Source organism: Gavia stellata, chromosome 5 (assembly GCF_030936135.1).
Source record: "Gavia stellata isolate bGavSte3 chromosome 5, bGavSte3.hap2, whole genome shotgun sequence".
In the NCBI taxonomy this organism is placed as follows: domain Eukaryota; kingdom Metazoa; phylum Chordata; class Aves; order Gaviiformes; family Gaviidae; genus Gavia; species Gavia stellata.
This window is the reverse complement of record NC_082598.1, coordinates 14,074,320-14,325,866: the sequence shown is the minus strand read 5'-3', so window position 1 is coordinate 14,325,866 and position 251,547 is coordinate 14,074,320. Positions and strand designations below refer to the sequence as shown.

The following is a 251,547-nucleotide window of genomic DNA, read 5'->3' as shown; positions in this document are numbered from 1 at the left end:
AGGAACTGGCCTGTCATGGGAGGCCCTGATAATGGTGCAGAAGAAGAAGAAGAAGAGAGGTCATTCTGTATGGTATCTGCTTTGTGAGGACAGAACAAGTACTACAAGAAAAGTCACACAGCCTGGGAATAAGCCTGAGACATGCTTGGTTGGGACTTGTCTCCCCTAGCATTAGACATAAGAAAAATGTACACGTCTGCAGCTGAGTTAGCCAGAACTAGGCTCAAAAATAAAGAGGGAGGGAGGAAGGAAAAAAAAGATGGTCTGAGGATGTGGTGCACTTGCTCTGTCTTGCTTGTCTCTTTTAGCAGATGATTCTCCCTGTTGCTCTCCCTCCATGGAGCATAACATTAGTGTACACAGCTCAGACGTGGACATGCACATTGTGCACTGACATTTAGTCAGATGAATCTTGTTTGTGATGACACAGACAGTTTGTGGAGATGCAGTCTAATTCTTATGAAAAACCAGGAACATATCTGATCATTTCAGCAGGATTAAGATGGAGGTGTTTAAACAGTTTCTATCTTTATGTGTGAAAGTGGTATTAGAGGGCTGAGAAATTACACAAAACCAGACTCTTGGAAAGAATACTGCCTTGCTTTCTAGCAGAAAATGAAGACAGGGAAGGCAACCTAAATATGACGTGGACGGTTTTTACAAAATACTCAGTGAGATGGAGGGGAAAACCAAAGTGGGGCAGTCATAAAACCAAAAGAAACTCCTTGGGACTCATTTATCCTATACAGCTTTATTGCCTTCCAAAAGCAGCCAGTGATTTTAACTCCCAAAGTCTCATCTAGTTTCTCCAAGTCATTTCAAGGGTAAAATATTTTTTCTCATTTCTATTCCAGGGAAGAGGGAAGGAAGTCTAACACAGCTGGAAAAGCAGTTTGCTGCTACAACATTTTATTGCAATGCCACTTGCTCTGTGGTGTTACAGTTCTGATCACACATGCACATTCCCGCAGCATCACTCCACATTAAGCTCTGCCAGATTTACCTTCTGTTCAGTTTGCTCCTTCTACATTGTGTATTAAATATTGGCACCATGCTGCAAATGTTTAATTACCAACTGTCATAAAATACAAATGGCTCCTTTCATCTGTAGTCTTGACAAAAATGATTAATGAAATATTTCCAGAAGTTTTTCCTGTAGATTTGGGGGGTTGGGAGGGTTGATTATAGATCTTGGCACACTGTTCAAAATGACATCAAAGTACATCATAGAGGAAATACGAGGCACCAATCCATCCATCCATTCCATTCATTTAGATGTTTTCTGCTTGCAGAAATATGTGATCACAATTTCAAATTGATTTCTGACAGTTTAAACTGACCCTAAATATTGTTGTATTGGGATATACTGAGGAACTGTGGTTGGCTGAATAAGACCCAAACCATTTTTCTGTTTTTCACCTGCTTGAAGAGGAGACCTGGAACAACCTACTGTCCTGCAAATGATCCCCATTATTTCTATGTCTGGCCCAGATTTCATCCATGGCTAAATAAGTTCATCTATGCAGGCTCTGAATATGAAGTGAGCAAAGGCAGGACCCCACCTGTTTGCAGTGCTGAGCTGCTCAGGAACTGCAAAAGCAACAACAACTTATAGCAGCCGCTGGAACCAAAGTCATCAGTCCTGCTCAGAAAAACAGATTTTTTTTTTTCCTATAGAGCAGTTGCAGTTTAGTCCCTTAGTACATGCTGCCAACAGGCCCCATGGTAAATTTGAATGAGGAATAATGTAAAGATTTTCTAGATCCTTCTGGTGCCACGCAAAAACCGCCATGATAGATTGGTGTGATTTTTAAACAAGAGCTTTGCAGTTCTTCTTCTGGAGAGCATACTAGTAGCTAAATGATCTCCTACGCATACTGTGCTTAATCATCTTAGCTTCCATCAGCATAGTTACTTCTGTTTATCTGTATGTTAGTGATTGGATCAACTACTCTCTGGCCAGCTGGAAAAAATGTTTTGATATTTTTAGCATTCATTTAGCAATGCAAAGTATCTTGCTATAATCATGTTTCTGAGAAAATACACAGTACAATCAGGACCTTAGTAATGACTGATATTAGCTATGCTCTATACATCAATGAACTTGGCTCAGAGTCACAAACTCCCTTTTTTGTAATTTTTAATTGGGAAGGAGGAATGTATCTAATCAATTAGAGTATTTTTTACGAAATAGACAAACAGAATAGCCAAGAAAGAGTCTCAAAATCATAACACAGGGCAGAAAGCTTTGTTGTTCGATGTTTGGGGGTTTAAGTCAGTTATAAACAATAAAGTAAACAAATCAAAACCTCTGTAGTTTTCAATACTCATTAAGAGAAATACAACTGAGAACAATCCTAAAATCCAAGTCCTTCTAAAATGTATGCCCATGCATATAGAATTACGTAAAATCAGTGCCCTTTGAATGGAATTACCTGAATAGATTTAGTCATAGACACTTTCATGGGCAAAAATATGTTGGAACTAGCACTTTGGAGAATTTTTTGTATCTTACTTTTTCACTATTTTGATGTGTGCTATATTACATCCCTGGAATTTTCCCACAGTGATTATTTTGTACTTGAAAAATCCCTCTTGGAGGAGTACTATACAATTTAATTAGTAGTTATAACTTTTCTATACAATTCTATATGAAGATAATATTCTCCAGTCAATGTGCTAAGATATTGAGGCAATTTCGGTGTGGTTAATTAGTAAAGAAAGAATGCTTTAAGTCTTGAGCCCCATCATGATAAACACTATATCCACACATTAAGGTACGTCATACACTACTGCAAGGAATTTACAGCTTGAACTAGCTCTATAAGATGTAAGTTGAAGCTAGAGAGAGACTGGAGAAAGCATTCAGGAAATCAGCTAATGGGTGAAATCAATTTCTTAAATGTAATGAGCAACCATATAATGCAGATCTATGGAATTTTTCTGCATTAAATTATATACAACACTTCCTTTAAAGCCACAAATTTCCCATTTGTATTTGAACGCTCAGGCTATATAATCTCGGAGAGTAGGAAAAGGGCTGATGGAGTGGGGTGGAGGCGGAGCCAGCTGCAGTGACACCAGTGGCTGTCATCAGTGCCTTGTCCTCTGTCCAGCTCTGGCCAGCTAGAGCACAAGAGGCTAGTTTCACTGAGCGGAAAAATCTCTGGAATCAAACCACAGACAGCTGTGAAGAGTTGAAATGAAGAAGTATGCAAAGAGGATGAGAGCCGTCATCAGAGCTGGGTTGTTGCTTGTGCACCTCCTCACGAGAACCAGCATGGTTCTCTGTAAATCCTGCCTTTCCCGTGGTCTGGCAGGGGCACTCGCTCCACCGGGCTGTGGAGTGCAAACATCCACGCGCGACACTGCAGCACAGAAATCGATCCCCGCTGAACACCATTTGACTGACAGAGATCAATCACTGCCCTCCCAAAGTCCTGCCAAACACCACCCACAGACATACATCCCCCCTCTCCTTCTCTCACCAACAGACCTGTCAGACAAAAGAGCTGGTTTTCCACCTATGCTGTTACTGTTAAGATGAGTCTCAAACTCCAGGAATTAAAGGTCTTGGAAATGCTTAGAGCCTGCTGAAACCCCACCAAGTCCACTGGACAGAGTGTTTCAGAGGGTTTTCTTGTAGCCAGCATTCCTCTTACTGCAGTAGCAGGCTTAATTTTACATTTTTCAGAGAGGCAAACATTAATACTGGACAGCTAATAAAAAAGAAAGAACACTAAATAGAGCAAGAGACCCAGCAAAACAACATGTATTTTAAAGAGATTTCTGAAATACGTTTTTGCTATCTTATAGGCACAGCTATTTGAATAAGCAATGTAACTTTTTTACAAATGAGAGGCATAATCACTCAGTCTGGGCAGAGAAACGCTCCTAAAAGTATGTAACTGATAGCGTGCTTTCATATTATTAGCAGTAACTTTCATTACCTTCTCATTGTTTTCTTCAAAATACAGTATCTGCTAAAGCTTGTAGTAGTGACATTGAATCCTACAGGTCAAACTCTGTGAACTACGTTTAAAAGAGTAATATACCATTAAGAGTAGAATACCATTTCATATTATCAGTCTTCAATTTTATTCCACTTCTTTTTTTTTTCTGTTTTGAAGATGAATAGGACCACACAACTAGCCTTTTCTGGATCCTTCATTGCTTCATATTACCCCCACTTGTATTCGTCTCCCTCTCCAAATACACAAATATTCCCCTGGCAACACACAACACAAACACCCTCCTGGCACGGGGTTTTCAATCGTTCCACACAAATGAAGCTCTCTGTGTCTGTAAGACATTGTGCTGTCCCTCTCTGGAAGAACTTCTCTGTGAACTGTGCTGACTGTTTACAATTGCCCCACCAGGACTGTAAGTTATTCATATGAGGCTGCATTATCATTTTAAGGAATTTTTTTTTTTTTTGAGTATCAGTGTGCATTGAGCAGCTACGTACACGACAAAATGCTGGGTTACTTTATTGCATGGTTTTAGTATATTTGTATTACAGCAATGCATCTAATTCCCTCAGCTTGTGCCTTTCAACCTTGAATGTGTCCATACTGATTTTCACCTTCCACCCTGTTGTACTGCTGTCTCTTATTGGCAGGACCAAGATTATTGGTTTATTGAGCCAGTATCTGTATCAGGGAGATATCCCTGCTTTTCTTGAAGACCACACATACGTATGAACAGATTAATTGACTGTGGTTTTCTCCTTGAAGAAAAAGGAGTGTTTACTTTATTTGTACTAGCTGAGAATAACAAATTAAACCTTTTCCATTTAGCACACTTCAAATAAAAAATTTCTCACTTTCCATCAACGGTTTAAGTCAGTTCACAAATGAATGTTGTAAGATTTAAAATGTATGATCTGGTGAAAATATACTTGCATTTTTCTTGAAGACATTTATTCCAAAACTCTTTCTGTAGAAATAATGCAGCCATCCCTGTGATCTTTCACACTGTGATATGCTCATTATGTGGCATATACATATTAATCTATAATTAAAAGGGATGGCTGTGAGAGGTACTTCTTAGTTCACCTGCCTCATGTTCACCAACAGCTTTGGAATGCATATCCCTTTACAAGTGACAAGTCAAAATATGGATAGGAAATCATGCATAGGAAAACATTTGTAGCATAAAAGATAGATTTTTCCTGTCAATAGGTGTCAGAAGCCTCAATCTCCCAAGCTAAACAATGCGCTTAAATATAACAAGATATAATGCAGTCACATCTGCAAGTGTGTTTGAAAAAAAATCTTTCTTGCTTTCTCACCAGAGATTTGAGATCTGCAGATTTCCTGCCCGAAAAGATAGAAATGGATTTAGAGTAGGCTAGAGAGAAGGGAGTGCTTCTAGGAGACAGAAAAACACTCTGGTCCAATATCTGGAATCTGACAAAGTTTTGTTCTTAAATCCTATGTCTTCCTGAACAATGGTGGGTTCCTTGACATAACAAGGCAAGACTAGGCATAAAATAAACATTTAAACATATTTGTGTTGCTCCAGCCATAGCTTATTCTTACCTGGTTGTACCTTATTAATAGGGAAAGTTTTTTTGCACATGGTGGCCTTTCTCTCATGCTATCATGAGCTATTATAGACAGATAAATTTCTGTGTTTCCATCAGAATTTTCTGAAGATTTTTGAACTTCCCTTCTGCACCTTTCCATTTTTGCCTACTTTCAATGCCCATATGTTGAAGCCTTTCTTCCTCTCTCAAGAATTTCAGCTTAACTCTGTGTACTGGGTTTGCGTGGCAAGGTTTTGGGGGGGGGGGGGGGGTGGTACAGGGGTGGCTTCTGTGGGAAGCTGCTAGAAGCTTCCCCTATGTCCAACAGACCCAGCGCCAGCCAGCTCCAAGATGGACCTGCCGCTGGCCGAGGCCGAGCCCATCAGCGATGGTGGTGGCACCTCTGTGACGGCATATTTAAGAAAGTGGAAAAACAACTGAGCAACGGCAGCCAGAGAGGAGAGGAGTGAGAATATGTGAGAGAAACAACTCTGCAGACCCCAAGGTCAGTGAAGAAGAAGGGGGAGGAGAGGCTCCAGGCACCAGAGCAGAGATTCCCCTGCAGCCCATGGTGAAGACCATGGTGAGGCAGGCTGTGCCCCTGCAGCCCGTGGAGGTCCACGGTAGAGCAGATATCCACCTGCAGCCCATGGAGGATCCCACGCTGGAGCAGGCAGATGCCCGAAGGAGGCTGTGTCCCTGTAGGAAGCCCACACTGGAGCAGGCTCCTGGCAGGACCTGTGGACCCATGGAGAGAGGAGCCCACGCTGGAGCAGGTTTGCTGGCAGGACTTGTGACCCCGCAGGGGACCCACGCTGGAGCAGTGTGTTCCTGAAGGACTGCACCCCATGGAAAGGACCCATGCTGGAGCAGTTAGTGAAGAACTGTAGCCTGTGGGAAGGACCCACATTGGAGAAGTTTGTGGAGGACTGTCTCCCGTGGGAGGGACCCCACACTGGAGCAGGGGAAGAGTGTGAGGAGGAAGGAGCGGCAGAAACAACGTGTGATGAACTGACCACAACCCCCATTCCCCGTCCCCCTGTGCCGCTCGGGGGGAGGAGGTAGAGAAATTGGGAGTGAAGTTGGGCCTGGGAAGAAGGGAGGGGTGGGGGGAAGGTGTTTTTTAAGATTTGGTTTTATTTCTTATTATCCTGCTCTGACTTTGATTGGTAATAAATGAAACCAATTTCCCCAAGTCGAGTCTGTTTTGCCCGTGACAGTAATGGTGAGTGATCTCCCTGTCCTTATCTTGACCCATGAGCCTTTCATTACATTTCTCTCCCCTGTCCAGCTGAGGAAGGGGAGTCATAGAGCAGCTTTGGTGGGCACCTGGAGTCCAGTCCAGGGTCAACCCACCACACTCTGAATTGAGCACCTCTGCTTCCCACCAAGTCTTATCTTCAAGTAAAATCAACTTTTTATTAGATTTAGTGACAGTAATTCTTTGTACTTCAAAGAAGGGTCTTCTTTAACCACAAAGGATGCCATTTCTGCCATGAAAATAGGAAATGACTTCTTTGGCAGTCCTTCCTGGACCCAGACTTAGCTGTATCTTCTGTATCTTCTGGATCCAGAATTATGAGGTAGCTCTAATAAGGGACTTGAGTGGCTAAAATATTCAAGTGTTGTAAATTTAGATACCTGAACCACAGAGCCCAGGGAAATCCAGAACCATGTGCTTAGAGCCTACTCCTTTCTTTTACTTCACAGGGAGACCTTGGGGTACTTCATGGGGAAACCTCATAGGCACCTCAGGGACCTGGGCAGCTGTGTCAGACATACAGAGCTCATCAGTAAAATGTCCTAAGCACTGGGGTATGTCTAAAAGTCCTACCTCTCTTGAGGCAATGGGACCTCCATCTAGCTCAGATCTACAGCTGTCCTAGAGAGAGTATATTCCCAGACTAGCAGTACCTGTGACAGCTTAAGACTGAGGAAATTTATCCAGAAAATGGAAGACTTGAGTTTGAAACTTTCCACAGCCCAGGGAGCTTAAAATATGTCCTTCCAGAACAGTGACCAGACAGTAGAAAGAAACATGTCTCTCTTTTTTCCCAGTCTCTGAAGAATTCAAGATTAATATGACTATTTTACAAATCTTCAACTAGGGAGGAAAAAAGCTATGAAAGAAAACAGGATACCGTTATATAGATGACTGTAAAGAAGAGCACAATGCATGCAGTACACACAACATAAAATTCAAAAAAACTATAAATACATGCTGTTCAAGTTCTACATCTATGTTACTTGCTCTCAATATCAGCTACAGGACAAAAAGTTATTGCTCTCTAATCAGTATTCATATGAAAGTGTTCAAACTGTAATTCAGGATCCTGAGAGACTGGAACTGAGAAGTTTCATCTTTTTAAAATGAGAATTAATTCTATTTCAGTGTTAGCTTTGATGTATTTCAGGCATTCTTTTTCCACATTGGCTGGAAGAAAATTATTTGCTCCAACAAATCTTAATGTCTGTATGTTTTGGTTTTTGTCTTTCACTATACTGTTTCGTAGATGCCAAGCATTTTTGTAGGAAAGTCCAACCATTTTATGAAAGCACATTTAAAAACATCTATCTCCTGGTTTTAAGACAAACTAGAAATGAGGCTTGGTTTTGAATTTACATTACTTAAAACACAACTACATTGAATGATCCCTCTTGTTGGATGAAGAATTTGGCATAGTGGGGGGGTGAGAGGAGAAATGTTATTTTAACACAAAATGCAATTGGCAATTAACACTCACGCAGAATTTTATGTTGCCAAAAGGACAGAAGTGTGTATCACAGGGGAAGATGGGGCATGTAAGGCTAAGAAAATTCATTCCATTTGCTGCAAAAACAAATTGGCAAGTGAACACCATGCAGCCAGCCTGTAAGGTAGTCCATCAATAACAAAATGTAGAAGAAAGAGAGAAATGTGAAGGGGGCCAAAGTAAGGAGCACTATGATGTCCCTTGTTCTTTTATCAAGAAATCGTGTTACCTGAAAAGGTCTCTTCAATGTAAAGGATGCAAGGGAAGCTACTAGTGCTATTATAGATCCATTTCCATTGGAAGATCAAAGTAGCAACATAAAAGCAAATGCCAGCTGAAGTATTTTCTTTTACTTTAAAGGTAAAAGGTAAAAGCTGCTGAATGGAAATCTATCAAAATGTTTTCTTCTGACATGTTGATGGTAATTATCATGACTGATACTAACCTTGTTAAATAGCCGTCCATGTCTGCTAGAAAAGCGCAGAATGGAGTCCCTCTTCACAATCTGTCTAAAGGAAAGATGGCCAATAATGAAAAAGTCAAGCCTTTTGCTTACTACTAAACACGAACAGATGCATAGACAAACATCATTTATACTAGAAGTAGGTTTGGTCCCTTGCCTACCACCTCATATTTTCCGTAGCTTAATCCTTTCTCTAATTTTAACCACTCACTGATTAATATTCTATCGAAGTGTGGTATATGGCTCAAGTTGATTTATTTTTAAGAGAATTTTAGCTTTCTCCATTACGCCCATTCTGAGAATGAAGATAGAGAACTATATTCTTCTTTAGTCACCTTTAAAGATGCTGCCTTCATCTTGAACACCTTTCTCACTTGCTGCCCCCAATTCACAGCTGCAAGCTGATGCAAAGAAATCATCACAGTCCAAAGTTTGGCTTCTCTGCAAAGGCACAGTCCAAACACACACCTGAGCATAATCCCAAGTTCATGCTGTCTAAAGAACTGGGTAAAATCAAAGCCAAGTGCTCTACAGCCTCAGCCACAGGCAGCTCTCAGGATCCCAGTTTATCCTATTCCTGTGATAGATTTTGTACCCAATTAAATCCAAGTTAGTGCCCGTAGTCTGCGCAGAAGGGACACAGGTCACAGAGTGCTTGATCCTCTCTGTGATAACAAGACCCACTAGTGTGTTGCATCAAATTCAGTAAAATGCTAAGAAACCTAAAACCAAAATGGTGTATGACATCAAAACCTTCTTTGGTATGTGGTTCACTCAATGCTGACGCGTTGTGTTTGGGAACAAAGAGAACTGGACCGCTACCCATGGAGGAGAAGGAGCAAAGCTGAGTCTGGGAAAAAAGGGCAAACCACTGAAAGAGGCTACAGTCTGAGATTACACAGGAGACTAGGCTGGAGATTAGGGTTGGGGGACAGCCAAGAGATGGTCAAGACCAGGAGCCTGGGACTGCTGGCAGAGCTCAGGTGGGGAGAGGCAGCACAGATGAAGGAGCCCATGGATGAGTAAGTGAGAAGGAGAGGAGAAGCACAAGATGCAAGGGCAGGGAGAAACCTGGGATGAAAATGGGTGTGATAGGGCAGGACAAAGCAGATTCTTGAGGAGTGGATGGAAGAGTTGGTGCCCAGTGGGTCATATTCCTTTTCAGAGACCAGGTTTCTCCCTGTCCCTCTGGCGTTAGAAAACACTGTGAATCCTCCAGCAAAGCACATCTCATCCCTCTGTAGTTCCAAGGGAGAAATAAAGGGAAATCAGGGGAAATACAGCTATTGGGAATAGAGGTCTGTGCAACAGAGCCAACGCTTCCACACTTGCTGAGGAAACGTATGAGTGCTAATGAGGTACTCTCTATGACTAAAGCTCACCAGCTCCCAGGAAGATATTTTTCCAAAAACATCATTTCAGGACCAGAAGGTGCATTTGTTCACTTCAAAACAATCAAAGCACTGTCCCCGCAGGGGCTTTTGGTGCCTCTGAAACTGGAGGGCAGGAAAGCTGACACCTACGGGCTGCCAGGACTCAGGGAGATGGGGAACAGGCTGGCAGGAAAGGTTCCTCCCAGCATTCCATGGAAACCAAGATAGTCCCTTGCAACCTGTGGATTCCTGCAAATCTTCATTATCTGACAGAACATGCTCTCTTGAAAAATTTCTACCAGCTCAAAACAAGAAGGGAGTCCTGGTTTTCTGGCTTCTTGACAGAGCTAGTGATTTACACACAAAAATATTATTAAGAGATGGTTATGGAAAAACAGGGAAAAGTTAGAGAGTGACAGAAACAGGAGGACTGGCACAAGAGCCCACAAAAACAGATTGGAAGTCCAAAGGCAATTTAGTAGACTCAGTGGAAAACTTCTGATTTTCTTTTCTGTTAAAAACAGCAGTATTTTTCAGAAAGGTTTCGTCTCTTCTACAGGGGATTGTTTAATGGCCAGCAATTATGGTCAGTGTTTCTATTATCCAAGTAATGAGAAAAGCAGCATCCCAGATTTATAGCAACAAAGATTTTCGGATCCTCAGTACAATTTAGATGGAAGCAGGATGTGGTAAAGTCCCTTTCCACTGTCAGCATCCTCTTTTCTCATTTGCTCATCAGCAGTGAGGCTTCAGCGAGAGTTCTACCAAATGCACCCACAGAGAAAAATTACCTCTGTCTATGGTTAATGGCCTTTCCTTTAATCCTGGATTAGACCGTCCTGAGGCAGAGGAGAGCACCGGACAAGTATTTCTCCCCACTTTGTGTGAGATCCCTGATCACTGAGTTGTGGAAAGGGAAGAACTGCCTTCACCTTGGAAGAAAGGTTTTGAAAGGAAAGGTCTCACCTGCATGGTAGAAAGACCTGCCCTCACCTACTTGTAGTCCAGTGCTACAGACCCTGAATGAGAAACGCGTGTCCCTGGGATCCTGAAGCAATCAGAGCCTGCAAGAAGCCTCTTGAAGGTACTCGTTGCTCAGATTATGCACTACGAATGGATTGCTTCAGAAATCTCATGGGTACACATTAGTTTTGAATACAAAAAGCAGAAAACAAATGGAACTTGCTCATATTTGATTCCACCTTCTGTGAAGACTGGATGTTCCCAGTTTTTCTTTTATTTGTTTAGGATCATGCATTATTTCAATAGTCAGCATCTGGTTTCAAAAAGCCCAACAGAAACCATTTACAAAAGCCAGCAATTCCCAGACTGCAAGTGCCGTGGGACTTTGGTACTCTGCAACAGAAAAACATTCCAGCTCATTAAAATACACTGACGGGAAAGGGAAACCGCAGGCAAGAGCAGAGCCTGGGTCCCTCCCAAGGCAGAAGATGTAACAACAAAACTACACTTGCAAAATCCCACGAACATACTGCGCAATAAGGTACAACAGTCCTGTGTCTTATGAAAATGAACAGTTGATAGATAGTGATTTGGAACAATTTTCCTGTGAGTAATCAGCAGCCACTCAACCATATGGTCGAGCTGTTGCTGTGCCTCCTGCCTGGGGAGAAGGGACTGCTCAGGCGGCTCAGAGAAGGGAGCAGGCACCCAGCTTTGGTCTAACGGCAAATGAGCACTGTGCTGGATGATGCTATCAGGCCCTAAGTAAAACAGGAGGAGTGTGGGGTTTGTGTGTCTCATGCTCTTTTAACCAATGTCTGGATTCAGCAGGAAAGGAAGTGAAAGAAATCCCAATTTTCTAATCTTCCTTCATGGTGATTTCATGAGGTTTAATGGATAAGTACTGATATTCTTTTAAGTATATCCATGTTAAGATTAACCTCCTACAGTCTTGTATTTTATGCAAGCACCTGTCTCCCTCTGATTTTGATTCTTTTTCTGAAGAGCTATTGCACCTTTTCATCTTGCTTTATTATACACTTTTATCAAAGCTGAGACATTCACATGGAAAGTAATCCACAAGGAGGAAAGATTCCTGGGCACTGCCAGTGCCCCAGTGGACACTGAAGGTTCAAGTGCATGGCCAGATGATTTTAATGTCTTGTTTAGGATTCTGACTTGCACTTCAGGAGATTGAAGATCCTTGTTTTTGAGCACAAATTGATAGCTCGTAACTGAAGCCCCACCAGCAAGCACGCAAACACACGTCTAGCAGTATGCAGCAGATTTTGCACATAAATGCTTAGAGGTAAACAATAGGGAAAAGCTAAGGCAGGAATAAAACCGAAAGCCTTTACCTATAGCTGCAGAAATCATCTATTCCTTTTACGCACAACAGCAGTGTATGAAATGAGATGTGCAGAGTGCCCCCATTTTACCTCTTCCAGCAGTCTGGTGGTTAGAACTCGCTCTTCTGAGGCATGAAAATGTGTGTGCCTGAGCCTAAGGGAGGTGTTGAACTTACTGCGTGAATGATATTTAGCAAAAGGTAAGATGTGTCTTCTCTTCAGGCTAAGGTTTGAAATAAAAAAGTGAGCTGACCCTTCATAAAGAAATTAAATGCAGGGTCCGAGTCCCTCCTCCTCTCCCGCGTGGGCTGGGCTGGAGGATCCTCCTTCCCCAGTCCCTGCTCCCCCACACCACACAGGGAACTGGGGAGAATGCCTCTGCAAAGCCAGGCGTCTTGGATCTGACTGCTAATGTTTTATTCTGACATTACACTGTCACTGTAAGCCAGTATTAATGACACTTTCTTAACTGTGTGCCTGATAATGAATTGTTCTAAGTTCCCGAGTTACCGTGCATTCATTATTGTCCTGGGTTCAGTTACATTAAGTGTCACTTTGAAATTCATCTGCAAAGGAACTTTAAGCTCTTTGGAAAAAGGTTAATGACTAGGGAGTAGTTTTCTGGTTTTGATATTTTGCTGGGATCAGCATTTAAGATAGCATCAATTGCTTTGCCTGAATTACACATTTCTGCTAAGCTCAAAAAAGGAAGCCAATGGAGTATTGAACTCTCAGATATTTAGGTTTTTTAGTGTGCACAGACACAACTCTCATGTCCTTCCATGTAACCGTAAGTATTCACACCTCGAATCCTGTGTCCAGTTTTGGGCCCCTCACTACAAGAAGGACATTGAGGTGCTGGAGCGTGTCCAGAGAAGGGCGACGAAGCTGGTGAGGGGTCTGGAGCACAAGTCTTATGAGGAGCGGCTGAGGGAACTGGGGTTGTTCAGTCTGGAGAAGAGGAGGCTGAGGGGAGACCTCATCGCTCTCTACAACTACCTGAAAGGGGGTTGCAGAGAGGTGGGTGTTGGTCTCTTCTCCCAAGTGACGAGCGACAGGACAAGAGGAAATGGCCTCAAGTTGTGCCAGGGGAGGTTTAGGCTGGATATGAGGAAAAACTTCTTTACGGAGAGAGTGGTGAAGCACTGGAACAGACTGCCCAGGGAGGTGGTGGAGTCACCATCACTGGAGGTGTTCAAGGAACGTGTATACATGGCACTTCGGGACATGGTTTAGTGGGCATGGTGGTGTTGGGTTGATGGTTGGACTTCATGATCTTACAGGTCTTTTCCAACCTTAACGATGCTGTGATTCTGTGATTCTGTGAAGTCTGTCACACTTGCCTGAATTAGATCGTATTTCTAGTTTTTTGCATTCATCTAAGGTGCAAGACAAAACACTTAATGGAAGCTGAAAACTAATGATGAAAATTATTTTCTTTTCTTGTACTGTTAATGTCAAGTCATTGTGTTTACTATTTTTGATTCACCCTTTTTAAATCTTAACTTTTTCATACTACCATTTTTGTTATATATCTCTGTTTTTTCACAGTTTTTTGTGGTTTTCTTCTCACGCATGCTAGTCGTAGCCAACTGTTGTAGTCACGTGACAGTGCTCAGAAACACTAATGTGGGGATTTTGACGTAAGCTCGGCCTCAGGGACAATTTTCTCTCTTGAGTTCAATAGATGAAGAGAACAGCTTTGCTCCTTGACTCCTTCGAGCTCTGCCGCTGTTGACTTCTTCTCCTAGCTTATTAGGGTTAACAGGAGCCTGACATATTCAAGTGCTAATGTCATCTTTCAGAGAGAATTAAAATTCAGCTGTTACTGAAGAACTTTCAGTACTTACAGTGAAAGAAGTTTTTCCTGCTGATTCCCACAGGACCAGGATTTCACCCTCCCTATTGTAGAAACTGTATTCTGTCCTGGTAGCCTTCTCCCTGAAGTTTAACAGCCTAGGGGGAGTTACGATATCCCCTAGGAGCGTGTGATCTACAGCGTTTAACTAGAAATTGGAAATGGGCAAGGAGAGAATACTAATCTGGAGATGTGACATATAAGGAGAAGCCAGAGCCTTTGCAGAATTCAGTTTTAGGAGTACAAAGCCCTTTGATGCTTCATGTCCAGCTACTGATTGCCAAAGAGAAACAGGTAACATACATAGGAGAGTCTTTAGCAGTCTCCATGTGATCACACCACAAAAATCCATTTTAAACAGCAGTTGTGAACTTCAGCTGCATGTAATTTGAAATTTCCCATTTCCAAGGAGAAAGATAGAGCGACTTTTTAATTTTATCAGCAATAACTTTCCTCCTATAGTAACCTTGTATCTAGTTAATACTCACATTTTCTTCATGTTCCATGAGAGTTATGCGGTAGATGAGGAAAATACTGATGGGTCAGTTTATATTGAGCATGAAACCCAAGCAGAACCAAGAGTCAATACCATCACTGGGCTAGCTTGTTCTGGGGGTGAATTCCCTTGGAGGATAAAATTATATTTTTTACTATTTCTTACTATTTCTTCTCTAAGACTTCTTGGAATAGTATTTGTCTAGTTATCACACTTGTTCTTGAAATTTAAATAAATGTGTCATATTCTAATAATATTCATCCTTACACAGGATTTCTGGAATTAATTCTGTATTAATCTTTTATTTCCTAGAATTAAAATTCACAATCTTTTTTCACTATAAATGGAGCTAAAAAGGTGGGGGAGAAAAGCAGATACAGAAATCTGCAGCAGCCTATGGCAGATATAATGCTCCTGAATTAAATCTCTTCATTTCAGTGGAAATTCTATGTATATTATTGCTCAGGAAGTTTCTAGAAGAATACTGGCAGGTTTAGAAACCAAAGTTTCTCAGGAAATAAGTGAGATTATACTTTTTTTAAAAGGAATTTTCATAATTCTTAATTCTTTTTGACAAATAAAAACTTTGGGTTTTGTCTTTTGGGAACAAGAAAAATCAAACTGAGGCAACATTCAATATTTTTTGCAGGGTATTTCAAAACTCAAAACACAAAGTAATTGAAATAGAAGAATATCCTATAGAATGTAAACTATGGTTAGAAAATTTTCAAACTCGTTCCACTCTGTAATCTCAATAGTTACAAAACTCCAACTCTTTTAAAAATTATTTTACATATTTAGCACACTGAGATTCAATTGCTTGGTTTATTGCTTAGCAATGTTAGCAATAGTCCACAGGTTCCATAAGCACCTACACTTTTGAAAAAATAGGCTAATTTTCTGCATTTCAATCCTTCAAGCTCCTTCTGATGTAGCTGACTACTGTAATAACTTGGCAGTGTTATGGCAAACTTGCCCTCAGGCTAGTCCTATTAAATTACAGTTTCGGGAGCTGTGTTGCACAAGAGCCTATAACAAACATGGGGAACAGGTATTGTATTAGATCGAGTCATCAGCTAAACAATTTATTTAGCGTGTGCATGGGAGTAGCTCAACAGCACTTCAGGTATTTTAGGCAGACATTTTTTCTTTTTTTTTTAATCTGCAAAAGAAAACTAGAACATAATAAAAGGAAGGTTAGAAACAGTGTTCTTACCCCCCAAAAGCCTTATCGGTTATTTATACACCAAAAGCTGTGTTTTGTATTCTGTAAAGTATCTGCTAGAGAAGCCACCCAAGTCTGCTGCAATGTTGACCTTAGCTGGATGACCACAGCCTCAGCCCAAGCTGACCTGATAGAGAACAGAACTCCTATTATCAACATATTAAGTGCTTACGGGGGAATATTTTGGATGCCGACATTTGCATTTGGGGGCCTGTTCATCTGCAAGTTTGTCACTGTTCACATTTGATCCTCTGAGCATGGCTTGCTCTTAAACACCACTCCATTTCAGCCGTGACCTATTTTATGGGGACCTTAGAAAAAGAGAAGAAAAAAATTAGCTTTTAGTTGTAGAGCAAATCAGAAAATCTCTTGATTGTTCAGCCCAGGAACTTAAGCCTATGTGGAATAAACAGAAAAATAATGTATGCAGGACTTACACATAGTAGTCTGTGTCAAAGCTAAATCAGACTTACAGCTAAGAGAAATTTGGGATTTGGGGACCTGAAAGAAGTGAAGAATGACAGAAATAAAAAATATGGACCTGGAGATTCAGTCTCGGATCAGTGTTTTGATATAAGCTTAAACTCATTGAATTAGCCACTTAAATAAATGAATTGAAATACTGAAATGAACTGCTGTAATAGATTTTGTAACAGTTTCATCTGAACAATTTATTTGCTCTGTTTGAAGCTTTTATGCAATCGATTGATTTGTAAACAGTTTTGCAGTTTAATAGTAAATATCTGTAGTGGTCTGCATGATTTAATGGCCAAAGAATTCAGCGCTAATTTACTATGAGACCAAAAAAGACAGAAAAACATTGTGTTTCAATTGTTGGCAGTTGCTATGGCTGAGTTGTATAAATATAGGCGCTAGCATCTCTCCAAGAACAGTGGTAGCAGTTAGGAGACCTAGCTGTTCCTGGCACTTCAGACTGGCTGACAAAATGTGTTTCAGAATGATAACTGATGACCAGACCCAAAATTCTCTAAATTGAATGAAAAGCCTCCCAATGTCATTAGGAAATCCTGAATCAGGGTCTTTATTTCACTATTAAATTTCAGGTAATGGTTGTGGTCTGTCACATTTCAGAAGGCAGTAATTCTTGGCAAACACTGATTTTTTTTTATTAGGACCATTTTTGTACAGGATTCACTTGCTGAGATTTTAGTGCAACCAACTAGTAGTTAGCCAAAAATACAGTTTTTGTTAAATTAGTTCTGTCCTACTCTTCTACTTTTTTGCAAATACATGGGTAGTATCATCTAAATCCACAGTAACATTTAACAGCAAGAACTGTGCTACTGAGAGTTATGGCCTCGCTTTCCATGATTGCTATTGTTGCTAGCAATTTCTGAGTATTTCTCATGACTGTTTTAGCAATACTTATCTAGGAATCCATCATCCTTGCTCATATCACACATCATTTGCCCTCCTCTGGAACTGTATGCAATTTTTAAAAGGAATTCAGAAAAAAGTCTGTGCTACTAAAAAAGTTTTCACTGAATATAAATAAGGTAATGGAGTTATTCAATTGAATCAGGAAAAAAAAAGAAAAAATAAATAAATTCACAGTAATGTTGTAGGCTATTTTGGGGGAAGATTGTGACACTTTAAAAATGACACCTCATTCAGTATCTTAGAAAATATAAGTTGATTGCCCTGCAGAGAAAATAAACCAAAAGAAGAGCTTTGAGAATATACCTTTCTCTGTTGTTTGCAAAATCAAAATAAGAGTTAAAATAAGAATGAGAGGACAACTACTATATGACATTTCTTGATCACATAAACCCCTCAATTTTACATGGTCTGTTGCCACAGAAAACAAATTATTAGAGGATTATTTATCACTGGAGAAAACCTTTAACAAACTTAGGATGTATAAGTGGTAGCAAAATACAGTAGCTTACCCTACTAGATCTATTTCAAGAAAAGAAAGTAAGTCTGATGTTGCCAATGCTTTAGATTCCCAGAGAAAATGAAATTTTATCTATGCTCCTTCACCCACTGGTCTATCATTTTGGAAACTGCATTTCCTAACTGATTGCAAACATTAAGCAGAAAATACATGACAGGTGCCAAATATTTTAATAATACATCATCTTAGAGATGTAGATGAATGAGTGAATTCTGACAAGTGAAAACACTCAGAAAACTGCAAAGATAATGAAAAAGTGGGAGAAAATGCTCCAGAGGTAAAGTACTGAGCTGTTACTCTGTTCTCAGCTCTGCCACAGACTCGTGGTTTGACCTTTTGCAAACATGTTTGGCATCAGCTTTCCTGGGTGCTAGACCAGACCTTGAATGCCTCAGCTCTTCCTCCATAAAAGACAGACAATCCTTCCCTAGAAAGCAATTGTGATGATGGGTTGTGAGAGGTTTAGGCACTGTGGTGATAAGCACTGTACAAAAACAAACTACGGCGAGATAAAACTTGCACTGTCAGTCACCGAACTGCTAGGAGGTATTTTTCAAAGTGACATTTTCATAATATTTATTATAAAGAAGGGAAATTTTTACTTCTCTTTTCAATTAGCATAGACAGCTGTAGTACAGTAAGCATAGTAAGCACAGACAACTTAGAAATAAGACGGCTAAGAGTAAACGTATAAACTCTGAGTGATGCCATGAGGTGCTAAGATTCGTATTCAGACCTCTTCCTTTGGCACCCGCATGCGCTGAGGAGTGTGGATCCAAGAAAGCAGCTCTTGCCAGAGCTGGAGATGAAGATGGACAGACTGCAGAAAAGACTCGCTTTGAAGGGACTTGGGAAACTATTATTTATGTCCTATGTCAACTACTATTTATACAAAACAAATAAAATTATGTGCTGCTTAGCATATAGACCTGTGGAACTCGTTGCCAAAGGATGCTGTGAGTGCTAAAGTTACATGGGTACAAAGGTGGAGAAGTAAATGAAAGAGAAGCCCACTGAAAACATAGAAAACCCATCCAAATGTCAGAGAGCTAAAATAGTTGCAAGCTGGGAAAGGGTGATACATGCTTGCCCAGTTCTTGTTTTTCCCTTGGCACTAACTTATGGTACCACTGGGGACTTCAAAAGACTTTGGATGGACCAGTTAAAGCCTTTCTTAAGGCATTTCAGAATAAACTTTCCAGGACTCACACACTTTCTTGTTGCCAAGACCTAAACACCACCTGGCTCCAAAGAAAGCGTTCAAGGTTAATATGCTTAGGCTGCACCACCAAGGCCAGGAGCTTCAGCAGAGACCTTCATTCCCGTTGGCTGGTGTTCTACTCTTTCTCCTCTAATACAGGCAGCCCACATTTCTGAAGTCATCCTCTCCTTACAAATAAGGACACAGGTTTTTTATTTTTTTATCAATAGGAAACAGCCTTTAATTTGGAACAAGTATGATTATCCAGAGATGAAAATTTCCATGTCACAGAGAAAAATGCTGCCGTGTTAAATCAGAACATCTCACACCATGCCTGTTGAGTTGCATTTCTCCAAGAGGGAGGATAACAAATATATGACCTAAACCCACTGATAGTACTTACTAAGCAAATGACACATACTGCCATGAGCTCACAAATGGAGGAATAGTAGAGAACTACAAGGAAAAAGGTGTAGAGCCATCAGAAACACAAGCTCTTGCAGTTCAGTGTGTGTGTGTGTGTGTGTGTTCAATCATGTATTAATGGAGGTCAGCACATCCTATGGAAAAAATAGCACCTTTTGATCAGAAAAAGTAGCACCTTTGGATTGAAACGTGCTTCAACTCCAAGATGAACATTTTAGTAGAAGGTATTTGCTACAGAGAAACGATACAGACTGCAGTTTAATTACACAGTATTTCATAGCAGACTTCTCTCTTTTAATTCCAGTAGAGTACAATAATGCTAATGCGAGCCCTGACCTGATGGTGTGTTCAGAAAAGCTATCAGTCTTATGCTATGTCTTCGGGAGGACCTGAGTGCCACGGTGTGTGTGCAGGCGCTGGTGTGTGCGAGGGCAGGAGAGAGTTTGGACAGGACAGCATCTCCAGAGGGGAAGGCCACCTTGTGTCACCAGTGGAGATCGGCAGCATGGCCAGCTCCTTAGTGCAAAGGCTGGGCTTGGAGCTCAGCCTCTCGCTTCTGGCCAGGGCTTAGGTGCAAGGTGTGTGAAGGGCTGTGAATTCCTTAGACCTTCTCCTCTGCTCTGTGTCCAGAGGAAGGACTGGGGACCATCTGATCTTTTAGAGCTAAATGCCTGTGCGATGTCTGCATCACAAAAAATTAAATCAGTATTAAAAAAGACGGCCACTAGTATTAGAGCAGGGAGCTATGGCACAGATCAGATTCACCCCATGTTGTTTTTGTTCTTCCCCTTCCCCTCCCCCCTAAAAGGCTCCAATGGTGATGTCATTCAGGAACACCTCTTTGTGATTTCAGCTGGCAAGAACTGCCCAATCAGTTGTAAAGTTTTGTAAAGCTATTAAAAAACCCTAAATAATTTGTCCCCTAATTTGCAAACGTTGTCAAATATAGCATCTCTCATGTCTGCCTCTGCACATGCACATTCTGAGTCTATGAAAACACTTGGGAAGTGTTAAAAAAAGGCCTGCAGACCTTTCTTTCACATTGCATTTATTCTGCATCTTCTCCAGGCAAAAACAAGCACACATTCTCTACCAGCTGGGGTGGACTGTGTTAATTTTGATAGTGCAAATAGATCCAGACAGACAAAGCTGTAAACATGTACAAGCACTAACCAAGGTTCAGAGGAATGAATGCAGACACCTTGGTATGAGCACCATGGCAACAACCTCCACTAAATCTTCTTAACCCTGTCTTAAAGATATAAAGAAGGAGAGGAAAACTGTTAAAGCATTTGAAAAGTAAACAACGAAGTGAAATTCAATTTAACAATGCTGTTTACCTCTTTCCCTTCACCTGTAGAGAGGAATTCTGTTAAATGAAAAATACATTTATATGTCAGTCTTTTTAGTGGCATTAAAGTATTCAGGTGTCTCTTCAGGGAAAAGAGAGGAACTAGAATTGTTGCTGCTCTTTGAGGCTGCTTTTGCTTCCTGAAAGGCAAAATGGGAGCAGACAAAAGAATAACAGAGATGCTCAGTTCTTGCCCAGATCTGGTAGATCTCAGACTAGGGGAGCACTACATAGAGAACTGCATTCGCTGCCTCTCTGGTTGTGCTGTTGCTAAAGATACCTGGGTTTTTTCTTTTTTACTTGTCTTTCTCCTTCTCCTTCTTTTAACTTCTCCTTTTTTTCATCTCCTACTTTTCCTTCTGTGTCCTTTCTTCCTTCCTTCATTCCTTTCTTCCTCCTTCCCCTCCTACGTCCTTCCCTTTCTTTCTTTCTTTCCCTTTTTATTTCTCTTTCCTTCTCTTTCTCTCTCTTTTTTTTTTCTTTCCCTCTTTCCCAAGCAGAAATCAAAGGAGATAGATGCTGCACCTAGGGAACAGCTCAGGGAAGGGACAGGACGTGAAAGAGGGACAATACAGGAACAGAGTCCTGGGGGGGGGCCAGGACACAGGTCATGGCACGCACAGCCTCAGATGCCTTCTCCCTGTTTCAATCTTCACTGAGGAGCAGAGCGACGATGTGGGGATGTAGCACAGTGGGGATCCCCAAACAGGCCCCAGAGATGGGCTCGCTCCTGTCAGTCCACCTGCCTTCTTCACACCACCCGAAAAATGAAGGACCAAGGGAAGGAACTGAGACAGAGAACCACCTGTTTTCTCAATTTGTCTACCAGTTAAGCCTAAATCAAAGCTTGATTTCTTTTTCATGTTGTCTTTCAGGTACCTTTTGATCTTGGTAGTAGCAGTAGGCCCTTTGTTTTGTTTTGACAAGTTCAAATTTTGTACTGCTTGCAAAAACATTTATATAATAAGGACTCATACTTTGGCCAGCTTGGGTTTTAAGCCTCTATAAGTCTTGTGTTCCCAGTAATCCCTTGTACCTCCTGTAGGTAATATGCACAGCCCAGCAGTCATGGTCTGAAATGCAATGGAAATAACTAAAGTACATGCCTTTTCCTATCGCCCGGTTAGTGAGCCCTGGCCATAGCACAGGACAAGGAATGCAGCCCTGAACAGCAATCCCAGGAAAGCAAGGAGACCTATTTTTAACAAAAACACTTAAAGTTTGAGCAAAATGCTACTTTTGTGATCTTTGTGGAAACAAAAATTTTATTCAAGAAAAAGCAACCAAATAGCTATGTTCCAATCAACTACAATCAACAGTTACGATTATAGTAATTTAAATATCATTATTTCATGCTATTAATAACATCAGCACTTCAGACAAAACATGAAGTGCCTAGTCCAAGACAATGTAAGCAGTAACTCTGAGCCCAGTACTTATTCCTGACTCAGTGCTTACTCTGCCAGACCAGGAAATTCAGCAAGAACAGCCACCTGAAACAGAGCTTTGGGAGGGCTGTATCCAGACACATCTTTTTAAAGCTTTTCTACTCTCTGTATGCTGATTGCAACCCTTCCTGATGAGTCTATCCATACTTATGAATTTTAGATCTGACATTATACTCATTTAACCTCGTGACAGTGTGAACAGGTTTCTATTCACTGAAAAGAAAGAAACTTGCATCCCATCCCTCTCTCTCCACACACATTTCACTGAAATAGTAGTGGTAGAATTGGCTTGATCGCCTTTAATTCCACACAAACTTCTTTGCACTCACCTTTTTTTTGGGTGATTAGCTTCACAATGGCATAGAAACTAAAGCACTTTTGAAATGTACGGTATTCTCAAGGAATAACTGAAATGATGTCAGTAATAAAGATGTTCTTTTTAATGACTAGTCTGAACTATCTGAAGTGAAAGAATTTCAGTCCTTCATTCAAGTCGTTGCATGCTCAAGAAGTACTTTTCTTATTGCCTTCTTTTTCCCTTAACTGTTCGCAGAGGCCTTCGTATTTAGGGCACTTGTGAAATAGCATCAGCTGTTCTTCAACCCTCATTGGGAAGGGATGGCATCATCTACTCATAACCTGACGTTCGTGGGATAAATGCTACATGATAGCACCTGCTGGGAAGACCACTCTCTCTTTCCTTGCATTTATTTATTCTGTGCTACATTTTCCCCTCTGTTAAATGGAAGGAGCAATACTTCTTTACCATGTTTATTCAAAACAAATACTGGAGGAATGGAAGTAATGTGAAGTCCATGTTACTGAAACACAAAGAATTTCTTTTTAAAAGAATAAAAACCACTCAAAGTGAGTAAAAGGAAGAGATGCAAATTACGCTTTGATGTACATGCCTACAGCGTGCAGTATCAGACCAGTAGTTGTCATTCCACCTGCAATTCTCTATAGCCTATAAAGCTGCTCTGTATTACCAGACGGTCCAAACGCAAAGGAGTAGTTAGAATCATTCAGTTTAACTGTTCTGGGAATCAAATGAAATGAAAATTTCCTAGTCAACGGAAGGGTATACATGGATGAATAGAGCAGAAATGGATTTCAGGTCTGAGGATTTGTTTCCAGTTACAGTACAGAAATTATGCACAGATGTGTTTATTTCTTGTGTTTATATTTTTATGCTAAAGCAAAAAGAGAAATTAAAAAACCCAGAACAACAGAGCAGAAACATATGAATCATCAACAGAGCTTCAAGGGGTATCAATTAGGATACATCTGTTGACATCAATGGATCTGTGCTCAAGATCTGGCTCCAAGTGAAATTTTCACAGATGTGTAATATAACACCACTGTTTCATAAAGTACATATGCATACTTACGTTACTGGTTATTTAATTCAAGCCTGAGGAAGAACTAAGAAAAAAACCAACCCATAAAATTTCCTCTCGGGACGGATGGAAAGATATGATTAACACTTCTAATTTCTGTAATGCAATTGCATGGCAAATGAGTAACTACTTGTGTTTCAGCCCACTGCAGCAGCAGTTCCTGGGCACAATGGCATCGTCTTCAACAACAAGAATTAGCAGATTTCTTATGTCAGCAATATGGCTGTGCACTCCCAGGCAAATATATCTCCAAGATAGCCTTTTAGGCTCTGTAGATATTAACTGCAATGAAAGGAGTCTAAAGATTTGTTGGTGTTCATTTTGATTAACACAATCTACAGCGATAAAACCAAGACTCTCTCCCACAGCATAGTGAGTTACAGCTGAGCACAGCAACGTCCTGAGCATATTGGCCTCATAATATCCTTTGGTCTCCTGTAAAGGGCCCGTACCTAACTCCCCCCCAGGGCTCAGCCCCAGTCCTTGCTCACAGAAGCTTGAGAAGGAGCAAGAGTTGTGGGCACGCAAACTGGCAGCAATTGCTCAATGCAGTAAGTGAATTTCTTTTAGCAAAGACATATTTCTCAGTGTGGCAGTACCAGAATTTAACTGTTCACCAGAAAACTTCCGTTCCTTCAAAAATCTTATAATGATGGTTATAAAGTGATAGTCTAAAGTATTGCTTAACATCAACAGGTAAAGAGCAAAGGGGTTACTCAGCTTTCCTTCAGAGTGACTGCAGCAAGGGTCCTGAACAAGTCAAACACCGAGCCTGGATGACTTTGTTGCCTCACGTTTCTTCACCCACTAATTTGCAGGGGCATTTTTAGTCCCTGAAATTAAGACATTTGAATGATTGGATTTTCAGACTTCAGACAATTATATTAAGGATTTTGGAGAATTCAGACAGTCTAAAGCCTACCTTTATGGCAATCACAGTATCGTAACTCAGGCTGGTTCGATGGAAAACCTGTGCTTTCAAGTTTACAGTGCCTCCATTCATACAGGCAGGGGAGGGCTCTCAAGTTGCATCTTCACATGATTTCTTGGGCTGTTTTTTATACATTTGGCCATTCCCTGAGGGTGAAACATTAAAACATCTTTTAAAAAAACCCATTCTTATCTTGTAAAGCCCTGCTGACTCATTAGGAAGGCATTAGAAAGAAAAAAAACCCCTCTTAAATAAAAAAGCACCTATATGTCTTGATTCCTCTAGCAAGTGTGATCTGTGTCAGTCGGCTACCCCCATGTCAACCCAGTCCCACAACTGACCACATACAATATGCTGGTCTGGGAGCAGCACACAGCTGTAGAGCCTCAACTGAGCCACCCCCATCTAATTTCTAGATGATAAACATGTTTCAGGATAAATAAGACACCAAGTTATATGGCCCCATTGAGACCGGACTACTTTGGGACCATTGGCACATAATTACTAATAAAAATTTAGGTAACTGTGGAAAATAAAGGTTCAAGGCTTCTGAAATGTAAGTGCCTTTAGAGTTAGACTGTAGTGGAGAAGAATTCATTGAAGATCACATTTTGGATATTGGATACTTAAATACATACCCTATTATTAGCACTAATACAAGGTCCCAAGATTGTGGACTTAGCTCTAAATGACTGGTTTAAAATGAGCAACTCTTTTATCCAAGTGTTTTGTAATATGTTTTGCCTCTACTAAAAAAAAAGACTTATTTTCATAAATTCAAGGAAAAGGTAAAAAATAAGATTTTCAGCCATTTAAAAGAATTAAGCAAAAGAGGAAAAAGGAAAGTGGAAGCAAACAGAATAAATGTTTTTATTTCCATTTTTGTTTAATATGTGTTAAACAAGTTTGGTTTTGAAATGAAAGCCATTCCTTCATTAAAAAAACTGACCAGCTCTAATCATATATTTGTTTGAAATTGTGCCCATGGCAACTGCAGCCAGAAGCTGAAAAGTTCTTCTGTTTTTGTTTGAAGAAAGACTTAAATGCTGAAAAGCTCCTCTGCTTTGCCCAAGTATACTCATTAGTCTAATAAAATATAGTTCTTCTCCCTCCTAACCATGATGTCTGGCATGCAGTATCTTTTCTACAAATAGGTCCTGAGACCCACAATGAAAATGTACCTCTGCTTTCCTGAAGTCACACACAGCACGGAAGTCCAAGAGAAGGAGAAATAGATTTTTACCTGAATATTTTTTCCTGCTTGGTAGCATGGAGTCAATTTTCCCAGTTCCTCCTCTTTTCTACTTTCATTTAGTAACAAAGCAGCAAGAGAGAGTTATTCGAAACACAAACTATACCGCCTGTTGTAGGTGTTAGATGAACCATCCTAGGGTAGTGCCTGTACCTGTCTCTCACTTATGGGGAAAGCCATGACATTTAGCTTCGATTAGTCACCTTGACATATCGATGGTCAAAATAAAGGAAAACAAATTGCAGCACGTACCCTGTGCACAGAGCGCTCTTTGACAGCCAGAACATGCTAGCAGGATTTTGTGCCGCACTGAATTACTCTCTAGTCTGATATGACACTGAATCGCAGTATATTAACCAAACCCTGACATCTTTATTCCTGTAAATAGTATTATTGCATTTAAGGAACTATTCATATGCATAAAAATTGGAGAAGCCAGGAAGATACCCAGTCATTTCTGCAGGGTTTTTTTCTCCCCAAAATTTTAGAGCTTCTCCTATCATAATCTTCTCATCACAATTTTCTTATCACATGTTCTTGGCAAATATTATTTTCAAATGCTAGAAGTGCTCTCTTCATATGCTTCAATTAGGAGGAAAACCTCTCAAACACACACGCAATGGCAGCAATACAATTATTCTCAGAATAAAGTAATTTCATAACCTTATTTTATTCATTCCACAGTCTAGGCTTGGTATCAGAAATTAACTTCACTCTTGACAGCAACGTGCAAGATGCTTTTAAAGACCTTTGTCAGCACACACTCCATTAGTGTTACAGCTTCCTGCTTTGCATCAAAAGCCTACAGGAAATTTGCTGAACCCGCAGCTTTTCTGTGCCTGGTTTGGAGGAGACGGATGGCTCATGAACCCTCTCTCCCCACTGCAGTGCTATTCAGGAGCCAATTCCCATGAGAGACCATGTTGCATATTCAACTGTTGGCTGCGAACTGCCTTATTCCAGTGTTGGTATGATTTTTCATTTGTTCTATTCACAAGTGAAATGCAGTGCACTGGGGCCTCAGTTCCCAGAACTTTATTCATCCACCACTGGGATTCACACAGGCTTCTTGGTTTAACTCACTCATGACAGAAACCCAAGTCTGGATGAAAGGAGTTGACAAAAAAGCCTGGAGCCTTCCTTAGGTGTTTGGCTCCCAGTGCATGTGACAAATGGTCACATCTCCCTGCAACAAGGCAAATACCCTAGAGGGTAAGGTAGGAGCTGACCTGTAAGGAACCAGTTCATCCTGGCTGCTTCCTGAGGGTGTTGAGCAGAAGAAAAGGGATCAGACAACTGATGTCCTCACTGGATGCAGAATGATTATCTGGGCTTGGCGGCTGAAGATACCCAATGCTGTAAGCAGCTTCTTAGTGCAGATGTAATTAGGGCTACGTACAGAAGTAAGAATGAGATTGTAAAGTAAGCCTGTATTTATATATTTAATACCTCTAGTAGACCTCATTTAAAAAAAAAAGTGACACCCCCCCCCGGATTATCTTCCTCAACTGGGAACACAAGGAGTTTCTAGGACACTGCAGCCATCACTAGCTGTTGCATAGAGCCACTCTCTTCACACCAGGAGAACCCCACAATTTCAGCTCTGCTGGTGCTAGCTGGGTGGACTGGAGCTTTCTGAGATCAGCACCGTACTGTTGGTCTGACAGATTTTAACTGCAGAAACAGCTCTTCACTGCCATCACTGTCTGAACTGGTCCTCCATGGAACCTAGGACCTCATTTGTTCTGCAACCAAGAACATATTCTACAAAAAGTACTATAGCCCTTCAAAATGACAATCATGTTAACAGCATGCTGGCTTGTTATACAAATAAGGTCAAAAGTTAATAAACAGAATTGTGAATCTAACATTTATATCCATTGCATTGGTTAGGTGGGGCTTTTCCTCTTCTCTACTGTGAAAGAGAAGAGTTTCATTATTCTAGAACTTGTTCGAAGTCTTGTATCTCTCTATAAAGCCACGTAAGTTGTAGTGATAGATTCTGTAGTAACACTGGTTTGTTTGTTTTGGTTTTTAAACATGGCATACTAAGTATTTTATACAGTACTTGAAAGCAAAAACCATCTCTCCCCTCCCTCCCCACAGAACACCATGACTTCGTTTACGCTGTAGCAGCCTTGCAACAAAATGGACCGTCACATACTCTTTAGGAGAAAGGTATGACAGCCTTTATCTAGAACCTGCCTCTCTGCAAGCATGAGCTGAAGATGTGAGTTCAGGTCTTGGGTTACTTCTGATATCCCTTCTACTTTGACTGCTAACAACTATGGATTCTTTTATTAAAACTTGGAAGGTGTTCCATTTCTTTTTACTAATGACCTGGAACACGAAATAAAGACTATTCTTATTAAATTTGTGAACAACACCAAACTGGGAAAGGCAACAAGCACACTGAAGGACAAGATCAAAATTTAAAGGAGTTTTAACCAGCCAAATGAATGGTCTGAAGAGATCATAAACACCATTAAGGATACTTGGAGAGTATGGTCCTGAGAACAGCACGGATGATGAATCAGAGACATGGTTAGCAATGTTACTCTGCTGTAAAAAAACTACAGGAAAGGGCAGAAATATTGTACATGATTTACATGAAGTTGATGAAATCTGTCAGTACAGGAAAGACTCTTCTGAACACCTCAGATCTCCTGTACTTCTCTACGGCTGGTGGGACTGTGCGTTAGGTGGGCAGGAGGGTAAGGAGGGCTTGGGCGCTACTTTTCTTGAAAGGTGTGTGCAGAAAAGCAGTGTGCAGCATCCCACCAAGACAGACTCGTCCACTGGCAGCTCACCAGCTAACCACAAAGCTACTCAGTGTTCATCAAACCATCGTCTAACCATACAACTAAAGGGCAAATAAAAATAATAATAATTAAAAAAGAGGTAGGTATACGCATGGGTTTGAACCAGTCAGGCAGCATCACAATCTCTAACACATTCATTCTCCTGGAAAAAAAGGTAGGTTTAGGAAGGAAACCTGGGACAAAGCAAGGACTTAAGCCCGATCTCCCAGCTTTCAGGATAGAGATACGGCTTTTTCTCTCTTCCCTGGTGAAAACTGCTGAAAAGCAAACATCAAAGAGACAAATCTTCTCATAGGGAAAGACATTTTTCTCACAGAAAAATTTATTTGTTATACTTTTGGAAAAAAATACTGTGAAAAGAACTATTTTTATTAAAACTGCCATTGAATTACTGTGTTCCTTCTTGTTTGAGAAACTGAGAGCATGGGAACATTTAATCATTATATAGGAGTTGTAAAAAAGATATTGTATATTGAAGATTTTGAGAATTTTTGCTCATCAGCAGAACAGATAATTTGTTAAAAACATTACAAGAAAGAATATGGGGCATTCCTATTATTTTAGACAGTCTGAAGACCTAAACCAGTAAACTTTCAAAGACAGCTTCTAATTCCTGATATCTCGTCGATATTCTCCAAGACATAACGATGAGAAAGTAGAAATCCCTTTGAAAGAGATCATTTTCAATAACGCAGCCCTGAATTACCCAGTTTCTACAGTATAGAAAGAGCAATGACAAACATACCCCTGTGTATGCACTACACAGAAAGGCCAATTTGCAGATACACCAAGATGGTAATTTTAGTGATGAATTACCAGTGATCAACAGCAAACAAATAAAAATCTGCTGGCACACATGACCAGATTTAATTACTAGTGATGGTCAAGCCATAAGCAGAACAAAAATATATTGGAAAAATCTGAAAATTATACATTTATTCCAATTAATACAGACATTGCACATCTATCCACTCAAAATATTTTCTAATGGCCTTTCAATTTATACTCCTGAAAGTACTTTCTTACTCCTTCTGAAATACACTGCATAGGGATATTTTTGTTCAGTTGAGTAACTACAAAACAATTCACGTATTGTAACCAGATGTCATCCTCAACTACACAAAATCAAGGACTAAAGACTAACACCAACACTCAAACCTACCAAGCTCTGCTCTCAGATTCTGAGTGTTATTTTAGCTTGGAATGATACCTGACACTTCCAGGTTTTAATTTATTTTCTTAATCAGCTATCTGCTTTCAAGCAAAAGCGGTTGAAAATACAGAGCCCCTTTTCTGCAGGCAGCTTCTCTGGCATAATTGAAGAAGATGCTCCAAAGAAGTTGACTTTTTCAAAATATAATTCGATTCCCTGCATCTATAACCAAATGTCTGTCTCTTGCTCTCCAGAAGAATGTCCAAACCTTGGGGAAAACAGTCAACGTGGCTCTCAAGCTTCTTGATACAGCTGAGGTGGGAAAAATAACTCGTGGTTTTATATACCAACAAGCACAGACTGCTCAAATACAGAGATGGGCATTATCAGTTCTCAATAAATGGACCATTTATATCACAGCTTGTCTGCAACACAAAGGCAAACAGCGAGCACACTGTATAGTCTTTCACAAGTGTTGAGCCTGACTATCCCTGCCTTGCCCTCTGTGAATGACAAGAAAACAAATGGAAAGAGAGCACTGAACGCCTAAGCTGGTGGCCTTTGCCAGCCATTTTCCAGAAGAGGACTTGAGTAGAAAAGCAGAAGGTGGCAAAGGCTGGATCCTACCTGGAGCACTTGGCCAGGAGCGTAATGTTCATCACTTGCACAATACTGCTGGGCTGGTACAGGTGTTCATATGAACTCTCATACAGCTCTCAACAGCCTGTGACAATATAGCTTTTATGATTCAGTAAGGAAAATAAGCTTTATGCTGGTACACCTATGTCTGCACCAGTTACATCAGCACAGCAGCAAACATTCCGGCATAGGGCAGAGAGGGAACTGGGTCAGCTAAGTGAGTGGACTTGATGTTTACTGCTTTGAAAATCCTGCTGTCAGTCTCTCAGGAAGCGAGAGCTGTTGATGAAAGGCAGTGTAATTATTGGCACTGGGTTGTATTAAGATAACAGCATAAAAACTTAACATTCCCCAAAAGAAATAAAGGTGTTAAAATAGCAGCTGGGTAAATACAAGGTAATGAAAGAAAGCAGCATGATTTCCCCAGGTTCAAATAAAGCAGACGAGTATTTTGCAGAATTGTCCTTATTAAAGAGACATTGTCACTTTAAAAATTAATCCAAAACCAAAACAATTACAGCAATAAGTGAAGATAAAGTTACCTATTAAACATAACAATTAATTCCACAAAAACGTCAACCCTTTTACTTCCTTTCTTACATTTTTCTGTAGTGAAGTGCCAGGTCCATATATGTATTTTCACTTTTCCTTAGTTGATTGACTTTTTGACACAATGTTCATAGTCTCTACCAGAACATCCAGTTATTCATTCTTGGTATTAATTATTCTTCATTAGGCTTAGCATGTGTATTCTACTTTATAATAAATTAATACATAATACTGGAGGACAAGGAAATTAAACAGAAACATACTGTAGGAAATACCAACTCACTTGTTTCATGGAAACATTTTCAGCTCAATCACTGCAGAAGAACATTTTGTGTACATCTTCCCTAAGATGTTTTTCACCATGTGGGATCTTTTTTATTAAAAAACCCTTTAAAATGAAATCTTTTATTTAAAAGCTTGATCTTAGAGTTAAACTAAAGAACTGAGTAAGCAACATGTCTTACATGCTAATCCAGCATCTGTATCTCTGATATGCCAAGCCAGAAATACGGCAAGGAGAATAAAGCTTTTTTTAAAATCTTATTCTTTCTAAAGGAAATTATGCAGGCTTCACTCTATTATCTATGACACTGTGATTTTTGTTTCAAACTCTATTAAGAGATGTAGCAAAGAACTTCATTACTCAAATTAATTAGACTTCAGTAAATGCATTCATGAGGAAACTACAGCATACAACATGAACAACAGGATCATAATATGACACAGCAGAAAATCTGGTGAATAATTACTTACCCCACTGCAAATAGTTGCACAGGTCCAGAAGCATATGGATACTGATTCTGCTTAAATCTACGGACACTGAGGACCTGGACAATTTTAAACATTCCAGTAAGTGTCTATTTCATCTTAAAAGGACTGAAGTATCTTAAAATAATTTTCTTTGAGTCTATATGGTGCTAGCATTTTGTCCCCTACTGATGCATACCTCTGCTTTGACAAACACTATGCAGTCCTTTCATGAGGGATCACACCATGAGCAGAATTCTGGGCTAATAATAATGCTGAGGAGCCTGTGCACAACTAATAAGCCTCCTGAAAATCCTGAACTGGGAGCCAGGTTGTGCCCAGGCAGTGCTGTGCTGTGCAGTGGGTGCAGACTGCAGGCTAACGTTACTTAAGTGCGTGTTGAAGAAATACTAACAAATGATAACAAAAAGCTACAGTTTATTAGTCCACTTGGAATAGATGCCAACTGCAGACACACGTACATTGTAACATTTTAATTTTTAAAATGAACTTGGCACCCTATTAATACAAAGACACAGGAAATCTATACATGAAAAATAGCAAAATATATGATCACAGTACCGTCAGAACACAGCATTCAAATACAGTTCAAAAAACCTCAAAACAGGCTTGAATATCTTTCAATCAGCCTTTTCCTGTTCCTGGTTTTACGGTTCATATTTACAGACTTCTTTCTGTCAGCTAGAAAGGTTTAAAAAATAACTCTTTTTGAAATGTGAAATGATATTCTCATCAATTTAGAGAAATCCAGGAATAAGAACTTCAAAAATACCCACCTAAAATGGTGACAGTTGGCAGCATTGCAATCAAAATAGCTTTTGAAGGTATTACATGCCCATTTCCATTTTTCCCTTTTCTACTGAGCAAGCGTGATGATATTGGTTCACCAAGAAAAAAGACTGCAACAGGTTGCAAATATTTAACACAGTTATGAACTGTGGCCATATTCATAGCTCAACTGAAGTTAAGTTTAGAAACAACAGCAAAAAGCTGAAGTTACTCCAAGATGTAAGGCTAAGTACATATGTATATGCTGAAGATCTGGACTATCAGCTATCACTGTAGAACACAGACTGCAGAAGTAACAATCAAAGCTTATTAAGAACACAACATTGAACAGTAAATTAGCTAGAATAACAGAAAATCAGAGGAAATCAAGACTTGTGGGTCATCCACTTCATCTCTTCATATTATCTGCTATACTGCAGTGTATTACAAGAACATATAAATACAAGAATAGTAAGTAAATCAGTACTTACTTTATGTAATAAATAACCTTTCTATATAAATTATGAAAATACAGCTACAGTAAAATTGGTGCAAAAATGATCAAAATGTACTGAAGGAACACTGAGTCCTGCCTGCCAGAATGTACATCATAAAACACCCATATTTCATCTACTGCATCATATGCTGACGAGAATTAAAAAATGCAAAATGCACACTGCTAACTGCACCATTTTAAAATTACAGCTACTTACAAAGTTAGACAAATGAGATTAAAACAACACATGTGTTATTTAAACTGCACACTTCGTTCTTTCTCATTATTTTACTGAATTTTAAATAACTTCCTCTTCCCTAACTGATACTTTGAAAAGAATTCGCTCTCACGAGTCCATATTTGCACGAGCAGCCTTTTTGGAATTAAGAAAGTTCTTTTTCTTTTTCCTTGGAGAATTATGCAAAGAAAGTATTGGATCACTTGGCTCACGGAACAAAAATACCTTCTCCCCTGTGTCTAATAGCTCTATGGCTTCAGCAGTTGCAGTGTTCAAAGGAACAGGTGGATCAGACTGTTCCATAGGAGGATGCGGAGGTGAACATCCAAGATGAACGAATGATGCTTTTTCCAAGAGGGCAAGTTGCTTCTTCTTTATCAAGCTACATTAATGAAAAAAATTAAATTGAAAAATGAAAACTTGGGCAAAAAAAGCATAACTTCCTATATCATATCCCGACATAGAAGTGGTGCCTTTGGAAGCTAAAGAAAATCGTATTTCAACAGACAGATTTTTAATTTCCATTCCAGTCCCCAATAATTTACATATCATTTTATGAGATACAAAACTGCATAAGGTAACCTTATAATAAATAACCATAGGGAAGATGGGCAATGTATATGAAAAATGTGTGAATTTTGTGGGTATGTATGGAAAAATCTTTCTAGGCATTTTTAGACATTTACTGATATTGCTATATTATTACGTGTAAATACGTTGTAGGAAACACAAGCATCAAACAGCAGAACAGTGTCAGAAAATGCATATTTATGAACTTATTTTCTGTTTTCTAACAGATACAAAGGAACCTTTGGAGATTAAATTAAGTATAAAAAAAATCATATCTGTTTCTTCCTGTTTTCTCCTTACCTGTCTTTTCTCTTGTTTAGAGAAGGGATCTTCTCCAAACTTCTGTTTATCAGGTCTTGCCTTAATTTGTTCTCCAGTGCTTGCCACAACTCTTGGTTCTTCCTGAAGGAGCAGGAAAGAAAAAAATTCCCATCAGCAAATCCCCTAATATACACACTTTCCTCCCCTTTCTGAATTTAGGTACCAAACTCATGACAGTAATACCACACATAGTCAGTAACAGCGTTCAAGGATTTTTGCTGCCCTGCCACAAATCATTTAAATCACCCAAGATCACACCTCAGGACATGGTCCCAAGGACCCTTATCTGTTTGTTGACAACTCATATCTGACAACTAGAGGGTCCAGTGCCACAACATCTGCTTTTCTCCCATGTCATGGCAGGGAGTTGGGAGAGAGGGTCCAGGAGCACCTCTCAGTGTTAGCTGCACAGGCATCCAGCTGGTGTTAATGGGGATAAATTGGAGGGATGAAGGCTCTGGGAGACTACCTGCCTATGTGAGTAAAGGGAAAAACAGTGCTCACTCGGGACTTCAGTAATGAACTACAAAGGGACAGGCATCTGCAAGGTTGAAACTTCCATTATTAGAAAGGAGGACCTCTTTTAAATCTTTAGGAGCTATGGACACCTGAAATCTGGTGTGCTATCAATATTATAAACACAAAAAGCTGGAACGAAAATATTTTAATAAACTCCAATTAAAGTCAACAGAAAGAAGATGATCAGAACAAGATTTATAAATCTATAAAATAACTATTTAATTCATAAAGTGATAAAATTTATTAACTCTTTATGAATTTATTATCATTAAATTATTTCATAAAATGAGGTAGCAGTTTCAAAGTATTTTTACCCCACAAAAATATTTCAAAAGGAAACTTAGGATTTTTTCTATTGCGGTCAATCTGCTTGTCCAGCAAATACATATACATGTAAAGCAATAATCTTCTCTTGCAATGGTCTACCAAAAAATATCACGTTTACCTTTTCTTACAGCTGCCAGACTCATCTGCATTACTGTCACTTTGAGCAACACCATCTGAATATTTATTGATGGAATCAAGGACAGAAAGAACCTCACTTCGTGAGCTGGAGGGCAGCAATAAGTTCAGGATCCTGTGCAGCATCCCCATTGGTACTCTTGTCAGTTTAGCTAAATAACCTGCCAGTCGGAGCTCCTAGAGGATTAATGAGTAGAAGACAGATAAATTTAGCATTGAAAATAGAAAAGCGTTAGTGAATTTTAATTACTATCATTAAAAAATTATTCATTATAGAAACAAGAAATATTCTCGAAAATCATGTTAGTGGTGACAGTTTTGGTGTCAAGTGGTCACAGCTCCATTTTCCCTGTTTCTACCCACACTGGCCTGTATATACTACGGTTGTCCATTTCATTCTGGATATAGGCAATGTAAATGTTAAACAACCAGTTGATCTTAGGGTTTGTGCTTACGGCAGGTACTCGATGTCCTTCGGTCTGAAAAATCACAATGCAATCATATTCTAGCACGTAAGGTTCAGTTAATTTATGGATTGTGCTATTGTAAAGAAATCCTTTCAAGATAGCAATGAAACAATATTCCAAGCATTCCCTGGTCTGTAAAATTAGGGGAAAAAAATAGCCTCTGAAACCTAATGACAACATTTACATGTTGCCATGGTTGAGCACTTCATTGTTCAGCCTCTCTTAACACCAGATTCTGTGATAAGCTCAGAGAACAGCTTGTAACATTTGTTAAGAGGTGAAGGAAACATCTGTTTTTGTTTTGGTGGGGTTTTTTTTATTCCACATGTCCTCTCTTTTTTGGCCCAAAGGTCAGGGGTAAAGCATATTCACATAGTGTTCAAACAGACTAAGTTCAAATTTAGTTGTTCCCTAGACAATCAACCAGCCCCATTTCCCGCCCTACTCCAAACACCAAAATCCCGTTAGTTATCTTCTGCTCTGCTGTCAAAACGACTGTGTCCCCAGGGCTGTTTCTGCGGGTATCTCATGCATATCAAATATAAAAAGTCTACAATATATTGAGAACTACATAGAAAGAAAAGAGTAAAGCAAATTAAAGCAAGTTAAATGCCTCAAAGGATGCCAGAAAAATGCTGTTGTAGTCTATTCAAACCATACATGTATCTCAGGTATCCAAAGTTAGGTAAAACATGCCAAATATTTGAGATGACTCATGACAGCTGAGTCACCTCTGCTCTGTAGACCCTCCTATGAGCATTGATGGGGGAGATGACTACAAAGCGTGTGTCACATAAAAAACCCACAAGGTCCCACCATGCAGGAAGACAGCCAATTTCTTTGTCCACAGCGGATTCAAAATGTCACAGCAAATGTTTGAACTCTGCCTCTTCTCTGCATGACAAATTTTCAGAGGAGCAAATGCACCTATGAGATCCCTGTATTAAATGAATCTTCCTCTTCAAAAGAATCCATTTCACCGAAAGGATGATCTGTAAAGGACAATTCTTTCTGCTAAATCCATGTAAAAACAAACAAAGCAATCACCCCCAAAGCAGCCCTAACCCAAATTTAGACAGCTGCACAAAATAAAGAAATCAATCAACCTCCTTTTCCCATAACTGTTCTCCAAGCAGAGAACTCCTCTCCAAAAGGCAGGAAAACTAGCTATTTCCCAAAGTTTCCTGGGCTCCTCCGTGTTATTATAGGTTTTCCATGGAAACCACTGAGATACTAGAATGAACAAGACAAAATCCTAAGATTGATGAGAGATTAGTAAATTGGTGTGGTATCTAAAACATCCAATATTTTCATCCTAAACAGGCACCAAAGTTAGGTAAAAGGAATGTCTGTTCAGGCTAATTAGGGGAAGAAATTATTTGATTCTTTTCTGGAGACAGAAGAATACTGTCTCCCACAGTATTCTCCTGGAGAAACGGGCGGCTTGTGGCTTAGACAGGGGTACTCTTCGCTGGGTAAAAAACTGGCTGGACAACCGAGCCCAGAGTTGTGGTGAATGGAGTTAAATCCAGTTGGAAGCCGGTCACAAGCAGTGTCCCCCAGGGCTCAGTTTTGGGGCCGGTCTTGTCTAATATCTTTGTCAATGATCTGGATGAGGGGATTGAGTGCTCCCTCAGCAAGTTTGCAGACAACACCAAGTTGGGTGGGAGTGTTGATCTGCTCGAGGGTCGGAAGGCTCTGCAGAGGGATCTGGACAGGCTGGATCGATGGGCCCAGGCCAGTTGTGTGAGGTTCAACAAGGCCAAGTGCCGGGTCCTGCGCTTGGGTCACAACAACCCCATGCAACACTACAGGCTTGGGGACGAGTGGCTGGAAAGCTGCCCCACAGAAAAGGACCTGGGGGTGTTGGTGGACAGCCAGCTGAAGATGAGCCAGCAGTGTGCCCAGGTGGCCAAGAAGGCCAGCGGCATCCTGGCCTGTATCAGAAACAGTGTGGCCAGCAGCAGCAGGGAGGTGATCGTGCCCCTGTACTCGGCGCTGGTGAGGCCGCCCCTCGAATCCTGTGTTCAGTTTTGGGCCCCTCACTACAAGAAGGACATTGAGGTGCTGGAGCGTGTCCAGAGAAGGGCGACGAAGTCTGCCTGCATCATCTGTTGTCTCTAAAATGCAACTGGTGTACCTGGGGCTATAGCTATAAGCTTATTTAAAAATAACTTCTCAGCCAGAGGCTTATGATCCTGAACTCACTATCATTCAAGCAAACCTCTTATTGGCCTAGATCTGCCTTTATAAGGATGTAACCTGAAACACAAAATGTAGGAAAGTAAAACTTATCTGGTTTTCCAGAGAGGGCTGCATCCACAGTTCTGAAAACTAGTCTAAAGGGGAAAATCCTCTTTAAAGAAAAGAATGAGTGTAAGATACAGAGATGCAATAGCTATAGTTTCCTAATACTTGCCAGTGTAACATGTTCTATAAATTGTAAGAAAACAGGGGAAAAAAAGGATTTAAAAATCAATTCCCATATCAGCTCACAGAATAAGCACATCCAAAAGTAGGAAAACGTTACACTGTGAGCCCTAATAAATTAATAAATTACTATTCTACTAAGCACATACTTCTTCACAGTTGAATTAAAGATAGTCAGGTTTGGAATTATAGTTTAAGATATTATACTATTATACTTGCTGAGAACAGAAATTTTGTTTTGTATGTCTGCAGGGTAAATATGTATAGGTTTTATGGAATTTCAGTAAAGTATTGTACTAGGTTTGCATGGCAAGGTTTTGGTAGCAGAGGGGGTACAGGGGTGGCTTCTGTGAGAGCCACAATAACATGCAAAACCAGCATATTCCTGGTTTTTCCTGGGCATTCCAATGATAAATATGATTAACACTTTCAAAAGAAAAAGAGCACTGTCTTTGAACTGAAATACTAAGAAAAAAGCCAAGCTCTTTTCGGATAGGATTCCCCTCAAAATGAATGATTCGTAGCCAGCAGCAATAGCACTCAGCCACCTGGTTTGTCTCTCTTCCCTCCCACCAAGTCCTACACAGCTGCTTCAGCGTTCATCTTAACATGCCAAACGTCTTGAATTCATGCCTTCATGAGGCAGGTAGATGCTGAGGCTCTGTCAGAGACAACCAAACTCAAGAGCAGCAGAAAAATGTTTCATAACATTCTTTGGAAGATAAGAACTCTTCCGCTGAGCAGCTGGCTTGTTATATGCATCTTCCTCCTACCCTTCTATGCCCAGGAGTATGGCAAGCTAAGAACCACAGTATGAGATTAATGCAGTCTTCATGCACTCTTTAAGAGTTCCCACTTAGCGGTGACTGTTTTTGCCAGCCTATGAAATTGCTAAATAAACACTCTATAAGGTGTCTTCAATTAGTTCAAGATTGCAAGGCAATAGTGGATTTAAAAGCATTGAAATTAAACTATGATAACGGTCTCGGTAGTGCTAATTTGGAGGAGTTGGTCCATGCTGTTTAAAGCCTTTCTAATGGCCAGCATTTCTGGATGCAGCATGTTTTATCAGATAAATATATAGTGAACTATGAAAAAGTAAAAAAATAATTCAGTATAAAAAGAATTCACAAGACTATGGCCCACCAAGACCAATGACTTAAACCACAGTAGTACAGGGAAAGATCAGCAAAGCCAAAGGACCTTTCAAAGCATTTTCAATTTTTGTATCTGTTCTGAGGTTTATTTTCCACTGATGTTGAATGGAGTTTATTTTTTCTAAGACTTATCTTATATTTATCATATTCAACATGTATCTGAAGCACTGTATGTTTCAGCAAAATATTCACACCAGCCTGTTAACTCCTTATCTGTTTTCAAAAAAAAAAAAACCCACCAAACCAAAAAGGAATGTCGAACAGGACAAAAGATCATTTTTTCTCCTAGAAAAGTGTTCACAGAATCAGAGAATCACTATGGTTGGAAAAGGCCTGTAAGATCATCAAGTCCAACCATCAACCAACACCACCATGCCCACTAAACCACCTCCCGCAATGCCACGTCCACACGTTCCTTGAACACCTCCAGTGATAGTGACTCCACCACCTCCCTGGGCAGCCTATTCCAATGCTTCACCACTCTCTGAGTAAAGAATTTTTTCCTAATATCCAGCCTGAATTTCCCCTGGCACAACTTGAGGCCATTTCAAACCAGCTTGCTACCCTGTTGGCCTTCAGAGGTAAGCCTCTTCGAGCAATGGTCACAGAAGGACTCCGCTCTGAACAGAGCCCAAGAGCCCACATGAGAGGCAGAGACTGAAGTGAGTGTCATGCTCCTGTGAGCTTTAGGAGATCTTGATGCAAATTCGTTACCCAAATCAGAGTAAGGATCTGAAAACATGTGCTACCTTCCAGGTGAATCACCTAACACAGATAAAATATACAGGATTCTCACTTCAATTCTTCATGAGAGCAGCTGACCTCAAATAGACATCTAACTCAAAAAAGAATAGAGTTCAGAAAACTGAGCAGAAACAAGCTGAGACACAGGAATAGCTGAGAGACCCTTAGTCTAAGTGGTAACTCCTTGGCTTGCTGGCCTCTGAAGCTCCCAATTTATGATACAGGTGGCTGTGACCACACTTGTCGCTGAGAGGCAAGATACTTGGTTGTGAAAAACTGCAACACTGAGTCTCTTTTCTGACACTAGCTACGTATCTCAACCAAGGCCTGCAGATAAAACTTGGGGACAACATCAATTAATTTTTAACACCTTTTGTGGCACTGACAGGCAGCCAATGGATAGCAAATTACCTGAAGAGGTGATGCTCTTTTTGAAAACAATATGAGTAATGATACCAGAAAATTTAACTAGCAGTCCTTCTATCATTTAGTTTTGTAACACAATCAATGCAAATCCTTTCTAATACTGATTAAAGCCTAAACAAAACTCTTGTCTCATTACATGAAAATCAGACTGTAAATCTCTCTGTAAACCAGAAATTCAGGCAATTTAGTTCTCTCCAGAGAATGAAATGCAACAGGACAACCCCCGAAAAGGATTTGTAAGTGAACAAAAAGAAGTATAACTCAGTAAAATTCAAAAGGCTAAAAGTAGGTCAGAATTAATTGAAGTGAATGATAATACAGGCTGCAAACACCAGAACTGGTAGCGACTATTAGCAGCACTGGGTCCAAATACATCTGTAATGGTTCCCAAAAAAGCAAGAAAAGCTGATTTCTAGATACAGCTATAATTTAAACTTGGAAGCTTTGTTCAATTTCATGCTTACCTGACTATAAAGTGCCAAAAATGCATCCATTTCTATATTTTCCAGGAGATCTTCAAGGACCGCGCAATTCCATTGCTCATCTCTCAAGCTGAAGTGAAAAACAGAATTAACATTGAAATCTTCCCAAGTGCACTGACTGTATTATAGGAAACAATATCTGAAAGTCACCCATTCAGGAAGCGTATCTTTCTGTCAGCCAAGTTGAGTGAGCAGCATAACATCTAAAACAAGCAAACAACTTCTCCTTTCTCCCCTGAACCACCAAGCAATCAACAGAGCAGAATCTCTTGCAAACAATTCAAATCTGGAATCGCTCCAAAGCAACATGATTCAACCTGTCCCCATCCTCTTCTTTAAATTTCAGCACTACACTTTATGGCAAGTTGTGGATCTTTTTGTTGCTGGAATATAATAGTATACAGTTAACTTCCTCACTACTAGTGATTTTTTTTGCTTCTGGACCAAATCATGAAGCCATCTTTATGTCATTTGGGAAAAGTACAAAACTTGTTTCTTCCATTATGTTTTCAGGTCAATAGTAAAGACTAGTTGCAGTTTCTCTGAAGGCTTTACTGATATATCCTTACAGTAGCATCCACAAGCCAGTATCCACAAGCCAGTAACCTATCTGCTCTTCTAATGACTCTTTACTTCTGCAACAGAAAAGTTGTTAATCTACATCCAGTAGAGCTGCGGCCCTTTCAGAATTAAAACAGACTTCAGAGTGCAACAACTCCACTCAAAGCCTATCAAAGCCATTTTTAATGGATTAATTGTTTCATGGAAAACCCTCTTTGTAATGGAAGGCACCCTCTCAGGATCTTACATGAATCTTGAAATGTGGTAGGCTTTTAATACTGTACAATACATACGGAAATGTAATTTCTAACTCCTGCAACCCTCATGAATATAATACAATGCTTTGCAATTTTGCAGATTATCACCCATTTTCGCTAGGCAACCTTCACGACGAGAGAAATATTTCTATATACCTCCCAAGAGGCTTTTTTTTTTTTGTCACCGATATCTTTACTTAAAAAATGGCCAGGGAAAAGTGAAATTGAGCCTGCCTCTGAAGAAGAGTTTATATACCCCATCAAAAATGATTGCGTCACAGGGAATTCAGTCTACACTGTGACAGTGGTGATGTAAATTCAATTTAAATTGTCTCAGCTACTTCCTCTGACCCCAACAGATCAGGTTTCATTGAAGTCCCTACCTATCTTCTTGGGAGATGACGGAACAGGATTAAAATTCTTTTCCTCCTTGCTGCTAAGGAGTATTGTTATACAAGAAATGGCGATTGCCATGCAAAACATCAGAATTTATATGTAACTAAGTTATTATTATTTAATGTTTCTTATTTCAATATTCCCAAGACTCTTCAGTTATGCTCTGGGCCACATCACAAAAATGCACTGTTCAAACATAAATGTATAGTCCCCCCCCAACACAGCAGAAAATTTAGCCTGCTGTTTCTCTAGGATATCTTATGGTCTATAAGGACTGCAGTAACTTAGTAAAAACTGAGACCAAAGCACTTACCTTTGCCGGTGCAGATTTATAAATTGCCTACATTTATTCATGGCCTGTTTTAGCAGAACTGTCACCTGCCTATCTGCATTTGTTTCCACAGCTTCAGCTGAAAGTCCCAATCCATCTGGAGTCCACCTCTGCCTACTCATTAGATGCTGCTGCTGAGCTGACTCCTTATGCAATATCTCATACTCCAGCTTCCTGTCAAGTTCTTCAATCTCCTAGAGGTTGAAAACACGTAATGATAAAAAGTCATAATTTAACTTGAAAAACAAATTTCATTTGGAGTGAAGAAAAAACATGGTATCAGGATTTCTGACACTAGTTTATTCATTTCTCATTCTACCAGCCATATCTCATTCTACCCAGCCACTTGCAGTCATTACACTTTCCAATTCACTGTATGGCTTCAGTAAACATGACTTGCACACTATGAATATCAGAACAATGCTGAAAAATATGAGTCAATTTTCATTGTGTTAAAGGTCGATGTTCTCTGAAACCTTCCACTGCAGAGGACATCTAGAAAGTGCACTACCAGCATGGCTGGTGCCATTAGAATTCATCTATAAGCTGCATAAAGCCACTGAAACAGCTTGAGAAACTCAGACTGACTAGATTAGTTATACTAAATCAACAGCTAGTGTCAAAGCGGTTTGAAGTTAAAAGACAGAAATTCACATTTAGTGTGATAAAATTAGGGTTAAAATACAATGCTCTAAAAATCAAAGGGCTAAAAACCAAAGTCTTAAGTGGATGGGATCCCTCATGCCAAAGATCTCTCTTTGGTCAAAGAGTCCAACTAGACATCAGAAGAACGGCTTCATATTTCAGTTTTCCAATGTCATTGTTATCTGACCTCAAACAAGTTGCTTAATATCTCAGTGCTCTACTTCCCAACCTGTAGCTTGGAGAACATGCTGAATTCTAATCTATTCCTCCACCTCAGCAGCCGTATTCAGACTAGAAATGCACTGGAGCATGGCATCTCTAAGTATCTGCTCCCCAGTCATCAAGATTTGACATTGGAGCTTAGATCCACTCTCCTAACACCAAAACTGAACATTATCTTGCTATCTCTAAGGGGATGAAGCAAATTCACATATAGCCAGACATGTTTGCTTCACTGATGGGCAAAACTATCACTGAAGTAGTCAGCATTAGGGAATCCTGTGTAATCTGATATATTTGTTTTAAGGTAACGGGTGTTTAAATTTGCCACCTACTGTGACAAAGAGGCAGAAATAAAACACAGCAAGAGAGAAAGGTTTGATCACCAGGAGACAGTCACCATACACCAAGCCTAACAGACACTTTAAACAATGGCTAAAATTACTATTTTTTCCCCAAAATAGGGCTCAACTCAGTTCTTGCACATTGGCTAAAGACTCCAGTGCTAGCCACTCTAGATACCTCTTCTGTCTCTCCTTCAATCCTTTTAATTCATCTGTTCTCTTTGCAGAGCTATCTTACAGTTACTGCATAAAAGGCAAGATGAAATTATTTTTAATACTCCATCTACACAGAACTTCCATCATTTCCTAAAGGTTTAACACAAATTTAAACAAATCTAGAAGCATATAAGCATTCTAACTGCTATTCCACGAGAAACTCTGTAGAGATGACAGCATTGAAATTTAACCAGGAGTTTTCACAGCAACAGCTGTCTAATGATGCCCTCTAGCAAAGAGGTTTTGCTTTTAAAAACCCATTTTGTTTGTTCTACTCCAGTGCTCTCCCAAGCCTCACTTGGATGGTTGCAAATAGCAGATGTAAAAAAAATATAAATCCTTATGAATACAGAGCACTGAAGTATTAAAAAAGGATTAGAAAACTGGCACATACCAAATATGTAATAAATACGATGAAGAAAAGAAGCCTTTCCAAAGTTTCTACTATTTAAACTGTGTGAGCATGCTTGGAGGGAGAAAGGAGGGACATAGGAGGAAGAATATGTAATCTTCAAAAGCTTGATGATTGAAGCATATCATGTGGTTATGGATTTTACTGTATGGAAAGCACTATAACATGAACAATTTTGTAACAGTCATGACAATTTACACACTATCCCAGTCATAACTCACAATCACTTCCCAGTTGTCTTCCTTGCAATCAAAAATTTTAATATTAACTAGCCACCAAAATACTGCTCTTTCTGACTGTAGATCTCTGGATGCTACTATAATAAAAATAAATAATAATATACAATCTTCCCTGGCTCTAATACTTTCCTTCTCTTTATTTCTTTTACTTAGTGCATTGAAGTGCACATAATCACAGAAACTAAAGGCCAGACCACCAGGAGCTGCAAACCAGCCCAACTAAATCAAAGTCAAATAAGCTCCTGTGATAGCTGCTGTCCCGTAACAGGAATTTTTCCTTTTCACAACTTTATTACTTACAGGATTATGTGCTTCTAAAATCTGAATACATTCCAATTTTGACAGTGTTTTTGACGTGCTCAGTTGTTCAAAGAGCAAAGCTTGTACACTTATGATAGCGGTATACAGTTCCAACATTTTGGATTTTTTAACAGTCTTTTGAAAGGCTAAAGAAGCAATATACTCTCCAAGTTTATTTTCCACATTGCGCAGCTGACACTCTTTCTCAAGCAGCAACTTGTACTCAACCTAAAAAATACCAAAACACAAAAGATAATAAGATTAACAGAACCTTACATGCGTGCTCATGATTTTACTACTCTGTAATTAACAAGCAAGATTAAAGCAGAAAAGAAATCAATGCTGTTATCTTATAATGTAATACATTATTTTAAAAAGAGTGCTTTTGACATTAAATTCTAAGCTTTTACTGTGTTTAAGTGATCAAAAAATACTACAGTAAGGTCAGATATTTCAAAGAGATCAGGCTTTGTTTTAGGGTAGTCATAACTTTAATATTAAATACTAACCTAAAATAGAGGATCTATATAATTTTTAATATAAATAAAAATTAAAAATATAAATAAACCTATGCTTACCTATGACATTGGTTAAATGGGAAGGCATCCTTCTGTTTAGCAAAAATACAAGATTTATAGAAAGACTGTATTTAGTTTCAAATTGGTGTCAGTTAATATTGACTAATGAAATTCAACCTACTATTCTTTAAGCAAATAACCAAAAATCCTCTTATATAAAACAAAGTTAAACTGTAAATCAAGAGTCTACTGGTAATGGATTTCAAAAAAGATTAAAACTGGACTGAATGGACAAACAGGATTAAATCAGAATTATTTAACTCAAAAACTATGTTGCTGCCACACATCTGATGGGACATCCACAGAAACTATACAAGGATGAAAGGCAAGCATGGCATGTGCAAGCATGTGATCAAATGCAACATGATTGATGAGCTCTCCATCCTATACCACTGACATTCACAGCCAGTGATATTGCCACTGTGACCATTTTTCTTCAGGACAATGTGGATAGTAGCCAGCTGCAATTACCCTCTTTAGATGCCTCCATCTGAGCTTGTCACTCTAAGCTCCTTTTATAGTCCAAGAAAAGGAAAAGGTAGTTCTCGGTACGTTTCGTATCCTAAAAAATGTGTTCACACTGATGTGTAAGTGTGGATGTCTAGGTTAGACATTGATGGCTACACTGCACATGTAACATTTGGGTAGCTGAATCCTCAAAGACAGCAAATAATTATCAGCTTGCTTTTATTCTCTCTCCCTATATTATCTACATGGGCCCAAACATTGGATTGTAAGAGAGAGAAGACACAGAGGGAGAAAGCACACACAACCATGAGAGCTCCAACTCCATTCCTTGGTGTTGGTATCAACTGCTGCCCTACACACTGGATTTAGAATAAAGCTAAGCACAGAAACAGCCCATCTGTGACACTGCTGGGTATCAGAGTGCAGGGGTTTTCTCACTCCATCTCTAAATTATCTTCTGGTCCCGAAAAAACTGATCTGATAGGTTTCACAGCATATTAAAAAATGTTTTCAGAAATCAGCATTTTCAGAAGTTTCTAATATTGTGTGTTTTAACAGTGATGCTCAAGTAACTACCACCTGTGACACAATGGAAAAACCACAGCCATGAAAGGAGGCATCTCAAAAACTTTTAAATGAGTTTTGGTTAAGTTTACTATCACCATGGCACCTGAGAGCAGGTACTCACATTTGCATTCTGTGGAAAAGTATTTATCCCATCAAGTTTGGCCTCTCTCAAAGAAGGGCAGAGATGACCATCCCTATTTAATTAATACCTACATGATAGATATCTTAGCATGGTAGACATCCTGCGGTATACATTTATATATGCAGTCTTAATCTCTCTACAGTTTTACCAGCCTATAAAATAGGAATAATAAAGACCAATAGTAGTTCGCCTGCAAGCATGAACTACAACACTGTAAAGGTCAACTGTATTCTTCAGACACTATATGACTTCCCGTTGGCACAAGACTTGATTTAGTTCCTCAGAATACCTTTGCACAAATAAATAGAGATGGTACTCAAGACATTAAAACCTTATTAGCTTACTATTCATGCTAACCAGAATTATACATCATTGACTCTATTCATGATTAGCTTTAAAGGAGCATTTAAGGAGACTTCCACCAAGTTTTTAGATCCCTAAGACGTTAAACATGTAACATGATGCCCATGAATTTTCTCTGGAAATTTTATTCATAAGAGACCTGCTAAGAGTGATTGTGTATCATACAAAGTCTATTATTGAGTAAACAAAGCTAAATTTAAAATGTGATTTGGAATCAAATATGCTTGTGATATTCTCATGCTTATGTCATATTCTCCAAAGTCTCCGTTACATCATCTGGAATGTCCTTGAAGGATGGAAGTACACCATGGAAGGATACCTTCAGGAAATATTTCCTACTAATGTCAGTTAAGCCAATTACAAGACAAGAGTAAGAAATCATGCTACAGACACAAAGTAGAGGCAAGATTAATTTTCTTGATATTTTTAACAAATGTCCATCTTAAAAGACAGATACTATCTCTCAACATTACTGTTAATCTAACAAATCAATCTTGAATAAGGTAGGTGTGTGACGTTAAATAATAAGTAAGCATATGGGCTACAAATAAACATAAGGGATATTGAATTAGGAGGAGAATTCAACTCAGATCATACTGGAAATGCAGTAACCAAAATGCTAAAAACTACGCTATTGTTTTTGAACACAGGAGGCAGACGTTTCCAGTGAAAAGCAGAAGAGATGGCCAAAATTGGGAGTTTACAGAAAAAGAGCTGAGCTGCCTTCAGTACTTGTTTGAAAAAAGTAGATGACATTTACCTTAGGATAGATCCAGAAATACCCATTGCTTGTTTCTATGTTTCCGTTTTCAGTAGGAAAAAAATTCAATAAATAATAATAGTTTTTTATATATATCTTCTACATTCTTTGCAGGCAGGCAAGAAATACATTCAATTGAATATGAAGCCTTTTGTTTTCTGTAGAATGCTTTTTACTGAAAGGCAAGTAACTTAAGCATCTCCCATTTAAGCTCACAATCCAGCAGTTCACAGGCATTTGAAGGTGTACACTGCTCTAGCAACACCGATCAGAAATTAAAGATAAAAACTCCCATAGAACATTCTACAAGTCACGAGTTCGATATAGATTGCACAAGACAGCCAGTCCCACCCTAACTCAGGGGTTTTTGTTTGGTTTTTTTGGTTTATTTATCTTGTCAAAGCAAATCTGTTTTCATAATCCAAAGCATTACTTCCAGATATTCTCATGAGCCACTGACATAAGACCAAGGCCTAGAAGCAAGACTATTCCATACCTCAGTGCCAAGGCAAATATTTAAAACAAAAATTAAAAAAATAAAAATTCTTTCTTCAAAACCCTGTGCACAAGACTAATTTCTCAAATAAGACTCAAGTTTTTGTTTTGACAGGCACGTTAATTGTTAATACTACTGATCACTGTGACACAAGACAATGTTCTCAAAAGCAATTAGCAATTTTCACAGCCATATTGTCTAAATACCCAATTTTTTTAAGGTCTCCGTTCTGAAGTTTCCCACTGACTTGCCCTCACCCCTCTTTTCGGTGGTAAAAGTTGTTGCACTCAAGTGATTCTTAAAGACAGGATGGAATAGAAGAGAGTCCTGTTTTAACAGTAAAACAGACAGGTTAACAAATACCAGACAAATAGCTTCTAAAGGAAAGCAAGGAATTTATATCCAATTCAGCCAACCACTTAATACTTCACTAACAACAGCTGCTATCTAGCAAGGTGTTTGGGGAGATGCATCACTACAGCAGACATCACTTTAAGGGGCAATTCATGTTAGAAATGAACCAGGTTGGACAGCTAAAGCGACAAGTCACCTCTCAGAACTTTGGCAACATTGAGTTTTGAGTCTACTTAAAAGCAGGAAAATGAAGATGGATGAGAATAACCAACGCTTTTATCACAAAAGGCTAAAAGATTTATATTATAGTTTTCATTACAATAGCACCTATTCAAGGAATGGGAAAAAAAAAATTCAAGCAGACCTACCTGACTAGAAGTAAATAGGTCCATTTTCAGAAGGACCAATGCTTTAGAGTCTATGTGGTGCTCCCTATTCAATGTATTAGGGCAGCTTCTTAACTAAAAGAAATTATTACAACACTACTAGCTTGAATGAGTTACAGGATCATAGAATCATTTAGGTTGGAAAAGACCTTTAAGGTCACTGAGTCCAACCATTAACCTAACACTGCTAAATCTACCACTAAACCACTCCTCTAAACACCTCATCCACATGTCTTTTAAAAACCTCCAGGGATGGTGACTCCACCACCTCCCTGGGCAGTCTATTCCAATGCCTGACAACACTTTCAGTGAAAAAATTTTTCCTAATATCCAATCTAAACTTCCCCTGGCACAACTTGAGGCCATTTCCTCTTGTCCTGTCACTAGTCACTTGGGAGAAGAGACCAACACCCACCTCTCTGCAACCCCCTTTCGGGTAGTTGTAGAGAGCGATGAGGTCTCCCCTCAGCCTCCTCTTCTCCAGACTGAACAACCCCAGTTCCCTCAAACGCTCCTCATAAGACTTGTGCTCCAGGCCCCTCACCAGCTTCGTCGCCCTTCTCTGGACACACTCCAGCACCTCAGTGTCCTTCTTGTAGTGAGGGGCCCAAAACTGAACACAGGATTCGAGGGGCGGCCTCACCAGCACTGAGCACAGCAGGACGCTCGCTTCCCTACTCCCGCTGCCCACACTATTTCTGATACAGGCCAGGATGCCGTTGGCCTTCTTGGCCACCTGGGCACACTGCTGGCTCATATTCAGCCGGCTGTCCACCAACACCCCCAGGTCCTTTTTCCGTGGGGCAGCTTTCCAGCCACTCGTCCCCAAGCCTGTAGCGTTGCATGGGGTTGTTGCAACCCAAGCACAGGACCCGGCACTTGGCCTTGTTGAACCTCATACAACTGGCCTGGGCCCATCGATCCAGCCTGTCCTGATCCCTATGCAGAGCCTTCCGACCCTCGAGCAGATCAACACTCCCGCCCAACTTGGTGTTGTCTGCAAACTTGCTGAGGGAGCACTCAATCCCCTCATCCAGATCATCGATAAAGCTATTAAACAAGACCGGTCCCAAAACTGAGCCCTGGGGGACTCCGCTTGTGACCGGCTGCCAACTGGATTTGACTCCATTCACCACGACTCTCTGGTCTTGGCCGTCCAGCCAGTTTTTTACCCAGTGAAGAGGGCACCTGTCTAAGCCATGAGCCACCAGCTTCTCCAGGAGAATACTGTGGGAAAGGGTGTCAAAGGCTTTACTAAAGTCTAGGTAGACTATATCCACAGCCTTTCCCTCACGTTGTCGTAGAAGGAGATCAGGTTAGTCAGGCAGGACCTGCCTTTCATAAACCCATGCTGACTGGGCCTGATCGCCTGGTTGTCCCACACGTGCAGTGTGATGGCACTCAAGATGATCTGCTCCGTAACCTTCCCCGGCACCGAGGTCAGACTGACAGGCCTGTAGTTCCCCAGATCCTCCTTCCGGCCCTTCCTGAACATGGGTGTCTGTGACAACATACACACACTGAGGACCTCATCCTTCTTTTCTTCCAGCTTTTATTTACATGTCTAAGACACTGCCTGCCAGAATACACACATTTTTACAATATCTCAAAAAAAGGGGAAAATACATGCTTGAGGTACGATTTGTTTTATAGGACACAAAATTAGTAAGTAATAGCTGAAGGTTACCTTTGTGGTTTAGGAACAGGATGTGCTATAAACCTTTAAAAATGCAGATAAAAAAAATTACACAGAAATGTTTTGACAGGTGTGCGCACACAACCGAATTTAAAGTTTGCTTCTTTCTTCACAGGAGGCTCAGTTTCAGACACAATTATTTTACATGAATTATACATATATGAAATCTGGGGATGGATGAATGAATAATGAATAGATGAATGAGTAAATGAGTGGTCACCTTCAGTGTAAGTTTGAACCCATAAAAATGAATAATGAATAAGGATGCAAATGCAGTTTGACAACTCAATTTCACTTACAAGGAGACACAAGAATGTATATTTTAATTGCAACTGAATTCAAAGGCAAAAGAGATGACATTGATGAAAGAAACACGTATACTTTTCTCAACCACTTCAAATAACAAGGTTTATATATGTTCAGTATATTCCATGAATCATAAGATTTACAGTCCAAACTGCAAAACTAGAGACTATTTGCATATTACTAAGTATGAAGCCATATGTTAAGCATGCCCAAATTCATGGGAATGATGTTCAGCTTTATCATTCAGCATCTATTCAACATTATACAGTAAATAAACTGCTCTTGACCAAACAAAATGTTGCATTACTCAACTGGTACTGTCTACCCCTAGCCACCTGAGTTTCTTTCTGCCTCTTGTCAGCTCTGAAAGCACAGCTCTGCAAACAGAAACACAATTGTGAAAATCAAAGCTTGCAAGTAGACCTGACTTCAGTGTGACATAGAAGGTGACTTCAGTAGAAGCTGGATCAAATATTGATTACAATCTAAATTACAAACTTGTTATAGACTACTATCCTCTGCCCATTCTTGAAGCCTTTTATCATACCATACAGAAGACTGGAACATACTTCTTGACATACTAATTGGCATAATATTGTTAGAGTGTCAAACTACTTTGGTTATGATTAATCAATTCCTGTAGGTCTCAACTTTTGCTGCTGATTCCACCTGAAACATCCAAGCTACACAAAAATTGCCAGTTTTGTAAATGCACTATTGATTAGTCCATTGCTTGAAAGCACTGACTTCTAAATTCCATATTTAGTTCAGACTAATTGCTAACTAGTGTTGTCTCAGTTCTAAATATTACAAATACAGGAAACAATCTGAAAATGTACTTGATTACCTGCAACCCCACAGACATTTCTCATGCAAGTCTGTTATTATTGGTTTTTTTAAGCCCAGCAGGGAAAACAGACTGAAGAATGTCAGTATTTTTACCACTGTGTTTCTTCTGAGATAGGTAACTGCTATTTCAGAAAGGAACCGCTACTTCCTCATACACAAGACAGCTATGAAACACAAAAGAAGTAGACACAGTCTGCTTTCGAAGATTTTCACAGGGAGGTCAATGATACTTTCAGGTGCTCCAAGACTAGGCCACGGCCTCCCAGCTCACTACCTCCTGCCTGTGAGTTGTTCTTCTCTGTCATGACTGTTTTTTTACAGTGTTACAAAACATATCCCGCTACTGCTTTCATAACCATTACCTGGAAACCATTTTACAGCCATCCTGTAGCAAGACAGAACCCAGGACACCATGTGAAGTCTGCAGGGGAACAGCAGCAGTGAAGGCAGGAGAAATACAGCAGAGCTGTATTGCTCCATCATCCTTTTTCCTTGCCTTGAATTGGCTGTGCAACTTCAGATGGTTAATTTTCAGTGAGATAATAAAAGTGTTCACATTAATGCAAAATTTAGAAGTGTAAGATTCTAAATGAGGAATGAGGTAACAGATTGCCACAGCCAAAAGAAAGAAACTCTACTTCTGTGATCAACATAAGGTTTTTTGCAATAATTCTGTGTCCTAACGATGATGTGAAAACTAATGATTTTCCTTAAAAATAATTTAGCTTCCTTATTGGGAAATGCCCAAAACTTTTGGCTTCTTATAACTAATGTGCAGCCATACAATTAGAACAACAGGTATGCCAGATGGTGCATATAAAACTGAAACCCTGATGCTTAGAAAAGCTAAATTTCCAATTTAAAAACAAGATTCTAACAAAAATGTAAGGCAATATTCATACCAAACAAGTATTCAGTGCTTTTTGTAACATAAGAGCTTAGCCCATACTCCATTGTACTTTCAAGTAACAGTACCAAAAAAAAAAAAAAAAGTCTAAGTTTTGGAGGTCAGGGCATTAGGTGCTGAAGCCAAAAGTTTAAATGCATCCATTAAAGGATTAGGGCATTCTTGGACCAGAGTGATGATATTAAAGAGTGCCAGAACACACTTGCCCACTTATTGCATTCTTGCCCAAGCACCTGCTCTCACTTTCAAAGACTGGGTGCTGAACTAGATAAACATTTGTTTTTATCCTCTACAAGCAATACTAACAATGTGTTGCTCTCACATAAAATAAATTATTTCTGAATAAACACGTTGACCCAGTATTTTTCATTCCTCAGGACACAAGCATAAAAAGCAAAGGAAAGAGGTGTAAAACCAGAATTTTGTCCAAATTGGTACCAAAATTGATATTGCAATCATTTGTGAAACTATTTTTTATCTACCAATTTTAACTACCAATGGCACCTGCTTGTTCTGCATAGCTCTTACAGCTGTGCACCACATATGTCTAACACAGTCATCACTGCAACGTTCCTCGCTTATGGGTAATACTACCCATATTTTACAAGTGGGAAAGACAAGGAGAGAAAGGTTAAACAACACAAACAAGACCTCATGGAACATCTGCTGACAGATAAGGAAAAAGCGTCCAAAATCCCATATTGGCATTGGCCTCACTCATTCTTTAAGGATTAACTTTAGACTGGGGCTATGAGCCTTTTAAAAGATACCCACCAGAATCAAGGCTCCCTTTCAATGAGCTCTGTACAAAAAAACTCAGCCCCTACCCAAGAAGTCTTTGGATCTAAGAACCCATTTCTGGGGTTTCAGTAGCATTAGGAGAGGTTCAAGAACTAAATCTTGCTCAACTGAAGAATGCAGTGAAGCATCTTCCATGTTTTGAAAGCCTTACTAAGAAAACCACAGGATCTAGAGGAGTCTTGCAATCATGCATACACCAAGCCCCACAACCACCAGAAGAAAAAAGGGTGAGACATGAGATCAGTTCTGTAACTAAGGTGCAAAAATTAAAACAAGACCAAAATTCTTAAGCTTGAAATACACCATCTTGACAAACACAGGCAAGAGTAGAGAGATGCATCATGCCACTATACTTCATGCCTTTTTTATCTGGTTCTTATTCACAGAAAACTGTAATTCTTTAATTACTAAAGGTCTAGGTTTTGACCTCAGTACAGAAAAAGTTTGCACTTACCTTACTCAAATTTTCATCTTTTGCTGAGTCTTCATAAATAAAAATTTTGTCCTGTAAAGATTTCTTCAGAATATCTACCTTAGTTCTATTCCTGGATCCTGTTTTTTTCATTTTAGAATGCTGCTGTAAGAAGATAAGCACAAAATGCTTTATTTGTAAGAGGTATATGAGGATGCTAAGATTAAGATTATTACTTGCTATTATTTGCAGATCCACCAATTAATAAAACACTTGACAAGTACAACTTTCACTGAGAAAATATTTCTGAAATGAAGGTGCTGCCTATTGATTCAGAAGATTCAGACATTCAGACAAAGTTGGAAATTTTGTTTTTAATTTCTTTCAAGCAGAATTATATATTCATCCTTTCCATGAAAACTGCTGGCACATAAATTTGATTTTAAACAAACTTTAGAAATGATAATAAGAGAAGATTTTAACTGATACGTTGTCTCCTCAGCACGGTTAAAAATGAACAAAGAATATTAATTTAAGAACTACATTGTTCTCAAGACACAGTATATGAATCACAAATGAACCATGATAGTATTAAGGGGCACTGTTCCATGTAATCAAATTATTCTTGACCTTTATTTCTTTACAAGAATATCAACTAAGTATAATATACTCTCAGGGAAATGATAACATCTGTTCAACTACAAAGCTTTGCAAAGTCATTTCCCTTCTTTAGTACTTTAGAAATTCTTAAGGTTTTGAACTAGGCTAATTCCTAGTACAATTAACCTAAGTTAGTTTATGCATTTAGAAAACATAACTGAACAGAAACAAAGCAAGGGGAAGTCCTCCTTTTTATGATGGTATCAGATACAATTCATAAGGAAACACTTTTTTTTCCTCCTATTTAAGAACTGAAAATAATTTACAGTTCCACAGGTTTTGCATTTTACTGAAGGAATTAAACAACCCTCACCCCTTTCCTACATGGACAAGGCAGTGTAGGACGTTCCCCTAAAAAAACTCCCTAAATCTTTCCTTGATTTAGTGCCAAATTTAGTAATGTGTAGGGGCCGCCAGAGAAATCTCAGTTTGGAGGATCCAATTTGTCCCTGACATTCAGAGCCAGGCTCAGCAGCGCTCCAGTTTTTGACATTTCAGTTGACTCTCCTCAGAAATGCAGCCCCTTCTGGCCACTCATCTGCTTCTTTATACCTATGCCGCCTTCTTAGGTAACCTGGAGGATATGCAAGCAGCAGAAATATGCAGGCATATGTGAAGAAAACATTTACCCAGCTGCCACCCAAACAATTATCTTTAAGGTCCACCGATCCACATAGACAGGAGAAGCATGCATCGCTGTCACACCTATGGAGAAGCTATGGCCCCACACCTGCAGCCGATGCCAACAACTTGAGATACACCCACGAACCCCTTGCACATCCCCACACTGATCCGACATTGTTCTCACCTGTTTATTGGTCATTGCTAAATTCTGATCGACTTTCAGCAGTTCTGTGTCCCTCCACTCCACCTCGAAAGCCTGAAGCAAGGTTCTTGCTCTGATCTTGGGCCAAGCCAAGCTGCTGTCCACCTGAGAGAAGCAGCAGTGCAGCTCTTGCCTCATTCTAAGCAATTCTTCTTCTGATAGTGAGAGGGGTAAACTTAGAAGCTGCCTGTTAAAAAAACCAAAGCCATTTTGCTGTTCAGTGATATAGGCAATTTTGCATTAAACGTAAGGGTCATGCACACAAATACTTTACATGACAATGATAATTTTTTGTCTTATTTGTGTATCAGTTAATGATTCCACACACAGGATTGAGTTGCTCAGCATGTTCAAAATATCCTTGAGGATACTTTAAATTCTGCATACAGAACTTCCTGGACTGTAAAACTTCATTTTTCAAGAGGAAACAGCTTTTGAATATTTAAAGAATAAATAAATAATTTTTAGCACATTTCCTATGCACAGAATCCTTCCACCTCTTCAGACAATACAAACCCTGAACTTAGGGCTGAAATCAATATAAACGCTTCCTGTAAATCCTCCCTGTGCTGTTTCCCAGCACTCAGCAGTCACAGCTACTAAGGGGGAAGAAAACAAAATAAAAAAGTATCTCTTTATAATAAACTCATATATGTCATCCCTCCCATCATCAAGTCACAAACATTCCAGCTGTTCTTTGTAAAAAAGCTTTTAGCAGTCTGAACAACAGAGAATATTTATTAGCAGTAATTTGAATCACTCAAAGTTCCCATTCTGTAGAAGGAAGGTCCTCAACATAGAAGTCTGGGGAACTGATTATAAGTTGACTTAAAAATAAAGCATGCTAAAAGCCTAAATTCATCTTCCAACTGTGACTAACCTTAGACTACATTCATCTTATCTTGTGACTGAAATATTTCCTTTAGAGTATTAAATAAAAAATAGCATAAATTTTTGTTTGGAAATTTTCTCTATTTCCCAAAAAATGCATTTGTATTTAAAGCATGAACAGCATATTTTTAATAAAATAGTTTTTATTTTAAAAATATATTATACTGTATGTTCCATTAGGACTGATGGTTTTGTTCAGTGTATATCACAGGCCTATACCACCTCATCATTTCACTAAAATATTTCTGAGTTTAGAAACCCTTATTTCTGTTTACTGATTCAGCAAAGTACAGCTAAATCCCAAATTAAAACATTTTTAATGCATAAAGTTGTTCTCTTAAAAAAATTATTTACTTTAAAGCAATATTACTCCAAGCAAGCATTTACAGTATACTAAACCATTTTTCATGTTGTCTTAGACTTTTAGAAGAAAATCCATACTATATATCCATATAGACAGATATATAGACAGATATAAAAGAAAATACAGCAAATCACAGTTTTGTCATGTCCATGTTTAAAAAGGACTTTAAGCATTAATGATCTTCTTAAATATTTTGGACTAACTCATTGCGTCTTTGATAAGCAACAAAAATGAAAAGCTATCACTCAAAATAATTCTTTGTGAACACTAGATAGCAAATGAGAACATAAACATGAGAGCTGGCATCTGTCATTGAAATATCAATATTGACAGGCAGTGGACTGAACAAAGACAGTGACAGATTTTAAGGGGCTTTTGATAGAAGAGTTGTGCAAATGCTGCACTTTTTTTATATATTTGCCAGTATTTTACTGGAAAAAAAACCAAATGGCTTATTGTTGCTGTAAATAAAGAAAACATCTAACAAATACAACAGGCGACACTGCAGGCTGGAACACAATTGTCATGGAATCGTAAGTAAGAAATAAAGACCTGCTGGGTCATACTATCTACTTCCCCGCTTGCGCAGGTCTGCTCTCAGCAATGTAAATAAAGAGACAGTAAGACAAGCTAGAAAATACATTGAAATGGTTTACAGAAAAGTATTTAAAATGCTGAATAAATTACAAAGCCCTTGAAATTAGAACCAAAACAAGACACAAATGGATTTTTTTTCTTTAACAAAGCAAACGTAATGGGCAGGGTTTCTTTTTATACTCCTGTTATATGGTTTTACACTGTGCAGCAGGAAAACTTATAAAGATGCTGTCTGGACAAAACTGCCCATGCAAATCTGTTTTGCTTTAAAGAAGTATGAACGAGAAATGTTTACTCATGCTTCCACCCCACCCTGTTCAATTTCTCATGCCCAGCAAGTTTGCTCCAGGGGCAGACAGCCTAATACAGGTTTGCCTGTCCCAGTTGCTTCCCCTAAAGCTGCAATTTTGACAGCAGACTATTTTTTCGTGTTCCCATGTCTCTGTAACAATGTCTGTTATTAGACAGACATTGTATAGGAAATGCAGTACTGTAAATATTCAGGTGATACAACAACTAGTCATAAGTGTACTTGAAAGCTAAGAAATACTAACGAATGGTGCAAATCTCTCAGGGACCTTGCTGCCCAGTCTGAGGCACCACGCACGTTGAAGCTCAGCTGCAGCCATGGTCTCTTCCTGCGCAAGGTCCCCCAATGGTGGCAATGCCTTCCCACATCCCCAGGGTCACATTGTAGCAGGCAGCAATGGCACCCGGGGCCAGCAAACCTCTCTGCAACCGTGCCATGATGCCTCTCTGGCTGGGGGCTCGGTTCCAGGGGCACTTTGTCAGCAGGCCAGATCAGCCAAGGATGCATCGAGCTGGAGAGGTACACTGCTGTGCTATGTATTTATGAAATAGGTGTAAATACTGTGTCAGAGCACCCGATGAGTAAGGATTGACTCGTGGCTGGAAGGAATATAATGGAATTGGATGTGGGGCTAATTAGGCCTGACATACCAAATGACATTTCCAATCACAGAATCACAGAATCACTAAGGTTGGAAAAGACCTGTAAGATCATCAAGTCCAACCATCAACTAACACCACCATGCCCACTAAACCATGTCCCACAATGCCACGTCCACACGTTCCTTGAACACCTCCAGGGATGGTGACTCCACCCTCCCTGGGCAGCCTGTTCCAGTGTCTCACCACTAATGTGCCAGACCTCCGAGAATGGACTGAGAGTAATAACAAAAGATGTGCAAGTGAAACCTGACATAGAGTGAAAGTATAAAAACACCACTCCACGTTTTTGGTTTCAAAACCACTGTTTCTCGGGATTTCCACTGCAGCGCTAGGAGTGCTGGCTCACCCGCCAGCGCCGCAGGGGCTCAGCACTTGCGATAAATCAATGCCCAAGTGCCTGACAGAGAACTGATCATTAGGAATTATACCCAGACAGGTGTGAAAACTCCTAGCTTACCTCTATTTGCAAGAATAACTAAGAAAAGGGTACAGAGAGATACTTGCATGAATACTGATTGTTCCCAGCTCCTGAATTTTTTTTGTTCAGAAAGACTCGTTTCCAGTTCTTGGCTCAGCTTCTGCCTGGTGAGCTGAAGCAGCTCTTCAGCGGCCATGCTCTTGTCACACTCTTCCCTTTCAAGCTGTTCATGTTTAACTACCATCTCTTTTTTATGCTCCTCCACAGCTTCCAGCAGGAACATCTTTGGCACATTGAGCTTGACCAGTTCTTGCACGAATACTCCATACTGAACACGTTTAAGCTCTTCAACAGCTTTCTCTGTTAGACTAAATACAAGCTCTTTCAGCTCTTCACTGGCTTCATTGTCAAGCTTTTCAGCAAGTTCTTCAAATTCAATGGTGTGTTCACTCAGAAGATTTTTGCAGTGGCTCAGGTAGTGAGTGACCTCCTTAGTCATTTTGAAGGGGTCTCCAAGCAACAGCTGCTCTTTCCGATGCTCTTTCTGCTGATTCATTTGCCAAAAGAAGAACAAGGTTAAGAGAAGGAACACCTCTCAAATTCCAGCTCCTTAAATATGTATTTCACAGCAACACAAAATTTCATACTTTTTTCAGTGTTCTCAAAACTGCTTTTCAGTCTCCAGAGATTTACATAACCCTCAACAGTATGGCTTTGTGTGCATCTAGTGGGCCTGTGATAATTCAGATCAGTGTTAGACAAAAAGGCTAACACAGGTGTGCGATAGTTTAGATTATTGCTAGACAGAAGGGCTAGGACCTAAACAAATGTATGATCTTGTGGTATGACATAATCCCAACTGGCTGAACTGTAATGATCGGGCAGCATCCCAGAAGTGAATCTGGATCAAATACCAAGGAAGAAAAAGAAATAAAAAGAGAGAGGGAAAAAAAGGGTTGGGGTTTTTTTTAATTTTATTTTCCTCATCTCACAGTATACAGCAATTTCACTGGAAAGCAAAACCAAAGCTACCTATACTGAGAATAAATACAACAAATAAAGTCTCCATCGTTATACCTGCTGTCTCTCCTTGCTTGCACTGATATCTGTTAAAGAGCAGAAAACACCGAAACACATATCCTGCAGCAGGCAAAAATCAATCTCACCTAACTTTGGTCATCTAAAGAAATATCACCTAATCCAAGATAGGTTTTTTTACATCCCTTAAGCAGAGAAAGACAGGGACCTTTGGATAACAACTCGCTTCCATTTATCTCAGATCACCTGCAAGTTATCTTTCATTATGAGACGATTTGGAGCTCTTGACATTAGCCTTGATTTTTATATGGCTGAGGTTAGGTGACATGAGTCCTACTACAATCAGCTACAGGTGCAGCATATTTTAAATAGTTTAGTTTTGCAGCTGAATTTTAACTGTGCTGCACTAGTCATTCAAGTCACACATAGGCATGAAACCCATAGAAAACAATGACCATCACAGATACTGTGCCATTCCCCTCACCAACTCCAGAACCTCAGTTGGCTTTTGCCTGTCTGCACATTACTGAGGCTTGTCATAACCCGCTTGGCCAGGTTAGAGTAAGCGGAGGGGCTTCACAAGTTTCTCCAGTTATATTACTTCCTTGCAGGTTTTTCTAAAAGAACAGCTATTAATTACTGTGCAATTAACACAGCACATGGTGGTACACAACTAAAACCAACGGATGCTTATTTTCATCTGTGCTCCTGGCAATGTTGACTCCTGTCCTAAAGAACTACACTTGATTTTTCAATTAATTCCATTTTTAATTCATGATAAGCCCTGTGAAAATAAATATACTGAAAATAATTACCTTTTGCAGCATATCCCGCCTTCGTTTTGTAATGAGTTTCTGGCGAAGCTTTTGCTTTTCTTGTTTTAAATCATGGTCGAATTTCTGTTTAACGGAATTAATTTCAGCCTCAGCTCGGTCCAGCAGCATTCCCAAATGACTTTCAGGTAGATGATCTGCTCTGTAATAACAGTGTTTGAGGCCTGTTATCCCAAAGTCTTAAGAGCAAAAAGATATTTGAGGCAATTAGTACCATAATAAGGCTCAACAAAGTAGACACACAGAATGGTCTTTGTTTCTTTAGCAGTGATACCTGGGGGGATCAAAAAAGCAAGTGGATAACAGAAAGATAATCTCAGAGGTGAGTGTAGAATTGAGACAGTTTGTGAAGGTACAGTGACGGTGTATGAAGGAAGGAATGGGAAGAAGGAAGGAAGGGAAGGCAAATGCAAAACCAATTACGTATCATTTAGTAATGTAAGTGATATTCAAATGAGACATTTAAAACCTTATATATTATTCATAATATTTACATTTCTCATTTAACACCCCTGGAATGGAATTCTAGATGTCTTTTATAACTCCTTCTCCACATTTATATCGTCAGAAAAATTATAAAGATTTCAAATTAATAGTGAACTACAATAATCTAACTGCAAATTCTCACTCTTAAGTACACAGTGCTTTCAAATGGAAGTTTAAGACTGTGGTCTACCTCTAGTTGCTACAGTATTTAATTTCAAAGAGTAAGCAAGATCCCAACCATGCCTGCGACAGTTCGAAAAACTTCCCTCTCCACAAAGTCAAATGGAGTTTCAAAAATTACCTGCTATTATATTTACACTAGAATTTTCCCAAATCTTTCTCAGAAGACAGCAGAATAAAAGAACATCTTAATTAAGACCAGGCTGTTGGACATTTCTGAGTTACAATTTCTAGTATTAAGCACAGCGGACTTCCAAAACGTGGGGTTGGAAAGGTCAACATGGCACTTTTAGCAGAAAGCACCAATGACCTGAACCTGGATGTTGTCCAAACACCATCTGGTTTATTTCTCAAATACCCATTTTTCAGAAGGCATGAACATTACACACAGAGCCTGGATTCAGATGAGTCCAGGGCTTCCAAGTCCCTGTTCCAACATGATACCTGGCCCGATTCATAAACTAGAGTAGCAGCTAAATGTTGCAAGCCCTTCTCCAGAAAGGACAGAGTCTCATTCTCATTTATTAGGATTTGCTGATACTGTAACAGTTTAATACCAAATAAAATCCTCAAAATAAAAGCCAAAAGAAATAAAACAGAAGATTAATGGTTTAGCTTGTTTTATGTTAAAAAACCCACCACAACAGCACCAAGTTTCCTGCCCATATTTGGTAATTCTAAGTCTCAACCCCTTTTGGATCAAATCCAACGCAAAAGATTAGTGAATAAAAGGTAGATTTATTACAGGAGGAAGTGAGGAAAGATAATAACCAAGATATTATTTTTAACACCTTCATCCTGTCTTGTACTGAGGAATTAAACCTAGGCTTGCCACATCCAATTAAAATCCCTGTCCAGAGCAGTGAAAAGAGGCTGCAACAGAGAAAGAAAGATGCGCTGGAACCATCCAGCAAATGAAAGTTTAAAAAAAGCCACGCAACATAGAATGACTGGAAGATGATATATACCTACCCAGTCTTAGGATGCAGGGGGAGCATCTACATTATTTCAGTTCACGTTGTTGATTTATTTAGAAATCCAGTATGTCCACAGCTAAAACTGTAGGTGATACAGCACTGCAAAACCTATCTATTTATTTGGCATCTACTTAATTAGAATCCCAGATAACAAAAATAATGGGCAAAACACCTACCACAACAGAAGTCTATGGGAATTTACATGGCAACTTATATTAATCAGTATTACAGTAATTCCTAGAAGGCTCAATCACAGCAAGAGACCTTCATTTCAGGTTTCATATAAATACAGTATAAAAACAATTACAGTGTTAGAATTAAAAGATGTCCTGTTCCCAAAGGACTCTGAACTGAAAACACAAAATAAAAGGAGAGAAGAAAGATAATGAGACGGTATAGATGTATGATAAACTGCTTGGTCTCAGCATACCAGACATCTAATCACTGAAGAAATGTGCAGGCACATGTTTAATGACTTTGAACAAGGAGAAATTTAATGAAGGAGAATAATGCAGTAACAAGCTTGTTTACAGGGAGATCATCCCAAACGCAGTGAGCACCAAGGAAGGTACAGAGATGAAGTGTGTGGCCAACAGCAGCAGTATCGTAGGTCAACCAGAGGCAGATCTTGACTTCCCTGTACTGAATGAAAGCCAACAAAATTAGGAGAAAACGTGAAGGGAGGGCACTAAAAGCTGAAAAGTAGTACTTTGTATTTGATGCTATGGAGAAACTATACAAGGGATGCTGGACCCCAGCAAAGGAGATTGTTTTATAAAAGCTAGAAAAGGCATGGAAGCATCACTAAAACATAAGGGATATAGATATGAAGCAGAAAAGTTGTACCAGCCTGGATGTGCATGGAGGCTGAATCACAACAGAAACTATACAGAGAGAACCTGCAAGTCGGCACCCATGTTACCCCACTTCAGCTACTTCAGGATTTCACCTGCTGAACTGGCATCTTGCCAACGCCCAGACCAGAATTTAGGTAAATAACTCAGAGCAATAAATGCTCTACATAGCAAAGTGCTACAAGCAGAAAAGGTATATACTGATGCAAGCAGAAAACTTTATACTGATGCATTACTGCTGGAGGCATTCACTTTCCAATACAAACTTCCTGAAAGGTCCAGCAGGACACTGTTTTGAAAACTACTTTCCTTATAACAAGGTCCATATAAATGCAGATTATGCAGAAGAACGAGACCAATACAAGATGTTTTGCTTCTACCTTTTATGTCAAAGATAGTCAACTGCCCACTTTAAAAAACACAGTTCACAAGAAATGCTTGAGGTCTTATAAAAATTAAAATTTTGGGAGAAATTTATAAAGAAGCTTGAGTTGTTCACACCTAGCAAGTCAGCAGAACTGGCTTCAGTTTTTAAGAGACTGAAGAAAGAAGGGAACTTCTTGTGAACAAGCAGATACTGACAGAAGAACAATGCAACGTGTTACAGCTGCTGTAGTTCAAAAACATGAAGAATCTTGTGCCTCTATTGATAGCCGGAACAACCCAGGATAAATACTGCCTCAAGTATCGCCCTCCTGCCCATTTATTCTTCAAGTGAAAACATAAAGAGCCTAGGTAGACATGCCTGAAATCTACCGTTACGGGTTACATCTTAAAACTTGCCTTCCTCCCTTTCAGCACTGCAGTCCATGGACTTGATTTCCAAAAGGCACTGAGTACCTACAGCCAGTCCTGACATACAGGACATTTAAATATTATGTTTAGAAAGCCCAGCTTGAAATCTCTGGCTGCTCTATTTCATCTAAAATGTTCAAACCCTCCCTAGAATTGGTTTGGTTTTATTTTGCTTTTCATAACCTATATTTCTGGCCACACAGAATCTTTTTCATGTTAATTTAAAATTGCCTTGCTATGTGATAAATTTTAAACATCCTATTAAGCTCCATTTTTTAAAAGACCTCTCCCCTCATCATTTATCTACTGGTTTATGTATCCCTGAATCTGTTTATCTGTGGTGTATCTAATCTACATCTCTGAGAAGTTTCTCTTCTCCACACAAACAGCTCAGCATTTTAAAATTGCATTTATAACAGTAAGTTTAAGGCACACTATTAAAGTTGGACACAATAGATTAAGACAGACCTGTATATATTTATATATTAGTATGTATGTATTTAGACAAGCAAATTCAATGCTAAATTGAAAAATATGATGATACTATGGATACACATTTAAAATACCAGCTCGTTGAACCAGACTTCTCTTGCTGCTCAAATTTTAATGCTCCAATTTGTAAATATTCCCCAAACCACTTTATAATTAAAAACTGAAATTCAAACCCACCTAGCATAGATTATAACTTCCTCTGGGTTTATACTAGGGTATTTCAGTTTGTCTGTAGGAAAAAAAAGTAAATAATCTGAAGTATTACATGCTGGAGCTTTATAATCCCAACATCTAAAGAATTAACAACAACATTACAGTTTGACCAACATCTGCCTGAAAGGAATTCCTGCCACAGCAGGCATGGAAAGTTACAAGAAAATAACTAGTTTTAGTCCCAGAAGTCAGATGGGATTTCTTCTATACAAACACCATCTCCAACTATGGACATGTTTCCTTTGTCTGCAGAGTACTACTGCCACTGCATACTCTGAGAATTTTAATAGGGGACTGCTAGAGAATTTACTTTTTCATCTTTGTAACGATGCTTGTTGGTGATGGAAGTGTTTCGGTTTTTGGGGAGGGGTTTGGGGTTTTTTTGGTACATTTTTGGGGATGAGATCCACAAGGTCTTGGATTACTAATACTAGATGTTTCCTCTCTGTTTTGTAGTTGATCTGTTCCATGACTGTTAGCTGCAATACAGACATTAAACAATAAGCGGAACCTGATTTTCCAGCTTGAGGAGTCCCAGTTGCTCATTGCAATGATTTGAGCCACAGATGCAGTGGTCATACAGGTGAGAGTTTCTCATGAAGGCTTTTCACATAACCACAAAAATCCGGGAAAACATCTCAGAACATTTCTTATAATCTGATTCCAAAAAGAGACATGAACTGATGGAAGGGAACTGTCTGTGGAAGTAGGAGATTTATTTTTGTCTTTGAGCCACACAGCTGCAGATTTTAGCAAAATAGGCAAAGCAGTGCAGGCATACTGGAAGAACTTCTCTCTGATCAACAAATCTTGAGACTGAACTTAGGGTATGATTCCAGGGAGGCAGCACACAGGACAATTAAAAAGAAGAGCAAGGAAAGGTTACAAATATCACGTAAATGACTGTATCATATAAACACATGCAATCTTTGGTGGCTTTTAACAGACTTCCTGCTTCCTAATACTAAATTACTTTTAACTTAAGTCAACACCATGAAAGAAAAAACACCATGTAAAGACTGATATATTTCTACAGTGCTGCCTCTTGCTGTTGATGCCAAAAGGCTGATACTACATTACCTATTTTATACTTGTTCTATTAATACATTCTCCACATGATGCCAGTGACTGAAACCAATACAGATATCTAAAATATACAAATAAATGTGCGTGCACAGAATCAACAGCAGCAGTGCTAGGTTGTTTACCCACTCACTGATGTATTCTACCGCAGTGGTGTGCTCCTCAGTAATTTCTCTGTATGGCAGACTAAGCTATGCCACAGTCCTTTGGGTAGCAGCAAGAGGTGTCTCTCAGTGCTCCACACTGCCATGTAATTTTAAATAACTATGTCGCTGGTAAGTCACCATTGCTGTCTCTCCACCTTGACTACGACTATCATCAGATGGAGTACTTGAATAAGCCTGGATCCAGTATGATATCCCAAAGAAATTAAATGAGTGTTTTATAACAGTCCATTTCCAGTTCTACTTTTTATTTCAGCTGAACTTTACTTTTTATATATTGCCTGTAACAGTTGCTAGTCAAGACCCTCCCCAGTTACATTATTTATAAACTTTGTCAACTTCCTTTAGAAAATATTCATGCATTCCAGCTTAAGACTGTACATCCAGCTCCTCAAACACATTCAATCACAAGTGAATCAAAATTGTTACTTCCTGTTAAATCCAGGTATTCGCGCGTAAAGAACCCAGACAAATGGTCTTAACTGATACACATTGCAATGGACTTTTCACATGATTGAGGGCTATTTACATGAATAATGGATGTATAAAGACATCAAGACTCTTACATGAGTCTAGTTCCCACTGAAGTCAGAATTACAAACAGGTACTATGCATGTTCCCAGCAATTCATCTCTGTGCAGTACAAAGTCGACACAGACAACAAAGTCTCACCTTCACGTCTGTGAGGATAGTAAGTAACAAAGCCATTAGTTGCAAAACATTTTCTTAGCATTAATTTAGAATGTAACAGTTTTATGAACTTTTCCTGCTAGGTAACACAGATAAAAACACATTTGAAGACTCTTGTATTGTCATTGAGATAATGTAGTCAAATGGCTGCTAAAAAACCAATAGAGATATTTACCTTTGCATCTTAGTAATGAGACTTGATATCTGGATTGCCGCTGCATTTATAAGAGCAGAGGCTTGAGAATCCCTTAATTGCATCTTACTTATAAGATACTTTCTGTAAGCAAATCTTCTATTCAGATGATATTTCTTGCTAGCTTGCAAAAAATCCATTAGCTCTTCAATGCCTCCCTACAGGAAAGAATGTGAACAAATATATTTAATTAGATGTAACGTTAATTTCAGCTAACACCTGTGGGTATCAGACCAGATTTGTTCATTAACAGGGCAAAGTTAAAAAGCTCTTACAAGTGAAAAACAATAAGCTTATATCAACTTAACTCTAATGATCATGTCAAATTATTATTGTTATTTCAACAAAACAAAATAAATAATGTGCTGAGCTTTCGGCCTGAATACCTCAACGTTGTGTGTACCCTCCTGAATATTTAGTGCACCTCCTGAGAGCCCCGATTTAACAGGTCATTTGGTCAGGTACTCACAATTAATTACACACACAACCTTACCGGTTTTAGTAGAACTGTTCCTGCTTAAAGCTATCCACAGGCTGAAAGGTCTTCTTGAACTGTGACCCGAAGACAACGTGTTCAGTAACAGCAATAAGTCGCATCAAGTCCTTCTATAATGTTTTTTTCTCCTTTACTATGTATTGTATGATTAAATAAAGGGTAACATTTTCATAGGTGTCTAAGCTGACTTTAAAGCCAAAGATAAATCTTCCACGTGTGTCCAGTACAGTGTGGGAAAAGCCAAGTCCACTGTATACAGGCCAGCTCAGAAGCTCCTGCTTCCAACAGTGGGGAATGGGAGGGGTTTAGGTACCTACAAATGGGTCTGCTAGACAACAGACGTTGACACAGGATGGTCTATAGCAGACATTCTGCTAGCATCAGATGCCCAAGACAAGTTCTGATACTTAGGTGACCCGTGTCTGAGCAGCCAAACATCATCAAAAATTCTTTCACTTTCCCTATCTTTTGCTGGCTGCTCAGCTGTCTTTTGCACAAGTGCTTCCTACACCTACATCTGACAGCAGCCCATGTGAGGCTTCTCTGTACTGAGGTCTGACAGTGCACCTAGTTTTAGCTGTGGGCCTTACATGTTTTGACACCTCCTTTCTAGATGTGGCTTTATAACCTCCAGGCCCTCAACCTCTAGGACCACAGCAATCATATTTTTCTTCAAGTAGCCAGAAGAACAATTCCCAGAATTTTTGGAATCCAGAACATTAACTTCTGACACAAACAGAGTAAAAAAACCCTTGAAGAAAAAACTCAAGCTACTCTGTTGCAATAGTAATGTAATTGAAATCAAAACTAAAGTCCTGAACATACTCTTCATCAGCATCCCCAATCACGTAAGCTACTGATACTCAATCTCTCAAAGTACAAAATCATAGCACTTCAGACATACCACAATTTAAATAATCTACATATTTGAACTGGGGAGCTCAGTACATCTTCTGAAGTGAAGAAAAGCACTTCACGCGTAGGGGTTTTTGAAAATGCCCATACAGGCAGACTTCCAAAGGTACTTATCTTTCATTAGACAGCATCTGATCTGTTTTAGAAAATTCTATTCATAAAATAGATCTAGGGACATCTGTTCTCTTAGTTGCCTAAGTCCCTCTACGTGGACTGAAATTATTTTTGAAAATGGCACTCTGGCATTTCTGTACCATGCTGAGGGTCCCATTAACAGCAGCGAGGGTAGACCTGGAATCAGAAGTTTGCTGCATAAGCCCAAATCTGCTCTCGGAGCATACTGTGGGGAAGGGCTTAGAGGCAGAGCTGCACCAACAGAGCTTTCAGGAGCTAAGCAGAGCCCCAAGGTGTGCAGATATATCAAAATATTCACTGCAAAACTGGGGACTTATATATCACAATTTCCCACTGCATGGTGTAGACATGTTTTCAGACTTCTTTCTTCTGCATGATACAGGTAAGCTATTAGTCTTATTTCCCTTGAGCAGTAAAGATAAGCTTCAAGCACTTGGGTGCTTTGAAGATTACCTATGCAGACCAAAGTCAGCACTATGTACATAATATTGTAGTAAATACATCTAACTGACTGTTGTAGAAGAAGGCTGTGTGTATGCATAAATGTACAGTTGTGTAGATATCTAGATATGCATAATGATGGCATTATACTTTTAAAAATTATTCCTATGAAAGTTAGTTATAAGTGTGATAACATATGGATAGTTTCTTTTAGCATTCTATGAAACATTTCTCAAAAGTTACTGTGGGTTTGTATTCTGTTATTAGGTTAGGAATGGAGTTATCATCCTATTACCTGCATTTTAGAGTAATCTTCCACTAATGTTTTAGCCACTTCCAACTTCAGTTCTCCCTTGAAAGTAGCATTTGTTATCTGTGTAAAAAAGATACTATGGAGCTCCTTTCTCTGGGTAACAGCCAATTGTCTACAAGCTTTTGCAAAATATTCCTCCTGCTTTACCAGAAGGAACCTCTTCAGGCGGTCCTGCTCCAGTCTGTGAAGTCTATCCAGAAGACTTCTGTATTCTACAGCAGGCTGCAGAAAAGAGAGAAATAAATAAACCTGAAGTGATTTTCAGTATTCAACATATTTTAAAGTATCAGTGCTACTAGCTCATACATATTTTACACATACTTTGATTACTATCATTTCAGGTTTGAATGGAGGCTAATACTAAATCAATGTACACTTTCCATGATTTTCATCTGTTTGGAATGACAGGGGTTATACAGCCATCAGTCTCTAATCCAGATAACACTTTCAAGGCATAACGAAGTCTTTTTAGACTTTAGAAGCATCATTTAAGATAAATTATACAAAACTGCATGAAATTCAATACAAAGACTATATATGAAATTAATTTCTTAGGTTTTACCAATCCTGAAATAAGTCAGAACAATGAAAGAACAATAAGCATACATTTTAAAAACAATATAAATTAGAAAAAACTATTCTACTACAAACTTCTAAGAGTTCTTATTATTGGTGTCCTACTTTATCTATTGGTTTCTGCAAGTTAATCCAAGGGCATCATTTTAGAGTTACAACAATGGTGTAGAATTAAATGACAATTAATTTAAAAGCTTCTCTGCAAGAAATACTTTCTCATAGTTCTCTAGTAAGACTTACATATTCATAGCTTTAATCTCAGATGGCATAAACTCATTATAGAATCAAAACATAGAGCAAAGAATGCTTCTTATGCCAGCAGAGCTACCTAACAGTAGTTATGTTGGCCTTGTTCACATTATTTACCTGGGGAGAACTGTCCTCTGCACTGAGCCCCACCTCACCTCACCCTTCATTCCCAAGAGACACACTGCAGACAGCAAATAACTAATCAAAAAGGCAGGGAATATACATTCTCTGTTTTGGCTGAGAAGGGGAGGAGGCTATTGCTCCAGCTGTTTTTCCACTGCCGTCTCTTGGACGTCAGTACACCCGCTGCCAGGAGCGCAAGTGTGGGCCATCCCTAGTGCTCCAGCACATTCCTTTGGACCAGGTTCCACGGCAAGTACAAAAACAGGTCCTTTCACAGACAGGAAAGTGAACAGCAAGATGTCAGTATATGATAAATGGATCAGGACTAGTATTGGATTGGCCTTAATTCTTTGTTTGATTCCTACCATTCAGGATTTCCAGTATAAACCAGGCTGAACCAATACCAATGTATTTTGTGCAAAAAAAAACCCGCTTTGCTGAGAGCGCATTTAGTGATAGCTCACACACCGAATTTCAGTCAGGCCGCTCTCTCTGCAAAGGTAGGATTTATCTCAGAGAGGTCTTTCTGAGTGTTAGACGTCCAGTCTAGGGTCCTTCTATAACCAACAGAAGGAAAAAGATTTCTGCAGAGTATAATTTACCTCATCCTTAGCAAGATGTCCACAAGTATCCCTTCCTTGCCATCTCTTTTGACTTTTTAGCACCTCTACTTCAGGTTGTTCATATCCTACAGATAGGTGAAAGCTCCCTAGAGTCACAATTTAAAATTCACCTGGAAACATCAAAGAAATTCAGCTGGCTCACTTAGGCTTATGCCATCAACTTTCTCCACACAACAGCCTAATAAACCGAAGTCCTGAGACCTGTATACTGTAATACCTTTGATGGATCACGCTCAGCAAAAAGCTTCTTTTGTCAAAACTGCAATCATGAATTGTCATAAAAGTCCTTAACCATTATAGGTTATGATATGCAAATAAAAATGCTTAAAAAAAAAACAAAAAAACCCACAAAAATACCCACAAAAAAACAGAAAGCCAAAAACTTAAGTAATATCTACAAAGAGATCATGCACAAGTAAGGCATATACCGGTCTAAGGGATTATACTCCTAACAGAACTTATTTTGTCTCTATAATTGAACTGAAACAGACAGTTGGAAACCCAGCAGCATCACATTCAATACCCATGTATCCACTTGTGCTCTAGAAGCAAAGCCCCACTGGTAAGTAACGAACTGCACTATTTATTCCCACCAAGTCATCCTCTTAATATGAGCTATAACATTAGACAAGCATAAAATATTAACTTGGGTATTTTAACATTTTAAGCTTACAGAGGTGAAATATTCGAAACTTAACAGAATCCTCTCCAGACATACGAAATAAAAAAAAAGGCGGGGTTGAAATCACTTTTATTATAAATATTCGATATACTGGAAAAAAAACAAAACATGGAAGACTGGAGCATAACTTTGTACATGGGATGTTGGACTGGCGACCCAGGCTGTATTTCCAGCTAGTGGCTACCTAAGAAATCCTGGGTAATGATACCCATTTGGACAGAAATCTTTGAATGAAAGTGACACACAAGTCCTAAGCTTTTACTTAAAGGGAGACTAAACTTGTAGAGTCTGCCTTAAATTATTTGTCTCACTATTCTCTTGGAAGTAGCCTCTGGATAAGTCCACTCCCTGCTCTGCCTAAAATACAGATTGTTCTGATTGCCTTCACTTAGTTTGGAGGAAATTGGCCTTCGGTTGCGCTTATATTCTCATTTTCTTCAAAATAAGAATGTAAGTATTGGAGGCTTTTTACCTAAATTGTAAGGGTTATGATGCAGAGAGTGTGTTCTGCTCTGAATGCGCAGAATACTTCACGCAGTGTCTGACTGGAGTTCTTAAGAACTGCTGCAGTAAAATATAGTAAATAAAAATCCACCACTTTGCAAGGGTTTAAGTGACCATAAAAAAAGAAATAAATCAGGATAATGACAACCTTTTGTTTTCAGGTGTCACAGATTCTCTTGAGATAAATTCATTTTCTGGTGAAGTAAAACATAGTTTCTTAAAAACAACTACCCTAATTATGACATCTGAATTTTCGAACACATTGAAATTGTACAGCTTTTCTTTTAAAATCATAAACTGATTTGGATCGGAAGACACCTTTAAAGGTCATCTAGTCCAACCAGCCTGCAATGAGCAGGGACACCTCCAACTAGATCAGGTTGCTCAGAACCCCCTCCAGCCTGTCTTTGAATGTTTCCACGGACTGGGCATCTACCACCTCTCTGGGCAACCTGTTCCAGTGTTTCACCACACTCACCGTAAAAAATTTCTTCCTTATATCTAGTCCAAGCTACCCTCTTTTAGTTGAAAACCATTACCTTTTGTCCTGTCACAACAGGCCCTGATAAAAAGTTTGTCCCCATCATTCTTGTAAGCCCCCTTTAAATACTCAAAGGCCGCAATAAGGTCTCCCCGGAGCCTTCTCTTCTCCAGGCTGAACAACCCCAATGCTCTCAGCCTTCTTCCACCCCTCTGATCTGGACCCGCTCCAACAGGTCCATGTCTTTACTCTTCTAAGAGGACAACTCTGCCATTCTTAGAAGAGGAACCACCTATATAAAACAACATATCATGCAAAATATCTTGATCTTACACCAGATTTACCTTTTCATTCATTTTCTTCATTAATTCTTCAGCCTCTTCATTTGCGGTTCTCGCTTTTTGGTGTTGTGTCTCCATTTTCTTCCTAGTTTCCAGATTACATTCAGCAGTTAAAGCCACCATCTTCCTTTCATACTCCTCTTGAATCTCTTTCTCCATTGCAAGAAACTGCTTTTTGAAAATTGAACTCATCCTCTTCTCCACATGAGGAAAGAGGCTGTGACTTAAGACCATGTTCTTCATCATCATAGCAATCACTTCTTTACATATCTGCATCCGATATGCCTCCAGATCAGCATCTGCCCGCATCAGGCTGGCAACCTCCAAGCTGCAAGAAGGCAATCAGGACTGTTTGAAATTGCAGGTTACAGGAAATTTCTACCAGAAAACATCTAGATTCATTCAATATTGGGTAACTGAATAACAGTCAGAGAAGTGCACAAATATCACAGCATATGAGTTTACTAACCATGATAATAATCCTTCATTAAAAAGCAGGGTGAGCCAACTTTTACTACAGCAAGTTTAATGAAGTATGTCCATTCTTGCATGTCCATTTTAGACAGAAAAAGGGAAAGCTTTTCTTTAGACCTCAAAACATTCCCTCAGTTTAAAAGCAAACAAAAACCTCCCACAAAAAAAACCCCAACTCTTTTGGGAAGCAGATGAAGTGAGTATCTGAACGGACTATAAATTTCACTGACTTTGTAAAATCGTTCTAAACTCACTGACCCATCTTCACTAATACATTACTGCTTTGTGTTCTGCGTTGGTATATTCCCTTCTCTGCAGGGAAGAGAGGAGTGTTTTGATTATGTGCTGATACAAATAAATTAAAATAGCTGATACCTCTCTCTCTCATGAACATTAATAGAGTTCTAGAAAAGAGATTAGAACCAGAAGGAAATAAAAGATTTTTTACAAAATGCAATAAATATCATGTTGCATGTGACTATATTATCATTTATTTTTAAAGTTAATTAAATTGCAATGACAATAATTGTCATTTCAGATAGTTCTATAGCTTTGTGTATTCTGCATTCAATTCAGGATTGGAGAATTAGGTGGGTTTTGCCCTTGCATGTGAATTTACACAACCACACAGCACAGTATGCTTCTATGTATACATTAAGTATACAAGAATTTCTTTGTGACCTACAAAATACACTTACAGAGTTTATTACACACAGAGCTTAAATCCATTCTTTTTTTTTCAGTTAAGTTGAATTATTGGTTTGATTTGTTCCATAGACAAATCTTAGAATAAACTTCAAATCCATAGCAAAGCTCTTGGCAAGATTTACAAAATAGAATGATACTACATTCAGAATGGTATATAGTAAAGCATGCAAATCTATAAATAGTTCACCTTTTTGTCAAAGAAACTTTCCTTATGTAAGCAAATAAAGTTAACTAAAAAGTAAAACAATGATACATTGTTATCACTGACCCTCTGTTAAACACAAGGGATGTATTTTTCCCATTTAGAAACCAATGGGATGGAATTAAGTTGTTTTCTTACTATGACTCAAATACTTGAAGTATTTAAGAGACATTAGCTTAAGCTATGATAATCGATCACGAAAAGGCAGAGAGATTTTTCTGCTGCAGTCTCTGAAAACCCCAGAAATACACTGGAGATGCCCATACTAGTCTTGGTGATCTGCTCCAGGGCTGGCTGGTTGCAGCTGCAAAACCTCCTCCATTTCCCCCTCTTCCTCCCATTCAGCAACAGGAATCACTGCTGTATGGGGCCAGATCCCTGTGACTGAAGCATTGTGTGGCTGAAACATTCTTCACTGGAATTTTAAGATCGTATAGGAGCTAAATATTTTCTATAAAGTCCCCAAGACAACACAACAACCCAGTTTCTCTGTGCTGCGTACAGACGGACACTGCAGGGCAGCACCTGCAGGTACATAGCGTTCTTGCGTGGCATTCAGCTACATCCATGGTCAAGTCTCCCAGGATGCTGACCCTCTGCTTGGGAGAGTCCTTCTTGCTCCAGGACAGTGGGGCAGCCACAGAGGACAGGTGACAGCAGGGTCAGGGGAACAGGATGCTAAAGCAACAGAGCAAGCACTTCAAATAGGCAGCGCAAATGTGTATTTTCAAGTTTTTCTGTTTACAGAAGTCCTAGGACTTTTGCTGACATAGCCAGCTAGTACTAAGCTATTTGCTTATGACAACTAACTTCAAAAAGTAAGTGTTTCAGTTCTGTGCAAATGCACTTAAATAAAAAGAAGGATCCAGAAAATGGGAGCTTTATGCTATAACATTTCCCAAATGACTGTAAGGCAGTGGTAGGAGGTTCCCCTTCGTAGATTCACCAATTCATTATCAGCCTCTAAAATCCAAGCCATCAAATTTATTTTTCGGTTTTAATTCCTGTTTCAGGTCCAGTAGCTCTGATTTAATTGAAGCAAATCTGTCTTTTGTGAGAAACATCTCATCTTGGTTTTCAAGCATCCCCTAATAGAGAACTAAACAATACTTTAATTAATTGTTCCACTTCATAATTCCTTTAAGACCTAGAAATGGTCACCTTATCCTCAGCTTGGATTTGATTAGTTTCAACTTCCAACTCTCTTTGTTTGCTGGAATAACAAGTTTCTTAATCATTATTTTTCTGTTCTTCATGCGTGCACTGCTAGATGCTAGTCACAGCACCTACTAACCCTTTCCTACTGAGGTGTGAAAGACTGAATTCCTCATCTCTCTCCCTGGAAAGCAACACTTCACAGCTCCACCACATTGATACACAGTTAGTAACACAACATTTATTTCTTACCACAAATGCAGGATTTTTTTTCAGCATGCTTTGAAAAGAAGATTAAGCTATTTCTCATCCACCTCCTTACTTGTTACTTTTCCAGTCTTCTTCAGCAGTGATCCCAAGAATGAAAGCCAAAACCACACACCACCACCATATTTCCTCTTGTTATCTTTCCCTCAGTCTTCCCACAGCATTTCTTCCTATTTACTGCAAGTCATTACAGACTAGACCTGATTTCATTTTGAGGAAGATTCCTATGCCCCTTCTCACCCACAAAGAGAACTATGGTACCCAATTAACTCTACTCCTCAAGGTCATGATACTAAATGTAGGAGGAGCAATAGGTGTAGTTCACCTGGTGCTCATGTGTCAGCAAGTGAGTGATGAGGCTGTTAAGATCTCAGGTGTATTTAATCTGCAACGCTCACCCTCCATTCTCCTGACAGCACAACTGTGAAGAAGGCAATGAAGCAGAAGAAGCAAGTGAACTGTTCCACCAATCCAAGGGTAATAGCATGGAGAAAAAGTAATTACAAGCCACAGCTCTCCCAGGTCAAATCCTGGAAGACAGCAGCCAGACCATTACCTTTATTTCAGCCGTAGCTGAAGAAAGGTTGTGTCCGTAAAAATTTTAAATCTACCTTCCACGTGATGTGCTCTGCTTCTGGTCTGCCTCCTCCACACAGCAGCCAGTGGGAGTGAGACAGGCTCATCACATGCACCAGAAACCTTGCTTCAAGCTCTTACTCCAAATAAGAGGGTGAGGGCAGCCTTAAAGAGCTGCATCAATATAGTCTTGGAGTCCTAGATGCCAACAGTCAGTTCAAAACAGGAATCCTGTACATATAATAAACCAAATGCTTTCAGACACAAGTCCATCAGAAGAACAATGCTTACCAATCATCCAGATTAAATATGCAATGTTTTGTGACAGTAGGAAAAAAAAATCCTAACCTGACACTCTGTGCCTCCTCAAACGAAGGCAGATTTAATAAGTTGCTTTAAATGCTCTGCACTCTGCTTGTTACAGCAATTCATGTTTAAAATGTCTCGCATCTCTTCCTGAGTATATTAAGCATAACAGAAACATTAAAGCCCATGAAGTACAGGCAGCAGATGGCAACCGATTGATGGAAAAGATCAAAGCTTCTGTTGGACAAAACATGCAGAGAAAGGATGAGGACAGTACAGAAGGTAGGTGGTACAAAGTGGCGGGGGGATGAAAGGTGAACAGACATGTAGAAAATGAAACTGCAAACAGCAAATGTAAAGATTTTTCACTCACTTGAAGAGGATTTAAAGATCTGTCAGAGAAGATCTGGGAAGGGAGAATCCCAGATGCCAAACACAGAGAAGCAAAGAGAGTACCTGAGCATCTGATGTCCTCCACAGACCTAATAAAAGAATATGGGAAAGCAGCTAGGGTCAGGAAAGAAACAACTATAGTTAATTTGAAAAAAAAACCAACAAAGAAACGATGACACACCACAAAAAAGGAAACCTCTCATTAAGTAAAAAATAGTGTCTTATTAAGTCTTATTATTCAAATTAGAGGCCCATAGAGGGATTTTTTTAACAGGAGAATTAATAGCTGCTGAATTTAACAGTCCTAAAATGAACTAGTGGCTTTCTGTCACATTTTTAAAATTAATTCAGAGTTCGCAAAGATAAGAAACTACTGTGACACAACTTTCTGATGTCTAAAGGGGAGAAAAACATCAAGCAAACTCCCCTTTGGTGATATTTTCTCAACAAAACAGAAAAAACCATCATTTTCAGAAGATTCATCTCTCATCTGCAAATGGTAGCCAATTAGTACCATGTGTATTACAACAGCATCCAGAGGAGAGTGGAGCCCTATGGTAGCAGTTTCTGCAAAAGCATCCTTTCATGGTAACACAACACTCCTGAAAAGCATGAAATTTAGGGCCATTTGTGGATGGTTTGTCTCCACTATCCCAGACGCCCCGCTGCAGCAGTGACTTGGAGCACCATGGCACAGCAGCTGCACCAACTCCTGACAGAGAGAGGAACGCAGCCGAGGAAGGACAGACAGACACACAACCGTCCCCAGCCCGACGGCACCCACTGCTACCACCTGAGCAAGAGCAGCGTGTCTCCTGCACCTGTGGGCACAGTGCCAATGGGACAGCTACAGTGAGGAAAGGAAAAGGAGGACAAAAAAGAAGCATTATGGTCCATGTTGCCTTGTCGCACTTCAGAGAAGGGGAGAGAAGGCCAGACAGGAAGAATGATACAGCCAAGACGTGAAACAGTATGTGCCAGTGCTGGCTTTAGTAACAGTAAGCAAAGAAAACCAACTCAAATGTAACAGTCATCAAAGGTCTTCAGTTGCAGATGGGGTTTGTTTCCTAAATCATCCATTTATTAAGGGGTTAGTAATACAAAATCAGCAAGTTGGGCTGTGGTTTTTTTCTTGTTTTGGTTTTGTTTGTTGTGGTTTTGGTTTTGTTTTTAATTGCCGTGTCAATGTGGGCCCTGTGTGCAGTGCCGTGCGCTTTCCTAAACAGAGGGAGAGGGAAGGATTAACTGGAGTGAGGAATCATCCAGTGAGGTGTTCAAGGAACGTGTGGACGAGGCATTGTGGGACATGGTTTAATGGGCATGGTGGTGTTAGTTGATGGTTGAACTTGATGACCTTCTAGGTCTTTTCCAACCTTAGTGATTCTGTAATTCTGTAGCTTTCTCCCTCCAGCTTCTCTCTCCTTTTTTTTCTCCTCTGCTTCCCATGCTCTCCCGCTGGGTCCAGTCACAACAGAGACTGCAAACACTTTGGGGCAGGGATTTACACAGGCTTCAGCACGACAAGGCACAAAGCTTTGCAGGAGACCAGCACTATGCTGAAGTAGAAGCAGACATAATGACATGAGGTCTGAACAGCCACCAACAGCTACCAACTGCCCAAAACCAAAGCCTTCAGCCTTCCGTGGCAGAGCAGGGCACGTTGCCTTTCCCTGGTCCCTGCCCACTGCCAGGCTGGGTGCAGCCTGCCTGTGTTAGAAGAGGTCTGAAGATGCTCTGTGCTACGCCAGTAGCTGGGCTGGCCTGCAGCCAGCTCTGAACTGGGGGAGTTCATCCATCAGCCCTGTGACACTTATACAGCTAAGCGTAAACTCAGCTTTGCTGAAACATGAGTCTACAGAGAATACAGGATATCTCATCAATAGATAAAATTGCTAAGAAAGGTATGTGATGATTATCTAAGCATGCTTTCGCATGGATGAGTCACAGGTTACGTTTAAATTTCCAGAAGAAGGCAGAATGCTGACAAAACCAGAAATAGGATACTCATGATATATAGCCAGAAAAATAAATAAAAAAAAAATCCCAAAATTGAAAAAGATGATAAATTGAGCTGAGAGAGACCAGTAGCTTTTCAGAAAAAAGAAAAAAAGTTTCATGAAAACCTGCCAAAAGTCTAAGCACTAGATTTGGCAGCAGTTTCACTATCAAATTCCTTTAACTCTCCACAGCAATATAAAGCGAGTAAAGGTATTTCAATTCTTAAATTAATCTGTTTAAAAAACATTTGAAAAATCCTGCATTTAAGAGACTGAGGACCTCTGCTTTGATTGAAGAAAGTATGAAAACTGATACATCAGTGATCTTCAGCAAACAAATTTAAAAAATACAGTTAGCTACAACATAGCTATTATAAGAGAGCTCAGAAAATGGTATTTCACTGAAAAACTACTATGGAAAAAGAACGTAGAAAAGACCCCAGTACTCCTTCCAGTGAAGTCATCGTGCATTTTACCATTGATTTTAAAAGCATCAACTTCAGCCTGGATACTAACAAAAGCATAAATAAATATTATAGCTATATACATTAATGTCTGAGGAACTTCCAACTTTGCTGTGATCTACTCAGGTTCTTCTGATCTACCCAGACAGGGTAAGTGTTCAGATGACAGAAACGGTAGGAGATACCAATCTTCTTTCAAAATGATATGGAATAAAGCATCATAACAGCACTACTCTCAAAAGCAGACTGTTTTCTGGATGAGATAAATTGTTCTGGGTAGACAGCAGAAACGACCCATATAATTCTGAACACTATTTCTTCATAGTTTGCCAACATCAAAGAAAAGTGCCATTTTTTAGATGAAAAATAGAGATGTATTCATTAATTTCAAATGAATTGTTTTCTTCAGTTCCCCTGTCTTATGGACTCCTATCACCTATTAAGCATTTGAGTTTCTCTCATGAAAAAAAATGTATAGTTTACACACTGGTCAAGTTTATAACAGCATTCATAACACAGAACTACAAATGCAGGGTCTGGGGTTCATTCCACATGTATTCACTGTATCTTGTTGTTATATCCATGTGATTGTTATTTATTGTTGTATTGCTGTATTGTACACATTGCACAAAAACAGAGCAATGAATACGCCCTCCCTTCAAAAATTCTGATATTTCAATTACACTTTTAAAAATTTATGAAATACAGAAATTAGCACCTCAATTTTTTTTTTTTTTTTTGTACTAACAATGTAGCTATTTCTCACCATTGTCTGAAATATTCAAGTCTAGCTGCTATGGCAATGTGATCTTTTATTCTTACTTTCCATTTGAATTCAGGGTTAAAAAAACCCCGTATTTGCTCCATAGCAAATTAAATTGAGACATACAGTAAGAAATTTACATTTAGAAAGAAAAAGTGAACTTTTAATATGACAGTAAATTGTTTTTGACTTTTCTGTCAAGGCTCTCTGGAGACAGTTTGATCCTATTCTCTAGTACATTGACCTCAATGCCCTCTAGCATCAGAAAAAAGTCATCTGCAATGCATACATATTACTTACTGATTTTCCAAAGTAATTGGCAGTATGTATTGTGTATCAGCAAGCAGGTTCAAGCTCAGCTAGAGATTTGCCCAACTCAAGGAAGCATAGCTGTACAAAATGAAGATGAAAAAGAAAAGCTGTAGTAGTGGAAAGCCATTTAAAGAAATTAAGTTGCCTTTAACTTAACTGTATCTTCTGAAACTATGAGTATGGTCAGACTTCATAATGTTGGACACAAAACCAAACTGCTCAGCTATCTTCGTATTCTGTTCCAGACATACAGAAAAAGAGACCCATAACATTTTGGAACATGATCTTCTAGTGTGCATGTCAAATATTCAAATCATATAGCTTCTTCTCATTAGCATTCATTGCCAATGGGCCAATATTCAGGAATATACACAGTAAGGAACCTACTGAGAATAAAAGCCAAGCTATTTTTCTGCAACTGTACATCAAAATATGACTTATTATGGCAAAATCCACAAAACGAGTAACTAAGAAGCTTCCTTATGAAATATTAAAAGCGTGTTTTGCTCTCTAGCCAATCCTCCTGACATTGCAGCAAACTGTCTACAATCCAAAGATGTCCCTGTCCATAAATATTGAACACATGCTCCTAATGTATTTGCTAAACAATTTGGCACTGTCACTTCATGAAAGACATTAACTATTAACATAGCTTTATGTCGTAAAGAGGACAAAAAAATCCTGTGGCTCTTACTTTTCTGAGCAATTTTCTCATTTGTGTCTGGACAAAAGAACAAAGCACCAGGATGATTCCAACCATGTTTATTATCACAGTGCAATTTAAAAAGAATATATCAATTATGTTGGCAAGCTTATATCTATGCCATGTAGAGAAAATGACAAATAGCTGTACCAATATATGTGGAAGGAATTACCAAACTAACATACGAGCAAGATATCCTTGGTTGGTTGAAAACATCTGAAGTATCAAAAGCTCTCTAACAAAAGCCTCTATACTTTTGCCTCCCCAAATAATAAAATCCAGGATTACGATGCTAAAATTCACAGAATCAAAGAAGGAAAGGCCTTAAAGATCATCAAGTCCAACCATCAACCCAACACCACCATGCCCACTAAACCTTCTCCCGCAATGCCTCGTCCACACGTTCCTTGAACACCTCCAGTGAGGGTGACTCTACCACCTCCCTGGGCAGCCTGTTCCAATGCTTCACCACTCATCTCAGTAAAGAAATTTTTCCTAATATCCAGTCTAAACCTCCCCTGGCGCAACTTGAGGCCATTTCCTCTTGTCCTGTCACTCGTCACTTGGGAGAAGAGACCAACACCCACCTCTCTGCAACCCCCTTTCAGGTAATTGTAGAGAGCGATGAGGTCTCCCCTCAGCCTCCTCTTCTCCAGGCTAAACAACCCCAGTTCCCTCAGCCGCCCCTCATAAGACTTGTGCTCCAGACCCCTCACCAGCTTTGTTGCCCATTCATATTGATACGGAATCATAGAATAGTTTGGATTGGAAGACACCTTTAAAGGTCATCTAGTCCAACCAGCCTGCAATGAGCAGGGACACCTCCAACTAGATCAGGTTGCTCAGAACCCCATCCAGCCTGACTTTGAATGTTTCCACGGACTGGGCATCTACCACCTCTCTGGGCAACCTGTTCCAGTGTTTCACCACACTCACCGTAAAAAGTTTCTTCCTTATATCTAGTCCAATCTACCCTCTTTTAGTTGAAAACCATTACCTTTTGTCCTATCGCAACAGGCCCTGATAAAAAGTTTGTCCCCATCTGTCTTGTAAGCCCCCTTTAAGTACTCAAAGGCCGCAATAAGGTCTCCCTGGAGCCTTCTCTTCTCCAGGCTGAACAACCCCAATGCTCTCAGCCTTTCTTCATAGCAGAGGTGTTCCATCTCTCTGATCATTTTTGCGGCCCTCCTCTGGACCCACTCCAACAGGTCCCTGTCGCTCCTGTACTGAGAACTCCAGAGCTGGACGCAGTACTCCAGGTGGGGTCTCACCAGAGCAGAGTAGAGAGGCAGAATCACCTCCCTCGACCTGCTGGCCACGCATATGTATGACATGAAAAAATTGCACTCAAAATACAGGCCCAGTTCTTATTGTCAGTATACTGTCGCTCTTATGAGACAATACAAACCTCATTCCTCAGTTCCTTACAGAAAACCCAACTGTTCTGTTGGATGACACTAAATGTAATAAAGCAAAATGCAACATTGTTGAAAAACTGTGTTGTGACCACAATTAGTAAAATTACGACGTTTCATTCAAGCAAAGAATCCATTCCAATTGACTGCAACTATCCATTAATAAATTACAAATGCACCATCTTTTTTTTTGTCATTATGTTTCACGAAACACTATCCTCAAAGCAGGTAATTCAGTAAGAGGAAGGAGTACTCCATTCTGGTTTTAGTCTAGATCACTGTCATAGAAGCTCCTAAGGCAATGGTACAGTATTTTATCTTTATCTTTGGAATCAGCTAAAAATTTGGATAATGTACAACAGTTTATGAAGTACAAGACTAAAATGAAACCTTTAAGGAATATAGATCAGAAATTAGAGGACTGCTTTGCCCCAACTTGTAGAATGAATAGGGAACCAACATTAAGAGATGAGGAAGCATCCTAAGCTAAATATCATACAAAAGTGTTAACAATGAGACATAAAACAAGGGGTGTATTACAGCTACTGAAGAAAGCAGAAACAATATTGCATGTATCTCATTTAGGCATTAAAGTAACACTGTATTCTTTTTTACCAACCAGCCTGCAAGATGAATTCGTCTCACCCATCTCCAGACCCCTACAGCTGAGCTAATCAGCCCAGGCTCCAGGCTTTAGGGTCAGTGGGTGCAGCACCCATACGACTCATTTTTTGGAAGTCTGCTTTAGGATGAGAACAATCATACCCCAGAAGTGTCCTTTTTCATCTCTGAGTAAAAAAAGGGAACTCAGGGCAACTTGGTGTAAGAGTTCACATTGCAGAGATCCTCACTCAGTCAGATAAACTGTACCACCAGTAAAAGAGGAAAGGAACAGGTATGTAGCAATTGAATACACACATTCAATGAGGGCCAATAAAAAGAGGGAAAGAATAGAAAAAAATATGGCAAGTGCATCTGTGTGTCACCTCCTAACAGTAAATGAATCAGAAGGTCCAGTTTAAAACTACAAGAAATGAGTAGAATTGGGAGAACCTAAATAGGGATTAGGAAGCAATGATTGCTAACAGGTAGAGGCTGATTTGAGCCCTCCACAGTAACGTCTATCACCCTTTCAATCGTCCTTTGTAGCAGGAACCACTGTAACTCTGGATGCCTTTGTGGTCCATCTGATGACAGAAGAAGGAAGAGATAACTCAGAAGGTGAAGAAGTTTAGTGACTGTTTGCTAATGGGCATCTATTTTATTCACTGCAACACTCTACCTCCTTAGAGGCAGAGAAAATAGAAACTGTGAGGAAAGAAGCAGAAGCAAGAAAGACATTTGTGCTAACTGCGTAAGAATGTTAAAAAACTTTAGCCCCTGGATACATACTCAAACTAAGAAATGAATCCTGTTTTATGGGTTTAGAAATAATCCAGCTATAAAAATAATCCTATCCAAAGGCTTGCAAGAATATTTACCTTTCTAAACCACAACATATCTGAAAATAGTCCAGCTTTTTTTTTTTTTTTTCAAACTAGCTAGATATTCACTATCCCTGAAATAAATTAATACTAAAGTAAGTTAAAAAACTGTTTGATCCTGTTCTTCTTAACATTCACATAATGATTTTCAGGATAAGTCTTCTCAAAGCCTGAGTTGCTACATAGTTATAAAAGCAAGGACCAATGTGCAATTTACAGAGATAAGTATTCCAATTATCAAGGAAATGCAGGAAATAATAATGCTGTTAGTTACCCTTTAAGAAAGAAAACTAATTCCATGGTCCTGTAACTTTTCCTTTTCAGCTTCTACAGATTTCATAGTTGCATAATACTGCCTGTAACCTGACTTGCCACAAGCTAATGGTAAGACTGAACAAACAAAATCCGCTCTGTCCTCACATCAGACCTTTTTATCAAATTTAGCTGAAGAACAGATGACCTTTAACAGCAGCATGTTTCTGTCAAACAGCCCTAACTGGCATTTCAACAAAATCAGGAGAGTTTCTCTGCTCTACCCAGCAGTCCCTCTGATTGCAGCTACGTGGTAGCTCTCCAGCAGCACTATGAACTGTCACTCCTTAGACTCTGATCCAGGTGTTTCCAAAATATGCTGCAAAACAGCAATGCTGGCACCCAGTAGGGGTTCTCTTTTCTAGGACAAAAGCCACCCTTTTGAAAGCAGAATGTGTTCAGCAATAGTAGAATCCACCCTTTCAACATTTTCTTGTACACAGAAAAGTTTCCCTTTACTTAGTGAACCACAGAGAAGCAAAATTAGATGTTAATTGGGATTGGAAAACTTGCATGCCTAAGGCCTAGATGGAGTTGTGACTTCTACAGGTAACGCAATATGAAATACGACAATTTTCAGTTCCCACAGATGGCTATTTAATACAGTTCAAAAACCTAAGGTAGTGCAGTCACATGCATAAACAGATACTATGAAGAAAAATTAAAGGGTTAGATACTCAAAGCATGTTCAAAGGCACAGTTGATGATAAATGTAATAAATGTAATATAATAGCAGTGAATTCTTACTCTTCCAAAGCCTGAAGCATGTTCCCAGATTCTTCAAAGGACAAGATATCAATGATTTGATCATTCATAATTATATCTTCACTGAAGAGATCACCTGAATTGAACTGAGAATGCTCTAGTTTGTGATTTTGACTGAGGTCATGCTGTATCTCCTAAAAAAAAAAAAAAAGAAAAAAAAAATGAAGCTTCAGATTATAAAAAAATTTACACTGAGTGTCTGATCTAATTTTATTGCAGATAACTCTGGGTGAGAAGGTTCCTACCTATCATCAAACTGTACAGCTGGAAAGGGTCTAAAGACATTGTGCAATTCAGATACGTATCTAAAATCAAATATACAACTTTTGTTTCAGGCTGAACTTTTTGTATATAACTGATCTGGAATACAAATGAAGAAATTAATGGAGAATACAGAATACTCTATACTGACTTCAGAAGTCTTGTGAAAGCCTTCTAGGAGGTTATCTTCCACTATAAGCTTTCTAGGCCTATTTTTTTTTTAATTGACCATGGTATACAAATTGTATATGGCCCTTTTTGATGGTTTCATTATCACAGCTTTTTCTGTAAAAAGAAACAAGGCACGCCCTTTTCATTTAAAGGGATTATTTTTTCAGGCCTAAAAGAAATAAAAATTGTTGATGGAGTAATTTTCAACCACAGAAAATAAGGCTGGAAGTGATTTGTGATCTTCTCTGGTCTGTCCAGAGGGATGGGAGATCCACCACTGTCCAAGCAAAGGGGTTCAAACCTCTGAGCACACCTCTCTCTTAGAGGCTCCAACTACTGTAATATTCTGATTGAGGTCTCTAGCTCCCTCCCAATGAAGTTGTTTCACTTTACATAAATACCTAAATAATTAATAGAAGCAAGGGCTGGAACTTGGGCCAACCTAATGAATATTTATCAGACACTGTATTTTCTCTCTCTCTAGCCGAGTATGTACTAAACCACTTTCTCCAAACTAGTACAGCTTGGATAAAGAACACTGAAAATGGTCCATCCCCAAACCCAACTGTTTCGCTTAATCACTCAGGAGATTAAGGCACATCCAAGGAACTAAGACCTGAATTCAAATCCCTATTCCTGATAATCAGAAATACAATTTGGACCCAAATCTGTGAGGTGGTGAGTGGTCTGCTCCCTGGACAACTGCTTATAACCCACAGACATCCTGCCTCTCTCTCATTTTGCGGGACAAAGAGGAGAAAAGGAAGGAAAGAATATGAAAAGAAACAAGTAGCCAAAGGGTAATCTCCCTCCAGTCTGAAGCTAACATCCAGGTACTGACAGAAGTTCTTTTCGTCAGATTATCATTCTTACACTCCCCTCTAAATCTGACTGTGCTGCAAATCAAATCCATCACTTGGTGGCTTTTTATTTATCTTCAAAAACTCTTTACACAATCTGTATTAGTTAGCAAGTTATATCATCAGATATGATCAATGAAAAAATTTAAATAAAGTACTGTTACAGACAGTATGACTCACCTGGTTTTTACTACGGAAACTCCATTTTAATATTTGCGTTCGGTAAACAATGAAAAAACCAGCACATGTCAACACAAGGGAAACAAAGAAAGCAATGAAGAACCCTGAAGCATGGATGGCATGGCTGTATGAAATCTGAAATTAAAAAACCATATTATTAAAACTACATTTTAAATATATATGTAAAGATCAGACTCAAAGATTATAACTCTAACCAACGCAGTAAATTATTTTTAAATGGCTTCACACAACTTCAGGGTTTCTCAGCATTAAGTTATAATTGCTACATTTTTATTACTATTTTCAAACAAGTGTCTGTTTTCCATAGGTTTTCAAGTCAGCATGGTTCGTTATGTTCACCTAGTTCTGTATATATAGTTCCTGAATAACTCCCAGGAACAGAACTCCCACAGATTTAATTTTAGGTGCTGTGACTTTTGGGTATCCCATACTTAACAGCCTGTTTTCCAGTGTTGCCAATCTCTACTAATCTCTCATTGAAATTAATGGCATTTGATGTTGCTCAGAGCCTCCAAAAAAACCCCAAAAAACAATCAATCAGTCTAAGGTTGGCTACCTTTAATTAATGGCCTTTTCTCTGCTCAATAAAACTCAGTAATCACCATAGGGAAAAAGCACCAATATGAGTTCAGAATAAGTATGTAACTGAAAGTTGACAAAAGCACCTAATTTGTGTGCACACTTGCAGTTTCTGCGTGAGCAAGAACCAGAAAAGAATAGCAGGAGCACTGGAACCATGAGCCATGTAGGCCTTTCACTTTAGCTCTTAATTTAATCTTTAAATTGAATTGCATTAAAAATTAATTTTTACTTCATGCTCCATGTAGCAAAAGTTAATTCAGTGTTTGTTTAGTTCTTGAGATCTCTGGATGAAAAACATAGCACAGCTATTAGTATAATGTTTCACCGCAAACTAATCACACTGCTGGGGCTAGAAAGTGTAAATAATTAACATGCTGCTTGCAAGCTAGGTTTGGTCATCTCTTGGAGCAGAAACCTGAGAGCATGGAAACAATGGTAATTCTGCATAGGATGTGATAATCAAACGTGGTCCACAATTTGAAAAGGATTTATTCCAATTTAACAGCAGAATTTTATCCTTTTAATGCCTGCTTTTTCTCTCTCTGACATGTTTTTGTACACTGAAAATCTGTCATATCTCTAACTGAAAGGAACTGCTTCACGTCAGACTTTGTTGCTTCACAGGCTCAGCTCCTCAAAGCTGCTGGAGATGCTCATCGCTCATTGATTACAACATGATTTCAGCTGAATTAGGCAATGGTGTCAGTATCAAGGAAATCAGGACTTTAATACAGGCTACTATTTGGCACATGCACAGTTCCAAGAAGACAACCCAAAGTTTACTTCACGGTATTGTACATAAAGCATCAACAATTGCTCTGACTGACAGAGGTATGTTCAGTTTGGTTTTTTGTTTTATAGAATCATAGAATGGTTTGGGTTGGAAGGGACCTTCAAGATCATCTAGCTCCAACCCCCCTGCCATGGGCAGGGACACCTTCCACTGGACCAGGCTGCTCAAAGCCCCATCCAACCTGGCCTTGAGCACTTCCAGGGATGGGGCATCCACAACTTCTCTGGGCAACCTGTTCCAATGTCTCTCACTACTCTCACAGTAAAGAATTTTTTCCTAATATCTAATCTATATCTATCCTTTTTCAGTTTAAAACTGTTACCCCTCGTCCTATCACTACACTCCCTGATCAAGAGTCCCCCCCCATCTTTCCTGTAGGCCCCCTTTAAGCACGGGAAGGCTGCTTTAAGGTCTTCCCTGAGCCTTCTCTTCTCTAGGCTAAACAACCCCAACTCTCTCAGGCTGTCCTCATACAGGAAGTGCTCCAGCCCCCTGATCATCTTCATGGCCCTCCTCCAGACCTGCTCAGGCAGGTCCACGTCCTTCTTATGGTGGGGGCCCCAGAGCTGAACACAGTACTCCAGGTGGGGTCTCACCAGAGTGGAGTAGAGGGGCAGAATCATCTCTCTCAACCCAGTTTTTTAATGTGCTTAGTCTAAAATAATGAAACCCTTGAAGCACTTTGAGGTTTACTAAAATGTTTTGGGACTAAGTATTTATCTGAGTAAGCCAGCCATGTGCTGAATTCCTTCTAATACCTTTAACTATCTTTACGTTTTAAATGAAAACAAAGAAATGAAAAAGAGGAGCAATATAGTAATTTCCCGGTTCCACGTGTAATTACCAACACATTGTCTGAATGTTTTTTCTTGATGTAGCTTCCTACTACTTTGGTCAATTGCTTCCATTACACTTCTCTGTACCATGGCCGACCACTAAGGACACGCAGCACATCTACATCAGCGTCAGTACCAGCTCTTTTCTCCTCTGACCCTGCACTGCCTCCCCGTCCCTTGCCATGAACTCAGTTAAAGCTGCATCACTTTGCATCAAAATACCTTCATCTTGAAAGACGATTATGGAAATATTAAATAACTCCTTTCCGTAACCCAGTGTTTTCTCCCTTCGCATATCGAAAGGGTTTAGCCCATACCCCTTGAACAGTCACAGAGCCAACAAACATCTGTGTGTGACTTGGAAAAAATGCAATTCCTCTTAAGTCAATCTGCTGTCCCCAGCTTCTCTGGTTGCACTAGGTGGCCAAGAAGGAATCACAGAAGGGTTCTCCTTGAGCTCTGCCATGCCAAGGCTCTGCCTGAGGTCCCACCGCTTTCAAGGAACAGGACATGCTGCAGATAATACTTAAGAAAAAAAACCTGCTACTTTGGAACCACTTCATCATTTTGTCTGAATTCACTCTCATTTGTCCAATTTCCAAGCACTCTGGAATTTAGGGATCTCTCTACGCTTCTGAGGAAAGCAGGAATCTGGTGAGGCTATGGGTTCAGTGAAGCAGAAATAAAGCTTGTTAAGTCTTGATGGAGAAAAAGTGGTGGCTAGGGAATGGTCCTGTGCTTCCTAAGTAAAGTAAAAGGCGAGACCTATGGCAGGACAGTCAGTCTGCATCAGGGCAGGCAGTTCCATCAGAGATTAAGCTCCAATGGAGAAAAATGGACAGGGAGTTATCTGTGCTTTTATACTTGAAGAAAATGGGTTCTGGAAGGACAGTTCATGTCATTGGGGGGCTGTAAACCCAAGCAGGAGGATACAGCAGGTGCCTAATGGCATCTGAAAGCATCACAGCCGATAGTGCGGGGCAGGTGCCAGAGCCCCTACACAAGCCACAGCGTAGAACCAGTGTTGGCACTGCAGGCCAACCTTCAAACCACTAATGCATCAGTGAGCCTCAAAACCCGTATCCTAAGCTTACTTCTTAAGCCACCCCAATAGTGGGAAGAGGCATTACAGGCCCAGGTTTCTTTCAAAAACTGCTGCGCTCCCACTGATTTAAAGGATGCTGAGGGAGGCAAGCCTAGTAAAAATCAGATCAAAGTAATTATTATCACCCATCCCATGCAACGTGCTTATATGGGAGAACTTCCTTTCGCCCTTTTCAGTACAGCTTCCCATTCAGCATCAGAACCACCCAGCTGAGGGCAGAGGCAACCAGTACTCACAGCCCCTGAAGTGCTGTGGGAAGACATCTGGCACGGACACTCATATGAGCAACACTCGTATTTTTTCATAACCCACAAAATTACCTTGTCACAGGCAGCCAAGCACTTTCTTCCAGCAGCACAGAAGAGAAAATCCACAGGTTTTGTAAAATTTTAAAGAACAGGAGCTAAGTGTGCAGGCAAACCATGTGAAAGCTGACGGGGACCAACTGACATGGCACTGCCATGACTACATAATCAATTCTTCTCTTTTCTGTCCCCAAAGTCAACATTTAGTATCCACTTAGTCACACGTGTGTTGGCTTTACCACACCCATGAACAGGTTTAAATAATGATTTTTAATAAATAAAATCTGAGATTGAGCGCATTTATGACAGCTGAAGAGATGGACGAAATACAATACATCGCACCTTTCTCAGCTGAACATAATTTCCTTGCACAAACTGATTTCATTCTAAAACACCTTATGCTTGGCCACAGCCCAAAGGCAAATATTATGCATGTGAAACATGATGTGTTCCATAATTTTTAAGCTTTATTTTTAAAAAATTAACAGTATTCTCCACACACCTTTACCACACATTTTAATTACAAAACCTGTTCATTTAGCAAGTTCAAATGCAGCTGAGCCAGTTTTACCTAACTATGGAATACTCCCCAAGAACTTGTTGAGGTTTAACTATCAAGTTCAAGTTGGAAAAAACCCACGCTATAAAGGTTTTGAGTATAGTAATAGATTGCAGGATTTTTCACAGTGGGATGAGACCAATGTAGCTTACAGTCTTAGCTTAGACATCACCAACTGCTGCATATCAATTCTCACTGAACTGTACAGAAAACCATTCATGAAGCTATTTTTCTAACCCAGTCAGCTACTGCACGGCTTAGATCTTTAAGATTAAGAGTTTCCAAAAAATACATTTATGGTAATTCCAAGCATAATTATTAGCTATACAAACATCCAATATTTTCAAATCTTACTAGATCTTTATCCAGGAATAATGAGTTCTCTAGCTCATGTATAGTTTTACTTTACATCACGTTTATTTCTGGCTTTCATTTTAACAGAATGGGCACTCGATCTTCAATTATGAGAAAGCCAAGTCTGGACTTGTATCTATTACTCTAATAGAAATTAAGAGGGCAAGAGATCCCCAGCAAAAAAGAACACTGGAACAAGAGGCCCCTGTGCTCAATTTCCAAACAGACTACTGATTTTAAAGGTGGAGATGAACTCATGGGACAGGCCCATGGAAGGCATGAGCAGTCTAGTCCTCAGGACCTCTTCAGGCAAGCCCCATCCACATGAACTTTAGATTTCAAATGATACAACCATGGCAAAAATGTTCTGGGGTGAAACAAACTATTTTTTTCAGCCTGAACACAATCACAGTGTTCTTGCCAACCACGCCACAGCTCCTTAAAAAAAGAACCCTTGCAACACAGCAGCCTGTCAAGGTAACGAGGGGCTGGGGGAGAAAAACAAGTTTGGTGAAGAGATTACTCCATAGCAATGAAACTGATGGAAGCAGTGGGAAGTTCTCTAATAAGAAATTATCTAGAAGAATAACACTGTTTGCTGCAATCAATGTAATTTTGAAGGTTTATTTGGCCTCTTAGAAACCATTTTGATTCAGAAGCCAATAACAGAAAGTCTTATTAGAAGGATGACTAGTTAAAAAACAAAAGGCAAACATAAACTATGCCTCTCTTACTGCAGTTTCATTTCTCAGGCTCCCCACACACCTATTTTCTGATTTCTGTATCAGCATGATACAGAAACCTTTTCTCAGTAGGTGGAGGATAACTCCACCCTTTTGGAAAGGTGAAATGCTTTCTCATGGTGGCTAGGCACAGGAGCAGGTGAGCATATCCCTCATCACAGTTCTCTGTGCCTGGACAATTCTTCAAATGAAAAAAACCCAGCTAGGAATATAATGGAAGTTTGTAGATTTTCCATAATAAATATTGCTGCTTTAAGACAACAAAGACCGCCCCCCATCTTGACTCCTGTTTTCTTCCTCTTAAAATCAGAGAAGGCAGAACTTATGTATGATTAATAGCCAATAGCTGAGTGATGAGATGTAAGTATGTAAGTACATCCTTAGGTCCTAGGATTTAGTTTAGATTGTCCACAAATTCAAGCAGGAGAGTCAACATAATACCAAATCATAGAATTTACCTTGGCCTTTTCTTCTTCAGTTATGGTGAACGATGCTGTCAATGATACGAGATGTGTTTTATTCTGAGAGAGATATAAAAATATTACATGTATTAAAAAAATTAGCAGAATCTACTGGCAAACAGCCCACAGTCTCTAGTACAGCCTCTCCTTAGAGGATAACCTACACTTCTCATTAAGCTTAGAGCTGAAATAAATCAGATAGGAAAATGCAGTGTACTTAGGGGTAACACTAACAGACGTGGAAACAGCTGCTCTGTGGGATACACTCCCCTTCTAATCACACAGAGGCATATTCCAGTGCTCGCAGAATTACATTTCTCTGTGCCTATAAAATCTGGGTTGACTGAAAATGCACAGAAGGAGCTCCAGAAGGAACCACAGTCAGTGCATATATCTCTACTCTTACAATTCCCTGTTTTTCGAAGTCTTGCGCTCTACCACTCTAGTACCACTCTCATGCATGTTGAACATTTCTTCCTCTAAAACAAAGCAGATACAGCAGTTGAAATGAAAATACATCTGCAGGTTCTAATTAACTGCAATTATGAAAACCACAGAAAAAAATATCAAGCCATATTTAAAAATTGGAAGATTTTACTTTGGAAGAAATCACTTGTCCTGCCTCCTTTGCAAAGCTGGGCTAATTCCACCGTTAGACCAGTTGTCTCGGAGACTGGTGCAACTGAGTTCTCAAAAATCAGCAAGGATGGAGATTCCTCAGCTTCCCTGAAAAATCTTTCAGAGGTTCTCAACTCTCATACTAAAACAGTGTCTTCCTTACGAGCAAGGAGGTTTTCCTTTGCAGCAACTTGGGTTTTGGTTAAAAGAAATTTTCTGATAAAAATACAGCAAAACTTTCAATCTCTCACAGACTACAGGAATACACACATAAGTATGTGGAACACCATTGTTTCCAGGATACACAGATAAACTGGAGAGAAATAGAGAGAGTAGAGAGAAAAACTACAGGACAACACACAAACATACTTCACCTATTTAAGGAGGTCTAGGACTTCCTAAGCTATGAAGACTAACTCACGGATTTATAAACTCATGGTAAACAATCAGAGAGCCTAAGAACTTAATTTCATTACATGCAGGCCTCATTGCTTCAGCAGACAAGAGCCACCTTGGAGACTTTTTTTTAACAAAAATGGTGAAAGGCAAAATAAAACTGTAAAGGAAATACCTGTGATGAACTCCTGAAAGTTAGCTTCACAGGCAGTGTCAAAACCCTGCCATCCCACATTTCTTTTGCATCAAGAAGTGCAGAGTAGTTGATTGCAAAGTGTTCTCCACCTGTTAAAACAGAGAAAAAAAACCCACAATTGAGTAGATTAAGCAGGTGAGGTACATCAGCCAGTGCAATAGTGGCCTCTAAATAATAGTGTCTGCATTTTCTTAAACAGAACAGTAGCTACACTGACTTGAACACAACCCAGTACAGTTGCACGTCTTTTTTTACACAAGAAGACTGGGTGTGAATCTCTGAAGAGTGAAGCACACAGCTGAGCTCAGCTGCAGTTACAGATGTTTGCAAAATTTGAAAAGCAAGTTCAGTATGAATAAAACATCTGAAGAGTTTTTTAGGTTCCCCTTTAGACTGTGCTTCCTCACCAGCAAAAGTGCTCTCCTAGAAACCAAGCTGCAGTAAGCTCACAACACTGTCTTCAAGGGAATTCAGCAGAGGAGGCAGCCAGAGCCTACCAGCATAGTCCAGAGAGGAGGGATATCAATAGATTTGCTCTGCCCTAGGAAAAGTTCTCAAAGATCCCTGGGGAGGGCTTGGGACAGCACTGGAGCTTTTCCTTTCTGACACAGCAGATGTCCCACATCCAGAGTAGACAGTTCCTGGCCACATGAGCCCAGTGGTATCCTTTGTATCTGCTGCTTCCAAGAATTCAAGCAAATTTGGCCCAGGATCTGGAAACTGCATTAAGTGATGCCTCAAGCTACTGAAAAGCATCATGTTTTGACTGATAGTAAAACTCAACATGAGATATTTTAAAATATTTTTTTTTTAATAAAAGACAGCCTACATTATACCCACTAACTGGTTGGTTCTCCTCCTGTTGAAACCAAAGAGAAATCTGACTAAGATTTCAGCTGAATTTTGATTCACAGTGCACTGAGGCACTGAAAAGTTATTGCTAGCATGCAGCATGACAGTACATAGGCCAGTACAGGCACAGCCTTTCTGTCCAGCCCTAGTGGCAAGGTATGGGCTGAGTCCAGGACTGACATAGTAATGACAAAACCTTAAACTATGCAAAAATCCATTCTGCTGGGTTTTCTTCCACTTCAGTATTCTTCATGTTGATTCGTGCAAAGTATATGGGCTGGAAAAGCCAGCTTCAGTTCCACATTCAGTAATTATAAATAAATTAAATAACTGCTCCAACTTGGTTTACTAGATCAGCTCTGCAAGCCATTTTTCTATTCTTTCTCAGGGATCATTCTTTCTTAGGGACCTCTGTTGAGAACCAGAAATTCTGTGACGTTTTCAAAAAATCCAGCCCTGTAATCAGTACCAGTACATACATTGCTGTTACTAGAAATGGAGTCTGGCTATCCGCTTCCAATCAGACAGCAGTCCCAGGTCTACTTATTTCCCTTTCCTATTTGGAAATCTTTCACCACTAAAACACTATCAGAACCCTACACACTTCAACCATAAAAAGACATCACTGAACACTTCTGAAGTTCCAAGAAAAATATCATGACTCTCAAAAGCAAGCTGCTAGTTTTCTATGTGCTTGTGCTTAGGAAAAAGGAGGTGAAGAAATCCAGAAGGGTGAATTTTTATGAATGTACAATGATTCAACTGCTACCAAAGGAACAGACTGACCCCAAGAGTGGAACAGGTTTATCTCTCTATTACTTGCTTTGATTTTAAAATTTGCTCCGTTTGGCCAGAATGGATACTGAGAAGAGCTGCCTTATTTCTGATTAATCATCTTGCCTGCTTGCATGGCCTTTTGCAGTTCCAACGTACCTCAATACCTCAGCAAGCCAATCTGCCATGCTTGGCTAAAGAAGGAAGACCCATCAGATATGATTAAAATGGCTTGTGCAGCAGCTTTTAAAAATATCCAAAATTAATAAACACTGTTATGAAAGACTGTTTCATTTTGACAGCAGCGACGTTTATAGAGTACAGAGACTCATTTCTGTGCCTGGGAGATCAGAAGCAGTTCAAAGGTGGGAGTCAAAATGTCAGTTTTGACATTGTAAACTGCAGCACGAAACCTTTCCCAGAGTTCTTCACCTGTATTAACTGATAATCAAGAAAAATTACACCAGCAAAAAAAATAAATATTGTGATTTGAACAGATACTCTTCCATATGTGTAATCAGGGGTACTTCCCTGCACATTTTGTTACCTTGCAAGAATCTTTTCCTGTAAATCTGTACGCCATCTGTGGTCTTATCACCACTGGTTTTTTTAACATGTAGACCAGTGATATTGTCCAGGAGGATAAGATCTGTAATGTTTGTTGAGAGCAGCATGTTGGTGTTATTAATCAGAACTGTAATGTATGCAGTTTGAGGGTCATGTTCAACATCCACCTGAAAACAGAAATATTAGTATTAATGGTGCAAAATGGCATATGTGCATCTTAACAGCAAAATTCATAGTCTTGATTACTAACAAAAGTTCATTATATGTGTAAACTTATTTTCCGAAGGCATTCTGAGTGACCTGCAAATAGCACTACACTCAGTTTGATCTCAAAACTCCCAAGGAGATTTTAATCTTTGGTATGTCAAGCTGTTGCTTGGAAACAAAGGGACAGAAAGCCAGAAGTTGGAAACCCAGCTCATGCAGACCCAGAAATGAAAACAAGAATCTGAATATCCCTGTGATAACTCATACAACACGGAACTGGATCATAACTTTACAACCAGAGTCTGGAAAATTCTTCTTTGAACTTCTGTACCACAAGGACGTTTCTTTTGCAAGGTGCCCTCACTGCAAATTCGTTCTCTCCATGCAGTTTTGGTCTCTATTTCCCTTTTTTCATGGCAACCACACTCTCTGAAAGGTGCCAGCTGCCTCAATTCACCCTTCCCATGGGAGGGCTGATGGAGCCACCAGTGGACTTAGAGTTCATGGCTCTGCTTCCAGTTAGCAGTGAAGTTCATAAGCTAATCACCAATCTCTAGCAACACGCAGTCACATGATTTTATTTATTTATTCCATTAGGCCGTTAACTCTTATTGAGTAATTATACCCTCTAAATGAAATTACTTTTGAGCACAGAGTTGCTTACTGACCTTTCGCCTTCTAAATTGCCTTTCGCTATAATTTATATTAAACCAGAATTGTCTAAAACTTTATCAGGTCTATAATGTGCTGGCCTATAGTATAGCCATGATGGTATTATCAGGCTTCTAATAGCAACATCAAATTAACACTTATTTAACTGACCAAAGTATGATTCAGACCAAGCCTTTCTCTTTTTTTCCTCCTCCTTTTTAGGAAATGTCTACTCTGGACACCAGTGAATATAAATAATAAAGCAGCCCCCACAGAGATGAGTTCTAAAAATATTAATTGTGATAGACTTCAGAAATCACACCAGAGTTCATGGAAGCCACAGGGTTGGACACATGTAGTTATGACTTCATTGTGCACCATTGATCTCTGCATTTCATACTAATTCAGTGTAGGAACAAATTACAGTTTTAGGATCTCTTATGAAACAAGAAGAAACAGTTTATTGAAATTATTATTGCTTAGTTTGCATTTTTCTATTTAAGTGACAATAATTAAAGTACATTTGAACAAATGTGTTTATATAACTAACTCTCCTACACTAAATTTTCCGAACTCATTACAGCAAGTTCAACCTCAACTGTATTAAACAAATCTTATGGAGGAAAAAACCCCAACTATTTATTGTACTAGATTCTGCAAATAATTGTCAGCACATATAAAAATAGGCTTAATCATACTTTTGAGGAAAGCATTACCAATTTCACATGTTTATATATCATGAATTATACCCCAACATTTATGAGACTTAAAATCACCAAATATTAAAAACGTGATATATTTTGGGCAGATTTTCTCTCTCCTGGTTTCTGAACTGGCATGATGCAGTCAACATACCTTTCAACCTTTCCTGTGCAGCCACAAAGGCTAGAAACTTGCTTTAAAAAGAAACAAACAAAATGAAACAGGAAAAAAAGCCTCAAAGCCACATAAAGAAAATCCAAAGCCACAAAACAGAGACCCTGACCCAATCACCAAAACAAGAAAACACACCTTGGAAGACTCAAACCTCAAACTGCATGAGTTGTTAATACTGTATTATGCTCCACAGAAATTGTGGATGGGCTTGTGCAGACAAACATGTATGCACTAGTAAAAGAGTTCCCTGGGGAAACAGGGGGAAATAGAAGAACTTTTTCCTCCCTTCATTTTCCCGTAGCTTTCCCTTGCTTTTTTGTGAGATGAAGACAAAAATTGAGGATTTCAGGGTCTCTTCCTCTGCTTCTAATCAGGCACAAATATATTCCTTTACATTTGGGGAGAGGGGACATAAACAGTAATTTAGATAAATTTCTACAGTAAAATAGGCAGAGGAATTAGCATGTGTATATTCACAGGCAGGTGGGGGAATATGGCAGCATCAGTCCTCTCCTGCCCCTAGGCAGAAGGTTTAATGCACACTCCCACACATGGTTCATTCCCTTTCTCCAACCAATTTTGCACTTTCTCTTCATTTTGTTCCATTTAATAAAATTCTTAATTCAGTGACTAAACAAAGTATCCCAACTGTACCACCTATCCCCTATCACAATCTTCCTCAGGTGGCCAAAAGGCCACATTCATTGCATTTCTGATTAATATTAAATACATGTTTTGCATTCTTTATTTCTGACTGGCAGTCAGTTTTAAGCTAAACTGCAAAGGCATTGAAAGAATTTGGATTTTTTTCTTGATAGCACTGGAGAAAGCAGCAGATGAGAATCAAGCAGTAGGGAAGCTCCTGGGTTTGACCTCTCCTAGAAAGAACCTCCTCCATACGCCGCTGCCTTTGGGATGAGCAGCCACTGGATAGCTCCTTTAAGTTGCTCCTTTAATTTGCTTGAAGATGCTTTTTCTTGCTTTTGGAGCAGATTATTATGCTGCCAACCATCTACAGGAACCAAACCCAACGGCAGCCACTGATGATGCATAGGTGCATGCTCCATTTTCTCTCTGCTGCTGAAGCACACCATGTGTGAAGCACACCCCCTGCAAGCAATGTCAGTTCAGGCACCTGGGAGAGGGGAATGAATGAACCACAGCAAGAGCAAGGACATGCTAGGAGAAAAAAGAGGAGAAAGAAATTGCCATGGAAGTGAAAGGAACAGAGGATCTTTGGGAATAATTTAGCACAACTAGAAATAGGAAAGGAGAGAAAAAAAATGAAGGATCATAGAATCACAAATGATCTACAATGCAGCTTAGGAGACTGAAAAATGAGACAGGTAAATGTGTTAAAAGCCAAACAGTCAAATTTAAAGATTTACTTCAGCTCTGCTAAAGACTATTGTCATTATGAAGTACTATTGCAGAAAAGTTCATATACTATGGAATTAAGCTCTTAAAGGAGCACATTTCTGGAAAGATGGAAGGGACTGGGTGCTGGAAGCATAGGTAAAATTTAAACATCCCAGTTTCAATAAGGGTATTACTGCAATAAGGTGTTGGAAAAATCCTGACTCCAAGAAGTGAACATATGTCATCTCCATGCTCTGAGAAGCCACTCATAGTAGGAGAAGGATGTGCAAAATTCACTTTTTTCCATTTATAACAGCTAAAGACCACCATATGGCCAGTCTGTCTCTTAGCAGGAAAGCATCTGTTCAGATGAATTAGGATTGAGGTAGATGACAAGGTAAGCAAAGGAAAGTAAAATGTGAACTGCATTTGAAGGTGGAAGACAATCAGACACAATCGCATAGTTTTCAGTAACTTACAACTAATAGCACTGCAAAGTTATTTTCTGATAATCCTAGCATCTACAGCTGATTAACTTTGATCTTGTACAGCAGGAGTTCACAATTTTTGATGAGCCTGTGTGAGGCTGTGCTATGAATAGCAGAAAAAAACAACATGTAACTGTCTCAAACTCTCTTTCTCAGAGGATCTGATATAAAAATTGGGAATCTACATCTGGAAAAGCAGAATATTCTGTGTTATTGCTTCTTATGTCTGAAATGCTCACTATTCAGCCTCATTAATTATGATATGCCGCCATTTCAATAACAACATCATAAGTAATTAATGCAATGAGATGGGATGCATACTCATTCTTCTCTATACAAACAATCTGGTGCAGGTTATAATATCACCTCTTCTGTACTCGTTACTGAATCCTCTACCCTCATACGCAGCATTTCATTGGCTGAATTCAGATTTGTCTTAAAATTGGATGCACTTTCTGTCTCCAAGGTACAGGTAAGAATAACTGTCTCTAATTATAAAAATTCAAACTTGCTTCATCCAGTGTAAAAAAAACCCAGGGGAAAAAAAAAGAAAGGAAAAATAGCAGTCTAAGTAAATCTTTTAACCTATGCCACATAAAGTAAAAGTAAAATGGATGGTTTAAAATTTCGTTATAGTAGGGATGTCCTTGCTCCTCATAAGCATTTTACACAAGTCAAATGAAACCTTTTTTCCATTAAATACTGAGTCCTACTGAATATGCAGACTATGACACATTTGCTTTTCTATGGCTGTGTGATAGGATGCCCAAAGACACAAGGGGCTTCATGAGGCTCAGTGCCCCATCCTTCGAACGGAGTCCATACTTGACACAGATAGGGCACCCATGGTTGAGCCAGGAGAGTATCTCAGAAGGCTTATCTCATCCTCTGAAGAAGTTTGTCTCTATCTCTACCCAGCCTTGTGGCTGATTTCTAGAGTTCACTGGGCTTTGCCAATTTATGGTTTTACTCTGACCACAATCCAAAATCGCCTGAAATCTGAGAGAAGATTTCACTGACTTCCTTCAGTTTTGAATCAACATGCAAAACTGTGCCTCTTACAAAGGGCGCACCATCTTAGCATCAAAATAGACGTTCTCCCGAATACTCAGCATGGGCACAATTCTGTTCCCACTTTTTAGAGGACATTTGGGTCAAACTTCCTACCAAATTAACAAGACAAATGTAACAAAACTTACCACACCACATTTCTGAAGGGTTATTCCAAACCCAGAAGACACTGACATATTGGACACATCTTCAGGCTGTGGAGGAATGGGAAAAGTCTACATAGCGTATGAAAATACCATAATTCACAAACGGCAGCACAAGTTTAAATTATGTAAATAATGAAATGAGGAAAAAAACTTAGAGTTATTAATCACCTTCAAATTTAAGAGCTTTGTTATCCCAGTAGTTAATCTTTTTTCCTAGTCCAAATTTGTATGAACTACTTATTCCCACAAGTAATTACTGGTATCTTAATTGATATATTCATCTTTTGGCTATCACAATTCCCTAAGAAAATACCCTATGCACAAAGTTCATTGGCCTATACTGATCTGTTTCATTATTAAGTGTTTTATCAGAGTTTACGCAGCAATCACATAGCTGTGATATATCTATGACCTATCTGTCACAATAATTCTTTGGAAGTCTCACAACTAGTTGGTGTTGCTGAAGCCATCTCAAGTGAACATTATCACCTGAGACAGAATTAGAAACGTACTAATTGGGTTGTAAATTCCCAGCAATGTTCACTTTTGAGATAATTGCTACAATCCTTACAAATATTAAAAGTGGGAAACCATCTTTTACTGACCAGCTGGTGGTTAACAGAAGACTCTCGTTTGAACAAAATCTTCTTTGTCCATGAGGGTATCAAAGCAAACAACGAATGGCTCCACTGATTGTCTGAGGCTGCAGAAGTCAAGAGCCGGTGAGGGGCTTCACTTGCTTGAACGACCAGAGGTAAGGGCATTGCTGAAAACCAAGGCAACACTCTGCGTTAGAGCTAAAGCTGGCTCCTGTGCGGCAGCCACTCGGTGCAGATTCCAGCCAAGGACGGGCTCATGGTATCTGGTGCTCTGTGTGCACACAGTGACCCGCACGCTCTCCCTCAAAGCACTCAAAATCAATATAGGTAACAGAGACACGAGGCCAGACAGGAAACAGAGATGGGATTTGCCCCACAAAACCCAGCATGAGTTAGAACGAAACTGTTTCCTACCTAGGGAACTCACACATACCCCACAGAAAACTTCTTGCCATTTAAATGTAAAGCATCTAATGCATGAATTAAAAAGTTTCAGCCTTAAATCAACTGCTAGTATTTTCAATACAAAGAAATTTTCAGCAAAGCATAAATAACTGAAGTATGCTATGTGAGTGTCCTTAGGGCTAAGGGTGTTCTGCTTCAAAGATACAGTCTGCCAGTTAACCATTAACCATGTCAATACATATTCAGAACAAAAATACTTCTCAGTTGAGTAAGGGTTTCAGTTACATTTCCATTGAATTGGAGTGCCATCAAATCAAACGCTCCTCAATTTAGTAACTAGCAATATAAATACTAGCTTATACTCTTATATTTTTATGAAAGATTAGTCCATGATATCACACAAAATTACAAGAACAGTTTTGAAATGGTATCACTTTCATCTACTAAAGCAAAAGCACCCATGACTTTAATAAAAGGAGCTTATACTAAAAATCAATAACTTAATATACTAAATTGGGAAAAGGTAAAGCTGCTGAATGAAGAGAAAAAATGTCATGAAAATGTCAAAATTATAGTTGGCTGTCTATATTTAAAGAAGATACTTTTTTCATTCCTTGCATAATAGTTCTCATTTATTACTTATTTTTAAATCCCGTATTTTAATCATTAGCAATATATATCCATACGAACAAAAACTCTCATTGAAAAGCAAAGATTTTTGGCAAATGACATTTTTTATAAGGTTTTCATTTTTAAAAAACCTATATATGTTATTGAAATATGAAAAGCTGAAGATACTAAAATATCATTAATATGGGAAGCAGCATTATTTTGAAAAGACACTGCTTTGTTGGAAACACAAATATAGAGAAATACTGTTAGCTGTAAATAGAAAAGACACAGAGAGCATTCAGAATTGGACCCTTAAAAGGAGGTCCTATAAAGGGCCTTGAATCATTGATGCGTATGAATCACTGAAAAGATTTCTGTTAACATAATGAATGAGATGCACACCTGCTGCTTACAGAACCCAGATGGACATGTACACCTTGGGGAGCTTCATTGTCTTCCCATGCTGTAATAGCATGCTTTTTATTTGGAAGTGCTTTATGTTGGACAAAATTGTGGATATATGGGTCAGGAAAAGCTAGTTGTTTATATTTTACAATCAGTTTTAATTCACTCCTCTAAGTTTTACTTAAATACTTAAACCACTGTTAAACAATGCCACAGACTCAGACTAATTTAGGGACTGTAAAAAAAAACCAAGGTAAACTTGATGAGAACAATATGTATAATTACAATACCAAATGTCTGCATATCTTTGGGGATGGAATTTTTTCAGGATAGTCATGCATGGCATATTTCTGTTTCAAAAACAGCCTAAATCATTCAGGATTATACCAGTGCTGAACTGTAAGTGCAGTATAGACCTTCTAGCTACCAGTCTGAGCCCACTTGGCCATGGCACTCCCCAGCAGATCCAAGTACCATACTATATCCCACCTCCAATGGCTCTAAACCTATGTTCTGACTACAGAATCAAGCCTCTTCATAGTATTATATAGATATATCCAAACATTGAAAATGATTCATTTTATATTTGCTGTGTCTCTCATGTATTAATGCAATTGCCACCCCATTCTTACGAATGTGGAGCACCAATTCTCCTTTTTGTTTCTTGCCAGACTACAGGAGATGCACTTTCCTTTACAGTAAACAGAAACCCTGATTGAAGACATGGAGCTTCTTTGTAGGGCTTTGTAGGAAGTCAAAATGGCAAAATGTATGGGCTGGGTTGAGCAACTACTGCCTTGAAAGTGCTTCTTATTTAGCAGACCATTTCCTTCTGTATTTTGCACGAGGAAGGTCAGCTAACAAGAAGGGGGTAATTGCTTCATAAAATCTCTCTTGTTTTTGTGCTCTATGCAGCATGGCGTCTCCATCAGCTCACCCAACTGCACTTTTCATGTGACAGCAAATCCTGATACTCCCCTCTGGAGAGTATCAAGTCCACAGTAACCAATTTAATTAACTGATCATGTTCTTTGACTCTGAATAAATCTCTGGATTACTAATTACACAGATGAGTCTGTTTTCAAGTTGTGCTTTGTCATCACTTACAATCCTGAGATAATATGCCCAGCTCCCAGCAGAAGTCTCCAGGCATGTTATTTGGCCGCTCCATCATTGGTAATTGGAGGTTGGGGATTTTGCAGGTTCTTGACATTATGTTAAGCAGCCTCAGCGTTGATGATGATTACAAGGATACTTCTGCAAATTCACTTGTATCTTCCCAGTACTCAGTGGAAGGTTTTGCTTAAATAGATTCAATCAGTGTGATGCATGTCCATACAGCAACATGTGCCAACTGCCTTCCTCCAGAATTTTTCTCATCCTTCCTATTAATTTTTAACAATATAGGCTGTTTTATAACACTCTGATTTCCTTTGCCAGTAAAGCAGCACTTTTCTATCTAATTATATTTTGCAATATTGACTCTCAGTTAAATAAAATAACTTTTTCCTGATCCACATATATTTAAGTGTCACCAGAACACTATACAGCTCAATCCAGCTGACCTACAATATAACTGCTTTTCCACATAACTTGCTGCATACTCTTAACATCAGGACAACATAATTGTATTTATCAATTCACCTGCTGTCTCTTTTCAGATAAGATCCTAGATGGATTCTAGATAGCTGATGATTGCTTGAAAAGCTGGACACTGAATATCTAAGAAAGGACGGTACAGGCATAACACATTCTGTGGTCTTCACGTCTATTCTAGATTTCCGTTCTGAAATTTTTTTTTTTAACAAACAGATTCATCTGAGGTTGGAAAATACTAATACTTGACTCCTGAGGCCTTTCACTAACAAGCATCAAGCTTTCTTTTGGATACTCTGCTGCTCAGAAGTGCAAGCACACCATTGTCAGTGCCCCTTCAGAGGTGCCAAATTCTGACACCAACTCTGTGGTCTCCTTGATCCTTCCACTCTCTTTTTTTCTTACAGGTTCAATCTTTGCCATTTTTCTGGCTGTTTTCAGAAAAGCCGTTATCAGAGCTGCATGGTCTTCACTTCCATTAGTTTCTAAATGGAAACTATTCCCACTCCTTTTCAAAAGGGAAGCTTTGCAAAGCAGGGGAACATTTTCGGCTTTATACACAGCCCAAACCGCTCCCTCCCAGCTGGGCTTGCCAGGATGCCAACAGGCACTCCTGGAGTACAACGCCTCAGGCCAAAACATTTCCCAGCCAGCAAACCAGCAAAGCATGAAGCTTAATCTGGGGCTTTCCTGCAAACATGTCCAAAGATGCCAAGTGAAACAGTTCATCAAAGAAAGGCAGTAATTTCACTTTCTTTTGAGATGTGAGGCATCTCAAAATATCACCATCTTTAAGACGAAATTTTCTTTGTTTTGTTTTCCTTAATTAAACATTCTACACTTTTACAATGTATTATCAAGTTGTTAAATATTTTATCTTACTCTTAATTAGCACATTACTAAAATGTTTTCCCATGATTTAATCCTCTATAAACCCAATACAAATAGATATGCCAGAACCCTGCCTTAAACTGCATATTCCTAGCTAATTACCAGTGCTGGTAGGTCAACTTTGTATTGAATTACAAAATGAAAACATGAAAATAAATATTAATATAGCTGAAACAGCTGGAAAATTGGTGTAACATTTTACCACTCACATTACTATAGCATTCACTCAGTCCCACATATGTGCAGTGCCACAACAATATGAAATGACAAATGCACAGTTGATCTGACCAGTCTCTGCTGTTAAATGCTCTTCAATTTTCTTTGCTATTCTCCCCAGGTAGTCATTTGCCACTCCTCAGCTTTGTGGACTATTGCTTTGGGTGATGATCTTTTGCTCTTTCGGATCTTCAGCAGCCACACTCAAGGCACACGCAATACACTTAGGAAGGAGAGCTCCCCACTCCCAGCTCTCACTGCATTTGGTTGCTGCTCAGGGTGTGCAAATACAGAGAGGATCCAACATGGTACAAAACGCACCTAACGCGTGGAGACTGTGGCGACAGTGGGTCTGTGTTCGTATGGGCTGGGGGTGGGAGGATGGGTATCTAAGAAAAGAAACTGTCCTCTGTTTCATAGTCAGCATAGTGTCCTTTGCTAAGAAATTAGTTTTGTGTAATGACAGGGACCTTCAGTGCTAAAGCACAAGCCCTTACCACTGGACTAAACAGGCTGTGTCCTGAACATGTTAGTGGCACAGATGGACCGCCATTAGAAAGGTAGTTATAACACTATAGCGCCTTACTTGTTCTTGATAGAAGTTAAGGTGAAGGTTATTTTTGGCCATGGCAATTAAATACGATGATACAAAATTAAAATAGTCTTACAACAGGTTTGCAGCAAAGACTCCAATATGTCCTTAAGGCTCCCGTTCCTTTACAACACATCCAAATCTGCCAAATTACAGTAGGAAAGTGAAGACTCTGACAAGTTTGTGAAATGTCAAGATCAGAATTAAAAATTACCTGACACCGAGAGGAAAAAAAGCAATTTAACTGAGGCAGTCATTCTAATTCTTAGCTCTCGAAGGCTGCATATGTCAAGTCCCACATCTGCAGTCTGATTTGCTTTCCTCCAGAATTTATCAGCAAAGCTTTGAATAACTGTACTTTATTTCAGTGGGGAAGAAAAGAGTTAAATATACTTGCTTACTATATTTTTGTTGTTGTTGTTCTGAATTATTCCCTGCCCTGAAAACCATTCAGAATACAAGATCCGATTGGAAGTCCTTCCAATTACACACAACAATGAACAGGCAAAGGTAGTCATTTACTGTATTTCAATTTTGAATGTTGCCATTAGCTTTTCTTGTTACAAAGTCACAGAAACTGTGGGTATCAACAAGACAAAACAAATCTACTTTCCAGGCCTGTTTTGAGTAAGTCAGAGCAGGCTCCAACATAACTCTTAAAAATCCATTGTGTTCCCCAATCACAGGGCTATTCTGGGATTGCTTTTTCTCATCTTATCCAGAAACAACTCGAAAAAGCTTCCAACAGAAAGCCGGAGATCAGTGTGCTGCCACAAACCATTTCACTTCAGCACACTGCCATTTTCCATGACAAAGGTTTTACGCAGAAGTTCCCATCTTGCTGCCTTCATTAAGAACTTCTTCAGTAACAAATAAAGAGTCTAGTTCCTTGATTAAGCAAACCACTAAGAACTTAGCTTTAAATATGTTAAAATTCACATTTATCAGATCAGGAAAATTCTCAGTTATAAAACTAAGCATACAATTCAGTGCTTGTAGCAGCCCCTCATTTAACACATATATTTACCTACTAACAAAATGGCAGAGTTTCATAGAATCATTTAGGTTGCAAAAGACCTTTAAGATCATCAAGTCCAACCGTTAACCTAACACTGCCAAGTCCACCACTAAACCATGTCCCTAAGCACCTCATCCACACCTCTTTTAGATACCTCCACAGATGGTGACTCACCCACCTCCCTGAACAGCCTGTTCCAATGCTTGACAAACTGTTCAGTGAATAAATTTTTCCTAATATCCAGTCTAAACCTCCCCTGGCGCAACTTGAGGCCATTTCCTCTTGTCCTGTCACTTGTCACTTGGAAGAAGAGACCAACACCCACCTCTCTGCAACCCCCTTTCAGGTAGTTGCAGAGAGCGATAAGGTCTCCCCTCAGCCTCCTCTTCTCCAGACTCAACAACCCCAGTTCCCTCAGCCACTCCTCGTAAGACTTGTGCTCCAGACCCCTCACCAACTTCGTTGCCCTTCTCTGGACACGCTCCAGCACCTCAATGTCCTTTTTGTAGTGAGGGGCCCAAAACTGGACACAATATTCGAGGTGCGGCCTCACCAGTGCCGAGTACAGGGGAACAATCACTTCCCTACTCCTGCTGAACACACTATTTTCAGCCACTAACAAAAAGATATTGGGTATCAAAATCCTCCAATCGCCCCACTGTTTCTTTAGCACCAGAAGGTTCTTCTGAACTACAAAACTGCACGCATTTCCTCTCTCAGTGGATGGTACATTAATAATTCGCAACCCATCAGAAAGCAAGATGCGAGCAGCAAAGATGACATTGAATAAATACAGGAAAAAAAATAAAGAAGCTCAGCAAATCTCAATTATTTGCTTTCATATTTAAATTAATAAACTCATTTGTGAATTAGCCATGGCACAGGGCAAAGAAATTAGAGCCGAGGGGAGGGCGTCTATTTCAGACATCACATTGCTCCTGTTAATGCGCTGTATGAGGATGTCATAACCTTTCAGGGTGCTCATCTCCACCACACTTGGGTGAGGTAGCACACTATTTATTATACACACATAAAGAAAATAAAAACCAGAGACTCAGAGAAACTAAGTGATTTGTTCAAATGTAAACAAAGAGCCTGTGGCAGTCAGCCCTCAGACACAGCTCCTGCAAGCTGTAAGGGACCTCTCTAAGTATCAGGGTACCCTATTTTGATCAGATTAGGCAACTATCACTGGAGATGCTCGGTGTATCGGAGATCAGTGACAAGTATACTCGATACCCGCTGTAAAGAGTATTAGCATCCCAGCAACACTTCCAGACCCCCTACGTCTATGAGTCTTTAAAAACTTGGTCCAGGACAAAGTACATCAGCTATTGTAACTGCAGATGTCTTTGAAAATACCTTCAAGTGTAGGTATTGCAACCATGTTAGTAAATGCATAGAGGTTAGGTTAGCTTCTGAAAAGGAACAAGGTCTTGATCAGCTTTAAGTAATATGGGTTTTCCACAACACTGGGAACGCTAGGCATCAGAGGGTGCTCCCCTACGTTATTACAGTTATTGAGGAAAAAGGGCTCCTCCTGAAAATGATTCAGAGCAGGGTACAAACTAAGGTCTTCTCACAGGGGCTCCACTCTAGATGAGCTGTTTAGGGAGCCTAGAGCACCCTCGTTCCTAACTTCTGAGCAAACACTCCCCCGTGGCCTAGGATCAAGAGTCCCACTGATGATACTGGGTCACCAGGGCACAGCTCCCGTCCCCTGCCCACCTTCACAGCCATGCCCTGGGAGTCCTGGAACTGTGCTGAGAAGAGAGAGAAAACAGTTACATACCTGTCATTCCCAGACATCCCATCTCTTTTTGAAGCCACAGATTATCTTCAATAACCTAAAGTTAACACAGAAGACAACAATTATAAAAAAGAACTGTTTTCATAAATGTCTAATATTGAACCCTTATGCTGAATTTATGCTTCACAATTAGACAGAACCCTGTTCCACAAAGCTTTGAGTTTCCCCAAATTAACTACCAGAAGAGACACAAGGCAGCTCTAGAGGTCTCCCACAGCTTGTCAAGCAGTAGGAGGCTCTGCTGTCTCTCAGTATGGCTGTGCACGCTTGGGGCTCAAACTCTGTGCAATAATGGAGCAGGAGTTTATTTGTTTTATTAGATTGTTCTTATAAAATAATCTTTCGCTGCCATTTTCAAAGGCAGATTTGAGGACACAGGAAAATCCCATTACTAGGAGTCAGCAGGAATGTGTTCATGTTGGATGATCAAGTCTACCGACATTACACACATTTTTCCTTTGGGGCATTACATAGAGCCTTTCAAAGGGACCACAGGCTAAAAACTGCAGCTTACAAGGCAATCTGTGACAGCCTCCCACCTGCACCCCAACCACAGACACTGCTGCAGAAATCACAGCTCTAAAATGTCAGTAAAGGAAACCAGTGTTTTTAAGGATTGTTAATGCCCAGTGTTTTGATCAAGATGTAGTAGTGATACAAGCGAGTTTTCATTCAATAAAAATGCTTCCTTGCAGGAGATAATACAGAGTTAGGAATGTCAGCTGATTAACAGCAATCTTCTAAGTCTGCTGAGTGACATGACCCGCACTTGCTGTTTCTGTTTGCTCCCAAGCACTGCATGTGAGTAATATTAAGTACTGACTTATGTCAACACCACTGTTAAAGTACAGCAAGTTAGGGGCAATTTTTTTCTTTGCCTGCTCAGGGAAGCCATCACTTTGATTATTGCTACAGCTGTAACTTTAGTTAACCTTGTGTGAAAATAGTTCTCACTTCAGATAGGGCACTACTCCTCAAAATAACAGAAAATGCAAGAATTCTCACGAATTTAGATGCAGCAGGAGCCCTGGGTTTTAAGTGGACACTGCTCTGGGAAATAAGTATATGTGGGATTGGAGGCAGCTCTTGTAGAGGAGAAAGAAAGGACAGAGAAACAAACACAAGTGGGAACATGCAGCACACTGAGCAGCCCCGGGATGCAGCTCTGGGAGACCCCAGGCACTGAGCTCTTCACTAGGGGCTATTTGCAGATACCTCCTTGTACAGCTCTCCCTGCACTGCAGAATTCTTGTACACAAACTGAGTTATGCCAAAGTTCTCTAATGCCATTATTAATTTCTTCTCATTGGTTAAACAATCTATATGACCCTGAATTTTGAGTAGCCAAGCATCTCAAGAACACAGAAAGATAAGAACAAGGAACTCCAGTCGCAAACTTAAAAAATTGTCTGGTGGACAGAAATATATACGTATGTATTTCCATATTGCATACAGATATGCAGCAATAGAAATCACATGTTAAAAGGGAATTAACCTTTGCCAGATATTTCTAGAGCAGTCTACAGCCCTATCTGCATGAAGGAAATGTGTACCAGTACACTAATTGGACATAATGACACCAGTGTAAAACACTGATGAAAATATAAAACACCAATACGATCATATAATATGTTAAATGTTGAAATAAATCTTGTTTATAAATATAACTCCCAAATGTTACTCTTGTGCATTATATCAGCATATATATGAATGTGAACGTTAAATGTTAACAGTTCCTTTGTAAATGAGCCTGTAACAAAAGTAGACAGTGGTCTAAGTGTGCATAAAGGCATGCAGAAAATGTGGCTTGCTAGCTAACAAGCTTTATTTCCTATTTCCTAGGAAATCAGTGTACAAATGGCTCTTGATTTCCACAGACTCCAGGCGTTCATTCATCTGTGGTTTTACAACAGCTAATGCACAAAAATCTATGGTGTTCATATGTCCATGTGCGTCAACTACAAACAACATTACAGCACTCCCTCATTTTTTCTTCTGCCTTATCTGACATTCAGTTCTCAGTAGTCTGCACTGGAAAATATAGTCTGGATATTCAGCACAATTCTTCCACTCTGCTGCAGAGCGCGTCCATAATACCAGAGGGCATCACGAGGGGCTCCGCATCGGCAAACAGTGCCAATTCTACGGGCCAGCACTCACACCATGCTTCAAAAGTAATTAATTTAATGCACTAATATTGCCAGTAGACATTTTCCCAAGTTTTATATTATTTTATTTTTCTGGTGGAAAAGGTGGGTTGGTTTTTTTTTTCATTTTCCTGTAATACTATTTCCTGCTGATTAGTCTTTTTGTAATCACACCACAGACTATCATTCGTGAGTCCCTCCATTCCCTACCACACAGGCTCAGGTATTCTCCACAAGGGCAAAAGGAAAACTGTGTTGACACATTTTGAGACCGCTTGATAGATACATACCTATATAAGAAGAAAGAATGAAAAATAAAAGCCGTATCCTAAACCACCAGTGGCACTCCTAATAGCGGGCTGACACCAGCGGGCAAGGGTGCTGTGACTCGATAAAACACACCGAATGCCTCTGCTCAGGAAGAGCAGCGAAGCAGAGCCACTGTCGGCATGTGGCACGTTGCAGTGGCCCCACGACGCCGACCCCTGGCAGCTTTTCGGGCCGTTGCCCCCAGCCCAAGCGCCCGGGAAGCGGCCGCTGCTCTGCCGGGCCGCCGCTCCCCCCCGCCGCGGGGGCTCCTGCGCCCTCAGTCAGGGCCTCTCCTTCGCCCGCCGCCAAACGCCCCGGGCCCACGGGTCCGCCCCGCTGAGGCGCTGACCCGCCACCCGCGCAGCGCCCCGCGGGCACACCGCCTTACCCCAGCCGCCGTCTGACCGCAGGGCTCCCGGGGCAGGCCCAGCGCCCCGGCCCCCTCCGCGCGGCTCGGCAGGGGGCGGCCCCCGGCCCTGGCGCGCCGGGTGGCCGCTCCGAGGGGCTGGGCGGGCGCGGAGGGCCCGCCGAGGCGCAGCGCCAGCAGCAGGCCGGCCAGCAGCCGCAGCATGGCCGCGGGCGGCCCCTCCGCGGGCGCGTAGGGCGCCGCAGAGGCTTTCCAGGCGCTGCTCGCCGAGCCAGGCCGGGCCTCAGCTGCCGCATCCATCCGCCATCGGTCTCCTCCCACCGCCGCGAGGGCGGGGGGCGGGCGGCGGAGGGGCCCCGAGCAGCGGGACCTCCCCTCCCCTCGCCTCGCCTCTCTGCGGGCCGGGCCGGGCCGGGCCGGCCTGGGCCCGATGGCGGCCGCCGGGGGCTGCCTGCGGGCGGTGGGGCTGCAGTTCTGGGCTCGCTCGCTGCAGGCGCTGCCCGCCCTGCTGGCGCCCGCCGTCCTGCTGGGGCTGCTGCTGGGCGCCGCCGCCGCCGCCCTGCTCTGCCGCTGCGCGCTCGGCCCGCGCCGGCGGAGAGAGGTACGCGGGGCGGGCGGGCCGGGGACAGGCAGCCGGCCTTCCCCACTGCCTTCCGCCGCGGAGCGGCTCCGGCCTGGCTCGGGGTGAAGAGCTTCAGGAGTCGGGACTGGTTTGTGAGGGATGGCGGACCCGGAGGGCGCGGGAGGTGCCGCCGGCCCGGCTCTGCCCGCTGCTCGGGGCAGCCGCGGCTGCCTGAGCTGGGCCGGGTGCTGCGGGCCGGCCCCGGGGGCGCGGCGCGGCCGGTGGTGTACTCTGCAGCGGTGACTCTCTGTGGGCTTGGGGTGAGCTCGGTGCTAGGTGGGGAGCCCCATAATTCCTGACACCCTTCTGTTGGAAGGGATTTTGCTACTTTCTTCATTTAAAATTTACGGAAACAAACAGGCTGACTCAAAAAAGAGGCCGGTTTAGGTATCTATGTGCTCTGAGTATTGCCCTACTGGCCTGTATCTTTAACGTCAGTGACCCACTAGTTGCCTCTCGCAGCCATCACTTCTTGTATGAGGCTGTGTTGCTTTTGGGGGATAATGTACCTGGCGTGCAGAAACCTTGTGAGAGGATTGAAAATAAACAATTATTTCCATCCTAAACCAGTAAGAGCAATCCGATTTCCAAAGCATTTTACGAACTTTTCCAAATTTCATTTTACAAACAGCACAAGCAGAGTATTAGTACTAACCCACAGCAGTAACTGTGCTGAGGGTACACACACATACATACCCAAGAAATAAAGGAGGCAGAACAGATCTGACAGTTTGCTTGATGCAAAACTAACAGGGTTTTCTAAAGTGTGTGATTTTGTTAATAACATACCTGCCTTGCTGTTTTAAGGACTGTGGTGGATGGCTCATATCTCTTTATTACATAAAGTGTTTGTTTGGACTCGAGGGTTGCAGAGAGAGCACATACCCGCAGAACTGCCACCGGGGAATATATATTTCCTGAGAATTGTTATCGACTTCTGCTTCTTCCCCCATCACATTTAGTCCCTAGTTGTGCTGGATTGACTGGATGTAGCAATGGTTGGCGCTGGTGCAGCTGGGATATTTGGAGCCCTGCGGAGCGTTCTGCTAGCCTGCAGTGGGGGGTCTGGTTTAGCTTGGTTTTTAACCACACCTTTTTTCAGCTATAACAGCTCTGCTGCGTGTGCATATCTGCTAGTGTTGATCGTCATTAAACATGACATAAGAGAAAAATCGTCTTGCTCCCAACTGCTTTTAAGTAGGAGGTTTGAAACTCTGTTTGAAGCCATGCTTTAGCCTAGTAATAGAGGCACTTCAAATGCTGGATCAATGCATCCTGTGCGAGTGCAAGCCTCTCTGATTCAATTGCTCGTTTTCCCTGCCTTAATAGGTGGTATCTTTATTGTACTGCCGCTACCAACTCAAATATAGCCATGTACAATTTTATCCTTTATGTCATTTATGTCAATAGGGAATAGAAGCTGTCAGTTCTCTCTGGTCCAGATCTTCAGATGCATTTAGGTGCTTAAATGTCATTAAAATCAATGCTGCTGCTGTAAAAGAGTTGTTTATTTTGAAAGAAAAATAAACTGCCCACTTTTGCATACAGAGCACATTGCAGGGTGGGCAGGTTGTATCCTTCCTATGGGTCTGATTTCCCAAATCGAACAGGGCTACCTTAGGCTGTTCATGCCTGTTCCTTCTTCGTACTGTCTGCCCCACTGATGCTGTGGAGCAAGCCTATTGTGTGTATAGCAGGTCCTGAACTGCACGTATTACAGCCTTCTGTATCCAAAGTAAAAGCAGGGATAGTTTACCGAAGTGTGCTATGTTCCTTCCCAAGCAGCTGAGTTATCCTTGCAACGGGAGCAAGGCAAGTACCTGCAGTCCAAAGCAGCCGTAGGCACCGTGGTAAACCACCAGCATTTGTCACTCAGCCCCAATTAATCACTATTCTATAGATCTCAGCCTGAATCTGTGGGACTTGGATGCATGCAGTTAAGTGCCTTACTGGTTTGATGATCTGTGCCTAGGATGCACTGGGATAGTTTTAAGAAGAAACTTTTATTATGGTAACTTCAGATCATGTAGTGTAATGTAATACATTTCTATCGATAGTATTTTCCTGTTAGAGTATGGTGTTGCCTGGGAGCTCTTGCGGCCCTTTGGGTTGGAGCTTGTCTCATTATGGTATTCTGGTAGATGAGCTTGATGAAGTGTTGCAGTAATTACAGTTAGACTTAGTTTGATTCAACTTCTTCATGCTCTAAAAGGGGAGCTCCATAGAACTTCAGTTGCAAAAATAACAAGGGACAAAAACAAACGGAGAGGAAGGTGATGAGATTAGAAATGTTAGCAGGAAAGAAATGAATCCTGGAAAAAATCACACTTTTAAGAAGATCGTGTTGGAGATATAAAGGAGAAAAAATTAATACTGGATGAATCTGAACAACCAGAGAAACAATTCGAGAAGAGCAAATTCTTATTTTGGAGTGGCTATGGTGTGAGGTACAGTGGTGAACTCAACGTGGCTACTTCCACAAGTCCCGATCACTCAACCTAAATTTTGTGAACTTCTGGTTTGGGACAGATAAGTGATGAGGTTGCTGAGGGAGACTTGTAGCTGTTCTTCTGTCATAAGTAGATTTTTAGGAACCAGCATCTGCAATTCACCTCATCTTAGAGGCTAACCCAAGAATATGATCTGTGTTATTGAGCATCCAAGTTCCAGAGAGGTGATAGAGGCAAGTCATAAGGAATGAAATCTATTCAAAGGCTGGTCAGTTCCCTATATTCTGAGAAAATGGACTACTTTATATACCAAGTGGCCAAATAATTCGAGGAGAATCTTTCCATGAGACAGTTACATCATAGTGGCTGCAGCCATATCATTAGAGTACATCAAAAAGCAGTCAGTGGATTCAAAACCTGAAAAATCATTTAAAAAGTAGTCAAGGTAGGGTGGCTGCCATCTTTTCCTTCACTAAAAAAATTCCTTGTAATGACGTGTTTGGATGTATTGACCAATATTAGTATTATTTTTTGGTCTGTCTAGTGCACAGGGGAAAGTGTGTGCAGCAGGAGGTTTTGTTCCCACACAGCCTGTGTCCGTACCAGTGGCTCTTTGTGTTTGTTAGGGAAGTAAACACCAATGATACGGGCTGCCTTTGGGGAAGGAAGATGGTGAACATTTTCTGATGGTTATTTCTTCCTGACAGGAACTTTCCCACACGTAAAACTTCATTTAGGAAGCTTTTCTCATAGCAGGGGAGCAAAAATACTCGTCATTCTCTTCATTGCAGGCAATTAGAGACATTTTTTGTTAACGTGCTTTAATTGAGAAGTTTGAACTCAGACCATGAGCTCAACTCCATAGTCTGTAGTAAGATGTTTTGAAAGCAGATGGATCGATTTGACACGTTTACAGCCTCGTATAACTTTTCAGATCAAAATTCTCCTTCTGGACTGACAAATCAAATTCATAATGTTCATTAATTTTACTTATTCCTTCCTGAATATGGAAAATTATCATTCATTTGCAGATTGTATTTCTCTAAAATTTTCAACTAATACTGAAATAATTTTCAGGATTGAGACATGAATGTATCCAGCCTGCTGTCAAAGATGTTTCCAGTGAATCTGCATGATCTCAGTGTTATATTTTATCTGTTTTCTCTCGGAATTCCAGAAGGATGATTCCCAGAGACTTCTGGAAAGCTTCAACTCTGATGAAAAAGGGCACACACTCACGAAAAGTAAAGCAGAACCCTATACGTCAAAAGAGGAAATGGTGCTGGAGGTAAAGTTCTGCTCTTGTTGGTGTATGTCCATTTTGCTGCATGTAGCAATGAGCACATTCAGGGCCTGGTCTGAACTGCCTTAATTTTATTGGGTTTGGAATTGAGCCCTTAAAAAGTGTTCAGAAAAAGTGTAAGGAGGAGAGTGGGTGTTGATGGCTGCTTATGAATGCAACCATTTCAGGCACTCATTCCCCTTATGAATTCCATTTCTCTTGGGGGACTCTTTTTGGATATTTTAATTAAGATCCTGAGTTCTTTTTGGACAGGGGCTTCTTTGGTTTTGTCTCTACACTGTACTTAATTTCAAAAGGCTGATGGAAAAAGTTAACACTGTTGACATAAGAAAACGTTCTTAAGTACTGAATTCAGTGCTGATAGTCGATAGTGGATTCTTCCCTGAAGAAGGAGATTTATTAGAGAAATTTTGACAGTAACAAAGTTCCCTCATCAGGTCCAACCTGGAACAAATACTTTTCTTCTAGAGCCTCATTAGAGGCTCCAACTCTCAGCTGGACTGAGTAGATCAACGGAGGGAGAAAGGATAAATGAAGTAAAATGAGTATGTTTGTGAACAGCAGTATCTTCAATGGCTTTCTCACATAGGAAGTTCTCCCATCAGGTACCAGCTGAAGATACAGTGTGAGTTCAAATGACCACAAGTACTGAAACACCACTGTGGTGAGCTGGGATTCAAGGATAATTAGAGAAACAATTTGGAAAGGAAAGTGGGAGAAGGTATAAACTTAACCACCCTTAATCTCAGAATAACTTGAGAATCAGTCCTATTGTGTAGTTGTTAGATCACTGCCTTTCACTGAAAGCTGGTTTGACTGCTCTTGGTGAAGCTAAAGGTTGTGAGTTAAACTGCACATTTAAAAAATTGTGCAGTTCAGCTAACTCATTCAGTCTATTATACATAAATTAAATACATGTGGAAAGCGTAGGTTAAAGCCAGCCAGTCTGGTGCTTAGCTTGTAACAAGAACTGGTTTCAAGACAAAGAGTAGATAGATGTTATCATAAACATTTTAGCATTGGTTTAAATCTTGACAGGTAATTAATCTTCATTTCAGTTTTGCGATCAGGAATAGTGACAAACCATGGTTGGTCATTTTGCTTGAGTTAAAGTACAGGATAACAAGTGAGCATGGATTAGATTCTCTTTTGGAATGTAAATCCTCTGGGAGAATTTATGCAATGATATAACTTTATGCATATTACTAGTCTTTTTGAAATGGGGTCATGGTCTTTTAAAGGTGATCATTCACAACTATATCCATTTCCCAAACATGTTAGCTCATTTATAACACATTAAGAAGTAACCTTGTTATTTGAAGGGACTTTCTCCTCACCTATTTGTCTAACTACTGAAGTTACATATTTTTTTCTATTCATTTGTTCCAATTCCCAGAGGCTTTTGCTGTTTCTAGCACCAAATTGACAGCTCATGAAGAAGCGTAGATGGAAAATGTTTTTAGTTAGGTTACAGCACTTCAGAAAAACAGGTATTTTCATTCTGAGACCTTCCACATTGCAATAATACCATAATTACTGTATTAATAATAACTGTGGATTACTCATGCCTGCTGAGAAGCAGGATGTGTTAGTTCTAGCACACTGCAGTATGGCTTTACAGCTTTGGACTGGAGCTGCTTTGCCTCCAGCCATTGTAGAGCAATGGATCTGTCGGCTTCTGTCCCTGAATATGTACTGCAGCAGTGGGACTGCTCAGTATGAGCAAGTGTTTTACATGCTGGCCCCGTGCTTTTAAATTTATCAGTAAATCCAAAAATGACTTCTGGAAATAAATGAAATGGAGATGAAAAGGTGCAATCCTAAAAGAGTCTAATGAATGGCGTAGCTTGCTCTTCTTTTCCCATTTCTATTTTTAGACTCTATTAGTGCTTTGATATTTCCTAGAAAAATCGATATAAAGAAAATTGTGTTTTGGCAAAACAAACTGTTAGAATAGAAAATCTCCTGAAGCTTGGATTTAAACATTCTATCTGTTGCTTATAGCCAACCTTTTCTTAAGCCATACATAACCTCACAAAACAAAGCTGATTATCCCATTGTTCCAGTGCGTAAAGCAGTGGCTAGGAAAGAGGAGGAGCAGAAAGTCAGATTACGTAATATAGTAGATTGTATGAAAAGAATGCATTATCTATAAGAAGTTCTTTGGAAGAACATTGGTATTTTGTCTAGATTATAAGTAAGGGTTGTACTATAAAAGTTCTTCCTGGAAGAGATGATGACTAGCTTTGTTTAATCTATTGTTTCTTCACTTAAATTGAAAGCCAGAATTTATAGCCATCATATCTGTGGAGCTTATCCTTTAGTAGTTTCTATTATTAAGATAATTTCAGCCTCTTGTGTGAAGTCTTTAGTTGCTGCTAAAGGGGGGGAGAAAAAACAAAATGAAAATAACTTGTGAATACCAGCTATTGCGTATTTTCCCTTGCAGGAGTAAAAACATTTTGGAGCAGTGGTAATGACAGACTTCCCTTTTCTGGGTTTCATACTCTGAATGAGTCTTATGAGAAGACTTCTTGTGCCAAAGCAGAAACAGTCAATAAAAAGTTAGTTATCAATAGGAATTTTCTAAGTTGCGTAACCAAAAGGGGCATGTGATACTTACAATGAACAACCATCTGATCTACTGCTGTTCCCAAATGGTTTTCTGTTCTTTTCCATACAGGAAAGTGAGTCTCCTCTGACCAGTAACGTCACAGCATTTGCGTTAAAGGCAAAAGTGATCTATCCCATCAATCAGAAATTTAGGGTAAGATTTTAGATTCTACTTGTAAAAATTAATGACAATCATTCTGTGTCAGAGTAAATTGCAGAGTCAGGTAATGGAAGAAAACTTACTGCCAATCTGCTTAATAGGGATTTTTCTTTGTTTATACTCGGGGCTTATTCTGTAAGGCATCAGCTGCTTTCAGCTCCCTCTGAAACCTGCAGTGCTTTACATGGTGTCTGGTCAATTTTCACTATAGTCAAGAGACCTTTTCTTCCCATTAACATTAATGGAAGTTTGGTCGGTCCAAGGAGCCATAAGAAAAACCCCACAAGGATCTGCCCTTCCGTAAGAAAGCATGCACCAAGCAGATAACCACAAAAGAAGAATGCTTTTCTGAGCGACGCAGAAACCTGTCAGTATGATGAATCTTAATTTATGTGGAAATGCTTTTGCTGCGTTTATTGTTTAATTTTTCACTTGAAAGCAAGCACTGCAAATTGATGAGATATTTATCTCCTTATTGTGTTGTATTAATTGATCTTGTGGATTTTCTTTGGCTGTAGCCTTTGGCAGATGGCTCATCCAATCCATCTTTGCACGAGAATCCAAAGCAGGCGGTTCTGCCTAATCAGGTCACGGAGACATCTACGTCAGGCAGCTTGGGATCCCTGAGCCAGGGAGACAAAGAGGACTGCAGTTCCTCCACAACAATACATTCCACAACAAGTGATGACAGATTTCAGGCTCGAGCCTTCCTCAAGGTGACCAGCTTCCCTGAAGTGCTAACGTGTGAGAGGTAAGCAGTGTTTGGTCATTTCCTAGCATGCCCCAGTGGGTTTCAGGACAATAACTAAAGGTCTGGTGTAAACCAAAGGCTGCACTTGAATGCATACATTCACCACATTAGGATAGGATTATCTGCTTATAACCCTAAAAAAGTGGTTGGGGAAGTTAAAGCAATACATCATGGGGCATATTGAAAGTCAGATTGTTCTTTATGAAATTCTGGAAATCAGAACTTCGGCAAAAGGTGTCTTGTAAAAGGTATATTACTGTTAGGATAAGGAGATCCCTTTGTTTTGGCTCGTACGTGCAGTTCACACGTGCAGTGGCATGCTCCGCTGGGGATGGAGTCCTCTGCACTCTACGAGGTCAAGTCACACAACAGGTGCCTTGAGAACAGCAGGTGGCAGTGGTCTGTTCTTTCCATTTTAATGGGAACTACTTGTGTCTTACTGTGGGAAAACAGTTCCTTTCTCAGATGCGCCACTGATGAGCAGGTAGAGCTAATTGAAATGGACTGTCGGCTCTGATTTTCTTTCAGCTGCACCATGGCAAGGTACTGCTAGATGAATACATATGTGTCTGTATTCTCATTAGCAAGAATAAAGAAAATCATATTTGTGTCACTATGGGAACTGGGGAGGGTACTAGCGATGAAGAATATTTTCAAAATGTCCACTCTTATTATAGCTGTTTTAATTTAAAGCCTTGTTTTCCCTTTGTTGTAGCCACTCATGCTTGTATTTACCTTGCCTTTTTCTAAAGGGGACTGCAACTCCAATTTCATTAAAAGCACTATTTTGTTTTGCTTACTTTTATGTAGAGAGATTTTATCTGAAAGGGAAGGCAATGTGGAAATAAAGTGACTTGACTGCTGTTTTAGGGCAATGCTTTTAGAATTTAGTGGTTAAATGAAACTATTATATGGTGTTGCCCTTTTGTGTAACCTTAATTTAGATTGATATTAACATTTTTTTAATCTTTGTTTTAGTTTTGATGTTAAGCTCTGCCTTTGCAGTCTTATTTTAAAAGATCTCATGCTTCTTGATACTGAACTCAGAAAAGAAAAACATGTGGTAGGTACTCATGTCTCATTTATAGCTATTTGTTTTGAAAATCTTAGCTGAATATCAGTTTAAGAAATAGCATAAACAACTGGCTAGCTGGGAAGGAATGTAGCAGAGTTGCATTTCTACAGTATTGTCTGTATTTTTTCTCCTGTTCTGCATATATATGAGCTTCATAAAGGAATAAAATATAATGAAATATATTGGGCTGTGAAATACAGAGGGTCAGACTAGATAATATAAAAATTTGGTTTTCAACATTACTCCAGAGATTAACATACAGCACTTGAGGTTCATAAAAAGAGGGAATATTTAATAGATGAGTTTATGTCTTAGTTGCAATGCACAAGCATTGTCCTTCCAAGGACTCCAAGTTCTTTGAATAAAATGGAAAATGCAGTTCAGCTGAATCAGTACCATTGTGATAAGTACAATAGTCATGATTTTGTAGGACAGAGGAATTAAGATACCCATTTAAACCATAGATAGCTACCTACATCAGGTCACAGTGTCCAAAGCTGACAGGAAAAAAAAAATTTAAAAAAATAAAAAAATAAAAATGGATGTATACAATTAAAGCCACAGAATACTCGGTTAGGAGAATTGTTTATGGTGACTAGTTATGATCAAGTACAGAATCATTACTGTTACTGAGTTTTAGCTCAGTTAATATAAATCTGAACATAAAGTATATAGATTTCTCGTCCCCTTCTTTCCCTACCTCTGTTTAAACAGATCGGTCATTTCTGATAGAATTTATTAAATGCACTGAGAATATTTCAAGGGATGGGATTTTCTGAACAAATTTCCACACAACCCGAAGGAGGAAGCATGAAAGTAAACCTGGAAAGCAGCTTCTCTTCTGGTGGGTTATTCCCATCTAAGTAGATCAGAAACAGAACTTGAGATCAGATTCCAGGAGGAAGTTTAGCCTGACTAGGTAAGGTTGAACTTAATCTCAAAGTTAATCATCAATTTGTAAATGAAGGTAAGGTAACAACATGGTGATGTAATCACAGAAACACTGAGAAACTGAGGATTTAACACACTTTGTGGCTCACCAGAAACTACCACAAAAGGCAGATGACTTTGACCTTTAGCTGAAGCTTTGAGTAGCTTTATATTTTTGCTAGCAGGGGAAGAGGGGAAAAAAATTTAAGTCTAAAGAATAGTTTCACTCTTCCTTTTTCACTCTGTTTTCTCTGATTTCATTCAGTCTTCCTTAGCATCAGGTCTAGGAAAAAGAAAACGTATCCTCTTCCTTTAGTGTTTTCCTGAATTCTTTTTTTTTTTACAGTATGTGGTATCAGGGCGGGGGTGTCTGTGTGTGTCTGTGTGTGTGTGTGTGTGTGTGTTTTCAAAACTTGCCAAACTCCTACCAAAAACATTGGCAAGTGGGATCCAAAACGTGGCTGCTTTATGTTTTTCTCTTCTACTGAGCTCTAATTATAACATATTTTCGAGTTTTTGCTCAGCTGAAATGTTGGCTTCAATAACTGTTTTTATATGTAAATAGGTTTTTATTTATGTTTTTGTATGTTTAAAATGGGCAACTTCTGCATCGTCTGTTTTCAAGTACATGAGTAATAGGCAGGTGGCTGTTAAATTTCACATATTTTTATCCTCACTTTGGAAAATGCTGCAGCAGTTAGTAATGAAGTGAATTGTCTTTACACTGACACTCTAACTGAGGCAAGAGGGGAGGAGGTTAAGCAAAAATTATCCTAGTGTTCAAAAACATCTTTTTGAAGACAACTAGTATTACAATCTTCCAAAAAAAAAAAAAGCACACAACTGAAAAAATAGGTGTATTTTTTTTTAAGAGAAGGTAGCTAGAACCGGAGGTGGTTACTTTTGGGTTGTATATAAAAATGTTTGATACTTCATTTGGCCATCTACAGTTGAAATCATAGTAATGAATATGTTAGTATCTTTCAGTTTAGGCGTTCATTAAACTTTAGAAAAATGGGCTTTATATTTTTAAGTGATCTGCATTTTCTCCAGTAAAGGACAGTTTCAAATGTGTCAGTCTGGTTACAAGGACATATGAGTTCTTGTCCTTTTTAGAATGTAACACCATCTTCCAGTACCTTACTGAAGCCAAAGCCAAAGAATTTTTCACAATGGAAGTACTGCAGAGTTGCTGATGATGTTTCTGTTATTTTGCTCATGATTCACTGTAGTGTCACTAATTGATTTAAATCAACAAAAATTATCACAAAGATGTCCTTACAATGTTGAACAGGCACTTACCCTCGGTTTTGTTCCTTCATTTTAAATAGATGTTTATTCAGGTTCTCAAAATACACGTCACAGACTTCTATCATAAAAAGAAGATTACCGATGATTTGTTCAAGAAGATTCTTTTAATTCAGGAAAATGTAAGTGTTTTTGTTGGTTACTATTTAAGACCACAGAAAGTAAGAGTTAATCCCACCAGTTGGTGCAAGCTGCCACAGCAGGCTATCTCACCTACTCCTTTTAAACATCAATGTCATTTGTAATCTATTTCAGAAGAAATGTAAAGAAGCTCTTGTTAGTTCAGAATCATTAAGGTTGGAAAAGACCTGTAAGATCATCAAGTCCAATTCTCTCCAAGTTGATTCTCTCTGTTACCTTGTATGCATTTCCTCTTTGCTGTTGTATGAGGTGATCATGACAGTGATGTGTGTAATCTGTTAAGGATAAAAGTGTTTTGTAGTTGAATCCATTCAAGCAAACAGACCATTGTGAACCTTATTCACTCAGATGTAATAATTTCTAATTATCAGGTCTTTGTCTGGTCCCATGTATCATTATTGATAATAAAATAGGAGGAAATAAAGTACCAGAAGGAAACTCAAGGCTTTCATGAAGGGAAAATATATTTACTTTCCTCATTGTCCTTTTTCTTCCATATACTTGTATCAAAATCCATATGCCACTTCTGAACTGGAAGACATACATTGACAGTCAACATGCATTTCAGGTGGAGTCACAGTACTGTATTTAAGATTATTAGAAGGAAAAAAAGCTTTACAAAACTAAACAAAATAGGAGAGCTACTGGTTCCACTTTCCATTTTCCAGATTAGAGTCATAGACTGGGTTGGGAGGCACATCTGGAGATCGTCTGGTCCAATCTTCTGTAGGAAGCAGGGCCTTAAGTAAGGTTATCCAGTGTCCTGCCAATCCAAGTCTTGAATATTTGCACTGAAGGAGACTCCACCATTTCTCTGAGCAGCCTAGTCCAATGTTTAATTTTCTCACAGTAATTATTATTTTTTTCTTACATACAGATGGAATTTCACATTTAGGCATTAGTCTATCAGCTTGTCAGCTCTAGTTGTTGAGATTTATTTTGTTCATGCAGTCTCACAATCTCTGAATTAGTATCAGGAATCGCTGTAGTTGTACCTTATAATTTATATCAGAATGCATTTTGCCTTAAAACCACTCTTCTGCCTTAAATCCTCAGGTTTAGTATTAAAGTTGATTGTATTTACTAAATGAAAAGTGAGATTTGGTGTGTGAATCCCTTTTTCTGATGGACTTCAGGTAATGACTTCAAACTGTAAACACAGAGGTAATACAGACTAGGCATGTTTCCCAGTATAGCCTAACCCTCAATGAGGCTTGACGGCATCGGTGTCTTCATGCACCTAACTGAGCTGCTGCAAGACAAAGACTAAATCTTGTTTATTAGATGCAGTAATTGCCAGAGTAGTCCAGTTGTTTAAGTGTCTATATGGGATTCCTGTGCCCTATATTACGGAGAGAAAGGTCTTGGAAACATGACAGCCTTAGAGTTGGGATATCACATAAGGGACGAGGCTGGTTATGAATACCATGTAAAAGAGTCGTTGGTAATAAGCAAAAGCATTAGCACTGGAAACTATTTACTGTAATACTGCATTAGCAAGACAGAGGGTTATATGATTTATTGCAGACAGCATTTTCCGCTTTTAATTCTGCATTGTAAGAAAAATTCATGGGATTTTGATGAAATTGTTTGTGAAGCTTGTCAAAATCTGGTTACATTTCTTTAAGGCATAAGGGTATCAAGTTAATGCATTGACACCCAAAACTGGGTGGTGTTAAAAGTAAATGCTTGTTATGTAAGGCATGTTTCAGCAACTGAAGAATCATCCATTTCAGTACTAACCTACTGAGTAATGGCAGAAGACTAGTGTTTTTTGGTATTATCAGCTTTCAGAAGAAATCATCCTGGTTTCAAAGGATTGAAAAACTTTTAAAACCCATATAATCATGTAGCCTGTAATTTGTCCCTTAGGAGCATTACAGGTGTGTTCATCCATGTGTGCTAGCACTCTGCAGGAAACGCTGATTATCATATCTAGATACTTATCTATGCTTTTAAACACAGCATGTCCTCTCATAGCTGCCATTTAAGACGGGGCACATGCATTAAAATAAAAATATTTGTGGATAGATTCAAAGGATTATTAGTATGAAAGCTCATAGAGCAGTGTTTACTAACACTTGAATTCAGTGGAGATGGACAACAGTCTTGATTGTACTCGCATACTAGTGGAAATGTATGTATTTGTATTAAGTGTAGTTCAGAGCTGCCATATACCTTGAGTTTTCTTTGCTTGCTGCAGAAGGTGCATTGCCCAGAGACAGAACTTTCTGAACACTCTAGTTCGGCTTCCTTAGCCATGAGCCAGAACTGACATACAAATTCACTCCTGAATTTAGAAGTTATGTCTGTTTTTCTGTTTAACAAATCACTTGGTTTTTTTCCCCAGGATTTTGAAGAATTACAGAAACAACTTGACTCTAGACTCCAGAATACTGAAATGTCAGGAGCCCATGATTCAGAGTACCAGACTCTAGAAGACTTAGAAAGGAAAGAAAGAGAATATTCTGAGCACATAATAGATAATGTAACTTTCTATTTTTTTTCTGAAATTTTATTTTAATGTTATTCTTTTGATGGGGAATGCTTTTTTTATTTTTTTAACTGTTGTGTTGACTAGTCCACAGTTAGTAGTTCAGATGTGTACGAGTTCTGAAAACATTTTTATATTGCTCCAGCAAAGTATTTCCAACTCCCTTTGGGAGCCAGTATGTTTTTTATACAAACACTGTTTTATCACACTGGGTTTAGAGCTGAGAAATGTCTATTGCTTGTGAGATGATAAGATTTATTTCAAGCCTATATATAGCCTTACTTTTAGGAATTTCATCCTAGCACCTTGTTTTCTTCAATCCTCCATAACTGAGTAAGAGAGTAATAAGAGACTATAAAACTTTTTCAGCTGAAATAGGTACTAAGAAGATAATTACAGTACAACCTTTTAGTATGCTTTGCACATTTACTTTAGCAAAACATTTTTCTGTAGCAACTTTCCACATTAGAATACATTTACATGTTTTTGATGTAAAAAATATAGCTTGATGGCAGGTATTTGATTCTCAAAGTAAAGATATATTTTTTTCTCTTCAGTGGTGTCACTGTGTCCAAATAGCTTGCAGGCTAGAAAACTGGAGGTTAAGAATATTCTGTATATTATTTTCCAGTAAATTGAGTAATCTGGAAGATACTCTCTTTCCCAGTCCTGTCTTCAAGGTTTTGAGCAAATTCACTGCTGATGAAAATGAGGGACTGACTAGTCAGACTGATGGCTCTGTGAGCTGCCTGCGCTGATTGACTGTGGCACTTCAGCCCTGAACTAAACAGCGCATCATCTCAGCCTTGGGCCTTTTTCATAGAGGAGTTAACATTTTTAAATGTCTGGTGGTTAAGTGCTTCCTGGGAATTTTCTCAGCTTTCTCTTGATTCTCTGTGCCTTTCACTTAATAGTGGAAGTCCTGGTAACGATGGCACATCTGTGTCAAGTTTCTTCTGCAATTTAACTTTGCTCTGTGAAAAATTGGTTGTTTAGAGTTCTGCAGAGTTAGTCACATCAAAAAGTCACTGGCAGCCTCACTGAGCAACATGAGGCAGTTTACTCACCAGCAGCAGTCATCCTTCAGTGGGTCTGTCAGTCTTATGCCAGCAGATGCTTTTCACCCATATTGAAAATGATTTCCCTGTACGCAGATTCATGTAGATCAGGACCTTGAACTAATCCACTCTTCCCTCAGCAATATAAAGGGGTTTTTTGCCATACTCACAGATGCCATAGTCATATTTTTTTTCAAAATTCACAGATGCTTAATGCAAATATTGGCAATGGATACATTTTGTTATCTTTTTGTGTACTAGTAATCCCATTGAAGACCACAGAATATTCACAGTTGTGCACAGTCATAAGTGTTTGTGGGATAAAATCGCCTAAAACTAGCCATTACCCATACAATAATATATCAGAATGGGCACATGCACTGTGCTGATACTGCATAAAGTACTTAATTACAGTGCAGTTAATAAAGTGCTTATGTAGCATCTGGCTATGAAAGGCTTTGATGGTGAAAAACAGTGACAATTTTCAGTTTTCCTTTTTTTAGCAAAAATCTTGTTTGACTAGAATGCCTGCCCCTACAGCTAAATAAACTTCCCAGAAAAAAGGGCTGCAGTTTGTTTTCTTTTTAAGTTTTCCCATTAATAGTAACAACATAATAGGCTTTTATAGATGAAATATGTGGAGAAACAACAATTCTTAGTGAGTTACACAGAATGACTACATTTAAAAAGGTCAGGATTGACCTACTGGTTATGTGCCACCAAAACGTGTATCATCATGTAGTAAATAGTAAATGTTCACTATAACTAATACTGAAAGCTGTCTGTAGTCTCAGTGACTTGTACCTCAGTAGACCTATATGCCTCTTGCTGTAATGAAATACTGGCTGATTAATGAGGGAACATGGATTGTTTTTTGATTCATATTCCACAGATGGAAGCTTTCTGGAAGCAGACTGACAAAGCCCAGCAGGATTTTTTGGACCAATCAAAATGCTCAAGTGCCAAAGCAACAAAGATAATGACGGATCTGACCGAGAAGATGATTGCAGTAGAAAGCTTATTAAGTGTATCTCAAGATTCGCAGGCAATGGTAAAGTACAAAGAGAAATAAAAGTTGAGAGAGATTTAGTCAATCTGAACACAAAGAATGATGCAAGTGTACAGACTCTGTCAGTCCTGCCTCAGGAATCATGTAGACTGCTTACTCCAGCTGAAAGCTCTCTTTCAGCTTTGTTGCAAAGAGCTCAAGTTCCATTGCAGTTTATGAAGACTCACAGGAGGGTGAATTGTCTGCACTTGAGTTCTAATTCTCAAAATACCGTTTAGGCAGTCACATTAGGAAAAAATGATATTAATGCAGCCAGTGAGCTAGGAGCAAGAGCACTAGATCTAATGATGAAGGAGAATTGTTACCCTGGGTATTAGGACATTTCTTTTTCTTTCAAAGTATTTATTCCACTTTGACTGAGAAATCCAAATTTGAATTTGAGGGTGATTCTCTGTGTCCAATGACTTTAACTGGAATTGAAAACCCTTAACATCTCTTAGTGATATGGTCTTAAGAAGGAAAAATGTGTTTATAAATGCATCAGCACTGTGCTTTATGTTGTGTTACATCTAACAGATCCTTTATTTGCTTTGCACAGGACATACTGAAAGAATTACTTGGAATTTATAGATTAACAGTACAATCAGGGTCTGGCCGACTGCACTTACTAGTAATTCGGAGAATAAATGGACAGCTAGCTTTATTTGGCTTACTAATAAACAGATAGAGTAGTTATTAGCTTGTTAGTTTTGCATTGGAGCAGCTAAGTAAACTGAGCTGGCCAGGTATGAAAATAGTCTTTACAGCTGATCACACTTGACCCATACCGGGCTACTGTACATTAAGTTCCTTCGAATGGGCAGACTTCAGATGAGGTGTCAGGATACAGATACAGGAAATATTCCTACCTGAAGTCACTACTGTGATGCTTGCATCTCATTGCAAAGGTCATTGTATGTGTGTCTCCGTTAACTACAGTAGTTGCCACACTCTTTCCAACCTTGCAGCATTGTCTAATGCAGTTGCAGTTTCACCCAGGAAATCTTGCTCCCTACTGTAATCCTGGGCTGCTTCTCTAATAGTGCAATGAAAGCTGCCAGGCCATAGGCAATTATACTAATTTTTAGTTTATTTACTGAACTCCAGCTGATCACATACTTGAAGGTATCCCAGCAGTATCAAAGTCAGATATGTGTCGTCATTTCAAAATGAAGGCCCATACTGATGTGCCATATAGTATCTTGAAAAGAGGTCCAGGACTTCCATGTTGTTTCTTCTGTCCATCTTTCCCCCTTGAGTATTTAAGTTTGTTCTCCAAGCTTGTTTTGTTCTCCAAGCTTGTTGTTATCTTTTCCTGCTTTAATGTCCTCTTGACAGCTACAAATAATGAAAAACAATAGCTTTAGATTAGCTCTTGCAACTGAACATGCAATAAATCCACTGCTATCCTACACCAGTCAAGATTTTCAGAAGTATTTAAGTACATGAAGATTGTTATTCACGTGGTCTTGAGAAGCCTCCTCAGTTTTTTGTGCAGTTTGGGAATGAATAATTCAATGAAAGGACAAGCACAACCAATGACCCATTCTTGGTTTCTATACAGGACTTTTTTATGTTTGTTTTAGGACATTCAGGAAAGGTTATTCAACTGGGAGCTTATGGTGAAAATGATCGATTCACTGAAGTCATATATACCGGAAGAGTGCAAGTGCAGATTGAATATTGTGTCAAATATTCTGGACCATTTAACTGTAAAGAATAATCTCTCAGTCCGACAAAAGGAAGAACTTTTAACGGATCTGCACAAGGCCTTCTGGGAACAGCTGGCACATTTCAGTAACGGTGAGTACTTAGACCGGAGCTCATGACTTAACAGTTATGGGTATGAGTTCTCATTATTGTATTAAATAGTAAAAAAATTATGTCTTTGGCCCTATACCTCTCTGTTTTAAAAAAGTGTTGATGAATTGGCCAAGAACACTGTTGTTGTGAAGGGTGGCTACTTAAAATGGGAACTTTGGCTTTAAGCCTTTTTAGGTCTTGTTCCAGGCATTACTATGAACTTACTCTACAGTTCACGTAAACTATACCTTATGTCATTAATTTGAAGATTAAGGAAGAGTCACATTTGTTACAAGTATTTGTGAGATTTCTCCATTTACTGGTCACGTACTTGACATTGTTGGTGATACTGGCTAACATTAGGGACAGTAATAGCTGTATATGTGCAGAATACTGTCTTACGATCTCCTGCTAGCATGTGGAGCCAGAAGATACACAAAACATAGTTGTACTATCGTTCTTGTGAAAAGGTAATTTTAAGGCTTATGATCTTCAGATAAACCTCTCTTTTTATTATGTCAGACTAAAATACTTCAAAAATTAAGTCTTTTCCTCTTACAGCCTTTCACATTGCCTATCTGTAAAGTACACAAGTATAACAAAGTCTAAGCTGACTGACCCACTGATTTAAGGTTCTCCCTGTGTCACTTTGCATGTTACCTAATGCCCAACATGTTGAGAAACATACCCCCAACTTCTCTGATAGGTGCTGTATCAAGGGTTCAGTGTTTCCCATCAGCACTTGTGGAAAATAATAGTACACATTCAGTGAAAAGGAAAACAGTGAGAAGTATTTTAGTCTCACACATTTTCCAGAACCATTTCTGCTACTTGCGGGCATATTTAAAGAAAATTGTCCTTGCAAAATGGCATTAGGGTTAGAGTTCAGTGAAATGAATAGTCAGAATGAATGTAGTCTTGTTGCAGTATATGCTTGCTGCAGTCCTGCTCATTCACTTTCAGGCTTCGTGTCAGCAATTCACAGAATCACAGAATGGTTGAGGTTGGAAGGAACCTCTGGAGGTCATATGGTCATATGGATGGAGACTCCACAACGTACCTGGGCAACCTGTGCCAGTGCTCAGTCACCCTCACAGTAAAAAGGTGTTTCCTGATGTTCAGAGGGAACCTCCTGTCTTTCCGTTTGTGCCCACTGCCTCTGGTCCTGTCACTGGGCACCAATGAAAAGAGCGTGGCTCTGTCTTCTATGCACCCTCCCTTCAGGTATTTATATACATTGATAAGATCCCCCTGAGCCTTCTTTGCACCCGGCTGAATGGCCCCAGCTCTCTTAGCCTTTCCTCATAGGAGAAATATTCCAGTCCATCACTCCAGTTCCATTTTCATGGCCTTTTGCTGGACTCTCTCCAGTCTGTCCATGTCTCTTGTACTGGGGAGCCCAGAACTGGACACAGCACTCCAGGTGTGGCCTCACCAGTGCTGAGTAGAGGGAAAGGATCACCTCCCTCCACCTGCTGGCAATGCTTTGTCTAATGCAGCCCAGGATAATGTTAGTCTTCCCTTGCTGCAAGGGCACATTGCTGGCTCATGTTCAACCTGGTGTCCACCAGAACCCTCAGGCTCTTTTCTGCCAAGCTGCTTCCCAGCTGGGTGGCCCCCAGCATGTACTGGTGCCTGGGGTTGTTCCTCTCCAGGTGCAGGACTTTGCATTTCCCGTTGTTGAACTTCATGAGATTTGTGTCAGCCCATTTCTCCAGCTTGTCAAGGGACCTATGGATGGCAGCATGACGCTCTGGTGTATCAGCTGCTCCTCCCATTTTTTGTGACCTCTGCAAACTTACTGAAGGTACACTCTGCCCCATCGTCTAGGTCATAAATGAAGATACTGAGCAGGACTGGACCCAGTATTGACCCCCGGGGTACACCACTCATTACTGGCTTCCAGGTGGACTCTGTGCAAGTTTTCAATCCATCTCACTGTCTGCTCATCTAGCCTATACTTCATCCTCTTCTCTATGATGATCTGACAGGAGACTGTGTCAAAAACCTTGCTGAAGTCAAGGTAGACAATATCCACTGCTCTCCCCTCACCTACCGAGCCAGTAATTTCATCATAGAAGGTGATCAGAATTTCCGTGCTGCAGACTTGCTCCACTTTAAAAACACGGGTTGACCATGTGAACAGTTCGCTGATACTCATGAATTCATGTATATTGAGATACAGATTATTTCATGGATGTTTGCTCCTGAAACTGGCATGCCTAGTTCATAGTCTTTGCACAGGTTCAGCCACTAACATTCCTTAAGCGTAAACGTACGTCTCTGAGTGTTTTTTCCCCCTTTTTGTCAAGTTTCTCTTGTTCCAAAGCAAAAATACCTCTGTCAAGGCATTGCATTTATGCAAAGTAGGTGTTTGTAGTTATATATAGTATGCTGGTTTTGGCTGAGATGGAGTTAATTTTCTTTGTAGTAGCTAGTATGGGACTGTGTTTTGGATTTGTGCTGGAAACAGTTTTGATAATACAGAGATGTTTTATTTACTGCTGAGCAGTGCTTACACAGAGCCAAGGCCTTTTCTGCTCCTCACACCGCCCCACCAGTGAGTAGGCTGGGGGTGCACAAGCAGCTGGGAGGGGACACAGCCGGGACAGCTGACCACAACTGACCAAAGGGGTATTCCATACCATATGACGTCACGCTCAGTATATAAACTAGGGGGAAAGCTGTCCGGGGAACTGCTGCTTGGGGACAGGCTGGGCATCGGTTGGAGGGTGGTGAGCAAGTGTTTTCATTTGCATCACTTGTCTTTCTTGGGTATTAGTTTGTTGTTGGTTTTGTTGTTATTTTCCTTTTCATTACAATTCTTATTAGTTTATTTTATTTCATTTCATTTATTAAACTGTTCTTATCTCAACTCACGAGCTTTTTCACTTTTACTCTTCCAATTCTCTCACCACAGCGAGCGGCTGTGTGGTGCTTAGTTGCTGGCTGGGGTTAAACCACGACATATAGGTATATATTATAGTTAGTACAGCCTATGCAGAAAGGCATTATCAACCTCCTGGTTTTAGACAGAAATGTGCTTAAAAAAAAATAATCTGGAGTGCAGCATTTTCACATGAGAATCTATGTTGACCTTGCTTATGAGTTCCTAAATACGTAAGTTAAACTGTGCCTATAATTCACAAGCAGAACACAAAGCCAGCAATACTGTGCTCCTAGGAAACAAACAAGGAAGTAGTAAAGAATCAAGTAGTGTTTAAAAATAACAGTTGCTACGTTTGTTCAGGTGACATTTTTATTACAGGCTTTGCTGTACTTTCAGTGCACTTTCAAGTGTTTTGTCAGTGCATCATCAGCCTGTGAATAAGCACGATACATTAGCATGGAGAATAAGTAACATGCTCGGTGCTACAGTACTGTACTCCTTTATTTCTCCACAAAATAATTTCTTCTAGTTAAAGCAGCTTGATGTGGTGGCAGAACAGCAGCCACAGATGACTATTCTTTTGTATTCCCCTTTAGCTGCCTGTGTCAGGAGTGAAGTACTGGTCTGGGCAAGATGAGTGGGGGAAATAAATAAAGTTGTTCTTAGGTGGACAGGCAATGAGACACAAAAGTAGTGGCAGAACATCAAAAGCACCGATTCCACTCTGCAGCAGAAGGTCCAGATAGACTCGTGAATTTATAATCACTTGGAGCTGTAGGGGGGATGAAGGGAGGAAGAACTTGGTCCCAAATATTTCACAGTACTAGCACAAAATCAGAGGGACCCCAACAACTTTTGCTGCAAGTTCCTGGATGAGTCACTTTGGAAGCCCGGTATGGCCGCATGCCAGTACAAGCTAATCTGAACTAGCACTGCTCTAGACCTTTTCTCCCCACCATATGTTACTGCCCCTGTCCTTGCAGCAGCATTTGCATATTTGCAATTAGGTAATGAACTACTTCTGGACCTTCCCAAAGCAGGAGAGGGAGGTTTGGGGTGCTGCAGGTGGGAATCTGTTTCTTGAACTAATTCACTACTTTTGCATAAGCAGCAGCAGCAGTGAAAGGGAGGGCGCAGGATAGTAATGATCCAAAAATCTGATAGATTTAAGTGCCATGTAACAACCCAAAAGTTCACATCTAAAAATACCATCAGGGCAAGAATCAAATTTGATATCCTGCATGGTAATTACTTGCCTATTTCACTCACTAACAGATTTCTGTGAGCTTATATTGTGTAGCAGATGCTGCTTTCTCCCTGTGGAGTAGTGGTATCTAATCATCGGTGGTTTATGTTCCAGAATGTATCCAGCAAAGTAAAGACCTGATCTTGAAACGACTGGAGTGCCGTGCAAAGAAGAGAGAAGAGTTCAAACACAGACAGAAAGCTGAACAAGGGAGTCTCCTCGGTAAAACTTTTCATATTGAAGGTGTTCATGATTTTCTTAAGGTAAGTACGTAAAAGTTTATTTTCACTGTTCCATTAGTTTTTAAGGCCAAATATATCACAGATTTCTCCCAGTTCCATAAAATTGGTGTTTTTGGGTCATCCTGAGAATCGTGTACAGTAGGACAGGTAAGATAGGGTCAGACTCCCTATTGCCTAGGCTTGCCTAGGGCCTTTTCCTCCAGTGTTGGTCTTGTCACATTGGAACAAAGTGCCAAAGGGTGTTAAGGCTAGATTGCGTGTTTTGTAGAAAACATCTTTTACTTAGTTACTATGTGTTTGGTTCAATATAGGAAATCTCTGGAGGAAAGTATCTGGCCTGCACTACAGAAGAAAACAAACTGCACTGGTGTAATTGCTTTTCTATGAGTGAGGTTACTGAGGTTCAAAAGACTATCAAATTTCATATAAGCAGAGGGAAAACTCAGTATGATTGCTGGCAGGATACCTTAGAGAAGGTTTGCAATAGATGGTTTAATATGGTGTACAATGGCCAGTGTAATGTTTTCTTGGCCATATTTTCTATAGAGCTCTATTGTTATTGTTCAGAATGTATATACGAAATCGGAGTTCTTAGCTGTAAATGCTGAGAGCTGCAAAACTCCTGTAACTGCTGAGAACTATAAACCCAAGTTATTAAGAAATAAAAAAAAAATCAATCCTCAATTTTCATGAAAATAAATAATTTAAGGTTAAAGTGTTTACATCCAGCAGCATTAAACTTTTGATTAAATCTAATAACTTCAATAAATTACTGTATAAGAAGACCCAGATACCAGCTGTAGCAAACTGTCAAAATTTATTGATCTCAACACTGCAATTTTGTACTGCAGGGCCAAGTTCTTTAATTATATTGTATGAATTGGATAATGCAGTTACTGTTCTTGTATGCAACACCTGCCTGGCAACACCTCACTTCAAAACAAAAGGTTTCAGGCACTTTAAAACAGTAGAGCACATTTTACTTCTTTGGCTTTTCATAACTTGAGACAAATAATAAAATCACACATTTTTGTAGCCATTGAGCACTTAGGAATGTATTTTTCTTATACACATCATTCAAAACTCTTGGACACATCCCAACTTCATTAAACAAAGCTTAGAAATTTTGCATTAAGACCGCTCACCTACAAAGTTGAGCCACACAGCCTTGTGCAAGAGATGCTCTATTCTCTACCCGTTAGAAAGCTAACAAATACGCTTAGTTAAACTGTAGACTAACGATCTGCTTGTAACAGGCTGAGCAGGAATGGGCAACTTGCACTTCATGCTGCAGGACAGAATACGACTGAGTCTTAATATTATGAAATGCCTGTGTGCAAATAATAAAACAAGTCAGAAATTTAAGCCTTTCTGCTGCCACAGTGGAGAGAGCCTTTTGTCCCAGAACAGATAGGGTCTTGAGTCCAGAGACTCTTTGAAGAATAATAAGAAAAAAAAAAAAATATATATATATATATCCCCAGCTCCTATGATTTGGCTTAAATAGTCCAGTTATTACTTTGTGTGAATAATCCCCTTAGCATTGAAGAGCTATTTTAAACCTGTTTCATGGCTTCACAGCTATCCCAGCAGTGAAGGGCTTGGTCCTGAATCCTCACCATGAGCCCAGAGTTGTACCCGTCAAATGCACATTCCTTCTCTGCCTTCCCCCCTCCACCTCATCAAAGGGCTCGCACCACCATGGTAGCAGCCTTGGCAGTAACTGACCTTTCTGCTGAATTTTAAGTGGTTGCCAATTAAGAAGGTGGATTTTGCACTGAACTTTCTTCACATCAGTTTCTTTGGAACACAAGTTGGATGGTAATGATGTAGTTGCTGCAGCTCTGATTTTTTTATATGATAGAATGACCTACATAGTAAAGGTTAGAGTCTCTGTATCATTCTGTCTCCATCTCTGTTTCCACTGGAAAAGGAGCGTTTTCATTTTGGTTTTTACTGGCAGAGAATACAGGAATGATCAAGTGAAGCACACAAGCCAAAAAGTGCCAGTTTCAGTAACCCAGTCTTGCTCAGCCCTACCCTCGATGAACGTACAGGTTACAGCAATTAACTTGTCAAATTCTGTGGTAAACTACAATTTCATGATAAGCGTGAGTTTTAAAGTCCACCTATAAAGAGTTTATGAGCACTTTTGTGCTCTTTAGAAGAGCCCTGTTGATATACCTAACGAAGAAAGCCATATTTACCACGGGAATGTAAGAGGGCACTTGGCAGTTTAAATCAAAATATGGAATATTTATGTATAAGACCACTCATTAGTCTGTAGAATGAGATGTTCTTTGTCTGTGAAATTCAGCCTTCCATTACAGCACATGAGCCTGCCAAGACATCACAGTTCTGGCTTGAAGAAAAAAATTGCATCTCTCTTAAATCTGTGCCCAAGAACCAAATCAGAACCAAGTCATAGATCAGCCTTTTAGGCTGAGTGCCATCTGATAGTACCATGGCACATGGTGACTAACCCCAGTGCAAAAGCCCTATACAGTGTGATACAGTGGTAACTAAGGTGTCTGATGGCTATTCTGCACCTCATAGTACTGGCTGTGATGAAGTGATACTCGTACACAGGAAAGCAGGTTGCAAGTCAGATCATTTCACCTGTTTTCCAGTATTAGGTACATATTATTTAACCACAAATTGCTGAGACTATGGAGTTTCATGCTCAAGACTGGATATTAAGGTGGTAAGGCAAGTTTCACTTCCCTCTGAGTCATGGTTCCAGATAAAAACTTACTATTGTGATGGTGCAAGGGAAGGGAAGGAGAGGATCACAAGAAGCTATCAAAACCTTTTCAGCTATTTAAATATACCTATTGTGTTTCTTTTAGGCTTACCACGAGCTGTTAGAAAAGCATCGGCAAGCACAGTGGGAACTTGAGGAGGAGGATGACTGCGAGAGCACAGAGGCTGTTGCAGATCTCTACAAGGTGCCACCTCTAGTGATATGTGTCATTTACTAAAATAATACTGAAGATCCTGTAACCCCACTACCCAATGCCAGGCCCCGGGGAGGATTGGGGAATTGTGGGAGAGATCATGGCAGCTCCAGGAAGCTAGGCTGGCAAACTAGGAGATGGAGACAGGACAGTCTTCCACATTAGCTTGTGGATAGCTTTTCCGCTATCTTCCAAACACACTATGTTTCCTAACCTCGTATTAGTCCGAAAATGCCTACGTGGTCTGCCAAAATGTGCTGCCCGGGTGGCTGATAAGGCTGCAATAACATTGAGAGCATACAACGTCTGGCATTACTACCAGGAGAGAGACTTCATTTATATAGCATAGTTTTCTCCTCTGCACTGTGGTATGATGATACTATTCTTAGTTAACTTCACTACATCTCCAAAAATAGTTTTCGCATCTCTTTTCCTCTCAGAGAAATTGTTCTGACACTAGTTAGTTCCCTGAAATAAGTTCAGATCTTTGGTGTAAGTTAATATTTTTACACTTCTTTATGTTACTGATTTGGAAAATAATGTAGATGCTTCATGCTTTTGTGTCATCTTTAATTATTTTCTGCCTGCACAAAAAAAATAAGATAACATGATCTATCTGATGAAGCCCAAAACTGTAGCCAGCAGTGACCTTTAATTAGGCTGGAACTAATCACTTTCAGCTCAGCAGGATTCTTGTCATGATTAATTATGACCAGATCAGGGTGTTATGGAAACTTATAGTCCCTATCACATTAGGTTAAGATACCCACACAATCTTAATTAGCACTAGTCCACATGCTCTTTTTCAAATTCGATTGATAAAAAAAATAAAGCCACTGTATTTAGAACAAATAGTTTTGCCATGGTTTTATGTAATAGTGCAAGCAACAGGATATTTGAGAAAAACTACTGCTTTGGAGAAAGGAAGAGTTTACTTGGAGGGCTATACCAGTGAATCAGAGTAGATTAATTGTACAAAGCTATATAATTTAAGAAAAGTCAGCATGTCTGCTGATACTACTGCACACAGTCCATTCTCCAGAGCTACTAACTTTTCCACCCCCTTCCTCAATTCACATGAAGTCTCTGGAGACCAAACAATTTTTTTACCCTGCACAGTTCAACCTCATTTGTGAAATTATATTGCTTTCCTTTATTGTGTAGTCTGCTTTAGTGACACTAAGATCAGACTGAAAAATCCTATTTCTTTCAGCACTGTTAGCTAAGTTTTCTTTTCCATTAAAGAAAAATTGGTTTGGGTGAATTGTTTCTAGAATAGCCAAGTTGTCAGGAGAGCTGCACAAACTTGAAGTCTGCCAATTCACCCAGCAATAAGCCATTATATTCCATGTTACAGCTGCTCTCTTATTCCTAGACCCAAACACTGCCAAACATGAAAAACTGCAAGTACTGTGATCCAACTGGCATCTGTTGAATGAGGGTCCACAAATCCTAATTTCCACTTTTCTGTAATAAAACATTTTTATTGTGACATTTAACATAATGAACAACTGCAGTTTCTCCCCTTAACCCTAAATAGAGATACTACAGACTGTTTTAGGAGAGCAGACTGCTACTGAATATACCTTGTAAGCAGCGTAAGTTAGAAAGAAGAGAAAATATAAATGAGTGTAGCCCCACTGTAGGTAAATGGAGCTGTTCTGACTTCTACAGCTGCGGGAGGTGCAGTAGTTACACGTCGTCCATTACCTGGGGCGTAAAAGCAAAAGTAGATTTGCCATTAAGGGAAGGAGTTGCATCTCAGAACCACAATGCCTTTGCTTCTCTCTGCTCCACCATACTTTCAGAGCAGAAGTGCACCTTAGACAAGCAGAAGCCTTTCCCTGGGCAGCAGGGCTTTGCCCCTTCACTTAGTTTCTCTGGGTTTCTGCTAGGGAGAAGCTACTGCTACCAATGGGGAAGGCAAGATACCCATGGGAAGGCGACAGGGATTTGAGATACTCCACAGTGCAGTGGTGTGACTGCAGCTCAGGTAGACCTAAGCAAGCAAACATTAGACTAACCAGCTGGTTACCAGCAACCCTCACATGGCAACAGTCAGCACTGTGCTACAAGACCTATGTTGCAGTCGGGTTTCAACCAGCTAGCTTGGGCACATCTGCAGACACTACAAAGCTCCATGTTGTCATTCCAGAAGGTCTGTGCTCCCTGAAGCTTTACTGATAGTCATTTGCCTTGCACTCATTTGGAAGGTTTGGACTCTGCTGTTGGACTGCTGTTGGACTCTATTCTACCATGAGCCAGGAAAAAGTTAAAGATTTGGTTAAACATTCTGTTGTTCACTTGATCTCCATATTTCCATAACTGCAAGCATGTCTTACTTAGTAAGTTAGAAGGCAAGAAAAGAAGTTTACCAGTAGAGAGTTCTGTTCTGTTGCTTTTTTATCATTCCAGTAGAAATGGAAGCCTAGCAATATTACTGAAAAAACTGAGTGAAACTCTGTAAAGTCACCCTGGCATGCTCCACAGATATTTAGATGAATATTCCTCAGCCTGTGGTCCACAAGACGTCCAAAGATAGACCTCAAGACAGTTTAAAAAAGATGCATTCATACATTTGTAAACACAGCCGGAGTAGAAAGAACTAGAACTAATTAAATATTTAAGAGTTTGGCCCAGTTTTTATTTTGTTGCAAATGAAAATTTGCCTTGCAAAACTGCACAAAGTAGTTATGCTTTTCCACACACAGAAGTTAAATAGGTGTTGGATTTAAGGGAAATAAAACTGAGATGTCTTACTAGGAGCTAATTACCTAAATCCAAGAGGAGGCAAAGTGTTATCTAAATAACAATTTTTCCATAACCAAGATTTAGCAATAGCGTCCTATATGCCCCCTCTACCAAGTAGCTCATACTCTCTACTGGCCCAGGATTAAAGAAATATCACGTATTTCTTCTGGGCTGAACAGTCTAATATTGTCCAGTACTCACAGGATTTATGGTTCCAGACAAGTTCCTGGTTGTGTACCCATTGCCATCTTGACTTTGATTTGAAACCCCCAGAACTGAAATGAATCACACCACTTTTCAGATGAAGGGCAGCAGAACCCAAACCATGGTGAGGTTTTTCTTCCACATCCAAACCCTCTGTTTTCTTAAGTTGCTTTCATGATCCTTGGAGCAGCATCAGTATTGCTATTTATTGGATAAACACCAATATCCTAGTAAAGAACAGCCATGTTGGTTCAGACAAATGACCATTTGGAGTAATATCCAGTATGTTCATGTACTGTAACAGCACCAGTGCTAGAGAGATGCATAATACCCAGTTAGATAGAGTTAGGTACTGTTCTCAGGCATACCTTCAGCTAAGAGCAGTTACTAGCAGCTTTCAAAGCAACTGTCTCAGAGCATACAGGTGCTTCCACCCTATATCAACTTTCTAAACCATCCACCCTCATTTAAGTACTGTATCAAAACTTGCACTGTAGATGACAAACCAGAATAAATCCTCAAGAAAGACAGCCAGCATAAAGTTCCCAAGGGTTGCACTCTGACAAATTCACTCAAGCAAGCGCAGAAGCCCAAGTGCCCAGCCCTTGCCCTAAGCTCATGGTCCTTAGCTGCTGTATTTGATGGCCACTGCATCTTTTTTTTCCAGGGAAAAGGACCTGGCAAGGTCTTACGTAATAAAGGCTTGTATGTTATAAAAGGTTTAGGCCCTCCATTCCTCCTTCAGTTGTGCACTAGAATGACTTGAGGTATTTCAATAGTTACCTTGGTTTGTCCTAATATATCAGGAAGTAATCCTGACAGACTTAGTTTCATGATTAAGTCGAAAGATAACCTCAATGCAAGAGGTGATACTAAAATATAAAGAAAAGGTCACCATGTGAACAAATAGGGAACCAATGACTATCCTGAGGACAGAAAAAAAGGTGTCACTTACCTGTAACTGCCACTCACTTGTGGGAGAAGATCCTTACCTTGTTCTCACAATGTTCTTCTAAGCCCTTCTCAAATTTCTATGCCTTTTTTATTTTTTCATTTGTTCCCCTTTTAAACAGTTTGTGAGTTCACCAAGATAGATTTATGTGACTCTCTAGGACTACTGTAGCCTGTAGTGCAACAGTACATCAAATTATTATCCAAACTGGTGAATAAATATGTAAAAATGCACTGATCTGGAAGCTGACTGTGTTTGCATAGAATAATCGAGTAGGTTTGTTTTATGTACACATGAATAAATCAATTAAAATTATTTAACCAAGGTCAATGGAAACTGTTGATGCCTGAAGTGAATGAATGAGTTCTATTTGGAGGATAGTGTAGGACTTTTCAACCATATTGTGGATGAAAATAGTGTGCTGCAGGTGAATAGTCTGTGTCTAGACACAGGCTCCATAGCTAATTTTTGAAGTGCAAGCTGAGGAATGGGGGCAAGTGATTTTGGTTATCATAGTATATCATAACTGAAGGAGGAATTGTGTCAGAGATAATTGAATGGCTCAGCCTAATATTTTCATAAACACAGTCTGCAGAGTTATCCCATACACAAGAGATACTGTGCTGCAGTAACAATTTTGTTTTGGCTTGGATAGCTTTTCAATTGCAAAGTTTTTACCATAATTTTCTTTTACATGGCAGCAAAAGCACACCCCCAAATATAACCTGTTCTGTTTCTCATTTCTTGTGATCTCTTGAAAAGATTAATGGCTAACTCCTTGCAAGTCTGTCTCAAGTTTAGCATATCAGATGTTCACCAACCTTTAATCTTTTCTTTCTCCCTTTTTTTTTTTTTGTGAACTACCTACTTATTTTAGTAGAGCAAGGAGAAGTGAAAAGAGGTTGGTGGTTAACAGTTCGTTGTTAAGAAAACAGGTGTGCAGATTGCACAAAGGAAATCAATTAACAGTTAGGAATTACATAGTCCTTGGTAAAATAATTATTTTTCCTCAGCCTTAACATCAAAATCATAAAAACACACAGTTTACTGTCATTTATAATTCCCCTTTGCTGATAGCAGTTCACCAGAATGTTATTTCATTTGACTTGACAAGAACATAGAAATGCACAGGAATTTAGACTAAGAGCTATTAAGTAATGAGTATTATCAACAGGCAAGGCAATAAACATTTTGTGCATGGGTAAACATGAATGTGAGGTTGAAGCAAAATATTTGATTTTTTCCTTTGTTAATAAAAAGGGAAAATTTATTTTTGTCAAAATAAAAAGTACAGATTCTCAGAGACTTACTCTTTCATTACTTTCCTTATGTAATTTCATTAACATGAAATACGGTTAGGGATACTTTTCATAGAGTGGACTGCATTTTTGGGTACCAAGAGCTAGCTTCTTCTCGCGGTGAATCCCCCACACCTTGTCTCAGATGGAAATCCACATCAAGAGACCTCCACCTCAAATGCTCACTTTTGAAAATTTTGCCCTGTGACTTACCCCAAAACGGCTGAAAGAGAACACAATCTAACAAATTAAATTTGTGAGCTCTTACCATGCGAGCTCAGTCTAGTTGTGAGTTTGGGCACTGATTAAATTTGATCTGGTCATTTCAGTCAAAGCCGATACAAGATGCCTGATATGGATAGCCTTCATTCTGAAGTTTGCTTCTTGCCTTATTGCATAAGTAAATGTATTTTACCTCTACATGGATTCACAATTTATTAGTAGTTAGATCTAGTAAAGGACATAACCTTATCTACAAAGACACATTTCTAAAAAGGGAGTACAGAAAGAGAAGATTGAAATTGCTTCCTGGATAAATCAAGGACCAGTGAGGGAGCAAGACTGGAATTTCAATGAACCTCCTTTTTAAATGCATGGAAATCAACCTTTTTTTTTTATTAGCTTGTGCTAAGGATGACTTCAATGTCATTGTGTTTTATTAGTGTTAGGGTGCTTAAAAGCAGGGTACTGTTCTAATTTTCCAATTAGCATTCCAGAATTCTTCACGTGGAAGGGAGGAAGAAGTACACACAATCAGCTTTTCCCCGTTTTGCATGAGTTTGTAATGTGAAGTATCTTCTAGTGGCCAGTGGTGTCCAAGAACATTTGGAGTATTTATGGGATGTATGATCTGAGTATTGAATCTCTGTCCTTAATAAGATACAGTATGGGTTGGGAGATTAATCTTTTACCTCCTAAACAAGCATCCTAGCCATTGAGCTTCTGGGGATACATGCAAGAGTGTTCTACAGCTTTGACCAGAAATTTTAATTACTTTAATGAAATGCTGTTGTATCGCAAGCTAACAAATAGCTATCACAAGTTAACAAATAGCTGTGCAGTTGCCTCTTGGAGATAATATATACTAGTCAGTGGCTGGCATGTAAAATAAAGTACTACCAGCCTTTCTAAATACATTTTCCTGCTTCACAGGTTCATTATTCACTTTATTCTCATCTGCATTTAGGAACCTTTTAATCATTTGGTTTTGAGGGAGAGCATTAATATTGTTCTTTGGTTTTGTAGTGAAATCTGATAAGCTGTGTATTTCCCCTGGTTTTTGACAAAATTATATATTTATTGCCTTTTTTGAAATTCAGATGCACTCAACATTTTAATATAAGCCCATTTTATTTCTGCATATACCCTGTGGTAATTCTTTATGCTTGATGAATTTCTCTGGAGATTTTTTGAAAAGCTTTGAGATTGACTGCCAGGTACTACAAACAGGTTCATTCAAAACTGCAATCAGCTATTCTATTAATGGAATCAATTTGAATAAATTTCATTAAGTATAAGTTCTAAAAACAAGAGATGGCATATCAGGAAGCTTGTAAGAACTATTTTGTAGGGGTTCTGGTCCAAAAATAAGATCCTGGAAGCAGTTGGATTTCTTAACAGTTTTCTTTTTTTCCTGGGGAAAATAAGCTTTATAATAGGTAGTATGCCGTCCTTGTGTACAGACAGACTTTATTGCTGTTTCAGATGAAGTACATTCCTTAGAGTACAAATAGGTCTGAACTATTTTGTTACCTTGAGTTGCTTTGGTAGGATTCAATCACATCTGCAATCTTTCCTAAATGTAAACTTACCATTTCCCCTACAAAACTTTAAAAGGCCATTTCACTGTGTTTTTTCCAGTGCTGCATTAAACAGCGTGGCCATCGTATTGTACCTGTGGTATGTCCTCTGGGTAGAGCATGCTGTCGTGTTAGGGTCTGCGTTGCAAGGACTGCCTGGGGTCTAATGTCCATATGACTATGTGTTCAAATTACAGAAGCCAGCGGCCAGTGGTTCCATGAACGCTGAAGAGAAGTTAGTATTTTGATAGTCATCACTGATGGTGGTTTATTGTGTGATCCTGGACCACAGATGAGACCAGTAAGTGCAGGATTTGTGTCCTGCACACAGGAGAATTTCTGATAGAACTTAAAGGGATAGTATTCAGTCCTGTTAAAAATCACCGTCCCAGGGACTTACAGCACCTGCCCAGGCTTCCTGTTGCTTTGCGTGCCACTTTGCAACATTCATGAGATGTAAAGAACATACTGCTTAGTCCTGCTTCCCCTCCATGTATTCACACAGTGTTTTCATTTTTAAAGGGACTGTTGATGTGAAAAACTGCTCCTGGAATTCTAATCCCACTTTCTTGTCCTTTCATGCACCAGTTTCAGCAGAGGGCCATGAAGTATTTTTGCAAACAAATAGTTAAGCAACTTTGATCTAAAGATAACTTTGCCCATCATATTAATGAGGTGATGCAGGTAAGTTATTCTGTGGGAACAGAACCTAGTCACATTTTTCCTGGGTAACTGTGTACCCACGCTGGTAGTGCCAAAGGTAAGTATACAGTATAATTTGACACTGCAGGGAGTGCAAGCAGAACTCTATTCACTTGGTCTTTAAACAAAATGTTGTGAAGGCAAGTAAGAAAATACCTTCTTCATGTTCTGTGCAAAAGATTTCCTAGTAAAAAATAATACAGGACTGTCAGCATGCCAGGGAAATGCTATCAGTTCTGCAGCAAAATGTGTTGCAAAGTGATTTAGCTGCCATAGGTGGAACTCTGTTTAAGAATAGAGTTCCTTAATACCCTGCCTGAGATCTTTTGAGATTGCAATAGAAATACCACAGACTCCTCTAGACTGCTTCTGAACTGTTTCAGACCCAAGAGAAATTCTTATATCTCTGAACACCCAGTAAAAGCAGGAGAATTAACTTGTCCTGAAAGGCTAGTAATGCTCAGAGAAGAGATGGTTTACAGAGATAGAGTGATTGTTCTTTAAATGTTGTATGTGATATGGAGATCAGAAACATAGGATCTTTGAGCTTTTGTTAAATCCCAGAATTTGGAGACTTGAATTTTAAAATAAATAGCACCAGAACCAGAATTCAAACAAACCATTTTGTATTAGAGTTGGCAAGCTAAGCTAGGCCCACAGCTACACAGATGATGAAGATGGTATAAATCCTGCCTCTTGTTGTAACAGGAACTGGTAACTATAATAATTAAGGAGTAAGGTAGATCCATTCTTCAGCATAGGTTGTACCTGTGTAGCAAAAGTTACCCTAATGGTACTGTCATGTTCAGATTGTGAGCAATCGCTAGAAATGGGAGAAGTGTTACCATAATTGAGGTAACCGATTGTTGGGTCTTTGACTAATAATTCTCATACTTACGCCCAGTACCCAGTTTCAGAAACCTGTAGCCTAGTTTACAAGAATTCAGAACACTTTGAGATTAAGTAAAGCCAGTGGGAGCTGGATTCTGAAAATCCTGCATGCCTTAAACAGGTAAGAGCAGAAGTCAAGACAGATCACCTCAAAGGTGTAGTGAACCCTTTTGATAGTGTTGTGCCTCAGTTTTAGCCATAAGAAGAGGTTACTGCAGGGAGGTCTTAAGATAAGCTATTTATTGTTTGTGAAGCAGCTCATTAATAGGATGATTAGCATCCTAGAGGGATCCCAGCAGGAAAATAATAATTTAGTATTCAGTGCACAGTTTGGATATTTTACAATAAATGAGAAATACAAAATAAAGATTTTTAAGAAATCTATCCATTCAATGGGTATTGATAAACCTAAACATGGAATAGATAAAGATCCTGTGGAAACAGTACATGAACTCAAAAATTATCATTACGGGGGCACAGAACTACATTCCACATGCAACCTAAGTTCTGGTCACTCTTTATTTCTGAGTTCTTGACTTTGCAATTTAACATCTTCTTTTGGTTTTGGGGGGTTTTTTTTAGTCTTACTTTCTTTTTTATGATACCACATCTAGCAATTGGAATGGGTTCTTACACAGTAGTACATTATACCAGTGTGTCTCCCAGAAAGAGACAAGTCCACTGGAAATTTTCATGTCTATGAGCTGCAGACAAACGGTTTTGGCATTTAGATAAATATCTCTGTGTTTCTATTGAGAGGGTCTAGATTTTGATTACTTAAGAGATTGTAATTAAACCTATATTTAAAAGAAGGCAACAGCTAGAAGACTTGACTTATTTTTGCAACAGGAATGCTGAAAAGCATTTTAAAAATACTAGTTGTATTTTAAGAAAAAGAAAGAAATTTAAATGTTTTCAAGAGGGCTAACACTGATTTACAGTGAAAGCAAAACCAAGTAGGCAATAAAGCTTTTTGGACTGGTAAGATCATGTGGAACTCACACAAAAATAGCTCTTCATACTGCTGGAGTACTGCAGTGTCTGTGTGACCTTTCCAGTGTGTTTTCTTTCTTCTGCTGGGGAAAGCTACCTGCCCTCACACCTTCTCCTCAGGAATTATCTCAAAATGTAGCAAGTTTGCAAACACAGCTTGTATCATTGCTGTGTATTTAACAGTGAAATTACATGTTTTGAACTTTTTAGCTTGGATGCCATCTGACTAAATCACCCAAACTCTTCGTGAGAGTGAAACAGCCTCAGCAATTGAAAACCACTCATATGGGACTAGTTTTAATAAAACCACCAGAAGGTGTTTGTTTTCCTAAGCTTGAACCTGTTCTGCATCAGAAGGAATTTGAATAATTCTGTCTTTCCAGAAGGCATTGAAGAGTGTCATATTTCGGCACACCAACTATTAACATGACTAGTGTCAATTTTGTCTTAACTAAATGCCATACTGTCTCTTTTAACTCTTCCTTCTTTCTTGCCTTTATTAATTTCATATCAGCACCTTTGAAAATGTGCCTATGAGGTGTTGTGCTACACCAGATTGTTTCCACAACAACTTTCAGAATAAGTGTTTTTATAACACATTGCCATAGCCAGTAAAACAAGATAGTCTCTGTACTGCAGTTGCATGTGGGCAACAGTTAGGATTCAAGATCTCATGTGCTCATGCCACTATTGCATTTTAAATGCCCTTGTGTGCCTTGAACGAAGACATTTAAGTTGTTCCATCTACAAAACCTGGTCTTTTTAACTCAAGCATTAGTGGCATTGGATTTTAGCTCTAGGGGTTGGTCACTGGCCCGGTGTCTTCACTGGGACATGGTTCCCTCACTGGCATCATGGAGACATGTAATGAAACAGCCTCAAAGGGCTGGAGGGTTCACTTTCTCACCTGTCTCTTTGTCCATCTTTGTCTCTCTGTTAGGAGCTGTACTCTAAAGCTTCCCATGCTTTAGCGGAGTTGGTGACGGAGCTGTTTCTTCAGACCCTGCCTGTTGTGACCAGCCTCTCTGTAAGAGAATGTGAGCTTCTGAAAGAGGAATGGCAGGAGAATTTGGTCCCTCAGCTGGAGAAATGGGAGACCGACCACCAGAGACGCTGGAAGCTTTCCCAGGAACAGCTATTGCAAGAAAAAAAAGTAAGACCCATATTACGTTCCGGGACCCCAGAGTCTAAAAACAGGGATATGGAAAAAGATTATCAGGATATTTATCTGTGGGGAGTATTTTGTGTATAAATACACAGCCCAGGTCCAGACCCAGGTCCAGACTCAGGATGGGCAGTTTGACCTGCAGTATGGAGTGAATATATATGCTGTGCATGTAGACTTGCATAGAGGAGTCAGAGAGTAATTACTGAACATCTGTCCACAGTGTTTTGACGGTTTTGTCAGCACATAAACATTTTTTGTCAAGGCTGCTGTCTGACATCCTCAGCTCTTGAGCGTCTACAGAAACAGTTCAAAAAAACCTTCATCTAGCCTGTTTGGAGAGAGTGCATGTGAGTACAGTTTACAGGAAAGGATGCCTTACAATGATAAGTATTTCTTAATCATTTTTATGTATTAATACTATAATAATTGGAAACATACGATACACACTTTATATAGAACTTATTATTTACTCTGAAAAGGTGAAGAAACACACATCCAGCTTTCCTGCTCTGTTTGTGCCCAGCACAGGGGGCATTGACACCAGAGGAGAAAAGCAACAACAGTAAATGTGGAGGCAGGTATCTTCAGCATTAGGCTGGAATTCAAATATACCTTCAATTTATTCACGCAATGCTATGTCTCTATTGAAAGACCTTCTCTGTACAAAGGTGTGCCCCTTCCCAAACATCAAGTGTGTGCTGCAATGTATAGAGTAATTGGAGCTTCTTAAATGAAAGGTTGGCAGAGTTCTTTAACACTGGCAAAATCATACTTTTCCCTAGCCTCATTCTTCAAAGTGCCTGGACAATCCAGTACATGGTTAATAAGGTGCTGATTGAGTCCCTAATTATTACATGCTGCTATAAGGTGTTGAACTTTTCCACCCACTCATATTTTGGGTTATTCCATAAAACTCTGTGATTCAGGAAACTGTGGGCTTCCTACTAAATCTGGTAGAGTGGTTTGCTGACCAGTGGTTTTAGAACACCCTTGGGAATACAAAAGTAAAATTATTCGTTGGAAATTCTTAGCCCTTTCCTTTTTTTCTTCTCTATTTTCCTTAATCTGGAATTATACAACATGCACCTCCCTGATGGTTTTATATTTACTTTATTGTAACTCACCTGTTATCTCAACTGTTTTGAAAACCAATTCTGCTTGCTTCTTCTGTTTCTGTATCACAGGGATATCTAGCAAACTAAACTAAAATATGCTTGGGACCGACCACTGATGCCAATGAGTCTGTTCACATGCTTTAAGTTAGGGGCAGGCATTTGTGTTTTCTAGGACTGCTGGCTGGCATTTAGTGTTTGAATTTGGCATACCTATACCTTCAGTGATTAATGAAAAAATGTCTGACCTCAACTTTTTTTATTTTGCCCCTTTTTATCGAGAATTAGATTTAATACCTGACTTGGCAAGCTTAAACCTCTAGGTTGCTGTTCATTTTCACATTCACCAAGGGTTCACAAATTGCCTATCGTTGTATGTGAATGGCCTGAGCAGCCTGGTCTACTAGGTGCACTACAAGCATGTCTCATAGTGCATGGAGCCCAAAGCACCGTAGTGGTATCTTCTGTCATTAAAAAAACACGGTCAGAGGAGGAGGTTCTGGCGTGCAACTTACGATTAGTCTCAGAAGCCAGAGTGCATGTTAGGGCACCTCTGCTCTGGTCCTTCCACTGTCCCATCGAACCTCAGCCATCGTTCAGGGCCAGAGAGGGTGTTGTTTAACAGCTAGGAGACTCGCCAGAGAGTGGGAGATCTCAAATCTAAAGTTTTGTTCCAAAAATGCTGTTTATGCATTCCCCTGTTACTATCATTAGGCACAGTATTGAGTGGAGAAACCACACCCTGGGATTTTTCTCAAGGGATTAAAAGGATTAGTTCATCTCCAGCACCCAGTTGCTGGATAATAGCTCTTTGGGCAGCACTGTATGACGGCTTCATTATATGTGAATTCAGATGTTCCAATCATGCCCAAGCATCGGTTATTTAAATTAGAAAGTTGACTTTCCATCACTTTCAGTGTACTGTAGCATTCAGAATATAAAGCAGATTGCTTCCTAGCTGAAAAAAAAAAAAAGAATAAAGGGTTTGCTGACATCATTAACAGCAATTACTGAGCTATAGAGGAATTCACTTAGCAATGACAGAGCTCTCATATTGGTCTCTGGGTTACCAGAGTCTTACTCAATATAAAAATTTCCTGAGCAGCAGAAAGAGCTATCCTAAGGACAAGTGATTCTGTGAGATAAATTCCTAAAAGAGACAAGGGTTTCTCCTAGTGGGAAAATGTGTGATTCCTCAAGATGATATTCTTTGCAGGAGCTTAAGTAGCTTTTTTAACTTAATGTGTGTGGCTTTTTGGAAGTGGTCTGAACTAGACTGGAAGAAAGTCTGCTATATCTCCAAGGAGAACATGCAGGGAGATAGCTATTCCACCAAAGCTAGGCTGGCAGATTTTCCTGTATAAACAAGTCTGAAAAACATCGCACAACTCATTATATTACATTCAAATGCAAAGTGCATTTCTTGGCCCTTTCCCAGTGTAAACACAGCATCATGCACATTTAAGCAATAAGCTAACACTTGCATCCTACAAAAAGGAGCACTTGGTTTCCACCTTAAGAAGGGAGATCAGACACTTGTGACAGGTGATCATGTCATTTAGGAGATCCCACAGATGTTATAGTGCTGAATATGACAGAAGATCCGTAAATCAACATCTACATTGACAGGCCTTTTAATTTATCAGGCATTTTCCAGCAGGAGATATGTCTTTCATTTGCCTCTTTATAAATGTACAGTTACATAGTCACCTGCTTTCCAGGCTTTGGAAGTCTAACACCAGAAGGCTTTTCACTGAGATATTCATGTGTGCTTTTCAAGGTGGCTCAAAAAGACATTTTTCCCATTTACTTGAACTGCTTTTTTTTTGAGATTATCTTTCCTAGGATTTACACATATTTAGAATAGGATGTCCTTTGGGGGAGCAGAATCTCTTTTACAATTGAAAAGAAAAAAATCAGTTTCATATTTAACTTCTGCCTTGTGTGCTTGAGGATGTGAGTGAGGCAAATGAGAATAAATGACTAATGAAAATACATTGTGAGCATTTTCCCACATAGCCCCTACCTCATGATTTCTGTAGGCGAGCTCTCCTGCCTGGGCAGCGGTGCACCAGGCTGCTGCACCAGGCTGAGGTACTTGCTTGGCATTCAGCGTGCATCACACCCCATCTACAGGCTGTTAGGGAGAAATTGCTTTCCTTCGATTTCCAGAGAATCTGTGCTAAAAATGTCAAACTGAGAGCTGCAGAAAAAAGAGTGAGCGTACTTGGGTCTAATTTGCTGTTGTATCTGTACTCAAAATATTTTATGGGTTTCATTACCTACCAAAGACATATTCCTCACCGTTATTGCCAGAGAATAATACTTAACGTTAGCAGTGCTCCAGAAGGTCTTGTAATGGACTTGTTGCCAGGAAGCAAAACACTGAGAAGCTTACAGAGGAAAAACAGGGTGAGGAAACTTCCGTCCATTTCCACATCATTTCTTGACCCCCAGAAAACTGAACCAGCATCTGCTTACCAGTTTTGACATGGTGTGCATTTTATTGCTTTCTCTTAATTTTATACACATTTTTTCATAGTGACTGGAATGACTCTTCTTTTCAAGAAGCCAGACATTTCTTGGAGCTTTACTCCCCTGTTTACCATGCTTTTGTCACTGGTTTTACTGGTTAAATGCAGGAATCAGAAAGATCCCAAGCTCCATTCCAGCTGCTGAGTCTGTGCAGCAGCGTCATTTTCTCCACTCGGTACTGACTTGTCTCTGAGCAAAGTAAGGCCATTCCCAAGAATAGGAAAGCTTGGAGAGGCATCTGGAGATTTGGCCCAGCATTGGGAGGTCGGTGCAGCACAAAGACTGACCTTTCCACCTGGCTTAATGAAATAGTTGTCTCTGTTTTGCTGGTTTTCAGCAATATGCCGGCAGCCTCAAATTAAGATTCCCAGAGGATCTTTGCTATTGCATTTGTGCCTGGATGTGTGAGTTCTTCTAGTGTTTTGGAGGTGGAAAACACCCAGCCCTTCCCACCTATCCCAGCGCACCGTTGAAGTGTTGCTTCCAATAAAACATACAATATTCTGTTCTTATTCCCAGCTGATCCTTCCCTTCTTGATCATCTTCCTAATGGGCTTTTTGAGACACAACACTGGTTTAGTATTTGGTCCAAATCCCAATCTTCCTTATTTATCATCCCGTCTTAAATGCGTAATAATCCCCCTCCTTTCCTCTTTGTTCTCTTACTACTTACATGGCTGATGTACATCTACTGTTCAGTTTAATAACTGTGCACAGAGGGATTTTCTGCTGTATTCTGAGCTTTCCATTAGTTTCAGGGGGGTGAAGAGACCTTTTATAAATTTTGCATGCAGCTTACCTTAAATGCACTCATAATGGAAAAGGTGACTCATTCTTCTCCTTTAAAAGAAAGTCTGTGTTTACCACTACAGAACTAGGCTATTTCTTCATAAACAGTAGCAAACAAGTGACTACAATCCCTGTCATTATCATTCTGAGTGCCTTTTTGGATAGGATATACTGAAAGCAGCAGAGGTGTTAAGTTTTAGTTTCTTGGCTGCAATATTGTATCATTTATCATTCCAATTGTAATTCAGAAAACATCTTCTGTCTTCTCTATCTTGGTGATCTACATCAGATTTAATCCCATGCTGTTTGAGAGTAAGTGTGCGGACAGGCCCTTTAAGAGCACCTTCTCAGTGAATAACCAGGTCTCCAAAAATGGTGGGAAGCCATGTCTGAGCCACAGCCAGTCTCTCATTGAAAATGAAAATAGTTCTAGAAAGTAAATGGTCATTTTCAGCCCTTCTTTTAACTGCTGAAAGAGACATTAAAATACACGATGTGATGGATCTACTAGGCGTATGCAGAGAGGTGTGAAACACTAGGAAGCCATAGCCACAGAGCTGCTAAAAGAGAAATACGGATACAGGTATTACTTCAAGCAAGTATTTGCCATCTGTCATGATGATACCTGGAGACCTGATAGACCTTAATTTGACACTTGCAGCATGCAATCAGAGAAGGCACTGTGCTCGGCTGTGCTCTCTGATTTTAAGAACTGCCTGGACTCAAATCAGTTGGGGGGGTCTGGCTACAAGGTACATCTTGCAGCTCTTTCTGAGAGCAGCCTGGTGGGCTCCCTGGTGCCATACAGACTTTCAGGCTGTGCTTCTCATGCTCAGCTGAACTCTTTCCATCTGTCACGTGTTGTGGATTGCCTGCACATCCTTCCCAGGCATCCTGCTCAGGAGTATGTGTTTTAGTAAGGTTTTCTGCATGGAGAGTGGTCAGTTACATCTGTTGCTGTGTATACTGCAGAGAAGGTGCTATCCAAGAAAGAAATACATTTTATTTTAAAGCCAAAGATGATGTGGTTTCTGATGTTCTGCACTTCCTGGGGGAGCTCATTCTGTGCTCACAGATAAAGCCTCTCTCCTGCATGGATCACTGCTCCTCAAGGAAGACTATCAAATCCAGTAGGAAGGCCCAGCACCACTCCTGGTTCCTAATACTAACAATTGTGAAATTATACATCTAATTCTTTGTTAGACATACTAATCTAGTGAAACCTTGCTGTCTGCAATAATAGAAAATTCAGTCCCTTATGTTCTAAGTGAGGCTAGAACACAAAGTGAAGCTGTCAGAGAGCCTGAGTATTAGATTTAATTTCGGGCTCTGCATACATCTGCAGGCAATCTGCATTTATCCAGCTGCCTGTGTGGCTTAAAATATACTCTTCATCTCACAGTAAGAGTTTGGGCCTTACAATCATTTGAACTTATGGCTTATTATTCATTAAATTCTGGCAATACGCTAAACAAAATCATAAGTCCAAATCTCCACAAGCTTACAGTCTAATGGCAAATCCCTCAAAACATTTAAAGATTAAATTGTTTGAATAAATATCATCCTGAAGGAGCTGTAAACCTAATCACGTAATCTCCATTTCTAACTGTGTACTATACACAAAAGTATCTTTATTTTGTTCAGTGAAAATAAAAACTACATTCTCTACTAGTGAACAAAACCCAAACAAAAAGCCCACTGCAACCTGCTGATAAGAGTCGATGCAGTATTTTGTGCCACATTGTTCTTTTTCTCTTGTTCCTCTGTTGCTGAAATCAGAAAATCTGTGGGACACACAACTCAGGGCTGATCCAAACCAGTGCAAAGCCTCCCTTTCTTTTCAGTGAGCTTTGTTTAAGACTTTGGTCACTGAGAAAAAAATACCCCTAAGTACAATAATTTTAATTCAGCATGAGTTTTTTTCTTGAAAGAGGGGGATGATTGTTTTTAGCAAAATAACATCAAATAAACCCCTGTTCCTTAATGTGGTGACTAGAATGACTGAAATCAGAGTATCTTACGATCGTAATTTTTTTCCCATGCTTCAGGTATGGATGAAGGAATATGCTCTGTCTGCTGTAATACAAAAACACCTGTCTGAGAAACAAGAGAAGATAATTCAAGGTGTCGTAAGCAGACTAGGATGCCTCAGTGATGAGTAAGTTTGGGTTTATCAGTAAGCAGTGGGGTAAAACTGCACTGCTGCATGCACAGATAAAAACTTGTGTACATTGCGTTGTGGAAAGTAATGCTGAAGGACTATGAGCATCTTCAGACAGGGAGGCAGTTGCTCTAATTTTTTGTCTGAGTATCAAAAACAAAAAAGAGTTACCATGACTCCTGGTAAGTAGAAAAATTAGTCTTCTGTGATATGTCAAGTGGTGTGCTTTCTGTGTATCTACTCCTATGTTTGTGAGTGATTTCTAATCTTGAACCAGCCTCTCTTTGCACTTTGTATGTCACACTGGAGTTGGATATTCTTCAAAGGAAAATGTTCAGTCCAGCACCATTCAGCTCTACCTTTGCTTTCTGCTATTACAATATCACTGACCATCACTTTGCATGATAATGATTCCTCTCATGCATTCTGTCTGTATTCACCAAGGAAAATTTTAGTTTTATCTCATCTTTGTACAGCTAAACATCTCTTTAATAGAGATACTTCCCAAAAAACTACAGTTCTCTGTTATCTGCCTTATTTTGATTAAGATATCAAATGACTTCATTCACCATGGTCTTCATATTACCAAAGATCAAAGCATTTGAAGACTTGTCTATTTGGAATATTGGTGTTATTGCCATTGCACTCCTTTATTTTGGCTCTACTTTTCAGTTCAACCTTATACTTTCATATTCTCTGACTTCAATGTTTCTGAAGATTTTATATCTAGAGAGCTCATGGTGCCTTACACATACACACAAGTTAGTTAGATACAGGCACAAATGATGTCATCCCAAACGTGCAGACATATTTCACTCACCTGGTCCAGAATGAACTTCAAAATTTGCTCTCCTGTTTAAAATTCACCATAAATTTGCTTCAGCCGTGTCTGCCCTGCCAGCTAACACTACCCTTTTCAATGTCTCTTCAGAGTGTGTCTCCTTGTTAATCCAAGATATGCTCTCTTGCATTTTCTTGAAATAACTTCCCTGTAGTTCTGATTACATTGTCTTTTCATCTTATTTAAAGTCTTCTATTAAAAAAACTTTTATAATGTAATTATAGATGATTATTTATCTCTTTTCTTCCTGTTTTTATTTTAACTTCAGTGTGACAGAACTAGAATTCTATCAAAACATTACCATTCTTTACACCTGAGCCGCTCTTCAAGGCGTGCTTTGTACAAGAAGACATTACACAGAGTGAATAGTAACTCTTGTCATCTTTGAGCAATGACTTTGCTGAACACAGGTGTGCCAAATCAGCAAACAGCTCAGCTAATTGATTTTTAATGGTCTTTTTTACAGGTCTGTTAACTATATATTGCAAAAACACCGACTGCTGCTGTGTTCAGTACTCACAAGGTTAACCCTCCGAAGAGTTGGAATGGCAGCCCTGGCCCGCATGAGACTGTCCAGAAAGAAGAACTTGCTTCAGGAACTGAGGGAGCAACATACTCTGCAGAAGGGATCCTCCCCCTGCCAAGACGAGGACCAGTGGCAGTTACAGAAGGCAGTGGTAGGTACAGTGTCCAGGTGTTTTTTTCTCCAGAGGTCTTATATGCTATGATGTTTGGCATTAGAAGTAGCTGTAGAAGATCTCAAAAAATAAAAATATTCAAGTTCCAAATAAAAAGGAAAATATTCTTTGTCAAAAATGGACCCACTGCTGGCATAGGAGGTCCTTGAGTGCCCCTGTTTTCGTTTGGGCAGACATTTTAAGTTCCCTAATACTTGATCTACTGCCTAGCTATCTGTGATATGTGTTATCATAGCAAGCTATTTATTTTATGTGAAAATACTAATGAAAGAAGGCATGCCAACATGTATGAAGGACTTCTACACAAGTTACTGCTTCGGGGTAAGATAAATTTCTACTAATTCTGCTAGGGATCGTAATATGCACTTGAAAGGTTCTTACTTGAGCATTAGAAAAGATTCTTCCCTCCACCAGAACTAGCAAGTTCTTCTATGCTGTCATCATTTTTCATTCTTTTTTCTTTCTCCTCAGCATCCATTCCCCTGACATCCTTCCAGATAATCTGGCTCCTGTAGCTCAAGGAGATGGGAGGAAGTTTAGGGAATTTTTAGACATTGATATTTCCACAGGTCACTTTCAAATCTGTTTGTGACTGTGTTTTTTAGGGTTAATCCATTAAGTGTTGTTGGTTTTTTACTTCTCTGCATTGGATATTTACCTAGAACAACACCAAATTTGAGATTTCAGCCTCAGAGGACCCTCCTAGCGGGTTTCAGTGATAGCCTCTGCCCAAATCACTGCTGCTGCACATATGGGTTGAACCCTTCCAACACTTTGCAGCTCTGTCCTCCATGCTGTCACTGTGTAATTAGCTGAGAGATAATAGTGTGCATCCCTCTAATTCTGATTTGCATATTACAAACCCTAATTCTCCACTTGGAAGCAGAATAAGGAAATTCTGTATGCTCCCATTTTCATATTTGATACTACTATTGGAGTAGTTTCTGTTAAGTGTGAAAATCTCAAAACCTCATTAACCTTCAGAAGAAATAAAATATAAAATAATAAAGTACAAATGCATATGACTGCATTCCTCTTGTTATGTGCTTTTTACTACTCTCTCTCACTTAGCTCCCACAAGGACGTTAATTGATGCAATCACTGTGTTCCCCAACAAAAATGAAATGTCCCCAGGTATTACTGTTCCTTTGGCCTCTCTCCATTACAGCCTCTTTCCAAGGCCAGCTTAAAACCCATCTCACAAAGAAGTGCCTAAAAATACACGTACAAGATCCTTGCTGCCAAAGAAGTAGAGCCTAGGTGTGGAATTGTGAAAAGTCAGAGAGAAAAAAATGTTATGAACAACCTCCAAAACTAGAACCAATGTATAAGGAGTTAAGGAAAAGGTTATTTTACAGACACTCAAACAGAGTTTAGACATACCTTGTTGTTTGAACTAAACTTGATTTGAGTTTATGCCAATTTTAGACTGGTAGACAGTGTCATGTCTACCTGTTGATTTCATATAAAATGTGAAACAACACTAAAGAATCCTAGGTTAGACATGATAACATGACATTGGGTCTCTTAAAAAAAAGATAAACAGTTTAATGACATTCCAACTGTCTAAAAAAAACCATCAAAAACATATTCGTGAGCTATAAATAAAAACATGTCAGAATAACCCAGCATTAATAGGGACATCGTTATTTTCCACAGATGAGTGTGGGCAGAGCAGGTTCTTTTCCTACTTGCATTTCTTATTTCCAAGAGGGAATCAAATAGGTACTGTCGAATCCCCCAGAATAATTTAATGTTATTTAGCCTTAAATGAGAATATTAATATTAGAGGGACATCAGCAACTCAATAGAAGTCAATCTGTGGAAGACTAATACATGTAAGGAAGACAGAACAGGTTGTGCTGGTGTGTATGATTGTGTGCTAAAGAGAGTTTAGAGGGAAAGTGGATTTAAAAAGCAGCATAGAAAATGGTGGCAAGGATGATCCAAAGACCTCAAAAGACTAGAACTCTTTAGCCTAAAAAAAGAGATGTCTTCTGGAATATCATAGGTTTTAAAACTGGCATAAGCGATGTGAATATGGAACAATTTTTCACTTGTTTGTAATTTCTTGAGAGAGCACCAAGCAAAGCTATTGGATGGCAGGTTCAAAATTAAGAAATGTGTGGATAAGCTGTAGAACTCACCACCACAGGATGCAGTAGATGCCAAGACTGTGCATGGTTTTGAAGTGCTATTAAACACGTTCATGACCTCTGTCAAGGGCCATAAGTACCAATATATCAACTTTTTCTCAGGTAGACCCCACAAACTGAACAAGTATTTCAGGAGCATAACTGTATACTTGCCTTGTTCCTATGCACTTTATCAAGGCATCCACAATTATCCCTTACTGGACTCAGGGTATTTGATCTAGATTGTTCATATTTTTCATAGAAAAAAGACCAAATTCAACAGTACGGAATACAAAGATGGGAGTACACCACTTGGAAATGACTAATGGGACAGGATGCTCCTGTTACTGTACGTATCATAACAGAGGCAATAGTTTTGCTGCACAGACAAATAACACATGTTAAATGACTCTACATAAACTTACGTTGGAAATTAGAATATTCTAAGTATTAAAACAGTAACATTCTGAATGGCTGTAGAACTTCCTTTTAAAGTAAAGCTGTCTAAGTTTGTCAATGTATTTAAATGGCAGTGCAATCTTTTTGTTTGACTACCAGGAGTCCCACATTCTAGAAGAGGAGGAGAAGCTTGAGGAAGAAACACAGCAAACCCATTTAGAATTTCACCAGCAGCTGGTCACAGAAATCCAAGAAGCTCTTCAGTTTCTTCAGCAGCACATGGAGCAGGTGATTGGGCGAACACTGCTGCAGCATGCCCGACGGGAAGCTGGGAAAAAGAGTTCAGATGATGGACAGGATTTCAAGGTATGGAAATGCTCAAGAGCATTTTTCCAAACAAAATGAGTGCTACTTTGCTAAGATGGAAGGCAATTTCATTTATGCATTACTCTACGCCTGGAAGTATCAGCAAGAGACCATTACAACCTGTGTTAAAATTGAAAATACCTTGCAAAGTATTTACAAACTAACGCTTCTGTAGAAGTACAGTATTTTCTAGTGACTTTCTATAGCAGCCAAAACAGATTTTATTAAGCCAAACCCTGGAACGTAAAAAAAAATTGAGAGAGTTCTTGATGACAGAGAATAACAAAAATGAGGAAGGAATAGAGATGGTTATCTATTGATGAAGGTTTTAGGGTTAATTAATAGCATTTGTATATTAACAGCTTAATATTAATTCACAGATAAATAATTAAATAAAAATAAAACTTGCTTCATAGGTTAATAAAATTGTTCCAAAGTAAATATTTGGATTTTCTGTATAATGGAAAGTTGTAGTAGAGCTACACATATATTGATATACTTTGCTGGCAGTCAGGTTGACAGGTAAAATGGGCTATAGAGCTTGAACACATAGAGGAATGGCCCCTTCCCAGATGGAGGTGAGGCACATTAGAAAGATTTTTGTAGAATCATAGAGACATAGAAGGGTTTGGGTTGGAAGGGACCTTAAAGATCATCTAGTTCCAACCCCCCTGCCATAAGCAGGGACACCTTCCACTAGACCAGGTTGCTCAAAGCCCCATCCAACCTGGCCTTGAACACTTCCAGGGATGGGGCACCCACAACTTCTCTGGGCAACCTGTTCCAGTCCCTTACCACCCTCACGGTGAAGAATTTCTTCCTAATATCTAATCTAAATCTACCCTCTTTCAGTTTAAGGCCATTACCCCTTGTCCTGTCACTACATGCCCTTGTAAAAAGTCCCTCTCCAGGTTTCTTGCAGGCCCCCTTCAGGTACTGGAAGGCTGCTAGAAGGTCTCCCCAGAGCCTTCTCTTCTTCAGGCTGAACAATCCCAACTCTCTCAGCCTGTCTTCATGGGAGAGGTGCTGCAGCCCCCTGATCATCTTCATGACCCTCCTCCTCGAATCACCTCCCTCGACCTGCTGGTCATGCTTCTTTTGATGCAGCCCAGCATATGGCTGGCTTTCTGGGCTGCAAGCACACACCGCCGGCTCATGTTGAGCTTCTCATCAACCAACACCCCCAAGTCCTTCTCCTCAGGGCTGCTCTCAATCCATCCTCCACCCAGCCTGTATTTGTGGTTGGGATTGCCCCGACCCAGGTGCAGGACCTTGCACTTGGCCTTGTTGAATTTCATGAGGTTCGCACAGGCCCACCTCTTGAACCTGTCGAGGTCCCTCTGGATGGCATCCCTTCCCTCCAGCATGTTGACTGCACCACACAGCTTGGTGTCATTGGGAAACTTGCTGAGGGTGCACTCAATCCCACTGTCCATATCGCCAACAAAGATGTTAAACAGCACCGGTCCCAATACCGATCCCTGAGGAATGCTACTCATGACTGGTCACCACTTGGACATTGAGCCAGTGGCCACAACTCTTTGAGTGCAACCAGCCAATTCCTTATCCACCGAGTGGTCCGTCTGTCAAATTTTACTGTAATTTTTCATGTTGAAATGTTTCATGGATGAATAGAAATACCTGTTTTCTAGCATCTTAGTCTGCCACATTTTTAAAGCACAAAATTCACGATTTGTGTGCACATACAAAATTAGATTGCATCTTCAGTTTTAGACAGATCAAAACACTTCAGTTTTTGACTTAGAAAATGAATTGTGACTTGTGCTGTGTAATGCAGGAAAGACTGGTGGAAGCTGCTGTAGAAAGTGTGTATGGGACCAGCAATAATATCAATAGACTGGTGCAAAACTACTATCAGCAATTAGGAAAAATCACAGAAGGCTATGAAGGGAAAAAGCTTCAACAATTGAAATCCTTACAAGGTATGTATGATATTGACAACTAAAAGAAAATTCTTGGTTTTTAACAGATAAATTAATTTTCTTATCACTGTAGAGATTGCTTTTAAAGATAACAGAAATCTGTTATTTAAAGTAAGCAACAAAGCAAAATGAATGTGTAGGTCCATTTCCATCTTTAAAGGACAAGTGATAGAACTATTATTATTAATAATTACTTGAATTACAGTCGTAGATGCAGGACCCTGTTACTCGAAGTTTGGTACAGACACACACAGAACGATGACCCAGTGTCGGAGATTATAGTTTAATCATGAACTCTGGTTCACCAAGCTAAGGTCAGAAATACCACCGCAGTCACAACCACCAGTAGTTGATTTTCTGGTGCTCTAAACTTCAACACAAGGCAGAAGAATTTAGAAAGCAACAAGTTGTACAAATATTAGGTTGTACAGCTAATGTCTACCATGAACACTGTTCAACTTTGCATACTAATATATGCAAATAAAATGAATTAATTAATCAAATATTCATAGGGAGAGAGAGAGGGTCTATGACAGGCACCTACAAGCTGAATCTTTTCCCGAGAAGGGAGGAGATGTGGGTTTGCAATCCCTGCTCCTGTGTTAGAAAACATAAACATTATTGGCAGACAGTCTGCTTACTCTTAGGTGACTGCCCTCAGCTTTGCGGAGTAGATTCTTATATTCATTCCCTTCTTTTGACTGAGTTAAATGTTGTTATCTCTGAAGTTGAGGAAATGCATTAGAGGAGGCACCAAAAAGCTAAGTGTGACCATCCTGGAACACTCTGTGAGTTACTGCATTGTTTCTTAGCTGTCAACCGTGACCCTCTCACAGGTTGTGAAACTGCTGAAGAGGTTTATGAACTGCTGGATCTCACATAAATACAGGCAGTTTCTCCTGGAATTATTTTTAATTGCTCAGTTCCTTCAGGACAGGAGAACAAAAGCAAGCTGTGGTTATTGATTTCTTTTGTAAACACTCTCCCCTCCCTGGATGAAGGCTGTTGGCATTAAGTGAAGTTAGCAAGTTAGCAAAACGGCAATGGCATCAGAGGCTCAGTATTTGAGACACATGGGATGGATTTTTTTTCTAAAAATAGAGTTAGCAATTTGAAATAGCAAAGATTCTGTTTAAGAAGAGAGTTTTTGAAGAGGAACAGGCATAGCCACTGAAGGCTGAGATCCAGAGATGAGTTGGTAGGAAGGATTTGTGAGCCCCGGTAGTAGATATGCTTACTGGTTATAAGACGGAACCAATCTCTTCTGCACTGTCCTGTTGTGAACATTGAAGACTTTGATATTAGAAGCTGAAGTGCTAGGGTTAGGCAAAATCTGTGCAGGGATTTTTGGCAATCTGTATTTTAGACATTGGCAGCTAGCAAGGCAGTCAGTTACTTAAGTTCTCATAAAGTCACTCTAAAGACCTCTTTGGCCCTGATTCACCCAACTACAAAGTCTAAAATCCCTTTGATTTGAGTTGCTTTAAGCAGGAATTAAAACTGAAGCCTGTTCTGATCTGAGCTGAGATGGATGTCATTAGAATCCTAAAATCATAGACTTATTTAGGTTGGAAAAGACCTTTAAGATCATCAAGTCCAACCGTTAACCTAACACTGCCAAGCCCACCGCTAAACCATACCCCTAAGCGCCACATCCACACATCTTTTAAATACCTCCAGAGATGGTGACTCAACCCCTTCCCTGGGCAGCCTGTTCCAATGCTTGACAGCCCTTTCAGTGAGGAAATTTTTCTTAATATCTGGTCTAAACCTCCCCTGGTGCAACTTGAGGCCATTTCCTCTTGTCCTATCACTTGTCACTTGGGAGAAGAGACCAACATCCACCTCTCTACAACCTCCTTTCAGGTAATTGTAGAGAACGATAAGGTCTCCCCTCAGCCTCCTCTTCTCCAGGCTAAACAACCCCAGTTCCCTCAGCCGCTCCTCATAAGACTTGTGCTCCAGACCCCACACCAGCTTTGTTGCCCTTCTCTGGACACGCTCCAGCACCTCAATGTCCTTCTTGTAGTGAGGGGCCCAAAACTGAACACAGGATTCGAGGTGCGGCCTCACCAGCGCCGAGTACAGGGGCACGATCACCTCCCTACTGCTGCTGGCCACACTGTTTCTGATCCAGGCCAGGATGCCGTTGGCCTTCTTGGCCACCTGGACACACTGCTGGCTCATATTCAGCTGGCTGTCGACCAACACCCCCAGGTCCTTTTCCACCGGGCAGCTTTCCAGCCACTCATCCCCAAGCCTGCAGCGTTGCATGGGGTTGTGGTGACCCAAGTGTAGGACTCAGCACTTGGCCTTGTTGAACCTCACACAATTGGCCTCGGCCCATCAATCCAGCCTGTCCAGATCCCTCTGCAGAGCCTTCCGACCCTCGAGCAGATCAACACTCCCGCCCAACTTGGTGTCATCTGCAAACTTGCTGAGGGAGCACTCAATCCCCTTGTCCAGATCATTGATAAAGATATTAAAAAGAATTGGCCCCAATACTGAGCCACAGGGAACACCACTTGTGACTGGCCGCCAATTGGATTTAACTCCATTCACCACAACTCTTTGGGCCCAGTCATCCAGCCAGTCATTACACACTTGAATGTTCTGCATCATCAGTGTTTTGATATTGCTCCCAATTAGGTTGTGAGACCTAGAACACCAGTCACTAGAACCAGAGTCAGCTTTCTGGTGATTGCTAATTTAGATTATTCTTTCTTCTAGAGTTTGTGTGGATATATTATTGTTTCAGTGTATTGGTGTTCCATGAACTACAAGAGAAAATTACATGAGTAAGCGGAGCACATTTTCTTTTCAACTGAAGAAAAAGAGAATCCTTCCGCTGCAATGTAAGCCTACAGGCATGAGGGAGGATGAAAGTATTTATGTTGGTAATAAAAGCAGGAGTGTTTTAGATTTGGGTGAGAGACAAACCCAGCTGAAATTCACAGATCAAATGAACTGCTACAGTGAAAAAAATACTGCAAACCTACATGTGCATGCTGCAGCCTGACTGAGTTTTTCGGTATCAACATATAACTACAGCTTTTTTGGTGCTTTTTACATTAGGAATGTGCGCTACCATCTAATAAGGGACTTCGATGCTTTAATACACCTAAGTCTTTCTTTAACATAAGTCCAAATTTGTGATGCAGAACCCCACTCCTTTCTCATTTCAGCTGCTGTATTGGCCCCAGAAACACTTTAATTTCTCTCTATGATTCTTAACAGCCTGAAGCTCTGCTCAGGGGCACAGCCAGGACACCCTAAGTCCTGCCAGCCAGCCAACTGCTTTCTATCCAAGCTCCTCCAGGAGGCAGAAAATCCATGTTTCTTCCTTTTTGGAAGGGGCTGATATGTTAGATGATCTCCAAGCATGATTACCATACTGAGAGAGTGATCCTCCTCACCGAATACTTTCCTAACTTCTATCTCTAAAACACAGGATGGAAAAAACAGTGTTGGCAATAGAGCCACCTGCTGTGTAATAGCCCTGGGGTTAGAATGGCCACATAGGAAATTTCGTACATACTTCATTCAGTGATAGCTAAATGGGAGTAAGGACCATAATGCTGGGCTTCTCTGTCCCAGTGACTGTGCTTAATGTGAGGCTAGAGGATTTTGCTTCTTTGGGCATCCCTTGGCCTAGTAAATCTGAATTTATTGTCTGTCTGGCACAGCCACAGAAAAAAAGGTGGAGAGTATCTCCCCTCACCCAGCCAGCCCAGCCCAGCCGAGAGTACAGCCAGTAACTGCTCCCTGAAGATGCCATTGGTAGGAGAGGTGCCTGTCAGCCTCTCCAAACATTCGGAAAAGGTCGGATGCTCCCCAAATGAATGTTATGTACCCTAATCTGTTACATACCCATCCATCTTTCTCCTTCTGTGTTTTATTTAAAAGTAGTTGTGCAGGGAAACCAGTCCTATCCGTCAGACATCTCCCAAGCCTTGCTGCCAGGCAGGAGTTGAGGGGCAAGAGTCAAGAGCCTGATCAGCAGATAAACACCAAGTAACTCACAGAGTGTGAGTAAAAGTACCCAGAATACTTTGCAGTCAAATGAGGGGACGTCTAGTGAAATTAGGCATTCCCAGGTCTAAGTGGCCTCCAAGTGGAGGTATGCATTTTTCATTCAGGCGTTACAGTTCTTGCTTAAGACATCAAGGTCTTTTCATAAAATTTCGGCTCTGAATTCCATGTTAAGCAGTTAGCCTAGTGGGAGAAGTAGGTAAGAATAGGAATTCAGTGATATTACCATCTCAGCTAAATGATGCACAAACTATTGTCTGTGCAACAAATCACAGTGGCAGAGCAAGAGTGTGTAAGAAATACTTGATATCCCTTAGGAGCAGTAATTTTGGAAAGACTTCCTAGAACAGGGATTAATTTGTGCTGATGCAAAACATAAATTGCAAGGTTGCTGCAACTCAGAGTTTGTAATTTTGAGCAGAAGATTTTACAAAAACATTATTTCAGCAGAAAGAGGTGAAAGGAACAGACTTAGGAAGAAACAAGAGAATGAACTGGCATTGAAAGAAAAACAGACCAAAGGCCTCCTGAACATATCATCCACGGTCCATCAAAGGTAAGAGCAGGCAGCAGCACTGCTGACTCTATTTAAATGTTGTGAGTGTTTGCAGGTCTACATAAATGTCTAGCTGAATAAATGTCTTGGGTTTGCATTTGATATTTGTCTTTGATCGAAAAGAAATATCTGTGGCCAAATTATGTCTACCCTTTGATCTCAGAGAATTACTTTCTTATTAAGGAAACTTTTTGATGCTCATTAATTACAGACTGAAAAACAATACATAGACAGTTTGAAAAGAGAGGATGAAAAACAATGCCAAAACATGTGCCAAATTTGAAAAGAAATTTAACATAAATGTAGAACGGGAAACGAAGCTAATTCATTACATTCCATCTTTTCTGCTTTGAACATCAAAAGTGTTTGTTAGTTTGCTGTTGAGTAAACATAGACCATAATGAAGAGAAAATGTTTGAAGCATAAATAATACTCAAAATGGCAAGAAGATTTCAGTGAATGCCTTGTATAATCAAGATTACTTGCACTAAATTTAGAGTGGAATTCCTCAAATTTTAATTAAATAAAAATCATATTTAATTCATTACTGATTTTATGAAACTTAAGACTCCAGACACAAAGCACTGCATTTCCAAAGGAATAAAAAGTTGTATGACTTGGCATGCATGTGATACATTTTTGTAATAATTTTATTTCTTTACTTTTGGTTTATTATCTGGAACACACACAACATCTGCAATTTTGACATTGTAAAGAGTTTATTCTTTTTTTAGACATTCTGTTACTTCTAAATTGAAAGAAATTGTTGCTCACTTTCTGGTTTTCATCCTTGTTTCGATTTAGTATAGAAATGGATTCATGTAACAAAGGGCATCATAAAAAATTTGTTAGTTATTCATTATTAAGTTCATCATTTATTCTGACATATAAATTCACTTCTAGCTGTTGTCTCAGTTTTTTCTCCCATAATCTATTCTAGTGTCTTAAAACAAAATACAATCAAATCAGCCTTCATGCAAGCAGAAATAAGGTATTGAAGAATGTAACTATTCAGTATCTAAGCTGGTCTCATAGCTGTTAGTAATCAAACCCATTTTCCTATTATTGTGATTTCTTTTAGGGTCAAATCCCAGTCCTGTGTAAATTAATGACAAAATTTCCATTAATTTGTCTAACTCCTATTAAACTCAACATAGATTGGTTTATTTCCTTTTGGCCTTGGTGCAAGGTTATGAGTGTGAGTTCAAAAAGCAAATTTTGAAAGCTAACCTTCTGTAAGCATTGACCATTACAACAGCAACTTCCTTATGTGTAGATGTCAGAAACAATTTGTGTTATCTCCTTCCCTGAGGAATGTGATGGGCGATGGCCAGTGTTGCTTCAAGGTAGATCAGGCAAGAGAACAGAAAAAATACAGATTCAGCAAAGTTGCAGCCATTCAGGGTCTACTGTATTAATATTAACCTTTAATCAGCAAAATAAAACAAGTGAGGAATATAGTTGTCAGTGCTCCCAATTGCCAAGTTTTGAATGACCATGTTTCTGGCTCAGTCTCAACCTGGTACTGAAGAGCCTGAATGAAATGCCTAATTCTTAATCCCTTACCCTCACACCTGATCTTCTAACAGCTTGTCTCTTTGGCAAGCAGATGGTAAAGCTGACTGTAGAAACATACAATACATTCAACATTAGAGCTGAACTCCAGCTCCCAAAGTCCAGGCATGGACAACCCAAACTCCCACTGCAATTCCTACCTCTGAAAGGAGCTTGTATCCCATGGAGAGCCAAGGTAGGTTAATAAAATAAGTAAATCTGTCTGAAAATCTACCTCAAGATTTTTTCTCCCAGCAGAAGCTGGATGGGCCAGTATTGTTCATGAGCCTTTCTCTCTACAAAATCTTCCAAATACACTTTGCCAGGATTGTACTCCTCCCTTGAACTGAAAAGCATGGGTACTTTTATGTTTCTCTTGACCAGGATGGTGCTGCAGCAAAAGAAGGTTTTGTCTCAGTTTGAACTGCAGCAGCAAATTCGTCTGGAGTTTCTGAAACAGAAGCTGCTGGGATTGCATCACCTAGAAACTGAGTTGGAGAATCAGCTAAAGGTAAATCAGGGTAAAATGTCTCACAGATCTGAAGCAGTCCATGGCAAAACATTGGACAGGTTGTAAGGGTCTCTTTGCTGTCCTAGTTGAAACCAGTGGCAAGATTCACCGCTGTCTTGTAGGAAACGCTTCCCTGATGCTAGCCATATTGTTTCCTGTGTTTCTGCAATGACATACATATGCCTATTTTGTCATGCCACATGTAGAATAACATAACCCAGAATCAAGCTGTGTTCTGTTAACTGACTTCTGGTTTATCCTTGTGTGCAGGAAGCAGAGCAGGACTTTGTGAGAGAGTTGGCTGCGCTGGCCCGAGTTCCAGTGGCTGTGAAGAAGCAGCCTTCCAAAAGGAGCAAGCCAGCAGGTTGATACAGTCCTTAACTGTTAAAAAACCCCCACATCATTCCACATATCAGTGCATATTTTTCAATATAACACAATGGAGTTTCAGGAGAGATTTTTCGTCAGTGCCATTTCCCTAATTGGGATGTAGAAAAGTAAGGCAACCTTCCAAGGTCACCCAGCTCACCCGTAGCAGAGCTACAAATAAGTGTCACTGTTCCTTACTCCAGAGCAGTCCTTTAGCCAATAGATTGCATTGGGTCCACTAAGGTAAGGCTTTGCCTTGCTCAGACCAATATTATTTTTCATGTCTTCATCGTGCTCTTCAGAAACGACTCTGTTCACCTCAATCACTAAGCCTTTGGGAGGACAGCAGAGCTGAATCACCCAGCTTTCATTCTCCTGGTAGAATGGAATAATTGCCTTCCCACACTCATGCTCAGAAGTAAAATCTTACTGAATCAGGAAATTTGAAATATTTATATGAATTTACTGCAGTTTTAACAAATTAGACATTATTCAAGAGATACTAGGGACAAATTGTCAGAATAGCAGTTGTGTTTCCTGATCCACATTTGGGATGGAGCATGCAAATTCTCATCCTTTGAGCCATGCAAACCTTCTGTCATTATCAGAATGAAACATTTGGCATTACATTTGAAAGATGCTGAAAGGTGAGATGGGTGCCCGAAAGGGAAGAGTAGCTCACTCAGTCGGACAATTTTGAAGTCTGTCTCCCCAGTCGGTTGTTTCTCAAGCGTGCAGAGCTGTTTGCCCTGGTAGGCACCGTGACCCCAGGGACACATGTGGAAGCTTAGCTCAGGGCCCTAAAAACAGTGACTTTTTAACATCAGATTGTTCTGATTCAAATCACATAAAATTATTAATTGGCTTTTCTTCTGTTTGCTGGTAGTAAAAAGCCATTTTCAATTACTTGCTAAGAAAATACATGATAGGGCTTTCTACTGTTGCACCTCATGGAAACTTACTTCTGTGTTCAGCATGTGTGAAAGTTCAAAGTCTGCTCTGTGAGAACTAACTGATGGTACAAAACAATATTCTAGACTAATGTAAAGTGGAATGATTTCCTTGGAATAAGAACGTATATGTATGAAGTGTTAGAGTGTATTTTTTTGCTTTAGGTTAATCAAAACTAAACAAGCTCTGCAATATGTGATTCTTTTTTAATCCACATGCATTTGGCAATTCAGGGGAAAAAACAAACTCAAAAAGAAAGATCTTTCAGTCACCAGAATCAGCAGACAAAGATGATTCTCAGGAAAATATTCAAGAGCACCCTGGACTGACTTCTGGCTTATGCAGGTACAGTAAAGGCTAAAAAAATGGCATGTGAAAAACTATTTATAAAAAGCAGTACAAAATCTACTTCATAAGCAGCTGTATCAATCAAACCCAAAATACAATGCCTACGCTAGCTGAGTTTCTTCCTTAATACTTCTCAAATGTACTTGACCTTTTTTTTCCTCATGTTCTTTTTTAAATTTAGGAAAATGATCTAAGTTTGGTTGTCTGAGCTATGTATTTTATAAATAACTTTAATTTTAGGTAGAGAAATGAGAAATACTGTTTCCAAATTTCCTTTAATTAGTTTTTTTAAAACCTGAGTCACAGACCCCATAAATCAGCACAGACAAGTGAATCCAGTGGAACTAGGCTGATATGTAGCAACCAAAATATGGTCTGTGGTATTTAGGCTTTCAGCTTCCACCTTTATTTCAGGAACAAAGGCAAGCGCCAGTCTTTGGCTGATGAGGGTAGCAGCTCTAACAATGATTTTCTTGATAGATGTTTCAGTTGGCTTATGCTGGGGTGCTAACTAGTGGAGAAGAAATGGCTACAAACCTGAAAGATGCCAGCTGATTACTACAGGCAGATCAAACCAGCCAGCTGGTCGCTGGGGCTTGATATATTGAGCAGAGAAAATCCTGTTGACAGGCAAAGCAAACAGTTGGTTCTCAGGAGCCACAGGCCTTTGGGGAAAAGTATTTATCCCCTGAATGACCTCAGCCTGGGACTGACTTCAGGAGATGGCTCCTTTCCCTGATGGCATCAACCCTTTTCACACACTCCTTTCCCACAGCCAACAAGCCATACATGTGTAGGGAAGAGGGACTCACAAAGGAACGTTTATCTTTATGCAACTTTGTTTTGGCAGCCTCAACAGGGGCAGCTGAAACCAGGGAAGTGCAGAAGTTATAATTATATAGCAAGCGCCTTTCTTATCAAAATTAATTTAGTTTAAGAGAGAACTGTAGTATTTGAAAAACTCTGTCTGCAATTTTGTTTTATTTTTCTTGTTTCTTTCTTCCAGAGAGAGGTTACGGAGACTGAACTGAGGAAAAATTCAAAGATGCTAAAAAAAAAGAGGCAACAGGTAGTAAAAGCATTTATATGAGCTGTCTGAACACAGAGTACCAAACCATTCTTCTGGGGAATCTCAGCAGCTACAAATACTTACTGAGCTGCTTTACTGAGGAACAATGAAGAACATCTATATTAACCGAGAAATCTTCTTTAGCTACAAGACCAAGAATCAATCCCATGTTCCTTTAGCTATTAATAAAACATTCCCACTTGGTTTTGGTAAGGGGGAACAAGGAAGACTTTAATATAAGCTCTTCCAGATTGCTTGGGGAATGTGGAGGGGAGATAGTTTTAGATAGGAATATCTCTGAGGAAAGCGCACTGATAGCAGAACAGATCCACACTAGGCTGGTTTGCCCAGGTCGGTGCATCTCAGTGAGGTTTCGTTATAGTAGTGACGGTCCATTTGCTGTTGAGCCCTAAATGTGGTAGATCAGGTCTTAATATTTTGTGATTACTGGTTTGAACTAGCAAAAATAGATAGAAATGTAAAGAATATGTAAACAGACTTCAGATGGTATTGGTACGTCAAAAGATTAAATTTGGTCTCTCTTTTGTTATATTTTATTGCTTCCAAGGCTCTGTGTGCTTTTTTAAATTTGTACAAAGATTTTTATAAATTTATTTCTCTGTGTTTGTCTCAGATTTCAAATTACTGTTTTTCAGAAGAGTGAGAGAAAATTAGTTTACTGTTCCATTTTTTTATACTTCACTTTCTAGTCGTCTTCTTAAGTACGCTTTTTGTTTCCAATGTACTTTGTTGTGCTCATTACAATTCCTATGGGAATTCTTCTTGTTATGCAAAGCAGCTAGTTCTTACTGGCTGTACAGAGCACCTGTATTGTGTAATAAATTGTCCCACTTAAGCAGTCTTACAGCTTTCATTAAATGAAAATTTTCTGCCTTTTTAAAATGAACACACATTTTGCTGACAAAAAGGCTGTCCTTTGGTGCATGATGGAAAATACTACATCAGTTGTGCAATTTACTTCAGGCAAAAGTGCCGCTGCACAAATGACTTTACCAGGCGTGTTACACACAATTGTTAAATGCTTAATTTTCACTTTGATCATTGTAAAAAAATTTTTTTTTTCTAAATTGTACCACTTCAAGCATTTCATTCTGGTATTTCAATACTTGGGCTCTGTCATCTCTCTGCCTTCCTGATCTGTACATTTTAGTTGCTGCTTGTGCTGCTTTTTTTTAAACGGATGCAGCCTATTTACCTCTGTTTGAACAACTTGATTCTGCAGGGCACTCTGTATAGCTAGCAAGAAGGAAGCTTTTACTCTTCGAGCTGATGATGTTTTAAAGCATGCAGCGCAGCAGCAGCTCCCGTCACAGTTAGGATGCGGCATAATCCCCAAGCAGGGTCTCTAACCACCCGAGCCGGGTCTCCCCGGCTGCACTGTGACGCCTTTGGCTAGGCAGGGCTGGAATGGCTTTTGCTGTCCCTGAGAAAACGTGGAAAGGTTCAGATTGTCCCAAAAGCGGGGCTACAGTGCCCTCTCCCGGACAGCTAGCGGGCTTTCCGTCCCCTTGCTGCTGGAGGTGCCGGGCGGGCAGCGCCGGGAGGGAGCCGAGGGGGGTCCCCACCGCCCCGGCCGCGGGTGCGGGCACCGGCCGCCCGGCGCTGCGCCGCTCCGCCTGCCCGACATCCTGCGCCGGAGTTTCCACAAACAGGCGTTTCTTCTCTTTTCCCACCAAGTCGCCTTAGTTGCCTGGGAAAAACATCTGCTACTCTTGCCCCTGTTACGAACGTCTCAGTCTCCTTGAGTTACTCCATGGATCCACTGTGCTGTTTAAAGTCATGTGCACAGCATGGCACTTCCCATCACTCCCTGTGAAGAAGAGTTTCGTTTGACCAAGAAACAAGTGTAGCAAATGCCAATCTAAGCTTAGAATAGTTGCTTTTCAGTTAAGCACTGTTCAACTGTTATGTTGTTATGTTACTCAACTTTAATCATAGTAACAGTGAGTACCTGTATCCTGATGCTGAGGATCTCCCTTCCATCTCCTGACGTAGTCATTACAGAGTGGTTTGGGGTTTTTTTCCCTCTGGACCCTCAGTTCAGTTTAAATCCATGTGGCTGCTTATTTCTGAGCCAAGACAGAACAGTACCGAGACAGATTTTTTTCTTGATACTGTGAAATACTTCATCATCAGCCAAAAGGGCACGGCCTATTGGAATAGTCACAAGTCCCATGTCAGCACAGACATTCTAGTTACTCATCAGGAAGAAAAAATACTTTGCCATGAAACGGGTGAATCGCTGGAACAGGTAATTCAGCGAGAGTGCAGAACATCCATCCTTGGAGACTTTCAACTCTCAGCTGAACAATGTCCTGATCAACCTAACTTTGAAGTTAGCCCTGCTTTGAGTAGGAGGCTGGACTCCAGTTGGTACATCTTCCAAGATTTTACCTGGGTTTAAAAGCACCTTGGCAAATTCATAGCAGAAAAATTCACTGACAGCTACAAAGCTACTGCTGCTTCTCAAGAAATTACAAGGCACTGGAAATGAGGAAAACACTCAGAGGAATATTAGTATTATATGTTTGCTCTTTTCTTCTGGCTTCGCTTAAGCTTATGTTGTTGGCTACTGGAACCCAGAGTAGATGGTCATCTGACCTGGTCCAGTCTGTGTTTTTAGTTCTTAAAGATGAAGATCAGTATATTGCTAAAAGAAACATTTAATGGCTGGGACAGCTGTCAGTTTTGGTGCAGTCTTAGCATCATCGTTAACAGGCTTAGCAACAAACGCTAAAATTCAAACATACAACTGCATTGCTCCAGTAGCAGACAAACTGTAACGCAAGACAAACTGGTACAAACTGTCACTCAGGAAACAATCCATGGCTCCAGCCTTCTCTTCCACATCACTTGATTGACAAAGATAGTCCTCAGACTGGTCATAGGGACTAATTTTAAGGGGTCTGCAAATAGCAATAGGGAAGAGCCAGTTTTACATCATTAGGGCTATATCAGGTATCAAAAGGTCATAGCCCTGCTGCAAATTTTTAGACGCTTGATGAGTCAAAAAGCGTGAAAGTTTTGCACTGCTTTCTTCTTGTAGTTCGGGATAACAGCAGCTCCCCACCCACAAGCTCACAAATTTAACATCTCCCAGCTTGGTGTTTCTGCAAGGGTGCAAACTCAAGTACAGTTTCCTATTCTGCAGATGTATTCAGGATCACCAGCTAATCCACAATTTATTTACTGTTACTGTTTTAGTTTTTTAAGGACACGTTAGTGATGTAGGGGCAGGGGCATTGCTGTGAAATAGGCCTCCGGGTGGTAAGAGAAGCACCACTTGCCTTGCTTTGTTTAAACCCCCCCATGAGCAATGGCACGTGCCATCTCTCTGATGGTATGTCACAGTCACCATCCAAGTGAGGCATCCTTCACCTCACCTGGTGACCATGCAGTAAGGTACCTGTGCTCCAAAAAAATGCTGCTTAAATCACATCCAGGTAGTATTGCATGTCCAGAGTGGAGAGACCCAGGCACAGCACAGGATCCACGGGCTTCCTGCAGGCTGTCCCTCAGCAGCGGCATGGCAGCAGTGGTCAGGCTGCGGGGGCTTACGAACATCATGGGCATGCTGGCGTATTTCTCCTTGGAGAAATCATAGCAGAGTTAACATCAACCTGACAAGCACGGTCTTATTCACAGCAAAGCACTGAACCGTGAAGTGCCTCACAAATAACCACACATGTATTCATTCACAGACACTTCACTGTGAAAAAATAAATGCATGTTAACAACAGTGGACCTTGAGTACCTTGTAGGCAAAGAGTTCTCTGGTTTAGGATGTCATTTAGCATGTAGAAGTGGAATCTGTCAATACTAGTTACACCACAACCATTTCTGTCACCTCAAGCGTGACAAGCCTGGTAGAGTGAGTAGAAGTTTTACTTGGAGGTGAGCAACCATTGCTACTTGCACAAACACATGCAAGAAAGTCACTTAAGGAAATTGTAACCAGCAGTTCCAAAATTTTCACACTATGTCAAACTTGCCACAGTTTCACAAGCCAGCTTTATTTTTATTTTCAGGATTAGGTTACCAGAACTGTTGCTGGCTCTGCCAGCACTCATAGCAAATGGGTTGGAATAGGACAGTGGAGATGGAGACCTGGTGTCTCAAGGTTGCCTTACCTGCTAGGCTGTGGGTTATTCCAGGGCAGGTTGTCCTCAGGCTTCTCTGCTAGCATTACTTTACTTCATACAGAAAACCTAAACCACCAAGTGAGCAAGTTATTTTACTTCATATAAAATACCTGAACTGCCAAGTGAGCAAGCAAGCCTAGGGATGAGGGCACTCTCCAGGCAATAGGAAACATGAATTTCAATTCTTAGCAGCAGGGGTTGTTGATGAGAAACTTTTTCACTTATTTTGGGAGCAATCAATTCAGTTCACTTCAGGCTGAATGGCAGTGTTTCTTCACTGGTTCAACTCAAAGCCAAAGCAAGAAGAAAAGCTGGCTGTTCACACCAGCTCTGCTGCCAGGCTTTCAGACTAGGCTGACCGAAATGGAGTTTTCCAGGGTAGCAGTTCCTTTCCCAGGCAAGCTGGAGGTGATAGCATACCAGCTTCAGAATAGGCTGACAGGCTTCAGGTAGGCTACTTTACAAAACTTTTATGTCCCACATGCCCTGTGCCAACACAATTTATTGCTGCATGGAAAGGATGGACCAGTGCTAAGTGGTCAAGCATCCCAGCTAGGTAAAACCATAGCACCCCACCCTCCACCATAGTCCACTCTTCCCACATCTGCAACACCATCAGACAAGTAACAAGTAATAGAAAAGGTTTCCTTACACTGTTTGTGAGAGAAAGCATTTCCTTCACTCTTATAGAGAGAGAGAATTCCAAGTCGACTTTCCTCACCTTACCTGCAGCATGTCTTGTTCACGTCATGCCTAAACACTGTCCCGGTTCAGTGGGCAGAGAAAACCCGTATGAAGTCAAATATAGCTTAGGTCAAAATGGAGCACTGCATATTGGTTCTGTACTACGGATGAAGATGATGGCAATCAACTACCATTTCAAGCAAATCAGATGCAGACCTGAAGGTCTTGGGAGAAAGCTAATTTAGGTCTCATTTGGCCAAAACTGAGGCAGCTGCAATGTCAACAGTAAGTACATTTTTACTGTGAGCTCGATTTAATTAAGACAGATTATGGCATGCTATAGTATGCATATGCAGAAATTAGACATTTAACACCCTTTGTGATTTAAGGAGGTTCCTTCTTTCACATGATGTCAACCTAAAAGACAATTTCTCTTGAGTTTTTCCATTCTAATTTTTTAATCATTGAGCAACAGCACTGGAAAGCAGAGGAAGACGCTTACCCATCAATTAATTTCCTTTATTTCACAAGCTTTGAATTCAGAAATTGAACCACGACTAGTAGATCTTGATACGGTAGAGTAAGTAAAAATGCATGTGATTACAAAGGAAAAACTTTGTACAAAAAACTTTAAAAATCCGACGGCAACTTGGATTATCTGTAAGTACCAAAAATCTCATGCAGAAGGAGAGCACTACTGCCCAGGTGGAGAAATCCCTGCAGGGGTGGCAATGGCATTGGTATGTATAAATTATGGCTCTGTCTAAAATGGAAACAAGAAGGACACAGACTTGGAACATACTGAGTGGGAACAGACAGGTGCTACAGAGACCATTTGTCATTATGTGTCCCGATGATTTCCTGTGTCGAAGAGAAGTGCTTCTTGGGTTTATAATAAATTAAAGATGAAACAGAAGCTGCCTATACTACTCTACTGCATACTTTCAAGATGGCCATTTTCTTCCTTCATAAGTGTTTTTGGTGGTGTTTCTCAAATACGGACATTAATCTTGGCATTGCGTCTAGTCAATTGTTGGCAACGTGTTCTAAAGGGACTCACTCACAGAATGCAACTTGCATAAATAACTCAGTAACATGCATTAACTACTCTAATACAGCGAAAGGGTGCAAAGGAACCATCATTCAGTTACGAGACGAAGCTAAAACCTGTAGTCACTAAAGGGGCAATGGAAGCACCATGCTTTAAGGTGACTATGGCATGAAAGCACAATTGTGAGGCAAGTAGTTCCAAGCAAACACACCACACTATTATCACCTCTTCCTATACAAAAAAAAGAAAGACATTTCATTTTTTATTTCCATTAGTACCAAATAAAACTGTGGGTTCGATAACACAGATATTGAAGGGAACGGACATTATTCCCATGATCCTTCATCCTTGTGTTTCTGTCCATCATCATTTTTCAGCCAAGGCTGGTAATATTAGAGCGACCACCAGGAGGTGCCACGATGCGGTGGCCGGTACGACGTGGGTTATTGTCATCTATCTGAGCTCCTGCAACAACACAAAATCAGGAAACAAAGCTATGAAAAGGAAAAAAACATCGGCGGTGAGATTTTACCTGGCTACTTGCAGCTATGTGCCCCTCACGTCACCATCAGCTGGTTTCTCTTGAGCCAGACTCCTGACTGAAGGGCTAAACAGACCTTTAAGGCACATAGCTGTGCCTAGCTCCAGCTGTCTTCAATGCGAAGTGTAGGCTGAAATGTTTGAGATCAGCTTGATGCTCACCCCTCACGGGGAATGGTTTTCCACTGACTTGCAGAGCCCATGCAGGGATGACAGCCTACAGACTGGGTTTCCTTCATGAGATCAGACCCCAACAGAAAATATTACTGTTTTAACTAGAAAAAAACCCCAAAACATCTATGAGCAGAGTGGATTTTTCAAGCCTGTCTCACTGATTTATAATACCTGTCCCCACTGAGTCCATGGGTCAGCAGTACAGTAAATCTGATGTTAGTGATCATAAATCCATGAGGAAAGGAGCACTGACCTGATGTAAACTCGTACCTACTTCAAACTGCTTTTAAAAATGTTGAAAGGTTAAGCTTAAGGTGACAGCAAGCTTTCTGCCAGGCTAAATATTGTCTGATCACACTCAGCTTCCTAAAGGCAATGTAAGACTACCACAAAGCATAGGATCATTTTAAATGCTATGGTAGTCTCTGGTTCTGCTTAATTTCATATGAACACAGTAATGTGTGTTTGCCTGATTCAAATCAAATTCATACCACTGAGATGCCTTGGTAATACCCAGATCCAGCAGTGGACTGTGAACCCACACCTTCAGATGCTTATGAAAATCCCACTTATCAGTTATTATTATTTGAGGTCAAATTTCTAAGCACTTTTTTTGCTTTATATAGCTTTACATATCTGTATGTGCTCACCATGGCCCAAGTGTATGGCCAAAAATACACTTCAACTCACTAGAGGGGTTTTTAAAATATTTGCTCTCCTTGGGCTTTCTTCCAGAAGTTTCATTTAGTTTCTAAAGACAGGATGTGTCAGGGAGGAAAAGTCGACCATCGGGTCCCACAGGGGAGAAAATCCAGTGGCTTTCATAACATCATAAGGAGCCACTTATTTACCAATTGGGCTGTAGACTTTTGAAGGGTAAGGATTTGACACACTTGTAATTATCTTCAAATGACAAGAATTATTTCCAACAACCCCAAAGGATGATTTTCCAGTCTGTTTCTTACGTACCGTGGAAAATGTTTTGGGCACCAAGAGCAAAGAGGACGAGAAATACTCTAATCTGTGTCTGAATAGTTTCTGCACATGGTTTGCCAACCATGGACAAGGACAGTTGAGGTCTGCATGTCTGGCAGTTTCTGGTGATGCAGCAAGAAAGAAATCTGAGATGTCTGAGCCACCAGACCCAAGTCCCATCAGCTGTACATAGCACCAAGGGACATCAGTCACATCAATCAGAGACCTCAGCTAACTGTAATGGGCCAGGTAAATAATATGAAAAGACTGCATGCAGAGCAAAATTTAGATTGCAAACATTTTGAATATTTGGCAGTTTGTAAAATATTCCTAGGGAAAGAATGTATAAAAACATACACATACATACATATACCTATGTAAGTATATGCATGTAAGTGAGTATATATAATCCTTGCATATTTTATTAAAGAAGTAATCACAATTGAAATTTATCACCAATAATCTATACTCATGGCTTTAAAACATTTCTAATGAGTCAGGCTGACTTACCTGATAAGCTAAAATTGGATTGATGGAGGTTTCTGATTGGTGGGGGCTGGTTTTTGGCAGGAGAGGATTTAGTTGAGGGTGCAGGAGTTGCGTATTTTGGCGTAGCTGGGATTTCATACACAGGCCCATCATACATTCCTCTGGAGACTCCTTGCAGTCCTCCCACCTAGATCAACAGGAGAATAAAAATCCAGACACTGAATGCTCTGATAATGCTCCCTGCCCATATGCAGAGACCACTGAGCACAGAGCTATATTCTGCACTGGCCGAATTAAAACCACATCCATACTCTCAAAGCTATAGTCTGCTTTATATATAAAGGAAATTATAAAGCTTCCTCCCGCCATTTTTATATATATAAAAATTATAAGAGAGAGATCCTCATTAGGCTTCCTTCACAGTCAATGGGGAGAAATGGGATTCAAAAGAACAACAGGTCTGACCTAAGATGTTTATTTTAAGTAAGATCAGTCATCATCACCTCTTCTCTCTCCATTCAGAGGCTGTTCAGCAGGGTTCGTTCAGCTGCTGAATCCCACTTGGGTTGTTGCAAGACTGATACCCACTATACTGATTGCAGCAATTTCACTCCTACCTGTATTGTCTCTGCTTCTTCCCTTCAGCTATATTATTATCTTCATTAGAACTCATTGAAAAGTGGTGGCAATTTTTAAATTAAAATTTCAAAAGTTTACACTTCTTGTCATCAACTAGAAAAGGAATTATACGCTAGACTGTGGCATGGGACCTATCTTTCATTATTTGTCAATAGAGTGTCTTCCATTTGAGCTCTGATTTCAGTTTGAGGTCTCTAGATTTTATCCCTGTACAGTTCCTATAAGGACTATGAGAAAAGACAATCAAAACAGCCTCATTGGCCTTAAAATCACAGGAATCTAGGAAATAATATTTTTAAAAAACAGTTCAAATTTTCAGGAAGAGCCTGAACCCATTGAATTGCAGAATCCAAAGCTCATCAAAAAGATCAGAAATCTGTGGCTTACAAGATTATTGTTTCAGAGCCATTTCCCCAACAGGTTAACAGTGAAATTAAATTACCGTATAGGAAGGACACTATTCACAGGGGTTTGGTCCAGCTCTTACAGAAATCAATGCATTTTCCTTGCTTTTGGTGATGGGGACATCAGGCTTAGAAGAGCCACCATCTCACAGGCGGAGCCAAAACTAATGCCCAGAAGAGAGCAGCTGCTGATCACAGCAATAAATCCATCTTCCAGGGACCCACAAAGGCAGGAATTTATACTGCTATCCCTGCTCCAGGGATAAATTTATACTGCTATGCTGTGCCAGTTACAGCTTTGCAGCCCCTTGTTTGACATGTTTTTCCTATATTCCTTTGTTGTGCACTGACATATTCATATGGTGGCTGATATGACCGTCATTGGTTTTTTTTTTCTAAATCTTTCCAATCGATAAAATTCGATAGTGGGAAAAGAAACACGGACATGAATCTGCTCTCCTGTCCTCTCGGCAGACAGCAGAGGGAGCTGCCACAGCAAAAATATCAGTCCCTTTCTTCATCCTTTCACAGACCTTTCCTAAGTATCTAAAACCACAGAATCATTAAGGTTGGAAGAGACCTGTAAGATTATCAAGTCCAACTATCAACCCCACACCACCATGGCCATTAAACCATGTCCCGAAGTGCCACGTCTACACATTTTTTTGAACACCTCCAGTGATCAAAGGTCTTTCCCAAAACCCAGGCCCACTTGCAAGAGGCAGGTTACTTAGCCCAGTTACTTTTGTGCAAACTCCTGGTATAAGACACCACTCTCTGGTATTTGTTTTTCAAGTGTTGTTTTCAGTATTTAAATGACAGCGTCACTAATTTATATAGCACTCCCATGCGCTAAACCCTTGAGAGGCGAGTGTGAAGAGAAGGCCCATGTCATCTAGGTGGATAATGTAAAAAAGTGCAATAGTGATTGGTATTTTGCAAAACTTTTGCAGATGCATTTGATTTTTACAGTGCCTTTTCTCCATAGAAATGCAGAACTTTTGTATCCCACAACTTGATGGAATTTGTATAACAAATGAGGAAAGATAAAAACTATCAACCTGCTCGTAGACTTAATTTCAGCTGCCATCCTCACAGGCTATGATACATGCTTGGTTGAAGAAAATATGAGGTTTAGTGAATTTGTCTTGTTACCTGTCCTCACACAGTGACTTCCTTGCTCAGTGCCAAGAAGCGATTTCCAAATAACCCCAAACTACTGCCAAGCCAATTAGTTTTCAACAGAGGAGCACTGATACAATCCAAAACTAGAAGCGACCCAGTCTTAATCTTGGTCATTTCCCAAGCTCTTTATTAAACACAAGAGAAAAGCTTTCTGAGCTGTGAATGCTGCTAATATTCAGCACAGCAAATGCACCAACAACAGTTCAGAGGTGCCAAACATAATGAGAATCTCTGGCTTGCATGCTTTTCTTCTCTGCAGTGTGGTAGTTCTGTATGCAAAGCTCAGTAACAATTTAAAATTCTGTTTTTCTTCTGGCTAACCCTCCTCCCAAAGAAGCTTTATCTTTTTCCTGAATTTTAACTAAAAGTAAATTCTATCACTATTCCATCTCCCTTCAAAAGCTTGCACATAAGGCAGTTATGCCCAACTGGCAATTATATGCTCTACCCACTAAAGCTCATGGTGTTAATTAAGTTGCATCAGTTCACACTTTAAGAGGAACCCGTTTTGTGGACGTTTTTTGAACAAGTCACATATAGTCCATATGATATGGACTCATATTAGCACAATAATAACAAAAAACATGCTACTGTGGTTCCAAGAGGGTATGGCTAGAAAGAAGATTAAATAGTACCCAACATTACCTTATTCCTGATTTTGATGCGCTGGTAAAGATATTCAGGGAAAGGTTTGCGAGGGATGAAGCGGCCCATTCCCTTATTTACGTGCAGATTTCCATCTTCAAACACAATCTTCCCTTGGCTTATGACCACAAGTGGGGCACCATGGCACTCCATTCCTTCAAAGATGTTGTACTCAACGGCCTGAGGATCAACCAACATATTCATTGCAAGTTTGGTACAAGATCTCTTTCAGTTAGTGACTTATAATCTGTATTTGTAGTCAACTGCCATTAAGAGGTGTATAAAATTGTTTTGTCTGAAGGAAAAGCAATGCATTTCGATATGAAATTATTTTAAAGAATCTCTCTGATCAGACTTTCCTGGACCAGACTTCTCCTTTCCATTTCTCACTTTCCATCAAGGCTTTATCACATTTGTTTTTCAGGACTTTACATATTTATCCAGAGCCTCTAGAAGTATGATAGCCTTACTAAGAAGGAAAATTGTGACTCAGCTGCCGGATACCCAGAGGACATGGTCCCACCAGGCATCTGCTGTGACTGTGTAAGGGAATTTCAAAGGGGCCAGCACACATATTTCTGTCTGAAAAAGCCCAGAAAGGACCAGGAAAGCCTGAATCTAAATGGAAATCACTGTCAAAGGGCAGATGATTATTACTTTCTTGAAAATGCAGAGAGATCCCAAGACAGAGAAACAGAAACTGAATCACCTAAAATTACTTTTTAAAGGTTTCTAAAGCTTTTTGCCTTTTTAATGTAAACCACATTACTGGGTTTCCAGTAAAACTTTTGGAAGAATTCCCCAGTATAAAAGACCAAAGCACTGAACAATAAGAGAACAACTTTGCGATAGACAACACGTAAGGCAAAACCTGTCACGGTCAAAATCGAAGTGACTGTGAGTCACTGGTACTCTGCACTAAGGGCAGAGAAGTACACGGCAAAGCTTTGGAATTAAATAGAAAATCCCAGCCATGAAGCTGATCAGAGCTCTATTATCAAAATATTTAACCATCTCTCATAGTTTAGAATGTTGTTGATTTAATCGTGCAATTTATTATATCAGGTGCTTTTCAGGTAAGCAAAAAAAAAAGTGACCTGGTTTTAAATTTATCATCACAGCTTTACTAACCTCAGCTACAGAGCTGCTGATTCACACCTGTTTACAGATCTGCCACAAGCATGCAAAAAATTGTGCAATGGTGCATGCAGAGAGAAAAGAAATCCTTCCTGATCCCAGTGCTTTCAATGCAAGATTTCAATACTTTCACCTCCTGAAACATTTACCCATTTCAGAATAGTAGTAGGCAGTTACCCCACTCCTCTATATCCTGTGCATTTGGTGATCACATGAATTAGATCAACAGTTGAAAAGCAACAGTGACATTTCTTTTTTCTTGCTGGTCTTCCTTTTCTCCTTACCGATTTATGGCTTTTAGCTGTTATAGTCTTCACCTTATCAGGGTCCCAAATAACAACATCAGCATCCGATCCTACAGCAATTCGGCCTTTTCTTGGATACAGATTAAAGATTTTGGCAGCATTGGTGCTGGTGACAGCTACAAACTGGCTCTCGTCCATCTTGCCTGTGGCCTAAAACCAACATGATTTGAGCAAAACACGTTTATAAAATGGGGATTTACTATTCAAAGTACTGAACAGTCGGGGACATATTGGAAAGCATGTAGTTCATATATATGGCGATATTGCGTGAAACAGAGATTTTATCAAGCAGGCCTTTATATAAGGCACATCACCTGGGAGTTTCAAGTAAATTATTGTGTTACTCCTGGCATCCCAAAGAACAGCCAATAAAACCTTAAAGCAGATGATACCATCAAGTTGCTCAGTTATCTAAGGTCCCTTTCTCTACACATTGATGCCTAAGTGTGTTTTGTTGCTAGTCCTAGTAATTTAAATGTTTTAACGATTTTAAAACGGAGAAACTGATATGAATATTACGAGATTAAATAAAAGATCAAGATTCAGACTCTTTTAGAAACATCTCTTGCAAATTAAGTCCATTCTACTATTAGTATTACCAAACCTATACATCTAAGTAATACAACTCCAATTATAAAGTCCTTGCCTGAAGAAGTGTCACCACCAATTGAACTTTTTATACAGTCAGTGATGGCTTAATAGCAGCTGTACACAACAGCATTTTGATTTCTCAGTAGAGTATTTTGGGGTCTTCCCTGGCAAGAAGCAAGAACAATGTTCCAAGGAAGAACAACAGTGCCAAACTTTTTAATATTAAATGAACACTTACTTCCTGCCTGGTAAAAACATAAGATTTGCAAAATATAAACTATTCAGTGGTGCAGGACTGAATGTTACCACTTGTAAATCCTTTGCTTCGTGGGAGTAACAAAAGAGAAATATCACCGGCTGGCTGTGCTTTGCTTGCTTCCCTGCTTTGCTCCTACATGACAGATATCTGAAGCTGCTTCTGTGCTTGGAATCTCAATAGCAGTCCCTGAAGAAAGTGGTTATTAAACACAGTCTGGGAGAAGTGCTCATGAGAGCATCATAAATACTACCACTTCCCGGTTTGCAACATGCATTCAAGTGCAATGCAATGTAAGGTAACGAGAGTGTGTGTGTCTGTGTGTGTGTGTGAGTGAGTGTGTGTGCATGGGTGTGTATGTGAAGATGGACAATGGAGGGAGAATTTCATTACATATTAGGATCCAGGGAACCATCAAAAAATTGCTAAATTATACCGGCACCCCACCGCAAAACATGCCAGTATGAATTACATGCAATGTTCTCCTTCAAAGCATTTTATGTCTAGCCTCAGGCTCGGCTGCCATCCATTTCTCAAATTTCATAATTTCTCAAAAACAATGAGACACTTCCCAAATTCAAACAACTCATTCACCACGTTTATATGGGGTCCGCTTCAAAATCATTAAACTGCTCCAGATCCTACATCTCTGAGAAGCATCCACTCTGACACCCCTGGAAAATTGAGCGGGGGAGTCTGTGAAGCCTCCGGTCTAATAAAACACGATGGTGTTGCAGTGTCAAAAGTGAAACACAGCCCTGAGTTTATAAAACTGGAGAAGGTTTTTGAAAGAAACAATTCACCTTGTAGTAGCGCTCTCTCAGGGAATTCTCCGAAATATATTAGAAAGTCACTTAAGTACTGGCCAAGAGTCTCCTGGCTTTCATTATTCAGCCAACACTCAATTTCTTTTTCATCCATAAAAGTAAGTAATTACTTACTACAGCCTTGTCCCAGACAACAGTCATTCTTTCCTCAATTCCATTGACCCCTTCAGGAATCATAGTGAAGTTGTCCTTTCCAATGGCTTTCTGGGCAGTGCTATACGGGCAATGTCCACTTCCCGTCACCTGCAGGTCCCCACTGTGGAGTTAACACACAGAAGGTTTAGACCAGGCATCACCAAGGTTACCTTGGTCTCAGACTAGCTGTGAATGGACCTTTCAAGCCTACGCGCCAGAGGCAGAGGCTGTAAATCATGTCAGCAGCCTTTACATGTTGGCTACAGATCACTGAAGAGTGACAATGGCATTGGACATCTCCACTTTCCCCCAGGAACACCCTGAACGCACAGATTACAGTCCCCTTGGGTTTCAGGCTGCTTATCGACAGAGATCAGGCACAAGCCCACTAACCAGGACAAAGGATCACTCGAGGATTAAGGAAATGATCAGAAGCTTGTATGACACGTCTGACACTCTCAAGATAAATTAATTCACAACCATGTTGAAAAATAATGGCAAATTTTACAATGCAAAGTCATGAGCATCAAGCTTGTTTCCCTGCATTTCTCCCCGCACACATATTTTTCTTGCAATTCTTACATGAATATTTCTTGTCTGACCTTCCAAAATAGAACCATGAAAATAAAAAAGGAAGGAAAGTTTTTAATCAGGTAGTCTTCTAATTACACAAAGAAACGCATAGTGCTCTGGATTTATCTAACTTAAAGGTCTTACACAGAAAAAGGCATGGAGTGAAACACAAAACCAGCTTCCAAATAATAATGCTTTTATTTAAGCAGTCACTTTTTCAGCCTAGAGAAAATTTTTTTGCAGAGAGCAGAACGGGATCACAGCTGCTCTCGGGAATAAGGAGGAAGAACATAACCAATATGCAGAATCTTGCAAAAATAGAAAGACAAAAAGAAGATAGGTTCTTCAATATCCACTGGAAACAGGTGATATTTTTAGGTCTTAATTAAGCTTACAGGAGTCAAGTACATTAAAACACACTGCGATTTCTCTTCTATCACTCCAGCAGGACGATGTCCCCAAGAGCCTGTCATCCTTTTCTTTAACTGATTATGCAAGTCCCAGCTCTGAAACATCTGAATGATTCTGGTCCACAAATTCAAATTCCAGCAAGCTAACGAATAGCCATGTACAGAGGATAAAAGTGTCACACATCAGTAATTCTAATGCAATTTTCTGGGCTGCCAGTCCTAATGATTGCTGACAGAGGAGAACCTTTGGCCTCTTTTCTGGTTCTTCACCATGCTCACATCCATCCATCCATTTTTTAGCAGAAGCCAAACCCATGTATTTAATAGTGAAAAGGCAGCTATGTTTTAGCTATTCCTGATTCTTAATGACTGCCTGGTGTTACTCCACAGGATTAAACCCAATCCATCAGTTAAACATTCATTTATTCTAACACAACAATAAAGGCAGAAGATTGCAATGCCATTTCTTCCTTTTTGTTGCTCTTCTGTCAGCTAAGCTTCTTGTGGCTTACCCTCTCTCTCTTTTCTGCACTCTGATGAATACGACCATGAAAACATGAATGTCACAGCCAGGCCCTGTATCACTGCCCGCTTCCCTGAGGTTATGTTGTGCTTCTTACACCATGCTATTAATTCCTACACCTGATTGATTAAAAGGAGTTGCTTCCTCTGAACTCCGTTTTCCCTCTCCTCTGACATTTAATGACAATTAATGACATGCATTGCACTCTCCAGTCTAGTCAACAGAAGACTTCTGCAGCTGAAGCATGTAGCTCAAGAGCCACCCAACACCTCCTGGTTAACCACATGGGCAGTCCTACTGTCTAGACATAGTCTACTGTCAAATGGGGGATGACCATCAGATCAGCTAAAAAATTGACAGACAAGAAGGGATCACCTTGGAAAACATCTCCAAAAGAGGGAGTGGTGGGAATTAACAGTGGACATATGTGTAGCTCTAAACGCCACATCAATACCTCGTCATCTTATTCTTCACTGTAAACAAGGCTTTCAAGGCACATTACGTCTTCCATGAAGCACCAAGATCTCACATCTCTAGTTCAGAAGAGATGGCATATCACAGCAGCAATAACGCAGCAGCACACCATGGAAGATGAAAGCTACCTCAGGTGCATGGCCCATAGATGAAACAAGGACCAAATATCATGAGGCAAATCCAATCTGTAAACCTCATGAGACACGCTGGATTTTTATACATCCAACTTTTCAAAGTGCAAAATCAACACTTCCTGTGGAAAACAGCACAAGCAGTATGCTGTGTACTTGCAGAGGAAGAATGCTGGTAAGGATTTTTTAATAAATGTAAAATATTGGTCTCCTAATGAGCAGTGCAACAGAAAAGTTAAATACTGTCTTTACCATCATCCTTGCATAAAAATCCCCACGAATGCATGGCAGACTGATAAAATATACAGTTCTTTTTTTAGTTTCACGGTATAGATTTAAAGTATTAAAACTGAAAGCAGGCTAAGCTGCTGTCATTTAAGATCTTGGACTTTAAGCCACTAGAAAAAAAAAAAAGCCATTTTTGCATGGAGGGTAATGAAAACTTCTGTGTCTCCTCAGCTTGTCTTTCTGATGTTAGCGTTAAAAAAAGTCATTATTTGTATTCCAGTTCTAAAAATTCTCTTGCTATTTTAGCTAATCTGTTTTGACCCACATACTATTATTTTGGGACTCTCTTCTAGAAAACATATAGCCATGTCTGATGGAATAAAGAGCCAAGCTAACAGCCTTACCCTCACACAATGAGCTTCACTCTTTAGAGTGCTGATAGTGCCGGATCAGACCAGAAAAGTAATTTTTCTTCCTTGTTTTAAGGAACAGAAAGCCTAATTATGGAAAATCATTTCTGCCACCAGACCATCACAACAGAAAAAATTCCTGCGTATTCTTACCAGAAATGCATGTAACTCAGAGCTCAACTGTGCATTCATTGACAGTGCTGTGAATGCAGCATCGTTAGGGCAGCTGAGTTATACCCTGGGTTTGGGGGACTGCGCAGCCCGACCCGCCGTGTGCAAGGAGAGATGCCCACACTGCAGCAATGGCATTCATGGATGGCAGCTTCCCTTCACACATATGTGCCCATCCACCTGAAGGGCAGCTCTGCCCAAGCCTGAATTACACATGCAGGGGTCTTCTATTACCAGCCACACTGGCACTGCCTGCCATACAGCCTGCCAGTTATCGCGTGGAAAACTAAACTCAGGGGGAAATCTTCTCTGAAGACCAATGGGTCACTTTTAGGGTTCAAATTCTACTGCTCTGTCTAGAGCACTGGAAACCCTAGAAAGCATAGGCAGCAGGTGAGATGAGTGCCACCACATGGCATTAAATAAGGTTTTGAATGGTAAGTTGAGTTCCTCACTCCAGCACTAGCAATCTGTCCTGGTGGGATTTCAGCTGTGAATTTTAGTATCATGTCAAAGGAGATGGTCTTTTGCTTAAGCTAAAGAAGACACACAGTTGGCTACCGGCAGAAAATACTTTCAGGGATGGGTTTATGGTCTGGGTTGCTGGCAAGGCATTGCTGATGTCTTCTTTTCTATATGAGAAAGACACTTCTCCCTCTGCAGTCCACATTCCTTTCATTTCCCTTCCAACCTGAACATAGTCAGCCCATACCCCTATCCTGTCAAGTGATGGCCTCTATTCACCAGCCTGTCTCCACGTGAGTCCCTGACAGTCTCCTTTGTAATCCACTATGGCTTCTTTCTCGTGCCTGACATACCTTCTCTATATGTACCACTTATCTTTGCTGACTTCCAGCTTGAGGACCCTGGAACCTATAAAGACACAAGGCAAGCTAAAAGTAAAAACAAGGCTGCAAGAACCAAACACAAGTAAACATATACGATTTTGATCCAACCCAGATGAAGGCAAACTACCAAGTCAGAAGTTTGCAATGCACAGGAGTTAAAACCACCGAACTCTGCTACAAACACAACTTAATTTAGGACAGCCTAATTCTCAGAAGTGCACATAGCTTACAAACCTGCACCAGCTTTGGCAAAAACTGCACCAGGAAAGTTTTCTTGGTTCCAGGTATCTCTGTATGCAGGGACAACCCTGATTTCAGGAGCTGTGCTTGCCAGGTATGACCAGGGGTTTAAAACTGAGTCTGTTCTCACAGATGGGGGTCTATCCACCAGGCTGTTGCTTACGCTGGACAGTGAGGATGCCATCCAATCATATATTAACAATTCGGCTGAAGAAAATAGAGCACTAGGGAGAAAACCAGTTTGAAGTCGTGGGCTAAAGATTATCTAGCTGTACAACTAGGAATCACTTGAAAAGCAGAAAGAAAATGAATTAATTCTTGAATAATCAGCAGTTACCTCTCTAACATGCTAACCAGGAGCTGGAGAGTCCATGCCTGCTCACCTCACTGACAGCCTAAACACAGGGATATAACCGTCCCTGGTTTTCTACGGTCCCTTCTCTGCTGTTTCGTGTACGAGACTGGTCTAAAGGAAACTGAGCTGATCCCTAGATGCTTCATCCCATGTGGTTTTTGCACTTGCCTGACCATCAGCCTGTAAAAAAAATGAAGGTCTTACCATGCTAAGAGTGAATTTAAGTGATCTGGAGTGGTAGGATCAGGGCTCAGAGGTGGCGAGGTCACAAAAGCTGCAGCCTTGGCCCAGTTTTTGCTCCAGTAATGTGTCCCATCTGTCCCCAAGCTGGCAGTGATCGGCTCTCCAAAAACAAGAGGACCTTGGGGAAAGCAAAGATATGCAGGAACTGATTATAATCCACTCTCTCTTCAGCGCATTATACTGCTTGCTGCATGCAGCCATGTATAATTTACGCATTGCTACATGGCCAGTGTAGCTCCCAGAAAATGAAGTAGCCCTGGCTTTGTCTGTATGATAAAAAATTAATCAGGAGGCTCTCTGAGCTACACATGCTTTTGATCAGCATATTTACAAAGCTCCCTTTCTAATCCAGAAGGAGACAGTTCAGATGTGGTTTTAATTTGTACTGTTTTAATCACAGCAATGTTTTCTACGTTGCTCCGCTTCGGAGTGCATTTAGGTGGAGGATGGGCTCCAGCAGACAGATGCCTTTTTACTGCTCCCAGGTTGGGCACAGTACCAGCAGATAGCAGCATATGGTCCCCAGCACCATACTCCACGTCTCCAAGAATACAAATATCAAGACGATATTTTGCTCTTTGGCTTTTCCATATTGCTTACCCGCTTTGTAGCACCACCAGCAGAACAGTCCTGACTCGCAAATGCAGCTTTGAAAGCGGCTGCCCCCAGGCTCACAAGTCCCTTTTGGGTGCTTTGTAACCTGCATCCCTCCATGGCCCAGCAAGCAGTGTCGACCCGCAGATGTCCCCAGCGCACATCTGATGGGGTCAGTCTCCAGCAGCAAGGCCAGGAGCAAGCACCAGGCATCTCTAACAGCAGGCTTACTGCCCAAGCCACCCCCCTCCGACGGTAATACCCTGAAATACCCCCAAAAGCCACAGAGGATGTGCTAGACCCTGTTAGGAAGAAAATATCTCCCTCCCATAAACAGAGATACAGCAGTCTAAGGAAAAAGTAAAAGGGAAGACAGGATAAAGAAGAGTTACAAGACAATCTTCAAGGGGACAGTTTGTGGAGAGAGTTTCTCAACTGCAAAATGTAGAAGGATTTCCCTTCATCTTTCCCAGCCATAAATATTTAGGGTCTGTGATGGTGTTACCGTTCTTTGGTAACCCCTCCCTATATCTTGTGATTTGGGTCAAGATGTACAGGTTTTTCCACTGAGCTTCTATTCAACAAAAAAACAAGTTTGGGGGAGAAAGGGAAGTCTCTTACCTTTCTTTCTGGCCAGTGCAATGATATCAGCCGCGCTCTTGCTCATCACCTTGGTGATGTACACTGGGCAGTTTATTCGACTGGCAATGGTGATGGCACGGAAAACTGCTTCTGCTTCAAGCTGAGGAAAACAAGGAGGAAAAAGTTAACTGCAAAAGCAGACTCAAGAAAAAATGAACTGGAAGACCGAGCCATATTTCTCACTGTTTAGCAACAACTCTTCAGGGGTTGACTCTGCTTTTTCCATAGAGAGAGATGCAGTACTGGGAAACAGGGAGCTAACCCAACCTCAGACACTTCGCGTTAGGAGTAACCACAGCCAGGCTGTACTCGCTGACGGGGTACAGCTGCCCCAGCACAAATACAGCTCCCTGGCTCCCTGCACCCCAGGGAAGGTCACATCCAAGAGGCTGATGGGGCTCCTCCTTACCTCCTTCCCACCCTTCTGCTTCAGACTTCTACCCTGCAGTTGGAAGGAGAACGAAGCAAGGAAACATTGCCGAGCTCGAAGACAACCTCTGAGCTCTCCCTGGCACCTTACCCTATGCAATCTTTACCTAAGGATAAGATGACAGCGAATGTAAAGTATTCTCAAACAGCATCTTCAGCACTATGGACTGAATTTAGCCCATAATCCACAAAAGCCTTTGAAGTATCACCGAGTAAGTCCCCCCTGTCAGCAAGAGTAAAGGCAATCTCCTCCCAGGGAGCTATCTGGGACGTAGGCACACAAAGCAGTCGTCTTCAGACAGAGGAGCAGTGTTTCCCCGCGGCTCTGGAGCCTCCTTTCCCCAGTCAGCACTTATACCTCCTTCCCAGATGGACTCACAGTATCAGCATTTTAATACCTAAAACTCTGTTGTGACTGAAAATACCGACTCGATGTCAGAGAATTTCTCTCCAAGAGTTGTGCTAAAAAGTTGAGCAACTTAGCCCTTCCAAAACCACATGGCTTAATTCTTCACTGTTTTGTAAAATATTTTTTCTTAAATCAGACTATCGCTTCAGGTTTTGCTAGGATTTTTATCACAACATTTGCTCAGGAAGCCCCAAACACACCCACAGAAGACCAGGGAAGGAGGCAGGACCTCTGTACCTCAGCGCCGGGGCTGAGGTGCTCAAACGCATGGTCAGAAAGACGCAAAATTCCTTTCTGGAAACTGCAAATGCAGATTTTCCTTAGGCCCTTGTTCTCATTAAAAGGAAACAACTCCATTCTTTTAGAATAATTTAGGTGGAAGTTAAACAGCAAAATGAAAAAGTACATAAACAATTCAATAGAAGAATGCAATCAATTAAGCTGATTCCTTTTGCCTTGGGGAGAGGTTATATAAAGATCTGCAAACCACAACAATCTCGTCAAGTTTAGCCTCAAATCCCCAGGACCTTGTCTCTTTAGTCTTCAAGGAAAGCAGTCACTTCCCACTACTGCCCTCCATCATCCCATTAACAGTCTGAATTGTGTACATTAAGGGACATCCACATGTCTCCACCTTTTCCTTCTCATTAAAGAAACCCTTTCCAGATGCCTGGGATGATCCATGCCAGAGCCTGTTTTTTATTACAAGAGAGTTGCATAAAATGAGCTGCCTCGCAGCATCTTTCCATTCTCACATACTTGCATTTCTACAGCCTGCATTTCTACTACAAATGTATCTGCCAGCAGAAATGTAGATTTGTATGTGGGCGTATGCATATGCATGGTACATATGTACCCATGCATCTTATAGGAGGTTTTCAGCCAAAGCATTTTAATGAATGCAGTTACTCCAAAGCCTAACCCACAAGCTGCACTGCTGATTTTTACCCTGATAAGCCCATTTTTTTGTCATCACAAATCAAATCACAAGGGTCACACTCAATACATGCACGGCCATGCCCAGGGCAGCAGGAGCTGAGACTCCAGAGTGTACAAGGACGTGCTCATCCCCCAACCGAGTGAACACACCTGCTGCAGCATCAAAAGAGCATTTCAGGCAAACAAACAAGATGAAGGGGACCTGGACTTTTCAAGGCTTTGAATAATACTGGAAGAGGCCATGGGAGAAGCAGACCGCTGCCCTTCCCCACGCACCCATCCATCATCTGCACATACAGAAGCCAAGCTCTGAAACCACATGCTCGACAAATTATTTCCACGAATGTCAAAATGAGTGAAGTCTCTTACCTCCTCAGGCCTGCTCAGGGCATGTCCCTCGGGTCCGGTGATTCCCATTTCCAGGATACGCTTTTGTTCCTGCAACACAGCAGATAAATGCTGACAACCGCTCCAGGACGAGACCCTTCCACCAGGCACCTCTGGCAGATTAACAGCCGTATTGTCTGACTACTCCTTTTTTGTCTGTGTACATGCAGCTGCGTAAGCCTGCTGCCGGGGGAGGAGGACTGAAAACACTTACTCTCAACTGGTCCCAAGCCACCCCGGCGTCTGCTCCGAGCAGCCAGCACAGATTTCAGGGGAAGATTTGTCACTGCAGTGCGATAGAGCCTATTTGTGCCTCAGGCTGTTGGGCTGCACTATCGGAAATCTCCTCTGCCCTCCAGAAAGTCTTATTTGACACCAAGAGACCAACCCAGGGAACTAGTTTCAATCGTTATACTAAGTAGTAATTACAGATACTTCCAGCCTGCAATTCTTTACTTGCACAAGTTCCTCTCTGGCTGCAGTCCATGAAGCACTGTTATCTTCCTTAAACTTCTAGTATTGCAGACACTTCATCAAATAAAGTCTTGCCTTTGGCATCCAGTTTTCCGTAACACGTTTTTCCTAGAGTGAATCACTAAAATTATGTTTTCATGAACGCAAAACAGTGCCCTCCAGTTGTTAGGGCACTGTGTCCATGCCAAAAAGCCCATCTTGGGACCAACGGGGGTTTTTTCAGAAAAAAAATCAGTGCTATACAGCTTCGCAGCAGTGAGATCAATTTTTAAAACTAGATAAAAAGCTTCACTTATCTTTTCATTTAAAGTCAAGCAGTGATATTGGAATAAATGTCCCTTTTTGTAGAAAATGGTGGTCAACCACTTCTGATCTGAGGTTGGTCCAGGTCTGCCAGCAGAGCAGAAGTGGGACCAGAGCTGTTGACGTACCTCCGACCCTGGCCTGCCCTGGCCACAGGTCTCTGATGAGCCACGTTCAACAAATGTAATGACTCTGTGATACAGACGAATGTCCCTTGGAGACCAGGATGAAGTTACCGAACATACTTTACTGTGTCATTTAATAAATATTGGATCCCAGGTCCCCGAGGGTGAAAAGCTCACACATTACCAACATACTCCAGCAAAACCTGAGCAAGTTAATATTCACATATACTTTTGCCTTTGTTGCAATCAATCAAGGCTGAAGATGCATCCATAGGAATGTATTACTCTGACTGTGTAATTAAGAATATTTTGGTTAGAAAATCATAATGATTCATAGATATTCTTAAAAATAGCTGTTCTAAATCGTTAATGCAACAGCTCTGAACAGTGCCAATTAAAGACTTCAGATAATTAAAATACAACAAAAGATAAAGTTACAACCATATAAAAAAAAGCAAGATGGCAAAGAATGGCTACACAAAGTAGGATAGATTTGCATCTTGAAGGAAGTCATAAAATCAGATCGTATGATAAAATTACCCACTGTAAGAGGATTTGATAGTGCTAATAAGCTAAAATATTTGTTTAATAAGATCAAATTTGTATTTTCACAGAGGATAGTACTGAAAAACCTCCCTGCAGGCAGCTTTCTTTTCACTATCCAAAGAACTCTTCTAAATAAAAGCATAAGGAAAGACTGATTTTATGACACATGGCAATGAAGAAGAAATATGCTGATATATAACATAATTCGCATTTCTTTACTAATTCCTCTTTTCCTAATAATTTTTCTGTCCTGTATGTTCGTATTCCATGGCTGTATATTAAAGCTGATCAAAGAAAAATGTAACTGAAATAGATTTCTACCAGAAATGCAATTCCAGGAGTAGGCCTTGATTTTAACGGGGAATGTATCAAAACATCACGGGTGCCATTTGATTTGTTTCATTTTGCCACCCCTACAGTAATATTGACTTATTATGTTTCTTATTATTCATTTTCATTCTACTGGATATTTTATGTTGTATTAGAACTATAAATTACATATTTTGGTAGTTTTAAATCATGCTAAACTTCATGGCAAATCAGCTGTGTTTTCCCCTTGAATCCAAATGAGGGTTTTCACCTGTTTTTAGTGGGGGAAAGACACAACTGCACTGTATGTGCCTGTTGACTCCTCACTAGTAACTTTTGAGCCCAGTGGTTATTTCAGCCAAACTTGAAGGGAAAAGGGAAAGCAGGCTCTCAAAGGGGGTAAATTCTTACCAGGCAGATAAAGGACAGAATCCCACAGAGGGAAAAACAACAAAATAAACCCATGAGGGCAAGAGCCCTCACACACTGCCCAGCCACTCAAACATTCACTTGAGGTTCTCCCTTAACCATGAGACAAGGTGGCTTCCCTAGTCCAGATCTCGAGGACAACTTGGTTTTAGCTATTGTAATTTCCCTGTCAGCTCTGCAGCCTAGTCCTTAGCGGATAAGCCAGCAGATAAAGAGCTCAGCAGATAAATCAGTCGGCTCACTCAGAGCCTCACGGACCTCAGAGGGGCTCTATGCACATACAAGGAATCAGAGGGAGGCATTTCTGCAACAGCCTTAAAAGATTCATCTGCCACAGATGTATAGAGTCATAACAACACCCACCCAAACCTGCCCATTCTGTTTTACAGGGGAATCCTGGCTTCTGAAAGACCAGCAGGAGGTTCACTATCGACTGCTGTCCTTGGGATACCTCTTCCCATGTGCTGTGGCACAGATCAGAGCTACAGCACACTCCGCTGTGAGGACAGTACCTACGCGGGGGACCTGACCTGCAAAGACTGCACCGGGGATCTGGGACATTGTAATGGAACATACTGAATTTAAGCCCAGTTTCCTGGTTCTGAGAGGCTTCTTCAAAGAGCATGACTTACACTTTAATGCACATTTTTGAAATGTTTAGAAGATCACGGTGGTTTCTTATTCTCAAACTTCAGACATTATAAGAACTTTCTCAAAAATAAACAGGTCTGAGAGCTTTACCACCCACTCCAAACTCACTAAGCTGCTTATGCTGATAGCTGCAGCAAGAGACATTAGCACAAAGCTTCCCAGCTCCACTTTTTGTCCCCAAAATCTCTGAGCAAGGCTTTACATTGTTCTGCCTCACTTGCCTCTGCTGGATTCAGAAGAGATCTTCTTGCTTCCTTCTGCCCCCCTCACCCAGTCTTCATCTGCTGCCAAGGCAAGGAGCTGTCTGGATCACTGCTCTACCTCACAGATGCTCTGCCAAAGCATGCAGAAGGGCCTCCAACCTCTCATCCCAGGGGTTACACCAGCCGTGTGTAGGGCATCAGGCCCAATTAAGGCACTTACCAGGTAGTTCCTTTTTTCCTACCCATACTCTGACTGGAGGGTTCTACTTCTCTCTTGTGTCTATCTTCTCACAAAGTGAAGCAAAAAATGACAGTTCACTCACCTGAGCTATCAAGTCTCCATTTTCAGCATGGACCAGGATAACAGCCCCAAGGCTTTTTAGGAAAGTAAAGGCTTCATAAAGCTGCAGGTAGTACAAAGAAGGAAACACTGCTGAATAAGGAAAACACATTACTTAACACTCAGACCTCTCTGTTCATCCCCGTTTTGCTCCTTCTATGCTGGTAATTATCTAGGCAAATAGCAAATTATCTCCCTTTTCCACTCTCCGTTTTCTACACAAAGTCAGAGCTTCATTGTTTGGTGTTGACTGACCCACCCCTTCCACACCAGCCAGCCCCAGGACGAGCCTCTGCCCTTCTGCACCGAGACAAGGGCAACCGTCCCGAGCGGGGTTGCATCTCCCTCGGACATAGTGCCTCCCCCAGCCCCTTGTGCTGCAGGGCTACCTCTTCACACCCTCCCACGCAGGCCTAAGTTTAATGAGTAGTCTCTTTTCCATAGTTTTAGCAAATGTAAAATGGAATTATTCCCATGGACTACAGACACTTTTACTACAGCTAAAACACCTCTTTTCTGAAGTCCAGGTATTTTGCACCATCTTTTTAGAGCAGATAGTGTCAAGCTTTCACCAACATCTTTAATTCGGCAATTAAAAGTTTTAATATTTTCTCTAGACCATCCTTTTTTTTATTGCTTTCTAAGATTCAAAACCCATCCATACAGAAGGGAAACAGTTGATCCTATTGCTTTTACTGCGAATTTCTAAGCATAGATCTACTGAAATTCAGTTCCCTTTCCAAAAGGTATTCAGCTAACGTGTTCCCTGTTTAAACCAGACTTCAGCAACATGGGAGACCAGTTTCCGAACACAGATCAAATACTGAAGAAAACAAGGTTTCTTCAGTGCTCGCTTTTGCACTAGAGCACTTCAGTTAACAATGAATGGGTTGGAATACACAGCTTGCAACATGAGCATTTAAACAAGGTAACAGGCATTAGTCTAGCCACACATTAAACATTTTGATGTATTTCTCTTGGCAATTCCAACAGGGAGTTGAATTTAACAGGCACTGCGTCTCAGAGAATATTTATATATTATTATGTCTAAAATTCCAATTAAAACCACATGGATTGGAGGTGTAACAACAGTTATTTAAGAGAGCGAGAGCTATAGCTCTAGGAATAAGTAAGAAACATTTTCTCAACTGAATAAGCAAACATTATTATTACTAACAGATGCCATTGTCCATTTACAATGACCTGATGCTTATAAATGGGAAAGCTGAAGAGTCTGGAATCTGTAATGAGCTCTGGACAAACAAGCTCATTGTTATCTCCAGCCCTAATGAGAAAAGACCACCTCCCCCAAAAAGCGACTCCATTTAGCTGTTTGCAGCAACTGAAGAACTCTTGAAATCTTAAAACTGCCACCGCCTGGAGTGCTTCATCTTTTCTTCCCCCTCTGAACTAGAGTTCTTGAAGGTAACAGCAAAATAAAGTGCATGGCAAACTCCTGAGCCGTGCTGAGTGGTTGCAATGTTGGGAGACACCAGATAATCCTTGCAGAAGGTGAATGTCATACACCTGAAGGAACACATGCAGACACTGCTTGGCTCTGACCCTCCAGAGAAGAACTCCTCCACTGCGTATTTCCCCCAGTGCCACTCAGGTCAGTGGGAACATTTCTCTGGGATTCAACCTTAGCAACTCCTCAAGTGTTGGGAGGGAGATCACAGCAGAGAGGACAGATCACAGCAAAAAAGCATTCAGAGCAATACCTGGCTGTCGGACATTTGGTAGAGATCTTTGTAGGCCATGTAGACTTGAAAAGAGTTCACACCTGTTCCAAGACAAAATTCAAAGGTGTTGCCATGTAAGTGAATTCTTAAACTGTATTTGAACAAAAACTTCAGGAAAAATAGGTCATAGAATATTCATCTGGAATAGGCTTTTCACCAGTGAGAGCCAGAAATAAAGCATGGCTCCACAGCTGCATTACAGCTGCTAGGACTAGAAGCCTGAACCCTCTCTTCTCTGGGGGAATTTGTTGGACTCTGTGGATTGCCTGTGTTCAGCCCTGGAGCAACCCAGCCACCACCGCAAATAAGACTGCTTGTAGCCAAATCACAGACAAGCGACAGTGGCTTAAGCAAGCATGTAAAGTTTGTGAAGTTTAAAAAAACTTGTGAAATGTTCTGTGCTCACTGGTTTTCTGTTTAGTTTTCTTTAGCTAATCAGGAAAACATTTCAGCTTGACTCAAAACTGTGCTTTTTAACAGATGAACTTCTAGTTAAGTTTCCCCAAAGTGCTGAGAAGCTGTAGGAACTGAACTGGCATACAGACTTGCTTTTTCTTGACCCTACCACCCAAAGCACCCAGCTTAGCTGATGGCAGACATTGGGAAGGAGTGGAAACGAGTTACAAGGGCAGCTCACAATACCTCTCCTTTCACCTTCCAAAGATGGAAGGATTTATGTTGGCAGTCATACAAAACCATGAAAGATGACAGCTCCAAATTTTAGAAATCAGTTAGAAATGCTAGTGTTGAGTGTTCGTTGCCAAGAACCAACTGTATTCAAACCTCTACAAGTTTTACTATTTATTTCAAAGATCCGATTATTTACACAGCTTCATATTCGAACAGAAAGGGAATTCCTAACCTCTTCTGTTCATATTTTCTGTACACAGCCAGTCACAAGTGGTGTTCCCCAGGGCTCAGTATTGGGGCCAGTTCTGTTTAATATCTTTATCAACGATCTGGATTAGGGGATTGAGTGCACCCTCAGCAAGTTTGCAGATGACACCAAGTTGGGTGGCAATCTTGATCTGCTCGAGGGTAGGAAGGCTCTGCAGAGGGATCTGGACAGGCTGGATTGATGGGCCCAGGCCAATTGTATGAGGTTCAACAAGGCCAAGTGCCGGGTCCTGCACTTTGGTCACAACAACCCCATGCAACACTACAGGCTTGGGGACGAGTGGCTGGAAAGCTGCTCCACAGAAAAGGACCTGGGGGTGTTGATTGACAGCCAGCTGAAGATGAGCCAGCAGTGTGCCCAGGTGGCCAAGAAGGCCAACGGCATCCTGGCCTGTATCAGAAACAGTGTGGCCAGCAGGAGCTGGGAGGTGATCGTGCCCCTGTACTCGGCGCTGGTGAGACCACACCTCGAATCCTGTGTTCAGTTTTGGGCCCCTCACTAGAAGAAGGACATTGAGGTGCTGGAGCGTGTCCGGAGAAGGGCAACGAAGCTGGTGAGGGGTCTGGAGCCCAAGTCTTATGAGGAGCAGCTGAGAGAGCTAGGGTTGTTCAGTCTGGAGAAGAGGAGGCTGAGGGGAGACCTTATCGCTCTCTACAATTACCTGAAAGGGGGTTGTAGAGAGGTGGATGTTGGTCTCTTCTCCCAAGTGACAATTGATAGGACAAAAGGAAATGGCCTCAAGTTGCACCAGGGGAGGTTTAGACTGGATATTAGGAAAGACTTCTTCACTGTAAGGGTTGTCATACACTGGAACAGGCTGCCCAGGGAGGTGGTCGAGTCACCGTCCCTGGAGGTATTTAAAAGACATGTGGATGAGGTGCTTAGGGGTATGGTTTAGTGGTGGGCTTAGCAGTGTTAGGTTAATGGTTGGACTTGATGAACTTAAAGGTCTTTTCCAACCTAAACGATTCTATGATTCTATATTAGTTTATAAATTTGCCTTACTCTTTAGTCTACTGACAACATCCCCAGTTTTGTACAGGGACTGATCTCAGAGTTTTCTAGCTTAAAAGAAAAGTAAATTGTAAGCTGTCTAAGCCGTGTATGCTGCATTTCAAAATAGCTGTCATGAAAACTGTGCTTCCTGGGGCAAGAGGAAAAAGAAAGAGATCTGTTCATGTTATTCATGTTGGCTACACCGAATGAATAAGGCTCTCTGATGAAGATATAACTCTTTCATGAGTCTAGAAGGTGCAGATGTATCCTCAGGCAGAGTGTATGGCTGTTCACACTCACACAGAGAATTTGTTTATTCACAATTACAAGATTAAAATACCCTAGGACGCATGCAGGATAAAACCTTGAAATGATCCCTGGTATTATGTCTTCCTGCTAAAGCCAGGCAGCTCAGGGAGAAATATAAAGCGGGAGCCAGCCCCTCCTTGCTGACTTCCACACTGAGCAAATCCAGCCTGGACCGTGGAGCCCCGTCAGCCTGTGAGCCTGTCCTTTCTTCCTTTTTTCCTATTTCTCAAGTTCCCAGAAAACACGCATGGCCTTTACTAACTGTAATCCCTCAGCCTTGAGGAATACTTCATTACACAGTTTCAATGTACTTAGTATGTCCCTGCTTTAAAACCTTGAAGCTTGACTACACCTTCCCTGGGGTCAGTGCTTACAGCCTCATGCCTGCAGCACCATCTCCCCTCTGACTGATCACATCTGCCCGACCTGCCTTGGAGGAAAGCTCTCTTTCTCTTCACAAGCCCACACAGTGTCTCAGATGTCAGCTGCACCTGAGAGCCACCTTTCTGCACGGGTGACCACGCACACATGAAGCAATAAGAGACGTGTCAAGGCTGGTCCAAGCCATGCTGACTAGCCTCAGCGATGGCACGGGACCGAATCCTCTCGTACACATTTCTCTGTAAGCAAAGAGCTGGGTACCTATTGCTCTCCTTTATCCACTGGAATCTAGCCAAGGTAATTCATTTAATCACAATCCCACAGGAGATAAGGCAGCTTTCTCTGGGTACTGTGGTTGGAAGACATACATTGACCCAAGTAATATATATTACCTTCCTTTTAATTTTATTGCCTTTATCTTCTTAGGCCCTTTTCTGACCCTGGTAAAATGACTATGAGTTTTGCTCCCACTCACGTTAATGTTCTCCCTGAAGTCAATGAGAGTAGAAGGGATTCTGCTATGGGATCTTGAGCCTGTCCCTTGCTGACAGCCCCCGCAGTGCAGAAGCAGAGTTCTCCCAGCTAAATGCACATCCACACCCTCAGCTACCACATCAGATACACACAAAGTGGAAGGGCATCTCACGGGCTGCCTTTACAGCTAACAGGAGAGATGGTTTGAACCATCCTGCCTTGCAAAGAGAGTATGTTTACAAGATACCAAGATAAAATAACACCAATTTACATATACAGGTATCCAAGATTAGACTCTTTGCCTAATGCCCTGGTCTGGTGTCTCGATCCACTCATTGGCGATACATGGCTTTTCAAAAGACCTGGTCTGGCCTATTGACCTTAATGCTTAACATTTGTTAATGTCCTGCTTGCTCTCGCATCAGGAGTACTCAACAGGATCCTCTCCAAATTTCAGACAATGCCACACGTTTTTTTGAACAGTGACAAAGTGCAGTAGTTAAAGGAACAAGTGAGGCGTCTGTCAACACATTTTAGGCTGTTATTCCTTTGCATATACTGGAGAAGCCGAGTCCCAAATTAGTAGCCGAAATGCTAAAAGCCTGAGTCTTTATAATCAACATTTGGTTCTACAAAATCTCCAGGCCCTTCCAAAGCTTGTTTCTCCTTAAATTAGCTTTGTATAGATTTAAAACTGATTAATTATTCAATTATACCTCATGACAGGGCACCTCAACAGCAGCTCTGTGAGCTCCCCTGTTATTCACACCGAGATTGTATTAGGCACATGCAGAATTGAAACGTGATTAACTGAGCCCTGTTACTTGGCTAACTCACCCACCAGACAATCAGCCGAGAACAAATTCAATCCAGATTCCCAGCTGATGAAAACCAGTGTCACTCCATTGACATCAAGTCTATTTGCACCAGCTGGCTCAAATGTTTCCAATTACCAGCAGATACTATCCATTAATTTGAAAGCCCCTGCCACGCTGAAATATTTCCTATTGTGCTTGTGCTTTCATACTCGCCCTTACCTTGCGTCTCCTAACACGTGAGAGTAATTCACATCGACTGCCCGAGACATACTGCAGCATCCGTGAGAAGAAAGGTGACCTCCTAATGCTATTGCCACCAAAGAGGCCACACCAAGGGCCCTGTCACACATCCAGGTTCAGGAACCAGTGAACAGATTCCTGCTTCCCCTGAAGAGTGAAGGCAGGTCAGATTTATATTGAAAACTCACATTTCAATAGTTGGAGAAAACTATTAACCTAACCGTCTGCACCAGGCTTTTAATGTAAGCCCTCAGGCACATTTGGGAGTGCTGAGCCATCTGTGATCCGGGAGCTCCGGAAAATAGTATCTAACCTTTGAAACAAGGCACAGTATACTTGTCTGAGAGTACAGTCAGCTAATGCACAGCAGCGTATCCATGTTAATGCTGATAGCAGGGAAACAGCACAGATTTGGCACCATCAGTGCCAACAGATGTCATCACCTTTTAAAAATCACCTGTATTATAAAGAACGATGTAAGATCAACTGCAGTTTCTCTAAATTAGGTGTCGTCTTGTTGATTGAAGGGTTTTGTTGCCTAAAATCTGGTTATACAATACATGAACTGCTAGCATGCTGCGATACAGGATAAATTCCCCTACGTGACTGCACCTCCACAGTATCTCAGTGAACAACTGCTCACTCAAAAATAGGATTTTGCTTTGTTTTTCTACTTGGATAGTACATTTCTATATAAAGAGAATTTTTCAAATCTAAGTCATCATTAGCACTACACCTTACAAAGGATGCCGTATACACATGTTACTTAGACTTCCCAACACAAAGGTCATTCTGATTTACCCATGGTAACTAAATAACATTTCAGAAAATAATTCTTAATTAATATCCATACATTTTCAAGGAAAGTATCAAGTGAAAAATATTTGAAAAAACAATATTCTGGACTGAAAATCCATGCTGCCAGGCAGAATTTTAAGGAACTAGCTCAAAACTATTTTTTTCTGAAGGCTAGATTCCATTGCCCACAGATATGTATGTGGTGCCACCAAGATGCCCTCCACATATGAGACTGCCACGCTGACCTGGTATGTATGGAAAAGGATTTACAAGAGGTTTTATCTGTGCTATTCTGGAGCGGTAGCTGGAATCCAGATAGGTTAAACTACAGCATCTCACATGATAGTAGACCTGTTAATTGAACTGAATCAAGACCAAATGTGTCTTAAATAGATTCCTAAATAAGTGACCTGGTTTTCCAAAGTCCTGAAACAAAGCATCTTTCAGTAACTTCAGGGAAAGCCACTGGAGACCAAGCACTTGTGAAAATCAGGACATTTTTTCAGTATTAGGTACCTAACTTCAGCTTCTCTTTTTTCTGATAACTTGAACCTATTTTAAAAATCCAGGCATGTTTTATAAAAAAAACCTAGTCTTGGCAAGTAAATGATCCTAAGCCATTGCTGAGAAATGAGATCTAGCCTGTGATGACAGTTTCTCAGACACATGTGCCCTTCATATTTGGGCTTAATTTGAGGCAGCTAAATGACCAGATTCCAGCCTAGTTAAAATCTGAACCGCTACCTTTAAGTGTCTTATTCTCTCCATTCATGAAATAGAGGATCTAAGGTGACTGGGCTGATTACCCTAAATGCTGATATCTGAGTTTTATCTTAAAATAAAACCTAAGTATGCAACGTCTCAGCCTATTTCCACATGTACAAGCAAGCATAAAGTGATACATTTGTATCTGACAACATACACATCTTAATTTTCCGTGCCTATATTGGGGTAAACCTACTCCCTCCATCAGCCTTGCTGCTGACTAGCACTAATGCACAAAGTTTTAGGTCCATTTTACACTGCAGCAAGTGAATACAAAAGTTCCAAGGTAGTGCAGAACCTTGGGCAGCATAACCAGCGCCTGTGCATTTCTGTTCTGGGTGATGCATTCATTGAAATTCTTCAAAATTTCACCTCCATAAGGTATTTCAATAAAACAAAAAAACGCTACTGATTTTTACTCACTAACCTTTGTCTTGCACCAGTATTTCTAGCTCTTCTCGAATCCCATCATACCAGCTGGTGATGTCCACATGGAGAGAGTAATCACAACAGGATTTGGTGTCAGCTGCCTCATGCCACTTCTCAAAGGAGGTCAGTAAACTCGATCCAGGTTCTGGAAGGACGTGGTCAACTGAAAAAGAGATTCAGTGTCTGTTACCCGGGCTGGGTGCACACTGTTCAGATTTCCTCAGTGCTTCTTAGTAAGCAGCCTTCCAGCATCTCGGCCAAAGCAGCACCCTTGGAGGCGTTTTGTGTGCAGACCGTAACTTTGGGATGGTAGCCAGGTCCTGCTGTCTCAGGTATAGCAGACTTTGTGGGCAGCCTATACTAAAGCTGAGACTGGCAACCTGCTTGGTGCAGCATCAATAGACACACAGCGGGAGAGCCAAACATCTCACAGTTTAGGAAACGTTTGTTTTTCCCTTTACTGTTTTGTAAGAGACCACAAGTTCTGGACCTACCTGTATTTATTGTCTGATGTGTCCATTTCTATGTATTTCACAGTAAGCATTATTATTAAACAGTGCCTCATAGCCACTGAATTGGCCCACTCTGCCTTACCCATATATCAATGGAGATGTCGAATGCTTTCTCAGCAGCCAGAATTGGGAACATAGCCAAAGGTCTGAACAGAGATGATGTAGAGCACAAACACTCAGCCACACTATATGGCAGATCGAGTGTGCTGCAACTATGCGTCTGCACTGTCCCAAGGCTTTCTGCATCTGATGATGCCACAATGTTTACTGACATAAAATAAGGACTTGACTATGCATATATACTTATCTTTGCAGGGCTAGGTCAAAAGTAAGTATGGAAACAAAGCAAGACGGGCTTATCAGTGGCATTTGCAAACTTAATGCTGCACAGGAAGCCTCAACTGAAGAGCATACACTAAAAAAATTGTTAAGAAAACTAATGAACAGCAGAGCATTTTGTGCTTATTGCCAGAGATCCTTTCCGCTAATACTTGCTGCTGAACATAGGTAATAGATAACACCACTCAGCAAAAAAAGGCACATTCCAGTTCAGTGGGAGTAGAACCCCACTGGGCAGCTCCACTGCACAAGGAAGCTAAGACCATTTATGTCACCTGAACAACTGCCTCACAAAGTCTAACCAAGGGCCAACCCACTGCTCCTAGGAAAGAGATAAATCTTGTCCTGCCATCCGGTAGACAGAAGAAGGGTCTTTAACAACTAGAAACACTTCTCCCTTCCACCAAGAATGATGTTGCTCCAGGACATCTCTGGTAAGGACCTCCTCATTTCCTAGTGCCAAATCCAAGTTCATAAATAAACATCTTGTTATTTCCAAAGCCCCTGAAGCGTCACTAGGTGGGAACAGCAGCTCTTTGTCAGATTTTCTGTGCCATATACTTGCAGCATTAATTACATTGTTTTTCAAAAATCCCACGAGTAGGTATATTATCCCTCTGTTCTTATTCTGCATTTCAGAGGGAAATCCAAGACACAATTCCCCACGTTGCTGTTTCTTTCTAAGGGTAGGTTCATTTTCAGGCCAACCCTGGGTGACAATGATGAATGGATCTCCAACACAGTGCCCAGAAATTTGAAGATTCATTGCAGATCTCAGAAAATCAGTATGGATCCTCCTGTAGCTATCCCCACATGTGCTACACGAGCTTCAGCGTGGGGTGGGAAGAGTTAGTATTGCTATTACTCACTGATCATGGTGGTGCCCCCTGCTAGTGCTGCTTTTGTGCCTTGATAGAAGTCATCAACAGCAGTCATTCCTTGGTAGGGCTTTTGCAGGTAAGTGTTGACATCTATTCCCCCAGGAATAACCATGCGCCCGTTAGCCTCTATGGTCTTGACTCCTCCAGGAACAATCAGATTCTCTCCTATTTGCCTAGGCAGCAAGGAAAGGCAATATTATTTTACTTAAACAGAGAAGCACAGGGGACAGAAGCTATTTGAGGGATGTAGGGGAGAGGAACCTAGGGGCCATACAGAAAGAACTGGGACCCCAAAGGAAAGGTGAAGCTCTGGCCGCTCTGCATGGCACTGGCAGCAGAAAGCATCCATGAGCATGTCTAGCTGGGCTGCATGCTCGGGTTGCTTTGCATTGCTCTAGTGGCCAATAAAGAAGCTGTAATGCACCAGCATTAAAAAATGATTATTTTTTGTATGATTCCTATCTTTAAACAATTACAAATATGTACAGCTAATGCTCTCTTGGGGGCTCCAGTTTTGTATATTAAGTTCTTAAATGAAAACAGAAAAACAGATCAAATATGACAGTAAGCTAGAATTGTAAACATATGGCAGAAGCACGAGGCACATCAGAAAGGAGTTATAATTACTTTGTAACCAAGCAATGCAAATTTATTCTTAAAAAGAAATCTAAATATCTTAAGATACAGAAATACATATTTAAGAAACCCAAACACCTTTAATCTACCATGTCACATATTCTTCATCCTCCTTTTAAAGTTAAAACTTAGTCAAACATTCTGCACATCTGTGTGGAAAAATGTTAATTAACTGTTGCAATCTTTTTCCCTTCAGTTCTTCAAAATAGGATTTTTTTTTTCACTATTAAAAATATTAATCTGTTCCCCATACTGATATCAAGCAAACTCCAGATACTTACAATTAAAATACTTTTAGTGTTCATAGCCACAACTATGAGTAAATTAACCTTTAACTTTTAAAGCCACATACATACATTTTTATTGTCTGCTTTGCATGGTGCCAAACAGGAAAAGGTATGGGTCTAAGCAGAAGCCATGTCTCTGCATTGTTACACTGTAATATATTTGGGCTTAGAGATAACTATAAGGTAGTTCACTTAGTTTATCTCGTATTACAGACACACAGTCTTAATTTCCTTTTGTCTGGGATAAAATAACATTTATCCACAGCTAAACAAATACTCCAGACATCTGAGCTGCTGAATCTGTTTCTCCCATATTAAAATGCAACTCCCACCTACAGAGCGAAACACAGCAACTGATTAACAGCCAATCGCAACAAGATAGAACTAAAAATGAATATAACCGTTAATTAAAACCAGTGAAAAAAAAACAGGGGTAATTATTCACATTGGAATTTAGCCAAACCACCATAGTTAATAAATAGCCCCAAGAGGTCAAGAATTTGTTTCACATGCTATGCAAAAATGTCACCTCCAGCAGCTTGGCTCTGCCAGTGCTCTGGGTTTTGGCTGGAGGGAAGCACGGCCATTCGGTCAGCAAACTCCCCGCCAGCATCCCGAGCTGGGTTTCAGCCGCTCAGCACTGAACAAATCCAAAAGGGCTTACTCGTGAGAGCTGATAATACCACGGCTTGAAGCCGCACAACTCCACGCCTGGTGTCTAATATTAATCAACATGTACAGCACTGGGAGCATGTTATAACCTGTTACAGCTGTGAGGAGCGCTAATGATACAACGACAAACAAGGAATTCATAAGTATGCAAAAGCCAGCAGCAGCCCAGCACATCCAACTGCACAAAGAAGTTGCAGGAAGCTTGTCTGCTATTAAAATCTGACTCGCAAAGGCATACCATAAGGCACTCCAACCCATGAGCATATTGAAAGCTTGTATAAAGTCAGGTAGCCCCACAGATAATAATGGTGTTGCGCTAATTTTCATTAGTTGAATCCACTCCCCAGATTTTAACCAGAACAATCCTCATCCTTTGTACAGCGTTTGTGTGGCTAAAAAACTGAACGGAGAAAAAAAAATTACTATGACCAATCTCCTTTAAATATGTATAAAGTGGAATTGCACTTCAAGGACTACCATACCTTCTGAAAATAATATTAAAGAAAACCTACACAAAAATATAAAAGCAATTCATTTTTATTTTCTTCCACAATCAGTATCTACCAGTTCCCTATTCAAGAAGACATATACCCTAACGAAGTGAAAGAGTGCTAAGTATGTACTGAAGTTTTTTGATGACTCACTGCTCATTATTTTCAGTGTACAGTTGAATTAACAGCTTATTTGGCAGTGGCTGAAGTCATCCATGCTGAAGTGACATGGGACCAAATGGCCTTTGTGGATGATGCTGCACTATTACCTGTCAGGAGCCTGCCTCATCTCTTGCCCTGGCATCAAGATTAAGGCTAGGAGAAGGCTGATCTTCACCGGCATTCAAGGTTATTTTTATTCTGACTGACTAGAACACAGAGTACAAGATACTGTGACAGGATTCATGAATTGCTCACTCATTAATGCTAAGCATATGTTAATAAGAATGGGGTTCAGTTACTTGTGGGTGAAAAAATACAATAGCACAGATACCTGTATTCTAGACATTGTATGAATGATTGAGTTGGTTTTCTGATGCACCAGCAACTAGAAAACTCAGACTCACAGAAAGCTGATGCAGTCTGCAGTCTTTAGTTGAACAAGCTGGTAAATTCTGTAGTACATGACCTGATTAAAGCACACTGGAAACATCAGTCTTCAACTCTCCATAAGCTTAACCTGAGAAAGCCGAAAACCTCCCCCAGAACTCAATGGAATTACTTCTATCGTTATCAAGCCCAGATGTCTTTTAGGCATCTGAGGCTCCCCCTAACTTGGCTCATCGCCTGCCCAGCTCTGGAGTCCCCATCCCCAGCCACCCATCCTGCACACTTGTTAGCCCCCTCCAGCCTCGAGGGACCCAACCCTTCCCCTTGGCAGGGACGGAGCAGAGGACAGTAAGCACCAGACTGGGTGACCTACTGCTTGGCACGGAGACCAGGGCTCATTTCCTCTTGTAGATAACAGAGACAGGATAGATGTAGGCAAAATATATTATTTACACGCCAATGGAAATTTAAATTACTAAATACCTAAATTACTACATAGATACCAGAGAACTGCCTCTCAGCTGCCATCTGAGTGTGCAGGGCTTAAGTTTCAGCTAGGAAAAATCCACATGCCCCACTGCTCCCTTCTACCTAGGGAGCCAGTTTGAGTATTGATAGGTAGGAAAAAGCATCTACCATCCTCCAAACTATAGCTAATCTTCAAACACATTCAAAGTTGTATCTACATTCCTCTCTGCAGAACAATCTGCAGGGACATGAGCCTTAAAAGACCCTACTTCATTTCATCAGTCTGCAAAAGAAACCCAACCCTCTATTTTCCAATCAATTTCCACTGCAGGATAAGAAAATGAGCCCAGATTTTTTATATCCCAGCAAAACCAGGACACCAGTGCCTATTCTGGGCTGAGTGGTTTGGTGTCTGCTCCATTCTGTGGAAAGAATTCTGTATTATCAGCAGGATCTGCAGCTAGAGAGTTAGGGCATCAACTGAAATGTGGATGCCTGAGGTTCAAGGTCCTGCTCCAAAGGATCTTGAGCAACATTTAACAACTATGTTAAATATTCAGACACAATGGGCAGTTCCAGCTGGAGAAACTAGAAGAGACCAATCCCAGAAAATATAGCGCTTCCCTAGACTGCAGAATTTATCATCTGAACGCAGTTAGGACCCAAGCCCAGCTCACACGAGGCTGCCCTCACAAATTAACTGCTATTTCAGAACAAGACTTCTTGCACAGTTGACACAGAAAAATCTTGGGTCTTCTAAATCCAGGAAACCAGGCACAACTCAAGAGTGTTGAATAGTAAACTTGCCTTCTTGGGCAAAGACAAAGGCATTTTAAAAATTACGATCTTGCCTGTCTATTCATTATTAATCCTAGCTATCTTGGGCAGCTGAGACACTTTCTGGAGGTGTGGATCCACGCATGGATTTCAGAGGGAGTCTATGCACTTAAAGACACCTGAAAGATTGGCATTGCTAACCTGCCTACTGAGTACCATTGCATTTCTGGAATCAAGGCCAAAAATTTACAGCAGTTTGACTCTCACTATCTCATGCACTTAGTTGTTAAATCAGTTCTGATGCTCATAAGTGTTACTAGGAAATTTGCATCTGAACAAACAAAAGCACAGAAAAACTCAACTAAAGTACCTATCAGAGAGAGCACAACTTGGCTGATTGTTGCTATTAAAAAAAAAGATACACGTTCAAAATTTTGTGCCTTCTCCTCTTAAAACAATATGCTCCTTTTGCCACTTCTGCAACGCAAGTAACACTACAACTGGAAAAGAGGAGTGAAGTATTAAAAAGAAAACTGCACAGTCCATGGATAAAATTGTTCAGAATTTTTTCTGTTATAATAACCTGAATTGTGAATAATGTAAGTAGCCACAGATATATAAAGAATCAGACTTTTAATCTGATGGTATCTTCTCACAAAAAGGAGCTCTGAAAACAAGTAGGTAATGAATTATTTATCAGATAACCATAATTACATTTCTGTGCATTAAATTGTAGCCTCTGAAGACCAAACTTGTTGGGTCACTAGTGGAAATGTTTAGCAGTCAAGAAAAAGGCTTTGAACCTTGTGTTGTACATACTAAGTAACTTTACAAAACTAGAGACCCCCATCTCCACTAGGCCAAGGGAGGACCAGTAGAGTTACATGAATAGACATCTCTGTTACTGTTTCCCAGGCTATCAGTAACACATATTTCATGGTTTTTCACCTAAGGAATACTTTTTCAGTTCCTGTATTTTATATCCTGATAAATCAGTAGGATTTTCTTTCTAATTGTGTGAAGATTTAAGATCATATACCTTTGCTAAGCAAGAAAAGGGACATATGAGCAATGCATAACCATGCTGTAGGAACAGAACATGCTATGCTTCAGCATTAACCAGCGGGGGCCTGAGAAGGAGTAGGTCCCCATTAGCACTGTGTAACACGGGGCATATTTCTATGCCATACAATCCTTTAGAGCATGGCTGCATTTGCCCTGATTAGGTGTGGGGGAAAAAAGCAGTAATGAGCCTTCTGTCGTACATGGATTCAAAAAATATCCATTGTTCTTACCACTATTGTATTGTTACTATATTGTATTGAGAGAGCCTACTTGCCTTGACTATTTTGGAAGAAACTAGGATTGAACTGTGTGAAAAGCAAATACCTTCAACTTACAGTAAAGAAATTTTCTACTTATCTAATCTTAGTAAAGATAAAATGGCAGAATTTCATAATTAAACACTCCTCTACTATGGCCCCACATCTAGAGGTAACCGAGATGCTGGCTGCACGATTTCACGTCAGGACCATCAAGAAATCACAGTAGTCTACACTAACAGGCATGCAAAAATATTTAAAAAAACCAACTTTATAAGTCCATCTTCAAGGTATATGTCTGCATAGAAGGAGTGGTCATCATTGATAATTCTTCCACCTTTAATGAGTAGTCGGTCACTCTGGGGGAAAAAAAAAAAGGAAGAAATGTGGGTTTGTTGAAATAAACATAGTAACGTATTGATGATACCAAATAGGCTTATATGATCTAGAAAGTCAGTAATATCAAAGCACTTACCTTATATAAAGGTCTATGTCACAGATTCAGGTGGGTACATAGACAGTGGAGAGGAAAACCATAGTTTCATTGAGTGTTTATTTCTGACTTTTGGAAGGTGAGGCCTCATGGTCATCACAGTCTTTTTTCCTCCAAGTAGAACTCATTGCACATGGAAACACTTGAAATCCTGCTACATCCCCTTTTTACCACCACCTTATTGTACAAAGGCCAAAAAGGGAAGAGAAGCCCCCAGAATAAACTGCCCAACACTGGAATGGCCAAGCTGAGCTCACCTGGGACCCTCGGCACCCCTGGAAGAGTAACAGAGCTTGAAACGGGAAGGGACAAGGTCAGAAGAGGCTGCTGAGCTCTGTAATGCAGAAATTCCTGCCCAGGGAAGCTGCTTTAAACAACGTCAGCTCAGCAGGGTCAACCCAGCCCCTCCACCAAGGCGCCCAAGGGACATGGCCCACAGCTTGCACCTCCTGTACTGTGTTACAGACCGAGAGCAGAAAATCTAGTTTCTAGTGGGTGTGAAGAATGAATTGTTGTCTAATTCGTGATTCCTGCAAGTCAAAGGCTGCTGGTTAGCTGGGCCCACTCTGTACTGAGGCTCCCCACGCCATATCTCACTCACTCCATGAATGAGAACGGGAGTGCAGCCTCCGAAGTTCAGTGTACCTGTAACACCATATGAACAGCAGAGAGAGATACTGCCTCCTGGTATTTTCTAAAGTGCCAGACAGCAAATATTTTTTCCCTTGAAGAACTGTTGAAATATTAAGTCTGCTGGGGCACTGCTCACAACAATCATCTCTTTCCACATTTCCCTATTCAAATGGTTACACTCCGTTCTCAAAAAATACATTTTACAGAAAGCAAATTTTACCATTGCATATTCCTGAGAACCACTATTTGAACTCCCTCATTGAAGAAGTCATACTGGAAACACCAGCACCCTACCACCCACCCAGACACAGGGAAAATCTGTAGCTTCTGTACGTAACGCTTTTGGAAAGACTTTTGCCAAGTGACTGTGAATGCTGGAAAACTTTAAAGCAGTCAGAACACTCTTTTCCCATTCATATATAAAAAAAGCCATTTATTGTAAATTATTTCCTTGGCTCGCCAAACAATAATGCCGAATCTCCATTATGTCCATGTTTTATACTCCTCACTCCAGACTCAGTTCCTGGTTTAGTTACAGGGTGACTCATGCATATAAACAATGCATGTCCCAAGTTCCCAGTTTAGAAAACAATTAAACAAGTTGATATATTTCTTCATCTATAAAACCAGGACAATGATACAGACATGCTAAAAATTTACTGATTAAAAAGTGCTCAGTCAGAGTTTGGGGTGTTACAACAACCTTTCTTCAATATAATTTTGCAGTTATATGTAGCATATTTACTTTGCAGCTTCTATTTGAACATTTTGCAGGTTCAAAGCCTCTATAGCCCTCTATATCATTCTAGAAAAGCAAGAAGGGAGAAACAGATATTTTAAGGGGGAAAAGACATTTGAAATACAGTCCGTGATGAACGAGTATGTACATGGAAGGTTTGAGGCTTTTCTCCATGTGCTGCAGCAGCGAGATGACCTTGGGGGGAAACCAAGCCCCAGAAGTATAACGAAATACGTCCCCGGGACCTGCCTTAAATGTTGGTAGCCTCTTGTTAAAGGCTAGAGACGAATGCAAGTCCTCAGTCTGGAATTTGCCAGAGCAGGCTCCCTGTTCTCTCCAGTCTCTCTACTGTCACTTGCAATTGCAGGACTTGTGAATCAGCCACCTAATCAGCAACCTAACACTAATAAGTTATTTTGCCACGTGCTGGCAGTTGCATCTCCTCGCCATGATGATTTACTACGCTGCCTGCTGACCTGCAGAGACCACCATCTTGTGAGCTCTTCTTAAGCTCATTCAGTTGCCTTCCTAAACATTAATACTGTCCAACTACAAGAGGCAAGAGCTTATTGTTACGAGCAGGGAACGTTACCTGAGCGCTGCATCCATCACTGCTAATGAGGCAAAAATCTGCACGCTCATCAAGATGTTCTACATTTTATTTCTTTTAAAACAGGAGAAGATGCATAATAAATAGAAACAAATGTAACAGGCTGGGAAAATAAGACAGAATAAAATAACGCAGAATTACAACCCCAGAAAAGTAATTGTAGACATAAGGATTTTATATGTTTTTATGTATAAAAATACATATATAAGTGGCAAAACTAGGTATTAGAATAATCTGAAACTAAAAAGGATACAAATGCAGTTTCAAGAAAGCACTCAATTATCACTTATCCATTCAATTAAGCCTCACTTACAATTTATAAAGGATTACTGAATGTTTAGCTACAAAGTCTCGCCTTCTTCAGAATTTTGGAGTGTCTAAGAAATTCTGGTGAAAAAAGAAAACTGCATTTTATGGAGACTTTCAACCTTTTAATTCTTGACACCTTCCCACTCAGAAGAAAATACAAACCCTTCAAAATTGTTGCAAAAGGCAGCAGGTCCTGCCCCTGAGCTGGCTTGTGGCTAAGGTTGCCCCCTGCCAGGAATAGGAACCATGGGAGACAAGGCTGCGAAAAACCCACCAATCTTGATGCTCCCCAGCTAGTCCGCGAAGCCAGCGGGGAGGGTGCTGTGGAGCCTTGCTTGGCTTTCATCAGGACCTGATAGATGTGGAAACATCTCTGACACACATTTCCATTCCAGCAAATCAGCAAATTCAGAAGAAAAAGGATTTTGTTGGAACTTTTCCCAACCAGCTCGAGCTGTCAGCATGTCTGTAGGACACATCACACGTTGCTGCAAGCCAGGAGCACAAGCAAAGCAGGGTGCCTTTACACAGATGGTGCTGATGGGCACAAGCAACCCAGGGAGGGTTTCAGTGCCACGTGGACACCCCGGCAGCACGCTGTGCCCAAGCAAACAGGCGCTGCCTCCTACACCCTGCTCTGGACCAGGGGTGGCTTGTCCTCAGCCAAAGCAGCGGTACCGAATGCCTGCGTGCACCTACCCATATAGATGCATTTCCACGAACACGCTGGAAAAATTACACAACCATAACTGACCAGCAGGGAGGTGTGGGCTAATGTTACAAGCAATTTGCTGCATACTTCATGAAATAAACTTCCATACAAACCCTTGGTCAGCATGTGAGTATTCATTCCCTGCCATAGCCTAAGCACGGGCTTCGGGCACAGGCACAGCATGGCAAAGGGATGCTGCCACGCTGCACTGCTGCCACGGCCACCGAGGCTTGGGTGCTCCTGCAGTGTTTTAGGTCACTGGTACTTGCGGCAGTGAAATCCTGGACAGAAATCTGGGCACACACGGGGTCTGTGAAGTAGGTTAGCCTCCTCGGGCACGCAGCCCAGCTGTGCATGGCCAGGGGCCATTTATTACTTACCGGGGGCTTGATGTCAGGCGGGCTGCTTGCAGTTTTCTTACCAAGTGCCAAATGTCCAGAAAAACTAGGGACCTAAGTCCTCTTCTGCCTGGACAATGTTCCAGGCTGGAGGACAGCCACATTCTGCAGCACCCAGGGGAAAGCAGGGGGGGTGGAGGGAGGAGCGACCTGAAGCTCATGAGGGTGGCTGCCACCTTTCTATTCGGCTAAGGGATGTGTCACTGGTGCCCTGCCTGCTGAGCCCTAAGGGCACCATACCAAGTTTTCAGTGCACCGCCTGGCACAAGAGGCTGCCAGCCCAGCTCTCCTGGGTGCAAGCCAAGGGAAGCTGCCCGGACCCTCTCCTCCCTCCAGCCTGCCAAGGACAGACAGCGGGAACACAGCAAAACAGAGAGAGCGGGTATTATATTGAACATATAAACTGAGCAATTCACTAGGTGCCAAGATTCAAGGGGAAGAAAAACCTGCTCTCATTGACATGGGAGGTGTGGAAAGCACCACTGTAAATCCATGCCATTGCTCAGCATTCACTGCGGGGTCTGGGAGCCGAGGGGTTTCTCCTCCACCCACCGCGGCTGCAATGATGCGACCGCATCGACGCAAAGCTGTTCGCTTCCGGGTCTCGTGCCTGGCTATGACACAGCATCAGCACAGCAACGATGCTTATCTTCTGTCTCCCTCCAGCTCCATTTTACAAGAGCTCCGGCACCTCCCGGCTCAGCTCACTGCTGAGTATGATACAGCCATGCCCACTATTCGCAGCTCTTCGCCTTCAAACCCTGCACACTGCTTTCCTGGTGATTTTTTGCTAATCGCGGTCTAGCTTCTGCTTAATCTGGCAGCAAAGACACAGAGCTTACCCTGTGACTTGACAGCAATTTTTATGGCAGCAGCAGGAGATGCCACAAGCTCAGCATCGTTTGCTGCAGGAGGAGGGGCCGTCTGCTCAGACAGGAGGCGGTGGCTTTCACTCCCTTACAACTATTGTTTGCATTACCGTAAGAGCAACACGAAACATCTGCAAACTGGTGACTGGCACAATTTGTACAAATTGCCCGTTCTGCTGGGTTTTTTAAATCAGCTTGGCTCAGCTCTTGTGAAGTGTGTCCATATTTTCATACACTCCTAATGGTACAAGGCCAGCAGAGATGAGCGGCGTCCGCATCAAGCTGCCAGATGTTGAGCCTGAGCCCTGCTGCAGTCCCGAAATCTGCAGTGGGCTCTGTGCAATTACAAGTGAATTCAAATTCCTTCGGTCAGTAAATCACTCAACTCTGGGTTATTTGTAAATATGATCCAAATGTTAGATTCAAATGTTAGAGCAGGAACAATTGCAAAGATATTTAAAATTAGCCTTTTTTTCATTCACCTACTCCACTCAGAACTAGAGGTATTTAAAAATATTACACACAACAAAATTAAAATATATTTTTTTACACATGCAGTTCTCAATCTGCTTCTGGAACTACTAAAAACCACAGTAACAGCAGAAATAAAACTGCCATCTTCTGACATAAGATTTACTAAATAAATATTATTTCAAATTGGTGCAGCATGTCAAAACAAAATGCAGCAAACCACACACTTCTCTTCAGTATCGACACCCATGGTACTGCACCTGCAGGCACCTTTCAGAGAAAACCACACCTCTATCGTACAAGATGGAGCTTGGGGGAAAAAAAAAAAAGAAAGAAAGAATCTATTCAAGCCATATGAAAAGATTCAAAGAGATTTCAAGAGCGGTGTTCTCATCAAATAGCAGCATCTGTCCAGACTGTAATTCTGATATATGCTATTACATTTTTCCTTTTTTCCCATGAAAGGAGTATCTGTCTATTACATCTCCAGCTCTAAATCAAGTAAATGATGTCTTTTTAATTATTTACAGTTTGCTTTATAATTTAGCTACAATGAACTTCATATAACATACCCAGCATATGGGTCTAAGCGCTGCTTCATTCATGGATTTGGACTTTTACGATTGCCGCACTGCAACCGTTGCCAACTGAAAAAGTCTTTGCAACACTCTTAGCCCCAGATTTTCCAGGCCTAAAGGAGGAGGAAACACTCAGCAGTGATTTCATTATTTGTGTAATTCTAAGGACTTACTAGAATATACCATTGTCCTTACATCTCCAGAGCAACAATGGCTATATTCTCTAAAATCCAGATTAGGCAATGGCCCTGAAGATGACTAAGGATTTTACGCTAAATAGCCATTTGAAAACAGTTTAAATTCCAAATCCACCTGTATTTCCCCAATTCTTTGCCTATAAATGTGTGTGGTTTAAAAGACATAAGATTAAAGGCAATAGATATCAGAAGGCATTAGGCTACGTTATCACACTTGCAGCCAAGGCATTCATCTTTACTTTTTTAGCATTTGAGAATCCTTTGTTGCTAAGGCTTTAAAAAGGCCACTGAGAGTTAGAAAAGACACAGAATGCTCAATTTAGATGGAAGGTTCAAAAGCCACAGGCTGAATTTTGTGTTCTCCTTGATTATCCAGATCTCCACAAGAAGACAATTCGCAAGGGAAGTTTCTCAAAGACAAAAGTCTCGCTGGCAGACAATGGAGGGAGCTCCTCTGTGCTTCTGTGCATTCCTCCTTGCAGAGTTATCTCCCATAATATACCAGAGATTTAAAAGATATTTCCTTTGTAGATATATTTGGTTGTCTATTGCCAGAGCTGGTCAGATTCAGACCCAGTTGTGATACAATACAGTTAAATTACTTTGCTTTTAGCAAAGTACTTACAAATAAGGAACATTTTTAAACTTAATGGCAAAAGAAGAAAGACATCCTTCCCAAGAGGAAGGCTTGCTTAAAATCCTTTCATAAGGATCAAAGAGCTGTAAATGGGATTTCATGAAGTACTGTCTGCTTACAGAAGATCTGCTTTTAATCAGCACTATCCTTCCTTTTGAATTTCACGTCTAGGTTACCCTCCATAGGAAGTAATTTTTAGCTAGGGTGATCCCTGAATCAACTCAGGGAATTGCTTGTAAAACATTGTATCCTTGAGGCATCATTTCCGATAGGCCACTAATGAAGAATCCTAATTTTTCTTAACAAATATCCTTTTCTTAACAAGTGCACTCTAGAATATGGCAATTCATTTAGGAAGGATTATGTTGATTGAAGTAATGCTGTATCTTGGTCTGTAGCCAACATATTCATTCATCTTTATTCATTTAAAAGATCTGATGTTCTTTTCTTTCCCCTTTGGAGACCTGACTTTCTATTCAGCTGGCAATTTCACTCCTTAATCACACAGTCTAAAAGGGCTACTCCTACAGCTACTAACTCCATGGGGATTTCTTCACTGTAAATGTCATCTTTGCTTTGCTTTTAGAAGAGAAGCACAACAAACATCTTATTGATGACAATATTCATTGGCAGCAGCAGGGGTTTCAACTAAGTATGGGCTGGAGGGTTGAACCCTCTATTGTGTGTTGTTATAGCCATCTCTTGGGTTACACACAGGTTACGTCAATTACAGCTGATCTCAAAATCTCAGCAAGCCATTCATAGGAAAGGTTAAACCTGGGAAAAAAGAACAGCAATTTACAGCATGGCTGGCTGCAATGCCACTGAACTGAAGATGAGTTTTATCTAAGTTCTAGTCAGAAACCTGCAACAGGTTACCAAGACACATCAGCCTTGGCACCAGTCACGGTCAAAATCCAGCTAAGACCGGAAGGAACCCCTTCTCTGACAGTGGAGATGGATGCAAGGGAAACAGAATAGTAGAAAATGTCCTTGAATATGATGTTAGCAATGGTAATTCATGATGGCGTAAATCTGGTGGATAAAGGCGCGTATTGCTTGCACTTAGACACTTTTTGCTGTCTTGTTGCCTCACATATCTACTTTTTCTGAATAGAAAGTTGCAACACTCGCTACACCACCTCCCATGGTATCAGCACCAGTCCATGAAGAACCCTTCCACACTTAGCTCTGAGCACTGTGTACTCCTTTAGCCAGCCACGTGCGAGGTGGGCAAGGGTGATCAGCTTTACTTAAAGAGATTTTACATAGAGACTTTACTGAAATCAATGGGGGCATTCATTATTTGGTAGGAACATAGCAAGAGCTGAAGCCTTAAACCTCATCAGGACATTCACAGATTGAAATGTCATCTTGTGACAAGTGCATCAAGTGACAAGCAAAAGTAATCCCGAAGTATCTCTGTCCCAGGGGACAAGGCCACCATCTTTACGTGTTGCAAGATTAGAAACCTGCAAGTTATTTTGCTGCTCCTCTCTATTCCATCTCTCTCATACCTACAAATCAGCAAGAAATTTATCCCCACTAACTCTCAGTGTCTGACTGCCTCACAAGCCAGTGGGCTCTCCTGGCTCCCGCTTCTGCAAAGGAAAACGAAGCTTCTCTCTTTTACCGCATGTATAAACTTGCTTATGAAAGAAATGGCAGCAAAGCAGAAAACAGACCCTGACCTCCTGTCAGGAAAGTGGTTCACTGCCAGCAGTCGCTCTCGGCACTTGTAAGAAGGAGATTCAGACTTGCTGAACAACCACCTCACCACATCCGTTGTCTTCCCAAACAGCCGCTGTCCCCTTTCCAAACCTGCCCGGCTGCCAGCAAAACGCAGCTCGGTTCCCCATGGTGGCACCAGCTATGACGCTGAAAACCCTGATGCCCTGCTGAGGGCACCGACTGACAAACTTGCTGTGGCAGTTAAAGGAACCACTGCCCCAAACCCATCTTTCTGTCCCTCTGCCAAAGGTTTCAATCTCCACAGAAATGTCCCCAGAAGGACCTACGCATTGTAATTTAAGACACCAGATGCAACTGGCTTAAACACTGTGGCCACTTTTTCTCTTGTAGAAAAAGGAAAGGAAGAGACTTGCCACAGAATCATAGAAATGGTGGTTGGAAGTCCAACAACTTCTACTGAAGCAGTTAAAGCATCTCCAGAGCTGCCAAGTCCAGTGCAATATGCAATACGAATTCACAGATGTTCATCAACAGACAAGTAAACTGAGAGGGGCCAAATCTACTAAACAGCTACAGATGGAAAAATGTAACTCTGAGTATTAAGCAAATATTCAAGAGTAAGAAGGGATCCAGAAGTCCCAGGCCTTGGCGTTTTAAAGCAGGACAAAAAGTGCTGTTTAAATCAGCCCAAATCTTGCACCAATAGCAGGATAATAATGTGAGACATTGTTCCCATGCCCAGCACTCAGTAGGTTTTTCAACACTTTTGGCAAGTCACACACCAATCTGTGTGTAGCTTCATATTGTTAAACAAAGGTGAGGGGGGAAAAAGCATGGCATGGGGAGATAGGGAATAGATCCACACCTAGACGAGGACTTTGGTTCCCCATGCCAGGTACTCACCACGCCTTGCATCTGTAGGACGTGTAACTCCTGGTGTGCAAAGTGAATTATTAGCTGGTGGCTGGCAGCTCTCACAGTGTCTCACACCAGAACACCTCATGTTACCTCAGCTATTTGCTCAGGCCAAACAGAAAGTTTCCCATCTTGACCCTCAGTAGTTAGCTTGAGACCAAAGTCTCACACAGCATAAGTCCAGACAAATGAATTTTTTCTCTCTCGAAGTATTCTGTCACGTTCAACTGAAGCCTACTTATTTCTCAGCTCTCTTCGCGTCAATCAATTCAAAAGGCTACAACTAAAATTAATCTCTGTGCCCACTCCTCCGAATTTCTCCAGCCTCTCTTCATTTTTCTGCATCTGCTTCTCTTTCTCATCTTGTGGCAGCTCTTCTCTTTACTTGCTAAGCTCAATAGTGAGATCCCTCCTCTGTAACACCACATTTTTGAGCGCTCTGCCTCCCCATGCCTTACAGTCTGCCAGCTCAGGACCAGCGGCTCCTTCCGCCATTCATATGCCAACCCTTGGACCATTCCCAGGAATATTACTGCCTTTTCTAAGAGATTCAGGCACCATTTGCCTCTCCCATGTCCCTCCTTGCATTTACTTTGGTGACTAGCTATTCTCCTTTTGCTCAGTAGAGTTGTCTTCACACCTCCTCTTCACTGAGCTCACACTGATTATGTTTTAATGGTTGCGATCGCTACTGGAACAAACAAGTCCTGTAGCAGACATTTTACATGCCACATGCTTTTTTTAAATTGTGCTCTGTATATACTGTAATTTTGAGTTCATCTGGGCTGAGGCCTTGCTTGAAAAGTGCCAAGCGCTACCAAAACACACAAGGCAAAACAATTTGTAACAGTTCTTTCAGTGTCATCATCCCCATTGATTCCCTGTAATATGCTGCACAAGAGGAGTATAATAGCAACATTAAAAGCAATGGGCGGCGGGATGTATCCTGGAAAATCTGGTCTGCATGAGAGCATGCCTGCACAGCTGAAGCACAAAAGATTGCCACCTCATGCAGAAAAACACCTCAGCAATGGATGTGATGGCTGACTGTACTACACAGCCTGAGAAATATGCTCCTGCAGATGCATTCTTGGCCACCCTTACATTACGCACACCCTGCTCCACCCCCAGCTAACACTGCTGAACCAGGGGAATGAGACCCCCCCCAAGGACTTCAACATAGCGCAGAGGACATGACCCAAGTGCTTACACTTACTGGTTCAGTGCATCTCTATTTTACATCACCCAGAGACTGGTTTGGTGCTTCAGATACAGAGGTCCTTCCCGCAGCAGTTACAGCGACAGGGGCCCAGTTTCTCCAGTCTGACTCACAACAGAATGGCACCTTACTCTGGAGCAGTGCTGGTGCTCAGCCAACAACAAGAAGCCTGGATGCTGCATAGGATTCATAAAGGGCAGCAGGAGAGTCACAAACAGGATAAATTGCAAGAAGCATGACTTTTCAGGGGCTGAAATGAAAAAAGAAGGCAGGTGAAATGAAATGAAAAAAAAGCAGGTGCAGATTTGGTAAATGAGAGCAGGGAGATGCTCGGTGCCAAAGGGGGCCTGTCTGCAATACAGTGTCTCTACTGTCCTAGATACTTCCAGGAGAAGTGAAGGCAGGAATAAAGCTGCTTCAGGGGAAAGGGGTGAAGGGGGTATCACTGCTGATGTTCTGAAGGGGTCAGGAGGCGAGGCACGGTCAGACAAAGCACGAGGAGGCAGTTATGCCCACATATACCAAGGGGAGTAACCCAGAAAGGACACCACAGGGTTGTCTTCCCAAGAGTGATACCCGCTCCCACACTGATCAGAGCTGAAACCAGCCCCTGCCTCCTCCTTCACAAAGTTCCTGACGCTGCAGACCTGAGCCCAGAGGGAAGTTTTGGCTAGGTACTGGCTGCAGGGAGGGCCTGTGGCTGGATGCTGTGGCAGGATGCTGGATGCTGTTCTTGTGTGCTCAGGGCAGCTCCTGGCCCCATGCAAGGAACACAGGCTTGGTATGGGAAAATCCACCACAAAGCATCAGCGCACAGGACACTGTCAAAAATTAGTTTCTCACTATTCCAATGAACCCTGGAGCTGGTGTAGCTCCAAAGAGCAGGAGCGCGGGGGGTGGGAGGAATGTTAGGCACAATAACAAATGACATTTTTATATGATTTCATCACCGCTGTTGTTGTTGAGTAACTTTACAGAGCTATCACAGTTCGTCAGAGCCCAGAAGGCATGAAGCTCCGATGTATTTCCTTAGTGGCAGGATAAAACAACTAATTTACCATACTGGAACAGGGCTTTCAGAAGATACATGCAGACAAATCCAGTGGGCTCTTGCGGGACGGGCAGCATTTGCAAGGTATAACACAGTGTCTGAGTTGCTTTTGCTGGAGGAGAAGAAGGGCCAGAAGTGTAAAACATTAAAATAAGTCAGCCCAAGTCTGATGCCTGCCAATTTCACTAATGTTAATTTATGCCTTTGATTTGGTCACAAAACTCAACACTAGCATTAATGAATATTCATTTATAGAAGCTTCAACACATCCCATTTCAAAGAGAGCAGGCTGAGGTTTGGGCTTTCTTTTTCCCAGTAATCCTCTCACCAGCACAGAGAAGGAAATCTGTGAGAAGTGAAGAAATTAAACCAAACTGTTGATTCCAAGGCAAACACTCATAATTCTTCCAGTTTCTCCTTTCTCTCCAAATTGGAGAGCAAACAACTAGCTATGGGTGGGAACCTGTTACACTCCAGCTGCGGATGAAGGTCAAGCCACACACAAAGCACCTGACTCTCACCCGGAGGGCAGCCAGGGCCTCCCCAGTCCAGAGGTACCCTGAGTAACCGCAAGTCATGCGACGCACTGAGGACCGAGGCGAGAGGAGCCATCACGCAAAGAGCCGTCGCAACACCCAGCCTCAGCTTTGGCCACCAGGCACTGCTGCCTGCTGATAGTGGAAAACTGTATAAACACACCATTTTGGTATCACAAAACTCTGCTTTAGAAGGAGGCCGTTCCCCTCCTGACCAAATACTCAGGCTAAAGGATTTTTTTTACAGTAACAATAAAGCCTTGAGGTGCTTACAAGCCTTGTAACACTGGCTCAAATAATGCCTTTAACCATCAGGTTTGCTCAGGAAGCCGCCACACCCACCAGTCAGCCTACTCTGCAGCTACTGAAACTCGCCCTGCACCCCGACATGCCAGCTTTTCTGGGAAAGCTCCACGAGCCTCTTTGAGCTGACCCCACTTCCCCCCTCATTTCTGCCCCGGGTGCCATGGCAGCAGTGGCCCCATCACCCACTGATCCAGCCCCCCGAGAGGAAAGGAGGCACCAGCCTGGAGACCAACACTGGTGCTGAGGCAAAGCTGTGTGTGACCAAACTCTGGGGTGGATTTCCCCTGAACCCCCACCCCCCAGCTCTGCCTATTCTTTATCCCCAGCCCTGTTGATCCGGTGTGTCTAAGGAAAACAATCTACCGAATCAAAGGACCCAGATCCTTTCTTTCTGGCATGGAAAGCGTGCTCTATTGTAGTCCAGCTCGGGAATAAAAGCATCTAGCGGGAGACAGGCACAGATAGGAAGAGGATGGTTATGATTAACTCTTTGACTTCTGATCCCCACCACGTCTGATGTATTAATAGCACGCAGAGGTGTTGGTGCCGGCATCATGGCGCGCTCTGGTTTTACACGCTCCCCCCCCCGCCCCGCTTCCCCACCTCCCATCCCTCCGCACCCCCAGCCCACCCTGGCCCACCGCCCCCTGCCCCCGCCGGGGGGCTGCGCTGCCCCTGCCCGCTGCCGGGGTGCGGCGGCACGTTGTGCTGCGGCTCATCCCCTCCCTCTTTTGTTCTGCCTCGCCCGGCGGCCGAGCGGCCCCGGGCCCTGCTCCTCGGGAGGGCGGCACCGCCGCCGCCGCCGCCCGATCCCCGGCCCCGCCAGCGCCGGGGCAAGCCTCCCGCCGGCCCTCCCCGCCCCGACCCACCGCCGCCGGCCCCAGGCTGGCGAGAGAGCACACAGCGCTGAGCCCCCGCTGTGCGGTGGGCGAGGGAAGGGAAAAAATAAAATTTAAAAAAAAATAGAATAAAAATATAAAATGAAATTACATGAAATTACATGACTCCCAGCCCGGCGCTCCAGCAGGAGCAGGAGAGGGCACCGGCGCCCGCACCCACCCAGCCCCAGGGAACCCCGTCCGCGGCCCCGCAGCCTGGCGGGCTCCCCGCCGCCATCCGCGGGGCACTGCGCGGCCGCGGCCGCGGCGCTCCCGCCTCACGCCCTTCCCCGCCCCGCTAACAAAGGAGCGAGGGCAGCGGCTCGCTGCCTGCCGGGATCCGCTTACCGTTATGTGGGGGATGCTCTTCTTGCCCTGGTAAGACATGTCGGCTCTCGCTAGCGCCGGGCGCACGCAACACACCCCGAGGAGCGAGCCGAGCCCGGCGGAAAAATATCGGTGGTAATAGGAAGAATAATAACTCAGAGCCCGGTCGGGTGATGGGGTGGGGTGGGGTGGGGCGGGGGCGACCCGGCAGAGCTGTGTAATGGAGGCAAAGTTTCCTCGCCCAGAGGAAGGGGAGCCAGGCAAACCCGGCACCTTTTTTTCCGGCTGCAATAAAACAGGGACGCGGCTCCCGGGGGGGTCGGCGAGCGCTGCCTCTCGCGGCAGCAGCGCCCTCCCGGCTGCAGGTCGGAGCAGGATTCGCTCAGCTCAACCCAGGAAGCGTTTCCTTCCCTCCTGTCCCCCACCCCTACCCCCTCGGCCCCCCTTCCCAGCCCATCAATCCAGCCGGAGCCTCCCTCCCTCCCGCACCGGCGCTGGGAAACGCCGCCCCCCCAGCTCCGCCGCCGCCCCGCTCGCACGCGGAGGTCGCCGGCGGGGGCCCACGCGTGGGCTCCCGCAGGGTGGGGACCGGGGGGGGTAACCCCCGGCTGTGGGTCCTACCGCGCAGCACATGGCACTGGCACTGCCTGCTCTGCCCCCGTAGCACTGACCCCGATGGCACTGCCCTGCTCTGTCCCCGTGGCACGGCCTTGCTCTGTCCCCATGGCACTGCCCCCCATGGCACTGCCCTGCTCTGTCCCCGTGGCACGGCCTTGCTCTGTCCCCATGGCACTGCCCCCCATGGCACTGCCCTGCTCTGTCCCCGTGGCACTGCCCCCCATGGCACTGCCCAGCTCTATACCCCATGGCACTACCTGCTCTGTCCCCAGTGTCACTGACCCAGATGGCACTGCCTGCTCTGTCCCCACCAATGACTCTAGCCCCAACAGCAGTGCCTGCTCTGCCCTCCCTGTCACTGTCCCAGTGCCACTCCCTGCTCTGCGCTGTCCCCAGGGAGGCCGTGGGTGCGGGCACAGCCCAGCACAGGCAGGCCAGGCCAGGTGGATGCTATGCCAGCAGCTGCTGGAGAGGAAGAGCGGCTAGTTGAAACCCTTCCGTCTTCCCTGACTCACAGAGTGCCTCTCTCCACCCACCGTGCTTGAACTGCAGGAAGGGTAAAAGGCACTGCAAAGCTGCGCCCTAGTTAATGCCCCCGACGACAAGCAGCCAGGGGCTCTTAGCACACACACCCCTGCGACGCATACACAGATACAAGGCATTTCCAACCCAGGTCACATCCCTGACACATCTCCCCCTAAATCACTGTTTGGAGCTTGCAAAGAGCTCCAGCCGCCGCTGCACAGGGGTCAGGCACGTGGCTGCTGCTTACAGCGCACCTTCCTAAGCCAGTGACCAAATCTTGCCTACTTTACCCCCAACCTCCTCCTCACTCCCCAAGTCCAATCCAGAGCCAGACACCTCTGAAAGCACAGCGAGATCCGGGGAGGTTGTGTGCAACGTGCTCACTACCCTGAGTCCCAGGCTGGACTAGGAAGCAGGGAAGATGGGGAGGAGGCATCAGGGATGTCCCGGAAGACGTTCAGGGTGTGCCGTGCCCTCCCAATGCCCCAGAGTGCTGATGGAAAAGACACGGGAGTTCAGGTGAGCTGGGAAAGGGAAGACTGCACTGCAGCTGGCAGCCTCTGAAGGCAACCCTGAGGTCGTCGCAGTGAAGCAGCACCACTGCAGGCGCAGCGTCCCAGTAAGCCCTGCCTGCTGCCTCCAGTGTCCCACCGCAGCGGGCACCCACTGGGCTGCACCGGGAGGCCGGGTGGCACCTGCACCCAGCCCCCAGACCAGAAAGGACCAACGCCCCATTCATGTTCAAATTGAAGAAGGGGAGAAAAGAGCAGAAACTCTCAGTTTAGCCTGTGTGGACAGGTCATACAGCCTCCAGGCTGGGTGCTGAGGGAAAGGGTACATCTATGCAGGGACATAACTGCAAGGCCACATTTCTTTCTAAGGGGAAATCAATGACAGCCCTGGTTCCCAGGAGAGCCAGCCCCCCGGGTCTGCCTCCAGTCTGCGTGCCACGGACAGGGTTAAGATGGAGAAGCACAGCTGGCAGGGGCTAGCCAGCCACACCGGACTCACTTTTTCCTTAAGTCTATAATACGAGCCCAGGTTGCAGCCCCAGAGGTGGGGGTTTCAGATATCCTCCCGCCTTACGCGCTTCTTGCCGGGGAGACAATGAAGAACCGTGGGGAGCCGGGGGGGGAGCCAGGGGCAGAGCCGGGGCCGGGGCAGAGCCGGGGTCTCTGCCTGGGACAGGCTCTGCGGAGTTTTCCCGGCGAGCCCAGAAGTGCAGCGGGGGTTGCTTTGTTCTGGGGGGGCGGCGGGGAGGAGCCGAGGGGGCCCGGGCTGCCCTCCAGCCCGCCCGGCATGGGCAGCGTTTTACCGGCAGGAAGAGAAACGGAGAAAACTCATCGCCATCACTTACAAAGGAAAACGAATTCTGGGGTCGCGTCGCAAACCCCCCCCCCCCCCCCAACTCAGGCAAGTGGGATAGTTTAGGGGCCAGCCGGGCTCTTCCTACAGCATCACCGTGCCGGGGAGGAGGGGTCCGTGCCTCCCCGACCTTCCCTGCCGAAACTCCCCCGCGAAGGCGGCCCCCGTCCCCCCGCGCCGGCGAGCGGGGCTCTGCGGCACGGCACGGCGCGGCACGGCACGGCACGGCACGGCACGGCACGGCACGGCTCGCGGGGGTGGCGGCTCCCGCCCCCCGGCCCGGGGCCCCGTTCCGGCCCCGCTCACCTGCCCATTGTCCTGGCCCTGCAGCAGCTCTTTCCCCGCGGGGTATCTGATCTCCACGCCCGGGGTCTTGTCCTCCCGGTCTCCCGGGGAGCTGATGACGGAGCCGGAGACCTCGCTGATGTCGCTGGCGGTCTCGCTGTAGTTGTCCCCTCCGTCCAGCATGTCGTGCCGGCTGCCGCTCCGCGGGGTCCGGGACCCCTTCTTCCCCACGCTGTAGGCGTCGAAGTCGATGGTTTTGTTCTCGTAGGCCCCCTCCACGGAGGCGAACATCCCCCCGTATTTCTGCCGCGGTGTCTGGGCCGTCGTACCCGGCCTAGCTAGATACACAGGCAGGTCATCTTCTTTATTCCAGTTCCTCTTTCTCTCGGCCATTCTCGCTGTCCGGATCTCTCCCGCCCTCCCTCTCTCTCTGCCTCCCACTTCTCTGCACCTTCTACTACCGGGATAGGCTGCTAGTGACCATAAAAATGAATGGATGGATGCAGCAGTGGCGGAGCTGGGTTGGCTGGTGGGATCTTTCCCTTAGGGAGATGCAAACGTTAACCTCCCTCCCCCCACCCACCCCCCGGGGGGAAAAAAAAAAAAAAAAAGAAAAAAAAAAGGAAGAAAAATAAGAGAGAAAGAGAGAGAGAAAGAAATAAATCCAAGCGGGATTTAGAAATAGCCGTGTTAGTAAAGAGCACGTGAAAATAAAGTACAAAGAGCGGAGAGGAGAGGGTGGCAGAGGCAGGTGATTGGAAAGCCCTTGACGAATAGGAAGAGCAGCAGCAATTCCCGGAGCAAGGACCGCAGTGCACACGCTCCCCCGGTATAAAGAATGATCCGGGGGGCGGGAGGCAGGGCGAGGAGGGAGCCCTCTACATGCACTCACAGCCGGCGCAACCAGGGTCCTTCCCGGCGGGCGGGCGCCAGTCACCTGCTGCTACGTGGCTTCAGGGGGAAAAAAAAGAGGAAAAAAAAGAAAAGCCCGAAATCTCCCTAGCCAGCCCCCCCGAGCAAGCCGGAGGGAGTTTCTCCCACTTTGCACACTCGCACTCCCCCCGCCCCCCTCCGCAGGAGGAAGCTGCGGCGGTGCCCGGGCGGGGGGGCCGGGCGGGGGGCGCGGCCGCGGCAGCCCGCGGTGCGGGGTGGGGGCGGGCCAGCTCCGCGCGGCCCCCCGCCGCTCGGGGTCGGTCGGTGGCCGCAGGGGGAGCGCCGGGGAGAGAAGGAGGGGTGGCCGGGGTGGGGGGAGGAAGCACAAACAGCCCCAGGCCCCCGGGGCAGGGGGGCTGGCGCTGCCCTCTCCCTGCCGCAGCAGCTGGTGCCCGGGGGGGCGGCGGCGGCCCCGCTCCGCCCCGCCCCGCCGCCCCCGGCCACCGCCCCCCCCCGCCGTGGCGGCGCTGCGGCGGCGTCCGATCCCGCAGCGCGCCGCGCAGGCAGCAGGCACGGCGGCGGCAGCCGGCCTGACACGGAAGTGATCGCGCCGCGCGCTGCCTGCGCCGCCGGCTCCGCCACCGGGGATGGGGCGCCGGGGGGCGGTGGCTCCGCGGACCGCTGTGTCCAGCCCGCGGAGCGCGGAGTGCCGGGCGCCGCCCCCCCGAGACCTCTGCGTAGCCGGAGGTGCCCGCGGTGCCCGGCGCGCCGCCCCGCCGAGCCCCGCGGAACGGAAGCCGGGGAGGCCGGCGCGCCCCCCCGGAGCTGTCCCTTCAGCACCCCGGGCGGCGTCCCCGGCCGCGCAGCCCTGGCCGGCTCCTGCCGGGCTTTCGCTTCGGCGGACGAGAGGCAACCACGGGACCCTGCGGCGGAGGGCTTCGTTCACTGTGAGGGATGCCGGCTCCCAAGATCAAGGAGGGTTTCTGAAAGCAGGAGGGGTGGAGAATGTGTTACCCTCAACTCTCTGCACAGCCCGCTGCACGAAGTCCATCTTTACACCTCTACTTGTCTTATAATGCCCGAGGAGATCATCCACTGAAACCACAAAACCTTGGACACTCCTCTCCCGCACATACAGCCAATCTCAGGCAGTTCTGACAGGCCTTGAATACACCAGCAGTTACATAAGGGACATTTTGTATTGCTCTGAAATAATACATTGGAACAAACTGGTCTGAGATTGATTAAATGACTAAGCAAATTTGAAGCAGTGACTCAATCACAAGACCCATTTACTGCTCATGTACAACATGGTTATGCCATTTCAATACCAGCCCAGCCACACAGCACTGTTGTCTATGGCCCACAGGCATGCCTGGTGGTCCCAGCACGAGCAAATCGCAAGTCATAAATTGATCAGGAAAAGTGGGAGGTTAAAGACAGAGGTCCCTGGGACTTCATCAGAAGCAGGTCCAGATAACCATCTTTCTCATTAACAACTACACCTGGACCAAAACCATGTAAAAAGCAGTGATGTAAAATACTTGAGCATTGCCAAAACACATCAAAGGAAAACATCTTTCTTTTCTGCATTTGTTATAGTGCAGTGGTACTTCCTGTCCTGAATGCCCTGGAACACTGTGTGTTGTTTGCACGAGGGGAATTAGGGAACTAGTCAAAAGTTCACTGATCATTGGTTATTAACACACTGATTTTAGTAGTTGCAGCATCACGACTGACATTTCTGAACATATATTGCCCAGGATTCCACAACTCACTCAATAAACCTTGCTACCACATTAACACTAATATCATATGGAGGCTTCACCGGTGTGTGGAAAAATAAGTACAGCTTGTAGGACGTTGCTTTGTTGCTTCCTTAAATTCTTTTCTTATATGTAGACAAATATTGATGGTTTTGTTCCTAGTGGTAACACTGAGATTTATTGATAATGTTGGAAAAAAAATCCCGTTTGTTCCTCCACAGGACACTAAACCCTGACAGTTAGTGAAATATGCAGGTGGTACACAGAGTATGTGCATGTCTTTGTAAGTATTGGAAACATTATTCATTTCATGACATTTTTCTTTCCAATCAAGAGATTAATCTGAACCTCCAAAAAAATTTCTGATGGTCCCATATTAGGTCCAATATGTTGTACATAGTGCATGCGTCTGCTAAATGAAGAGCATCTTTTTTAAACATCCATAAAGCTAAGAAAGACGGACTCTGTTTACACTTGGGATCTAGTCAGATAACATTGTTTAGGTTTCTAGAACTGCTCAGTTTTTTGAAATAACAAAGAATAATACTATTTTTTCAGTATTAAGCTAGGACATTCATCTTAATGCTAATACATAAGGAGACCACAAGGCTCAGAAAACAAGTCAAATCAATGCTTTAGAAAACAGCATTAAACTTTCAAGTTAGAAATAAGCATAAAATCATATCTGAGTCTTTCTTTGCTTTTAAATGGATTTTTTTTTCATATTGTAGCCCTTAGTTTATTAAAAACTGTGTTCTAAGTCAACAGATGCATACTGTTCTTCTGTTCACTAAGGGATAAAATTGCAGGTTTAGGTGCTACAGAAGCAGACCCAGTTACAGTCTGATACCCTGTCACCCTGCTAGTTTACCTAAAAAAATGTATGCAGCTTTGGAGAAATATTTTGCTTTGGTATATTCTCTCGCAGACACTGCATCTCATCCTGTCTTGACATAGCTTGATGAAAAGAGGACAGAAGTTGATTGAAAGTGCACCCTTTTCCTATAGGGCCTTTAATCTTTATACCGGTATAGCATCAATGACAAATAAATTATATTCTGAATAGACTGGATGAGAGACAGCAGAAAAACTAGAGACATGCTTGCTTCACACAACAAAAACCTTCAACAAAAGTCCAACAAGAAAGATATTATTTAACGGCTTGGCTCCAATTTTAGCTGGAACTCTTCTTGCAACAGTTTGAACACCATGAGCTGGAACAGGACGTCCCTGGCGCAGGGGCCCAGAGAATATGCAATGTACATTTTGCACCTAGTTTTGCTATTGTGCACTTTACAACAGACTCGTCAGACAAAAAAGGCATGAACAGCCCAAAGGAAATGAGTGTGAGAGAGACCCAAGTCTTCTTTCTCCCGGAGGAGTGACTTGAGTGGCTAAGTCACTGAGTCAGCCTCCCTCTCTCTGCTCTGCATGACTGTTGTATCTCTGGCTGCAGTGTCCTCCTCCCCGGCCCCCAAACCCCATCCTGTGGATTGGTGATTTGGGCTGTCTCCTGGCATGTAGGAACCATGGATCCAAAAGCCCACAAGCTGGAGAAGGCTCAGGTTTCCCACTTCCTGAGCAGTGATCCAGCCCATAGTATTCTGCTAATTCGTATTAATTCTATTAAATCAGCAAAAGTTGAATGACAGCTCCTCCACCAAGAGGAGCAAGAGCTCAGGAGTAAGTTTCCTTACCCTGTTAGCAGATTAGGTGGCCCCTTGCTCAAAATGGAGACTTTCTGGGTTGCTATCCAGGGGTACAGTTGTATTTACAACTATATTTCAGAAGCTCCACCACCATTTTAGAGTTAAAAATAATTAAAATTATAAAGTTTTTAATTTAAAATATGCATACATTTAATATACAAAATTATACAAATTATACATTTAACTAACATAGAAAAATACATCTTGTTAACAAGATAAAATGTCAACATATCTTACATAATTTAAGTGAGAGTTACAAATCTGTGATAATCATCAAGTAGACTTTGTGACTTCATTACAATTCTGTATCCTCCCTAGTTACACTGAAAATTAATACACATGTACAGTTGATATCCATGACAAATTTCTTGGAGTGGAAATCTTTGCTGAAAAGTTATCCAGACGGTTTTAATGGAACAGGTCAAAACAAGAGTGGCCTCTCTTATGCTATTGAAGCTTCTCACTTAGCAGAGACCAATTTGACACCCAGTTACAGGCTGGTCATGGGTCAGAGTTTAAACTTTTTGCATATATTTACAAACACCCCTCCATCCCCAATCTAGCTGGTACATCTGGTTAATAAGTATCACACCATAAACCCCAGCCTTTTTGTGCGTTCTTTGGCACCTCTTCCAACGGACCCCAATTTGTGGCCCTGACAACTGCTCTTCATGGCTTCTGGTCACCATCCCACTGTTGGCTGTGCAAAAGTGTTAAATAGCTGCACAGCACTAGAGCTCAAAAGGCAAGATCTCCAAACATTATTCATCCCAGATTTCTCATTAATACCTCAGGAGGTGGGGACGTATCTCTGTTTCAGTCAAACAAATGTGTGCAGTAAGTCTTTACTCCTTATTTAATTTACATGGTTTCTTTTTCCAAGTTCCAAACAAAAGACAGAAGCATAATTTATAAACAAGCTATAAAAATCTGTTCCATGCTGGGTCTTGTCTTACATACTGTGAGCCATGTAAAGATTTTCTTTTAACTATTTACATATTCTTTAAAACTTGCTTGTCATCACAGGGAGCACAATAGAAGACCACCACCACTCTGATTTTCAGGTCCTCATTTTTTTTCCTTTTTTTTTTTTTTTTTTTTTTTTTTGGTAGCTCAGTACCAACATATTGCTCTTAATTCCTAAAAGGTAAAATTCACTCATGAACTAAAAGCTTATTCAGCTTTTCCTAAGATCTGTTTAGGACCGTCGGTGAGTATGTGAACTGCCTCACGCAGGCTTTTTTTTGCACAGGAGTATTTTTCACCTGTTAACTACATTTTCCCTCTTTTTAAAAAAGACAAAACCACAATTCAGAGAGTAGAGAAATGTAGTTGTTTGGCATCGGTTAGCGCACACTGCGCAGTAACCTTTCACATTGGAATTTACATTTGCATATTCATATTCCCATAGCACGAGTCTATGTTACACAGAGAAACAATAGTCAACAGAGATTTATACCACAGATCCCAACAGCTCCAAATCAAGGCAGGTCTCCACAACTACTAATCTTTCTTTTCCTCTCCTATGTGCATAGAAAACATTACAGCATGATGCTTAAGTATCTATCATATATGAGCATTTCTTAAGCCAAGTAGAAGCAAGCATGAAATTTTGGTCCCAGGGAAGCCAGTGGAAATTTGCCAGTCATTTCAGTGGTACAAGCATTTCATCCAGCACATTTAAATTTTCTCTCTTTTTTTTTTTTTTTTTGGCTTTACCTGCAACTTGCAACTTTCCTAGTTGTCAAATAATGGTTCATGCATGGATTCCAAGGGCAGAACTCAAGTTAGCTATGTTTTTAATTCACATCCTATGTAAGAAACAGTATACTCTCCTTCCTAACATTTGTGCAGGGACAAAAATTCCTGTCCATAATCCCATGGCTACTGATTTCTAATGCAAATATGTTTGAAGCCAAAGGCACAATATATTTTAAAGGAACTCTGCTAAAGCAGGAAAGAGGTTTGAACAAGTTTCTGTAATCCTAAGGTCTGTTCCCCCTCTGCCTCCTTAAGGCACTAAAGGATTTCCAAAGGATTAGTGGCAAAACTCAGCATGCACATGTCCCTCCCTCCCTCCACCCCACAACCACAGTGAATTCAAATACTAAAATGCTTCATCTGCGAGTGAGAAACACAGATAGATTTATGAAACACGAATCAGGGTTTCCACTATTTAAAAGGCCACAAGGACAAACATCAGCCATGCCTTAGCTGGAGGTTTATCCTGGGAACTCTGCTGTGTATGTGAAATATTTCCTGGCAATTGTATTATTCTGAATGTAACATGATTATCATGCTGGAGTCAATCATTGTATTTCCAGCATCTGCCATCCATAGTGGTGTGAAGAACAGAATTTGGGATTTAAACGTTGCTTAAGGAGCTGTGGAGATACTGTAAGCTGTATTTTCAATATCCTGTGATGCTCTATGCAGTAGAGTGAACTGTCAAAGAAATCGTATTTTCCATGTAACACTGCCCATTTTGTCTACTTAGGGTGACAGATGATTGTATTTACTTACGCAGAACTTAGCAGCATCTTAATTTTGACTGTAAGGAATTTGGTCAAAGCAATATTGTGCATATAAAGCAATCAGAACAAAGTGCCCAATTTTGCATTCTGAGAAAGTTTAACACAAAACAACGATACACATAAAGCATCCCCTGGCATATTTACCATAGATAGCACATCTAAATAAGTTAACTTCTGCTTAGTAAAAGAAATCCGAACAGACTGTAACAACTAGACAACACTTTTCTTTTCACCATAAGGCAGCTAGAAAATAATAGCTAGGTTCTCTGTCTCAGCTAGTAATCTCACAAGAAAAAATTTACTCCTTTCATACAATGACTTGAGGAAAGTTGGGACTTTACTTCCCAATCCCCAGCCACATGAAATGCACCCACTGGTCTATCAATTTAATTACTAAACAGGCTTTTCCAATATCGGTAAGACAATTTTCATATTAGGAGATGGTGGAATTTAAAGGAGATCAATGTGTTACAAACCACAAAGTATGAAGCATATTCTACATTCCTTATGCTAATCATTTTAAAATTAAACCAAATGGCAGAAAGCCCAAGATGTTACAAAATGGACAGGTTCATTACCAACATTTATAATTTACAGTGGGAGATTATGCATAAATACTAGGAAAGAGGCATGATGTTTTAGTTCAACAGTTAATTCAAAAGTAAGAAGTAGGGTTTAATTGCCTGAGTGTTGTGGAGATGATGTGTGTTTTCAGGTGGATAGTATGCAAATGGAGAGAAACCTACACATATGTCATTGCTTTATTTTAAGAACTTGTAGTTAAGCTTCAAGTGTTACCATGCCAACGTGTCATCTTGTTACTAATCATAACCTAGAAATGCACATTACATTAGTCTGATTTGGGATTCCACAGTTTATTATCCTTCTGCCTCCTTTCAAAGGATATCTGGAATTACCGGGCAACTAAGCATTGTAAAGACAGCACATTCTAGCAGTTAGCTCAACATTAAAAAAAAAAAAAATAAAAGAGGAAATACAAGTAATAAAACAGTTATCAGAACTGAAAGTGCATTACACTGTAAGGGATAGTTTGAGAGAGCAGGACCCATGGCTGCTCCCATTCAGGACAACACGAGTATTGCCACTGACTTCAACTGTGTTGTGTGCAAGCCTTTAGTTAAAGAAGGAATGGATGTACCCATATGATCCCTTATGCACAAGTCTTGTGCCTGCCTTCACATCTCCCTGCCTTAACAAATGGTATCCAGATATGAACAGTATGGGTTATGGGTGCATGAATCTGTATTGTACAGTGTGGCTGCAAAACATGTTTGCATCACATGTACTGTTACCAATTACTGTGCACAAAAACACTGGTTTCGGGAAAAGCATGTATGTATGCGAATACCTTATCTGAAAGCTAAATTCAGTGTGGCCCATTCATGTGGTTGAAATAATCAATCTAGAATATTAGGACACAGCACTTTGATGTTCCAAGTGCCTCTGAGTGCACATGAAGTACATTCACAATTCCTACTTACCCTTGTAAAAATGCAGTTCTATATAATTTCCTAAACAGTTTGTACCCTCAGGTACCACATCCTCAGAAATACTAAACAACCTAACTCAGATCAAAGGCTCTTTCAGGAATTCTCAAAGCCATATGAGGCTGAAGATATTACATACCCACATAAGCAGACCCATGAAGACCAAGATCTGTGTCTAACTTGATAATTTTGTTTTTTAAATGCAAATGCTGAGATCCCAAGAAAACAAAACAGAACAAAAACTCAAACCACACATTGGGTTGGCCTGCATGGCCAGCTTCCACTACAGGAGGTGGCTAAAACGTAGAAAATGGTAAGGCTGGGCAACTTCTCAGTTTTTGCCATAATGTAGCAGCTGTGGTCACCACCACCAGGTCAAAGCACCTTTCATCATTCCTTTAGAGCAGTACCGCTTCTTCTGCATGACTGATACATACGTTCCTATATAAGAGGAAGGAGGAAAAAAAAAGAAAAAAAAAGATACAAAACAGTAAGATAAGTATCTGGATTTTCACAATTTAAGGAATCATTTGCTATTCATTCAACGCCAAAATAAAGCATTTGGGAAAAAGTGTGCCTAGGTGCTTCCATACAAACATAACATAATGGCAGCATTAAGAGAACGTGTTGTGGAAACCGAACTCTTCAAAACACATTGTGACATTCTCCCATGATTTACTCACTTTAAGATGAAAAGCACGTCCCATGATTTTCCCTTTTGCTACTCCTTCTTGTAAACAAGTTCCTCTCATCCGTTTATCAGTATGAGAATGAACACTCCCTGCCATCTTCCCAACATGATTTCATAATCCCCTTGGCAGGGATCTACAGAGGTAGTCTTATGGATAAAGTTCATCCCAGGGATGACAGTCATCACAAATCTGACCTTCCAAGTAAGTCCTTTTTCTACACTTATTCTCAGAGCAATATTCATCATTTGAATTCCCCCTGAGATATTAAGTTTCAAAGCCTGCAAAATATTATATCTGGCTTTGCAATTTCCACTGAGGCTGTCATTATTACTGTTAAATATCACCAGTGATGCACTGCCTGCATACTTAACTCTGGCTAAAACTTGATGCCTACTGGAGAAACATAAATCTGAGTACATCAGGAGTATAGGAAATGATAATAACATACAGAATTTTAAAAAATGGTATATTGTAATTATTACTATAATAACCAACTGGTGATAGTCATTAACTGTCATTACTAAAACATGTCCCATTCACTGACATGCTCCCCAAAAGAGAAAAATTAAAAACTGGGAAGAAGAGAGCCTTTATGGCTTGTACTTTAGGATGGAAAAGTTTTTCCAAGCGTGAAGAACAGAGCTGAAAAGAAAATCCTGCTGAGTGAGGCAGAGTAATAAAGGGGAGGCCATTATTTTTGGAGAAGCAGCTAGATGGGATATTGGAGAACACAAAACCAATCAGGTATGCAAAAGTCAGCAACTGAGCCAGAAGAGTGCCGGTTGGGCAGGAGCACATCTAGGAGTCCTAGCGATGAGAGGCATTTAGAGCCCTTCCATACTCCCTAGTTCAGATCTCCATCTTGGATCAGAAGGTGGCAAATGTTCAGACTTGCTTCTGATTCAAAACAACACCAGAAGCTTTCTGAAGCCTTCTGAAGTTGTTATACATTATCTCTGCCTCTGTTATAGGTGGATCCAAACAAAACCATTTTTGGAATTTCTTCTCTTTCCATGGTCTAATAGATCTGCAGGCTGTACTGCAAACAAGCAAAGTCCATTGCAGTTCATTCTTGTCTCCAGGCAAAGAAAGGGAAGGCTCTTAGAGTCTCTATGGATCATCTTCTGTTTTGATTAATGTCTTTGTAAGTCTAAAGTGCAATCAAAACAAGGCCCAACAGAACACAGCCTTTGCTATCCACAGCTTCCAAGGATTTCTCAGGACATCAGGCCATTTCCCTTTTATAGTTATTATTACAAAGAGAAGTATGACATGGTAACAGCAGAGCTGGCCTTGTATTCTGAGATGGTCCGAAATACATTCCTGTCTCTCCCCTTCTACTTACACACAAAGCCTCTTCTCTGTGATCCCATCACTGTGCATAGGAGCTGGGGAGGATCAGAAGAATGAGTCCCTAGGTCCTCCTAAAACTTAGCCTAATTTTAGAAAACAGAGAGGTTGCAATTTTAGTCCTTCAATTGCTTGCACGGGAGCCACCCATTGTTGCCAGTTGTCAGTTTACTGACTTGCTGAAAGGGAAAAATGTCCCTAAAGTATCAGGTGTGAAAACTGGTGTGGCTAGAATAATGGAAATCTAATTCAAACTTCATTCATTCAATGATCATGTATTTTTTTGCACTTTAGTGATCACATCTTTTGTTATCCACCAATTTAAATTTAAACAAAGCGCTCCAATTTTCCAAAGTCAGGGATAAAGAATATTTGCCAAACATGCACTGCTAGATTAGGGAGCATTTACAAATATAAAAGTCATTATTTCCATAATATTTCCTTCCATTTTTATTATTTTTTCTTTAAATGTTAGCTGCCAATTATATTTCTTTTCTTGTTTTTGTCAGACTCTTCACTTTCTCTTTCACATTCCTTTCATACTCTTTGTCTGACCTTGCTCCTTCCTATGTGACATTATTTATCCCTCCTTTTATTCTCCACTCCAAGTCTTTGTGCTCCTTGCAGTCTTATTTCCCAGACATATTTATCCTTCACCCTTCTCTTACTCTTTTTCTTCTTACCATTTGTCTAACTAAGCAGTATGGCATCATAAACACTACCGAACTGTTTTGTAACTACTCTGGTCAGGGAGGAAGTCTGTTTTGTGAAATGCTTGAAGAAAATAAAAAAGGTCTTCATGACGTCACTTTACCAAAGAAAAATATCGACGAAGCATTTCCAGTGCTTAAGCACAAAGGTGCAGTTTCCAACCATGCATCACAGTCATTAAAAACCAGCTGAGTCTTTATCAATAGTGGACCTAAGAATTTCAGCATGGATATTTCTGGTGCTCAGAAATTTGCTGGCTTCCTGTTCTTTGTTAGGACTAAAGCATATGCTTGAGCAACGATGCAGAGGCTGGGCTCATGTTCCTTCACATCACAAGCAAAATCAATTTCAGTCACCAACACAAAGAACTCCTAATGCAGAAGGTCGTTAAACAAAACTGATTTCTTCATGACACTGGAGCGTTAAAGGGAGCTTTGCAAAATGAAAGTGGTAGGTCTGTGCACTGCTCTCTAAGCCAGGATTGAATCGTTTCCAACATAACAAAGATCAGTGATCCGTTTCCATGTAGTCACTTGATGTTCCCCAATCTTTTACTACCTCTGTGAGCTGCCAGCATTTATTTGTTCCAGCTGCTCCCAATCCTCCTCATCTATCCTTGCTCATCATGTGCTAGGTCTCAGGAACCTATAAGATCATAGGAAGGAACCTCAGAAGGTCATTTAGATCAGCCTGCTCAAAGCAGAGTCAGTTCTGAAGTCAGTCCACTTTGCTCAGGGCTTACTTGGTCAAATCTTGAAAACCTCCCGGGACAGAGAATGCACAACCTCCCTGGGCAGCCCATCCCACTGCTGGGCTGTCCTCATGAGGGAAATGCTTTTCCTATATCCAGTCTGAACCTCCCTTGTTTCAACTTATGCCCCCTGTGTCTCATCCACCATGCACCACTGCGAAGAGCCCAGCTCCATCTTCTCAATTACTTCACCGTAGGTTCAGGAAGGCTGTTGTGAGGTCCCTCCAAAGCTGGCTCTTCTCCAGGAAAAACCAGCCTAGATCCCTTGGTCTCTCCTCACAGAGCAAGTGGTCTACCCCCCCAAGTATCTAAACTGCTAGCCAAGGCCATTGCTATCCCCTGGCCAGCTCAGCTTGTTCAGAGAGAGGCGATACAAAGAATGCAATGATAGGAATGGTACTGACTGGTCTGCACAAGCTCATCCACCTCAGTTCACGCTGGTGGAACAGTACTAGCGCTGACCAACCACATCTACTCCTAAAAAGGGCTGTCCTGTTTAACTCCTCCACTCCGATCAGTTCCCCGGAGAGCAGAGCTCTGTGTCCACTGCCAGGGTCTGTGGTCTCTGTCCCTTGCAAAGCACAGGGTGGAAGCCACCCTGCTCCACTTAAGAAGGTACAGCAGTAAAAACTTTGGAAAAACATTTCAGAGTGTGCATCAAAGTCAGAAACGAGCCAATACAGAGACTTTAAAGACAAACAACAGCAGGGCTGGAAGGAAAAAAACCAAAGAGCTGCGGGACTGTACATACATGCCTAAAATCTCTATGGCATCTTCAGAGAGTCCCTGTTCTCCTTTCTGATTAATGAATGCACACACAAGATTTCAAGTTAAATAGATCCTTCCATTGAGAGGATAAAGATGGAAAAAGGAGGACGCTCTTTTATTCTGATTCTCTAAAAGAGGACATGAAATACAGTGATAACAGTTTATAAACATATGAAACTAATGTCTGCTAACTTTCCAAGTATCTGAGGTGGGTTTAGGTGGTGGACCATCATGCAGTTCCAATCGCTTCACTCTGGCTTCTGACTAATCTCAGTCAACGCATATTGGAAATATTTCCTCAATAAACACACAGCACCAAAGATCTCAAGTCATCAGTACACAGTGAGTGCTCTATACCTCAGCCCTGATATGCCGGGTGAGTACACCATGTTTCCATCATTTTGTATCATTAGGGGTATTTAAAGGGAACAGAGTGCAAAATTCAAGGAATTAATACAATTTCTTTAGATCCAACAAGGACATAGATATTTTTGCTATTGTGAACAAATATTTGAAGAAGATACTATGCAGCACCTGAAAAGAGTTTCTGCTGCAAAATATAAAAGAATTACTCTGCTGTGTCTCTGCCCTTACCAAGCGTCACATATTATCCTCTCTTTAGTATCACTGAAGCACCACTGGCTTCTACCACTATTCTGGAGCCACAGCAGCACAAATGAGAGAAAATGCCAGTCATGAAGACTTGTGCTGTTCTTCAACATTTGATAATGAAGTTACAGATATTTTACTTGGTCTAAGTAATATAATCATGATCATCCAGTCATTTTATCGTTTCTATTAATTACAGAAAATCAAATGTGTCTGTGGCACACACACCTTAACAGAAAGTGATCTACCATAAATTATATTTCATTTGTGGTTTATAGTACCTTATTTTAAAATAAAACCATCTTTATTTAGAAAAATTTTGATTACCTGCAGATAGAAAAACTGGTAAAAAAGAAAGCAATTGCAAGAAAGGAAACGTTGCAAAGCTGCATTTTGCCATAATACACATGGGTCCCTCAGCCGTTTGGTAAAGAAACACTATATAACCAAAAGCATACTGATCTTTGCAAAAACATTTGATTTCTGTATTTGGAAAAAAGAAAATCAAATAGTATTCAGTGTAGTCTTCTCATTCACAACTTGCTGCTTATAAAATTAATTTCTAATTGATGGATTCACATTGGAGATCAAGAAGTGTGAATCTCATTAAACACTGAAGGAAGACATATTGATCCCAATTACAACCAAAGGCCAACAGAGCTTGCCTATATCTCAGAGGAAAGGAAAAGCTACACCAGCTGCTTCCCAGGGAAAAAAACCCAAACAACCAACTAACCAACCGTGGCTGTTGAAACCCACGAATAAATTATATTCTCTTCTGTTAGAAAATGAAATCATGTTATTCCACATTTTTGCGCTTAATAAAGGTATTACATACTAAATAGTATTACATTTACAGATCTGAGTCAACATCATTGCTCTGGCTTTATGCTAGTTTCTTTCTTATGAAACTAATGTAGTAACTCTGGTAAAATTAATTCATGCAGTGATGAATGAGGTTTTTCTTAATCATACTCTATGCAAAATATATTACTTTCATTAACAGTTAAATTCACAATTTGATCAATATACAACATACAAGCAGCACTGCTATTTAATTTTACAGAACCCTTCAGAAAAATGTCACAAACACTCATTTTCACACTGTTTGGAGAAGAACAATTTAAGAGTCTTAATTAGGGTTGGGCAACCACAGTGAACAGGAGTTGCAAATATGAATCTTGTAAATGTACATGGACAGTTGAATTCACTGCTGTGCTTAGCGCCATTCTGGAAGTTTATTTCTTCTGTTAATGGCCTATCAATATATGTAGAAATAATATATTTGCTTTCAAAAAATGTATTCTAAAACAGTACCCTTGCAATTCTTTGCAGTTTTGAGATGCAAATGCTTACAGAAGAATCCTGATGTCTAACCTCCTGCTCATAAAATATTCCACAACTTTGCAGGCAGGCAGCAGTAACACATACACTTATGAGATCAGTTGCTAACCCAAAATCTTGAGAACGCAGCCAAAGCAAGCCAGTTTGCCAAGAAGCTTAGGGTGAAACACGCTGATATGAAGCAGTCCAACAATTTAAAATGACAAACTAGGAAACCTCAAAGTCTGATCACAGATTGTTGAGAACACACAAAAAAAGGAAAAACCAGCTGGATTTTTTTTTTTTTTTTTTATGATAGAGTTCACCCAGCACTTCTCCTAATTAAAGAGTGGCCTTATTCCAATTTAAAATAAGAAACAATTAAAACATCCTTGTATTCAAAGCATCTTCCACAGGACCCTGTTTACTTTACTGATTCCATTTTCCTGTACAGGCACCACCCCATTTATATATCCCAGAGTGTTTACTAGCCTTGAAAACCTAATGGTACTTATTAAATACAGGCTCTTTTTTGTGCTGAGGTAATTTGAGGACATGAACTTAGTGTTATTTACACCCCTCCCATTAAGACAGTTATAATGGATTTAAAGGCTAATACAAATGAGTTAACCTGACACTACAGAGACAATAACAGCACGACATGTCCAAATGCGACAGCTGCATCGTACCTTCTATATAGCAGGCATATCGTTTCTGAGAAACCTCTCAAAACAATAACGCAACTGAATACAATGAAAAAGCAAATTCCAGAAGGGTTATCTTGCCTAGCCAAAAATGGAGACAATCCCTATCATGTGCATATTTCCCTGAGGCCAGTTGAAGCAGTGAGCATTATCAAAAAATTACCAACAGTAACAGACAGTAACAAGAAATACTTCACATCAGACAACCACAAGAAATACTTCACATCTGATGTACTTCATTGTGTGCTTTAGCACCATAATGCATCCAGTTGCAACTGGGACATACGGTGTTTCTTCCAGTGCTGAATATGCAACAGTCAGGTTGACCCACAACAATCCCACAGCTCAAAAAAAAAAATGTGGTAGAAGCAAGTTCAGCTTCGTTATTTCCCAGTCTTTTGGGCTGGCGGGTCACTCCTTTCCCTTACAGTTTCCCAGAGAAGTATCCTTAATATTAAAATCTTAATGATAAGGCTCTGTTGGTAATGTGTAATATCAGTTTCACAGACCAGTCACAGAACACCACTGGAACAGATATATTTGCAATAGGTAAAAGCCATGAATCTTGTAAAAACATGCTTCATTTGCTGAGTTTGATTCAACCTCCTTGCAGCAAGGCATTGCAAACTGGATCAACAGACTATGAGGGGAAAGCCTGTGCTTCAGAGCAGCACCCTGATCTGTGGGGGATGCTGGGGAAGCCAAGGAGGTAAGTACAACCATGAAAATCCGAAAGACCTGCCACATTAAAGAGCACAAATTGTGAGCAGGACAACATAAGATCCTTGGAAGCAGAGGCCATTTGAGCCCTTCAGTCTCTGAAGCATGCTATCTCTTTACCAGATGATCCTCCCAGCCAGTCCTCTTTGCATTTGCATAGGTAAAGGCTGCCCAGACGACCAAGGGTTGCATTCATCTAAGCCACAGCAACCTTTGGGCCAGAGTGGCTTTGTCCTGGGGACAGCAGTGATGCCTGCAAATGCAGACCTGCCTTTCTTCAGGAATTTTAATGATCTGAAAAGCACTACAAATGTCCTACAGAAAACCATTCATTTAAATTATTTGACTTAGGGGGAGTCACAGGCATTTTTTTTTAAAGTCAAGGTCATTAAGAATGGCTCACTCAATATGAGACAAGATTTTATGACTCACAGGAGACTGGGAAAATCAGGAGCATCACTGCATATTTAGAGTATAATGTTTAGTCACCGAAGGTGCTTTCAGAGTTATTGCCTCCTTCTTAGACACATTTTTTTAATCGCTGCAACAGAGCTGCAGCAGTAACAAAGAAATACCTTCCCCTTAAATGCACAGTCGTACAAGTAACTGATCAGCAGGTTTGCCTTGCTGCTGTTGGCCTAAGAAAAATGGGCAGGTGAATTCACATTTCAGCAAAGCATTTTCGTATCCCACTACCCCTGCAACCATGTAGGGAAAAATTATCAATGTCTATCTAGAACAGATTAAGTAGCATCTGAGGAAGAGGATTTCTAGGTGCTTGGCACCCTATATCAAAAGCTTAGGAAGAGAGGAGCACACAAATATTTGAGCTTGTCTGTTTTGCTTTGTTTTCCTTGCCTGATCTTTAAAAAGGCCTGTTACAAGCCAGGATAACTGCTAGAGTAGGTTGGATTTTTATTTTTTTTTTAAGTAGTAATCAAAGCAGCATCATTGTAAGTCTGTGAGCAAATTGTAGGCTTTCTGTGGTTACTTCCTCGCCCTGTTCCCAGATCAACCTACAGCAGATTTGTGTGTCAGCCTGCACAGCCCTGTCTGCCAGAGGCAGCGGATGCACAGCCGCGGTCTCAGGAGCACTAGGTACCCCTGAACAACCCACTGCAGAGCCAGACAGTCCACTCGCCACCTGGAAAGCCTTCAGACCAACAGTGAATTTTGCTGAGAGGCAGCAATCTAAAGACTGCAGAGTTTAATAACTGCAACACATTGTTACTGCAACATATTTTAATGCATCACCAGCGCTAAAAGTCTAAATGGTTTTATCCCGAATCTAACTACTTGAAAATTATTAATAAAAGAAAAATATTTGCTATTCCCATCAATATCTACAAAGGCAAAGCAAGTTTCCCTGGTCCAGCTTTACCCCTGTGGTGGAGGATTCAGCATACCTCATATGACCTACATAGCAGGAAGTCAAACTTTGTTATAATCCTGTCCCCTAGAGCACTGAAAAATTTGGAAATCAGACAAGATGAACACAGTGGCCCAGATTCTCTCTGTCATTTGGGCAGCTTTGCACTGCACCATTAGTCCTGATTCACCCTGCAGGGACCATAGTCATGACAGTGAGCCACAAGGCCTGTTGTATTACCATCCTCCTGTTCTATGGCTAGGAAAAGCGAGAGCACGCTCACCTCCCAGGGACCCCCAGCTGCTGAAACGTCACTCTGTAGCTGTAGATTATAAGTATAAATGACAGTAACCTTTAGGCTGCTATAACTTACATTGGAAATATCTGTATTGAATTTTAAGTACTTGCTTGGGACACACGTGCCCAGACAATTCTCCTGTCCACACTGTTTGGACTGTGTCTCTACTGAGACACAGACCACAAGGTCAATCAGAAAGCAAGCATGGGAAGAAGCGCAGAGTGCCAACATGTATTTTGCCTACCTTTCCAGTACCATCATATTAGAGTCTACAGCAGTCAAGAGTCTTCCTAGAATAACCATGTCCTCCAATACCGTTAGGACAACTGGGATTTGTAGGCCCTCTGACTACAGGCAGCCTAGTCCTATGTGAAGCGCTGTAGCTGACCCACATCCCAACTACAGAGATACTAGGATGGTATAAATATCTCCTCGTCCTCTCTTCTGCCTCATTGAGCTTTGCACCCATTATATCTAAAGCAAGGGGATGCAGGACCTTCAGGATCAGATGCTGACATGTTAGGATTTCTGCATGGGATTACTAAAAGTGGTCAGGAACTTTTGCATGGAACATTTGATTTTGATGAGGCTGCAGGAATCACGCCTGATTTCCTGCCAGGTCCCCTTCCCTCTTCTTCAACAGTACTCCTGGCAGGTTGACAGAGAGTGGGAGTTTAGAAGAAGTTATTGCTCCAGGATTGTCTCGGAGATTGCAGAGCTCCTAAGCTGCTGGCTCCTCTACAGATCTCATTAGGCAGGATGCCAAGAAACTCAGAGCGGAGTATCCCTGCCCATAAACTCCAAGGCTGCCAGCTCTCTGTTAGCCCACCAGGCAGAAAGGCAAGAAGCAAGAGTCTGGAAGTTCTGAAAATGTGCAACTCCTTGGCATCCCAGGCAACCAGAGGATCCAGAAAGACTGCCTTGAGCTGGGGACCCCAGAGCTTCTGATGCCTCCAGTTCCAGGTATCATTAACTTTGGACCAGATGATTGTTGTAGGTCCCTTCCAACTGAAAATATTCTATTATTTTATTCATTAAGAATTGAAAAAATACTCCTTTTCATTGCAAATCGGAATAAAATCAAATTAAACAAATCTATGAAAATTCTCTGAAAAATAGGATGATCGTTTTCTATGCTGCACCACTTAAATAACAGGCTGTTATGGCTTGTGTACAACACATCTTGTGATCCTATTCCCTGAACATACAGATTGCACCATTACTCAGCAGACTGAGCTTTCATCACATTCATCGCCTCCTCACCCTTCCTTTTCATTCCAGGTATTCACCCCGTCCCTATCTTATTTTCAAAAGCAAGCCCTTTAGGGAATAACATGTTTTGCGGGGTTTTCCCCTTTAATCATACCTGCATAGCCATAAAACTCCAGAGAAAGTAAGCCAAAAGGAACAAAACTTAAAAAGACACTAATTTCGTGTCTTCATGTTGGCTAAGTTGAACAGGATTTATTTTTCTCAGACTCCTATTACCACAAAGCTCTATATGCAGGTCAGCAGGCTTATGTAACAGTGATGCATCTGCCTCTGTCCCAAATAAGTAAGACAGAATATGCTGTGACTGCTACATAACCTTGTGCGCTGTTCATCAAAGGCTCATATCCATCTTTTTTTCCTATTAAAGGAGACCCACTGAAATCTCAGCCTTCAATTTTCCAAAGACCTGTAATTGTTACATGTTCTCAGTCTGGTGATTACAGTTAGACACACTGGATCATTTTCATGAAGCTCTTTTTTTTTTTTTTTTCCCCTCCACTAGTGCCCATCATTCAAGTGCAATTTTGCTTCTGGAAAGAAAATATTTTGAGTTAATTCATGTTAGTTATATTTTAATATACTGTTTTAAGTTCAGTTGTTAACTTGTGAGTTCACTCCATCACGTTTTCTTACTGCTGTTTCTGGCTCTGCCTTTTCCTTTGACCTTTTCCATTTTGTGACACATCCACCAGTCACCCCTGTGAAATGGTCATGGTAATGGTCAGGGACTTCATACATGTCCACTGGACATAGCATGGAGGAGACTCTATCCAAACTTGGATGTTGTAAAAATCTTCTCTCCATTAAAACTAGGTCAAGGTATTGTGAAGTGAAGGGGACATGAGTCAGCAGATGCTCAGCTCTCACACTGAAATGAAGTATGCATAGATCCATGACATGCACTCATACTTGAGAACAACAGATTTGACCTACTGCAGTAGGCACCATAATGTGTTTTATTAAGGTATCAAATACATGTAGACATCTATGCAAATCCCAGTTCTAGACCAAGAAGGTAACTCTAACTTGTTAACTCCAGCCTCCAGCTAGCCTGGAAATGAAATCACTCTTTTTCTATAAATATTCTAATATTGTTAAATGCAAGGTGATGCACTAGGAACAAGGCGTGCATCCCATGCCTGCAGAATGGTAGACCATGTCCAGAACAGCACCAAAGAAAGATCAGAGGCTGTTCTAGCAGATGAGTCAGCATGACCAACAAGCACAAACCAGAAAGACCAAACAGGACCTGGCACGTAAACTAGCAGGCTGATTAACAGACAAGCCTTTGACATGTCTCAGGGGTACCTACGCTGAGTAGCATATGTGAAGTAGGATTTCCCTAGCATTACTCCTGAGTTTGAGATTTTTCAGAATAAATGGTCCATTCTGTAGGTATGGCTTCACATATTATTTTTTGCATTTGATTCCATTTTTACCACAAATTAAAATATTGACACTAGGCTAGGACAAAAATTCGATACCAAGTTCACCAACAACAATGGTTTTATCTGCAGAAGTATAGCTCTAAAACTTCCTAAATTCACATCTGTAATAACATCCAGAGCATGGCCTGTTAAGCTCATGCACAGAGCAGGCTCATCCACTGAGCAATTTTATGCTCAGCTAATATATGCAGTGCTATACTAAGCCCAGTTAATCAACACTGTCTATTCTGAAAGCAAGAAAAAAGATTCTGTATGTCTATCACACTCCATCAGCTTTCCCCACCCACTTTAAGCAATTAGTTTCAAAGACTTCCTGACTAATTTACATAAAATACGTCCTTCCCTCCTACACTTTGTTAATGCATTAGACTATTATTTTATAAGGAGTTCTTGGAGATCACCAGTGGCAGACAGGTATCAGAGATGACATTATGTCTCGAGCACAGAGTCCCAGGAATTTATGAGGGCAGCAGTTTCCTCGATTGCCTCATCACCTTCAATGGACTTGCACACCTGTGGAGCAAGAATGCTATTTACCGTCAGAGATCCTCTGTCTGCAGAGAGAAGGCTATGGATGCAGATAACCTCTGCATTTTTTAGGCTCTGCTTTGAATAGGTGTATGAGAAAAGAACAGCTATCAAAAGACGTAAAGCTGCAGTTGAAAGATCAGTAAGTCTCACTGGAAAACCTCTGGAAGAGGGAAATTCAATCATTTGCAAGGAGAGAAGCAGATGGAACGATCTGTCTGGATAAGATTTGAGGGGCGGGCTTCTTACGGTCAAAATGTTTGGTTACTAGGGTTTTTTAGCCAGGACTTCAGCTGGCATAACTTAATGAGCTAGCTCAGTTCTAGACTGATGGCTTAAGCAGGTGGTGATGTATTTGTGGCTTTCAGTTAATGACTTAGTTTTGCAAACCCTCCTCACACAGATCTGTTCAAGTGTTGGAATGGGAACAGCGTATTCAGGAGATTAAGCTCAAAGTACCAGGACACAAGAGTTCTGTTGGCAATAAGCTACTGCAAACAGTTGCATAAGCTAAAGAAAAGCAAGAGCAATAGTTTCAAGCTTCTGCTTTTAGCATTGTATTTACAGCTTTTCCCTGACTGTGCATATATTAAGCAGATTGCAAACTTGTAGTGAGTGGAGGGAGCAATCTGGATATTTATAAAGCAGTTAACCTTTAGGAATGACCTTTGTTTTAACATTAAACTGGTCTGCTTCATGTTCAGAGGATCAGCATTTTCATTGGAAAATGAGAAAATATTCCATAACTATCTGTGAAGATAGCCGGAAAGAAGATTTCACCCTTGCACTCTGAAAGATCTTGGCTGATGCAGACTGTATAAAGATGGAGTCAATGCAATCCTGAGACTGCGACAAAGCATGGTGGCAGAGTGAAGCTACTCCAGAGCACATGCCAGGATGGGGGAGAAATCCACAGTCTTTTAATGTTTTTCTGACACGATGACTCTTCGCTGCAGAGTTGCAGTTCCTGTTGTCTTTCTTCTAATCAAAACAAACATACCACACCTATCTTTGTTCAGAAGCTACCTGCCAGTATCAGCTAACAGCTGGACTCCTCAGCCCTATCATTTATCTAGTATTAAGCTGAGACCAAAAAACTAGAAACAATGGTTGGCATGACACAAGTTTTCTGACCTTACTTCAGTGTTTTCTCGTTTCCAGGGCAACTCACAAAATTCATGTAAGAAAATCCCTGTCATAGTTGAAAAATTAGATTTTTATTTTTAGATTTGGTTAACCCATCCATTAATAACAGGAAACAAAATCAAATTGAGAGCGGCAGTAACGCTGCTGTGGGATAAACATAATGTTGTCATTGACTACATCTGCGGAAACAATTAAGTGAAAGTACAAGACACTTGTTCATGGAGGTGCTGGGCTGATTAATTCAGGTTACTTTTATCTTAGCAAGCTATTTCATAAAAATATTTCAACACATTGTGACTACTATACCCTCATTATGCCTTCTTTAATTTGGCTGATTCAGAATTAACTGTCCGATAAAAGACTATGGGAGCCAAACCCTGCCTTCCATTCACCTTCAAAGACACAAAAATCAGGGAAGCAACCTTTGATTTTCTCCAGAGAGAAACTATGATGGTCCCAAATTGCATACTATTACCATGAATTATTCAAAGTCACAGCAGGTAACAACAAACATCTTGTTAAGTGTAAGGATACAGCTTAAACATGAAAAACCATAGAAGGAGTATAAATAATAACCAGATAAGCAGAATTCAATTAAATAGCAAGTCCACTGTTGCTTATGCGCTTCATTGGTGGATGGTTCACGGCACTAACCCCAGTCTTCACCAGTGCAGAACTGTTCTAGCCCCAGGACACGCAAAGCTTCAGATATTCCCTGTTGCTCCATGGAAAGACAAACCCAGAGGTCTGTAAGGAGACCAGCTACAAGCAGTCCCACTTCACTTGAGCAAACAGCAGACAAGAGACAAGTCTCCATCTGCTTCCAGTTTGCTGCTTCTCAATGGGAATATTTGGAGAGGAATTCAAGGCAAGCCATACTCCCCTCCCTCCAGCACATTTGTCCAGTACAATCTTGCCCCAACTAACTACGATTCAGTATATTATACCCTATTATCATCAATAATTCCAGCCCTATTTTCTAAATGTGAAAAATGAGGCCTGGGGTTTAAGAAACATGCCTTCTGTTGTTCAGCAAAGCACAAGAGATACTTCGCGGGACCAATTAATACCTCTTCTACACTGCTGTCTGACTCAGCATAATGTAGGGTATGTTGTAATGCTGTATCTATCTGGAACAAAAGAAAAAAAATTAATTCCAACATAGGAACATAGATTATTGGAAGTGAGACTTAACATGTTCATGGTCCGAATTGTTCACACAGCAATTGCAGAAAGAGGAGATTGTTCAGAAAAGAAAATAAAGGGAAAAATTACACATTTCCAGGATACTAGTGAAGATCAGTCATTCAGCAAAATACAGATCCCTCCTTTCTCTGTCTTATGAAACATATATTATATCACAAAAAAAATATAATTTAGGAAGTCTAAGAAGAAGTTGTGGCACATGTCTCCTCAAAAAAGTGTTGCACTGTTTATGAGGAGAAAATTCAACTCAAAAAAGAAGAAAAATTAATATATAAATACCTGCTGCAGTGCTCTTTAAGAATAACAGATGACCTTCTCTTTTGACTGAAGGCCTCAGGTTGGAGATAATACATCTGATGTATTGCCTGCTATACCTCATTCATTTCCAATTTACATTTTGTATCTCCCCAGGTAATCATTATTTAGTGATACAGAAAAGACAATTCAAATCTTCCTTACACTGAGAAGTCATTTCATTCTAAGTGATATGAATTAAGGGATGTTGACAAGCTCAAAGGGAAAAAAAGATCTTCGCTGAAAGCATGAACTAATTTTTAAATAAAATGGTTCATTCACCCTTATTTCCTTCCACCCTTCCTCACTCCTTTATGAATAGATCGTCATGTGATGTCTTCAGAAGATTCATCAACAGCATTGGGATGTAACCAGTTCAACTGGCGTGCTCCTCCAGTGGAGAAGCTGGTGAGGGGTCTGGAGCACAAGTCTTATGAGGAGCGGCTGAGGGAGCTGGGGTTGTTCAGTCTGGAGAAGAGGAGGCTGAGGGGAGACCTCATCACTCTCTACAATTACCTGAAAGGAGGTTGCAGAGAGGTGGGTGTTGGTCTCTTCTCCCAAGTGACAAGTGATAGGACAAGAGGAAATGGCCGCAAGTTGCACCAGGGGAGGTTTAGATTGGATATTATGAAAAATTTCTTCACCGAAAGGCTTATCAAGCACTGGAACAGGCTGCCCAGGGAAGTGGTTGAGTCACCATCTCTGAAGGTATTCAAAAGACATGTGGATGAGGCGCTTAGGGACATGGTTTAGTGGTGGACTTGGCAGTGTCAGGTTAATGGTGGGACTTGATCTTAAAGGTCTTTTCCAACCTAAACGATTCTGTGATTCTATGATTCACCAACCACAGCCTCTTCCATGGCTCATGTCTGTGTGCAGGTATCTAAGAGGAAGAGGATGGCCATGCTTTCTCTCCACTCAACCCCCAAGCCAGCATTTAACTTGCAATACCAGACACCAAAGACAAGGATCAGTTCTCCAAGTCATTTTAGCCAAAAAAGCTGGAAGGAGATTGCCACGGTTAATTACCCAGCATTCTGTATCACATAACTTTGCTTGAACATAGAGAGCTGCAAAGGATTATGTGGCTGATTATCCTGCAAATTCCATAGCCTTGAGCCTGAAAAAGGGCACCAACCTCATAAAGAATGACACCAGACAACTTTCAGGTACACTCAATTCATCAACATTTCTTACGGAGGCATTACATTTTCTTTCTTTGCTTCAAAGTATGTAAACCACTGTCTTTTGTAGAAGCAGAAGGAAATATACATATTCCTCCAAACTTCCTCCATCATTGCCCAAGGGATTTAAGCACAGAGTTGGGCATTTAGTTTTGATTTTGGTGCCCGACTGCCCTGGGTATATGGGCCATGCCTATCGTCTTATCACTGTAGTCTAAACCATGACATTTGCTCAGCAGTGCTTTGCCCGTGGCTATCTTTTCATAAGACTAATAGACACAAGAGACTCCCCTATATTCAATATATCTACCTCATCTCCGACAGGAAGAAGAATAATGTGGATACTTCTCTGATCCTGCAAATCCTTAGTTACACAAGGAAGAAGCAATATGAATACGAGCTTTTCAGTGGCAAAACGTATTTTATCAGCAGAGAGTATACACCAGTGGGAACTACTGGGAGAATTTTTATTTCAATGAGTCTAATATTACTCAGTCTGCCCAAGTAATGACCATCTTGAGATGCCTAGGTGGGTGTTAGCTGCAAGGGTTAACTGCTCTACCTCTCTCCCACCTTTTTG

The 251,547-nt window shown here is 41.0% G+C and overlaps 3 protein-coding genes across 3 annotated transcripts; 1 reads left to right on the top strand and 2 right to left on the bottom strand.

Moving 5' to 3' along the window:
• Nucleotides 1-33,179: 33,179 nt before the first annotated feature.
• EVC2 (EvC ciliary complex subunit 2) lies at nt 33,180-111,457 on the bottom strand. Its single transcript, XM_059817792.1, has 22 exons — nt 111,275-111,457; nt 108,413-108,467; nt 100,892-101,052; nt 100,269-100,334; nt 95,469-95,655; nt 93,275-93,384; nt 92,083-92,145; nt 86,327-86,461; nt 84,837-84,988; nt 72,562-72,886; nt 68,962-69,201; nt 66,662-66,837; nt 60,535-60,694; nt 58,764-59,228; nt 55,422-55,622; nt 53,996-54,118; nt 44,869-45,096; nt 42,476-42,687; nt 40,931-41,018; nt 35,226-35,419; nt 34,241-34,342; nt 33,180-33,752 (listed from the first exon to the last, which is right to left on the bottom strand). The coding sequence occupies exons 1-22, from the start codon at nt 111,455-111,457 to the stop codon at nt 33,479-33,481; spliced, it is 3,900 nt and encodes a 1,299-aa protein (XP_059673775.1). The 3' UTR covers nt 33,180-33,478.
• A 226-nt stretch (nt 111,458-111,683) lies between these two features.
• Nucleotides 111,684-170,023, top strand: EVC (EvC ciliary complex subunit 1). The gene is made up of 21 exons (XM_059817711.1): nt 111,684-111,854; nt 115,503-115,613; nt 118,312-118,395; nt 118,920-119,152; nt 120,131-120,215; nt 122,489-122,587; nt 124,957-125,094; nt 127,051-127,209; nt 128,793-129,009; nt 133,260-133,408; nt 136,237-136,335; nt 146,875-147,087; nt 153,587-153,696; nt 155,007-155,217; nt 157,932-158,138; nt 159,937-160,081; nt 164,561-164,669; nt 166,608-166,734; nt 167,005-167,098; nt 168,288-168,399; nt 169,411-170,023. The coding sequence occupies exons 1-21, from the start codon at nt 111,684-111,686 to the stop codon at nt 169,490-169,492; spliced, it is 2,955 nt and encodes a 984-aa protein (XP_059673694.1). The 3' UTR covers nt 169,493-170,023.
• A 5,719-nt stretch (nt 170,024-175,742) lies between these two features.
• CRMP1 (collapsin response mediator protein 1) lies at nt 175,743-226,597 on the bottom strand. The gene is made up of 14 exons (XM_059817448.1): nt 226,226-226,597; nt 210,112-210,200; nt 204,628-204,812; nt 202,906-203,070; nt 196,779-196,840; nt 195,041-195,121; nt 191,660-191,728; nt 189,493-189,613; nt 188,239-188,395; nt 183,651-183,792; nt 181,842-182,012; nt 180,421-180,600; nt 177,569-177,734; nt 175,743-175,834 (listed from the first exon to the last, which is right to left on the bottom strand). The coding sequence occupies exons 1-14, from the start codon at nt 226,595-226,597 to the stop codon at nt 175,743-175,745; spliced, it is 2,052 nt and encodes a 683-aa protein (XP_059673431.1).
• Between the last annotated feature and the right edge of the window lie 24,950 nt (nt 226,598-251,547).

What these genes read in the sequence shown, in the direction of transcription:
- CRMP1 (XM_059817448.1), bottom strand. Translation starts at nt 226,597, where the DNA reads ATGGCCGAGAGAAAGAGGAACTGGAATAAAGAAGATGACCTGCCTGTG. An exon ending in AGGGGGCACCACCATGATCA is followed by an intron (nt 203,071 to 204,627) that starts GTGAGTAATAGC and finishes TCTCTTTTTCAG; the next exon opens with TTGACCACGTCCTTCCAGAA. An exon ending in TGCACTGGCCAGAAAGAAAG is followed by an intron (nt 188,396 to 189,492) that starts GTAAGAGACTTC and finishes GCTTTCCCCAAG; the next exon opens with GTCCTCTTGTTTTTGGAGAG.
- EVC2 (XM_059817792.1), bottom strand. Translation starts at nt 111,457, where the DNA reads ATGCTGCGGCTGCTGGCCGGCCTGCTGCTGGCGCTGCGCCTCGGCGGG. An exon ending in CTTCTGTTAACCACCAGCTG is followed by an intron (nt 100,335 to 100,891) that starts GTCAGTAAAAGA and finishes ATTCCTCCACAG; the next exon opens with CCTGAAGATGTGTCCAATAT. An exon ending in AAGATGAAAATTTGAGTAAG is followed by an intron (nt 45,097 to 53,995) that starts GTAAGTGCAAAC and finishes GGTATTTTTTAG; the next exon opens with GTTGAGTACAAGTTGCTGCT.
- EVC (XM_059817711.1), top strand. Translation starts at nt 111,684, where the DNA reads ATGGCGGCCGCCGGGGGCTGCCTGCGGGCGGTGGGGCTGCAGTTCTGG. An exon ending in CTCAAGATTCGCAGGCAATG is followed by an intron (nt 127,210 to 128,792) that starts GTAAAGTACAAA and finishes TGTTTGTTTTAG; the next exon opens with GACATTCAGGAAAGGTTATT. An exon ending in GCTGGCACATTTCAGTAACG is followed by an intron (nt 129,010 to 133,259) that starts GTGAGTACTTAG and finishes TTTATGTTCCAG; the next exon opens with AATGTATCCAGCAAAGTAAA.